The 288,358-nt window shown below is 37.4% G+C and overlaps 1 protein-coding gene and 1 pseudogene across 4 annotated transcripts; both read left to right on the top strand.

The window, feature by feature from the left end:
• The first annotated feature begins 79,035 nt into the window (after positions 1-79,035).
• Positions 79,036-227,307, top strand: MPPED2 (metallophosphoesterase domain containing 2). Of its 4 annotated transcripts, none has more exons than XM_034417200.3 (7): positions 79,036-79,531; positions 86,130-86,373; positions 132,127-132,308; positions 157,580-157,805; positions 211,527-211,642; positions 221,464-221,577; positions 225,689-227,307. In XM_034417200.3, exons 2-7 carry the CDS (start codon positions 86,246-86,248, stop codon positions 225,805-225,807), a joined length of 885 nt encoding a protein of 294 aa, XP_034273091.1. In that variant the 5' UTR covers positions 79,036-79,531; positions 86,130-86,245; the 3' UTR covers positions 225,808-227,307. The 4 variants fall into 4 exon arrangements, with proteins under 4 accessions (XP_034273091.1, XP_034273092.1, XP_034273093.1 ...); XM_034417201.2 differs by lacking the exon at positions 79,036-79,531 and adding an exon at positions 79,899-81,375; XM_034417202.3 differs by lacking the exon at positions 79,036-79,531 and adding an exon at positions 80,995-81,273.
• Positions 120,394-121,767, top strand: LOC148116483 (lamina-associated polypeptide 2-like; annotated as a pseudogene).
• Positions 227,308-288,358: the final 61,051 nt, after the last annotated feature.

Raw genomic sequence — 288,358 nt, 5'->3', positions numbered from 1 at the left:
CCACCACTTCATTCCATTTGCTACAATGGAGAATGAAGTAGACTTATATACTACTGTGGTGGTTAGAACTTATGTTCTAAGTTTCAATGCTGTAGCTCTAAATGCACTAAGTATGCATCAAAATATATTATAATGTACTACCTGTTTTCATTTGTATTTGTGTTCAAGGTTCATAAAAATTGCTATCTGTTTTGACATAACTATAATTTTTGGGATGATTGGAGTTTGAGCAGAATTTAATTTTGCCTGATGCAAGGAACTCTGTGTTGATCCATTTGTTTTCCTGACAGTCCACAGTATACTCAGGAATCTTCTCCAAAACTAAAGTTCAAAAGCATCAATACTATTTCTAGTCTGCTTTTTCCAAGTCCAAATTTTGTTTCTGTACAATCTCACAGCAAAAATCAATGCTTGCACTATACTGATCTTTGTAGACATAGACACATCAAAATACAGACAGCTCTTATTTAGCAGTTAGGACCAGCAACTTGGTTGTTAAGCAAAGCAGTTGCTAAATAAAACCACGACTGTTTTTTATGATCTTACTTTTCTTTGCTTTAGAGACATGCAAAGTTTATGAATGTGAGTATTGGTCAGAAAGTTTCTTTTTTGGTCACTGGATTGTTCTCCAGATTTGGCATAGCTTAGTTAGAACCTTTACTATTATTACTTCTTCTAGTGCCATATTCAGTGGGTATTCCATTAGTTGCTGTAGTCTTCTGACTTGGTAATGACCAGAGTGCTGATCTGACTTCATCTTCCAGTTCTACAGATACTTGTAAGTAAGGAATATATTTTAAGATATCTTGGAAGCTGACATCTCTATTGTACAATATTTCTGTATATATTTTCCACCTTTGTTTTATCTCCTTTGAATTGGCTACTATTATAGTAACCTTACTATTATAGGTATCCTTTAGCTTACTAATTCAAGGTTACCCACATGGTTATTGTTTATTATGTCTCAAGTTACAGAAGACAAGCCAATACTAATATTTTCTAAAGAGTAGGAAAATAGTAGAATAGAATGTGAGAAATGGAAGGATAAACCCTGAGAACAGGCCATCTATAGGGAAGGAACTAGAGCCATGTAAATGAATTTCAGTATTCAAATTCTTGAAATGCTTGATTTGTGCCTTTCACAGTACACTTAACTATATGAAAGAACTAGTATTACATTAGAACTGAAATTGCATATTGTAGCAAAAATGACAAACGGATACTCTGTCATCCGTATTATAATTCAGGAAGAACAACAGTCATTAATGCATTAAAAATCAATTCCATTAAGAAGCAATGTCTCTAAATGGATAGAACGGAGTTTAAAATTTATCTGTTTATGACTTTCCTGTTTCTGTGTTTTGATGAAGACATCTAAATTTTTATTATCACAGAGCTTCACTTTTGAACAATACGTGTGCTAGACCTTTGATTTGTTTGATTTGATAAGCATATTGTACTACATTTTTGTTGTTGTTGTTATTATTATTGTAAGTTATATCATTTTTGTTTTAACCATTGCCTAGTTGGGGATTAAAGGGCAAGTTTGATGTAGCGGTTAAAGATACCAAGCTAGAAATGAGAGAATTCCACTTTAAGCATGAAGAAAATTAGAGAGACTATTCCAGGCAGTCACCAGGAATCAATACTGATTCAAATGTCCCCCCAAAAGAGAGTATGAGATTAGAAATATATATCATAATATCCAGGATAAGCTATTCTGAATCTCTCCTCTGGGCATATTTGAGGTATTATGTACATAATAACAATTGTGCTGGTGGCAGCTGACTCCTCTGTGTTTTTCAAGGCTGATGGCATTCATATTTATTATAGGTTAACGTGAGCCAAAAGAAAGAGTTACTGTTCCAATCCCTACTTTACATGTCACTCAAAGTTGGTTTTAGATTTTACTTGGACTATTTTAGACAGTGTTAGCAATCATGTCAAGATAGGTACCACTGGCAAACAATTCCTCTTAGATTGTAATAAAGCTTATGTACTTCCAGATAATATAATCTAGCAAAATATTCAGTAGCTCTTCAGGAGTTTCTAATTCCTATTGTGGAAGGAAATCTAAGCAGAGATCTTAGGCAGAGGATATTATGGAAGAAAACTTGATGACTGCTTAGATCTTCCTGTTCAATATATGAATCTCTTCTTCTCCATGATTAGCAGTATAAAAGTAGAGTAGATACGTATAAATGTGTGTGGGTGGGTGGGTGTGAGTGCATGGGTGTGTATGTGACATAGAGAGAAAGAAAGGCATAGAGAGAATATATGCACATTGAGTTATGTGCAGAGCTATTTACTGAAAGAAGATAAGCTAACTAGGATAATATCTGAGAGTACTTCCACATGAGTGGAAGTGGAAGTCTGCACTAGTTTAGAATCAACTCCGGATCTGTCTGATCTCATGACAAACAGAAGCATCGGTTCCTAACCAGAATGATGTCAACAGCGGTAGGTTTCACATTATGTTAGTATCGGTTCATGCGTATGCGCACCTGCACACATATGCCCAACCTTCCACGCATGTGCTTTGATTGCACATGCGCCTTCCACAAATGCCTCAAAAACGTGCCTAAATACGATGGCATAGAGCTGGGGCGGGTGGATGGGGGTGATTTCTGCTACCAGTTTGAGCGAGCTGGTCAGAACTGGCTGAATACCACCTCTGGATGTCAACATGGAGATATGAGTGCTGTGATGTCAAGATGTGATGCAAGTAATACGGTTTCAAATTGGCACTGCAACTTTGCATAATGGGTGGAGTTTTGCATTGTGATAGCAGAATTGATTACCTCCTCTTTCTTGTCTCTCTCCTTTATAGGAAGCCACTGGGTCTAGGAGCTGAATCAGAAACCACAGCAAAGTGTATAGAGCTTGTGTTTGATCATTTCTCACACTGGCAAAAACTCTTGCTTCATTCTATCTCTGGTTCTCTTAGCTACTGTAGAGTTGTTCTTAAGGTTGTTACAACTGAAAATGATCATGTTTTCATTTCAAGCTGCTCTTGAAGAACTGGAGAATAGAAATGATGACAGTAATAGTGTGCCCTAAGTTAAGCAAAGATCATATTATTGAATAGCCTTGCTCCAACTTGCCTGGTTAACAGTTTAGCAATCTTTTACTTGAATGGTGAATTGGGAATAGAAGGCTATTTTTACAAAGTTATACCTTCATCCAAATGAGCAGTGAAAATGTACTTATCAAGTATCATTGATTCATTTAGTTCAATGGCAAAGTTTGTTCCAGCATACATAACAGGAATTTCTTATTAAGATATACTAATGATTAAAGGCCAACTTTAAGAAAATAATTGACTTATAAATGCATATATCTGTTGGGTATTCCTAATGCTGAAAAATTAAACAAACAATGATGCCGGTAAACTCTACATAACATTTTGTCTCTAAAGGAACATTTTTAATAGGTTTCCCTTTAATTTACATTGTATATTTGTATATACATTGTATATTTCCCCGGCGTTTCAGATTAGACAAAATAGTTTCAGGCCATGAAAATACTATCATGAATTAAATACTTTGAAGAACTAATATTTAAGACCTCATACAAAAAAAGATAGAAGAATACATATTTTTAATCTTAAAATAAACATTTATTCAAAGTTTCCAAAGGGGTAATTATGTAAGGCTATTTCAGCATAAGAAAAAGAGAGTCAGAAGGTACCTTAAAGACTAAATAATGTATTATTTACTCAGATATAGTGCTAAGATTATAAACTGTGATGGTTTAGATCTGTTGCAAGAAGCTGGAAAAGGAGAAACAAATCCCTAGGCATTCCAGAGTTGACAGAATAAGTAAAATAAATAAAGTTTTTCACTGAACAGTCCTATTATGGCTATAATCCAGAGGTGGCCTGCATCCACAATCCCATAGCCCTTCAGATGTTGAATTAGAATTCCCAGTAGCCCAACAAGGATAATCAGAGGTCAAAGATTCTGGGATAAGCAACAGCTGGAGAGTCACAGCTTCCTCATACTTGCTATAATTCTATGCACATATATTGGATAAATGTCTGAGTAAATATGCAGGGGATTGAATGTACAAAATTCATTTTGTAGAGATATAAAAAGTTAAACAGCAGAAATGCATGATTAATTAATAGGCCTATTTATTTCTGGGAGGTTTTTTTTTTTTTGTTCTACAAAAGCAGTAGCAGCAGCAGCAGCAGCCCAGACAGTTCCTTAAAGCTTCTCTTGCTCTTCTATGCCCTTTATTTGATCATCTGCCAAGGCCTTTAAACTGTGCCAAAATCAAACAGCAAAGTATCTCTATAAGCTGGCCCTTGGGAGCAGTGGAATTCAGCTTCTGAACTGCAATGCAGGATGTAAAAGGTATAGTTATACTGGACTTCCTGGATACTACATTGAAGGTATTTTGTTTTTAATATTATCCCAAGGGCATCTGAATTTGGGAACGGCTTAGACAAAGAAGATCAGAATGCATTATTTGATTTTAATCAAAGACTTGCTCACAATTATCATAATTATTTCCACAGTCCTAAGTTATATGGAAACCAAAATATTCTTCAGCCTAACCAAGACTTGCCACAAATATTTTTAGTGAGAAACTTTCTGCATCAGATTAAAAATAACTAAAATAAAAGCATATCCCTTATATACAATGGCCATAAAATGTATTCACCATATTGTCTCATGTTTCTCTTCACTTTGTTCTCCGGTATTCCATTACTAATATATATATACATGCAGAGAGAGATGGGGGAGCGGAATAGAATTATGAAGTTGAAAGGAAATCACTTGGCTCTGCTACATGCAGGAATCCAAATTCAGACCTCTCTGACAACGTGGGTGTCTAGGCTGAGCTAGACACTGGCCTGTCACATCTCTGGGGAATTGGTTTCATTGTCAAGCTGTGTGACAACTGTCAGAAAGCCTTGTCCTCTCTGGGGCTCACCAGATGTGTTAAATCAACATTTAGAACCTTCAGCCAACACAGCCATGGTCTAGAATATCCAGAGACCCCTACTTCACAGGGGATTCAATACAGCTTGAATTTTAAACAGTTGTGCACAAAAGTATGGCGGCTGCAATCCCAAAGACCTCAGTGGGTTTTGTTTTTGAATAGGCAAGCACAGGATTGTATTTATCAACTTCATGCAGTCTTTACCAGTCTTCACGTGGTCTTGTGGAGAGGGAATATATATATATACATATAGTATATATATATATATATATATATATATGATCATATATATATATATGATCGGGTTTGATAAATCAACACTTAGAGTTTGAAAATTAATGAGTAGTTATGATCACCCTCTCCTCTCCCCTTCTCTCCCCCAGGCTTGGCCCCATAGATCCTCTCCTATCCCCTTCTCTACCTCAGGCTGACTCCATAGATCCTCTCATATCCCCTTCTCCCTCAGGCTGACTCCATAGATCCTCTCATATCCCCTTCTCTCCCTCAGGCTTGCCCCATAGATCCTCTCATATCCCCTTCTCTCCCTCAGGCTTAACAAGGAGACAATGAGATTTACAGAAAATGAATTTACTTACAGAATAACAGAGTTGGAAAGGACCTTGGAGGTCTTCTAGTCCAACCCCCTGCACATGCAAAAGCCCCTATACCAGGGGTGTCAAACTCACAGCCCATAGGCCAGATATGTCACATGCTAGCCACCCCAACCCCCATTTTAGCAAAGAGGGAAAAGTCGTGATACGTCACGTGACGTCAACATGATGCCACAAATTTGACACACCTGCCCTATACCATTTCTGGCAGTTGGTTTTCCAGTCTCTTCTTAAAAGCCTCCAGTGATGGAGAACCCACAACTTCTGAGGCCAAACTGTTCCACTGGTTGATTGGAGGGAGTTTAAAGGAGGCCAAGAATATTAGCTTGGATTCTCCAATCACATAATGCAGCCGTGCCCATCACTTTATTTCTTTGAAATCTTATTTATTTATTTATAAAATTTATAACTTAGGTTTAAATTTAAACCTTAGGTTTTAAAGCATCAGGCAAAACAGTTGGAATGTAAATGAGAGTAAATGGACATGTAGATTTGAAATCAGGTCAGTGTTGCAAACTCCTACCACACAAGACTTTTTGTTAGAAACTTTTTATGCAGTTCTAACAGCAACACAGGAATTATTTGTGAGTAAACATCCTGATCAAACAGAGAGATCTGTTGGAAAGAGGGGAAAAAAAATAACCTGATGCCCTGGCCAGCAATCTGCAGCTGCTCCTCCTAAATTGATGTGTGGAAGGAAGATACAGCTGCACTTACACATCACAAATTCCAGTCACAAGGGAAAATTGCAGTACCCTGTGTGAAAACTGCCGCAGCAGAGCTGCAGTAGTTTCCCCTCTTCGGGTTAATAGGGAAAGAAGTCTATGCAGATGTTAAGAAGAGGGGTATAGAATCAATGCCATCACTTATGATTTTTCCACGTTTAAACTGAATCACATCCTCCTCTCTTTAAAGTAACCAGAAGATGTTCCAAAGATGAGAGGCCAGACTGTGCGCCGAACATTGTTAGACTTGGATGAAATGGGGGGGGGAAAGAAGCATAATCCTCCTATTCACCTAGAGACATGAAGGAAAGATTCAGAGAGGGAAATCTTGAATTTAAAAAGCATATTGAAGGAAAACCATGGCTTTTGTAGCATTCTAAAATATTGGCTAAGGAAGTCAATAAAGAAGTTAAGGTTGGAGGGGAGGGGACTCGTAAAATCCTTGTAATTCAACCAGAGGTCCTCCCTGGGAACAGATTTATTGTAGAGAACTACAGCTCTGGCAGATGCATCATATAGCACAACACACTGTTTTATCATAAAGAGAGTCGCTAGAATGGAAGAACCAAGAAAAAGCGATGAAAAGATTTGCTACAAGAAGTGTCCATGTTTGGATAGAGCTTGGAATGCTATTTTTTTAATACCCCCCCTCCAGATGTTACTAGTGATCTCTGGATAACTTAGTATCTTTTTCAGAGCTCATATCAAAAAGGAAGGAAAAGCAGAATTTTAATGAAGACCAAAACTGGGAAAAGAATTTTACCAACTGTTGGTGCACCATATTCCTGGAATGCCAGGAGAGGATGCCAGGAGAGGTTGGAAGCCTCAGAAACTACAAAGATGCAAGAAAAAATGTTAGTGAATTGTCCAGAGCTTCTGGGAGTAGGATGGTATATACAAATAATAAATAAATATTTAAATAAATGACAATTAAAAAAACCTGTTAAAATACAGGAAAAGCAGCCTTAGCCAGCTGTGACGGTGCAGTGGTTAGATTGCAGTATTGCAGGCTAACTATGCCCACATTCTGGAGTTCAATCCTGACCAGCTCAAGGTTGACTTCCATCCTTCCGAAGTCAGTAAAATAAGGACCCAGATTGTTGGATGCAATATGCTGACTCTGTAAACTGCTTAGAGAGGGCTGTAAAGTACTATGAAACAGTATGTAAGTCTAAGTGCTATTGCTATTGCTATTAGGAATGTGCAATAGAATGCTGCTTTGAGGGCACTTCGACTGGGCTGCTGGGAAAATAAAATGTGTCCACAGTTAGTAAAATCGGGATGGCAGCCACAGCTTTGCAACTGAATGCACTCACATATAGGAATGGGGCTTCAATTGAATGTTCATTGCTCAGTGGTGAAATGTAAAATTTGTTACTACCAGTTCTGTGGGCGTGGCTTGGTGGTGGGGTAATGTGACTGGGTGGGCATGGCCAACTTTTTTTTTAACTTTTAAAACCATTTTTTCTACAACCTCTTTGGCCGAAGTGGTTGTAAAAAATGCTTTTAAATGCCTCTGTTGATCCTAACTGAGTTGCCTGATCATCAGAGGTTTTTTTCCTTTTAAATGTCTCTGACGATCCCAGCTGAGTTGCCTGATCGTCAGAGGTTTTTTTTTTCTTTTAAAAACATTTTTTCTACAACCTCTTCAGCAGAAGAGGTTGTAAAAAAAATGCTTTTAAAAATTAAAAAAAAAAGCCTCTGATGATTGTACGGTTCAGATTGGCATGTTGGGGAGGGGGCAGGAATTTTTGCTACCGGTTCTCCGAACCACCCACCACCATCGCTACCGGATCAGGCGATCTGGTCCAAACTGGGAGCATTTCACCCCTGCCATTGCTGCTATCTTGATTTTTGACTGTCTTGCAGTGAAATGACTGTGTATACAAAGACCCAATCTGAGAAATCCCTCAATGCTGAGTCTTCCAGAACTGTTTCAGTTTCAGTGCTCTGAGGAGAGTCAAGCATTCATGTCAAAATCTTTGCAAGATGACCCTTTAAATGCTTTGCATGGTGCCATAATTTCCTAGCAGGAGAAAAATAGTTGCCTTGATCTTGGATGTGACACCCTTTCCCCCCCTTCTTTTCTTTTGACAGAAATGAATCTTGAAATATGTGTATGAATTAGTTTTCCCCCATGCCCTCCAGCTGATGATAGAATAGAGACAAAGCAAAAACTTAGTTTCAAGAATGTCCTACTTGGACATGAATGGCAGAGTCTGCTATTGATTTCTGACAATCCTACAAGGGACTTTTGTTATGGAAGATGCTCCAGGAGTTACAACAGAGTTTTCCTGGGGTTTTCCTGTGTGTGTGTGTGTGTGTGTGTGTGTGTGTGTATGTATATTTGTATGTGTGTGTTTAAATGATATTAAAACTATCGCTTACCCAAATCAATCTATTGATCACTTGTATTTGTATTGTTTTGTGTCATAAGTCAGAAAACACAAATTTGCAGTTTACAAACTTGAATCTACAGAACAGTACTTATTTAAGATCATGAACACAGTGCAAAAATCTTTTTAAATTGTTCAGATTAAAATACAATGCTCTGACTGGTCCATATTCTCGGTCTCAGGACACCCAAAGCTATTCTTCTTTTTCTATGAAGTGCTGAGCTTTGCAGTGTGAACAATCTTTATTCAAGGAGTACTCACAACTCCAAGAACAAAATAATAGAAGAGCAAATTTCTAATCGAGCTTCTGCTCCCTCTATAAATGTTGTGATATTTTGGTGTACAGCCTCAAATCTTGTCTGCGACAGATCAATACTGAACTTGTTTGCATTTAGTATGTTAGCTTTATAACTGGGTTAGGTACTTGGATTTATACAGAGGTTAGTATTGTCTGGAAATGCTTGGAAAGAAACTACAACCCTTCTACCTATTTGTATTTCACTAGAAAAAGCTAAGGAAAATTCTATTTTTCAGGGTTTTTTGTTAATGTAAAGGGTGTCTTTTAGAATTATAGTTTAAATTATAAAATGATTTTATTTATTTATTTATTTATTTATTTATTTATTTATTTATTTATTTATTTATTTATTTATTTGTATGCTGTCCATCTCACTGTTGGAATGACTCTGGGCAGCTATATATTTTAGTCCCCACAATAGTCCCAAGGTCACATAAGTATGAACAATTAATTTGCAAATAGAAAGTTGTATTTTGTTGGGAACCCAAATCAGAATTGCTGGAAGTCTTTAGATATTTCAGAGAGGAGATGGTAAAGTTTTAATCCCACAATAAAGTAAATAAAGTAAACAAGAATATATTCTCTCTGTGTCTGTATTCAAATATGGGAACAGATTTATAGATTAAGGTTACAAATTCCAGCAGTGGAACCCCATGGATTTTAATGTGTTTCCACCATAACAAACATGTTCAGCTCACAGCCTCTGTCTACCTATTAAATGGACAGTTGAATGCTGCTTAATGAACAAACGAATTCTAATTGCTCAAACTGAAAAATGAACTCTAGTATTAATATATCAGGGTAGGGGAAAATCCTCTAATATGTTTAGTAATTAAGAGTTTGTAGTGCATTCAAGTAACAGTACTTAAACTTGGGACCATTGAGATGCTGGTTTTACAGTAGTATGTAGATAATTTAAAATTGCTTATGGGTCATTCTAATTGATAGCTAGAGGCTTGGGTTTATTATCTGAATATAAATGCAGAAAATATGTTATTCCATTATTTAACAAGACTTGGCAATCCAACATCAACAGTAATCTGAAAATTACACAGTTGTTTTTATGTCTGCAATTTACATCTTTCTTTGGGTAGGATTTCAACACAAAATTTCGTCTACATAACTAAAAAAGATTGTTTCCTCCTGAAGATGAGATGCTTTATATGTAGAATGTGTAATGGAATGTGGGAATGGCCTTGGGGAATGACGGTAAGAGAAGCTGCAAAGGAAACAGTCAAGAGAGGCAGGAGCTCCAGTGGATTAACAGTCAGAGAAAGAAATTTAGGAGGGACCCACCCTAATGGATCAAGCAGTTAAAAGTAGTGGCAAGAAGTTTTTATCTTCAAATTTACAAATTTCTGTTTAATGGAGCTTTACAATAAAGTAGAATTATCCCATCTAGATAAGTTTCCTATCTGGTTTACCTAGTAGAGCTGGAATCAATCTCTTCAGCCTGAAACATCTTTTGGAATTAAATTCAAAGGATTGCACAGTTGTACTAATCACATCATATGATAGTCATTTCAAAGTGGCAGCTTTGTTCGAATCTCACCAGGTTCAAGGTTGACTCAGCCTTCCATCCTTTCTAAGGTAGGTAAATTGAGGACCCAGTTTGTGGGGGCAATAAGCTGACTTTGTATAAATATACAAAAGTATGAAGGCTATTGCTTAACGCATTGTAAGCTGCCCTGAGTCCCCGGAGAAGGGCGGCATATAAATCAAAAATTTTTTTAAAAATGATAAGAATGAAACCAATAGCAAGAAAGCAACATTGGTAGAAAGCCAGAGAGATGGCCTGGAAACTGTTGTAGAATTCAGAAATTGATGCAGAAATGAAAAGGACAGAAGGATCGCTGAGGTCCTGATAGTATTAAGAAGAGGCTCAGGCTGACTTCTCCTTGACTCATTCAGATATAAGATGGTGGGTAGGAAAAGCACAATCAGACCACAATAAAGTATAGTCCTGTCTTCATATGGAGACATTTTCCTGATCTGGTCTACCAGATTGTAGGACTGACAAAATTGAACTATTCTGTCCTCCTGAAACACAAATCATGGTTTTTGAAAATATATTTGATGAATAGGAATTAACTGTTATCCTGTTAACCTAACTAATCTCCATGTGATTGACTGAAGAAGAATCCTATTTGAAATATAGTACTTAAAATAGGAAGAACGTCTTGCTAACTGAAAAAATACACTCCTAATTTCCAAAGTTTGTTTTTGTAATATTCATGATTTCAGAGTTGGTTGGAGGAGAAAAAAAAGATGCTTTGCTAGTTATTCAAGAGCTTTTCTGAAACAAACCAACAATTTATCTAGGTCAGCACTTTGTCTTCCTCATTTAACATTGAATTTCTTCTTGGAATCGCAGAAACATATAACTCTTATACTGCTTCTCCACTATTGCCCCTTAGCAGCAGAAATGACCTAACTTGAGCCTTCTAAATCTGGAAATGTCATGTATAATAGCTGTCAATGTACTTGTACTTTCCATAAAATTTAACCAATCTCTTTTAAAAGTCATTTAGGCTATTGCTGTCTCCTAGCCAGCCATAATGAATGGCATGCATTAATCGTGGTTTCAGTACAGTCATGTGGCTTTAATCAAGCAAAGCTTTTTTGCATAATGAGCTGATATGGACCTTATGATTAACTAGAGCCTGAACTAGAGAAGCAAGATTTGACAGGTTCTGACCTGGCAGTCCAGGAACCAGCAGGCTGTCAGATATCTGCAGATGAGGCTTAGAAAGAGCAAGAACCCCTGGAGAATGAGCCTGCAGATCTGGAGTCACCAGTTACCTGTTACAGGAGTACAGAAACAGGCTGAGTCAGCTCTTTTGGAAACTGAGCAGGAGAAGATCCTCAATCCTAACAGACACAAAAAGATCAAATGAGTTGAACTGAGATGTTTGGTGGGGCTTGTCAAAAAAAGAAACAAACCCAGAGGCAAGACTTAGGAAAATGGACATGCCTCAATCAAAACAATAAAAGAGGGTTTGGGTGTCAGGACTTGTGTTGGTAAAAAATTTCCAATCTAGGACTTGACTTCTTGATTATGTGGAGGCTCTGGATGATTTCTGGACTGCTACAGGGCTATACCCATCTATGATGCTTGTAGCTTGGAACTGTCTGCATGGAACTCTGGCTTCTGCAGTAAGCTTGTTTGTTCTTTCCTCAGCTTTCATTCCTGCACTGTAGTGAGATTTATAGCTATCATAAACATGTCTTATCTAAATCTGACCTTCTGGGCCTGCAATTGCTGGTACAGGGGCCATCCTAGCTAGTTGTTTCTGCAATCAGTTATGCTCCTTGAAATTTCTTCTGGAAGTTTGGGGAAGGCTGCAGAACAAAATGGAGTATGACACTATAAGATGAGAAGGAAGGGAAAGCTGGCTTGATTGTTCCACTCTGGATCATCAAAAACGCTCTGCTTCAACCCTGCAAATAATTGCAAATTATAAATTATAAGAAACACATAGTTGTGTGTGATTCTTAGTTGTCCATACCATTGCATAAGATGGGATAAAAAGGCTTGCTTCTGGAGATTAATAACTAATATACATTCTACACAAGCACAGCTCCACAACACAAACTTTTTAGCAGTTCCAAGAAGGATCCACACTGATTTGCACTACTCAGGTGACCCTGAGGACACAGACAAACCCCCAAGTGGAGGTTGAATGCAAATGATCAGCTGTCTGTAAGGAATATAAGGTCCTTCCATTCCCCACCATTCAGTCAGAACTGAAGAAGCTTCTGGGATGAGAAGTGAAACATCTTCAAAGAAAAACAAGGAAGTCCAGTTGCCTCTCGGAAAAAAGTACCTTTGGGACAACTATGACCTGGATGATTGAAAATCTCCATAGATAATAAACATTCTTCTATAAAAACACTGCATTTATTTATGCATATGCTTAAAACCAGTTTTTATTTAACAGTAACAGAATTGGAAGGGAACTTGGAGATCATCTAGTCCATCCCCTGCTCACGCAGGAGACCTGTACTAGGGATTCAAACCACCGAACTGCCAACCTTTCTGATCGACAAGCTCAGTGTCTTAGCCACTGAGCCACCTAGTCGACTAAAGCCATGTTTTTAATACATAGAAGGAAGTTTTAGGCCGAGTCAATGAATTACTGAAAAATGTTTTCTTTCTGTCTGAGCATCTTTCCTCATCACTGAGTTAAAGTGCTTAATACTTGGGTCAGCAAAAAACTGTAGTGGTATGAAATGTGCTTTCCCCATTGCCAATCCTTTTAGCATTTCATTTGTCCGTTTGACTGATTCATGTATATAATAAGTCAATTGACACACGCGTATCACATGTGATTTTCTTGGGTTTGTTATCCTGCCTCACCTTTCAACATGATAACAGTCGCCATATTAAACAGCCACTAATCACAATGTTTCATTGTTTCATGGTTGGTCTGATTGCAAAACTATATCATTTCTGGGTCTTTTTTTATGCACCTCTTTTTACAACATTCCCTTGTAATCTGAGCTGAAGAGGGTTTTTGTTTTTGTTTTTTTAAATTTTATTTATTTATTTTTGTCAAGCATATATAAGATTGCAGATAAAGTATAAACATGATTGTGAATAATGAAATGTATAAACATTATAAACATGATTACGAAAACATAAGATGGTTATGAATAAAATGGGACATTAGGACAGGGACAGTAGCCATGTTGGTGTGCTTATGCATGCTCCTTACAGACCTCTTAGGAATGGGGTGAGGTCAACAGTAGACAGTCTAAGGTTAAAGTTTTGGGGGTTTGTGGAAGAGACCACAGAGTCAGGTAGTGCATTCCAGGCCTTGACCACTCTGTTGCTGAACTTGTATTTTCTGCAATCGAGTTTGGAGTGGTTTACCTTAAATTTGTATCTATTGTGTGCTTGTGTATTGTTGTGGTTGAAGCTGAAGTAGTCATTGATGGGTAGGACATTGTAGCAGATAATTTTATGTACTACACTTAGGTCAGACTGAAAGCGGCGTAGTTCTAAGTTGTCTAAACCCAAAATTTGAAGTCTGGTGGCATAAGGTATTTTATTGCAGGTAGAGGAATGGAGGACTCTTCTCGTGAAATATCTCTGGACTCTCTCAATTGTATTAATGTCCGATATGCAGTGCGGGTTCCAGACAGATGAACTGTATTCGAGAATTGGTCTAGCAAATGTTTTGTATGCTCTAGTTAGTAATACAATATTACCAGAGAAGAAGCTATGCAAGATTAGGTTAACAACTCTTAATGTCTTTTTGGCAATATCGTTACAGTAGGCTTTGGCACTTAGATCATTAGAGATGAGTACTCCAAGGTCTTTGATATAGTGAGGGTCATCTACAAGGTTGTGTCCATCCAGCTTGTATCCCCCCCCCCATATGACTAGAATCAAAAGGAACCAAATCATCAATAGCACCCTTCTTTAGAATTTCTCTTCTCTCCATTGTTTTTTTCTTATTTGGCCAACAACAATTGTCTTCCAGATTCCATTGTGTTCTGTTCAGGAGGCAATAGTGGAAGATGATAGTGATCCAATAATTTCACTCTTGCACTAGTAAATCATTTGCACTTCTTCATCCTTAACAATTAAAGCAAATATTTTAAATAGTCTGACCCCACTCACTACTGTTCACTGAACCAGCTCTTAACATGATGAGTGGCAAAGTGTAGCAGGACTTACAGATTTTAAGGATGTGTTTGAATATAGAGGGGAAATATACTACTTTAACACTGATGCAGCCAAAGGTGATCAAAACTGACCATACACAAGTGTTGGACATGAGAACAGCAATGACGTGGACATGAGAGAAAAATATGATATCGGGATCAGATGCAATGGGAAAGGCTTTGGGATTAAGTTTAATTTTTAAAAAATTAGTACAATGATTTCAGTAAATTCAATGGCATTTATGTCTGCATCTATATGCATAGGATTGCAATATTAATATATCAAAAAAAATCTAGCTGAGATATTCTTTTTTTTTTTTTACAAAGGTCTGTTTAATGTGCCATAAACAGAAAAACAGAAATACACGACATCTATCCTTATTCAGTTCTTCTGACTTAAAAAGAGAGAAGACAATATAGAAGATTTCATTATGGAAGATGAAAATGAATTATGGCTACACTAGAGAGTAAGTCGAGGATGCTTAATTTAATATAAGCTTCAAAAATTCCTTATGCTTCTTGGACCAAAGTCCTGAATTTAGATGGGACAACTGAATGGTGCTGAGGCAAGAATTTCTATTTGTAGCTGAGAAACCATAGTTAAATTTGTGTTTAGGACTAACTAAATTGCGGGGCATTTGTCGTTTTATTGTTTTTTTAATAACAATTTTGAGTTTAGCTCAAGCAAGCCATAGATAAAAATATGAACCAGTGTAGTGCTATAGTGAAGAAGGACTATGTTGTCAAACCCTGGCTCAAATCTGACCTAGGATATTGATTCTGAGCCTTTCCTTCCTTCCTTCCTTCCTTCCTTCCTTCCTTCCTTCCTTCCTTCCTTCCTTCCTTCCTTCCTTCCTTCCTTTTCTTTCTTTTTCTTTCTTTTTCTTTCTTTCTCTCTCTTCTCTCTGTCTCTTCTCTTTCTTCTTTCTTTCTTTCTTTCTTTCCTTCCTTCCTCCCTCCCTCCCTCTCTTTCCAAAACTGCTTTTCAAGACTGTTATTTGCAGGAGAAAAGATAGAAAAGGAAGTGCTGTGATCCTCTGCCTTGAGGATCCTAGGGAAAAGTGGAAAATAATCTACTAAATAAATAACATGATTATGATCTTTTCCACAAACATTTAAGGTCTAAAGCTTTATGGCATATCACAATTGGAAGAGATTTAGGAAGCTGTTCAGCAGAGGACAAGCAAAATGTTTTCTCATGTATTTTCAGAAGAATTGCATTGGATTTTAGGAGGAAATAAAACCAAATTTTCCAGGTTCTAAAACAGAGCAGAGAACTGGATATGGGCCCTCACTTTAATATGTATTAATTTAGTGCAGGGGTGAAATCTACGCATGCACTTACCTTCCCTACCAGTTCGGAAGTGCATGCGCTGCTCGTACGTGTCACATGCATGCTTGGACCCTCTGTGCATGCGCAAACCCCTCTGCAGGTCACTTCCTAGTTAAAATCAGGAACTAATGATGACCAGGTGGGTGGGCGGAGCCTTGCGCCACCATCGCTACTGGTCCTCTGAACCACCCGCCGCCATCACTACCTGTTCGACCGAACTGGTAGCATTTCACCTCTGTTTAGCGCTGTAGTAAAAGAGCAGCATTTTTAAAGGTTCAAATAAAAATACAAAATGGGATTTTGAAAGTTAAAAAACAGAAAAATTGGTTGGAAAGAAGATGCACTGAAGTTGCTTTGAAGCCAGGGCAGTTTGCTAATGTGAAATTGAGCTCATTCTCAAAAATGCAAATCTCACCATCTATAAAGAGAATATTTCAGAGAGAAGGAAGTTGAAAGAAACAGTTTCTGTCTGTGACCCTCTCTCACAAGCTCTGTGGGCATTGTTACCTCTCTCTCAATCGGGGTCTGCTTAGAGAAGGCACTATCTGCAGAAAGATAACATTACTAAGGAATAGCAGGATGTCAGCAAGTGAACGTCAGAAAACCTGACACTGTGCTGAAAAATGCCTGCGGTAGCCCTGACAGATCATAAGCAGCAGTTTTTGAGGGAAGAGATAAAAAGAACATATAGTGCAGCTTCTGCATAGCAATGTAACAAGCTGAGTTAGTGTCCAGAGCAATGCAGTGAATACTAGGAATGTATGACAATGCTATAACCCGTCTGGATCTGGTGGCAAAGAGTATGCATTCCCCAAGACAGACAAAGTACCAGAGGTTTTATAATAGAATTAACATGAGAAGGCAAGGCTGTAACTACTTGAAGGATGAGATATTCTATCTCTCTTCCAAATTTTAAAAGTCCTTTAAAACAGTGGCCCCCAACCTTTCCAGCTCTGTGGACCAACCATAAGTCGTAGCAGAAGCAGCGGTGGTAGCAATGAACGGGGAGAGGCAGAGGTGGTATTCAGCAGGTTCTGACCAGTTCTGGAGAACCGGTAACAGAAATTTTGAGTAGTTTGGAGAACCGGTAAATACCACCTCTGACTGGCCCCGCCCCCATCTATTCTCTGCCTCCCAAGTCCCAGCTGATTGGGAGGGAATGGGGATTTTACAGTATCCTTCCCCTGGAGTGGGGTGGGAATGGAGATTTTACATATCCTTCCCCTGCCATGCCCACCAAGCCACGCCCACCAAGCCATGCCCACAGAATCGGTAGTAAAAAAAAATTGAATCCCACCACTGGGGAGAGAAGATGGTGTCACGCATATACCTGCTACTTGTGCAAATGGAGTTTTGCATGCTCACGTGCTCACCCGCTGCTTGTGTGACCTATTCCCAATGGGCGAACCGGTAATTGGGGTTGGGGACCCCTGCTTTAAAAAAAATATAAAAGGTGCCATGGATCCTCCCCTGGACTCCTCTTCAGATGCGAGTTTGTAAGATGAGGATGAGTTGACAGAGGAAAGAGTGGAGCCAAGCGATGGCCTAGATCGGGGCTTGGAAAGTGCTAGCTTTACAGAGTAGCTTCAGCTGGTTGATTGGACAAGCAATAGGCTGAGGCTGAATGAGGCAAACCAAACTGCATCAAGTTGGCCAAGAGGCTCCAGGTAAGGACTGAGAGCAGCTGCCGCTCATTAGCAATGAAGAGGAGGTGGAGTCCCCACCTCTTCTCGATCCAAGGACATGTAGAGCAGAGAGGAGACAGGTACAACATCGGTCAGCTAGACAACCTCACCTCTCCTGAAGAGCCGCACTGGCAGCACCTACTTAATTCTTCCCTGAGGACTTGAGCATTGGTGGAGCAATGTGCCTAGTTCAGTGCCTTGTGCGCTCATACCATGTATCCTGACCTATTCGACTCATGGACTGCTTTCCTGGACTTTGTGTATGCCCATTGGACTTGGTTACCCAGTGATTGCTGCAAAACTCCAGATAATCAGTAGAGGGCAGCAAAGTGATACTGAACATCTTTATCTACTATCATCTAATGGTTCTATAGATTTTTTTTTCAAGCTTAATTCCCTGATTAGATGTCTTGGCTCTTGCCTTCCTTGAACTGAGACTTTAGAAATGATTTCCCCCAGGGACATAGGTATTATAATTGAAAGAAATACGAGGACAGAGATTAGTAGTAGGATGGCTCTTTGTTTTTGTTCTTTTACATAAGCCATAACCCTTTCAAATGTATTACATTCTCCAGGGCAGAAGGATATCCTGGCAGAAAATATTAGATTAATTCCTGTCAGTCCATTAAGTGGCAAGTAAAAAATGTTTTAAATAATCCACTTCTAATTCGATGTTGTCTAAGCCTAAATCTATCCTTGCAGACATTCAGGAACATGGTGTTTTCCTGCCACCTCGATATTTTAAAAGTTCATCTGCATTGCAGATGTATTTTCCCCCTTTTTCTTTTTGCATGCCAAAAACAAAGAATCAGTTTCTGCCTGGCTGAATGAGGAGATCAAGAAAACAGAGGGAGAGGAATGGAAGGAGGAAGTTGACATGAACTTCAACCAAGAGTATCCATTGAGTACCTATATGCTGTACATCCACACATTCAAGCAACAAACCCTCTAAACCATTATGTACTTTTGTATTTGCTTCACATATTTATGAACAAACACAGTACTATGTACGCATACATTCTTGTATGATTTGCTTTAATGAACAAATGACTTCAAGTATAACTTAGATAATTTGGTATCTTAGGAATAGGATTCACTCTTCAATATTGAGTCACCATGTCCAAGTAGGCGGCAATACAAATTTTAAGAAATAAATAAATAACAAATAAATAAATACCATGTTTCCCTGAAAATAAGACCCTGTCTTATATTTTTTGAACCCTGAAATAAGCGCTTGGCCTTATTTTCAGGGAGGTCTCATTATCTTGGCACATGTGGAGCAAGACGGGGCTCCTCTTGCCTTCTTACCTGATTTCCAGCTCTGTCTCCTTAACCCTAACCAGAGGAAATGGTGGAGACTGGCTGCGCATACATTTAAATGTTTTCAGGGAGGGCTTATTTTCAGGGGGGCTTATTTTAGTGCATGTGCTCAAAAGCCCGATTGGGTTTATTATCAGGGGATGTCTTATTTTTCAGGGAAACAGGGTAAATAAATAAACAAACAAATATTACTGTATCTAGACAGTGGGAAAATTGCTGCCAGTGATCTGGAGAATGAAGTAAAATATTAGTCTTCAGCACTCCTTCTGTCGCATATCAGGGAAGTCCAGCAACAGGATGTTCATCTTAAGGAAAAGTTCATCCACAACTCAACAACTAGGTATTAGCAATTTACAACACTGTGTCAGCAGTCTTGGAACATACATGCTTGGGATCAAGAGTTGTATTGCTAGCTACCACTGCAAGGTCTGTACTACACATCTTGGCATTGGTTGCTCAAAACTAGTGCAAACCCATTCCTAGCACAGAAAGGAGTGTTCTGCACTGCTGGATGAGCCATAGACAACATTGCTCGTCTTCCTATCATATGCCAAGCACATAGCCCCACAATTTAACATTGACACATCTGGAGAATCTATGCCAGAAATGAAATTTTGGCAGTAGCTGCTGATCCTATGTGAAGAATGTCTGCTAGACTACCCAATTCAATCTTGCTTTCTGTAGCCTAGTTTTTCTACATGTGTGTATCCTGGGGCCACTTCTATGATTGACATTTACTTCTACAGGACAGATTGTAAGTGTAGGCAATCATCCTCTTTATGCTTGAGTATCAGAGGTTGGTAACCATAAATGTATTTCAGCCAGTATACACTCCTCTCCTGGCATTCACTCAGGAACATTTCTAATAAAAGAATCACTTTAGAATGTCTCCCTCTGCACTAAGTTCATCACAAAGAGTGAAACTGCCTCTGGTATGACTCATAGTTCCAGGGCAATCTGATGTTTAAGCACCTGCTTGAACAACAAGTAGTTAATTTTTATCCCGAAGGAACATCCTAGGGAATGAGATTTCAGGGTAGGTAGAATTTGACCTGGTGTTGATTAGCAGGTGTCTTAGCCTTCACTCTCCAATGAAAATACCAGCAATCTTATGGTATTTGTCAATAAATGCACTGATTTGCACCTTAGTTTCAGTTGGGATTATTTTGGTGCTGTCCCCCTCTGGATAGATGCAATTTATGAGCAATGTAATTAATGCCAACCAACTGCACTTGACAAGCTGCCCTTTGTATGTTGGAGCCCCACTTCATGACTGTGAAGCCAATAGCTGATATTTAGCTGGTTATCCATGCTAAATCTATGAGCCACGGTGGCGCAGTGGTTAGAGTGCAGTACTGCAGGCTACTTCTGCTGCCTGCCAGCTGCCTGCAATTTGGCAGTTCAAATCTCATCAGCTCAAGGTTGACTCAGGCTTCCATCCTTCCGAGGTGGGTAAAATGAGGACCCAGATTGTTGGGGGCAATAGGCTGACTCTGTAAACCGCTTAGAGAGGGCTGTAAAACGCTGTAAAGCAGTATATAAATCTAAGTGCTATTGCTGTTGCTTTTGCTATCCAGCCAGCATTCAACCATGTGGCTCATGGCCAGAATCCCCTCATATGCTAAGTCCAAAAAAATTCCAATTTTTTTTACTACTGGTTCTGTGGGTGTGGCTTGGTGGGCATGGTGTGGCTTGGTGGGCATGGCTTGGTGGGCATGGCAGGGAAAGGATACTGCAAAATCCCCATTCCCTCCCCTCTCCTGGGGGAAGGATATTGCAATCTCCATTTCCACCCCACTCTGGGGCCAGCCAGAGGTGGCATTTGCTGGTTCTCCAAACTACTCAAAATTTCCGCTACTGGTTCTCCAGAACCCGTCAGAACCTGTTGGATTTCACCCTTGTGCTAAGTGAGTCACATCTAACATTTCAGGATGAAGCAGCTGTCATTAGTGCTTGGGTCTTGCATTGTGGATCGTTCTGGAGGTTACAGCAACAGATACCAACACACTCCCCCATCATTTGCATTGATACAATGTGAGAAAGAAGCAGAAAATGCATACTACATCTTGACTTGACCACATCTCTGAAATGAAATGGGCAAATGTGCTGAAGCCTTTTCCTTGAAGTAGGCCCTGATGCATCCTACCTTCTCCGTTGACACAAGAGAATATCATTTCCTTGCTAAAGCCAGGCTTTTCAAACTATCCACAAAACCTCAGGGGTTTCTATGAGAAACTAAGGGCAAAAAAGGACAATTTTGTATCCCTAGAGCTTTGCCTCATGATCAGCAGTTCCAAGATTTTAACTAACTGGTTACATGTCAAATATTTTGAAAACGTCTGGTCAAAGGAAAAATAGATAAGAAACTAGAATCTGGCATAGCGTACTATGCTGAATGGTGCTGATCGTCACCAAAGCATGCATCATATTGGATGCTTAACCCCTCTCTGCTTCATGCCACCCAAGAACTGATTTGAGCCATTTGCAGGCTTCTTATTCTGTTTGACAGCAGGTATCTTGCTGTTATCATGAGCTACCTAGTGTTGCTGGGGCTGAGAAGAACTCCTGGCTGATGTCTATATAGTTAATTTAGGATTTGCTATATTAGATTACCTAATGTTGTGACTGAATTATGCCTTGGGTGGTCACAGAGTACAACAGTTTTATTTTGGTAATAGTGGGGAATTTTATGGCATATATGAGTCAAAATGCTAAGACGTGCCATGGATTCAGATTCAGGAGGAAACCATTTATAATCTGAAAATAACAATATGAGTCGACCCTATGTCATTAAATACAGCCTTTGCCCAGCAAAGCACATTGCACTCTCTTTTTTAAAAGCCATTTTATTTCCAATATGTTTTCCCCTCCTTATCCTTGAGTGAATTTATCCCATTCCACTTTACTTGCTTCATCTATTTGTAAAAGCTAAAACAAGCTATGTTATTATCTCTCATACATCTCTCTCCCACTTCTTGCTTCAGCAGGCTTCATCAAATTTATCTTGATGGCTAAAGGGAAAAATGCTTAAAAATTTTCAGGAGAAAAAGCTACTGTAGACATATAGAATTTGAGGTGGAGGGGTGCTTAGGAGAAAACCTGGTGTGAAAAGAATGATAGTACACGAAACTTAAAATTCTACAGACAGATACCTCTAGATGCGTAAGGACTGTGTATAAGCACATGTGCAAGATTGAAGTTTGCTGCTAATATAAAGAATACTTTGGGTAAATTACAGGGGACTAGAAGGATCTATTTCCCCAAAATGACATCTTCTTTTGCACTTTATGGATGCCTATCTCACCTGACTTCTATTTAAAAATAGCTGGTCTTCAGTGCGCCACTCGTCGGCCTCTGGATGTCAGATTCCCACCACTCAGCACCAGTTCAGGGGTTTCTCCCGGGGGGGGGGGGAGAGAGAGAGAGGGAGAGACAGAGAGAGACACAGAGAGAAAAATTGCTACAAAACTGAGTTTCCTGAAGTGGACCACTAGATTCCTAAACAACTTAAAAAACAATCTAGTAAAAAGAACAGTCAAACACTCAAAAGTTTGAGGACCCCTAGTCTAGTCCTATGCCACAGAGGGTTTTGTTCAGAATTGAAGGAAATTCACTTGTTGCTATAAAACTTGTTGATCCAAATATTCCTAATAGCTGATGATTAGGAACAAGCAATATCCAAAATGATAAGAAAGGAGGTACGCAAACCCAGTGTCCTTTTAAAGATGCTGAGCAAAAGATTGTTCCCTTGTCTTCCAGAGCTCTAAACTCATCAGAGACCAATGTATCAGGGTCTCCTGCCTAGCAGAGTTGTTCCTGGTTAAGAACAACTGTCTAGAGCAACCCCCAGGGCACAGTCCTCTACTGGGCCATGGCCCATTTGTAACCAGGCCGCATGAGTACCTGGCCAGCACACACATGTGTGCACACAGCTCAACTTGCATGAGGGGACACCGATTCCCTCCCCACTCCGGGCCACCAAGCCATAAAGATTGGGGTCTGCTGTTCTAGAGCAGTTGTGGGTAATTTTAAATCCTCATCAGTCTGGTCTACTTGCTGCATTTTCATTCAACTGGTTGTTGGTTCTACTTTTAGTGAAACAGTCTTCAATTCACCATTTTTCTATTTCTGTTTTGTTATTATTGCCAAATGGGAGAATAGGAGTCATGAAGCAGAAGTTGCAATGGGACTTGTGGCAAAACAATCAGAACAAAACAATCAGAACTAGATATTACCTTCAAACACAGCTTGAATGTTTACCAACATATCTGCAAGAGATCTCTTAAAAATGATACCTGTCTGCCAGAAAATCATTCTTTATTTTCCTTTCTTTGAAAATGTCATGAAGCTTTGACTCCAGATAAGAGAACTGTAATGAAATGAAGCATTGTTTAGCTGTCAAAAGAAATTTGATAGGTGAAAGCTATAAAGGAGGGGAGGGGAATTGGGTTGCTGAAATATATAAGATGGGGGAAATCTGTTTTGTTTTAAAACCATAATTACATTTTTGTTTATTAAGTTTATTAAATTCACTGTTTTGCTTATTTCCTTCATTCATGTATAAAACATAAAAGAGATCTCTGGCTTTTGATTATAACTAGTTTCAACATTTTCATTTTAAATTTTATTCTATTTTATGGACTAAACTATTAACAGAATGGTATGCAGCGAATAAAGAAACGCTTTGATCCCCCCTCCCCCACAATATATAACTAATGTTGGAATTCTTTTACCCAGTGATTTTTACTTATATCAAAAGAGGAATATTGGATTACAAGGCTGAAACCCCTTAGTTCTACTCAGAAAAAAAGAGAATGCAATAAATCTCTCTCTCTCTCTCTCTCACACACACACACACACGATAGATAGATAGATAGATAGATAGATAGATAGATAGATAGATAGATAGATAGATGATAGATGATAGATGATATAGATATAGATATAGATATAGATATAGATATAGATATAGATATAGATATAGATATAGATATAGATATATAACACCACTTTTTGGGGGAGTTTCGGGATCATCATATTCCACTGCTGGAATAGCCTAGGAATAGCCCAGACTTTAACCCAATTGAAAATCTATGGAGTCGACTAAAGAAAGTTGTTAGTCAGAAGCGACCCAGCAATAAAACCCAGTTAATAGAAGCAATCATTCAATCTTGGTTTCACATTATAACATCTGCAGAACTAAAAGTATTGGTTCACTCCATGGGAAGACGTTGTAAGGTCGTTGTAAGGTCGTATTCATGCTAAAGGTTACCCAACTAAGTATTAATTCATGTGATAATTTTTGTATATCTCATTTTTTCTACGTGTTTCACTTTTCTTCTTTGAACTGTAACTGCTATTCTAATAGCAAATCCTTCATAAAAGTTACTGCATTACATCCTTGATTAAATTATCTTTCCATTGATATATAATGTTATGGTACTACTCCAAAAAAAAGTGGTGTTATTAGTTAGTTTTAGAAAATACACTTTTCCCAAAAGGTTTCCACAATTTTGGCTGTGTGTGTGTGTGTGTGTGTGTGTTGAAGTTTTTAGATGGAATTTTATTTACACATGCACTCAGTTTGGCTCTAAAATGAGTGCTTCACACCACTAGCATCTATAACATTGAGTTTTAGAAGATCTCAAATCTCCCTTCATTTACAGCACATGATCAACTAAAGGACATGTTATCCTCTCCTTTGCTGACAGTAAAAAAAAGTTTCCTCTCTTATTGAAATAATGTAGGAAGGGAGCTGTGTTAGTTTATAATAGCCAAAAAAATCAGAATTCTGGTAGTACCTTTTCAGACTAAGAAATTTTATTAAATGATATAAGCTTTCATGAGCTGCAGCTGACTTCATCAGATGTATGGAGTAGCTGGAGTAATGGGGTTAATTTGGGATGAGGTTGGGTAGAAAGCGGTTACTGCCCCAATTCTGTTATTAACACAGTTTAGCAAAGTCTAGAGATCACACAACTAAATTTAACAATTTGTTCCTTCCTTTTCATAACCACAAACCCAAAGATTCCAAAAATATTTATTCATATTAAATGGCCATACCTAGATGTTACAATAGTAAAAAGCTTTTTTCAATAGTGGTTTGCTATTGCCTACTTCAGGGGTGTCAAACTCACATTGTCATGGCAGCATCACGTGATGTATTGGGACTTTTCCCCCCTTCGCTAAAATGGGTTTGGGCGTGGCCAGCAGGTGACACATCCGTTCCACAGGCTGGGAGTTAGACTGCCCTGGCATACTTCCTAGGTCTGAGAAAGTGTGAATGACCCAAGGTCACCCAAATAGCTTTGTGGTTAAGACAGGACTAAAACTCACAGTCTAGTTATAGTCTAGGTATAGTGCCTGATACCTTAACTACTACACAGATTTGGCATTCTAATGAATAGTTTAGATAGCTTTAAAACAAATAAGTGTATTAATATAATACAAGGCTCTCACTTTTATCTGTGCAACATGTAAAAAGTTTTCTTAAATTGTATGTGTCATGACAGCTAACTCTATGAAAGCAAAAGTTGGATGTTGAAGAAGGATAGAAAGAAACTTTTCAACTTTAGTGTTGGAGAAGACTCCTGAGAATACTGTGGAAAGAGAAGAAAACAAATAGATCATCAAAAAAATCAACCCGGACTTCTCATTTTAAGCACATATGGTCCAACTTAGGACACATTCTGCAAAGACATGGCTCTCTGGAGAAGACTTTAATGCTGGGAAAAATGGAAGGAAAGAGAAGAGGATGACCAGTAGAAAGGTGACTTCTATTGTTGAGTGTATCATTGGAAGACCAGGTCAGCCATGGATTGTTACGGAGAATATCTATGTAGTTTCTAAGTGTCAACAATGACTTGATGGCACATAATCAAAATCATGACAGTTAACCAAATTGATTTTAATGAACGTATAGCATGTAACTTTCTGATGGATTAATGCCCACCACTGAGAAAATATGTTTAAAATCAGTAATGTATAAAGGTTTGGGACATAGTAAAGGTGACAGCTTTAAAGATGCCACAAATATTTGTTTTGTGCTTTTATTGAAATAGATGAACATGGCTATCCCGTTGGAAATATTTATTATAATCAGTGCCAATGTCAAATGTAAAACAATGAACTTTGATGGAACAATTTCATTATTACCAGCAAAAACGAATAGACACACTGCTTTATCAAAAAGGATAAAACAAGTATATCTCATTCTTGTTTTTAATCCCACCTATGATGGAACAATCTGAAGCATGTTTATTCCATAAACCTTACTATGTTGGATGCAGTACTGCAAATTCAGGTTTGAAGTTGATCTTGATCTTCTACTTGTTAGTTCAAAAAAAAAAAGAGAGAGAGAGAACAGAATAAAAATACAATTCTGTCCTTTGGGTTGCATTAACGGTCTGCATACATTTGATTTCAGTGGGGCTTTTTTTCTCTGGAAAGCCGCAGCCTACAAAATTATTGGTTGGTCTTCCTTTGAGACTTCACAAGATCCAAAACAGAAACAACAGCAAGGAAAGCTCAGGGCCATTCTGACTTCAGGAAGGGCGATTGCTGGGGCTAATATTTTGAGAAAGGCACTGTCTTCTGTAATTTAGACAAATGTATATTCTGGTAAGAAAACCCTGTCAGGAACGTAATTAGAATGTGAAGAAAAAAGGGGAAAATGCATTCAGGGATAGCCAGAATAAGAAGGAAGGAGAATGAGGGGGTGAAAGGCTGCGTAGAAAGGTTATAATAAAACCTGCATTGTTTGCAAAAAGCCTGCTGTTTCCTTTATGTCTAACTGATCGGTGCCAGAAGCCCTCTTGAATTTCTACAAGAATAGAGCTTCAGATCATCTGCATTCAATGCCAGAGTCACGGCCCTGGAACCGATAATAGACTCTGACAGGATTTAATTACCTTCTCCAGGACCTTTTCTCTGTTTGATTGGAGACCACCCCTGCCTCCGATCAATTCAGACAGTAATAACACACTGAAGCACAGCAGCCAATCATGAGTCAAGTCTGAACAGTGACCTTGCTGAGTAGAAGCTGATTGGCGGTGTCAGCCTTGTCAACTATGTCAGTGAACCATCAGAAAAGAAAAGTGGGGAGGGGGAGGAGGTAAAGAAAGACGGAGAGTCCAAGATAAGGGAACAGCATTCATGCTAATAGACTCTGTCAGCATGCATAGCTCGAGGTTGCATTTCAAGTGTGGCAACGCAGGAGAAAAACACAATATGGCAAAACTAATGACAACTTGGAATGATTAGGATGCACACATATCTGCTCTGGGAACATAATCAGAGAATTAATGTATCTGGGAATCTGGGTAAAATATGAGGAAATATATGTTCTTTTCTTATAATTTTTTTTTTTTGTGAAACCTCCAATTTTCAGGAATATGGGAATTAAAAAAATATCATATATAATAATTAATGTCCATTATGCTTCTAATTTAAAATTTGAATGTGCCAGGATTACCTTACACATAGGCATTTTGATATACAGTCTATTGTTTCTGAGAGCTTTAAAAAATGCTGTGTTGCTTTCTTTCAATAACACTATACTGAGGAAATAAAGAGGAATGCTCATTGTTTAGTTTTGTTGTAATGTTGAAAGTCGGGAACTCTTACTAAAGCATCCAAACACCAGCAAAAAATATCATTGAAGATGTAATTATGTGACAGCTTTGACAAAGATTTCTATCTTTTATTTCATTTTATTATATATTAAACATTTTGCTTAACCCATATTTCAATGGGATGCTCTCACTGAGTATTGTGGCTGCATACCTCCATGTGTTAATGTGTTAATCATGGCATGACATTGCTTTGACCACATGATCTAACTATACATACTAAACTATCTGTTTAGTTGATCACTTAATTTTTTTCTCCTATCAAGGGGTGGGAATGGGGGAGGGGTATCTTGGTACGGTAGAAACAATTTCTTTGAGATGGATTTTGTATTTCCAGACATGGAAGACTAACAGTTATTGGTTTGCTTTTTTCCCCACAAGCTTTGATCAAATTCTTGGTCAACCTTATTGTGATTTTGTATCTGACAGGTCCCAATTTACATGTCTCAAGACTTCTCTCACACTCTGAAATTGGTGCAGACATAATACCTTCTCCCTTTTTCTCCCTTATCCGTTCAACTACATTTTTATCCATAGACTCATAAAATGTCCTTCAGAATTCTGAAGCTTGTATATTATTATATAAAATGTTAGTTGGCAGAACCAAAGTAGGTTAGGCCAACTAACAGATTATGGATCATTTAGGTACTCTTCTCTCTATCAGCCAATAATTTTTTTCTGTTCTTGACCCTGGTAGTATTATGAAAAAAATATACAAACGCCTTTTCATGTTTAATATATGTCTGGTGCTGGAAGTAGACCCTGTCAACTTTGTCCTAATAGATTGAACACATTATTAAGAAAGTAGGGATCATACTGATATTTAGAGAAATGTCCAGATGAACATTCAACATTATCTTCATAGCTCCACTTAATAGCTAGGTTTGCACATAAATCCTGAATTAGGGATTACATGGACTGGATCTATTCAGCACATCAAGCCAAAGCCAAACCAACTTAGTGCAATGTGTGAATCCAACCATTATGACAAAAGATGATATGTGTGTGAACAGGATTACTGTGTCATTTAAACTGTGGTCAATATGATAGTTTTTTTAGACAAAAGAAACAACAACCACAGCAAACCTTACTTCCTGCAAAATGCACAACAAAATGAAGGAAAACAGATTTTCATTACTTTACCAAGTCTGAGTAAAAATGAACTTCCTAAATGTAAGGACTGATTTATAGCCTTTTATAATGTATTCCATATTGCCAAAGAAACAAATGTAATTCTGAAGTGCATTGCTACTATCCTGTTAAACATAAAGGCTGGATTATTAATATTTTTCTTTTTGTGCCTCGGTATACAACTTTATACTACAGTAAATCTTAGTGTGGTTTGCTTGGTTTGGCTTGGTTGACTTAATATACATGAAGCCAGCTATTGTGAATTGTTAACTACAGTTTATGGTTTAGTTTGAGTCAATTCCTAAAAAAGGTGGGGGGAAAGGAAATAAAAGTTGCTTCTTAAGAATGCATTTGCATAATCTGTTCCTTTTTTTTTATGAGGCAGGGTTTTTATCAACAAGAACACATGTCGGCATGCATTCACATCTTACAAATGGCTCAATTATTTATTCTGTTGGAAGGCCAAGCTGTGTACAGAAGCACTGAATTCTGAATATTGCATTATCATCAGCTTGTGATCTCAACATGAGATGAACTATGTGCAAAACTGGATAATAAATACACAGTGATGCACTTAGAATTCATGCCTCCCTCCTCCCCCTTCCTGAATCATCTTTTTTTTTTTTGGCCATTACTGTATATTAAGTGAAAAATGCAAGTATAATACTATTTTGAAACTGTAGTTGTGCTCCTTAGATATATGTATTTACACTTTCACTGTGGAATGAGAAGCTGGATAGAAAAGCAGTGTATGAACCTTCAATTGAAATATAGTCATATTCTTTCTCTTCCCTCCTACTTGCACTTTTCACACATTTGGGAAGATTGGAGAGTGATACAATACTAGACAGCAGCTGCATCTTTTTATTTTTGTAGATGCGTGGTACTAACGGTACAACCAGGAATAGGAAGTCTGGAATGACAACGTGAAGACAGTAAAATTTACTGTGGCACATTGGTAAATTACTTGTATTGTTGAGTAATATACTAAGGTTGCTAGAATTAACTCTCAGTCCGCTAAGATATTGCTTGGCTATTTAATTCATTTACTTAAAACATGTTGAGTTTTAGAGATATGCCTCACAAAATGATGTGCCATCAAGAGGGAAGGCTAAGAATAATTACCATGAGAAGCTGTTCATGGATGCTAATTACAGAAGACAGAAGGCACAAGGCAATTGGAAGAGAATTTCATAGTTTAAGAAATACCACTGAGAAAAATCTATTAATTTTTGTTTTACTGGCTTGGCATATTAGATTGTTTCTATTTGTGAAAAATGGTCTATATCAGTGGTCCCCAACCTTTCTAGTTCTGCAGAACGGTGGTGGTGGTGGCGGCAGGGGAAGGGGAGAGGGGATGGTTTCACATGCACACGCCCCACTTGCACAAATGCAGCTTCATGTGCTCACCTGCTGCTTGTGTGGTTGGGTTCCCAATGGGTTGAGGCCTAGTACTGGGCTGCGGACCAAGAGTTGGGGGCCCCTGATATACATAATGCAGACTAACCCCTATGCAATTAAAGGACATCGACATTTATAATCAAGATGCTGGCCTGCATTAAACATTAAACATCAATACCAAAGCCTGAAAACATCAAGCAATATTTAAATACAGATAATAATTGATGAAAGATGAAATGAATTCCAAAATGCTGGAGTCAGAAGAAACTTCAGTTTGAAAACTTAAGGACTAACAGATCAGGAATATAAACTGCAGCGCTGTAATATGGATCTCTAAATAGTCTCCTTTAGATGATGAAAGCAGGTTTGGTGAGTAGAGAAATATTGCTGTAATTTCTTGAATACTGAATCAGCAAACTAAACCCTTATTTGATATGTATGTATTGAAGTCAGGATCTATAGCTGGTTCTCAAATGCCAGCAACTTGTCTAAAATGTACCTTACAAAGCAATACAATTATTAAAATATGACATTGCTGGTCAAAGAGTTCATCAAGACATGCAAAAGAGCTAAAGGAGAATGGGAAGGAAAAGGAGTAGTTAGGAGCAGTGTTTAATGTCATGCACAAGAAAGGCATTTGTGAGAAATTCCAAAATCATTAAAAATGTTTCTAAAGGGAAAGAGGGGAAACTGATAAAATGCAATGCTAAATCATGATGTACCATTGATTTGGTACCCAAAGATGGATTTGGCATAATCTGGTTGACATTGCTTCATATGTAGAAATATCATGATACAAGTATAGCAACCAGACTTGGGACTGACAACTTGGTTGTTAAATGAAGCAATCAGTAAGTGAAACCACAACTGTGTTTATAATATTACTGCAGCTTTCCTTTGTTTTACAGATCTGTGAAGGTCATAAATGTGAGGACTGGTCACAAAGTTACTTTTTGATCACAACAGTTGTTGAAGGTAAAACTGCCCTCTTCATAGTACGCAACAGACCAGACAGTAAAGAGATACGTTGCTGGTTAAACATACTCACAGACTCTGAACGGTGAAAAAAAAATATTCTTTACTCTTAGTGAAAAAACAAACTTGGTTTCTCAAAACAATGATAACATGTCTTCGAATAATCACTCTCCAACACAAAACATAGTTTGCTTACAGTTCTCTTCAATCAAACACAGTTCCTCTTCAGGAGATCAACCATCAAATAGCAGGAGCAGAATCTCCCGGGCTTCCTGTCTACTTTTATGGCTGCCTGTCTACTTTTATGGCAGCCAATCATTCTTCTTATAACATTTAAAGTCACAAACATAGTTTTTCTATATATATTACCTACCCAACCGTAGGATAAATATCCAATAATTCAGAATTATTGCCGTAAGAGGTAGTAGTGGTTAGTATTTCAATCGTGAATATTCAAAGAAGAAAAAGGAGAAAGAATCATTTCCCCCAGATGGACCAAATACATTGTTATTCCAACTTCCAATGCATTTCTATCTACAGTTACTAACAAGACAGATTACAGGGGTTTGAGTGACTTGACAGCCCAATAGAGCACAATGTTATTAGCTATAGCTTGTTGTCCAAATAATTGTAATTCTCACAATTCTTAAAAATGCACAAGACTGGTGCTCATTTTTTTCTGGCTACTCAAAAAAACAACAAGCATATGTACAGATGCCATTGCAGGAATGAGAGGAGAAATACACTGTATATTTGTGTGTGTCCATCCATCTATGCATCCATCCATCCATCCATCCATCCCTCCTTCCATCCATCCATCCTAATGTAGTTCACATAATCCTTAATGTACACACAGTTTTTTTGTTTTTCACTAGGCACCCCACTCACTGTAACTTTGTGGCTGCTTACTAAATTATTTTTTTAAAGGGGAGAGACACATTGCACATTACAAAGCTTTGTTTTTATTTCCAATAATGTCACTGGACACCACAGAGACTGCATGAACATTGAAAATAAAAAACAGTAAGAGGTTGCAGCCCATGAATGAAAAAGTCAGACCAGCTGGAGTTATCCTGGAGGACTAAAGGTGGTGTTGGTAGAGGCAGTGGTGGAGGCGGATGGTAAATTGATGGTTTGTGACTGATCACACCCTCCATATAATCACATTGATGTGATTCACAGTGTCTGCCTATGCTTTTCCATCACTATCAGGATGTTAGGAAAATGCCCTTCACCTCCATGCCTCACTCACCTAACTGAAATTGTGTTGTAATAAAAATAATGTTAGTGAACAGCAGCTGTAGAACTCAAGGACTCTTAGGGCAGAATAGAATTACTTATTGTTATGGTATGGAAGACCCTTTTTGTCCCTTATATTGCAAGCCAAAATTATATTAAGTGGAGTAGATTTTATGTCGCTTTTCAAACCGTGGCTCAAATTCAGTACGGCTTTAAACTTTAGTAGACCTAACAAGTAAACAAGATTTATGGTTTTAATGGTCATTTCAGCTGAGTTCTGGCAAAAAGAGCTAACGTCTGGGCAATAAGAAAAGCTGAAAACTAGCATGAAGTGGATCTGAGTGAAATAGCGTATTTCAAAATGGGAATGTGCTTATCTGTTTAATTTGCACGGTTGGTAAATAAAAGCTAGTGAGCATCATAAAGCTGTTAGTGCACTTAGACCAAGGAATTAGATCTTTGGAGTTTGCGGCACATCAGGAATCTTGGCACTATGTCGTAAGTGCTCTCACAAAATGGTTGCCATAGAAAGCTCGCCCAGTTTCAATGTGATATGAGAGTGTGGTCAATCACAAATCATCCATTCACCATCTAACTCCTCTCCCTCTTTAGTTCTTTCAAAATAATCCCATTCACCCTGACTGCAAGCACTTATTTTTATTTTCAGAGAAAGGATCCATCATATTCATGAAAATAAAAATGCTTTGCAGCATGCCAGAACTAACCGCTCTCCCTACTTTTTTTTTTCTTTTTAAAGAGAGATCTAGCAAGCAGACAAATATTTAGCTTGAATAAAGTGCCTGGTTAAAAAAAAAATAAACAAGGAAGTGTCTCAGTACATTGATAAGTATGGGACATATTTATTCTATTTTGGTACAAGATTTTAGACTAATCTAAATTCTGAAATACATTAGGAGATTTCAATCTCTCTTTACTGAGATAACCTTCTCTCCCTAACAAGTTATTTGGGAAAATTATTAAGGCTGCAAAGCAATTAATGGACAAATTTGTTCAATGCAAAAGCCCTAATTTTACAGAGTCCTGGACATAATAAAGAAGAGTTCTAGCTGGATCTATTGTATCTATTTAATTGGTTCTAATCATGCTTTACTAGGGCATCCATAGAGATTGTCATGGGCTTCAAAATGGCAGGCATAAGTGGATGACCAAAGTCTTGCCCATTTTTAACACATTATATATGTGTACAACATGCAGTACATGTGTAAAAAGAAGCAGGGTTTCTCTTACTTGGTCAGGTCCACCATTTTGATGGCAGTGGCCATTACTGGAGATGCTCCTGGTCTGCACAGCTCCAGATAGCTCTTTTGTTTACAACACCAGCCTGTTGTGCTTGTGTAATTTCCCTGAGAAATCTGTCATCCAGCCCGCTCAGCATTCTACCACAGTGATAGACAAGAATAAGTGCAACAACCTGCCTCAATGGGTTCTTGATGTGAGGAAAAATAGGAGAAGGAAGTATTATGTACTGTATGACACCTTGAACTTGAATAAAAGGTAGAGTTGAAATCAATGAAGCAAACAGAACAATTTTCCCTCAGCAAAGTTTCAGCTTTCTATTGTGTGGCTGACAATAGGTCCTAGTTAAAGACTTCAAGGTTTGGGTCTTAGGCTCATAAAGATTCTGGAGATATATATCTGCAAGCTATTTCTTATCAATAAAGAGACTTGCCTCTTCAACTGTTCATCAAGGAGTTAGAAAGAAATTACAAAACCTCTGCCCTTAAGTTTAAGGAGATAAAACAGTACTAGTGAGAAATAATTCTGATAGCCTTTGTAATAATTCCTGAAATTCTTGTAACTCTATCCCTTACAATTCAATAAATCTTGTTAAGAGAAGCTTGTATGATTTGCACCTGAGAAAAAGATTACTTTCAGTTTGAATTGACTGTCCAAAAGCTTGCTAGAGACAAGAAAGAGGAGAAAGCAGTATCCAGTTCACCTTCATGTGACTACAACGCATAGTTAAGATTCCTATTGTAAGCATTTTTGTCCCATGATCCTTGTTACTGAGGAAGATGGAATATCTAAAATTCATGGCTACTCTCCATAGTGTACTGATAGTAAAGTAAATTTGGGTCTGATTAATTATTAGGGATTAAACTGGTTTTCATCCTACATAGCAGAAATGATTTATTTTCTTGTAGCAACAATCCTTCATGCACATTCAAATGTTAATGTAATCACAGAGGACTAATATAAAATAGGTTGCTTATAAAATTTTAGGAGATGCATTTGTTTGTATACATTCTAGGGAGTGGATTGTTTTGAACTACTGAATGCCCTGAATTTTTATTTGAATCCCCTTTTAAGAAAAAAAAAAAAGCTTTAAAATGTTACTAAATTGAGAAAATTGCAGCCAGTGATTATTCAACTGGCAAAATAAAAATTCCAAGTTGCATATACAGCTAATTGTGGCCTGCCCATAGAATGACAGGCCTATAATTTTTGGTTTTGTCTGCATTCAAAGCCAGTCACCTTGACTCTGAGCAGTCCATTATCTGTTGGCCACCAACCATATGATGACATTCAAAGAGTGACAGATATTTCCATTATGGATTGATAAAATGTCCCACACTTAGCTAAAGCTTTCTTTTGAAATAGAACAACCTGTTGCTAGATAATATCAGCTCCATATATGGTAAAATGTTGCAGATATACTTTTGCTACCAGAAGTATAAGGTATTTGGGTTGAAGTTGTTTTCATTGTAGCTGTTGTTGTTGGATATGTACCTGTGTGTGAAGAAGAGGATTTCCATGCAATTGTTGATAAACAGATAGATTAATGGTTGCAGTGAGTTGTTGGTTTTAATACATAGTAAATTTCACAGGAGACATTAAACAAGAACCCAAGCTCTACAGACTTCAATAATTAATGTTTGGAGAAATGATTGCATCAGTCTAGCATTAAGGAATTCTGACTTAAAATATTAATAATAAAAAACATATTTTGGCCTATTTATATTCAAAGCTTTCTCAAAACACATCAGATGTCACTTATTAGCAACTAGCTGTAAACAAAGAATTTTGTAATTCTGTCAGACATGTATAATATTTTCACCACACTTTGTCCAGCTAGACTATATCCAATAAACCCAGATTTATCTACCTCCAATTATTAGCAATTTAGTGCTAGAATTAGGAAAAATTGTTTAAGTCTATTGTCTTGAATTGCCATGTTCCAAATTATAGTGGTTAGTATGAAGATGACAATGAATTCCTGTCTTGTGGGTGTGAAAACTCTTATTTCTATACCCTCCCCCCTTTTGTCTCCTACTGTCTTTGGATCTTCAGGGCTGCCACACTTAGTGCTGTGGGAAACTCCATTGCATGGAGTTGTGGAGATATCTAGCCATAATAACATTCTTTTCTCCGGGAGCCAAGGACATTCTGCCTGCATCTGGAGTGGTGTGACTGGGAGGCATCTCCAGTTGGGATGGTGCATTGATTGGACCATGTGATGGACATGTGGGTGCAGGGGAAGGGACTTGAACTTTCTTTTGGGTGGGGAAAATCAGGAAGCAAGTAAATAAGATGTTAAATGTTCTATTGTTGGGAACTATGTCAATAATTTCCTTATTTTAATAAAAACAGCAATGGAGAACAATTTTCACAAGGATCTCAGACTACAGGTAGTCCTCAACTTACAACCACAATTGAGCCCAACACTTTATGTTGTTAAATAAAAAATTTCTTAAATGAATTGTGCCCCATTTTATGACTTTTCTTGGCACATTTGTAAGTGAATCACTGCAGTTGGTAAATTAGTAACACGGTTGTTAAGTGAAACTGGCTTCCCCATTGAGTTTGCTTGTCAGATGTTTGCAAAAGGTGATCATGACTGCAACTGTCATAAAAGTGAGTCAGTTGTCAAGCATCCAACTGTAAATCAAGTAACCATGGAGATGCTACAAGGGTCATAAATGTGAAAAACGGTCATAAGTCACTTTTTTCAGTGATGTTGTAACTTTGAACAGTCACTAAATGAACTGTACAGGGGAGGTTTAATATATATATACACACCCTGTCCTGTGCTTTCTGGAAATTTTCTGTTTCTATGCCACATCCAATCTCCAGGTTGCTATAAGATTTAGGTTAAAATAAGCCTATCAGAAACACCATTTAATAATATTAAGTAGTTTAAGATCTGAATATGATTTCTTCTGCACATTTCTTGTTTTTTTTTTTTTTTAAATGAAATCTCCTCAATCACCTTGAAACTAATGAGGTAGATACTGTATATAAACAACTTAAAAAATAAAACAAATTAGCAGGTAAAGTTATTCTACTTCTTCCCACCGTTATCGGACTATGAAGTTGCCTGTTGGAAAAGTTCCACATAGTGAAATTCTGCCAATGCAAGGAATGTTCTAATGGTGGATCACTTCTTTAAAATATACCTTCTTCTTTTTTGTCATTAGAGCACAATATTAACTCCGTAAGAAAACACATTCTCTTTCTGTATCATAAATATTATCATTGAAAGAAGAGTTCAGGATTTATAAACTGATTCCAAATGGTGTTCTTAGTAGGCTGATTGTTGCTTATCTGTTTATTTTTCATTCTTCTAATAATGAGCAAAGTAAGGAAGGAAAGGTTGAACTTCATATCACTGCCAATGTCTTATCTATGTTACCAATAACTATATTGGTCTGTCTGATCTATATAAAAGATCTGGATATAAAAAAAGAAAAGTATATTTTTTAGCTTCATGTCAAATATTTTAAACAAATCTTAAACACGAATCAAAATGGAGGAGGACAAAGCTGCAAACCGAACACTTCTGGGAATCTCATCTCCTCCCTACAGGATTCAATAGTGCTAACATACCTCTTACTCTGCAGGGTAGCTTGTACTGAGGGAATTGTGTTCTCCATTCAATTTTCTTCAAATAATGAACAAGTGCTATCAGGTTTATAGGTACTATCTAGTGCACACTTTTGGGGTGTAAATTATTTATTCCACTAATTAAACGGCAAGCAGTCATGGACAGTGAGCTTACGGAGGCAATTCCACACATATTGGATGCAGGTTAATTATTTAAGAATTGCAATATCACCAGTAATACCAAATAAATACTAATCTCATCAGTAAAAGCAGTTGGACGCTTGAGAGTTTTCGAAAGTTCAACCATTATAATGAGGTGGTTTGATAAGATACCTTAAAAGATCTCAACACTCTCCTTGCAAGTAGGGAGGATTTAATTTTTTTTTCTTTAAAAGAAATAACTATTTTCTAGAAACAATCTTTGCTCATCTTTTTGAGCTTCTACTACTTCCCTGTTGTGACTTCATTTACCTCACACCCCCATGCTTTTGGGTATTATTTTTTTTAACCTTCTGAGCCTGAATTATGTTTTGTTTATGTTTTGTTCAGTGCTTAAGGCTGGAGAGAGACATGCATTTTAAGTGAACTGCCAGTGGCCAGAAAATATAACTCACAACCCTAAAAATAAACAAAATTCCTTGAAAGACAGCAAATCCGTGCTCAAAATTAATTCTGCCATGCATTACAATGTATGCTTGACTTTACTATAATACTCTGCAGACACTAAAGGGCTTTTATTCTTTGTAAACATAGAGTCCTTGGAGATGGGCATGACTGAAATGTAACAAGTAAATGTTAAATGATAGCACAAATAAATCATAGGCTTTATATGACATGACCTAGTAAACTTTATAGTAGGTCACTGTTGGGAACATATAAGCTGCATTGCATTGATTAAGAAATGTATATATTATATTCCCAGCATATGTGTTATGTATTTGTAACACTCCAGATTTCATAATTATTTTTATTAATTTGGTTTTCTATTTTTCCCCCCATTTTTGATAAATATTTCAATCTTCCATTTTGGGGAGAGAAAAAAGGATCTAAATTTAACACAAAAAGGTCCTTAAAATGTTGCATAAAATTAAATGCCTTTTAATGAAATACTTAATTCTTTGTAAACTACTCTAAACTCTAGGAGATATTATGTATGAATTGTAGGGGTCAGGTAGTCCTTGACTTACGACCACAGTTGGGCTCAAAATGTCCACTGCTAAGCAAGACAGATGCTACATGAGTTTTGCCCCATTTTATAACCTTCCTTGCCACAGCCGTTAACTGAATCACTGCAGTTGTTAATTCAGTAGCATAGTTGTTAAGTGAATCTTGCTTCCCCACTGACTTTGCTTGTCAAAACATCCAAAAGATCCAGGTTCACTGCAACTGTCATAAATACATGCCAGTTGCCAAGCATCCAAATTTTGATCATGTGACCATGGGAATACTGCAGCAGTCGTAAGTGTGAGAAATGGTAATAAGTTACCTTTTTCAGTGCCATTGTAACTTTGAATGGTCACTAAACAAACAGTTGTAAGTCAATGACTACCTTGAGTCCTTGACTTACAACTGTTAAGTAAGTCAACTCCCAACATGGCTATTTGACCTAAAGTGAAATAGCCTTTATCTTTAGGACAATAGCAAGAATAATTTGAACAATATCTATTATGCAGGACTTAAATATCTTCAATAACTTACAGATGAATACATAGTGTAGCTGATGTATAGTCACTAAATAAAATGGTTGTAAGTCGAGGACTACCTCCAATTTAAATCACTGTATTCATGGTAAATGTATTGAAGCAATTCATAATATTACACTCAATCTATTTTAATTTTTTTTTTCTTCATGGTCAGAAATTTCAAACCTTTCCAGATGAGAAACAGCTACGCTGCTTAAAGTTCTTTTGCACACAAGAAGACAACTGAGGTCTATAAAGTCATGTATAGCATGGAGAAAGTGCTCAGGGAGTAGTTTCTCTCTCTCTTCTCAAGTCTTAGGACAATAGATGATCAGTGAAATTATTTGAAAGGAGAACTGATAACAGAAGTACCTTTTTGCTATGGTTACCAGGTACCAAGAAACTACCATGTCCAACATAGCCTTAAAGTCAATTTTTTGTCTGACTTTTTGAGTATCTTGACTAGCTCTTCCTCAACAGCTTTTTACCATGATGTAGAGCTTCCCTAATATGTGCTCACCAGAAGTGAACAAACTTTGGCCTCTCAGTTTAATTAGTTGATGAGCGCCCTCCCTTCCACTTCCAGCTATCTGAAATTGACAAGATCTTAATCAGTTACACACTGAAGGTTTTAAGCTCCTAACAGGCTCTAAGAACGTTCCTGTAATTGAAAAAAAAACAACAACCTGTGTCTCTAATGCTGGAAGAAGTAATTTCATATGCATGTAAACCTAAATACCTTTTATCTGCAGTTTTTTACTATAATTTTTGCCAATGATGCCAAGAAAATTTAACAGCATGTCCTCCCCCACCCCCAATTTGTCCTTCTTTCCAACTTTCCTTTCCCTGTTCAGATATGAGATAACACTATTTTTTACATTATATGTAACAAACCTGTGGTATTCACCGCCAGAAAATGTAGTGATGGTTGTTAATCTGGATGCCTTTTAAAGGGACTGAATACCTTCATGAAAGGCAGGTCTATTAAGGGCTATTATATTTGAAGACTAAATGTTACCTCCAGATTGGGAACAGCATGCTTCCAAATACTAACTGCAGGTTACCAGCAGGAGAGAGTTATGACTTTACTTCCTGCTCGCAAGCACCTCAGAGATATCTGGTTAGACACTGTGAGAAACAAAATGCTGGTTAAGATAGATCTTGGTATGACTATCCTTCCACTCTTGTGACTTCAACTTGTTAGCCTTTGATCACTGAAATCTTCATAATTGCCATTTTCTTAGGGAATTTATCTTTTTATTGTGTTAATATCCTGCTGCAATCAATTTGACCTCAAATAACTTTTAGAATTCTTTCAAGAGGAACCTGTCATTTAAAGCACAAGCTGCAAATTATGCTACAAATATATGACCACCCAGTCCCAAATTTTGCAGATGAATCCCATTGCTGTGTTGTTTGTCGGTTTCCTGTCCATGGGACTATGCTTGCAGCCTCTTCTTACTTTGTGGGACAATACATAGTTTGATGGACAACACTGATTTGGAAAAACACAGTGAAACAGAAGATTTAGATGTCTTTTCCTTTATGCTCCCATAACTTAATTCCAATACTCATAATAATTAGCAATGAACCAAAGACTTCAGGCATTTTTTTCAGTAGTTGTAATAGTGTAATAGTGATAGAAGAATAGGGGGAGGAAGAAGACACATTCCCTAACAGATGTAAGAAATCTGGGAAATTGCTGTTGGAAAATTGGTTATGCCACTAATGGTAGAAGATAGATTCCCTTTTGGATCTTTGTATCTATTACCATCAACAGAAGAATTGCTAGTAGCAGCTTTCTATTCACTTATACAAAGTAGAAATCTCTCTGCAGCAGTGTTCTCCATGAGCAAAAGCTGGGATCTGACAAAGAGTATGACTTTTGCACGTCAACCTGTGTAAGGGAATATCTCTTCTTCTTGGCTATATTTTAAAAAGTATTCCTTTGTAATATTGCAACCATATATTGCAACAAAATGTTAAGGAGAATCTGTGCTTTTAGTAATAACTATTTTCGAAGGTAATCTGCTTTTTTAATCTTGTTTTGCATAATGAACCATTATATTTAGGAGCAACCATATGAAATTTTGAACTTCAGCTTTACACATAGCTTGATTCATGAGAGCTACAGTCCTTAAAAACGACGTTTTTTGTTTGGAAGTAAACGTAATTGAACTCAGGGAGACTTACAGTATTTCTGAATAGACATATTAAGATAGTAGTACTAATACTTGGTCTAACCTACAGTAGTGGAACTTGCTATTTATTGCCTTTGTCCATTTGAACTGTATGAATCACGTACACCAAATACCCATAACATTATCCTATTTTGGAAAAAGCAGGACTACACACAGAAAAGGAATGAATGAGCACAAGAAATGAAACACATAATATAAAAAGAAATATAATGGAATCTGGTTTATACCATTTGCTCTACCACTCTTTCTTCTGTCTCTACAAGCCATCATTGCTTCCATTATGTCCAAACACCAATTCAAAATATGCTTCATATTCTACCCAGTAAATAACTTTTCAACCTGAAAAATTCAAATTAAAGAATGTTGTTTTTCTTTTGTATTTCTTATTTTTAGAAGATTTAATGATTGGTTTCCTCTGGAATGCTGGTAAAAACCTATAGAGTTTATGTCTTTTTAATCCAATATTCTTCATCCACTTATCTTCCAAAAGTGCTGGATTTCAGTTTTCAACACCAACACAGCAAAGTGTAGTTGACTGAGGAGGATACAAACTGTAGTCTAGTTAATTAGGAATGTCTGGGGCAATTGATAGGAGTGTCTTTTTTAAAAAAAAATACTTTTCATATTGGTCAGCAACCAATTTTTGAGATGGGACAAGGATATTTTTTGAGAAAAGAAAAGAAACACAATGCTACAGGCTTATCTACAAAGAATCAATGGTTTCCATGACTACCAAGGTTGAACAAAATAATGTAAGCTTATTTTAAGGAAAAATAAAATATAACTGACATTTGATTGAATGTGACTGCCAACCAAGAAAGTAATTTTATGTTTCTATATGTGAGTCTTTAGCACTCTTATCTTAAGTAGGTTTGCATACAAACAAGTGAACTCATTGTAGTCTTCCCTTTTATAACATCTATGTCTATGTGTTTATCTATTGTGATCTATAGGATTTGTTTTCCAGCAAATGTACAAAAGGATTGTAGTCTGAGGTATGTGCATATATAAATAATACAGTAGAATTACTACATCCATACTAACAACACAATAAATAGATTAAAGATAGAAATAGCAATATTAACTAAATTACTTTAAATATTTTAAGACAATTTTTCTAAACCACATTTAGCCTATGCATAGCATGGTGGAGGCCAACCTCCAGAAAGTAGTTAACTATAGTTAAATGTAAGTTTGGTTATTGTGAATACTCTCCATGTATTTAATTATTTTAAAGACATTAAAATACTGAATACTTTTATGAATTTACATCCATGTTCATTTTTTTTTTATCAATGGTGTAACTTCATCATCATACTAGCACTTTCCCATAGATCAGAGGTCTTCAAACCTGGCAGCTTTAAGACTTGTGGGCTTAGCTGGCTGGAGAATTCTGGTAGTTGAAGTCCACAAGTCTTAAAGCTGCTAAGTTTGAAGACCTCTGTCTTAGATATATGGCCTGTTTTTCAGATCAACAAATACCATTTTATGCAATGAAAAGCAGCAAGCTGGTCAAACAAAATGATTTTTATATATCAGTGTTAATTCTGCCCTGCTATCTTTGCTTTGGTCTTCCATGCAGGCATTTGCCACCAGTGTTAAAGTTGTAAATAGTACAAGTGATGGAATGGGGTGTTGCTCATAGAATATGATCATACTACTGTACACCCCCCCCCCAAAAAAAATTCTCTGTTATTGGTGCTGTCGGACTTATCATTGCTGACATCAAGGAGAGAAATGCTTAATAGTCAATGAAGCATGCACATCTCCATGGTATGTAAAGTGTTCAGCACTTTTGGTGGTAGGCCAGCATTAACCACCATACAGTACTATTTGTTGGACGATCATTTTACACTTAATTTAAGGTGAATTGGTATGCTCCTATTGCAGCATATTCTACTGGTTTCTTTCCACCTCAGTCTTGTTGCATTGAGGCGTGTACATACTATCACATTAATCCCATCATCAGTTTGCAGACGGCATCCTAAATAATGGAAGGAGTTTGTTCAACCAAACTTCTACAGCAGGGGTGTCAAGCTTGATTTCATAACCCATCAGGGTTGTGTTTGACCTCAGGGGGCTAGGGTGAGCATGGCCAGGGTGAGCATGGCCAGCTTGACTTTACTGTTGTGGGGGCACCTGTGGAGGGCTGAGTGTTGTGTCAGCGAAAATGGAGCTTAGGAGGGACATGTGTGGCCCTCCTAAGCTCCATTTTCACTGGCAGAGGCACCGTGTGCCGGTCCTTCATTGTTCTCAGGCAGTCCCGCGGACCAGATCCAAGCACCCTATGGGCCATATCCGGCCCACGGGCCTTGAGTTTGACACCCCTGTTCTACAGAGATAAACACTACATTTTCCCCTCATTATTGTGTTCATTAATATGAAAATGCATGCATACTTACAGGCACATGAACCAGATATGCCTGAGAAGCATATCTAAGTGCCCCTCAGATGCTGCACTGCTGTTCTTACACCTGATAACTGAAAGGATTAAAAAAGAAAGAAAAGAAATCCTTTTAGCCAATCTTGACTTCTGTCGACCTCATGGACAAGTCCCTGTAATTTTCTTGGCAGCGTTTTCAGAAGTACTTTGCCTTCTGACTTTGCCTTTTTCTTAAGGCTGAGAGACAGAGACTGGTCCAGACGAATTTAGCTGACTTTCTGCCTAAGGGTAGACTGGAATTCAGGTTTCAATGCTCCTAGTCCAGCACCTTAATCACTAAGCCAAAATGAATCTCAATAGAAAGGTGTACATTCTATTTTTTGTCAGTGTTGGTCGGGGTTGTCTTAGAGATTCTTCAGTTGGACTGTTTGCTGTTGGATTCTTTGGCAGTTTCTTGATTGGGATATTGTTTACTTGATTGTTGGCCTGATGTTAATCTTGGAGGTAATTTATGCAGATCTGGGTGCTGATTGCTGGTGGAGAGGTGCTTGGATAGTTTTGTTCCTTTTTGGCCTTGGTGGTAGTCTATACTCTATAGATGTTAATGTCTATGCATCTATTAATGGCTGATTTGTCAGAGTGCCAGGTTTCTAGAAATTCCCAGGCATTTTTGGATTTGGCTTGGTCTAGGATGGTCACCGCAGATGGGGACTACAGCCAAGAAATTAAAAGACACTTGCTCCTAGGGAGGAAAGCTATGGCAAAGTTAGAGAGCATACTAAAAAGCAGAGACATCACTCTGCCAACAAAAATGAGTATAGTCAAGGCTATGGTTTTCCCAGTTGCAATGTATGGCTGTGAAAGTTGGACCATAAGAAAGGCTGAGCACCAAAGAATTGAAGCCTTTGAATATGGTGCTGGAGAAGACTCCTGAGAGTCCCTTGGACTGCAAGGCAATCAAACCGGTCAGTCCTAGAGGAGATCAACCCTGACTGCTCTTTAGAAAGCCAGATCCTGAAGATCAAACTCAAATACTTTGGCCACCTAATGAGAAGGAAGGACTCACTGGAGAAGAATCTAATGCTGGGGACAATTGAGGGCAAAAGAAGAATGGGGTGGCAGAGAATGAGATGGCTGGATGGAGTCACTGAAGCAGTCGGTGTGAGCCTAAATGGACTCCGGGCAATGGTAGAGGACAGGAAGGCCTGGAAGGACATTGTCCATGGAATCGCAATGGGTCAGACACAACTTTGCAACTAACAACAACAGGATGGTCACATTTTGCCAGTTGAAACTATGGTTAAATCTGTCTATATGCTGTTGGACAGCATTACTTGGTCTGTTGTGTGGATGTTTGGGTGGTTTAGGGGTGGGGAATTGTGGTGGGTGGGAGTGTGTTTGGGGAGTGTTATGTGTGTTAGATCTGGTCTTTGGGTGTTAAGTGAATTTCGTTGTATGGGTATACTGTGTGTAAATGTACAATGACAATAAAGTTATTATTATTATTACTATATGTTGTGAAATTAAATACTCCAATCAAGAAACTGCCAAAGAAGCTAACAGCAAACAGACCAACCAAAGAATCTCTAAGATCATCCCCACCAACACTGACACGCAAGCCACTAGAATATAAACTGACAGCCAACTGCAATCTTTACTAGTAGTGTTAACTAGTTTGGGTAATGAAACATCTGCAAGAAAACAAGCAAGCTCAGGGAGCACCAAGTACCTCCATGTCAACCCTAAACTACAAATATTCTCCTTTAATATTGAAACTGGTAAAATATTACAATTGATAAGAGCTGCACTGTGAAAAAGCACAATGCTTTGAGCATCTCTTTTGGAAATGCTAATGTTATATAAGTGAGGCTCTTCCTCAAAAAAGGTTTAACCTTCCTTAGCAAGAATAATATTGGAATAACTTTTCATGGGTGCAGCTTCTTGTATCATATGTGCTTTTTCTTTGAAAAAAAAAAATCAGATGAACTTCGCAAATTTTGCTTGTGGTTATGCCATACAACTGATACTAATTGGAGAACTTCTGCCAATTTATACTGGTTGTCTCCAATTCTGCTTTTTGTGCCTTTTTTCCTGTAAAACAAAATCCTACTGAACACAAGTGAAAATCTGATGTAAATGCTGTGAGGATTTGAATTCTTTAGCAATAGTTAGGGATTTAATTCTCCCCTTTGACATCTAGCTCATTTTCAATGTTTTCCATCATTTCTAGTATGACATTACTGAAAGCCTCCTGATTAAAGCCAGTTCTCTTATGCATACTTTACCTCTGTGACCCATGAGTAGCTTGAAATCATTTGAACGCTGTCTAAATTGGATCCCCCCTGGTTGTAAGTGTGACTGCATGTCACTTCAGTGTCAGTTGGATAAAAACCTTGCTGCAGAGGATAAAAGTTCATAGCTCGGTATTAATCTACTGGGCAAACTGTGTCTATTGCTTTCAAGATCCCCCCCCCCCCTAGATTCTTTCTGATGGCCTCTGACAGATATAACATAATGTAATTTTTTTAAATATTCAATAAAATTCAGACACCTAACATGAATATAGTTGGAGTGTTAGCACTTGTCCCATTATTGTGTTAAATAAATACTTCATGATAGAACCATAATGAATATGGAGATAGGGATTATTAAAAATGAAGGCTTTCCTAATTAATAAAATGTGTTTGTGTGTAGATGATATGATCTGTTCTATGTATAAACATAGAAACACAGACACAGACACAGACACACACACACACACACACACACACACACACACACACACAATGGAACAATGAGACGGGAGAATAAAGCTGTCAAAAGATTACAATAATCATTTTTATTGACCGTTGAGCTCTTCGGTTTGCTAGCAGTTATAATTTGTTGTGAGCGAAGCCAATTGTACAATTTCTCACTGCTTGGCTCTGTTGTTTGTTTGGACTGACTTGCACCTACAGTATTTGAACGGTTTTGGTAGCATGTGCTAAACTGTGTTTCAGTTTGAATTGAACAGCAAGTTCAAGTACATAATCAGTTCAATTTATGGTTGTATAACTAACAAATGAAGGTCATGAGGCAATATGTGAATGTTGCTTGTGTTAATTTCCTTTGATATGAAACTGAATATCTGCCCTTCATCATTTCAATTTCCCATAATTCCCAGTATTCAGATACTTAGGAGAAATTTGACAGTATTTAGACCACAGGTATCAAACTTGCGGCATCATGTTGCTATCATGTGACATAACACGATGTTTTTTCCCTTGGTGGAGCTATGGTGGGCATGGCCTGCATGTGAAGCATCTGGCCTGCAGGCCGCCAGTTTGACACCCCTGACTTAGACCAATTCACCAATATTTTTATAATGTTGTTGCTCTTCATTACCACCGCCAGATAATCCATTAAGGTCTCCCAATTGATGAAAGAGTTTATAAGAGAAAAATTTGCCTAGACTACTCAGTTTTGAAGCTTGCCACAAGCTTGCCAGGATGTAGGCTGGAGCCCTTTCCATATGTGAGGCATTACCATGGAAATTGGTTTCTAAATCTCAACTGTCTCTCAGTAGATATATGGCAAAGAATCAGGAATAATATCCACTGTGTTTAGAAGGGACAAACAGCACATATTTCATGTAGGAAAAATAGATGATAAAAAGGCTCTCTGTTTTTTCGCAATCACTGCTATTGTATATGTTCTTTTTGGTCCATTTTTCCATCTGCATATTATACACAGATTTGAACCACAATTCCTTGCCGGTATACATTTGTTACATTTTTTAAAGAAATAAATCTTTTTTACAGCCTAATTCTTTGCAAGAAATGATAAGAATATCTTTCCAATCATCTTTGGTTGGCAAATGGCTCATTCTCTAGTTAATTTCACAAAGCAATTTTATCTGAAAAAGTATCCTGAATTGTTTCTATTGATATTCACAGTGCTTTTTAGAAAACTTCTTGATGTGGTTCACTGTTTATATAGAGAGTGGACACCTCTTTCTTTACCAAGTGGATAATGCCATAATTTTAAAATACTTTATGCCCTGCTGAATGCAATTTTCCCCAAAAGATGCAATTTTCCCACAAAATATTAAAAATAAGTCAATTCCTCAGGAAAAAATATAGACAGAAGCAGTGGTGAAATCCAAATTTTTTACTACTGGTTCTGTGGGTGTCGCTTGGTGGACGTGGCAGGGGAAGGATACTGCAAAATCTCCATTCCCACCCGACTCCAGGGGAAGGATACTGCAAAATCTCCATTCCCGCCCCACTCCAGGGGAAGGATACTGCAAAATCTCCATTCCCACCCCACTCCAGGGGAAGAATACTGCAAAATTTCCATTCCCACCCCACTCTGGGGCCAGTCAGAAGTGATATTTGCCGGTTCTCCGAACTGCTCAAAATTTCCGCTACCGGTTTTCCAGAACCTGTCAGAACCTGCTGGATTTCATCCCTGGACAGAAGGATGTAAACCCAATGGCAATCTCACCCCTTGCTTACTTGCCAAAGATAATTTAGGACCTTTGGCAAAGAACTATGTTAGTTTCAATAATAAGCCTTTTTTTCATCCACATTTTAATAATGTGGTTGCTCCCGGTTCGGTCCGGTTCTCCCGAGCCAGTAGCGGTGGCAATATGATGTCACCGAACAGGTTCTTCCCCCCACCCCACCCCACACCTCGTGTTATTCTTACCTTTTATTTGGCCCCACCCCCAATCTATTGCTACTTTCTGAATCCCAGCTGATGGCTAGAGGGAAAAAACCTGATTAAACCCTTGCCGTGGGGCTTCAAAGGGCCGCCCTACAGCTGATCAGTGTTAAAAGAAAACAAATGAGTAGACCGGTGCCTGCAAAAATAAATGCTTGCAAAAATACATGAGTAGATCAGTGCCTGCAAAAATAAATGGGTAGATCGGTACAGCTCTGCAAGCAGTTAAAAGCCTGGTAGACCAGTACCTCTGCTAAATCCTAAATAATTGTACATGACCATCAAGCCATGCCCACAAAATAAATCACGCCCACAGAACCGGTAGTAAAAAAAATTAGAACCCACCCCTGGTATACATATTTTGTGCTGTCATTGTATGTATGCGATGTGCGTATATTAATTTCAAGAAAAAAGGCTTTGCCTTTTAAGCATCACATCTTCCTCAAAAATGTGTTGGTATTGAAAGATAATAATCTTGATGCCTGGAAACATTTGCATATGGTAGAGATCTTCAAACTTGGCAGCTTTAAGACTTGTGGACTTCAACTTCCAGAATTCTCCAGCCAGCATAGCTGGCTGGAGAATTCTGAAAGTTGAAGTCCACAAGTCTTAAAGCTGCCAAGTTTGGGGACCTCTGTCATATGCGATAAGCAAAGTTTAAGAAACAACTCTTTCTTTTTCATTGCTATATAGTTGGGTATCTTATTTTTTATTTAAATGCCTACCAATTAAACTTTAAATAAATAAAAATCCTCATGACAAAAATTGTTATAGTACCTCTTCAATTTACTTAAATCATTGCAGAACAAAAGAAAAACAATAGAAATCCCATAAAGACACCTATTTAGTCATATCAGTGTTTCTCTTAACAAAGCTTCTCTAAAGGTGGTATTTATTGTGATAATTTCCTAAGCTGCAAGTTAGTGAAGTCACATCCTTCCCCTGCCTAATGGTGTGCACTTTCTAAGATATTTAAAGGATAGTTCCTAAGGAGAAAAAAGTACTGTATGTGCTTACAAAATCTTTCATCAATATCTTCCCAAATTTATTACAAAAATAAAATAATTACAGATGCAATGATATATGTATCTGTACTCATCTTCTCACACTTTATTCGATATATTAATATCTCATCTAAATCATAGGTGAACTGTTGTCCTATGATTTGTAATATTGTACAATATTTGTAATATTGGTTAGAAACATGTGTTCCCAAGTCACGAGTCATTTCACTTGGAAAATGTTCCTAAATCTTAAATCAAGGAATCCAAACATTTGTCTTGGTCTCAATTTATAATGACAAGTGAATGCACATATTAGTTTGTACAAGACTTTGTTAGGAATTAGCAGAGAAGTGATGGAACTATCATTTAACATTTTGTTATGATTAATCCACAGTAATTAGGTTTTCCATCCAAGAATCACAGACTGCAAAAATCTGGACAACCACTTGATGACACACAATGATGATGGCAGGCTCTCTCTGCTACCATATAGGTAGCAGGATCACCGACATTTGATACAGTAGTTCCAATTTAATACATATGAAACAGTGGTGGATTGCCCCCGGTTCAGACTGGTTCTATAGAACCGGTAGTAAAACTGGAGTGAAGCTCCACCCACTCACCCCGACGTCATCAAAATGCTTCTGCGCATGCACAGAAGAGCGTGCGTGCGCATGAGCAAAGCGCGCGTGCGCACATGCGGCCCCGTTGCGAACCGGTAGTAAAGGTAAGTAGAATCCACCCCTGATATGAAGTTTTCCAAGGCTCCATGAGTTAACACTTCATAAAAGACTGGGTATTGTGAAAAGCATGGAGTTATGATTTCTTCTCTTTTTCCTGCACATATTAATTTATTTGATTTATATTTTGCTTTTTGTGCAGGAGCTCAAGGACATTGTATTCACTCCTCCTATTTGTCTCCACAGCAGCAGTTCTATGACATCTCAGGTTCAAAACTAACTGTAAATTTGAAATAGTCTTAATTTTTAGAAACTGCTTCTAGATTTGAAGTCATATGGAATATGTAGAATAGACAGTAGCAGAGTTATGGAATTGGAATAAGGGATTAAAAGGATGTGTAGGAAAACCAATTAAACCATCTTGGAGAAGTGGCAACTCAGGTAGCAACTTAAAAACTCAGATATGGAGAACCCACAAGGGAGGCTGTTTTACTGTCACAAAATTCCCCATTCTATTAAAATGAAATTGAGGGAGCTAAAACATATATTGTTTACATCTGGTGCTAGTTTCTATGGCAGTGGGAAATAGTTCCTGACTATCTTTCCTACATCACATTTTAATATATCTGAATACTAATATCATCTTTTTTTCTCCAGACTGAACGCCCCAAAATATTCCAGTCAGTGGTGGGTTTCAAAATTTTTTACTACTGGTTCTGTGGGCATGGCTTGCTTGGTGGGTGTGGCTGGGTGGTCATGTGACTGAGTGGGCATGGCCAACTTGATGTCACTCACAGCCATGGCCACTCAGTCACATGACCACCCACCTAGCCATGCCCACAGAAAAAGGTAGGATTATTTTTTTTAATTTCTACCTATCTATTTATTTTCTGCCCAGTCCTGTCCTAATCAATCAAAGGCCTCCTCCTGCATGCCGCCCTCCCTCCCTTCCCCAGTCACATGTGTTGCCTCGTTTTCCCTCCTTCAGAGTCCTGGCCATAGCCCCGCATCCTCCCCCACCACTGCCTCTTTTTTCAGGCTGCTTATCTTCCTTCTGTGGCCGCTGGTCCGGAGTATGGAAGGCAAGCAGGCCTCCGGTAGTTTTCGGTGGCCTCCAGCTAACTGCCACTGCCGGGAAGTGGCTGGCAAAGAGGCGGCAGCTGGCCACAGACCACTTGAAACTACCAGAGGTTGCCAAAAAAGCCGCTGCTGTCGCCATCCTGTTCTTCACACTGGCCGTGCATGCGCATCCCATTGCCTGCTGTGTTGCGCTTGGACTGACAATGCAGCAGGCAATGGGATGTGACGACAGTGGCTTTTTCGGCAACCTCCAATAGCTTTTGGCAGCCAGTGGCTTTTTCTTTTTTGATGCAACTGCAAGAAGCCTCCCAGCTGCTGCCTCTTTGCCAGCCACTTCCCGGCAGTCGTGCGGCGGGGCAGAGCGAGTGGCAACTGGGCTACCGATTCGGGGGCGTGGCCAGACAACGGTGACTACCGGTTCGGTGACCCAGACCAAATTACCACTACCGGTTCACCCGAACCAGTGCGAACCAGTAGAAACCCACCACTGATTCCAGTCTATTTTAGTGATGGAACCTTGCAGTCTCTGTACTGTCTTTGTTTCCTTTCTCTGAACCTTTTCTAATCTGCCACTTTCAAGAAATCTGGCTCCCAGAATCACAATCACTACTCCAGGTGTAATTTCACCAAAGCACATTAGAGAAGCATAAGGACTGTATGCAACCTTGATACAATGCTTTTGTCAGAACTATGTTAGCTCTTGTCGCAGTGGCATTACACTGCTGATTTATGTTCAGTGTATTGTAAATGACTATACCTGTCCTTTTCTGATGCACTGCTTCCAAACTATGAATGCCATATGTTGTATACACATAACCTATATTTTTCTTCTCTAAATGAAATACATTATTTATTTGCTTTGAAGCATGTCTTGTTCTTGGTCTCATCCTCCAATCTATCCATATTAGACTGCAATCTAATTCTATTATTCTCAGTGTTGGCCAGCCTTCCCATTTTTTTGATAAAAACCCATCAATCCATTATGTATGTAATTACTAAAAAAGTAGATTAATATTGGAGCCAGTGAAGATCTTTGCTGGACACAAATAATATCTACTATGCACGTTGATGCAGAGACAGTAACTCTCTGAGTGGGGTCAGACAGCTACCTGTGGACCCATCCTACTCTAGTTCTATATAAACCACATTTTAACAGCTTCTCAATGAAAATGTCATGTGGAGATATGTCAAAAGCTTTACTAAAACTGAAGTAGATTACATCCACTGCATTTCCCTTGTCCACTAAAATACTTATCTTGTCAAAAGAGAAGAAAAGATTTGTTTCACCTGACCTATTTTTGGCAAAGCCTTATTGACGCTTAGCAATCATAGTATAGTCTTAGAGATGCTTATGAATTGCCTGCTTTGTTATCTGGTCTACCATCTTTCCAGATATTGACATTAGGCTCACTGGCTAATAATTATTGGGTTCCTCTTTTTTTCCCCATGGAAAGGGGGCCATCTTGGCTATTCTTCAGTCCTTCACCAACTACCTGTTCAGAAATCCGAGCATGAGAATTCCCACAGAAGAAATTGATCCAATAAAATATATACAGAAAGAAGTAGCTTGAGAGTGTTAACAGATCTGTACGTCCCTTTAACAACTCCTGGATGCTACAGCAGCTGCTTTTTTATTAAGCAAAATTGCCTGCTTAAACTGTTTACTATGTATATAGGAAACCCGAGCACCACACAATGGGATGAGCTCAGTGGTAGGATTCAATTGGTTCGCACCACTTCAGCCGAACCAGTTGTTAAATTGCTGGCTCACCCCATCCCGCCCCTCACTCCTTATCTCACCTTGACTAATGCATACAGTTACACCTGTGGCATAGCTGCTGCCGCTCTCTGTTTCTCTCGCTTGCCTCGATCGCAACCCCCACAGCCCAGATGATCTCTGCCTGATGATCTCTTCCTCCCTTAGCTGCCTCCCACACAGCACAGCCCGCTTGCCTGCCTTTGCCATGGCCTACTTCATCTCAGGATGGGGAAGGGAAGTGGCCAGGCTGATGCCTTTCATTTGGGCGCGTGGAGACAGAGCTCCTCTTGCCGCCTCTTCTTCCCCTCCATCACCAGGCATGGCAGGGCTTCCTGCCCCTCCCTTTTGCTGTAATTTGGGAGTGTGGCAGTTGGGGAAAGGTGAGGCAGGGGAGGAAGGGTATTCCAGACTCTTGGGCCTACTGACTTTTTCCTGGCAGCTCTTGCTCTGCTTTTTGGTGTCAGTGGTCAAAGATGGGGTTTTTGTGGGCAGAAGAGTTAGCCGGCACCGGCCAGATGCCCTTGCTTTCCCCAAGTATTTTTTTGCCTACCTGATTTCCAGCTCCATCGTGTTTCTCCATTGTGTTTATCGCCATCGTGTGCAGGGAAACAAAACTTTGTGGAACTAAAAATAAAGTGCAATCAATCAATTTCAACTTCTCGTGAAAGAAAAAAATCTTGCAAAGTTGGAATCAATTGAATTTTTTTTAGTCCCACAAACGTTTGTTTTCCTGCACACGATAGCAAAAAATGCTAGGCAAAGCAATGCTTGGGGGAAGCAAGGGCATCTAGCTGGTGGTGGGTAGGGCAAGTGGTGGAATTGTGGTGGGGAAAAAAACAAAGCTGCCCATTATAGCCAGGACCACCTGCACTAAACAAGCAGCAGCCACAGTGGCTATGTTGCGCCATGCCTCTTCCTGTCGGGAAGCACGCCCAGCCATGCGTGGCCTTTCCTCAAATGGTCGGTCTGTGTGCAAATGGGGTGCTTGGAGAGAGAGAGAGCAAGAGAGCTCTCCAACCTGTGTGTGTGTGTGTGTGTGTATGTGTGTGTGTGTGTGAGGGAGCGATCCATGCATCAGCCGAGGCACCCAACCTTCTAGCAGTGGCGGGGGCAGCTTCTGAGCAGCATGATACCCCTCCCCAGTCAACCAGTTCCACCTGACCTACTCCCTGAGTCTCACCATTCTCCTCGCCCCCCCTCCACTCAAGCAACAGCAGGCTCTGCGGGACAACAGGGCCCTCCTTTTTCCCATGGTGCAGTGTACGCTTGCTACCTCTGCATTTCTGCTTGCAAGTGGCGATCTTCTCTGCTTCTCTTGGGATGTTTGTGAGGGCACCATGCACCACTTGTCGGGGCTGAGCAGGGAAGCTGCTGTCATGCCACTTCCCCTCACTTTCCCGAGCGCAGAGCCAAGGACGTGCGGTTCCTCGCCTGGCTGGCCAGCAGCAAAGAGCCGTGTGACTGAAAGTGCTCAACACCCCGCGCAGCATCGCCAGCAGCCGGTGGGGATGGAGTGGCCAGCTCAGCATTCATTCATTCAAATGGTTTTTTTAAAGAGAGAAAAGCTTTGTTCCTCTTAGTTAGAGCTACCAGATCTAGAGCCGCAAAAATTCTTGTGATCACAAGATACCTGCAAAAAATTAAGGTTTTCTGTATTTCTTTCCTGCTGTCAGGATTTTGGCAGCCCAGGACTCATAGCAATTCTCTTGGTCACCTTCTGAAAAATGCGAGCAGTTAGGTGAGAATTTCTGTGCTCAAGATGTATAATGGGAAAAAAGATTGAATGTGAAAGAAAATCTAATAAAAATAACATTTTAGGTAAGTTAATAAAACAGTATGGTTGGAGGGGAGGAAAATATATGGTCAGTATTGACATCTCAAACATAATCCAGATAGGGTATAATCAGTGGTGGGATTCAATTTTTTTAACAACCGGTTCTGTGGGCGTGGCTTAGTTGGGGGTATGGCTTGGTGGTCATGTGACCGGGTGAGCGTGGCTAGCTGGTCATGTGACTGGGTGGGTGTGGCTAGCTGGTCATGTGACCGGTGGGCGTGGCTAGCTGCATAGGGACTACAGAGGGCTAAAAAAAGTCATTTCTTACTGGTCCTCGCACTTTTGACCGGTCCTCGCACTTATGACCATCCTCACATTTATGCCCGTTGCGGCATTCTTAACAACCGTGTCACTCATATCACAACTGCTTCTCCTCATTATGGTGACAAGATAGGGCAAAAATGTAAAATGTGAGGACAGTCGTAAGTTCGAGGACTGGTCAAAAGTGCGAGGACCAGTCAAAAATAACTTTTTCAGCCCTCTGAGTAGTCCATATGCACAAAAGGACTACCCAGAGGGCTGAAAAAAGTGATTTCTGACAGGTCCTCGCACTTTTGACCGGTCTTCGCACTTATGACTGGTCATCATTTATGCCCATTGTAGCATTCTTAACAACCATGTCACTCATTTCACAACTGCTTCTCTTCACCATGGTGACAAGATAGGGCAAAAACGTAAAATGTGAGGACAGTCGTAAGTTCGAGGACTGGTCAAATGTGCGAGGACCAGTCAGAAATATTTTTTTCAGCCCTCTGAGTAGTCCATATGCATAAAAGGATACAGTAATAGAGAGGGATGAAGGAAGGGAAGGGAAATTAGAGTAGGAGTGACGGTTAAGAGAGGGAGGAAGAGAGGAGGAGAAGGAGAAAGGAAGAGGAAGTAGGGAGGAGAAGAAGAGGGGGAGGAAGAGAAAGTAAGAAGGAAAGAAAAGAGAGAGGTGGTAGGTTTGAGGAGAAAGATTGCTGTACAATAAAAAAGATGAAAGGGAAGAAAGCCAACCCCAAACAAATATAAAGATATTAAGATAAAGAATGAATTGTTAAACTTTAAAGAATAAAAGAGAACAAATATGAATAAATAACAATAATCAGAAACACACATACAAACATACAATGTATTTTCTTTGAACAGAGTATTTGGCCGGTTCACAAATTTAAACAGTGTTTAGTCATTTTAATTAAACTTACAATTTCTATATTTCCTTTTTGCCATATTTATTCCTCATCTATTTTTGTAAAAAACCAATATTACCCTTCATCTTCATCTCTAATCTTAATCAAATTCAATTTTTCCCTTCTATTCTATATTATACCCCTTCCCATTGTCATTTATTTTTATATCCATCCTCACATTGGTTAATTATGTAATATTACAGTTGTTTAATATAAATTCAACATTTTAATATAAATCAATTAGTTATATAACTACCTTTTTTGTATATTAATCAATATGAACATGAATATTCCAATTATTTCCATGCAATCCAATTTCTTACAAATCAATTAATTATATTTACCAATAATAATAAACCAAATAATTTTCCCCATATATTCCTCCAAACCACAACTTAACCATTTCTGCTTTCAACACAATTACAATTAACAGTATCTCGATTATTACAATTCCCTAGTTAAAAAGAGCTTTTTTTTCTTTTGTGTTTTAAAATCTTGAACTCTCCTCTTTTCCCCTAAATTTCCCATTGTTTGCACCTACCTTTTTTGGTGAGGAAAAAGAAAAGAAATCTGCCTGCCTAATTTTCCAACATGCAAAGCCAACAGCCTGCTTTACTTTCTGTTTCATTTTTCAGTATAGCTAGGGGAAAAAAAACCAGCACTCTTTGCAAGCAAGCAGCAGAGCCGTGAGCAAAACAGCTGAGAGCAAATCAGCTGAGACTCGGGAGCTGATCTAAGCAAGGGCTAATTAGCCTTTGCTGAAGCTCCGTGGGCCAATAAAATTACAAAAAAACACCAAACCCTTTGTTAAATTGCTGGCTTGCCCGCCCCTCGCCCACCACTATTTATTGGCAATAAATAGTGGTGCGGAGGGGCGGGGCAAGGGGCGGGGTGAGTCAGCAATTTAACAAAGGGTTCGGCTGAACCCCCTAGAACCGGCAGAATCCCACCACTGGGTATAATGTTGGTTGCATTCTAGTTTGCATTTATCCTTAACTTTTTTTTCCAGTAACAAAAGAGTGCAACTTAAAAGCTAGGAAAACTTTTAAATTCAGCAGTAACAAAAGATCAACAAAAGTATGGAGTGGAACAAACTATAGTAACTAAGGAAAAAGTTCTACAAAGTGATACTTTTAAAAAAAAGTTAACATTCATGCTTCTATGAATAACTCTTGAACTTTTTAATATGTAATGTACAAAGAATTTAAAACCATAGCTAGAAGAAATAGAATTAATTTATGTATTGGGAGTTTAGTTGTCATGATTCCCAGATTCACATAATACCTTATTTTTAAAGTGAATTTAGTGCTCCTGTGTCATTTGAAATTCTTTATGCAGCTATTTTTCTGCAAGTTATTTCTCTAATCACTTGCTCATTTCATGCTGTACTTTCTGATTTGGGCTTTTTAATCTGAACATCAGTGAATTAGTAGGTTGGATGGTTGTTCTGAGAGTTTCAAACTCTCATCTACTTTGAATCTTCGTGATTTTTTAAACTTTAAATTGCTTTCTCCTTGAGTACCACTGTATGGTTTCCTAAGGCCAGATTCACTGTGTCATCTTCTATGCATTAAACATGAATTATCAGGCCATGTGACATGGTGCTCCTATTGTCTGTCTACACCACCAACTTACTTTTTTCTTAACCCTGGGTATCTGCAAAATGATATACGTGTTAGAGAAACAATTGAAAGTCAAGGATTTGATGATGTAATAAGTAATGTGAATATTGCCTGGCAATTTGCAGATAGGTAGTTACTAACCAATTAGTAGCACTATGAGGCTACTTCTTTTGAAATAAATTGTTTTTACAGTAACAATTCTGCTCACTTGGACAGAAAGCTAGGGTCATGATATGATTTAGAATAGAAATTCGAATAATAAATAAATAATAAATAAATAAATTTGAGCTAGTTGTAAACAAGAGTCTTGTATTATCCAACTAACAAAATTTTTATACTGTATAATTTGTAGACCATAGTCCATTTTACCAGATCTATAACAATTTTTGAAAGTGTTACAACATATTTCTGTTTAGTGTAATAGATTAATGTGAATATTTCCTAGAAATTTGTAGAAAGTAAGCTGTAAGTAAAAATATAGCTGTATACAGAACTATTAAACAACTTGTGCCTCATTAGAACTCCACTGTGGGTTTATATGCTGCCCAATAATCCCATGTAAATCTGTCAATTTTTTTTAAGATGCAAAGAGGGTAATCCCTATCCAATGCGTGATTGAGGAGCCCTGGTGGCATAGTGGTTAGAATGCAGTATTGCAGGCTAACTATGCCCACAGCCTGGGGTTTGAGCCTGACAGGGCTCACGATTGACTCAGCCTTCCATCCTTCCGAGGTAGGTAAAATGAGGACCCAGATTGTTGGGGGCAATATGCTGACTCTGTAAACCAACCTGAGGCTGCTGTAAAGCACTATGGGGGTGGTGTATAAGCCTAAGTGCTATCGCTATTCTACAGGTGTGGTAAGTTTTAGCAAACAAAATGATGCACGGATGGGCAAATAAAACAGATAAATGAGGGAGGGTATGTTGTATTAAGTGCTAAACATTACTTGCTGCCTACATATAGGCCTGCAATTGCTTGTTTGAATTATTTTTGTTTTTTGTTTTTCTTGGCAATTATATAAAACAAGGGAGTTAATTTAAAACCTCAGTGCACATTCTTTTCGTCCAACAGTTTTCCAATAAAAAATATTTGGGACTTTACCCAGTTACATTGAACTTCCTGACATATCCTAGCCTATCTGCTTAGGGAAATTTTAGCTCTTCCAGTAATTTCTCCCTTTGGGTTGCTCTACAAAAGAAAAAAAAAGCTAGGTGCTTTGTCTCTTTCTGTATAAACCCAGCAATTCAGAAAATTATCTTACACCTTCTTAATGACCTACAATTGAGTAATAAAAACACAGACTAGTTTTTACCAATTAAGTCACTATATGAAAAGGATTACATGCTTTGGAGAAAACAAAAGATGGATTTTGTCTACTTAGCCTTTCAGTAATGGGTCAACCTGTCAGATGCTTTTCAATTTTATTTATTTTTAAAGTGTATTCATAGCAATGATGGTTATGAAATAATGAAGTGGCTTAGATACTGCTTGGGAAATGTAAAATAAAAATGCAAACTTTGATTAAACAAAACTTCATGTTACAATTTTATTTATAGAAAAAGCTAAATTTTTCAATGGCTTATCAACTGTATTTTCTTTGATCCAAACAAGTGTTCCCTTGATGTTGAACTACAATCCTCAAGATTCATAACTAATACTGTATGTCCAACAGACATGGTGCTTAGTGCTTATTTAGGAAGTGGCAACAAATTATTAACAAAACACCATAAAACCAAACATTATTTGATCTAGCACTTCAGAATACTCTAATTGCTTTTCAATATCAAAGCAATTGCTTAGGGAGAAAGAATCTTAAATCATTATTGATGTAAATTCTGGAAATTCTAATCCCAGCACATCTGGGGATGTTGCCTCTCGCATTAGGCATGATGCTGACATTAAAACAGCAGGCCCTATTTCTGCTACTCTGTAAACCAGTTGCAGACACTTTTTAGGGAGTCTTAAAATACTGCGTTAAAATATTAACATAATCAAGGAAGGGCAAAGAATGAATGCCTTAAAAAAGTATATTTAGTAAAGAATGTGGAATTGTAACTGACTCCACTTGATAACAAAATAAAGCAGTGTCCAAGAAGATGGTTCATTGCAGTCTTTATATAGCTTTATAAAGCTCTCTCTTTTTTACTATTTTCTTGTTATTTGCTAACCTCCAGGAAAAAAATCTATCTCTTAATTACAGAAGTTCATTGTTTGTGCAATGTTTTCCCTCTATTTTTTGTTTACTTTGATGTTTTCCTTTTGCCTAAGGGTAAAATGTATTTGTCATGATTTCAGTAAATACCTACCCTGTTTCCCCCAAAATAAGACATCCCCTGATAACAAGCCCAATCAGGCTTTTGGCAATAAGGCCAAGCGCTTATTTCAGGGTTCAAAAATATATAAGACGGGGTCTTATTTTTAGGGAAACATGATATAAAGTGTACGCATTAGGCAAGAAGCTGTGTGTTTTGCCTGCAATGCTAGGGACAAATATGGAATTTTTCTTAAATTACTGGTGTTAAATCAGTAGTTTAGTGAACATGTTATGTTACCCAGAAGTTTTGGTTGCCTGTTGTACTTTCCTTGCAGAAGACTGAGGATGTAAATGTCTATGGAGATTCTCAGTCATTCAGGACACAGTTGTCCCAAAAGTGCTTTTTCAAGAGGCAACTGGACTTTCTCGTTTTTCTTTGAAGATGTTTTGCTTCTCATCCAAGATGAAAATTAAGGATATAAATAAAGCCACTGCATACAAATTGACATCTTTAAGATGTGGATGTTATAGATTTTCCTAATTTTTACATTTTTTTTTTAATTTGATTTATATGCCGCCCTTCTCCGGAGACTCAGGGCAGCTTACAATGCGTTAAGCAATAGCCTTCGTTCTTTTGTATATTTTATACAAAGTCAGCTTATTGCCCCCACAAACTGGGTCCTCATTTCACCTACCTTAGAAAGGATGGAAGGCTGAGTCAACCTTGAGCCTTGGAGAGATTCGAACCAGCAGAAATTGCAGGCAGCTGTGTTAATAACAGGGTGCACTAAACCACTGTACTATCAAGGCTCTTAGCAATCTTTGTCAGCGTTCCGAGTAACACACCCATTGAAACCAGAACTCTGAAGCAGATAAATTCCTCAAAGAATATGTTTATTGGATAAATCTTATCGGCACAGCCGGTGAAAACCACCTCTAAAAGTTCACACGGTTTTCACCAGGGGTGAAATGCTCCCAGTTTGGATTGGCTCAGGTGAGTAGGTAGCGGAGATTGAAGCTAGTTCACTGAAATGGGAGCAATGGCTGGCTGACCATGTCCCCGAACCGATCCACGGCCCGTAGTCCTGCCATGCTTGCCTGCCTTCCATGCTGCCTTCCTGGTGTTCCGGTGGCCAGCTTGCAAAGGCAGGCAAGCAGAAGTCCACGTGGAAGGCAGGTAAGCATGGCAGGGCTGCCGGGAAGGAGCTAGCAGCTTACTGCCCCCCCACCCCAACTCAAGCAGCGGCTTCCCTGCTCAGCCCCAACAAGCTATGCATCCATAGCAATGGGGTTGTTTTGTTCACCGTGGTGGTGCTTCGGGAGGGCAGTGAACATTGCACTGCGCCTTCTTCTGCAGCCAAATGCGCCCAGCCATCTGTGCCCTTTCCTCAAATGGGCTGTGCATGGGGCGCTTGGAGAGCGAGCAAGCAAGAGAGCTCTCCAACCTCTGTTTGTGTGTGTGTGTGTGAGAGAGAGAGAGAGAGAGAGAGAGAAAGAGAGAGTGAGAGGGGGGGAGGGAGCATTCTGAAGCCCGGCACCCAAACTTCTGGCAGTGGTGGGGCAGTTTCTGAGCAGCCACTACCAGTGACCTACTCCCTGAGTCTCACCATTCTCCTGCCCCCACTTCCCAGCTCAAGCAGCGGCAGGCTCTGCGGGACAACAGGACCTCTCATTTTTCCCACAGCACGGCATATGCTTGGTACCTCTGCTTGTCTGCTTGCAAGCAATGATCTTCTCTGCTTCTCTTGGGATGCTGGTGCGGGCACCATGGATGCATAGCTTGTTGGGGCTGAGCAGGGAAACCGGTGCTTGAGCTGGGGTAGGGGGCCAGGAGAATGTCGAGACTCAAGGAGTAGGTCAGGTGGAGCTGGCTGCTCAGAAGCTGCCCTGCCACTGCCAGAAGTTTGGGTGCCTCGGCTTCAGAGCGCTCCCTCCTCCCCTCTCTCTCTCTCTCTCACACACACACACACAAACAAACAGAGGTTGGAGAGCTCTCTTGATCGCTTTGTCTCCAAGCGCCCCATGCACAGCAGAGTGATGTGAATGATGTCAAACTGGCCACGCCCACCCAGTCACATGACCACTAAGCCACGCCACACCAAGCCATGCCCACAGAATCGGTAGCAAAAAAATTTAGATTTCACCCTGGTTTTCACCTAATTAAAAGAGTAAAAATCCCCCCTCCCAGGTGTGACTGGTCACATTGTCCAATAGATATAGTTGGCAGGCTCCTCTCCTCCTTCAACAGCCACCTGTTACAATGATCTTGATTTCCATAGGAAAACTTTTTGTTTTGACTGTTAGCCCTGCTATCTACCTCCCCCCTCCCTTCCCTCTCTCAGGTTTCATGGCTACTATGAGGCAGCAGAAGATGGCTTCAGCCAGGTTTGCTTCAGAGTTGACAATCTTATTTCACAATCTTTGCTTAATAATCCTTATATTTTTGTTTCATTATTTTTTAAAAAAATTGTATGATGATATAGATTCACTCATTTTCCATAGTTCATTGCTTCAGGTTTCATCAAATTCTCCCAAAGGATAAATTAGTCACTTTCATCAATAATTTCCATTTGCATCAAAGACATAAAGCAACTAGATAATAAATGCAAGAAAGCAGTTTTTAAGTAAGATGGAGCTGATAGAGGCAACACATTTAAAGCCCCACAACTCTTGTTTGTAGCTCAGGACTTTCAAGATAGGGCAGCTGCTACAAAAAATTAATTTTCTTGTCAGATCAGGATAAAGGGGGACACTATCCAGAACATAAAGAGAAACCATTAGCTGTGTTTGTCCAAAGGTAAGATGGCAGATAGGCAGATAAAACCTTGCAGCTTAGTGTTAAGTGCAACTTTGGGGACTAATAAATAAAATTGTCTTTTAAGTGTAGAATATTAACACGAATAGGCTGGTCGTGTTATATATTTCTTCACAGGCTATGCGTGCTTTGCTTTATCTCTTCAGTACAGAAGCATTAATCAAGTGATGGTTCTTTAAAACTGGCAAAAAGCCAAATTAACTTGCTATAGGCAGGATCTGACATTTCTGAATCATTTGTTTAGATTTCTTAAAATTTTGTTTGGCGTTCGTATGTACCATTTCCTGCAGTAGACTGCACATCTAAACAATTTTTTAAAATGACAAGCAGATATTCTATATCTCTCCCTCCCACATGCCCTTTTTTATCAGCAATCAAGTGTATTCAGATACATTTGCCTAGAAAAAGAATGTACAGCAAAACTAGAGCTGGTGTTAAATGAGTTGAAGGAAGGAAGGAAGGAAGGAAGGAAGGAAGGAAGGAAGGAAGGAAGGAAGGAAGGAAGGAAGGAAGGGCTGTATCAATTGGAATGAAATCAGAATTAATATTAAATGTATTTCATTGATTTCAAGGGACCTAAGAGCAAACATTGAACTTCTGAAAATGTTTTTTAATTAGAAGCAGAAAGAAAGAAAGAGAAAGAGAAAGAAAGAAAAAGAGAGAGAGAAAGGAAAAAGAAAGAAAGAAAGAAAGAAAGAAAGAAAGAAAGAAAGAAAGAAAGAAAGAAAGAAAGAGACTATCAATTGGAATGAAATGAGAATTAATATTAAATGTATTTCATTGATTTCAGGGGACCTAACAGCAAACATTGAATTTCTGAAAATGTTTTTTTTTTTAACCAGAAGCATAGATTGGGAAAAAATTCTTACATTTTTATCATGAGAGTTGAGATTTCTACATGTCAGTTTATTTCCTGTTCCCCAAATTATGACTCACTGACCATTCTCTACCTTTCATTGAGATTTATTTTTATTACTAAAATAGAGAATAAGTACAAATAATAACAGACAGAAAGTTATGTAGAAGAATTCCAATATGATAACGGGTTTTCTAATATTTGTCCAAAAAAAAAATATTTCTTATGCTGAGGAAAAATAAAACATTCAGCTGAACATTTAAGTCTGTCTACTATCATCAGACACCAATTTAGCAAAAAGATGCAATTTTATTTTTATAATTTTCTTTTTATATCTATTTCTATTTAAAAGTTCTATTTATCTTGAACTTTATTTGAAAATTAAAATTTATTTATTTATTTAAAATTTAAAGATTGTGATAGCTTATTAACAACATTCCAAATTTAGAAAATATTCTCAATGGCTGCTAAAAAACTTATTTATTTTCATGATGAAGCACTAAATAAATGTCCACAATGTTGTTATTGCATGTTGTCTAATATTACCTCAATTTGGCAGGCTGCTCTACCATTATGTGAGTGAATTGTTACAAGAGAAGCGCAGCAGCAGTTGTTAACAGTGATTAGGATCATTAATGTTTATTTTCATAAATAAAAGAAAATTCATTTTCTAGTGTGCAAAAGCATACAAGTTTTTTTTTATATAATTAATGTAGATTATGACGCAGTAATGGGTTTCAAATCCCGGTGCTACCAGTTTGCTATCGGTAGCAAGCAACTGCATGCACTCACTTTGCGAGCGCGTGCCGTTTCTGCGTAGAGCATTTTTTATGGATGGGTGGAGCCTCCCACCGCTACTGGCTCGCCTGAACTGGGGCAAACCAGGAGCAACCACCACTGTTATGAGGTCAATTAAATATGGGGATACCAAGTTCATATGTGAATTAGATCAGAATCAAGTTTTTATAAAGAACAGAATGGGCCAATAAAAGGAGTGCTGGGTCTGTCTAAAATTCATGCTGTGCCTCCTTTTGATTTTAAATGATATGCTCGAAGGTGTATCTGTAGTAAGGGAAGGGGAAAACACTTGTTTCAGTTAGGAGCACAAAGAGCCAAATTTTGAGAATTTTGAAAAGGAGCCACAATAATCTGCAGTCAGCATCAGCTATTTACTGGAGGTGCATGCAGTATCAGAAGCAAAGTAAAATAAGGCATCATATAAAAAGAGGACATAGATAGACCTACAGTATACAACTGCAAGACTGGACAGTATAAATGTAACACTGTATATTCTAGGGCTGTAACCTCTTGTCACACAAATGCTATGAAGCAGTCTTAACTATATTTGTCATGAATTTTATCTTGATGAATTAATGAAAATATATTTTAAATTGTTGTTATCAGGTATAAAAGAAGAGAAAGATGACCATCTCTTTATTATTAATTGTTATCAAGTACAAATTAACAGAATGGTGACCATCTCTTAAGGCACAGGTGTCAAACTTGTGGCATCCCATTGCCGTCACGTGACATCACATATTGCGATGTTTTTCCCCTTTGTGGAGCTGGGGTGGGTGTGGCCTGCACGTGACGAAACCAGCCCACAGGCCACCAGACAGTTTTTACCTGTCTTAAGGTAAAGGTAAAGGTAAAGACTTTTTTAATCAAGCTTGATTCCTAGTGACTATATGGGTTACATGCTTCATATAATTTTGTGACCAACATTGCAGAGCAGAATTGGTTTGCATTGTCCTTTTGGGGAAGAATTTTTTTTTTTTAATTCCAATCTAGTTTACATTCCTGGGACTTCCTGGTGGGTCTCTCACCCAAGAGTTAACACTGAGCACCCAGAGCAGTGTTTCTCAACCTTGGAAGCTTGAAGATGGGTGGACTTCAACTCCCAGAATCCTCCAGCCAGCGCTGGCTGGAGGATTCTGGGAGTTGAAGTCCACCCTTCTTCAAGCTTCCAAGGTTGAGAAACACTGACCCAGAGGAAGCCCTGCTTAACTCTTCTCAAGATCAGTGAAATTCAGCAATACACTGTGATCTGCTGCAATACCCTTTCTCCCTGTGATTAAAACAAGAAAAGGCAGAGCAGTTTATGTTTAAAGTATCACTTTATAACATGGTGCATATTCAAATACTTGCATAAAAATTTTGCCATTTTTGTTGTAGTTTCTGTTTATGAATACCAGTAGTAGCTTCATAAGACATGGCGATACATGTTTCTCTTATAAAGATTTTCTTTCTAAATAGAAAAAGGGGTTATAATAACACTTTTTACAAAGGAAGAGCTTAGTTTATTTTATATTTACATTATTCACAGTTGCAAAGCTTTCACACTGGAAACCAAAGAAACAGAACAATGTAATAAAACAGAACAGGAGGATGGTCATCATAGTGGAACAGAAATAGGAAGCCTTCACAAAGATAGCCCACAATATGCCCTCACCCACAGCCTGAGGAAAAAGTCTTCATGATTCACTTAAAGGTTGGATCTAATAAAAATCTTACGCTGTTCCTGAGGAGTAGTGTTATCAATCCTTATCTGGATTACATTGTTTAAAGGCTGGGACCACAGCATGTAGATTCTGTCCAATCTTATAGACAGGCAGAAACCATAATGTTATATATTATGTTGCAGGATAAGAGAGACCATGTTAGCAAAGGAATGCAAAAACCATTCACAGATACTAAAGGAGAAACTCTGACAGGATCACAAGATTCTGTTATATCCAACAATTGAGTTCTAGTACTTGCTCATTTATTTCTTCACTTGGTCTACCTTAAATGGCTGATATAATGGGAGAGAAATGTTCTCTCAGATAATTATGACCTATGATCCATAGGTCACTTATTGCTTTCTCTCCTCACTCCTACTTCTTTTTCTTACCCTCCATGTTTTCTTCTTCAATCAATCTCTTTTTCAAAGATTTAGCTTGTCCAAAAATGGCAAGTGTGATTCATTTAAAGGGAAACAGGGGAGGAGTATGGGCATTGCAGTTGCTACACATCTACATGCCTTCCTAACTGAATGAGGATATTGCCAGAATTGTTCTGACTTATGGAATATGTATTGTACTAAGCTGTTGAGCTGTACCAGCTGACATTTAAAATTTGGCCAGAGATTTAAACAAAGTAATACAACAGTATGTCTTAGATTCTGTTAAAAAAACTCTCTACTTTCTTCCACTAGGATAAAAATGATCTATACATGGTTATAAAAAGCTGACTTTAGCAATTTGCTTGGATTGTATAAAATATACCGGTATATTCCCAAATATCTAAAAGTACATGGAATTAAATATATACATATGCATATTACATGGATATAACTAATTAGTTAGAATTACCTTTAGTCTCTGAGGTAAGATTTATGTAATTAAAATGAATATAACCTCTAGACTGATGTACATTCTAAGATGGATTTCTATGTCCATTCCTATTAGATATTTTACAAAGGTAGTTAAAATATTGAGAAAGTTTTAATGGCAGCACAAGATCCCACAATTCTCTCTAGTTAAACTGAGATTAATTTATGCGGATGCTCTATTTAATCTCCCAGATTTTAACTTTATCATTGAACTTTTACTTTAATATCCAAAGTCATGTGGAATGAATCTTTTCTTGATTATTATCCCTTCTGAGCTCATTAAGACAGCCAGTATCTGATTCCTTTGAAATCTTGATAAGTTCTTGGGTCAACTTACAGGAAGCAAAATATGACTTTCCTAGCTTTGAAAGCTGTTAAGTATTTCTGCATTAATAATAAAGTGGTAAGCGCTAATTCAGATTTACATCAGAAGTTGACATTATATAAGATGGAATTAACATCTTGAATGAATTGATCAACAAGAAGTATTTAAAGGATTTTAATAGGCTATGTTTTGAGTATAACATACACATTTGCCTAGCAGTATGGGCCATTAAAGAATGTATTGTTAGAATAACTTGGCCTGGCTGCTTTATTAGCTGTAGAGGAACCTAAAACAGTTAGATGTTTAAGAGATGCTGAATTTGAATTAATACAATTCTTTTTTTAGTTTAACACTGACAACAAGTCAGAGTTATGAATTGTGTAATAAGGAGTGGGAACTTTGTGAGGTATGTGAAAATACCCAAAATCACTCAGCTGGCTGCTGCCTTAACCACTAGCCCCAAATTAACATAGTTAACATAGTTTAACATTTATTTATCAAATTTCTATGCTTCTGTAGTGGCAGTGCCGAAGAGTATTGTTATTTCAAAGAATTTAGCAACATATTTTGATTTCTCCTTCATATTAAGAAAAGTCTAGAACCTTAGAGCTCATTCTGAACTGTTTTGTTTAACTCCTGTTTACTGAATAAAGGGAAAGGGGTAATCTTCACATAACTGCAAACTGGTGAAAGTCTCAGACTTTCAGTTTGCATTCCAGAGACATGTCCCACTCAGTCAAGATGGAATCTTGCAGCTCATGACTATGGCAGGGCCATGGTGTCAGGGTGCCATGTTTTGATAAAAACCTTAGAATTCTCATTCATTCATCCATTCATCCATTCATTTGTTCATTCACTCATTTTCTATTGCCACCCATCTCAATGAACGGTTTTGGGCAGCTTACAATTCTAGTTTGTTGGGAGCTTCTGCACAGAACCTGCTACTGGGAGCTATGAAAACTGGGTATCCTTGGAGTATCTCTGCTCTCGTTATGAAGGAACTACTGACGGCTTATAAAAAAATTTGGGTATCGTCTTGCTTGATATGCATGCTTTTGATGTTAGGCCTTTAAAGCTGTTTGCTTGAATGAATAATAAAGCTTAAATTTTCTTTATTCACTGGTGGGCTCATTGTCTCTGGATCCAAAAGAGTCAATTGCATGGGCACCTGATCACTGCCCTGACACTAGACAAAACAATTGCCCTAAGTAGACAGTTTACAATAGAAACATATAGTAGTATAAAAGCAGAGTTAAAAAGCAGAGATAAAAAACAGAATTGAACAAGATTCAAATGAAGATGTTAAAAAGTTAAGAGATGGAGGGAGTACCATCAAGACACGAACCACCCCCAAGGTAGCATATCAAGTTAAGACCCCCCCCACCATTCCAATTAGCAGACCAAAGTCTTCACACTCTTCCTGAAAGACAGAAGAATGAGAGTAAGAGGTTCCAAAGGACAGAATCATCAGCAGATTGATCCTTCCAGTTGAAATTCTTTAACCGACAGGATCTACAAAATACCCTCCCTGCCTGACTGAGTGGGATGGGTTGATGTAATTGGGACACTATGGTTCCTCAGGCAACTTGATCCAATGCCATAGTTATTAAAGATATGAAACATGATGGTGTATTTCCAAAAAATGGGATTTCATATTGTCAGGCTCCAAAGAAAGAGACGAAGTTCTTTCAAGCAGTTTCTTTATTAATGCTCTCCTATAGACAGAAATCTTGCCAAAATAAAGCAGACTCTTTGCAAAATCAAGCATATATTCTGAGAACTCCCAGGAAGGAGCCATCTTGACTCTTTTTCCCACACAAACTTTGCTGTTTTTTGCTCCCCTGGGATGCGGTCCTCCCTCCTGAGAATCCAGAGAACATTCTACCACAGACATTTTATGAAGAACATTGTCTCTATTGAGTATAGAAATTAGGTAAGACAATCATTTTGTGCAAGTGGAAAAAAGATGGTCCTCCACATATCAAAGATGGATTTATGACAGGGTGGATAAAAATCAATGATTTTTTAAAAAAAATCAAAAAAATCAATTTTTTTGATTTAAATCAGATTTTTTTTATTTAAATCGAATTTATTTTAATAAAAAACTTTTGGGGTAAAAATCTATCGTAAGATAGTTTTCTATTTAAGATACATAAATAATTTAGTTTATTCAGCATGAAATGGAGCTTAGTTATGTAGCATGAGGCTGTATATTCTGCAACACTGGGACTATTGGTGAGTCAACAGTGGGTCAAAGGAGTAGCAGAGATGACAGTTGCTCTTTAAAAATTATGATTTAAATCGAGTTGATTTAAATCAAGCCTTTTTACTAGTGATTTAAATCATGATTTAAATTGTGATTTAAATCAACTCGATTTAAATCAAATCCACCCTGATTTATGATGTATTTTTTGGTTTATTTTTGAGATCTCCTTACTTTACAGATATAACAAGATGTTTCTAGATTTCATTATATGCTAAAGCGTTAGGCAAGTTGTATATTAATATTAATAATAATAATATTTTTCTTCTTTTTAGATTTTAGTTCATTTATAACACTTCTATATACTTGTTGATTGTAATCACTGTTGCAGTTTTCTTTATTTTTGTTTGTTAAATTCAGTAATAAAAAACAGGAACATCTGACTATGAGAAGCATAGTACTAGATTTTTATGGATCCCTGTTAGCTTGATTTTCCTTGTTACCTCTTAAATTGTACCTATTGCCATTAAAATAAACTACCATAGATTATGTTGCTTATAATCATGGAAGTCACCCTAGATGACTACTTGTAAAGAAGCTTTATTTTATCTCAGGTTTTAGATTAGTAACTTAGTAAATGCTAAAGATAACAAGTGTGCATTCTATATTGTATTAAAATATTTGTTTTAGCACAGGTATCAATTCAGAAAGTCAATGCCTGAAATCAACTATATGCCAAGAACCACCTCTATGAAAGATGAATGAGTTCTGAATATTTTTTTTTGAATATAATTTTTTATTTATCTCCATGTCTTATTTATCTGCATGTTTAACCGTATAATTGCTAAACAACATCTACACCCAATATGTAGAAGTATCACAGATGATATGGTATCAGCATATATGTATGCAGATAGCCATGGCATGGGAAAGATATATGCAAAAATCAAATATTATACTTGAAGATTTTTCAGCCTTACTGGAAAATTGTCCAGATTAAATGAAAATTTTTAATTAGTTTGATAGCAGTGTTTTTACATTTTGCTCAAATAAATCCATTTCAAAGTGCAGCTAGAACAAGTAGAAATGGTTTCTTAATTAAATGTGTTTAAGTTAATCATCTGAAAAACCCAGATGCTATGCTTTTTGTCTGGCTCTTCGATTACATAGGCCAAAATGAAATGTTTCAGTCAGCTATTTAAATAATTTAACTTAATAGGAAGAAAGCTGAAGATGATCAATTTTTTTGTGAAATAGGCTTGATCTGGTAAGCAAAAAAAGCCTTAAGACAGCATCTGGTGAGAGTTCTATTTTCATACTTTTAACAGAGCCTTCTTACTGCCCCATCAATGTTATGATTAAATCCCTTTATTCTTTTTCTTTCTCTCTTTCCTTAAGAATTCAGTCTATTAAGTCTGGGCATTCCTGGTTCTCTATCATTAATCCACATTGTTACAGTATGAAAATGGGAATGTGAACATGAAAAGAAAAAATATTCCTTATCTTGTGCATCTTTAAAACTAACAGATTTATTATGGCATATTTTTTTGTGCATTAAAGCCAAACTTTATCAGATGCATTTGATGAAACAGTTGATATTTCAGAACAGACACAATAGATAATATTTTAGAATATAAAACTGAAAGAAAAACAAAATTTCAATTCCAGCTTTTCAGTCATCCTTTTATTCACCATTTCTGACCTTGATTATTTTCTTAATTGAAAACACTTCTAAAGATAAGAGCTGCACTCTAGGTCTTAAGAGTATTTTCCCGTTTAGCTTTTGCACATCCAGTTTATTTATACAGCTGAATACGGTTTTGAATATTGTCTAGTCTGACATATATTTTATCTGTGTCAAATATAGGAGGAAAAAGAATGAAATCAGGATATATTGTCTATAAGTCTGGTTTCCTGGGTACAGATGCTTATAAGAAAAATGTTAGTTAGATTGCCTGTTTTCCGATATATTTCTGAGTCTCACATATATTTTGAGGCATAATTGTTAAGGGATTATCAATATTCACATTAAGAATCCTGGCACATCACCAATGGCTCACATCTACTCCAATTTTTTTAGAAAGAAATTCATCCATTAAACACATCCATGAGCAACAAACTGTTCAGATGATTTTTGGGGGGATAGGAGAATTGCATAAAAATGTTTTAATGGATCCTGGTCAAAGGTCAGATTGCAGAAACATTTATTCAGGTACAAAAAAAAGTGGCTAAAATCCTCATCACTGTACTGGAATAAAACTTAGATTAAAAATTTTCTTGACTAAACTACCGTATAAGGACAAGTTCGTGTTGTTTTCTTGGAAATAATGCAAGACAGCTTACCCTAGCCTTCTTTCATGACTGTTAATTGTACAGCCTAGTTTGTACCATTGGAGTTATCTGCAAGTTTTTCATCCCACTACTAACCAGCTCTAATCCTGTTTAACTTTTTTGAGATCAGCCATGGTCTGCTATGTGCTGCCATCTGCTGTGGCTTGGACTGGTATACCACTTATAATCTTAATATTATAAGTATCTTATAGTATCTTAATATGAAAAAAGTGAAAGAAAGAAAGAAAATGTGTATTGGCATGAAGGGAAAGTGGTATTAGAGAAAAAGTAGATTTGAGCAGTAGAACTCTCAAAATGGGGGATAAATAAAGAGGGAACTGACAGATTTTTTAATGGGAGGAAGAACCTCCAAGAAAAATAGTGCAGAAGAATTTTCCAAGAATCCTTAGGGACCATTCATAAAATATAGCTGGGACGTCATAAAATAGCAAGGTGAAGAAAAAATGATAGAGATGGAGGCTTCTCCTTCAAGCAACCAAAGTTGCCAAAAATAATTTAAACAAAATGATCTGGATCTGAATATGCCAGAGAAAATTTTTCCCTGAATTTTCATTAAAAAGTCCAACTCTTGTTAGATTTACATCCTCAGCATGTAATTGTTCATGTCAGAGTACTCTCTTTCAAAGATTCCATTGAGCAGTTAAGGGAGGTGAGTTTGCAGAGATACTAGGGAAAAAATTCAGGGGTTGTTTTGGCAACGATCTCTCAGGGAAAATATCTCTGGGATGGTACTGGGAGAGAGAAGACAGATCTTTTCCTTAAATAATGTTTGCATTTAACATGCTGAAAAATAGCAGTAAAGCAGCTGATACACATGCATACTTAATAGTATTTGACACCTAGCAACAGTAAACAATATATACATATAGTGTGCATATATGTGTACACACACGTACATACATAGCTCAGATAGATAGATAGATAGATAATTAGACAGACAAACAGATACACATGCACATAAGAGACAATTCTAAATATCAAAGTAGGAATAAGCAATGTCCAAAATCAGAGAATAGAGCACACCTGATATCATATTTCCTATGATCAGTGAGGCCAGGCATATCTTCTTCCACTAATCATAGCTTCAAGACATAAATTGATGCTACTGCTGATGGGAGTATAATCACTGAGTCCATATGACTTCCCAGAATGGAAGTTAAGCAAGCATTGGGTCAATCTTAGTACTTAGCTGGCACAGGACAACACATGAAACGTACTTAAGGACAGAAAGATTGAAAAGTATTGTTTGGATTCATGAATTATACCCTTCCCATCAGGAGTGACCTAAGCAGTGGTGAAAACACAGTACTTTTTCATTACATTTTAAGACACTTTATATCCCCAGATTTGCTAGCAGATTGTGACTTTGAATAAGATTTTCACTTATATCTTGTATTAACCCATAAGAAAATTTTCTAGAAGTTTAACCAATCAAATTTTGCATCAAAATGACAATATCAGTGAAATCAAAATTCTTAAAGCTTAATTCAGATCTTCACTTCTGAGCTGCCATTATAAACATGGAAGTCTATCTGAACATGGGCACACAGATAAAAATACAGGTGGATATATTGATTAACTGATTATGTGTCATCACCTCAGTCATAACAACTCTTAGTAATTACAGTACCTAGATTTTCTCCAGGAAGATCCATTTCCAAATTTCTGGTCTTCTAACATGAAGACCAATCTAATTCAGTCCATCTACCTCACTGCTGGTCTTCCTCTTCTTTTCTTTCCATTGAGTCCAAGTATTTTTGCTTTGAGTGAGAACCCTGGCTTGATATGATTAAATGTTAAGTGATAACAGAATTTTGTGACATTTTATGTATCATATTTTCCTTTTATTAAATGTTTTTTATACTGGTCAGTGGTAAATGGAAACAAAATTGTCAGAAAACATGGTGGCTAAAAACCATCAAAGTTGACACCAGTCAGTGTATAAAACAACTGAAAGAAACCAAACAATATCAGAAAGTATGAAAAGAGCTGGTCCATAAAATCACCGAGGATCAGACATGATTGAAAAGCTAGCATTAGCATATTACATGCTTTGTGCAGTCTTTTTTTTTTTTAACTTTAAAAAGCAGGTAAACGTAAACAAGCAAATGAATAAAATACTAGATGTTTATAATACAACACTTCAAGTCAGTTTAGTATTCATTTGTATAAATAATTCACCATAGTAATAAAATAATGCATACAAGAATCACGGTATCTCAGAGCAATTAATTTCATAATTGTATACCGTATTTTCAGAACTATAAGACGCACCTAAATTTAGAAGAGGGAAAACAACCCAAAAAAAGTTTTTGGCCTCAGCATGCCCCATTTTCGGCCCTTTTTTGGCCCCAAAAAGGGGTGTGCGGAGGCCAAATAACAGCTGGTGGGTGGGCAGGGCTTCGCCAATATTTGGTCTATAAGACACAAACATTTTCACCCCCTTTTGGGAGACAAAATATGTCTTATAGTCAGGTAATTCTTTTCAGTACAGAATTTTGGCTTCTTAACTACTGTATACACCGCCGCAACCGATCTTATTTCTTTAGCCTTTTGCATTCTAACTTTATCTGAGTATCTATTATATGGGATAGATTTGTGTATCTTATCTGGACATCCTCAAGGAAATTTGGGGTTATTTCTAAACTGACCAGCATGTACCTGAGTTCCAACTCACCCTCTTATAAACAACACTCCAAAGAAACTGTTCCTGATCTGTTTTTCCAACATCCATTTTTTGTTTATCCACGATGGCCCTGCAGCAGCAATGCTGCCCCATCCAAAACATCATTTATTATGGAGGAGAATGATAGGAGTTCTAACTGCAAGCTGATGATTGGATCACAATTGGTCATTCCAACCTACAATCGTTGTGACCAACTAGTATGTAATACATAGTATGTTGGCTTGCTAATGAACTCATGAGGAAGGTGGCTTCCAGGAACAGTCTGGCCAGTGTGGATGCTTCTGGGGAGATTGAACAAGGTCATGACAGATCCAATTCTAATTTATATCACTAATATAAAATATTATTGGGAAGTATTAAGTTTAAGTTAACTTTATTGTCATTGTACCTCATACAACGAAATTAAATGCCATCTTCAGTGTACATCATAAATAAGAAAACTATATAAAAAATAAAATAAAAACACTCATCCTTCACAATCTACACAATTGAATGCAAAACCCCTAATACTGCATTAATATTGCACTACACAATAGAATTCAACATAGTTACTGCTCTGGGTATAGAAGCTGTTTTTCAGCCTATTTGTCCTTGTTTTTATTATCTGTACTGTCTGCCAGATGGCAATAGTTCAAAAAAAGGGTGCCCAGGATGAGATGGATCTTTAAGAACGTTTTGAACTTTCTTAAGGCAGCGGGAGCTATAAAACTCTTCCAAGGAGGAGAAAGGGCAACCAATGATCCTCTGGGCAATGATGTTAACCCTCAGGAGTGCTGCCTATCTGCCACTGTGCAATTAGCAAACCATACACAGGTGCAGTAAGTTAAGATACTCTCTATAGTGCAGCGGTAGCAGGTCACCAGAAATTTTTCATTCAGTTGTTGTTTCCTGAGAAGTCTCATTATGGGACATGCTAGTATTAGCAAATAGCTGCTAGACCAATCTCACTCTTAAAAGTCTCTCAGAACCAGTGGTGAAATCAATTTTTTTTTACTACCAGTTCTGTGGGCGTGGCTTGGTGGGTGTGGCAGGGGACAGATACTGCAAAATCTCCATTCCCACACCACTCCATGGGAAGGATACTGCAAAATATCCATTCCCACCCCACTCCATGGGAAGGATACTGCAAAATCTCCATTCCCACCCCACTCCAGGGGAAGGATATTGCAAAATCTCCATTCCCACCCCACTCTGGGGCCAGCCAGAGGTGGTATTTGCCAGTTTTCCGAACTACTCAAAATTTCTCCTACTGGTTCTCCAGAACCTTTCAGAACCTGCTGGTATTTCACCCCTGCTGAGAACCCTCATATATGACATATATTTATTTTAAAGAACTTTTATGGTGGATTCATACTAAATTCTATGCCTGCTTATTTTAAAGTATTTATAATTTGTCATATGTATAACTTACTCCTGAACTCAAGGAATCTAACTTGGCTATCTTTCTGCTTTTTATTCCCGCAATGCCCTGATAGGTAAATTGGGCTAACAGTGACTAATCCAAAGTTACTCACTGAATTACCAGGTCTTAGAAGGGATTGGAATTTAAATCTCTACAATTTTAGTGTAACAAGATTGACTGAATTCAGTTGAGATTCCTGAGTGGACTCACATGGCATTTGGCTACTACAAGAAGTTCTTGTTTAGTGACTGCCTCATTTAACAACCATTGCAAAAGGAATTTTATGACCAATCCTTGCATTTATGACCTTTGTAGGACTTTAAAACAAAGGAAAGCTGGAATAAAATCATGAGCGCGGTGATAGTTTCACTTACCAACTACTTCATCGGTACTTCATAGTACAACACTTCACAGATCACACTTGAGTATTTTATAGTTTTGGTCGCCAAGATACAAAACAATGTTGAGACTTTAGAAAGTGTGCAGAGAAGAACAAAATTGATTAGGGGACGGATGGCTAAAACATATAAAGATTGATTGCACAAATTGGGTACGTCTAGTTTAATGAAACAGATCTAACAGATTAACAGAGTTAGAAGGGACCTTGTAGGTCATCTAGTCCAACCCCGCCACCCAAGCAGGAGATCCTACACTATTTCTGACAATTGGCAGTCCAAACTTTTCTTGAAAGTCTCCAGTGATAAAGACTAGGGATGACATGATAGCAGTTTCCCAATATCTAAGGGGCTGCCACAAAGAAGAGGGGCTCAATCTATTCTCCAAAGCACCTGAAGGCAGGATAAGAAGCGATGGTTGGAAACTAATCAAGGAAAGAAGCAGCCTAGAACTAAAGAGAAATTTCCTGACAGTTAGAACAATTAACAACTTGTCTCCAGAAACTGTGGATGATTGACACTGGAGGTTTTTTTAAAAGAGATCAGACAACCTTTTGTCTGAAATGGTATAGGGTTTCCTCCTTGAACAGGTGATTGGATTAGAAGATTTCCAATGCCCCATCTAATTCTGTTATTCTATTATCATTTAACAACCAAGTTGCCAGTCCGAATTGCACTAAACAAGGACTATTTCTATAGATTTGTGAGTATAGTTGGGTTCAGAGACAGCCCTCAATCTTATTTTGTCATGTTAAGTTTTTTGAAGGAAATTGTAAATATAAAGTAACAATAAACAAGAAATAACACACATTAAGTGATTTTAGATACTTATGTCACAATTTTCATGGTTTTAATTTGAAACCCAAAAGGCTAAAATAATAACTAACATTACAGTATATTGAATGTATCATTATTATTACTTTTCAGTTTTTTGTTAAAGCAAACTTGCTTTAGGATTATTTTATTATATTTTATTCTATCCTGATTTTAAGTGCTGTTTAATTCCATTATGGTTGTATTTTTATAAGGATGGCAGTATTTTGGCCTAACCATTGTCTTTCTAACATAGCCTATTATAATGAAGAGTCACTCTGTGAGTGAGATGGTGGTTTCTAAGTCTGATATATAAATAAAATATAAATAAATAAAATGAAGTAAATATCTATATAATTTTTAACGTTGCAGTGCTTGACAATTCTAATTCATATCTATCATTAGTTCCATGCGTGGTTTCCAGTACAGATAAGAATAATCCATTTAACTTCAGGTATTGGTTATGAGGAAGAAATTTACCATAACCTACAATAATTAATTTAAGAATTAATCATTAAAGTTGCTACCCCCATTTTCTAGACAATCCTATTAAAAACCCAGTAAAAGCTTCCTTCTAGAGCTATATGGAATTGCACTCTAAATGAATTTTCTGAAGAATTCACATTTTATTTAACACTGTGCTGTATGTTCCAAAAATGCAGTAATTTTTTAAAAAATGTTTGAAAATGTTTTTTAAAGCTCACTGCTACCTGTGGTGTTCATATTTATTCGGTTGGTTCTAATGTTGCCTCTGGGGAAAAAGGCTTTGCAAGATTTTTTTTTTCACTGCAACATTCTGAAAAATCTGGTTCCAAAGCAGTCTGTGGCTGCATAAAGCATACAAAATTAGACTGGTTTGGACGTAAGGCAATTGTAAAGGAAGGGACTATATAGTCCCTTCCATTGGACAGATGACAGATGAATATTTCAAACTGAACTTAATAAAGTTAGAAAGAAACCAATGAAAACTACATTTAACCTTGATATAACTTTTCATACATGAATCTTATTTTTTTTAAAAAAAGAACTGTTCTATTTTATCCTGAGATATTGTATTGAAATAGTTTTTTAAAGTCTAATCAAACACAAAAATACCTCCCACAAAGCTTTATTGACATTATTATTAGTTATATCTGCCCGTCCACAATTAATTTAAATGTTATTTCTTTGTATTTCCCTCAGATAGTTTTGCCTGGAGTTTTTTAACCATTAAGGACATTTGTTTCTCATTCTTCCTAATTCTTTTTTAAAGGAAGTTTTAACTTCAGGTATTGCTTATGAGGAGGACATTTATTATAATCTCAATAATTAATTTAAGAATTAAGAATTAAAATTACTATGCAACATTTTCTAAAAAATCCTATTAAACCCAACAAGGCTTGCTTCCTAAGTTACAAAGTTTATGTAAAGTAACAGACTTAAAAGCAGATTTTTTTTAAAAAAAGACTGGCTAAATTTAGACTTGAGATCTTCTGTCTTGTTACTGGGACTAAATATCTCTAGGCCTAGGTAACCTGTGAGTAAATATGTACAATAGAACTATATGGAAATTGGATACAGTAGTTTAAAGGTCTGTTGTGAGTTATCTTTTTAGTAATGGAGATGATCAAGAAAAGGTCTTATTTTAAAAAGTTGCTTCCCAATACATTTCACAAAAGGTTGAGATTATGGATGACACAAAGTCATCCATTTTCATTCCCTTCTGTTCCATGTTTTCTTTTCTAGTCTGTGTTTTCTGGAAATGCTGTAACTATCACACAGCAATTTGAGGTAACCCTGCAATACATCAACACAAGAGACAAATACATTTGTTTCTATACAAACATGTTTTCAGGTCTCTTTATATAAATATGTTTTCGGCTTAGAACGTGGCAGTATCGATTTTCCTTGCTGTAACCCTTCCTGCTAATATTACTTAAAAAACAAAACAAACGCACCTTGTTCTATTTCTTAAAGGGAGGGGAAGGTGTAGGGAACCCCCACCACGGTCTGATTAATTAAGATGACGACATAATGAGTGAGAAACATCGAGGCATTCTGGTGATTTGCACGCCTTGGGTCTCCTCTCCTATTTAATCTTTAATCTTTCAGGGAGGGCAAAAGATTCGCCGCCGTTAGGCGAGGGATGCTGCTCTGCTTTTTTTTTGACTGTGAGTGTGGCCGGGGCGGGGGGGGGCAGTGAAGTAAGATTCAACAGCAGCAGGGAGGAGCTGCCTCTGTGTTTGTGTGTGTGTGTGTGTAGTGTGCGCGCGTTGGCCGCCCTGTTTCCTGGTGCTCTGCTCCCTGACCCCAGTGGCAGTCCTTACTCATTGCACTGTTCTCTTCCTTCTTCGCTTTTCCCCCCCCCTCTCTCTCCCTCTCTGTCTCTCTCTCTCTCTCTCCCTCTCTCTTTCCTTCTCGTTCCCCAATTCAGAGGTCGGACTGCTCTTTATTTTCTCCCCCCCCTTTTCTTTTCTTTTCCTTCCTTCCCTCCCTCCCTCCTTCTCTGCCTCTCTTTCGTCCCCCCCCCCACTCCCGGGATCCTTGCGGGTCGAAGGTTCTGCCCTGCCTTACACCAGCCGCCCACCTATGCCAAGGTCTCCCTGGCTCTTTCGCTCTCTGTAACCAGCGGCTTCTCGGCAGCGTCGCCCCCCTCCCCTCCATGGATCGGCTCCTTCCCCAGCACTGAAGGCATCCTTAGGAATACACCTCCACCTCCAGGAAAATAAAAAGAGCCAGAGAAGGTAAATCACCCGCCCCGTTCAGAGAGGAAGGGGAGAGGACTCCAATGGAAGAAGGGAGAGGAGAATTACCAATAACAAAACACAAAGCGCTGGGTTAGAGGTGCCTTGTCATGTACAAGGAGATCAGAGAGGGCAACCACCGCGAAACAATAATCAGACTCAAAACGGGCTGCTTATTTGCATTCGCTCCGGGTAGAACGGAGGGTTTATAAAAAAAAAAAAAGGTTTGGAGAAGGAAAGCTAATTTGCTGATCTGCGCGAGGGTCGGTTTCTTTTGCCTCCCTTCTTCTTCTTCCTCCTCCTTCCCACCCTGGCTTGCAATGCCCCCATCTCTCCTCCTCCTCCTTGCCCCCCTCCCGGATTCGGCGTTCATTTCTTGCCTTTGCGGAGCGGAGGTGTTGAGGGGGGGGTGGCTGGGGAGGCGGCGGCGGCGGTTTGGGAATAGATTTGGCAGAGGAGATTAATTTTGCTCGCTGTTTACTAGCAAGTCTCGGGTGATCTGGGTTACAATGTTAGAGCACGACCGGGGGAGGGTAGGCCAAAGGGAGCATTGTGCTGTGCGAGGCTGCCGGAGAAAGCGAGGCGAAAACGGTAGATCGGGGGAGTGAAATGCAAAGTATAGTTAACCTGAAAAAACTGAACCGTGTGACTGGCGGGAGAGAAGGACGGCGCCGGGAGGGGCGGGGGGGGGGGAACGACAAATCGTTTGTTCTTGCCGTATTTCCCCGCTTTCCAAGAGGCTTTTCTTTTTCACCTCTTTCTCCCCACCTCCCCAATTTCCATAGGGGAGAAAAAAAAAAAAAACCCCGGGGGAAAACTTGGCAAAAAATAAAATAAAAAAAGTACTGAGTGCTTTTTTTTTTTTTTTAACTATAGCTGGAGTTTTCCACGTTTCTTTCACATTCAAGGCAGCTACATACTCTTTCTCTCCCCCCCCCCACCCCCAATTCGCTGCTTTTCCAAAACATGCTTTTTGAAATCAATGGTCCCCTGAGGCCTAAGCGCCCTTGGAAACCTTTGCATTTTATTGGGATGTATTCGCCTCCCTGTTTGCATGCTGTTCATCGCGATTATGATATTTTTGTTTTCCTCCCTTGCTCTAGGATTATGTCATTCCCCCCTCTGCATCCCTCAACCCTGACCTCCTGAAAAGTGTCGTAGCGTCGTGAGAAATAGGGAGTTCGGGCGATCGGCTTGTATTGGCGAGGAGCGGGGTGTACATTTTTTGGGGGGGGTCATTGCAGAGATCTGAGTGGGGGGGGGAATATGAAAACTTTAAGCGCGCGCGCGCGCCCAAAGCCATAACTTAAGGCAGTAGCCCGCAAAAGGGGTCTCGAGAAAGGGGAAGACATTCCCCCCCCCCAAAAAAAAAGTCAACAGAGGGGTTGAAAAACGTGCATCTTTCTGCGGAGAATGCTTGTTATGGGTTAGCAGAGACTTGATCAGGGTTATCGTGCCAGTTTGAAAGGAAGGGGAGAATCAGGTTGGGATGAATGACGTTGGGAAAGAAGGGGGGGGGAGAGCGATAGAAAAGGCAGGATGGTGCGCAGTCAAAGCTATTGGCCGCTGATTGTGATCAATCATTCCGAGCCCTGGCAAGAGGGAATGGGAGAGGGAGAGAGGAACCAGCCCCAAACACCCTGCGAGGATTCAGAGGAGTGCAGCCACCTATCCGGGAAAGAAGGGGGGAGAAAGTCCACCCAGCGCTGCTTAGATGGGCATGGAGTGACGGCCACCAAGAGGTAGTGCTTGCAACCTGGGACGTCTTCCTTGCTCATAGTCCCTTTCAGCTAAAGGGTCTGGAGGAAAATGCATCTTTGCAACAGAGGGAGAGGCTTGACGCTGTAAGGGTTTCTTCTCTAAAGGGTCCCCGGGTGCTGCGGGGTGCAAGAGGGAGTACAGGCGGGTTGGTTTTTGATGAAGGGAAACCTGACTTGATTTCTTTTACAGGCCGGATGTGCGGGATAATATTTTTCTGCTTAACTGTTGCTTTGATGGAACTCATGATCCTTCCTCCCCCAGTGACAGTTTACCTAGCATTAGGAATACAGTAGCATGCTGATTCTGATCTGCTGGTATTGCACAAGATTGCAGTGAGAGCAGAAGAGATGGGAAGTCGAAAAGATATCGGGCAAGAGAGATAGTGGCTGGCCACTTCTTTATCTTATTAAGAAAACTTCATAGATGTGTCTCTGTGAGTCCGCCAGAGTCAAAGTTGGACTGGAGTCTTTTTGCTTTTTCACATACACACTGATTTAATCCACACTTCTTACACTGACAAAGAAATAGCTTCCACTGAGAATGAGACTTGTTTCTGAGTAAACATGCATTGATATGCATATTGCCTGTTTGCTGTTTTATTTTGTATCAGTATTGGAGATAATGCAAGCTTATAAAAGTGGTCTAATATGGGTATTCTTTCCCTTTATCTCAAATATTTCAGGAGTTCTCTGGTTAATAAACTAACATTCCTAGTTGATGAATTTAATGATGGATTTCTCTTTTTACTCCTCATATTATGGTTTTTTTTTCCCCTTCAGCAAATAATGGGTTTGGGTATTATTTTTAATTTTCTATCTTGCCACTGATTAAAAATGCAATCCTTCTCAGTTGTGCTTTGTGTTTGTGAGACAAAATTGCAGTGTAAATGTTATCAGTGTTCTGCTTATATAGACTTCAAATTGAACCAGTGAATTTATTTGAACTGGTGGTGTTTTCCCATCATGTCAACTTTATTCTTGTAGGATGTCTATCATCATTTTTGGGTTCTTTCCTGAATTCTATAATCATGTATGAGATAATATGGTAATTCAGGGTTTTTGGCAGTTTTTGGTTATATTAGCTCCTGCATTAAAATGAATGCCAAGGTCAAATCTATTCCAAAGTATTATATCTCCTTAAGGAAATGATTGTTCTAAGGAGAAGAAAAGAATTATATTGTTAACACAAATCCTTATGGGAGACTAATACCAGCATGTATGTAAAAGTTTTGAAGTAGTTGACTTTGCCTTATATTTTCTTCAAAGAGTTATTCATTAAAGATCACAGTCATTCTCTTTAATATGAGAGCTGTTTTGCACTAGAAAGACATTAAAAGAAAATTAATAAAATCGGTCTCTTTGGATACAAAACAATATTTCTGTGTTTGATATTTACTGATGGACATTTAAAAAGCTGTATTTTTCTTTTGTTCAATAGAATGCCAATATAAATGAAATATTTCACTTCTTAAGAATTCAAAAGTGAAGTTCAAGATTTTCTGCACGTGAATCAGTATACTTAAGCTTTAACATTTCCCCTCTCATAGAAAATAAATAGAATTGAATTAAGATCTTAAATTATCTTTAGTGAGCTTTTTGTAATATGTAACATTAATTCTGGCAGTTAATGAAAATACAGTGGCATCTATTTTTTTAAAGGGCAGAAAAAGTATGAGTTTGTATTTCATTAATGTTTGTCTTTTATCCAACAGAATCTGCTTTGTGTGAGGAAAAAAAAATTGCTATGCCATTTCAACGTTACTGCCTAATGTACGCCAAGACTAAAATTCTCACAATACAAAGTGTGTTTTTTCCCTCTGAGCTCTCAGGGCTAACATTCTTTTTTAATGACAGTCATTTCTCTAACGGGAAGATGTTTTCATTTGTATTTACTTTTCAGTGCAGTGCAATTATGCAGCTCCACACTGCACACTGCCTTCATAGTTAGTATCTCAAAAGAGAATTACAGTCTTCACTACAGAACTGCAATTGGAAGCAGGTGTTGTATTTTACTGTTATGCAAAATAACAGTAAAATATAATTGTGGTGGAAATTAAGGAAACAGCTGCAAAGTTGGTATGGAGGTTCCTTCATTATAATTTGTAGACAGTTATCTTGCATGAATAACTGGGCAAATATTTTATGTACTGAATCTTATATACACATGCATATATATATATATATATATATATATATATACATATATATACATATATATACATATACATACATACATATATACATACACACACACACACACCTGTATATGCAGTCAAAGCTGGAAACAACAATCCAATTTAATGAAATTTTATTTCATTTGGGTCCATACCTTATTGATGGAATTAGGGTTTTATTTCGTCATAATGGCTTCTTATAATTTGAGACAAACAATCTTGATTATAGAAAGGGAGTTGTGAGATTTCTTAACCTGGTTACCATAGGAAATCTTATGTAGGCCTGAGGTCGTATAACAATAAAAGGGAGATGCCCATCTGTCATTTGGAAATTTGTTTCTTGAATTTTGTGCTGAAGTAGATTTTAAACTTCATTGTATGCTCTTACACATTTAATTTTCAACAGTATTTGGATTCAAAGATAGCATCATTGTAGGAAAAGAGCCTCATAGTATACAGCATGAGACTTTCTGGCTATTCCTAACTCTGCTCAGTTATAGAAAGGTATATTTCAAGTTTGTAATAGTATAGAACTCCAAACGTTATGTATTTGGAGTTACTGAAAATGGTCAGATACTTTTTTTGAAATATTTTTATCCCATCTTAGAAGTTTTAGGGTGGATTATACTCCTTCCTACAACATTTTTAAAGGTAGTTTTTGATAATAAGGTAATAATTTTTTTTCTCCACTTGCTAGATTTGGAATCAGAAATATTATATCTGTGCTTGATGTTAGGCTTTTAGAGTAACTTGGTGCAAAATTAGAGTAACTTAGTAACCAAAATTGGAAACAAGGTATATACTCTGATAGAAATGGGCAGAAAAAAAAATTATCTGAAGAAAATGGATTGACAGATAAATATGTATGTATTTAAGAGTAGAAGTAGGTATGCAAAAATGCATTATTACAAAGTATTTGAATGCCCAAATTATTTTAGGGAGGATTATTTTTAATGAGAATGGTTTGGCAAAAATTGGGATAAAAGATACTGTTTGCATCATGTTATTCAAATTGACCTGAGCGAATATATACAGGATAAAGAAGTTACATAGGTAAAGTAAGCAGATAGAAATGTATGACATACTTTAATCAATTTAAGATAAAATGGCTCATAGTAATAAATTACAGTTTTAAACTAGAGTGTACAGTTGTATGTTTTAGCTTGCAATGGAAATGTGTTAGAGGAAGAGGACTTTAGGTGATAACAAATTTATCCCATGGCTTTTAAGTATTTTTCATTTTGCATGTAATAATTAAAAAGTAGGCAGCTCTAGTAGGATGATAAAATAGTAGAGAGAAGTTCTTTTATCTTATACTCCCTGGATCATTTCAATTGTCATAATTCATCAACCATAGCCAAGTTAAGTTCAAAGCACCTGGAAGGCAACAGATGGATGAAAGCTGCCCTTAGAACGTATGCATTGCCTTGACAGATGTATGGATCATGCCAAGGTCCATCTGCTCGTGCAATCTGTTTCTAAAAATGGTCTAGGTACTTCTATAAACTTGTAAGTGCCCATCCTTGCTTGTTTTCCTTCAGTCTGGTATTGAAGAGCATATTACTTCTGAATATAGATACTGTGTTTAATTTAAATCACATGTATTGAACGCTCTTTTACAACCATTTAGTCACCACATCTTAGTGTTTACTTACTACATAATTCTTACCTCTTGGACTCCTTTCCAGTGCTTTTTGTGGATGATCTGGAAAGTATGCGCTTTTAATCTTTTTTTTCAAATTATAATTTTCTAAATCTTTGCTACATTTATCATCAGATTGATTTTGCAAATCAGAAAATTATATTATTATCTTTTCCTTGAAAAAAGTGCTATATCTTGGTTTTTATTTGCCCACTTTTTAATGGCCCCATTTCCAGCTCTATGGCAACTTATGAAATGGAGCCCCTGAATCTGATAAATAGCTGTAATTGTATTTGTGAAATATGGCACATGATTCTGACAATACATTATTAAAACATCAGTGAGAAATGTAAGGGAAATTCAAAATGAAGAGTATAATTATGTTTTGTTTGTTTTACAATACTATAATGTAAGATAACTTGCCCATAATAGTGTGTTTTGACATTTGTTAAAATAAAACTATATGAAAAGTATAGAAAGAAAGAGGAAAAAGAGGAATAGCTGACAACTGTTGAATGACAAGATACTTGTATGCTGGAAGTTTTTTTTTTTAAAAAAATAAAGTTGTGTGACTTTTATGAGATTTGGTAGATTTAAATATACAAAGAACATGGTTTTTACATTCAATATAAAAACACATTAACAACATTTTATTAGGACTAATAGGATATGCAAGCAAATATTTCAGCTTGGCATATGAACCAGGAAACCAGCTTTTTTCTAAGGTACTCTATAACATTTCCTTTCCTTCCTAGTTTTCCATTATATTCTGGTCAGTCTGCAGAACATGATTGCAACAAGCAAGTTTAATCTTCCTTTCCAAAGATTGTATTTTTGAATACCTAATGAAATCTTTTTTTCTTGGTGGACAGTTTTGATATATCCATGTTTGGAGATTGAGTTTGCTAAGAGTATGTATGCTAATGTGATATAAGAAAGATGCATCAAAGAAAATGTTAGGCTGAGCTTAATGTTTTTAGATGGAATTTCAAAATGATAAATGTCTCCATATTGTTGTCCAGAATTCTGCAGAGTTCATGAGGACATCTTTGGCTTCCGACATTGGCTGAAACACAATGCTCATTCCTGTATTTTGCTCTGGAAAGTTGTAACTCGCTCATGTCTATAAAGAGGAAGCATGGCACATGGAATTCCTTCACAAGGCAAAGTTTCCATTTCTGTGGATGAATACAGCTCAAATCCAACCCAGGCATTCACACACTACAATATTAACCAAAGCCGATTCCAGCCTCCACACGTACACATGTAAGTACAGTTGAGCCATTCATGTCAATCGTTGTGTAACCATCCTCACTTCTATCAAGAGATTGTAAAAAACCATGTCTATCCTGCATTAATTATTTATCTGCTGTATGCTTATAATGGATATTTCTAACACATATTTTTCATTTATTTTTCAGGATAATTCAGTATGGTTAACTAGGCTAATCTAAACAATCCTAACACAATGACTTAATAATCATATAAGCATTAAAAAACAGAAATAAGTGGACTTTAAAAAACACTTGGCAATTTTGTAGCTTTTACCAGGAACATGCCTCCAGGCATCTTTGCAGAGATAAAGACTAAAACGGTTTTTTTTTTAAAAAAAAAATAAAATTAAAAGAGATGATTGAAATATTAGCTATTCTATTGTGTGAACTGCAACGAAATTGTTTCCAACCCCAAGAATTGGATGTGAAATAATTGCAATTATTGCTGCCCTCTGCTATAAATAAGTCGATAAAAAATGTCCAAATTGGGTTGCATAGTATATTACATTCAAAGAGCTCCAGATGTCAGAGACTTGGTAAAACTCGAGCACAATTTTGTATGTGAGCTGCAGGCCTTGTAACCGACTTGTAGCTTTATTGATTTCACTGGAACTTGCCAGAGGGACATATTTTGCGAAAATGTGAACACCCTTCCCCCGCTCTTTGCACTCAGCTGCGAAATAGGCCTAATTGGGACTAATTGTCTCCTGATCACTGAATCCTTTGTCCTCCTTGTTGTAAGGAGAACGTGTGCCGCATGCTGCATTCTTCTGTCAAGAAAGACAAAGGATTCCAAGAGGGCTGAACTATTAATCCCAAGAAATACAAATACTGTATTAAAATAATGTTTATGTCCCAGACCTAAACCAACAAAGATAGAGCAAAAGGTCTTTTCCTTAGCTTGCTTCAGTTTTGGTATTGTGGCTTCTGAGATCTTACAGCAGAAGGACTGAACACAGACCAAATGCTGTCTCCTCTATATCTTTGAGTGTGAGTGTGTATGTATTGTTTGTCCATGCTCCATAAACACACACCAATTTAAAAACTAAGTAAAGTCTTAAATTCCAGATTTCCTTCCCATTGTTTAGTGAATTGTGATCTTTATCAGGCATTTTTTTTTTAAACTAAGCTTCTTTTTCCCCCCTCTGGTCTAATGGATAGGTTAAATTATAAAACAAAGAGGCACCTCTTGACCTTACAGCGACCCAAAGCGAATGGGGTATTTCATTCATTGTGTGGATAATAGCTTTTGCATAGTGAGAATGCTGAAGCATGTTGCTACTTTGAACTCTACTTGGGAGGAGGTATAAAATACCTGATAAGATGTTCTCTATTGAACAATCTTCTGTTGCACTGAGGGTGGTATGCAAGCCTTTGAGATATGCAGAGCTCCTCAGTAAAGGGAAAGCTAGCCTATTTTCATCCATAGAAAAAGAAAGAAAGGGTCATTGCCAATGCAAATATTTTAATCCCTTTAAAACACAGTTGCCTTTTCATGGACTAGTTTAAAAAAAGGCTTTGGGCATGATGTAAAAAGCAGGTGGTCAGTTTGTACCTTCAAAGTATTTCTTCTACCAGTGGGGTAAACTCTGAATTTTAGAAGCATTTTTGAAATAGGTGTAGTGGGTGTTTGAGGGAATGCAATTCAAGAGAATATCCAGCCTCTGCCTTCACTTTTGTCTTTTCACATGATTTAATAGGTTGCAATGAGAAAAGATTCCAGGTGTTATTTTAACAAATTACTTTTATCTGATTGTTGAATTGAACTGTAGCTGCATTTGTTGTACAGAACCTGATAGTTCAATATGCAGTTCATTTGTATTGTGGAGATTTTACATGAGCTTTTGAGTTTTCTTTGAAGCTATGGGAAACACAGAGCGTTGAAATCCAGTTTTATTTTTAAAAATAGGGGGTTATTATTCTGTGGAAGTGGAATCAGATTGACTTTTCGCTACAATTAGTTGCAAACTAAAAATAAAAATCACATTTGTTTCTGGAAATTAATGGCTACATTGATGTCTCTGTAAGTGCAACATTTTACAGGGATAGATTTTTGTTTATTTATTAATCAGGTTAATTAAAGAAATCTGCTGAAACTTAGAAAAGGCGTGCAGCTTGTTTCAGATTTGTTCAGTGAACTGCATAAAGTTGCTTAAAAATAATAATAATTGAAGAAGACAAAATGTAAGGCAATTTCTAGCAGAATTAAAAGATATAATTTTTATGATTGTTAGAGAAAGCTCTATATATTTTCTGTTTCTTTGTACGTGCTTATTGTTTTACTTAAGGGACTTTATATTTCTGTATGTTTTCTATTTCTTTGTACATGCTGCTTTATGCTTAAGGGACTTTTTTTTGCTTAAGGGACCTTAATTCGGAGATGTTCATACAGAATTGTTGTGCTGTGCTTTTTTACATCCAAGGATAGAGCTGCAGGGACATGGAACTTTGATTTCATTTTTGTTGCAGGATTTCTTTCAATGGTATTCTATTGCCATGTTTACAGAGGTACACAACTGAAACTCCAAAAGATGGAAAGCAGGCATAGATTAACAAATTAACCCCACAAATTGTTGATGGTAAATAAAGAAAGCTGGCCAGCCTATTTTTTTCTACTTAAAATAATATCTTCCTAAAGCTGTACAGGTAGTCCTTGATTTACTACCACAGTTGAACCCAAAATTTCTGTTGTTAAGTGAGAAATTTGTTAAGTGAGTTTTGCCCCATTTTACGCCCTTTCTTGCCACAGTTGCTAAGTGAATCAGCGCAGTTGTTAAATTGGTTACACGATCGTTAAGTGAATCTGGCTTCCCCATTGACTTTGCTCATCAGAAGGTCGCCAAAGGTGATCACATGACCCTGGGACACTGCAACCGTCATAAATGTCAGTCAGTTGTCAAGCATCTGAATGTAAATCACATGACCATGGGGATGCTGCAATGCTCATAAGTGTGAAAAACAGTCATAAATCACCTTTTCCAGTGCCGTTGTGACTTTGAATGATTACTAATTGAACTGTTGTAAGTTGAGGACTATCTGTATTAGGTTATAAAATAAAAATCTGATGAAATACTACTGGTTCGCAAAGGTTCGGGCAAATCGGTAGTGATAAAAGCTACTGGTTTGGGCAAGCAGGTATTAAAAAAAAGTTACCAGTTCGTCTGAACTGGTATTTCCGACGATCAGCTGTGCCACACAATTTATATTATATTATATTATAGGAAATCCTGCTTTCTAGCGAATCTAAATTGCGCGGCATAGATGTTCCTCCCCCTCGCTGTTCTACTTACCTTGTTAAGCCTCCTTTTTCTGCACAAAGTGCGCATTTTGTGTGTATTGTGCATGCACGCGCAGCGTGCATTTGGTGTACACTGCGCATGTGTGTGCAGTGTGCTTTTGGCATACACTGTGCACATGCAGCGCATTTGGCGCACACCACACATGCACGGGCAGCAAACTAGTGGCAATACGCGGAGGATGTCACCACTGATAAAAATCCTGCATTTGATTAAAAACATAATGTAAATTTTGCCCCTGTAGTGTTGCAAAGTATTCAAAGATGCTTCCTTAATCACAGTTAAGATACTAGTGGATTCAGAAGTTGAAAAAAGTTGTTGGTTCCTGTATATCTCAGCTATTTCCCTGTTCTTCCCTGTCTATTTCTGAGTTAATTCCATGAATTATGTACAGATAGTCCTCAACCTAGGACTACAATGGCACCCAAAATTTCTATGGCTAAGCTAGACAATTGAGTTTTGCCCAGCTTTACAATCTTTCTTGCCACAATTGTTAAGTGAATCACCGCTGTTGTTAAGTTACTAACATGGTTGTTGTGAATCTGACTTTCCCTTTGACTTTGCTTGTCAAAGGGCTGTAAAAGGGGATCACATGACCATAGGACACTGCAACCAACATAAATACATTCTAGTTGCCAGGTGTCCAAATTTTGATCATGTGATTGTGGAGATGCTGCAACCAGTCATAAATGTGAAAAACTCTTCATTAAGTCACTTTTTTAGTGCCATTATAACTTGGAACAGTCAGCAAACAAATAGTTGTAAATCGAGGACTACTTGCATGAATTTTATATTACATTAGACTTTTTCTGGTTGTTAGTTCCATATTTATTCATTTATTTACAAAATTAATACCCTACATCTCCAGTGTTAAAATATATAAAATCAAAACATCAGAGAATTACTTGTTTCTGCAGAAAAATACTTGCTTGGTATGGGCTAGGTTTCTGTAGTTTTGATTAAGTATTTATTTATTAATCAAATTTATTATATAGACACATTGTATAGTCTCGAGGAGGCTGATTAAAAGTTGGGACCGATGAAACATACTGTACCCTATCAACTTTATTAAGACTCCTTTGTTTGCTGAGACTGTAAACACTAATGGTTTGCCAATTAATCAAAACTATGTACTGCTGGATGACAGTATACATCTTTAAATTGTATTTGTCTTTCTAGATCAATCATTTTAGTTCAGTCTAACCTGTCTCATAGGCTTGCGGTGGAGAGGAAGATTAAAGTAAAAGGCAATAAGCATCCATTTAGTTTATTCAAACAGAAAGCATTTTCATGTGCAGGTGAATTTAGGTAAATTTTAGGAAAATATATAATAAAAAGAGTACATAATAACACATACAATATACGGTAGCTTCTGTAATGCTTTTTCCAGTTTCTTACCTGTAGTTAGCAATAGAAGAACTGGTATATATTTTTTGCAACAAATGAATCTTGGGTATATGTATGTGTCTTTCTGTTCCTTTTTATGTGTGTTTGTGTATAAGTGGGAAAGGCAGTGTGAGCTTCTTATACCTTATTCTGAATGATATACCCTGGTTGGAGAGAAGATGGAAAGAAATAGTCAGCAACATTCTAGTTATTATCAATATATCTTTCCCAGGAATACAAAGGTGTTATGTTTCCTGGAATATTTTTCTAGTCTGATCTGGCTCATTTTCAAAGTTGGCCTTTCTTTTGTTAACTTCCCCCACCTCAATAAATTTGGACCCTTTAATCTTTAGTTTTGAGTCAGTTAACTATGTTGAATGACAGTCAAGAGTTTCCAGCACCTTTCCCTTCCTTTCTTTTTCAGTATTTCATTAGCTTGGAAAAATAAGAATGATAGATAAGACAGTGCACTTTGATTAGAAATTCTTGTATCTCATGTAAAAAAAATCCTTTCCATAAGATAAAGAATGCAGATAATGCAGTTGAACTTTAATTAAGGGTATTTCTTTCTGTAAATATGCTTGTTCTGTACTGGCAATTCTAGAATAATTTGACTGTGTCTGATGAGACATGCAGTTTAAAAGGGCACTTACCTATTTTTTCTGTAAAGACATTTCCCGTTGCCTTTCTTTTATAATGAATAATTTTGTAAAGATAATAATACAAAATACTGAGAAATCAACTACTGTTGATGTCTTCTTGTTATACATATATACTACGCTGGATTTGGCATTGATAAATAGAGCAGTGAAAATAACTGTGTAAATTACCAAAAGTACATGTGATATTGATTCTTATATGATTAAATGGTAAAAATAATCATAGCAACCTATCGTTCATTGGTCATATTGTACTTATAATTGCCAAGCCTGAGAAACCTCCTGTAATAATTTTATTAATCTCTAGTGACTTTGAGATTATGATTGGCAAAGACGATGAAGCAAAAGTCATTCTGAAATTAGAAGTTCAATTTGATTTATTAGAAGTAAATTGCTACTACCACACTTTTTTACTATTTTACAGTACAGTATAAAGAATAAATAGTCATTCATATAAGAAAAATGAACTTCTGCAATTCCTTAAAAATGTTTAATGAAAAATATTGTTCTACTTAGTGAACTAGAAAAATTGTTTCATTTAATGAGTTTCAATTTGTATACTAGTTATCAATGGGTATTTTGGTATCTACTCTTTACAATATAATCTGTTAAGAAAGATCTCTGTTTTATGTTCAGTGAGAACCCAGTATATATAATATTATTGTCTATATGAAGAATATTACACTTCATGTCAATTGACGTAAAAGTAATTTGTTTCTTCTTGCACATTTGCATTTTTTGAGATTGCAGTAATTAGTCAAGAGGAATGGACTGATTTGTTGTGCATCATACTACACTTTTCTTTATTTTTGCCTGCTTATCATATTGTGTACAGTATTTAAATAAGATTTGCCCAGAAGGGAAAAAATATCACATTGCTGCCCAAAATCTGTGTAAAAATAATTTGTATAGGTTTTGATTAAGCTTTTTAATTTTTGTTAGCTATTTTTTATACTATGTTTTAATCTCCATTCGTGTCTACATCAAAGAAGGCAAGTAATGCAGAGAAGTAGGTCAGGATTGTCATCTTTTCTTGAGCAGCAGCTGCTCATCACAACAGTTCAGGACTTATATGTTCTTATTTGGAAATAATCTATATTACTTTCCTGAACTGGAGTACCCTGGTTTTCATTTACCTAAGCCAGGAGTCTGCAACCTTAAATGCTCAAAGAGCCATTTGGACCCGTTTTGCACAGAAAAGAAAACACTGGGAGCCACAAAACCTGGGTGGGCGTGGCCAACTCGATGTCACTCACTTCCACTAGTCACATGATCCCCCCCCCAGCCATACCTACCCAACCAGTCATTAGGGCAAAGAACCAGTTGTTAAAAACACCAGGAACCACAAAATCCTTTTGACATATATCTCTCTCCCCTCCCTCCCTCTCCCCCCATCTCTCTCTTATCTCTCTCTGTCTCTCTCTCCCCCTCTCTCTGTATCTCTCTGTCTCTGCCCTGGCTGCTTCTCCATCCCCCACCATTGCCCTTATTTTCTCAGGCCAGATGAGGAGTGACAGGGGGGAGGGGGAGGGCAGGGCCAGCCAGTGGTGGGATCACCTGACAGCCACAGCAGAGGTCCCAAAGAACTGCATGCGGCTCCAGAGCCGCAGGTTGCTGACCCCTGACCTAAGCGCTTCTAGAAGATTTGTGGTTCATCTTTTGAATCTTAAGATTTTGATTCATTTTGAGGTAATCATAATTCTAAGTATTACTGCCCCCAGAGTGATTCCTTTGTCCTCATTTATGGTCCAAGTAACAGAAAAAAACAAGATTATACATTTTAATTCTGTTAATTCTGTTGTTAAGTGAATCACTGCAATTGTTAAGTTAGTAATGTGGCTGTTAAGTGAATCTTGCTTTCTAATTGACTTAGCTTGTCAGAAAGTCACAAACGATGGTCACATGACCCTGGGACACTGCAACCATCATAGATATGAACCAGTTGCTAAGCATCCATATTTTGATCATATGACCATGGAGATGCTGCAATGGCCATAAGTGTGAAAAGTAGTCATGTCATTTTTTTCAGTGCCGTTGTAACTTTGAATGGTCACCGAACAAGTTCTAAGTTCAGGTCTACCTATATAAAAATGCTGGTATATTACCATTTGTGGATGAAGACAAAGTTGTATATGTCAACAGTGATGTATGCTGCAGTAACAGGTATAACATTGCAATACAGCCCATCTTGGTGACATTTTTTGGTGTATAACACAATACTGGCCATATTGATGTTTCCAGGAGGCTTGCTGGTGGATATTATTCCCCCCCCCACCCAAAAAAAGTTTAATTATCATGAGCCTCAGTAGCGCAATGGTTAGAGTGCAGTACTGCAGGTTACTTCTGCTGACTGCTGGCTGCCTGCAGTTTGGCAGTTCGAATCTCACCAGGCTCAAGGTTGATTCGGCCTTCCATCCTTCCGAGGTGGGTAAAATGAGGACCCACATTGTTGGGGGCAATATACTGACTCTGTAAACTGGTTAGAGAGGGTTATAAAGCACTGCGAAGCGGTATATAAGTCTAAGTGCTATTGCTATGCTATTGCTATCAAAAACAGCTGTGAAATTACAAATGCTTAAAATAGGTGTGGATAGACCATATTTTCTTAATCTGTGGCCCTTAAGTAGGAGATCAACTTGATTGGGGTTTTCTGAGCAAATGATTGATTTATTGTGATATTTGATCAGTGTTGATTTTTAAAAATCACATAGATAGACTTTTTCCAGTGTTATTTATTTCCAATAGTGTGCCTATCTTTAACTGTAATCAAGTTCATCCTTGCAATTGGTCACCACCTTCTCATTTCATCGACATCTTTCAACATTGTAGATATCTCAGGAGACCAGGGACTTTGTGTAATGTACCCAAAAAATGATAACTGAGCTTGATCATTTATGATGCGAATGAGAGCTCTGGGTTGATTTGTTCTATGATTTGTTTGTTAATGTTTTTTCCCCCTTGTATATCCACGGTATTCTCAGGAGCCTAACATCAAAAGCATCAATATTCTTTCTACCCTGCTCTTTCTAAGTATAGTTTCCATTTGCATAGAACATCACAGGCAAGACTATATTGCCTGCATGATTATGGTCCTTTTATAAATAGTCACAATATATGACTATTTTTATAAGGCCTTCATTGCTACACTACGGAGTGCTAGTCTGTAATGCATTTATTGACTACCGATTCCTTTATTTTTATTTTTAAAGTTTTTTTTATTTTGAATACATTAAAACAAGACACAAACACACAACATTTATATACGTATCACTTTTTCCTACAGCTGCTTCGAAGTGATCCTTTCTTGCTATTTACATCTATTTACACATATTTTAATTTTGTCTTGTTCAACAATTGTTTTCCATCTTTCTTTATTTCCTCTACATTGTACCATGATCTTCAACATTTTCCCCTCTCTCTCCTTTATTCCTCTTTCTCATTTTTCCTATTCTCCATAGTCTATGTGCAAAATTGGAAGAAGGAAAATCCACCATCAGAAGAAGATTTAATTAGAAAAATTTTAGAATGCGCAGAGATGGACAAATTAACAAAAGAACTCAAGGAGAAAGAGGATACAGAATATTACAAAGTGTGGTGTAGATGGTATGAATGGTTGGAGAATAGGAAAAAACGATTCCTTTATTGTTAATAGACAACCTTAAAAGGGAGAAAATATCCAGTGCTTCAGTATATCTTTTACTGAATTTTAATGCTAATGAATCTTCTGTTGCTACTTTGGTCTTCTTCATATTTAATTTCAATTCCATTTTTTCATTATGTTTCTTGATTTTCATTAGTAGACGTTGCATGTTGTTTGCATTTCAATATCATCATTAGTACAGTGTCAGTTATCCATGTTTGTTACTCCAGTGTGAAAGCCATACTCATCTTCCTGCCTGAGCTCTTTCAATATATATTTTGCATATAAAAGGAATATATAAAGCCGTGATGGCGAACATATGGCACGCGTGCCACAGGTGGCATGCAGAGCCATATTAGTGGGCACGCCAGCTCAGCTCTGGGGCGCATGCGCGTGCCGGTCATCTGATTTTTGGGCCTTCTGGACCCACCAGAAGTAGGGAAACAGGCTGTTTCCTGCCTCTGGAGGACCTGGGGGGGAGGGAGGCCCGTTTTTCTTTCTTACCTGTCTCCAGATCGTCTCTATTTATCTGGGAAGGGCAAAAACAGCTTTTCCCACTCCCTTGGAGGCCCTACGGAGGCTGAAATGGCCCATTTCCCGACTCCCGGTGGGACAGGAAGTGACGTTTTTTGCCTCCAGAGACTCCTAGAGAGGCTCCTAGAGACTCCTAGAGAGGTTCTGGAGGCTGGGGACAGCAAAAAATGTCACTTCCTGTCCCACCGGGAGTTGGGAAATGGGCCGTTTCAGGCCTTTGGAGGGCCTCTGAGAGAGTGGGAAAGGCTGTTTTCGCCCTTCCCAGATAAATAGAAAGGATCTGGAACCAGGTAAGAAAGAAAAACGGGCCTACCAGGCCATCATGTGCCAGGAGCGGGGTGGTGTTGCGCGCGCATGCGCGTGGGCACGTGCGCGTCCGACCCTCCCCCGCTCCCCCTCTCCTGGCACGTGATGGCAAAAAGGTTAGCCATCACTGATATAAAGAAAGAACTTAGTGCCTTATCTCAGTCCTATACAGCAAGGGCCCCCAAACTGTGGGCCATGGCCCAATACTGGGCCATGTGAGCGGCATAACAAATGAAGATGTGCACCTGCCCCTCACACAAAATCATTCCCTCTTCCTCTCCCCCCCCCCCCCCGTGCTGCACCACCAACCTGGAAAGCTGCTATATTGATCTAGGCTAGCTTGTTTTCCTGTATTCAATCCAGTCTGTGGCTTCTTCTCCTGCATAGAAATTTTTCATGAGAACAATGAGATATTTCTAAGGATACTGTATACAGTAGCTTGACATGTTTAAGTCAATGAAACATCTTTCTATAATCAGTAAAACCCATTGCAGCAGGGGTTAAATGCTACCGGTTCAGGGTGGTTCTCCCGAACTGGTACTGAAAATGCTACTGGTTCGCCCGAACTGGTAGTAAAAAAATGCTTTAAAAAGTAAAAAAAAAAAGTTCTGAGGATCGTGCAGCACAGCTGGTCGGCTGAACTTTTTTTAAAACTATTTTTTAGCATTTTTTGACTACCTGTTTGGGCAATAGGTAGTAAAAAATGCTTACAAAAATTAAAAAAAATGTTCCAACAATCAGCTGTGCCGCGCGATCTTCGGAACCTTTTTTTTACTTTTTAAAGCATTTTTTTACTATCTATTGGGGGTCCATTTTTGCTCCCAGGAGGCTTTCCTGAGGCCTGCTAGGCCAAAAACGGGGAATGGGGGGTGCTGTGAAAGAAAGAATGAGGGAGGGATGGGAGAAAGAAAAGGAGGGGAGGGAAGGGAGAAATAAAGAAAGGGAGGGAGGGAGGGAGGGAGGGAGGGAGGGAGAAAGGAGAGGAAGGAAGGACCACAAACCTGGCACTAGATGCAGCTTCAGAGGATACCTTGAAAGAGCATAGCAATCCAGGGCTGGGAGGAACCTGGAGGTCATCTAGTCCAACCCCCTGCTCCAGCAGGAGATTGTTAAAGTGAGTTTATGTCTTTTGACCCCCCCAGTCACATGACTACATAGCCACACCCACCCAGTCATATGACCCCACCAAGCCATGCCCACCCAGCCACTGCCACAGAACCACAAAATCTTAATGACTATTCATTTAATGATCTGTCCTCAAAGTTATGACTGTTGCACCACCCCAAAATATTGTGATCACAATTTAGGCACTTGGCAATCAGCTTGTATTTACAGTGATTGCAGTGTTTAGTGATCACATGATCACAATTTGTGATCTTCCCAGCTGGCTTCCAATAAGCAAAATCAATTGGGGAAGCCAGATTCGCTTAATGACCATATGATTCACGTAACAACTGTGATTATTCACTTAATGACCACAGTACAAATGGCAATAAAATTGGGTCCATTCAAGTGGTGATTCACTTAATGACTGGATTCCTTAGTGACCAAAATCCCAATCCCAACGTGGTCATAAGTTAATGACTATTTGTATAACCCACATAAATTTAACCTCTTTAGGCTCCTCAATTAATTTTTAAGAATGTAAAGGTATCCTGAGACCAAAATACTTGAAAACCACTTTTGTAAGGTATTTTGGATGTTGACATCCCAGTTGTACAGAATTTCAGTACAGGTAGTCCTTGACTTACAACCACAATTGAAATTTCGGTTGCTAAGCAAGACAGTAAACCATTTTACAATCTTTTAAATAGCTGTTAAGTGAATAACTGCAATTGTTCAGTTAGAAACACAGTTGTTAAGTGAATCTGGCTTCCCTATTAATTTTGCTTGTCAGAAGATCATAAAAGTGATCCCATGATCCTGGTACACTGCAACCATCATAAATATATGCCAGTTGCCAAATGTCCAAATTTTGATCACATGGCCATGCTGCAACAATTGTAAGTGTGAAAAAGGGTCACTTTTTTCAGTGCTGTTGTAAGTCCAAATGGTCACTAAATGAATAGTTATAAGTTGAGGGCAGGGGTGAAATGTAAAATTTGTTACTACCGGTTCTGTGGGCATGGCTTGGTGGGGGAGGGGGTAATGTGACTGGGTGGGCGTGGCCAACTTTTTTTTGTTTTAAACTTTTCAAAACATTTTTTCTACAACCTCTTCGGCTGAAGAGGTGGTAAAAAAAATGCTTTGAAAAGCCTCTCTGCCGATCAGGCAACTCAGCTGGGATTGTCAGAGAGGCTTTTCAAAGCATTTTTTTTACCACCTCTTTGGCCGAAGAGGTTGCAGAAAAAAATGCTTTGAAAACCCTCGGACGATCCAGCTGAGTCGCGCGATCATCAGAGGCTTTTTTTTTTTTTTACTTTTAAAAGCATTTTTTCGGCAGAAGAGGTTGTAGAAAAAATGCTTTTTTAAAAGTTAAAAAAAAAAGCCTCTGATGATCATGCGGCTCAGCTGGGCATGGGGCGGGGTGCAGAGATTTTTGCTACCGGTTCTCTCAACCACCCACCGCCATCGCTACCAGATCAGGCGATCTGGTCCGAACCGGGAGCATTTCACCCCTGGTTGAGGGCTACCTTGTATACACCTTCCATCTTTCTTTGATCTTATTTGAATCAGTTACTATCAGTTACTACTGGTGTACTCTGGCCTACCAATTTGAGGTTGGAATTCCTCTTCTGAGTTAAGAGTGTTAGGAAGATTTGGTTTCCGTGTCTCTTCCAATTGCCTTTATGACTGTTTTTATAATACTGCTTTTAAACAATGTTCCTTCTTCAGATCATTGTCCTTCATGGTGTTAGCCTCTCTTGGCAATTTCCACTGCTTATCCATTTAGTTTACTTTCTTCTGTTTCTTGGTCTTTGGGCAATTATTCTTTTCACATTTATCCTTAACAAGGTCTTTGATTTCATTCCACAGTTCTTCTGGTTCCCTATTAAAAAGGTTCAGTACCACAAAAAGCAATTCCTGATATTTTTCCCTTTTCCCATTTTTCTTAAAAATGGCAGCTGTATGGCTCAAGATCATATTGTAGAAATGGCTTGGCTTTTTTCCTCAGTTTCAGCTTAATTGGGAATCCGCACATGAGTTATTCATTTTCTGTCTCACCATCAGCTCCTGGCTTTATAACATTTTTGCTTTATAATTAAATTCCCTTCCACCTCTTTGTATAAATAACATTTTTGATTTCTGTATACTCCATATAGGTGTTGCTGGGTTTTTGGAACAAAGCAATATAGACAATACTTATACAGATGACCATTAGTTCAGCAACCAAGTTATGATGGTGCTGAACAAGGAGGACTTACGATCGGTCCTCAAAGCTGCAGCTATTGCAGTCTTTCTATGGTCATGATTTGTGTGATGTGATCATGATTTGGCAACTGGCTTGCAATTAAAATGTTAACAGTGTCCATGTGGTCTCCATTTGTAATTTTTCCTGCCAACAACTGACGAGCAAAGTCATTAGGGAAGCAGGCAGGACGTTGCAAGTCACTTCTGCTGCTTTTTCACCTATCCACAGTGCCTTCCTGCAGCACCCACCCACTCATACTCCATTGCACCTGCCCATGGCACCTACACACACACACACCTGTACTTGTTAGCAGGGTGGATTTGATTTAAATCAAGTCGATTTAAATCACGATTTAAATCACGATTTAAATCACTAATAAAAAGGCTTGATTTAAATCAACTCAATTTAAATCATAATTTTTAAAGAGCAACTGTCATCTCTATCCCGCAGTAGCTCCTCTTCTGAACTGCAGTTGACTCACCAGTATTGCAGAATATACAGCCTCATGTTGTAGTATCAATTTTGCAGAATGTTCAGCCTCATACAACCTGCTGTTGACTCCCAATATTGCAGAATATACAGCCTCATGCTACATAACTAAGCTCCATTTCATGCTGAATAAACTAAATTATTAATGTATGTTAAATAGAAAACTACCTTTGGGTAGAGTTTTACTCCAAAAGCATTTTATTAAAATAAATTTGATAAAAATAAAAAAAATCTGATTTAGATAAAAAAAATACGATTTAAATAAAAAAACCTGATTTTTATTTAATTTTTTTTAAAAAAATCATCAATTTTTATAAACCCTTGTCCATAGTACTACCTGCCTATACTCTGTTGCAACTTTGGCCCCGGGCTCCATAGCACCCACTTGCAGTTATTGATACTAAAGTGATCATCTACTCCATCATTCCATATCACTGGTGTGTGATACAATGCCTATTTTCTTTAGTTGGACAGCTGAGATGACTTTGATGCCTATACACTCCCAGCCGGTTTGCTGATTCCTCCCAGGAACATTGCTTTCCCTGTCACAATGAGGCAGGTTCACATGACTTGAGAGAATTTTTATATACACTGAGAGCATATGCACCAAGACAAATTCCTTGTGTGTCCAATCACACTTGGCCAATAAAAAATTCTATTCTATTCTGTTCTGTTCCGTTCTGTTCTGTGTAGTAGCCGTGTAGATTTGTTCCTTTTCTTCTGATGTTTTCTCAGTGGCTGTTCCTTTTTTGGTTAGAATCTAAAAATTCTGAAATGTTGCTCAACTTTTAAAAAATAATCTACTCAGTTTATATTGATGTCCTTTGTCAGTTGCTTTTATCGTAATGTTAGAATTCTTTCAAGAATGTATGAGCACAGCTGAATTTATTTTCAACGGAATACGGAATTAATGAATCTGTACCATTTGAAAGATATTATTATTTAATTAAGGGAAATACTATTAGTGTTTGATAAAATAAAGATGCCTAATAAATTTGGTAGCCTGCAATATACAAGTTTTTATTTTAACAGACAGCTAATAAATAATATAAAGCAAAAGTTCATAGTTTTTAATGGTTGTTTGGATTTGTTTTTAGATTATTTTATTCTGCTTTTATTTATTTTTTTAATAAATAACTCAAGGGGATGAACATATCTAATAATCCTTCTCCTATTTTACCTACAACAACTTTGTAGGTTGTCCTTTGTAGGGACAACGATTAAACCAAACTTACCCAACTGACTTTCACACCTGGGGTAGGATTAGAATTCACAGTCTTCTGGTTTTTAGTTGGGTGCCTTAACAAGGTAAATAAATATATATTGCTTAAAATTATATGTGGTAGCACACGGGTTAGAATGCAGTAACTCTACCCACAGCTAGAAGTTCAATCCTGACTGGCTCAAGGTTGACTCAGCCTTCTATCTTTCCAAGGTTGGTAAAAGGAGGACCCAAAGCACTGTGGAACGGAATATAAGTTTAAGTGTTATTGCTATTGTTATTGTTATGATGAAGTGTATCTAATCATTGATTTGTCAGGACATGGTAACTTCCTTTGACTTCAAAGAGAAACACCAGGTGTGAATTACTTATACTGTTCCATTACTTCATTCTAATACGACTATATTAACTAGAGATTTAACATAATGCAAAATTCAGAATAAATGCCTTATGTAATATCATGTATATTATTAACTATGATTATCAGTGTTATGTAGTGTGCCAATGTGGTACATATTTCTGAACAGATGGTGCAGTCAAGAAAACTGATTTTGAAGGTTACCGTTTGTTTGCCAACATGATATTCACAGTTTCTTCAGAACTCCCAGAAACCTAAGGCTGGCTGGTAAAGCATCCTGCCCATGCAAGTATCATCGTCATCATCATCATCATCATCATCATCATCATCATCATCATCATCATCAATCTTTTATGTATCGGAAAGCCATATACTGCATTTCAGCTGCTCCTTAAGGAAGAAGATAAAAATGGAAGGGTAGCATTGCAGGAACTTAGTTTGTAGCCAGTGAAAATAAAGTTGTTAATTTGTACCAGTGATAGCAAACCTTTCAGGATTGATGTGTCAAAAATTTGGAAAATAACTAACTTGACTCTGCTGTTGTATTGCACGCGTGCACACACACACTCAAACAAAAGAGAAACAATTCTCTATCTCCGCCCTTCCTCTGTCCCCTATACTATAGCACTTGGCAGCAGTGCCAATGCTGGGCCTGAAGCAAAGGCTTAAACTTCAGCTTCAGCTCTAGCTCCATTCCTGCCACTCAGAAAGACTGCCTTGTTCTGTTCCCTAAGGCATATGAACCTTGGGCAACGATGTGATTGCCCCACAGTGTGGTACTTCCCAGGATCTGTGATGCACCACTTAGAGCAGATCTGGGCATTCTGTGGCTCTTGCGCCACTTCTGACCTTTTGGCTGTCCTTGTCCCACCTGGGTGAGCTTAATTGGAAAATGAAATATAAATAAGTGTGCTACAGGAAGCAGAAGAAGCCGAATTGGGTCCTGCTTTGCGCAGTTGCTGTGTATTCCTTCAGTTGGCTGGCGGCTGCAGGAGGATGAGAAAAAGTGCTTTTCTGCATTAGTGCAGCACTCGTCCCTTGCCTGGAACAGCCTGAGGAATTGAGTTGATGGATTTTGAGGACATCAAGGTTACATTGGTTCAGCCCTCCACAACAGTTTCTCATGTGCCCCTTTGGGAAAATCAATTGCCCATTGCTGACTTACAGTATTCCTTTTCTTTCTTTCTTTCTTTCTTTCTTTCTTTCTTTCTTTCTTTCTTTCTTTCTTTCTTTCTTTCTTTCTTTCTTTCTTCATATTTCTTCATATTTATTTATTTATTTATTTATTTATTTATTTATTTATTTTATTAAATTTGTATACCGCCCTTCTCCTGCTGGACTCAGGGCGGTGCACAGTCAAAATGAGCCTGGTGGCGCAGCAAACTAATAGCCTGTTATTATCATTCAGCTGCCTGCAATTACTGCTAGTTTGAATCTCCCCAGGCTCAAGGTTGACTCAGCCTTCCATCCTTTCAAAGGTAGGTAAATTGAGGACCCAGTTTGTGGGGGCAATAAGCTGACTTTGTATAAATATACAAAAGTATGAAGGCTATTGCTTAACGCATTATAAGCCGCCCTGAGTCTCCGGAGAAGGGCGACATATAAATTTATTTATTTTATTTATTTATTAGATTTTTATACCGCCCCCTCTCCCGAAGGACTCGGGGCGGTGAACAGCCAAAGTTAAAAACATACAATATAAACAATTAAAATACATTTAAAACAGAATTAAATCTAAAATGGCTCCCCAATTTAAAATGCCTTACCCATACCCCTATAAAAAGACGAATTTAAAATTTAAAAATTTAAAATTTCCACATTTAAAAAGGGGGAAGATTTAGGCCAGGCCAGCTTGATAAAATAGAAAGGTCTTAAGCGCGCGGCGGAAGGTGCGCAGATCCGGGATCCTACGTATCTCCGGGGGGAGCTCGTTCCAAATCGTAGGTGCCCCCACAGAGAAGGCTCTCCCCCTAGGGGCCGACAGCCGACATTGTTTGGCCGACGGCACCCGGAGGAGCCCCTCTCTATGGGAGCGTACTGGCCGGTGGGAGGCTATTGGTGGTAGCAGGCGGTCCCGTAAATAACCAGGTCCTAAGCCATGGAGCGCTTTGAAGGTGATAACCAGAACCTTGAAGCGCACTCGGAAGACCACCGGGAGCCAGTGCAGCTCGCGCAGGAGAGGTGTCACATGGGAACTCCATGTCGCTCCCATCACCACCCGCGCGGCCGCACTCTGCGCCAGTTGGAGCCTCCGAGTGCACCTCAAGGGGAGCCCCATGTAGAGAGCGTTGCAGTAATCCAGACGAGAAGTAACGAGGGCATGAGTGACTGTGTGTAGGGAGTCCCGATCTAGATAGGGACGCAACTGGCGGATCAGGCGAACCTGATGAAAAATCCTCCCGGACACGGCCGTCACATGCTCTTCTAACGACAGCCGTGAATCCAGGAGGACACCCAAGTTGCGAGCCCTATCCGTGGGGGCCAATGATTCGCCCCCAATAGTCAGCGATGGCATTAGCTGACTATATCGGGACGTCGGAAACCACAGCCACTCGGTCTTGGATGGGTTGAGCCTGAGCCTGTTCCTCCCCATCCAGATCCGTACGGCCTCCAGGCACTGGGACATCACTTCAAGGGCATCGTTGGGGTGGTCCGGGGTGGAGATGTACAGCTGGGTGTCATCCGCGTACTGATGGTGCTTCACCCCAAAACCACGGATGATCTCGCCCAGCGGCTTTACATAAATGTTGAACAAAAGGGGCGAGAGGATCGATCCCTGCGGCACCCCACATATGAGGGGCCTCAGGGTCGACCTCTGCCCCCCTGTCAACACAGACTGCGACCGGTCGGAGAGAAAGGAGGAGAACCACCTTAGTACGGTGCCTCCCACCCCCAACTCTTCCAACCGGTGCAGCATGATACCATGGTCGATGGTATCAAAAGCCGCTGAGAGATCTAACAGGACCAGGACAGAGGAGCAGCCCCTGTCCCGAGCCCTCCAGAGATCATCAACCAACGCGACCAATGCCGTTTCCGTGCTGTATCCAGGCCTGAAACCCGACTGGAACGGATCCAGATATGATGCTTCATCCAGGTACTGGGGAAGCTGTCCCGCAACCACACTCTCAACAACCTTCGCCACAAAACGAAGGTTGGAGACTGGACGATAATTAGCCAATATTGCCGGGTTCAGGGAAGGCTTCTTGAGGAGGGGCCTCACCACCGCCTCCTTAAGGGCGGCGGGGAAGACACCCTCACCCAATGAAGCATTTATAATCCCCTGGAGCCAGCCTCGCGTCACCTCCCGGGAAGCCAGCACTAACCAGGAGGGACACGGGTCCAACAAACATGTGGTCGCGTTCAATCTACCCAGAATCCTGTCCACGTCATCTGGGGTCACAGGATCAAACTCATCCCAGATAACAGTCTCAAGACCTGCCTCCGTCACTCTCGCTGGAACTACCCAGTCAGAGTCCAGACCTTCCCGAATCTGAGTGATTTTGTCATACAGATACTGAACAAAGTCCTCGGCTCTTCCCTCCAAGGGGTCCTCCCGCGCTTCCTGGTGGAGCAGGGAGTGGGTCACCCTAAACAGGGCGGCCGGGCGATTATCTGATGACGCAATAAGAGCAGCAAAATGCATACATTTTGCTGCTTTTATCGCCACTAGGTAAGTCCTAATATGGGATCTAACCAGTGTCCGGTCCGATTCAGAAAGACTAGCTCTCCAACTACTCTCTAGGCGTCTTTTCCGGCGCTTCATCTCCCTCAGCTCCTCGGTAAACCAATCAAATTTTTTTTAAAAAAACAAAAAACAAAAAACATCCCAATACAAAATTTAAAATTTGTTAAAAGAATTACACAACTTTGGTCCAAAATTTAAAACATCCCAACTAAAACCCATAAACAATTAAAAATCTTAACATCTCAAAAGGGGGGTGGGGGTTACACCAGCCCTGCTTGGTGGAAAAGAAAAGTTTTTAGGGCACAGCGAAAAGCCCGGAGATCTGGTATCATGCATATCTCCGGGAGCAAATCGTTCCAGAGGGCAGGTGCTGCCACAGAGAAGGGCCTCCCCCTGGGGGTCTCCAGCCGACACTGCCTGGCTGACGGCACCCTGAGGAGTCCCTTTCTGTGGGAGCATACCGGCCGGTGGGAGGCTATCGGCAGAAGGCAGTCCCACAAATACCCAGGCCCTATGCCATGGAGCACTTTAAAGGTGGTAACCAACACCTTGAAGTGCACCCGGAAGAGCACTGGAAGCCAATGCAGCTCACGCAGGAGAGGTGTCACATGGGAGCGCCCCCTCGCTCCCATAATCCCCCGCATGGCCGCATTCTGCACCAGTTGGAGCCTCTGGGTGCTCCTCAAGGGGAGCCCCATGTAAAGAGCATTGCAGTAGTCCAGGCAGGAAGTGACAAGTGCCTGAGTGACTGTGCGTAAGGAGTCCTGATCCAGAAAGGGACGCAACTGGTGAATCAGGAGAACCTGATGAAACGCCCCCCTGGCCACGGCCATCACATGTTCTTCTAAAGACAACCGTGCATCCAGGAGGACGCCCAAGTTGCGAGCCCTCTCCGTGGGGGCCAATAACTCACCCCCAATAGCCAGGCGGAAGCCACAGCCACTCGGTCTTGGAAGGGTTGAGTCGAAGCCTGTTACTCCCCATCCAGATCCGCATGGCCTCCAGGCACCGGGACATTACTTCAAGGGCATCATTGGGATGGCCTGGGGTGGAGATGTACAGCTGAGTATCGTCAGCGTACTGATGGAACTCCACCCCAAAACCATGAATGATCTTGCCCAGCGGCTTCACATAAATGTTGAACAGAAGGGGCTCTTGTAGGTTGCTCTGGATTGTACATGACCTTTGTTCATTAAGTGGCTTCACAATGCTTTTCCATGTCCTCTGCAGCATCTGAAAACCATGCAAAAGCACATAGAGATCCTCAGTCAACCAGGTCATGGTTATTCCAAAGGTGCTTTTTGCAGGAGGCAACTGGACTTTCTTGTTTTTTTCGTTTGAAGACGTTTCACTTCTCATCCAAGAAGCTTCTTCAGTTCTGACATTCCCCACTACGCTGTCAGAGCTGAAGAAGCTTCTTGGATCAGATGTGAAATGTCTTCAAAAGAAAAAACAAGAAAGTCCAGTTGCCTCCTGAAAAAAAAGCACCTTTGGGACATGCAAAAGCACGTATGTTCTCATGCAACTTTGGGAAGCTCTGAAACTTGCACATGGATACCCTATTCTCATGTAGGCTCCATAAATTGCACAAGAACAGGGCATGCTTTCAGGAATAGTTAGGTGCTGGTGAACACTGGCATGTCACCCAAAATATCACTGTGTCATCTTTGACGTGTCAAAGGTGATGGTTTGCTATCTTTGACACGTGGTTTGCCATCACTGACCTATGCTGTTCCTCGCTTGGAGGAAAATATCTAGCAAGAAGGAAACCTGGAATTAAAACATGAGCCTGTTTCAATATCCATAAAGGAATGACTACACTTTGAAATGCTGATCATCAGACTTATCAATTTAAGTTTGACTTAAGTTATACCATAGACATATTTCTGATTTTCCACAGAGTGGATGAAATTGGTTCTTATATCTGTAAGAGGTTGTTTACAGTCAGTAATCAAGAACATAGAAATGTGTCACAGATCCATATCGTTCATTTTATAATTCATCATTATAGATAACATCAATAGCAAAGACTTCTTTCATCTTGAGTTCAGTAATATTGTCTTGAGGATGGGGATTGGAGGATGGGGATTGGGGGATGGGGATTCCAAATATTGATTATATAAGTTTTAGCAGTTTTAAACAGAGTATTTTGGTAGACAATATGAAAAATGGATACAAGAGTCATTTTATTTTGCTGTTCTCTTTCAAGCGTTACAGCATTCACATTTGCCAATGCCAAGCATTAGCACAGTTTCAAAATTATATTTCCCTGTGAGACATTGAGAGAAGGTAGTGCTTGAAAAAGCTCCATCTTTTAAGCCTGGATAGATTGTCCTGAAATGGTTGAAATGGAAAGATGTTTCGCTTGATTCTGTAGCTTTCAAGACTGCTGATCATTAGGAATGTGCAGAACTCACCATTCTGGAGATGGAACATTACAAGTACAGCAGAGCTATCCATTTGGTTTCCACAATATGTCTGGATCTGATTGTTCTGGATATTTTTGGTCGATTTTGTCAGTAAATTTTTCAATTTACATTGCAATACTTAAAATCACCTCAGGTTGTAAACAATAAAATAACATTGAATACAATCTGTAACAGTGGTTTATGTTGTTACATTATCTCAATTTTCTCTCTTCCATGGATTAACTTTAGTTGCTCTGTTCTAGTGATTATTTAAGTTGTCATCTTTTTTACTTCAGTCAATTCTAGAATAGGCCTGCACAACATGTGGCTCATCTAGCAGCTTTGGGCAGTCTGTCAGTATTTTTTTTAAAGTGATGAATTTGATAAATCTCTTCCCCCTCTGTCTCATATTCAATAATTGGGGACACTATCACTGATCACTTATTGAATCAGATGCCATATATGTTAGATTTTTTTTGCCCCAGTCTGATGTACTGTTTAATAGGGTTTACTTTCCAATTCAGTGCCCCTTGCCCTGGTTTAGAGGGCCTTTTTGGATTCTTTGTTCTTGATATAGCTATCCTAAATAATTTACTATAATCAACTACTAAATTCCAAATGGTTTGATAACAAGACAAAAAACAGATTAAATGTGAGAAATTAGAACTATTTTCTCTTCTGATGAATGAGGGAGAATATTCATTTGTTAGAGAATTTCAACAGTTACAGTCTTGACATAATAATAGCAATGCAGAATTTTATAGAATGGGATACTGTGCAGAAAGAAGAAAGGCAAACTTCTGAAATTTTGAAATATCGCTTATTTATAACTGAGGCTCTAGAACACCTACAAAAAATTTTTTTTTTGAACCTCTCTTCCTGTTGAGCAAAGTACAGCTAGCATTGTTATCTTAATATTATTCATAGTGACACAAAAATTACGCTAAACAGAATAATAATAATATGAATGCTGAAGTCACTCATTAATTTGTTTAAATAATCATCTTAATTTAGCAGAATCCAGGCTATCATGGGAGAAGTAAATGAAGAAGGCTGCAATTTCAAATTATGTTCAAGGAGTAGACAGTGACCTTTTAACTGATAGAAGGAACTATAACTTGGAAGGTGTTATTTTTCTAGGGAAATATTAATATCTCATTTCAATCAGTCTTGAGGACAATACATTTTCACCTCTTTTTAATATATTTTTCTTTGCCTGTGGTGTTTCTTTATTCTGAAAAATAGATGTTTTGAATGATATGTTTAAAAAAGCATACATAATTGTCTCAGAGCAAAACATTGTGGTTCTGTCATTAAACGCATAAATTGGATAAGTTGGTGCCCCCCCTTCCCCAAGCATCTTTTATGGGTCACAGTTTGACGAAGACAAAGGGAATGTGGGTTGGAGTGTATTGGTAGGGCACATTATATTGAGTTCCTTTAAGAGAAGATCTTGCTGCTTTCTGTTTGTATGCCACAAAAAAAAAATGAATCAAATGGCCAAGATCATCAGGGTCAGCACATCATTCTGAAGCATTAACCGCTGAATCAAGTTTGTAAGGAAGTAATAGCATTATTACTGTACATCATTTTCAGTCTATGGTATGGAGACTACAAGGCTAAGCTAGCTAATCTTCTGCTTTGCGGCTGAATGCAGTCATTGTGGTCTACCAGATACTTGACAACTCTCTATCTTATTTTTGTAGACCTAGACAGACAGCAAAACCAGGAGGCTTTAATAACCTCTTTGTGTTCTGCTAGTGGACCAGAAGTTCAGGCTTGGCATAAATATAATTCATCATAATGCAATATTTGTATGACTAGCCCAGGTTTGCCACAAGCTTTTGGAACTAAATAAATCTATTGAAGGCCATATATTTGTAAATAGAATTGTGTGCTTATTTATTTTGGCCCTGAGGCATAGCTACATGTAGTTTTACAAACACTACCAGTAATCAGTAAATTCAGATGTATTGTTAGGATTCACTGAAAAAAATTCTTGAAATAAGCACTTCGAGACATTTAACGAGAGCTCACACTGCCATCACAAGCTTTTTGGATTGTCTGAAGATTGCTGTATATATTTATATGAAGTATCTAAACTACTTTGTCTCCTAGCAATGCTGTCGTTATAATGAAGCAGCATGAGTCAGATACAGCATTAGAAGTTTTTAGACACACTGTGAAAATTAAAAGATAATAATCCTCAGGAGTATTATTTTTTGCACTGTGACCTTTGCCAGGCTGCTTTGCATTGCTGCATCTTAACACAGCCACAGTGTTAATGGGGGGAAAAACACGGTCTTTGTTTATCTCTGAATTTGATATTTCAGCTTGGCAACAAAACAAAGACCTTTAACTCACAGTGTTGTCACTATTTGTTTTTAATTATCTGCTATTATAAATTCTGTGTCTTGGAAAGAAAAAGACTATTTGGGCACATGTTCATAAATAAATACAATTTTTTTATTGATGCAAAAAAAAGGCATTTGTCTTAAGGAAGTAGACATTCAAGTATATTTAGTCTGGAATTGGTTACATCTCATTAATGGGAAGAGAGGAGAATCCTTAATAATATAGGAATGATCAAGTTTGAAAAAATGGATCCCGGTTTTTATATAAAATTTGCTTTAAAATGAAATATTTGTGCGCTGGTTTTTAATGAGTATATATGCACCTAAAGTTTTGCTTTGAAATAATTTCTAAAAAAATAAAACTGAAGATGATTTTCAATTTTAAATGTAATTGCCTTAGCTCTCTGTATTTTATAAGATATTTATCTTGCTGAGGATAAAATTAAAGTGTGTCTGATCTGGAAGCCTTTGAAGTCAGTAAAATGTTCCCGTTCAGTATGGATTGTAGACAGAATATCTTTCGTAAAAATGTAAATAATTACATTTCCTTCATTTCTTGAAGGATGATTTCCACCCGGTGTCACATTAGGCAGAAATGCAGCTGTTTTATTTGGTGGTGTGTGGAAGGGAATGGAAGCAGCTTCCCCTCCTATCTAATAAAACACTAAAAGAATGCAGTGAAATAGCAGGTGGACTAAGCAGGAAACAATATGAACATAAAATAAAAGATGAACAATTGATTGTTTAAAAAGATACAATCTAGCCAAATTTTGGCAGTTGTAATTTAAAATTATTTTATTGCTTGTAAATGAATTTAAAAACAAACACGTTATACATTGAGCTAGTAATGTGGCATAATATTAGAGTTTTGATATTTAAACCTGTACTGATAGTAATTCTAATTTAAACAAAAGTGATTTTTTGCTTGATAGCCTATCCAAAAGTCTGGTACTATTTCATAAAGGAAAAAGAATCTCAGGATATTGAGCAGTCTCATATGTTACTGATTCAAGATATAGTGACAGGACATGAGCTGAAGTTGTATGAGGCAAACGCTTCCTGAAACTAAGCAGTTCAATTTTGGTCATGTCATCAATCTGAGGCCACTTGACAATTTCATGAACATGGGAAGATATCAAGAGTTTAGGGAAAGGTTTATTTTAGTGCTCATAAAGGGAATTAATTTCCTTCCCAAAGATGTCAGAACAGAATAAATTCCAAAATTGAAAATGGTGGCAAAGAAGACCATGTTGGCGCTGCATATTTTCTTCATCAGTAAGTTATATAGATCTTCCGTAAGGCTTTTACTGCTTAGATAGACATCTTTGCATGATGTCTGAACAAAAACTTTATTAATATTAAAATTAAGAAAAAAAAATATTAGACAAAGCTGCCTCAATAGATGTTTATATATCAGACATCTCTGCAGGAGGAAAAGTATACCTCTAACATGTTTTGGGACCCATGTGGCACAGCTCTGGACCATGGAGAGTGTTTACAAAGAAGTTCCTGCCTCTTCCACTGAGATTTACACATCACTGCAGTATTGGGCAATGAAATATTCTAGCTGTTGAGTAACCTTTAGATTTAGTGAAACACTTGAGCTTTCTACTCCTCCTAATTTGAGGTTGTGAAATTACTAAATTGCAGGACCATCAAGGTGTTACCACTCAGACTAAGAGTTCGGGGAGGTTAAATGTAAAGCTGCAAAGTTCTTTGTTTCTACATTCCCAGGTATTTTACTAGTTTGCAAAAAATGGCAGATGTAATTAAAATACTTGGTAGAGCATTTCCCCTAGTGTGAAACTTTTCCCTTTGTAATGGGGAGGTTGCATGAGCCCACGTGTGCAATTTAAATGAGCCTGTGTTCCACTTTATAAATATGCACTGGAAGCAAGAGGGAAAAAAAACCCCTGCACACTCTCTCAGGATGATGTTAAGGCCAAGCTGAATCTCATTAGGGCTGACTTCAAAGTTCAGTTCCGCGTGTCCATAAAAACAAGTGTAAATTATCTTATGTGAGCCTGCTGTTAGCAGTTGCACTGTTACATTATGCATGATTCCAGACTACACATAGTATAAGCATACTGCACTATGTTCCATTAGTGTTTTTCATTTTTATGCTAAGCCTTGCAGCTTAGCATTTTATTGGTGTTATTTTGGTATAAGACATTATTCCAGATATTATTTATTTACTTTTTGCACTTGCTCTTAATATTGAAACCAGGCACATATAGGACCAGTAAGATTCCTTAGTGGGTTACATTATTAAAAAGTAATAACTCAAAACAGGGCACTCTGCTTTATTGACAGTTTGACCTACTTTCGTATTCCATTTTAAAGATTGCTACTTTGCAATGGCTGTGTTCAGGCTGGATCTAGTAATGCTTCCCTTGACACCACATTGAATTTCATTCTGTATATTTATGAAATTAATAAAATAGCGGCTAGAAACTTACTAATGCACATTTTAACTAGTGTACAGACTACTGTCCTTCAGTAACCATGGAAATGCTTGAAAGCAGAATGTCTGAAATTAACATAATAGCATAGAGTGGTTTTTAATGTGAAACTTTTAAATTGTGTTTAAAGTTTATGGACACATACACACACAGCTCTTTTGTTTTAGGCTTACCATCATTTTATTTAGCATTTCTTGCCTCAAAGACATTTTTTCATTGTATTTTTGAAACCTAAAGGCAACAATATTTACAATAATATAAAGTGATTGAAAACAAAATATAGTTTAATTGTTTTATTCATATGTCATTATTTTTGGCTTATTTCCCTTTTATCTTAAAGCACCAGTTGTTATGCAGCAAATTTATATTGGAAGTGACCGCTTTATGGCATTTATCTCAGAATAACTTTAAAAACTCTAGTCAACACATGCATTTTTATACATTATTTTTCTTATTTCTGATTAACAAATGCATGTCTGCATCAATTTTTTAGTTACAGATAATTAATAAAGTTATTCTGCTTAGTTTCCTCCCTGTTTTCCCCTCATTGCCATTTCAAACATTTCCTCTCTGTGTGGTTTCCCAAAGGCTTCGTTTAACTGAGGAATGTTTTCTAGTAAAAACTGAACAACACAGGAAGAATGAACCATATTTGAAGTTTCCCACCAGACCTACTTATAGTGTTAGAAGCAAAACCGGAATACCTGGCTGCTATTTTGATAGCCAGGGACCACCTGAGATTGCGATTGTATAGCCATCTTTTGGTTTTATTCTTAACAAGCTCACATATCCTATTGTTTTACAAATGTCATTATTGCCGTACATTACATTAAAAAAAAAAAACAACCCAGAAGAATAGGATGTTGAAAAAACTCCTATATTTTATATCTTTTTTCTAAACGTATGTACCTTGGAAACTTTAGTTGTTTATTTATTTATTAACGTTGACACTTTTAACATTGTTCCATAAATACCTAACGTGTTAGGCCTTTGTTATGCTCCTAATCAAATGTTTTAAATACTCAAGATTTCTCTGGAGGAGAAAAATAATGTGCATCTGATTAGTCTGTGTTTGGTAGAAACTTGCAGTTGTGAATGGTCTGGATCATGTCTCCAAACCAGTTTGGTCTAGTGGTTAAAGTACCAAGCTAGAAGCCAGGAGACGGTGAGTTCTAGTCCTGTTTTAGGCTTGAAAGCCATCTGGATGACTTTGGGCCAGTCACTCTGTCTCAGCCCAACTTACTACACAGAGTTGTTGGGTTGTTGCTATGGGAAAAATAGAAGGAGGAAGGATTTTGTATATGTTCACCACCTTGAGTTATTTATAAAAATAACTGACTCGTATTTATGACCGTTGCAACTCAAGTCAATGGGGAAGTCAGATTCACTTAATCATGTTACTAATTTAATAGCTGCAATTATTCACTTAACAATTATAGCAAGAAAGATTATAAAATGGGATAAAATTCATTTAACAACTGTTTCCCTTAACAACAGAAATTTTGGGCTCAATCGTGGTCAAAAGTTGAAGACCACCTGCATCCAAATCTGCAAACAACAGGATATTAATTTGAAATATTGAGCAGTCAGTATAATAATATGTAATAAATCCAAATGTGACATTGTGATGATATCATATCCTTAATGAATGGAAATAAGGGGTCCCAGTCTGCTTCTGCGATATATAGGACTCCTGAGATATAGCATAAAGGGCATAAAGATTACAGGAGCATGCTATAAAAAATTGGCAACCTTTATTAGAGATAGAAAAATGGAGTGGATATCTTATATGAACAGAAATTGTTCATTTATATTTTTGTCTTAACACCAAAAACAACAATTCCTAAAATAGCTCAAAAGAGAATATAAGTAAAGTTCTCAAATGAAATTTTTTAAGTTGTGATAATGAATAACAGCAGAATAAATTGATTTAATTAAGCTTTCCATTTTTGGAAAATACAACTTTTTAAAAATATATATGCAAATCTTGTTCTTGATATTTGCTGCTCAACATACATTTTGAAATGTGTGTGCTACTTAACATATAGCAACTCCATTCATGCCAAATGCCTCTCCCTGATTAGGGGGGAAACTAATTTTGGAATAGTTTTCTTTGATCCTTGAGAGAAGCTGTAGCACAGGAAGGAGATGGACCATCCTTTCTTTGCAGTTGATCTAGCATCTCACTAGGTTTTGGCTTCATACAATCAAGAACTTCCTTCTTTTGAATAGATGTTCAGTTTAACAAGACTTCTATATATTTATGTCAAATAAAAATGCAGATATACTTACCATATTTTTCGGAGTATAAGACACACCTTTCCCCCCCCTAAAAGAGGCTGAAAATTTGGTTGCGTCTGGTGCGTCTTATCCAATGTAGGTTTTTCGAAGCTTTTTTTCAGCCCTAACGACGCGCTAGCGAGTGAAGCATCTTCCGAATTTTGCCTGCTCCCTCCGACTCTCAACTGTGCTTTAGAAGCTTTTTTCAGCCCTAACGAGGCGCTAGCGAGTGAAGCATCTTCCGAGTTTTGCCTGCTCCCTCCGACTCTCAGCTGTGCTTTAGAAGCTTTTTTTCAGCTCTAAGGAGATGCTAGTGAGTGAAGTGATCTCCGTGCTTTGCCTGCTTTTCTCATTGCTGTTCCTTCAGCTGTGCTTTAGAAGCTGTTTTTTATCCCAAAGCAGGGGATAAAAATCATGCGCACACTCAAAACCAGCAAACTAATGTGCTGAAGGACTAAGGACTAAGGACGTTAGCCAGATGAATACCTGGTAGGCAGATTTTTTCCCCCTATTTTCCTCCCGAAAAACTAAGCTGCAACTTATACTCCTGTGTGTCTTATACTTCGAAAAATATGGTAATTATGTCTTAGGTTAGATGCCCACTAAAATTATAAAATCTTCCTCAATGGCACATAGTCCCTTGTAAACATTTTCAGACTCCCATGGTTATACTGATCAGATTTATTTGCTTATTTATTTATTTATTTATTTAGTCTATATTTAAGGTAGGCATTTATTTATTTACTTATTTATTGTATAAGTGCAGTTAGTCCATGACTTACAACCGCAATTGAGGCCAGAATTTATGTTGCTAAGTGAGAAATTTGTTAAGTGAGTTTTGCGGCATTTTAGGACTTTTCTTGCCACATTTGTTAAGTGAATCACTGCAGTTGTTAAATCAGTAGCAGTAGCACAGTTGTTAAATGAATCTGGCTTCCCCATTTTCAGAAGAGAGCAAAAAGGGATCATATGACCTTAGGACACTACAACCGTCATAAATATGAACCAGATGTTAAGCATCTGAATGTAAATCGGAGATACGTAGGATCCCGGATCTGTGCACCTTCCGCCGCGCGCTTAAGACCTTTCTATTTTATCAAGCTGGCCTGGCCTAAATCTTCCCCCTTTTTAAATGTGGAAATTTTAAATTTTTAAATTTTAAATTCGTCTTTTTATAGGGGTATGGGTAAGGCATTTTAAATTGGGGAGCCATTTTAGATTTAATTCTGTTTTAAACGTATTTTTAATTGTTTATATTGTATGTTTTTAACTTTGGCTGTTCACCGCCCCGAGTCCTTCGGGAGAGGGGGCGGTATAAAAATCTAATAAAATAAAATAAATAAATAAATGTGTACATGGGGATGCTACCACAATCATAGGTGTGAAAAATGGTCATAAGTCACTTTTTTCAGTGCTGTTGTAACTTTGTATGGTCACTAAATCGAGGGCTACCTGTATCAGAAATGTTATTCCAGTAGTACAAGGCATTGATGTAAAAAATACATTTTTGGGACAAACACACCTTGCAGGACTTAAATGCAGTTCAAGGAAATTCAAACTTTCCTTCAGAAATTATGTCGACTGGAAAAGTTAAATATCAAAAACTGACAACCACTGGCACACATCCAATTATTTGATAAGGGAAAAACAAGTAAACATGTTAATATCCCAAGATCAATACGCATTTTCTTGGTTAGACTAATAGTATAGCTATTTTGGTTGCCAGTTTGAATTGTATTAGGTTTATTCATAATTGTACTGTTTTATGAAACAACACATTACTAAAAGTGAAATTGCTTCCCAAAACATTAAACTGTCTGTTATGTTAAAATATGAAGCATTCTGTAATATATTGATAAATACGAAATAGCTTTCGTTTTTCATTCTATAATTTAAACATGTTATTTGCTTGTACACAGATTTGCTCCTTTTTAGTTACTACTTGTAATACATTACTGTAGTATTGTTTATATCACTATACTAAGTCTGGACTAGCAAGATATATACAACAGATAATATGTAGCAGTGAACCTGTATTGATGCTGTAGGACTGCTAACACAGCATGAAATAACATCTGGCCAATGGACATTAAAAGTCAGATTCTCCACTGCAGCAATTGATAGAAACATTTCTATTCCAAGTTTGGCAGGTCACGTGACATTCATATCACATTGTTTCTGGGGGAAAATCCAGGCAGTTGTAAAGTGATTCTGCTGAATGGAGACTATAGAGCTAACACTAAGCAACTGTTAAGTTCATTCATGGTGTATGAAGCTTTACAAATTATTCTACATCATCACTTTTACCATATTTCCAGCATTCTTAACTGAGAACTTTTTGCCTTCCAGGATCACATCAAACATTGACAAGCGATTTCCACCCCCACCCCTCATGATGAGGCCTTTATCACTGATGGAGTTCAGGCAACATCAAACTTTGACAAGCAATTTTTGTAGGGAGTATCAGCAAATTCTGCATAGCTATACTGCTTTGTATACAAATTGATTTTTTATGGTTAAAAAAGTTTATTGGTTTGTTGGCTATATATGTTTTTATTTTATACTACCCCAAAAATAGAGTTAATGTTAAATTGAAATTATGCTAATTTTTGGATATGCGGCTGAGAAATGAGTTTATAGCGGTCCCATATTCCAGCAACATTAAATTTTTGGCTAAACATTTGGCTTATATAAGCATAGTAAACCTCTCTGCTCTTCAGTGTTTTCAGCTCAATATGTTACATGGTCAAACTCATAAGATAGGGAATAACAAGATAAAAAGTCTGAAACCCTTGCTATTCTAACGTCATAGTTTATTTATCAAAGGTCAAGGGGAAAGTAATGTACTGGATCATGTTTATATATATTCTGTCACCAGGCTCTGCATGAGTAATTGTCAGGCATACTGCTGGTGGTGGGATTCTCTAGTTAGTTGTTGTAAAGAAGGCTTTATGTGTATTTCTGGCTGTAGTTAAGTGCTGGCACATATTTTAGCAACCAAAGTCTACCTGAAATTCACATGTGCAGGTTTTGAACTTAAACATTATATTGTATATACAGACAAACTAAATAAATGACATATCTTGGAAAATCTGCCACAGACGGGATGCAAGATCAAAAGAGTTTGGCACAAATATTCTTTGGCCAAACTACCCTGTGAATAAAGTTCCTCTTGTTTTCTATTCCCTTACCTCCCAGAAAGACTCTGCAGGATTCCTCAAGATTACAAAGCAAATTTGTGTAACCAATGTGTAGAAGGTACAAGACTTGAACATTTCCATTCTGCTGGCGGATGGTGGTCTTTAAGTGAATAGACTACTGCATACAAATCAAGTGTCTGCCTAAGTATTTCTTAATCTTGGCCATTTTAAGATGCACAGACTAGTCCCAGAATTTCCCAGCCAGCATGGTGACTGGAGAATTCTGGTAGTTGAAGTCCACACATCTTAAAATATCCAAGGTTAAAAAACACTGTTCTGGATATTTAGCTTTGTATTAAAGTGGTAACCATCAGAAATATAAAATTTGAGTATTTATATTATCCACACATACTATAGTCAAGCTTCAAGGCTTAGTGTACTCATAGCTTTGCTTGTACAGTATTTGTTGAATATTTCTATCTAATAGAAATTCAAATAAACTTCTGAAGTTGGCTGATTATCCATTGCCTATATATCTCTTTGTCTTGTAAATGCTGCTGTTGAAACAATTTAGATCTCTCAAACTATATTTTAATTCTTATTCGCTGATCAAGCAATGTCCAAAAGTCTAGTCTGTGGTCCTTTGGAAAAGTTCCAAAGATCTTTAGATTTCCAGAGAATTCCAGTTAGGTGATGGTTATTAAAATCTTATATTTGCAGGATATCAAGTGATTGGAGAAAGAGTTAGCAAATAGTCAGTGGCCTACTGACTTGAAAAGAGGATTAAGAAATTTAGGACTACAAAGCTACATCAGATAATTTGTTGTCAAATACTATAGAAATCTATATAAATAGGTATGTCAATCTAAGTACAAGATTCCTGTACTGATCTGCATTTTCTAATTTATGTTTCTAGAAAAGCAACATAAATACATTGACATATATAGCAAAATGTATGTAATGTAGAGCCCTTGTAAAGACAAGGCATTTGAATGTATATACTTTTTTCAGTGAGGTGCCAGTAGACTCCAGGCATCGCATGACTCTTTTCTTATAGCTCTTTAGACTGAGTTCAAACTGAAGACAAGCCCTCTTCTCATGGTCCCCAGTTTTGATTCAGTCTAAAGCTCGACTAGATGTAGGAGAGAGAGCCCTGAGAGAAAATTAGAATTAGGACAGATTTTACAGAGTTATTCTGGATAGGAAAAGGCTCCATGAAGATTTACAGTGTGAAGAGCCCTAGGCTTGAGCCTCCTATCACCTAAGGAACTGGGATTGCAGGAAAGTGGAGGTCAGGAAAAGACGCCACGAACTGCAGGCACCATTTCAGGCGATAACGTGAAGGGCCATTGGTTGGAGCCCGCTACCCGGAATCAAGAGGAAAACCTTGAAAGAGCTGCTGGCTGGACTGCGAGGATCACAGTGTTGCTGGAGAGTGATGTTTGACTTCGGCATGTAAAGAAGGTTCCTCTTTGCAGCTGATGCCATTTTTGGGTGTTGGAGGCTGTGGCAGTGGTTATTCTTTTGCTGTGAAATCGGAAGAAGACTGGGAGGCACCATTTTACTGTTGGAGTAGCGTGAAGAGCCGTGGGCTTGAGCCTGCTACTCAAAAATGGCAGTAATAACAAGCAACGGAGCTTTGCAGGAGCGCAGGGCACAATTGGCTCTTTGGTTCAGTGCTTCCTGGCTGGTAGCACACAGGAGAAGGGCTCTCTTGGCTGCCTACCGAGAAGGGAGTGCAGTCCCAGAGAAATTGCTGGCCCAGACTATGTGGAAAGTTTCTTAGGCTGCCTGCCCAGTTGGGAGGTAGACCAGGACCTCCAATGTCTAGCAATATCTGTAGAATTCCTGAGACTCTTAGGATGCTTGCCCGGTTGGGAGGTAGACTGGGACCGCCAACATTTAGCAGTCTCTGTAGACCTGCTGAGAGCAACTGTCGACTGGAGTGGTGAGATTACTGAGCCTGCTGTGGCCATTGCTATTTGGGGGCTTTTTCTGGCGGAAAACCTTCAGACCTTTTATTAGAAAAAAGAAGAAGAAAAGGAAGATACTGCTGTGGGGAGACAAGCTAGTAGACCAGGTCTTATGTTAGTGTCTGCAGCTTTTCTAAGTGAGCGCAGAGAGATGACCGAAAGAGCTCCAATATGTATCCTCTAGATCTAAGAGTGGGATTAAAGGAGCTGCAGCCAAGATAAAGGCTGTTGCTAACAAGAAGCCATCTAAGGCCCAGGAGAAGGCGGAACAAAGACTTAAGAGGGCCTTAGAGAAACAGGTGGCAAAAGGGGCAAAAACAGAGAACACAGCTAAGCCCCCTAGTGGACATTATTGCAGGTCCTTCTTACAGCCTGATATCAGAACCAGACAATGTCAGCGCAACAGGGGCTCTAATGTCAAGGAAGAGCTGGGTTCAGTGCTGATGGCAGATCTGGATCCATCAACAAATGGCTTGTGGCCTCCACAGTCCCTGTCACCTTTACCACAAGAGAGGGCGGTTGCAAGTCATAGGAGGCATCCGCCTGAGGCCACTTCCATTCCCACAGCAGCAGGATACAGGAATGCCGCTTATAGTCCAACAATGGATTTCTGAGGCAGTTAAGCAAGGCTTTGAGGCTGGCAGGTAGCATTTTCAACAGGCAGCATCAGTGGAGCCCGAGCTACAGGTGCACGGTAGATCTTTTCAGGACCCAAAGGACAAAACTGATTACCAGGGTTCCTGTTCTCCAAACTCTTCCTCAAGGAGTGATAATTCTATCTCCGAGGAAGAGGGCCTGATTGATCAGGAGTTATCAGAAGATGAAGGAATGGCACCTGAACAACCTACCTTCAAGGGCAAGTGTTCCAGTCACATTTTTTTAAGACACTACTTTTTAAGACAAAGCGTTCGACCCAGCTGGGTATGGACTCATCAAAGCCTGAGTCCTCTCAAGAGATGGCAGATTCCACTGAACTCCTTTTTTCAGAGCCTATGACCATTCCAGTGCCACAACTATTTATGGACATAATTCAACGTCAGTGGGCTTCTCCTGGGGTTTATCCCACATCTTTTGACAAGAAATTTTTACAATGGCACCCCGGACATCACTGAGCTTCTACAGACCCCTGAGGTTGATGAGCTGGTGATGGCACTAGTGTCTCCCTTAGCAACTCTCACAGATGCTGAGGACATCTTAAAACCAGACGAGAAAAAGGTGGAACTTACACTTCGCAAGGCCAACCAGGCAGCTGCCTGGGCAGTCAAGGCTGCCCCGGCCACTTCCTTTTTTGCCCAAGCGTCATTGCTTTGGTTAAAGCAAATGCAAGAGAGAGTACCACCCAGTGACCTCCGGATTCAACAGGATTTCAATAAAGTAGTAGCTACTGGATGCCACGCTGAATTTGGCAAAATTCGGAGCATGGGCCATTGCTTCTTCCGTCATGGAAAGGCGTCTCCTTTGGCTAAAAAACGGGCAGGTGGACACTAAGAGGAAGTGGAAGTTGGCTTCAGCACCTTTTAAAGGGGCCAAATTATTTGGAGCATCCCTAGACCCAATTTTGGTGGAATCTAGGGACAAGAGGAGAGTTTTGCCATCAATCTCCAGGAGGTTTGATCGCCGGCCCTCCGTTCCATTCCATAAACCTTATATTCAGCCATATACAGGGTTAGGCTTTCAGCGACAACAGGGGAGTTATGCACCCAGTATAACCAACCAGGATGGGTTTGTGGATAAGAACAAGTTGCAAACCCAAAACAAGTGGCCCTTTCGAGGGGGGAGGGGTTAACTGCCCCTTTTGTCTGTCACGATGGCCATGACTCCCATTGGTGGCCGACTAGGGCTATTTTCACACCAATGGGAAGAAATAACTACGTACGCTTGGGTCAGGGAGACCATAAGATCAGATCTCTCTAGAATTTCTAGAAGTGTGGAATATACTCTCTTCTAAGTTACCATTGAAATTTTGGCAATAGCAATAGCATTTAGACTTATATATCACTTCACAGTGCTTTACAGCCCCCTCTAAGCGGTTTAGAGAGTCAGTATATTGCTCCCAACAATCTGGGTCCTCATTTTACCAACATTGGAAGGATGGAAGGCTGTGTCAACCTTGAGCCGGTCAGGATCGAATAGGGTTGCAGAGTTGGCCTATAATATTACATTCTAACTACTGCGCTTCCATGGCTCTTTTAGATAAGACATTAAGATGCTTGAAGAAGCTCGACTTTTAAACAATTGTTATGACTTTATTTAATTGTTCCAAGATAAAATCAATTATTTTATGTTGGGAGGTCTGAGATATCCTCAGGAAGTGAGAAAAGAATAACACTTCTTTTCTTTTTGTTTTATTGGTAGAGGGAAATCTAGTTAACAAGAATTCATATGGGTGCTCATATATACACACGGGGAAGACTGTGGCTCTTTAGATATTTCTGAAATGTATCTCAAGTCGGCTAAACCTAACTTGGCCAAAAGAAATTGTTGGACGTTTTAGTTTAGTTTAGCAACATCTAGAAGACCACGTTTCCAACTTCTGAGATTTGGCCTGCACTCATGAATGGATACATCCCACAATGCTTTTGACAATTATCCACTTGAAGGAACTGGACATTAAAGCCTTGTTAATAGATTTCCTCTGTAAGTTTATTTATTTTATTTTATTTTATTTTATTTATTTATTTATTTTATTTTATTTATTTGATTTATATACCACCCTACTCCCGAAGGACTCAGGGCGGTGAACAGCCAAACAATAAAATACATAAATACAAAATTTAAAAAACAGAATAAAACCAAATTAAACAAAGTTTCTGTCCTGCCTGGTAGAATCTACTCTTCTCAAGAATCTGAGGGCCATTAAGTGTTAAATTTTGCTGCTCGTTGATCAAATAAACATTACTATAAGTATATGTTAGATGGCTACCTAGCAGAAACCTTACTAAGACTAAGGAAAATAGAGGGTTTAAAAAGATTACTTAGGAGTTGAAGGTAATATATACAAGACATAAATTAAAAGACAATGGTGATATATTTACTGAAGTTGCTGGAAGCAGCTCGCTGCATTCAGTGAAATTACGCCCATACATACATAGAATTTCACTATATAAGTTCTTGACTAATTACCATCTTTTTTGAGTTTGAATATGAGATAAAATGTCATTGGTTGTCATTGGTTTCTTTCTCTTTCAGCAGAAAGGGTATGCCATGATGTTTCCATAGTTAGAAATTGCATTTAAACATTTCCAGCCTTGTCTGAAAATGTAATTAGTGAGATTGTATTTGCACGGTTTTACAAATAAAACACATAAAATTATGTTGTCTGCATCATAATATGTTCTATCATATAGCTTTTGTCTCTTTCAGACTTTGAATTTCTTATGTTGTTAGTTTTCTTCCACCCTCTAGAGGAAGAGAATGCATGCTTGGTTTATTAGGGGAAAAAGTGATGTTTCTACCTCATGGCAGCATCTTACTTGCAAACCAACAAAATGAGATTTGCAGAAGATAAATTCAGAGAACACTGAAGTTTTCATATATTCAAAATCTCATTGGGGTTGTTTCATATGATTTTCTCATTAGAGATAGCTTCTGCTCCATAGATAGTGAAGCTTTAACTTTGATTTGTGAATGCATACAGTAAATCATTTCACTACTGTTGATTCCCAAACTGGCTTGAAGTATAATTGCAAACTTTATTGAAGTGAAAATGTGTGTGTGTGTTTGTGTGTTAGAATATGGCAGGTTAAATTTTTTAAATTGACTTTTTGAAAATATCCTGAAGGCATATTTTTATCTTGACTATAATTCATTTTTGTAATTCACTGAAAAATAAATGATTTAGCAGAGAAAAAAAACCCATAACTGGTGATAAATGGATGAATGCCCAGGTATTTCCACTGAGATTTCCTTTAATGCATTAATTTTTGAACATGGAAATATAGAAAAAAAATTACAGGTTTATAGACAATCCAGAATGGCTGCTCATAAAACTGCAATTTAATTATTAATATAAAAATCCTTTTTCTTCATGCAGTGTATTTTTGTCACAATCAGATGGCTTATACTTTATAATGTTTTATTCAAATTCTGTTGAGAAATTGTAAAAGTATAATAATGTTTGTGGGAAGGTTCTACATTTTTATTTTACGCCAAAGAGATACAGTTCTTGAGGTCATAGTACTGAAAGAGATTGTTAATAAACTAATTGCTGATTAAAGTCATAGGACAACCTCAAATAAAGAAAATGGTTTTAATCTGATAAAATTAAAGAGGTAAATTTAGTATCATAAGATACTTATTTCCAAAGTTTAATTGAAGGTTTTATTATCTACTTTCTTGATATGTTTATCAATTAACTTGGATTTTTCCCTCTTGGGTAAATAATCCATTGCTTAGAAAATATAAACTACAAAATTTTACATACTAATAACAGGTTATTAAGCAGATGGTGCAACAGGTGTTGCATGTTACATACAAGTATAATGAAAATACTATTCTAATCAAATAGAAACTCTTTGGAAATAACTAGTTAAAATACCCAGTTCTTATGACCAATACCAGTTGCCACTTTTGAAGATAAGAATACATGTAAGCTAATTTTTTGAATAATCTGTGTCTCTTCCTTTCTAAAAGATTCTTTCAAAATTACCGTACTTTCGGAGTATAAGACACACTTTTTCCCCCTAAAAGAGGGTGGAAATGTTAGTGTGTCTTATACCCCGAATATAGCCATTTTTGGCCTCCTGAAGCCCCACCCCATGCGCCCCATTTTTGCAAAAAATGGGTCCTGTGCACCCCATTGTGAACAGGGGTGCACAGAGGGTTTGGGAGGCCTGCAGAGTGTTCCTGGCGGCCGAGGAGGGCAAAAACTTTTTTTTCTTCCTTACCTCTTCGAAATCTTGGTGCATCTTATACACCAGTGTATCTTACAGTCTGAAAAATACGGTATGTTGTTTTAACTAGCATCTTAATTTGATTTCACAAAGCATTTGAGTTCAGACTTTTTTTGTGTAGCTATATCATATGTCAATAAGTCATCAAGTATTCTTGGCAATTACTGTATTAGTCTTAGCTAAAATGATGGTGTATTGTTGAAAAGTTGTATTTTGTAATTATATGAAACTCGTTCAAATGTTGTATCATTATTATAATTATACACTTATCTTAACAGAAATATCTGTTTTAAACCCTTTTTGCTACAAGTCTTGTCTTGTTTTAAAGCTCAAGGTAAAGAACTTTTAGTGAACTTTTTATTCATTAAAATGATAGCTCTTATTGCCAACTTTCAGTTTTTCTAACATTCAAAAATTAAGGTATGTGTAGAGAATAATTCTATATTCCCAGCAAAGTGGGAATAAGATGATGGGGGGGGGAGTGTCCTTTTTTAATTTAGATGGTAGGTTGTGGATTATAAAGAGGATCTGCTGTATGAGGTATGACGCTAGAAAGGAAATAAACATAGAATCATAAACTGCCATTTTCTCTTCTGCTCTTGGCCTGAAAATGGACAAAAAGCTATACAGTCTTTTAAATGTACAATACAGTACAGTTCTTGTCATTGTAGCAAGCAGTAGTGAGAAAAAATGTTAAACAATAAAACTGCTTCTAGCCCTGGTTATGTTAAACCACTATGGCTTATTTGCAGAGTAACTTATTTTTTTGAATATATTTCTGGTGTTGATTGAATTGTTACTCTTTTAAGTTTACAAATATACAAGTAGCATCATGCAGCATCATATATCTGGCTACCCTCGGGCCACATGTAACACTTCCTCCAAAGTTTTGGATTGTGTCCTTGGACTGCTGACTCATAACTTAATACTATCTTAATTTGGTGCCTTTTGATATATTATATGAGATTAAAGGCCCCACAATTCTCAGTCAACAGGGACATTGGCTACACTGGCTGGCACAGTAAGGTTTAAAAGGATGTTTTCCTTCCTCTACAAATATACAGTGTGAAGCAGTGTTAAAAGCATCATGAAGGCTTTCTTTCCAGGGGTAATGAACAGATTTTAAAAATGCTTGCTTTAATAATTTAGATTGTTACTATTTTTATGTAGCTTAGATGAGATAGTTATTCTATAACTTGATTTACTGATTTATATTACTTGAGGATTTTTCCATTCCTCGTGTCTTAAGAACAGAGATAGTGGTTCTCCAATATGAAAACTTCCAGCCAAGAAAAAAACTGAGATTGGCAGTGGAGAAAGTTATGCTGAATTTTATTTCTTTGATGGGATAACTTAATACGCAGGAAACTCTGTATATGGGTCTCATTCACAATTATAAATTAGTCTGCTATTTCCATTTAAAAACAGCCCAGTGAAGGATTCAGTTCTGAGCGTCTCAACTATGCATATCAGCTTTAAATTTGATGGCCACCTTATCATTTTGAGCTTTGCAATTGTCTGATTTTAATGAATGTTCCAAGAAAATTAATAGCCTGGTTTGGAATTACTTCTAATAAAGAACATCCCAATATCATGAGGAGTGATACAGAGGCAGGCATTTAGCTGTCTGTAGTTGTTTTTTTTATAATTCTCTCTAACACACAATATATAGTAGCTTGTGAAAATCTCTGAGGCTTCCTTTCACAGATCAAATGACTTTTATTACGTAAGTCATTTTGATATATAGAAAGTATAGACTAAGTTTTAATTCATTAATCTTATTACTTAATAAATATTTGATTTTTTAAAAATTATCTACAATAATTCCTCTGCAGTAGATATATCTATATGTATTCACTAACATTTGCAGTCAGGATCTAAAGATATCGTAACCTCACAATTAGTAATCCTAGAAATGAAAAGTAAAAGAAGGAAAAAGGCCTGGGGAATTATAGTATAAATCAAACAACTCCTCCAAAAAACTGACATATTGCTTGAAAAGTTGAACTTCTTTATGGAAAACAACTAATATCAGTAAGTGTATATCAAGTGCAGGTTTCTTTCTTGTGTGAAATTTTTTTAGTCAGTGCCTGAATATCCACATTTTTTACCTGTTCATAGATCTGAACTGTAACCTCATATAGTTGACGAAAACATGTGCAATAGAAGCAAGAAATCGACCCTGTTAATTTCAGCCTAAACTGACAATAACAGGGCAGGTCCAGATATGTTCCTACTCCTGAATTTATATCTAAGAGCAAGGTGATTCTCACCAACACATTAAATCTTTTCTCAGGTATCTAGTATACACAAAGCAATGTTTTTGATTTTGTATTGTTAATTTTAACAACATTTTATTTGGTGCCTTCATGTCAATTTTTGACTGGGCCAAGGTGTTAAAGTGCTCCTCTCCCAACCCAATTGCTTTGCCAGGGCAAGAGAGTCAAGCTTGTAATTCTAAAAGTCACAAAAATGACTAACAAGGTTATGCCATTTTGAAGGAAACAAACACGATTTTTGAGCAAATGTTGCACTCGCTGACACTCCAGTAAATCAAATGTCTGTTTAAAGAGTTATAGGCAGAAACAGTGTGTTCGCTCCAGTTTTCCTTTTCCCTTTCATAGCCAGATCACTGCACATCTCAAGTAGTTACTGCCAATTTTATCAAGTATCTTTAACTTACAATAAAAAAAGATTATTGGCTTAGAAGCCTCAGTTTATTTCTCCAAAACTTCTTAATTACAGTATATGGAACTAAGAAGCATCAATAGTATTTGGATGGAACAAAGTAATGGATACTTCAAGTTAAAACATACTAAGGTAAATCTCATTTCTCTTATAAGGTAATTTAAAATTGTATTTCTATCTTCAAGGATATTAGTTCTGTTGTTATTGAAAGTTTTCATAAATAATTCTCCAACTTCATCCAAGTTATTAATTTAATATTAAAGAACAGTAACAGTCCCAGGTCAGAAACCTTGGTACTTCATTTCATTTCTCAAATGTCATAGATAATCACTGATAAAGTCTCTGATGGTTTTAGAATATTGCATCCATTTTCATTATCCCATCAAACCCACATTTAATAAACTCGCTAATGACAGCAATCTAAATCATTTCTTGTATATTTCATTTTGTATTCAGATCTTTGCTAGAGTTTGGGGGTAACATTGACTTTAGTACATCTTCCTTTAGGATCTGCCTGTACTCCTACGCTTCTTTCTCAACACTTTCTTTCATTTTTATCTTTACATTTTTGTATCCACTAATTGATAGAAATTGACAGTAATTAACTTGCATTACTTTTCCATGGTGTGAGTGATCAGGCTTCCCTCAAGGTTTCTGCTGAGATTTCCAAAATCCATGGTAAAACAAAGCTGGCATATGTTGTTCCCTGATTTCTATCAACAGTTCCCAATCCAAGAAAATCTGCCAAAATAATTAACTTTAGTAGTAGCATACATCGAATGGGAATGGCAGTTGGAGAAAGGAATCAATTTCTCAAGGAAATGGTGAGCTCTCCTTCATTAGAAATGGAGACTGGACAATTATAGGTTAGGCATGCTTTAATATGTATTCCTGTACAGACAGTTAATTATATTTAATGGGTTCATTAAATTTATGAATTATTGTAAAAGTAAGGATCACATGTATGTGTTTTAGTTTCATAAAATCACAAAGGGGACCATTTGGGCTACCCAAATAAGGACAAGAATCCATCTTGATAAGCCATTGATGCAATGAAGTTGATATCTGTTTTCTCCATTTATTTATTTATTTATTTTGCATAAGAACTGCTTGCCACTTGATGTGTGCCTCTCTGTGTGTGCATGCATCTCCATGTGCAGAGTCCCTACACACAGTCCCATTTTGAGCACTCTTTCTCTTTAGCATTTATGATCAAGAACACTACTCATTATTTTCTGAGTTTATTGAATACACATCTTACAATTTAAAAATTCAGTTGCACTTAGCCATTGTTAAAAATGATGAATTATAGCATCATTTTTCACCAATTTTAGTATGATTTTCAGTAAGCCTTGATTAGTATCAAGTCAGGGACAGATGATCCTTCTCAGTCCTTTTTCTGGAAGAGAAAGTTGTCAGTAAGACATTTCAGGAATCATCTGGAAAGGGGCCTGGCATCTGCTAGTTTTCCAACAGGTGTTAGAGTAATTAAGATCCCCTATTTGGTTGTACTGTTGGCATATGTGATAATTTAACTATATTAAAGATTTTAATATTTAATGAATATCAGCATGATTAGTATAATTGGGTGAACCTGTTGATGTGTAAAATTTTAACATAAGCATTTTATTAAGAAAATTTCATGAAGAACTTTCCATAAAGATATATTTATTGTCTTTCATTGTAAAAAATAATCTTGGGATGATTGTTACTTTTCTTTTGAAGGTAAAAAGTTCTGACATACTTAAACTGAATCACCAAGAAAACATATGGGCTATTTCTGAAAATAGGAAACTTGCCTATAAGAGTTTTCTTTTTGTGATAGATAATGGTTATAAATAGCATTTATAAGATATAAAAATGTGTGTGTGTGTGTGTGTGTGTAACTTATATTTTATATAAATATTTATAGTTACAACAAAAATTTAAAAATAATCTTATCTGCCAATACAATATTCATTTTTGTTTTCATGTTTGTGTCTCCTACCAACCACAGCTTTCAGTCCCATTTGTGTTGCAGGGGAAAAAAAATCTCTGCCATACTGGAGTTACAATTCCATGGCCCCTTCAACAGCATATTTTCCATTTTTCTTTCAAATTAACAAATAAATCTACAGTAAACTTGAACACAATCTTGAAGAATATGTTTGTTACTGTTCCCAGGGCTCAAGAAACAAAACCACCAACTTTCATGCTTTGAAGATAAAAATACAGCTGTGGAGAAGGGATGCAGTTAATGAGCTAATATCACGAGACATGACAAAAAAGTAGTAGATAATACACTTTCCTCATGTGTATTTGCCTTGCCACAATAGAAATTAATTGCAAGGTTCTTGAGTTAATAATCACATCCTGTAAATTGTATATCTGCGGGCAAGTATCTGAAGAGTTTATGTGTACATGCATGTTTGGGTGTGTGTGTGACTGCATGTACACAGACACACATTTTGCTTCTTCATAAATATTTGAGAAATACTGCATTTTGGCAGCCCTGTCTCATTTAAATAATTGTTGATGCCTTCCAGTTGCAAATGGCAGTTCAACCTTTTGTGAAGTATAAACAGATATATAATTTCAAATTTTCACCAACATAACCTTTGCCTTTTGGCATCCCATGATGACAAAGGTTGAATAATTACCTGACCTAAAGCATACCTGAGTTTTAGACCTTTGCAAAGAAGGAATAATAAAAAATGTAACAGCTTTTTCTACTGTACTCAGTACTAAATATGTTTTGAAAAGGACTGAACATCAGAATAACACTAGGAGAGGGATATATGTTTTAGATAAAGGGATAGTACTGGGTACATGATAAAGTATAAGTCTGATGAATATTCATGCTTAATGCAAATAGGTCTTAATAATATTCTTTCAGACAAACACAGAAGCTCATTCTTCGAACAAAGCACTCCTTGGAGCAAAGTGAAATGATACTAAGATTTTGACCATAGGCTAACACACTGATACTGATATTGTTTTATAAAATCAAACAAAGCATTATTCTGGAAGTTTCCATTATTCTGGAAACTACATTGTAAGAAAGAAAGTCACTAGATAAACTTATTAAATCTATATATGTCAGTTATACATGTACAATTGTACTTAGATACAATTATATCTAAGTTGCCAATTTAGCCTCTGACACTGTTACTAATTTAAGAACATAGTAAGAAGGAAAAGAAGCCTATTAATTGCATATTCTCACTAAGATTTTCTAAATGTTGATAGAAGTTATATTATTCTGCATATTCATTATTTTGTGGGGTTCTTTGCAAGAATAAACAATGTTTGTAATAAGCATAATAAGCTGGTATCTGAATGGAAAAAGCTAAAAAACAAAATAGAAAAGTAAGAATGGAATTTCTTAATTTCTTTTTAAACCATTTTGCAATAATTGGTCCACATAACTGAAAATAGGGAAATTATTTATTTCTTTTTCTTTAAAAATGATGGTCTTCCTGGATGGACAAGTTGTGCGAATATGTTTGTGCTCTTGTTATCCACATAGATGAATTATTATTTTAATAATTTATGTCTCTAAGACCTAGAAATGGCACTTCCAAAATTGATATTGCCAATTATATTTGGAATATGAATGTAACGCTTCAAATACCTTCATACCTAGTTGACCTTTTTTTTTTTAACTTTAAAGGTTCTTTATAAACATTAAATTCACTATGAGGTAAATTTTGCAAAGTGATTGATAATGTATTTAATAATCAGAACTCACAAAGATTCTCAAATTTTCAGTCTGGGTGTTTGAGAAAGAGCCAAATACGTTGATCATCCTAATGTACACATATAAACATTGACATGTACACATAAATGCACCTAAATTGTGCAGCTGTTTAGATTCAAAGGAGAAATGGGTTTGGTTTTTTTTTTTTTTTTTTTTTTGAGTGTTCAGGATGCTTACCTAACACCAGTTGGCAACTTCTTTAAGTTACTGTTCTTTTGCTCAGATTGTGCAGCTGCCCTGCCCTATCTCAGGAAAGACATTAATAATTAAGTGACAGATGCTACATTTATGTCCTCTACGCTTCAAAACTGTTCAAAGCCGAAACACTGCATGGTGTTTGTGTGTGTGTGTGTGTCAGAGAGAGAGAGGAAGAGAGAGAGAGAGAGAGAATGAATATGAATACCATTAGAATAATACACACAAATAGATGATTCCATCCAACAGGAGTTTTTTCCTTGCTCAGCTGTGAAGGTATGTCACATGTGAGGTACATAGCCAGCGTGATGCACCATATAGGAATGAAAAGAACATACATGTTTATTTTATTTATGTGATTTTGATGCTGCCTGACTTCAAACAATTCTTCCTTTATTGCCATCTGTAATTCTTCATACTTTGATTCAAATTTATCTTGTGATAGAAGCTTAGTAACTTCTATTTGACAAAATAATTGTTTAAAAGCATATGTGGTATTTTCGGATCTTTATTTTTCTAATATTCAGTATAAAAACAAAACAAAAATATCAATTTGTGTACTACAAGGATCTCTTTAAGACTGAAAAATTCCCATCATACAGGAAGTATCGAGATAGTGAATATACCTAATTTGTTTAATGTCTATAGCTAGTGTAATTTTAATGGGATCTGTTATGTTTGTTTTAGGGTCGACCCTATTCCATACGACACCCCGAAACCAGCAGGCCACACGCGGTTTGTCTGCATCTCAGATACACACTCCAGAACAGATGGAGTCCAGATGCCTTATGGGGACATCTTGCTTCATACAGGCGATTTTACCGAGTTGGGACTACCCTCTGAGGTCAAGAAGTTTAATGATTGGTTAGGTAAGAAATCACTGCATTTTGATGACCCAAATTAACCTTTGCTTTCCAAGTGTCACTTACAACCTCCTAATTGTGTTAGAGCTTTGAAAAGCATTCACCTTACAACCTTGTCATCTTGTTATATACCCGGTGCAACCAAAATATGATTCTGTTAATTAACGTGGATTTATATGCCTGATCTTGTATTTTCACCAACATAACCTTTGCCTTTTGGCATCCCATGATGACAAAGGCTGAATAATTACCTGACCTAAAGCATACCTGAGTTTTAGACCTTTGCAAAGAAGGAATAATAAAAAATGTAACAGCTTTTTCTACTGTACTCAGTACTAAATATGTTTTGAAAAGGACTGAACATCAGAATAACACTAGGAGAGGGATATATGTTTTAGATAAAGGGATACAGGCATAATAATATCTTAATAACTGAAGGCTCTTCTTTATATAGTCTTAAAAAGAGCAAGGTATATGTTCCAGGGCTGAATTTTATTAAGCATTTCCTAATAGCCTATTAGTTAGTGGGCCATTAATAAATTCATATAAGGGTTCAACAAGTAACAGAAGAGACAGAAAAACAGGCATATGTATCACTGGCCTGCCTAAAATTTGAAGGCTGTGGTATAGAGTTAGAAAACTTGGGGAAGTTATCTAGAAACGGAAGAACTGAATAGCACAAAGATTAAAATGGAAATATGGCTCTAGGAAAAATAATTGGTCTTCTAAATGGTCTTCTTGTGTAAATAAAATTGTATAATTATATAAAACTTCTTTTAGAGCATATCTGTGACATTTTTAAAATAGACCTCCTGTACCTATGATATGTGATGATAAAAACAAAAATAAATGTATATTGTGTTGCTACAATGCAGTCCTGCCTTTTTGTACCCCAACATCAGTGGAAAGGATTCAGATGTGAGATTTGTGGTCATGATGTCACAATGCACATTTCATCACTCATCCTCCCTGAGAGGTGTCAATGCTCCTCTACAATTTTGTATAGGGACCATGCTTCTAAAGATCTGTAATGACATTTTTCAGATTATCTTGGAAAGCCCTTAGTGAAATAAATTATTATTCATCAAAGAATTGTTACAGCTTTTTTGTACAGAAAAAAGAAATCTATTTGGATGAATGGTTTGAACTTTTCAGAATCCATTCCAATTTATGTGTTTAAAGCAATTTGATCCTGAATTGTCTCTGCGGTTCATTGCAATAAGACATTGTTACTGTTCACAGCTGCAGACTGAAAAAAGTAATTAATCTTCCCATCATCTCCAAGACTCTTCAAAGCAGGAGTAAGCTTCTGTGCTGCTGCTTCTCAGATTCATGGGCTATATTTAGTCTGATTCATATCAAACCATATCTCTGGCAAATAACCATGTTTACTAAAGTATTTATAACTCACGTTTTGATCTAAAAAGTTTACAGTGTGGCTTTGTAAATCATTTAAAATCTACCACAAAATAAATTAGGTAAATAGTAGCCTACAAGAAGTTAGCAGAGAAAGGGTCCATTTTTCAAAAAGCATCAAACAAAACAAGCAGAATTATGAATGAATAGAACTATTAATGAAAAGAAGGACTAGGGGTAACACAATAGCAGTGTTCCAATATCTAAGGAACTGTCACAAAGAGGAGGGGGTAAAGCTATTCTCTGAAGCACCTGAAGGCAAAACGAGAAGTAATTCATGGAAACTAATCAAGGAGAAAACCATCCTTGAACTAAGGAGGAATTTCCTCACAATTAGAAGAATTAATCAGTGGAATGGCTTGCCTTCAGCAGTTGTGGGTACTCCATCACTGGAGGTTTTAAAGAAGAGATTGGACAACTCTTTTTCTGAAATGATACAGGGTCTCATGTCTGAGCAGGGGTCTGGATTAAAAGACCTCCAAGGTCCTTCCAACTCTTATTCTGTTAACTACAGCTGATGAATGAACTGTAGAAGATTGAGCAAGGACAGCTTCAAGAAGTTGATTCCTTCAAACAATATGCGTATTTGGAGGTCCCAACAATCTGTCTGAACAAGAATTATTTTAGTTCATGGCTAAAAACAGCAAGAAAGGCAAATCTCTTCCCAAATCACTGAAATCCAACAAAGCTGAAGTTTGAAGATCAGAGTCAGCTTTCATATGAATTTTGGAAACTAACTGGAAGCCAGTTTGTCCTAGGTTGACGTCATAGAGTCTCTAGTTACCAGGGTGGATTTGATTTAAATCGAGTTGATTTAAATCACAATTTAAATCATGATTTAAATCACTAGCAAAAAGGCTTGATTTAAATCAATTCAATTTAAATCATAATTTTTAAAGAGCAACTGTCATCTCTGCTACTCCTTTGACCCACTGTTGACTCACCGATAGTCCCAGTGTTGCAGAATATACAGCTCATGCTACATAACTAACCTCATTTCATGCTGAATAAACTAAATTATTTATGTATTTTAAATAGAAAACTATATTACGATAGATTTTTACCCCAAAAGTTTTTTTTAAAAAATAAATTCGATAAAAATCAAAAAAATCCGATTTAAATCAAAAAAATCCGATTTTTTAAAAAAATCATTGATTTTTATCCACCCTGCTAGTTACTATGGTCAGAATTATGACCTTTGGATTCTGGTTTAGTAATCTAATCCAGCTCTCCAACCCATCTTTTCCAGCCTGGTGCTATCTGGGTGAATTGAACTCCAATTCTTATAGTTTTCTTTTGCAGATGAGCTCATCTTTACAAAGTTGGTTGGCAGGGCTGCTTCTTAAGATAAGACCTGCAATGAAAGATGCAATTTATAGCTAGCTATCCTTGTTGATAAAGAATTTTTACTCACCTTCCAAGGCAATCACAAATCCATTCAAGGTAGTTCATCCCATTTGAAGTTGCTCTACATTTTTAGCTGAAATTTGCTTTTGCTGCTTTTGCTGCAATTTTCAATATTGATTCTAATTTTGTCCTCTGGAACAAGCCGAAACCAATTTACTCAACAGTCCCAAAGGTGCTTTTTCAAGAGGCAATTGGATTTTCTGGTTTTCTTTGAAGACGTTTCACTTCTCATCCAAGAAGCTTCTTCAGCTCTGACTAATCACCCTTCCCCACCATCCAGTCATCTTGAAAAATCATCATCACCATCACCATCTTGAAAAAGCACCTTTGGGACGACCATGACCTGGATGACTGAGAATCTCCATAGAAATTTAATCGGTAGTTTTCATTACAGGTCCCCCCCCCATTGTTTTAAGACTTCTGACATTTTCTCCTTTATTTTCTCTTTTCTCCATAGTCTTATGTTCTGACAGCAAGAGGTAGAATTTTGAATTAATAGGTGTGCATCTGAAATGCCTGTTTAAGAGGACTGAGTTGATTGAATTGTTTAAGACTTCATCTTCACCGTAGCACATCCTGGTCAACTTTTATTTTTCCCACTTCTTTATCTAACCTTATTTTTCTGCATTTTGCCTTGTGCATTTTCTTTTGTGCAGTAACTATCAGCTAACGTGTGTGTGTGTGTGTGTGTGTGTGTGTGTGTGTGTGTGTTTGCTCCTTGACTGATAAATTTTTATTATTGGTTTTTCATGAAAGTCATCTGGGCTTGTACACTGCCTGACCTTTGTGGTCACTTAGTGATTACACACGCCTGCTGGGGTAATTTATTCACTTTGTTTTGGTGTGAACATATCCCAGGGGTCTTGTAACTGCTGTAATCACTTGACCCCAGTGACTGTTAAATGCTTTAAACACAGTTATTTTAAATTTATAATTGTTTTCATTAAAAATCCCTTATAGTAACTTAACCGACCTTGCAATAAACCCACCACTATAGACTGAGTCAAGAACAAAAATTTTGCGAAGGCTAGTGTACAATGCACATGTATCCTCATTGCACTCAGTTGTGTATAGAAGCAGCAAGACTCTTAACTGCAGTATTGCATTTAGGTATAATTGTTGCAGATATTAGCTATTTGGAACTGGCTGATACTACTTGCAGTTTGAAATAATCTGAAATGTAAAGATTGTTAACATAAATTACAAGAGACTTTGAAAGGTTAAAATGTTATTTAATTTCAAAGACCAGATGCTGAGGTCCTTTATTAACTCCCAAATACCATAAAAGTATTTTTTGTACAATTAGCTTCCCATAGTTATCTGTACCAGGGTTATCTCTAACCTGTAGTTACCTATAATTAACATGTAATCAAATAATAAAATAAAATCATTGTTATTGGGCAGATGTCTCAGTGTAAAATGGATCATTTCTGCAACAAATGTTTATATCACAACTTGATTCAGTTTTTTTCCCCCTGAATTGCATATTTGCTTACTTATTTATTAAATTTACAGTATGCCCATCTCACTATCCAAAGCTACTCTGTTCACTTTTTCTTTGCTACCACATTATTTGAGGACTGGCCAAAGAAGTACTTAATCTACAAGTAATATCTTCTAAAACCTCACAGCTCCTCTCTTAGATTGTATCCAATTCGGTTGATTTTTCACAAGTACTCCTGCTGAAAATAAATATTGCCGTTGCTTGAGCTAGTCCTGAATTTTTTAGATTATTACTTTCACTGCATGGGGTATTACTTGAAGTCATTTAGATTCAAACCCAAGTACTTTTGCAGAACAACTATTTTGTGTAACCTAACAAAGAGAATGAATATATAAAATGAAAGTACCGTACAGGTGTTCCTCTTAGGGTAGTGCAGTAGAGGTAAACACTTCCTCAAGCCAAACGTGATTACAGATGTTGGCATAAAAACGCCCCTGTAGTTTTCTCAGCAATACAGAAGTAAGTTCTACATGCCTACTTAGAATTGCTCAAATAACAGGAAGTTTATGCAGTTACATTTTCAATTGGAGCAATACCGAATCAAGAATCAAGTTGGTTTTCATTTTTAATTTTAGCCTTAAATTTGAAATTTAGCTATATTAAGAATTATCTTTTATTATCTTTGCCATAATCTGGGCATACTGTAATTGTATTATAAAGATTTATATGAATTCTAGTAGATATGTGTAAACCTTTTATAAAGACTTGTAAAACTTGAGTAAATTAAGTATAATGCTGTTGAGCTTTTTGGGTGTCTGTGTATGACAGATTTTATTTATTTATTAAATTAACTATTACTACCCTTTTGACTAAACTGTTCACCTTCCATGTTTGTTTTAGAGAAATATGTTGATGTAAACAAAGGACAAACCAACTGTCAAAATATATTTTAATTGGGCACCCAATAAATCAGGCTTGGTTGAATCTTTTTACTAATCTAAAGTCTGTTTTTCCCTCTTCAAGATAGCATGTTTATTTGGATTTGAAAATTAGATTCTATAACTACAGTATACTTAATAGGATTTATTACTTGACTAAAGGAAGGAAATGACATGTATACAGATTTCATATTAAAACAAAAACTAGTATATATATTATAAATTAGTACTGTTGTCTTTAATACATAATTAAGTTTGTTTTTTTTATTTTAATATTTTGAGTTGCATTTATTTTTTTATATATGAAATGCAGTAATTTGTTCTAATAGAGGCATGTACACTTTCTTTAGGATCAGAGGTCTAACCATACATAACAAATATGGAGAGCATTGTAGAACCACATAGTTCATTTATGGAAAATGATAAAAAATCAGTTGTCTGAAGTTGTGTGGGGTTGCCCAGAAATGAATTAAGAGAATGTTAAAAAAGAAACTACACTTCATAATAGCATACCTACCTACTTTGTGCTGGATTTTTTTAAAAAAAGTCCCTATTCACAAAAAAAAAAAAAAAAGTATTGTTACACTATTTTTGGTGGAATTAAAGAAAATATCTTACAATGAAATAAAAGCCCCTTTTAAAAACAGAAATAGTTTGATTTATTTTTCCATTTTGGAGTTTACCATCTGGCACTTAATTTTGCATCATATTGTTTCATTTATTATTTCTGGAATAAAGATTTATTATAAAGATTCATTTTCTACTACTTGTTACACATTTTGCATGTTTTCAAAAGCTGTGATTGAACAAAAATGCTGATTAGGTTTAAAGGCCTTCATTGGTCTGGCAGCATCATTAGGTGGTCTTAGCTTTAGGACTAGATCGGGGTGTCAAACTCAAGGCCTGGGGCTGGATCCGGCCCATGGAGTGCTTAGGTCTGGCCCGTGGGGCTGCCTTTGAAACAGTGAACCGCAGTACCTCTGCCAGTGAAAACGGAGTTCAGGAGGCTGCGTTTGGTCCTCCCGAGTTCCGTTTTTGCTGGCAGAGGGATTCAGGAGGCTGTTGCAGCCGAAAACGGAGCTCAGGAGCCTGTTTTTGCTGGCAAAGTGCTCGGGCTGCCACAGGCAAACCCGACACAAGTGACATTGAGTTGGCCACGCCCACCCTGGCCATGCCCACCCCAGCCCCTTGTGGTCAAACACAACCCTGATGCGGCCCTCAATGAAATCGAGTTTTTCACCCTGGACTAGATGGAGGCTTTGAAGACCTTGCTGTCAAAATTAAAATATTTAGTAGACTTTCACAACAGTAAGAATGAAATAATAAAAAAAAAAGATCAATTTTATTATTTCATAACTCTTGAAGAATCTATATTTGTCGTTCTGCTCAGGAAACTTCATTAAGTCTAAATTTTAAATTCCATTAAGAGACTGCATGTATGTAATTCTGCACATTCAAACATTTGTATATGTTCAATTTTGGTAATATTTGTTGACTATAAATGCTCATTCAAAGCTGTAAATGCAGTGCTGTAACTTGGAATCAATAACTTTCTAATAGCATCTTAACTATTTTCATCCACAAGAAGTCCCATCAAGAACAATAAACCTGCAGATTTGGAAATCTCAGGTTCTTTTTTCTGCCTTTAGTTGTTCCCCCTTCCCAGACTCATCTAGCAAGCAGAAGGGTTGAATTATAAAGATGTTCTTCCTTTTTCTTCCAACCTTTCTCCAGTGATGTAGCTGTCTTCGTGCTTCTTGATTTATAGTGAAAAATAAATAAACTGAGTAGAAAATTGAGGATGGAAGAGAGAGCCTTTTGAGTGAATTTGTTGCAATGTGAGTCATAGGTATTTGGGAGTGCTGTGTTGCCAACCCCAGTATCATGACTTTAAAAAGACAATTCTAAATAGGCTTATTGTGTGAATAGTTATGGGAAAAAAGCAAAGATAACTATGTCTTCTCAGAAATTATTCAGTTTTTTACCCATTAATGATAAATAAATGCTACTGTATGAAGAACTAGGTTCTTCACCCAGCCGCTGGGTGACATCATCCGTGGATTTGGGGTGCGGTGCCATTGTACGCTGATGACACTCAGCTGTACATCTCCATCCCAAACCACCTCAACGATGCCCTTGAAGTGATGTCCCAGTGTCTGGAGGCCGTGCGGGTCTGGATGGGGAGGAACAGACTTCGACTCAACCCTTCCAAGACTGAGTGGCTGTGGATGCCGGCATCCCGATATAGCCAGCTGGTGCCATCACTGGCTATTGGGGGCGAATCATTGACCCCACAGAGGGGGCTCGCAACTTGGGCGTCCTCCTGGACAAACGACTGTCTTTAGAAGAGCACATGACGGCTGTGGCCAGGGGGGCTTTTTATCAGGTTCGCCTGATACGCCAGTTGCGCCCCTTTCTGAGTCGGGATTCCTTGTGCACAGTCACTCATGCTCTCGTCACTTCTCGCCTGGACTACTGCAACGCTCTCTACATGGGGCTCCCCTTGAGGAGCACCCGGAGGCTCCAACTGGTCCGGAATGTGGCCACGCGGGTGATTACGGGAGCGACATGGTGCTCCCATATAACACCTCTCCTGCGCGAGCTGCACTGGCTCCCGGTGGTCTTCCGGGTGCACTTCAAGGTGTTGGTTCTCACCTTTAAAGCGCTCCATGGCTTAGGTATTTACGAGACCGCCTTCTGCTACTGATAACCTCCCACCGGCCAATACGCTCTCACAGAGAGGGCCTCCTCAGGGTGCCGTCAGTCAAGCAATGTCGGCTGGCGGCCCCCAGGGAGAGAGCCTTCTCTGTGGGAGCACCCGCCCTCTGGAACGAGCTACCTCCCGAAATACGGCTGATCCCGGATCTCCGCACTTTCCGTAAGGCCCTGAAGACGTTTTTATTTCAGCAAGCCGGCCTGGCCTGAATAGGTTTTATGGGTTAGTTTTTTAATTGTATAGCTTGGGGTTTTAAATTGGGAGGCTGATTAATTTAATTTATTTTTAGTTATCTTAACTTTTATATTGTATGTTATTTTAATTTTCGGCTGTTCACCGCCCTGAGTCCCTTCGGGGAGAAGGGCGGGATATAAATTCAATAAATATAAATATATAATATAACTAATAGCTAAAACCTCATATTCCTTCATTACACTACATCTAGGGAAACACTCTGGATATCTTTGCTGGATGCATGCCTACCTGTTATATTCTTTAGTTAGAATAAAATATGGAATAGTTTTTCATTTGTTCGATACAATATCATTTTCCAGGCACGATACAGGAATCAGAGAGTTGGGCTGACAGAGAAAGCAGTGCAGATTTTGACATAATGTGTAATGTTCAAACTTAATCTAAAAAAAAATATTAGTAGACTATGGACTTCAATTTAGAATTGGCCAGCAATGCCCCAGCTGCAACAGCTTTTTTATTTTATGATGTGTACACCTGTAAGCTCCATCTAGATGACAGACAGCATTTAGAGCTCTCTTTTTGTTCCTGTTCTTTCTTTGGTTTAGCAGTAATAGTGAATGGAAGTATTACATTAAGGAAATGCTTTACTCAGTTGAATATTTCTTGGGCTGGTCTTGTGTGCTGGAAAATGAACTTTTTATAATCAAACAATCACTGAGCAAAGGTCTGGTTGAAACCATTTGCTGCAAATACGGCTTGAGCTTCAAAACTCTCATGTTATCATTTATTCACAGAACCAGGCAAAATACAGTGTCACCAAAAATCAACATGCCGCAACTTATATTAATGCAAAGGTGGCAGACCTTCACCATAATGTAATTATCCAGACTAGATGGGTTAATAAAGGTTCCTAGAATTACTTCTTTATTTTCCTTATTGCAAAAAAAACGAGCAGCTTTCTAAAGCCATACTTCCTACGGACGATTAGCATCTTGTTTGACTTGCTAATTAATCCTTTGGTGCTGTTGGGCTGGCAGCCAGCTTTAAAGTTCTGAGATTCTTTTGCTTTTAATGCTGAATATGGCTGACTTTTCCCTTAGGGTCAGGGAAAGGAAAGTGATACCAATATATCTTTTGTTTTCTACTGGATTTCTTGAAAATCATTACAATTTGTGGAAATAATTTATTTTGAGCACATCTTAAAAACCAGCGCTGCACAGTGGTGAGTTCTGTGGGAAACTTACAAAAATGTTCCCTTTTCATTTCAGCACATATGTTTAGTGTTATATTATAATGAATAATGGGAAATAAAAGTATTTGCATAGTAGGACAATATTGCATGGAAAAATGTTGCCTTCCAGAAGGAATATTAAAATATGCAAACCCAAAGAATATACAGCCTGTAGGCGTCACACTTTTACAGCCTCTCATTAGTTTTTATTATGCTTATTATAACTTTCAAAAAATTGTAAAAAACAAAACAAACCAGAACGAAACAAAACTAAAAATTGAAGGTCCCCCAAAGCAGAAGATCCAGTTGGTCTTGCTTAGGTTGAGCTGAAGCTTGTTCCACAGCTTCCAGATACTGGGACCTTTCACATATCATTGAGGTGGCCTGGGATAGAGAGGTAAAGCTGAAGATCAGGCTCTAGAGCCAAGTTATTGTCATCCCATAATTCCCAACACAGTTTGAAAATGACTTGTTCTTGTCTTCAGTGTTGCCAACTATGAAGTACAATAAACAGTTTGAGATTACCAGTCAGTGAGCCAAAGAGTACCCATTCCATCTGACCAGTGAAAGAAAACAGAAGACAACATTCAGTGTCCTGTCCCTCAAGTGTTAAAAGAAACAAAAATCTTGTTTATCCCATCATAGGGGAAAAAAAAGGAAATAACAGAAATTGCAATAGCCACCACCCAAATCTATGTTATGTAATGAGAAAGAAGGAAGAAAAAAAAAACAACCAATCTGAGGAACCTTACTACCCTATTATATTGCATATTAAGAGATTTATTAAATAATATACACGCACATATGCATACACACATAGTATATTGTAAGTAATACACATCTACAATTCTGCAACCGAATGATTTTTCCAATATTTTCAGTTCTGTTCTGCCAATGGAAAGTGCAGAGCGGGTCCAGCAAGTCCAGTCTGTATCTCTGCTTCCTTCTCTAGGGGCATGCATAGAAGTTGGAAGAAGATGTGCTGCACCTTGCTCAGTGCAGAGGTCTAAATTATTTCCATCAGATAGCTATCTAGTTTCCCCTTGAACATGGAGCATAAAGGGTAGCCCACCTCCTTTCCGGTTTCATTGTTGAACTCCTTTTTCTTGTTGGCAGGTTTGTTTCTCTGTAACTTAATAATTCCAAATCTTGAACTCTGGAATGGTACAGCATGAAGAATAGGGAGGTTAATGTACAAAAAGTGCTAAACATATACCAAGGCCACATTAATCCTAAATCAAGTTTGTACTAAATAAATAGGTTCTATATGCTGAAGAAAGCTATTTCATATAAAAATGTTAGCATATGATGCTGCCTTAAAAAAAATAAAATAAAATGTATATATAACCCAGTCTTGGAGTATAATATAGCAGGTTAAAATTTTTATTGTAAGAAATGGGTGGAAAAAACTTAATTTAGCACAAAAAGTACTAGTATAAAATGTGCACACAAAGGCACATTAATCCTAAATCAAGATTCAAGGATCCAACATTAAACCAAAGAAACCTTGAAGTTAGTGTATAGTTAATGCAGTTTCAAAAAAAAATAATAATCAAATTTTAACCCGACAAGTTCTGTATACGAAAAATCTATTCTTTCTCTTGGGAATCATGCTAAATATTATTCTTCTTTTAGACTTTCCCCCTGGACTGTCTGATTCTACTGCAACGAAAATAAGATTTTACCTCATCTATAAATTACGTTCTGAATAATTTTCAATATGTACTTTTGGTAAAATAATATGTTTGACATAAAATACTCTTTCCTTCCTTTTCTAGCTTTCTTTGGAAGGAAAATAGTACATTAAAGAATGTCTAGTAACAGGAATGCAAGTTAGAAAGAGAAATAAATAGTCATTGTATCTAGGTGTGCTTCAATAATTTTCAGAACTTGTCTGAGTGACTAGAGAAGATATTGGTGTTCTATAGAGCTATTAATAAATACGTGTTTCCGTACAACCAGCTGTTAAAACAGTAATGACAGCCCTTAGCGTGAACATGGCAAATTTTCCTGGTGGAGAATGTAAATAAGATACAAATAGAACGTTTTCAATGACTGAAGTCAGAATTATATTAACTTTCACAATTAAATTTCAGTTCTTATGGTACTTGAGATTTGCAAATACATCTTTACGATTTGTTATTTTAATGAAACACTGGAACCTGAGGTTTCAATCAGGAGTTATACAGTTGATTGTTTATTGGTAAGACTGCTTATTCACGATTTTAATTTCAAAAATACATTGACCATATTGCTTGGATATTCATTCTTAATAACTTGTGATGTGCAAAATAATGCATTGTAAATAGTTTAAAAGCAGTTAAATATGCAAAAAGTTATCAGACCTAGTCATGGAAATAAATACTGCAAAAAGTTTAAATGACTTTCTCTTTTGTATGTCAGCCTATTTAATATCATAGGAACAAATCCAATTAAAAGTATATTTGAACATAGATTTCATTTCTTTTATAAGAAAAGTAGTCTGTACCAAAATATTTACATAGGAAAAATATGTTGTGGAAGTCAGCATTAGAATATGGATTCACATCATTTTGTCTATCTAAACATCTGAGCACCTACATGCTGTTCAATAGATCAGCTTTATATAGATTCACTTTCTTTCAAAAACAGCATATAACTCAACTCAAACGGGCCATTTCTGGCCTCTGGAAGGCTTCTGGGCCATTTTCGCCCTCCCCAGACTCCTAGAGACACTCTGGAGACTGGGGACAGCAAAAACGAGGCCTTCCGGGGGCAGGAAACAGCCTGTTTCCCTACTTCTGGTGGGTCCAGAAGGCCCCAAAATCAGCTGGCTGGTGCGCGCCGGAGCTGAGTTTGTGTGCCCACTGATACGGCTTGCATGCCGCCTGTGGCACGTGTGCCATAGGTTCACCATCACGGCCCTGTAGGAAGTTAGCACCCACCCCTCTCCTGGAAGAATGAAATATTTTAGGAAATATGAAAGAGGCAGAATATTATATTTCCCTGGGATAAGCATGTTTGGAAGCAGCTCACATCTTCCTGCCCCCACCCTTTGTCAATGGGCCATTAAGGCTTGGGCCAGTCTATTCTACATAACAAAGATCCTTCAGGCAGAGCCATAGTAGGAATTGCCAAAGATAGAATTAGCCCTCTACACAATAGCAGCAGAAACTCACCACATGTGACCTGGGAAGCACATGTGACCATCAGCCAGCAAGACCCCCACCCCCTGGGAGTCTGACAACCCATCAGAGTACTCTTTCTGGGCCCCAGGAAGTTCAAAGCCAGAGAGAGCATAAAACCTGAAAAACTCGCTGTATCCCCCCCTTTTCTCCCCCCAATGTCTCCAGTGTCTTTTTCCCCACTTGGACCAGAACCTAGAAGGATGTTTCTTCCAACAGCCCTATTTCCTCTCTATCTTGTGTCATGCAGTAGCACAGGAGATGTCACTGGGAAGACTACAAACACTATATGGCCCCAAAATCTTTGCTCCTCTTGTTTTCTTACTAAAGTGTTATGGTCCATTGGATGGAAGGGTGGAGGTCTCTTCTCCCAGAATCCCTTGGTTTTCCTAACCTTACTCTGTGAATGTGGGGATTTGCATGTTGCACATTCGCTAGACTGAAGAGCTGATACCATGATGAATTATATAGCCATTGAGACTACTAGTCCAGTCGTCCATAACCATCTTAAATTAATTTGTCTGATCCCCTTTTTAAAGTCTCTGAATTTGAGGCTATTGTCACTTCTTGAGGAAGCAGAAGTTAACTATATGTTGTATGGTATATTGGTTTGAATAACGGCAGGAAAAATATAAATTCACTAAGTTCACATGAAGTAATGTGGTCATTCTCTCACTTACATAAGAGCCTGTAGTACAGTGGACTAAAACACTGTTATTAACATCTGCTGTTTGCAATTACTGCAAGTTCGAATCTCACCAGGCTCAAGGTTGGCTCAGCCTTCCATCCTTTCTAAGGTAGGTAAAATGAGGACCCAGTTTGTGGGGGCAATAAACTGACTTTGTATAAATATACAAAAGTATGAAGGCTATTGCTTAACGCATTGTAAGCCGCCCTGAGTCTCCGGAGAAGGGCAGCATATAAATTAAAGAAAAAAAAATGCAGTGCAAATATTAGGTATTGTAAAGCTCTCCTTAAAATTGTTTTATCAAATATTTCATATTAATTTCATTAATTCCCAAGTCCATATTAGGTGAAATTCTCAATGTTCTATCTCTGCACAGCCAAAAACCTCCTTTGTAGAATCCTCATCCATTCATAAGCGTTTTGAATGTGCACGGAGACACCTTTTATATTCATATATTCTGTTCACAGTATGTTTGATTCATTAACCAGAACCAGAAAATATTGATGTATTTCAAGTTACACATATTAGACTTCCAGAGCAGATCCACTTTAAAATAGTGTGGCATGTGACACTACCTGACTCTGTGGTTTTATCCCCAAACCCCCATAACTTTAACCTTAGACCAGTGGTTCTCAACCTGTGGGTCGCAGCCCCTTTGGGGGTCGAACGACCCTTTCACAGGGGTCGCCTAAGACCATCGCAAAACACATATTTTCAATGGTTTTAGGAATAATTTTATGGTTGGGGGGTCACCACAACATGAGGAACTGTATTAAAGGGTCACGGCATTAGGAAGGTTGAGAATCACTGCCTTAGACTGTCTACTGTTGACCTCACCCCATTCCTAAGAGGCCTGTAAGGGGCGTGCATAAGTGCACCAACGTGCCTACCGTCCCTGTTCTACTGTCCCCTTTTATTCATATCTATTTCCTGTATCCATAATCATGTTTATACATCTGTTATCTTATACATGCTTGGCAAATAAATAAATAAAAATAAATAAAATAAATGTGCAATAGTATGCACTTATATGCTCTATCTATCTATCTATCTATCTATCTATCTATCTATCTATCTATCTATCTATCTATCTATCTATCTATCTCTGTCTATCATGTTGTTTAAATTCCCATTTAAAATATATCAATATTTTGAATATAAATGTAAGAAATCTTTTATGGGAAAATGTTGTAGATTAAAGAAAAAGAAAAGATTTTGAAGGCCAGACATTAGAGACAATCAAACAGAATTAAAAATTATAATTAAAGGAGAAGAAACTCACTAATACAGAATGGAGAAGAGTATTTTAACTTCGGAAGAATTCAAAAAAATTTGGGGACAATACAGTCAGAAATTTCTTTTAAGTCTCTGCTACCATAAATGTAGGTTTAAAAGAGGAGATAAAAGAGGATACAACTGAAAACCAGGCTGTTTTGGATGTGGAGGTTTGAAGTTCCCAAGTGATATAGAAAAAGATGTTACATTGGATTTGCAAGTGAAACTGGCTGAATTCTTAATAACCAAAATGGATACACAAGTAATAAATCAAAAGAGTGACTTGGACATGTTTTAGTCTCATGAAGGAGTTCCTGAGAAAAGACAAAGATGAAATGAAATCAGCTTCTGAGACACTGCACTATTTAAAGGAAATAAGCATTAAGATTTTTAAAAGCACCTAACGTGCTTTTAATGTCAGATTATTTGATCAAGTTTAAAATATACATATGATGTTCTTTCTAGTAGCTCTTATTGACTTTTTCTTGACTGGCACTGAAATGATGAGGCTTTAAAGATTTGTTTATAGATATGGGAAGAAGAAATTTTATCTTGCATTTTCAGAGAAATCAGTAAGCTATGATGTTAAAGAATAACCAAGTTGGCTTATTTGATTCAGGTTAAAATATAGATGTTATTTCTGGTGTGCGTTAAACTTGTGAAGGAGTTTCTAAGAGAAGACAAAGAGAAAATGGTAAATTAATTTGTAAGACACTATTTGAAGTGAATAAAGAACAGTATTAATATGTTGTTTCTGGCAGCATTGAATGGATTTTTCTTGATTGGTTCCAATGATAAAGCTTTAAAGATTTGGTTATAGATAAGAGCTAAGATATGGGAAGAAGATATTTTTTTTTTGTTGTGTTGAGTTACTGTGTTAAAAGTAAAAGAAAGGAGTATAGAACTGATTAGTTGTTATTTGTAGCTCTTAATGGACTCGTTGATTAGGACTGAATGACAAAGCTTTATAATGCGAGGCTTTATAATTTACTTGTAGATAAGAGAAATTATCAGAAAAGGAGACTTTTGGTTGAAATGTTAGAAAAGATAAATTACTGAAATTGTATTTGTTTTAATGAAGGGGGAGGTCATTTGTTTGTATTTTTTCTTTTTCTTTTTTCTTACTTTATTTATTTATTATTATTTGAACTTGTATGCCGCCTTATCTCTGAAAGGACTCAGGGCGGCTCACAACAATAAAAACAAGCAAAATCAATATTAAAAATACCCAATAAGATTATAAAAAGACCATTAAAATCCCCTTTAAAACCCCTTCAGTCCAAACCAGCCAGGTGAAATAACCATGTTTTAAGGTCACGGCGGAAAGAGTGAAGGTTAGGGGCCACCCGTAGCTCCAGGGGGAGCTGATTCCACAGGTTAGGTGCGCCCACAGAGAAGGCCCGCCTAGGGGTCGCCAGCTGACATTGTCTGGCCGACGGCACCCCAAGGAGGCCCTCCCTGTGGGAACGCACCAGGAAATGGGGAGTTGTCGCTGGCCACAGATGGTCCACCAAATACCCCGGCCCTAAGCCATGTAGGGCTTTATAGGTAATTACCAGCACCTTGAATCTCACCCGGAGGGCAACCGGTAGCCAATTAACTTTAGTTAGTTTCATATTTTTAGACTTTATTGTTTTTTTAAAAAAAGGACAGCACCTAATGTGCTGTCTAAAAAAATGAAAGTTTACATCCTGGTCCTCCTCTATTTATGTGCTGTGATATTCACTCTTTATTTAGACTTCTGTGGAAGACAATTTGGCACATGTATGTGCTTCCCCTTATGAAATAAACAGAAAACATTTGTGAACAAGGAAGATTTGGGACGTGCAGTATCTCCTCTCCCACATCTCCCCTGGTTTCAATTAGTGGGAAGAATAGTTTATTGCTGATGTATTCCTATTTTGAGAAGAATCGTTTCTCCAAAGTAGCTATTTCAACAGAAGATGACAAAACTTTTCCATTGACGCAAATTGTAGCATATTTAATAAGACTTTTAATTTCAGACACCAGTACTACTAACAATACTAATAATACAATACCACCAGGGTAACATTGCAATACAGTATATCAATTGTCATTTGCAAGTAGTGCATTTCCATCGTATAGAACAGTTGCTGTGCAAAAGATAGTGCTTTTTAGGCAAATTTCCTTGGTTCTAGTTTTTATATATAATCAGTGGTGGGATTCAGTCAGTTCGCACCACTTCGGGAGAACCGGTTGTTAACTTTCTGAGCAGTTTGCAAACTGGTTGTTGGAAGAAATAATTAGGGCAGAGAACCGGTTGTTAAATTACTTGAATCCCACCACTGTATATAATTGTTTTTATATTTATCTTTTTATTCTTTGTAGGATGCCCAGAGTCACCTTATTGAGGAGATGGACAACATATAAATTAAAAATATAAAATATAATATAATATGTGATACAATATAATACATACTATATAATAATATATATATATATATATACAATACATTATTATAACAATATATAATAATGTTATGTTCACTGTTATTTCATGGCATTATTATATTTTGGCAGTCTTGGTAGCAGAGAGAATTGTATTGACATGGTTTGTTGTGATGGAAGGACCTGATACCCTGTTTTCCCCAAAATAAGACATCCCCTGATAATAAGCCCAATCAGGCTTTTAAGCGCATGGCAATAAGGCCAAGTGCTTATTTCAGGGTTCAAAAAATAAAATAAAAAATAAGACAGGGTCTTATTTTCGGGGAAACACAGTAGATGTTTTCACCAGAATTGTGGAAGACCAATCCAGAATTGGATGTTATTGTACGTTGGAGGAGAAAAGTGAAAATGTCGAAAACCGAAGGCAGAAATTATATTTGATAATATGGAAAGGCTGGAGAAGTTGGACAGAAGTTATTGGATAGCAGTGGCTTTGACAGTTCCAAAGAAGCAAGAAGTCAGATGTGGCTTACATTGGCCAAACAGTTTATTTAACTCTCACGGACCCAAATGAGAGAAGGGGAGATTAGTGTTAGATCTGTGCTTAGACAATATTATGCAGTAGGAGTTATATGGGATTGGTTCAACCTGAAGTCTTGCAACAGAAGCTTGCATGTGGCATGGCATATGATTGGGGGAGGGGCTGCAGCCTTAATTTCTGAATCCATTTGAAAGGACTAGTTTGTAAAGCCTTGTATGGCTTTCCCTCAGAGTCCCTTAGGAACCATCGGCTCTGCTGTTCAATGTTTGTATCTAGTGGTGGTCTTCAGGAGGTCTTCAAGAGAAATGGACTAAGAACAGGAATCTTTCTGTGTGTGATGGCCTAAAGACTGTGAATGACCTTGCTCCCAGAAGTTCACCTGACTCTTTCCTTATTGGCTTTTTGAAATGGTTTTAAGATGATACCATTTGACTAATACTTTGGATGATGATTTGATTTGGACTGGGTTTTTTTTATTTCTTTGCAATGCTTTTTTTTTTTTTTTTTTGCTATTATGTAGGGCTTGTTTGTTGTTTCTGTCTCACAGTGTAACCAATGATGTTTGTAAATCAGGACACCATGTTGTTCCTCTGTTGCTATACAGTGCTATGTCATGTTCATTGATTATGGGATTTATTTTGGGATTATTTTATGATGCTTGTAAATTAAAATTCCAGAGGTTTTGGAACTAATTAGTATAGACACAATATATATCAAAGAAATATGTTCATCTATAATTTTTTTAAAATTTGCTATATATTCATCAACCAAATTGGTCTACCTTCGGTAATGGCACGGCTTGGATTATTGACTTGTACATTGTGGTCTCAACTGGCACTTTTTCTGGGCTTACAACAAATACATTTGAGCTTCATGGTCAATTATGCTTTCTCTGTGCCAGTGCTTATTATTGAACAAACATCTATTAGACTGAATCCATAACTGCTTAGGAAGTGATTCAAAACATTTTATTTAACCATGTTTTTTAAGGTTACTCCTTGTGTTTTCCATATTTCATATTTTACGGTATCTTTATAAGCTCTTCAGAATTGTTAACGGCTGGCATATGAAATCAGTAGGAGACTATTTGATTGTCCCATCTCAAAATCTTAAAGTTACCATTCTTCAGCAAAAATACTTCAAAGGAGAATCAGCAGAAATGTGCTGAACCAGAAGTTATCATCTGTATTTGTAAGCTCAGTTCTTTAATTTAGTCAAATAAGCTTAAATAAACATTTAAGAAACACTTAAATGAAGCATTTCTTCATCTGAGGATCATCATCTGCATCTGAGGAAGCATTTACACTTTGCTTAAAAATTATGCTACAATCAATCTGCTGGGCCTTCTTATGATGTAAGTGGGGCATAAATTGTGTACTACAATTCTGAAATTGCCGATTACAAAGGAAACTAACAGCTCTTGCTTCTAATAGCTAAGCATTTTTTTGCCGCAACCATACTGCATAGGGAAGAGCGGCCAAAAATTCATCTATGACCCAAACAGTGTGTTATCTTTTATGGTAAACTAGGTCAGGAAACAGCCAAGAAATTAACTATCTCATTGTAAGGGCATAATAAGAATCTTGAAAGCCTGACAGGGTTACTCTGCCCCTAATGATTCTCTGATATGAGAAAATCAAGGATGATAAACGAGTTTCACACCCCTTCCTCGTTTACAGGCCTGGACTGCTGTTTACCTAACCACTCATGTAATCTTTCAAGACTATCTCTCTATTCCTCTACGCTGACATATATTCTCATATTTTCCTTCAAAATATTGACCTATTTAAAATTGTTCCATTTCCTTTAATTAGGTACCTTTATTTGCATAAATAAATGCAATGAATACCATGATCAGAAATTAATTGATACCTGCAACATTTGCAAAAGTGGGAAATTATTAGTGGCCTGTCTAGTCCCACCCAACAGTGGTACAACTGGACTCTTGTAGTCAGTTGAAGTTAATTTCTTTTCCTTTCCTGTGGAAACATCCACTTAAACATCCACTTACCTGTTAGGGTCCCCCCACCCCCGGAATTCTCTTTCCACTGCAGGAAAGGCTGGGACATTGCATTGGGAGACTAATACAGTCAATTGTTACACTAGTGAAAAAAATAATTGTGAATGAAATTCAAAATTTGATCTCATTGGTGAACCTCAAGCACTGTTTAAAAGCTGGACTTATCAATTTATCTGTCATGATTTACCTTAAAATACTAAACATCTTTAAAATAGGCATACCATACCTTCTGAATGTCTGGATCATTAGTTTCAGTCTAAAGTACTGTGAATCTTCTAGCATTGGACTGAGTGTAAGATTGTCTTCCTATAATAAAAATGAATTCTAAATTACTTCTATTGGGGAAGGAAAGTTTACCTTTTTGAAGTAAGTTGATAAATTGAATAGAGCTTTATTCATTTAATTTTTTAAAAAAGTATGACAGCCAACACAATAGAAAATCCTTGCTACATTATTAAAGGGTCATTGAGGATTGAAAGTTGCAGTCTTATGCATGTAAACATATATATAATCTTCATTAGATATACTCAAGTATGGAATTAAACATAAATCGATGCATAGATTAAAGACAAATATTCAACACAATTGAAATTGATGGAATCTTTTTATCGACTATAATTGTTTACAAAACCCATAATAAAAAAAGAAAGAAATCATATCAGAATTTTTGGAATAAAATAATCTATCACTTTTGCAATATGCTTCTTATTGTTTAACTAAATGAAGGGTATTAATCACAAACAGTTACATTAGAATAATGTTATGGTTGAGACATAAATTATGGAGAACTAATTCCATTGCTAATTGCTATTGGAGCTTTAAATTAGCCCCGATGGGGCAGTGGATTTCATATCTCCTGTTCCAGGTGGTGATACCAACTTATGCTTATCTCAAATGAATCTGCCGTTGGGCAGGTATGTATGCTATTGTAAGCCAATAGTTTGAGAATGACATAGTCTGGCATTGAGGACTCTGATGGAGATCAGCATATGCCTATACCCAAGCAGGCCTTTTAGAAGGAGTAGGCAGGGGTTCCCTGCTTTCGTGGGTTTATGGCTCAACCTTGGCATTATTGTAACGTAGTTTTTTGTGTTTAATGTTTCTTAGACTTGGTTTTCCATTGCCAGCATGGAAGGAACCCTAATGCATGAGTTTCAGAGGAGAAAGTAGCAGTTCTGAACCTGCTGTGTGGCTCGATCAGCAAGCGTGAGTATTAACGCTAGAGCTGTCAGGCCTTGTGAAAATTAATGAAGCCTGACGGTTACCCAGTGAAAGGTCAGAGGCAGAGCTTGCACTTACGTAACATTTGTATTTTGTTGTGTCTAACAACAGTGTGAACAAAGGAGAGCTTTTATGCGTGAGCCTTAGATTTATCACAGGACTTCATAGGTCTTGGCCTTCTCTTTTCCTTGTGTTGTAGCTTGATGTTTTCCTTGCATAAAACCAAAGTATTTAGTTGTTTGCTTTTTATGACCACCTTGATTGATTTTTCCCATGCTTTTCAACTGTCCTTCCAGTCTCTGTCCAACTCAGTTACCACTTTTGAAACAGACAGCAGTTAAAGTAGTGATGATGATGAAAGTTTTGTTAATGAATTTTGAGAATGCCTGATGTTAGGCCCTGTGTGTGTGTGAGAGAGAGAGAGAGAGAGGGAGGGAGGGGAGGGGGAGGGATGGATGGAGGGGGGAGAGGGAGAGAGGTAGATAAGGGCCATGATACTGTTGCATTACATTTTTCAGTTTGAGATTATATGTATATTTGAATTACATTTGGCTGATTTGGAGAATACATTGATCATTTCATTGAGCAGTAGTGCTTCAAAAGTGGCTCTTGCTTTGCCTTAGTCTCCTTGGTTATGTTTACCAAGAAGTCTGTTAAAGTCAAGCATGTTGAAAAAAAAGAAGCAGCTTGAACAAACCATAGGAGTTGGATTAAAGAGAATAAATGTTGCATTCCGAACAATCATTCTGACTTCTAAATATTGACTATGTTGGGGATAGCACTGGAGAGATCAGTTAAATTACAGAAAAGTAAGATCACTGAAATGAAGGGGAAAGATGTTTAGTTCTTAATCCTTAGGCATGACAAAACATCTGTTTGCAAAAAATTATCTTCTCATTGCTTTTTTGCTTGATGTCTGGTCTTAACCAAGTTACTTCACCTTTTTCCTTTTTTCTCATCTCCAATTAATCAATCTTGCAAGCTTTTGGGAAACCTTCAGCCCAATATTCTCTATTATGCATTTATCTATATTTGCATAGAAGTTCATTTTTCTACACAAATAGAAGCAGTCTGGAATTTATTTGTGCAAAATCAGACAACATTGTGATTGAAATGCTTTGGTGAACAGTATTCCATGATTAAGCATATCATCCAACCAGAGTTTAGATTTAGTTCAGGTTGAACAGTGGGTCCTCACTATTTTTTATAAAATTCTTAATAGAACTTTGTATAAGATACTGTGAAATTAAAAACATAAGCCAGTCCTTGGCAAAATATAGTCTAGAAAGTAATTCTTTCTTCATCATGGAAAACAACCATGTTATTTGCAGTTATTCCTTAGGATACTTGGTTTACAATTTGATTTTGTACACTAATTTTGTACACTGTGCTCTAATTATAATTTCACTTTTAGCCCATTTCTGACTTATACAGTTGCAGCTGACTGGGATCATTCTTGATTTGTGGTACATAAAATTAAAGTGTTATGTGTCAAATACATTCTAATATACAAGCAACAACCAAGTATTTTAAGACATTTCATACCCTATTTGTAATCAAATAATATTTCTGTTAAAATGTAAGTATATTTGATTAACACAATTAAAATAAAAAAAGCAGGGGAAAACTATAATAATAAACAGTATATTGAATAGTGTCAGTGATATGTAAACTATATGTCAGATGAAAATAAAAACTCTAGAATCCAAATTTGGATTGTGGCTCAATTCCATGTATAGAATTGTAGTCCTCGAATGGTTTCCAAACAAGATTGAATTGTATGTTATATTTTCTTTTCAAATATGAAGTTATTCTAAGCATTGAAATGCTTTACTAAGCATTTTTCCATAGAGGGGACCAAAGATCTCTTCTAAAAAAAAAAATCCTTGCAGCTGTTAAGATATACTATACAACTTAGTATATATTGAATAAATATATATTTGAGTGAAGTTTAATCAAAATATCTCAGGATAAAATGGAATTACCACTTTCAAGTTTTCTTCCATTTTGTAGGTGAATCATAGTGTTGTTCAGCTTTACAGCATTGGCATCACATATGGAAGAAGGGTCCAATCCATTCAATGCATTTTTAACATTTTGTAGAGATGGAGTAACAGAATTTAGCAATCATGAATGGAATAGTGTATCAGCAGTAAAACATAACAAGATTTTCAAATTGCAAAATTCTGAAGTATCAAGTTGATTTCACTAACACTGCTGTTATCCAAGGTAGTGTGGGTTCAGAAACCTGACCTGTATAGTTTTTAGTTTATGATGAATAGAATTTTAAGAAAATGAATGCAGTGTTCTTTATAATGTTATAAATGGCCATATGATATCGCAGTCATATGTATAGGCTACCTTTTCAAGATAATTCATCTGTCAGCCCTGGAGGCCATCTTTTCTTTTAGATCTTCAGGGCTGCCACACTTAGTGCTGTGGGAAAGTGGGAGGGCGGTTGTATGGAGTTGGTAGAGTTATTTAGCCATAACAACATTCTTTTCTCTGAGAGTCAAGGACGTTCAGCCTGCATCTGGAGTGGTATGCCTGGGAGGCATCTCCAGCTGAGACAGTGGATTGATTGGACCATGTGATAGACATGTGGGTGCAGGGGAAGGGACTTCGACTTTCTTTTGGGTGGGGAAAACCAGGTAGCTTTCAGATTTTCCCAGATGTGCCAATATGACATGTCTAATAAAATAGATTTCTGAGGAATCGAATGCCTCGGAGTCTTACTTGGTTGGGGGGTGTTACTTGGAACCCTGACATTATCATTTTCATACCTTTACAGTGATAGCCTGAACGTAAGTGGCTATCTTGACATATGTATATACATTGTTACGCATGGAAGTTTCTTTTCTAAGTGATATTGATTTTTAAAAAACCCTCCCAAAATTATTATTGGAAAGGTGTCCTAAGGGCTGACAAAAATGCATACCTATGCAGTCCTGCTGTATTTTTAGCTCAGTAATGTTGAACAGGATTATGGGCTATTTGAAATGTGATCAAGAATGAGTCAGTGGATCCTTCTCTTAGTTCATTTGGATAATTAACCAAATTTAATGTATTACAAAGTGGTCCATTTTATTTCCTTTTTTAATATTAAAATTAATATTAAAAGAAAGCAGTAGCAGTGATTGTTGGCAGACCTTGCAAGCAAGGCAAAAAAGAGGAGGGGATTCATGAAATTTGTAAAACTTTCCCCTTTCCTCTGAAAAATTTTGATAATATAAAAATTGTGATAGCAATTATGAAGAAGATTGGAGAGAGTAATTAAGAAAAAAAAATAGTTCAGATAGTATAAGCCAAGATTTAACAGGTTAACATAAGAGTTAACATTACCATATTAATTAACCTGGCATAATGTATTGTTTTGCCATAATGGTTGTGTGCCATCAGGTTGGTATGTAATAGTAATAGAATAGTGCTTATTTTCCTAATAAATTTCAGTTGAACTTTTTCAATCTGATGTCCTTGAGATGTAGATTGCAAACTTTGGTCAGTTAGGGAATTGGAAAACCCAATACATCTGGAGACACCAGATTGGAAAGGTGAGTCTGAACCAGTGGTGAAATGTAAAATTTGTTACTACCGGTTCTGTGGGCATGGCTTGGTGGTGGTGGTGGTAATATGACTAAGTGGGTGTGGCCAACTTTTTTTTTTACTTTTAAAACCATTTTTTCTTTTTCTAAAGGGGTTGTAAAAAAAATGCTTTTAAAGCCTCTGACGATTCCAGCTGACTTGCCTGATCGGCAGAGGCTTTTTTTCCTTTTAAAAACATTTTTTCTATAAGCTCTTCGGCCAAAGAGGTTGTAGAAAAAATGCTTTTAAAAGCCTCTGATGATCCCAGCTGAGCCGCGCGATCATCAGAGGCTTTTTTTTTTATTTTTAAAAGCATTTTTTCGGCCATAGTGGTTGTAGAAAAAATGCTTTTAAAAATTAAAAAAAAAGCTCTGATGATTGCACGGCTCAGCTGGGCAATGGGGTGGGACAGGGATTTTTGTTACCGGTTCTCCGAACCACTCGCCTTCATCGCTACTGGATCGACGATCTGGTCTAAACTGGGAGCATTTCACCCCTGATCTGAACCATTAATGAATACAGCAAGGACTGAGTTCCAGTCTGTTGCCTTTCTATGGAATACTGGCAGCATTGTTTCAAAGATTGTAGAACATAGAACATCAAACTTGGTGGAGTAGAGCAAAGAATATTAACTACAGCCATAACAAAAACTACATTTGACTTTTTAAAATTTAAATTTAGAGTTTAATGTAATCAATTGTATATAATTAATGTCATTACACCCTACATATGTATTAATGTTCCTGTTCTGCTAGACAAGTGAGTTTCAGAGGGACTCTTAGAAAGATGCTTGTGATTCTGGAGTTGAGGTTGCATACTTCTGGATAAAAGGATGACCAGCTGTATGAACTATTCCATAAATTCTTCTTCAGTTCATCAATCCTCTAAATAATGTTAACAATATGCCTTTCTTTCTTGAGATTTTCCTTGAACAAAATCTGTCCAGTGTGAGTTTAAAAGTGAGATCTACGTTTGGTTTGGGACAGCAGTTTCATAAACAAATAATTGCTCTATTTCTGTATTGTTTCAGGAAACTTGCCATATGATTACAAAATAGTGATTGCTGGGAATCATGAACTAACATTTGATAAGGAATTCATGGCAGACCTTGTAAAACAGGATTACTACCGCTTTCCTTCTGTATCCAAATTGAAACCAGAGGACTTTGACAATGTTCAGTCACTTTTGACAAACAGTATTTACTTGCAAGATTCTGAGGTAACCGTCAAAGGATTCCGAATATATGGCGCCCCTTGGTAAGTCTAAAATTTACCTTTATGTCCATACATATGTAATTAGTTCCACAATCTGTGAAATTCTTATCTTAACATAGTATGTAATTTCTTCTGAATAAGGGAAGTAATAGATACTCCATAACTCAAACTCTTGTATGTTTGTTAGAAAACTAAGGCTATGAGCAAAGTCTGGAATAATCCGTTATTTTACATAATAAATTTGAAATTCAAAACTCCTGGTTTTATTTAATAGCTGTACTCCAGAAGTGTAACAGATTTTGTGTGTGTTTTTTTAAATGACCCATAACTTTCTTATGTCAGAGAGCAGAGATTGAGGAAATGGATAAAACTGCAAAAATAATGTCCAATTAAGTTTGATGCTGTTCCCTTTACTTCAGTGTGTCAGCTTTCATATGAAAATTAAACTGAGCTCATCTGATTAGTATGATCTGTTCATTCCAAGGGAGAAAAAAAGTATTCTTTGAAAGACACTTAATGATGGTTATTGTAAGTTTGCTTGTTCTCACAGCTCTTTTGTTAGTAATCTGCTAATTAGATACTGCACATAGTTAAGATCTCATATGTCCCCACCTATGTCTCTACTAATCATGGCAGGGTTCCTCTTCATTTAACTCCTTATGCACTTAATAGAAAATGCTTAAGTTGAATGTTTACTACAAGGAATTATGACAGTCTGCTATTTATTTCAAGTTATTTAAAAGCTGTAATTATGTTTTCGTTTTTATGTTTGTTTTATATTGAGTAATTGAAGAAAAAAAAATCTACTTTTTTATACTTTCCAGTCTATTTGAAAAACAGAAGATGCTGTATGTATGCATATACATGAATATTCACATACCTGCATGTATGCATAGCCAGAGACCAGGGTGAGAGAAAGAGAGTAGAATATTATCCTCACATAATACTTGGTTTAATTGTCTTGCACCAAAATCTTTCTGCATGATTTGGAACTTAAATTATCTTCCGGATGTCTTGCAAATAACCTAAATGTGACGGGCAAAAGAAGAATGGGACAGCAGAGAATGAGCTGGCTGGATGGAGTCACTGAGGCAGTCGGCGTAAACCTAAATGGACTCCGGGGGATGGTAGAGGATAGGAAGGTCTGGAGAAATGTTGTCAATGGAGTTATGATGGGTCGGACATGACTTCGCGACTAAGTACAACAAAATGGGACCTTTAAAACATATTTTCCCATTCATGTCCATACTACCGTATTTTTCGGAGTATAAGACGCACCGGAGTATAAGACACACCTTAGTTTTTTGGGAGGAAAATAAGAAAAAAGCTGATTGACAGGTGGTTCGACCCCCAATCAGCTGTTCCCAGAGGTGAATTTTAGCAACAGGTTCCTTGGTTGTGAACTCTATGCCTTGCTTTTTTTTGCTTTTTTCCTGCCTCTGAAAACCTCCGAAACAGAGCTTCAGAAAAAAAGCCTCTGAAGCTCTGTTTGGGAGCTTCTTTTCTGAAACTTCTTTTCTGATGCTTTTTTCAGCCTCTGAAACCTCTGTTTGAGAAGCTGGGCAGGGCTACATTTGGAGTATAAGACGCACCCAGCTTTTCACCCTCTTTTTTGGGGGAAAAAGGTGCGTCTTATACTCAGAAAAATATGGTGGTTAAAAAGATGTCAATCTTTAATCACAAAAAAGAATGCAAGAGAAGAATTTACCTTACCTCAGATTTCAGCAATCTGATCTCTTCCAGTTGGTTTGGACTTCAACTCCCATCAACTGCATAGCCAATTTTAAAGGATGATGGGAGTTAATGTTTCCAAAGTTTTAGAAGTTATTTCACTCTCATTTCTCCTTTAAGACCTATTCCGAGAATAGGCTGAGGGTTCAACAAAGGGAAGATTCACTCCTGTCTTATGTATTACATTTACTGTTAAAAATTGAATTGAATTGTAACTTTGTGAAAAAAAATGAAATCAGAACTTTACGAAATGTTCCCTCCCTCTTTTGTCTACTTTTCCTTTTAGTCAACAAAAGCAATTCAAACTTCATTTAAATGAGTGAGTTGTATGTTGGAGAATTACATCATATAAAAATAATAAACCTAAGTGTTGAAAATTATACTGATAATATCCTTTGTATATACAATGTGTGTATATACAAAATGAAGGTACAGTTATCTAGATTATATATTTATTGTCATTTCAGAGAATCCACGGAAGTTCTGTATTGGTAGCATTCACTTTGTCATAGGCTTGTACACTTTTTATGGATATTAGTAATAGATCTGTCTGTAGCCAAGTCCTGTATCAGAACTAAGAGCTTTTGTCACCTTTCCTTTACTTGCTCATCAACAGGGTAGGGTCATGTAAAAAGCAGTGGGAAGTGAAATTGGTGCCTCCAACTCTGTTATTCTGTTAAATGCATAGCTTCTAATTAGAGGTAGTTCTCAACTTACAACAGTTCATTAAAGACCGTTCAAATTTATGGCACTGATCATTTTTCACAGTTACAACCATTGCAGCATCTCCCTGGTCACATGATCAAAATTCAGATGCTTGACAACTGGTTCATATTTATGACCGTTGCAGTGTCCTGGGGTCATGTGATCAGATTTTGCAACCTTCTGACAAGCAAAGTCAATGGGGAAGCCAGATTCACTTAACAACTATGTTACTAACTTAACAAATGTAGTGATTCACTTAACAACTGTGGCAAGAAAAGTCATAAAATGAGGGAAACACACTTAAATGTTTCACTTAGCAACATAATTTTTGGGCTCAGTTATGGTCGTAACTCAAGGACTAACTATACTTACAACTCACCATTATAATCTATTGTATAGTAACTTCTGTACATTTAGCTGCAGCTAGAAGAGCTGGTAGTGAAAGCATTAGATGAGGCTGTCAACAAGTGGTAGACCACAAGTAAATTGGAAGTAAATTCCAATTAAATTTGTAACTTTGTTTAAAGTGAGTCAAGAACTTTTGTTATTTCTACTCTAACATGGACACTCTTCTTCTTTGTGCCTATATTTCTCCCTTCTCAGGTTTTATTTAGTATTAGTATTAGTATTAGTATTAGTATTAGTATTAGTATTAGTATTAGTATTAGTATTAGTATTAGTATAGTATAGTATAGTATAGTATAGTATAGTATAGTATAGTATAGTATAGTAATTAAGAAATGCATTCTTCATCTTGTAGTTTTAGATTTGTTGAGTTATAACTTCCAAGTTGGATTCAGGTTGAAGAGATCGAGTTGCAAACTTGTCATGCAGCTCATGTTGAGCCAATTACAGTATTTATCTTTAAGCCCAGACTCCTTCACCAGGAAGAAATAAATACTCTGCATTTAATTCCTAAGACAAGAAATGTAAGCATATTCATTAAACTCCTTTATGCACCATTACATTGCAAAAAAGATTCAGCATAAAATCCAATATGAATAAAAAATGTATATAAAGAAAGTGAGCAGAACAGATTCTCACACAATAAAATTCCACAGATAGATATGGAATCCTGTATCAAATTAATTTGTAATAATAAATATAATTAAAAATGCCAACAGGAGGAGTTTAGGAATATTTATATTCCATTGAGTAGAATAATTTTCCTGTGAAAAGCACAGACATCTGCTATAATCTGTAATGGTAGATAAAAAAAAATGTGAAAATATTCCTCTTGAGTCAAATCTTAGTCTTCGAGCCTTGCAGCCTTGTAAGTCCCATGTTTTCCTGAAAATAAGATCCAACCAGAAAATAAGCCTATCCTGATTTTTCATGCTGCTTGCAATATAAGCCCCAAAAATAAGCCCCAGCGAAGATGGTCATCAGCCAGGAGGTGATGAGCACACGGGGGAGTGTATGGCAGCAGCCACAGCCCATTCAGCTCAGGTGTGTCCCAGAGCTGCAACCATCACCCAGCCCCCTAAGCAGGGGAATCCATGGAGTGGAACCATCCCTCCAATTGGAAGCTTCAAAATTAAGTAGATGGACTAGGAATGGAATCTGCCATATCGCAATATTATATACTTTTTCTCTTTGGTTTCTCTTTTTTTCCCCCATTGTGGCTCTTTTTCTGAGAGCTATATTGAATTTTGACTGTAGGTTCCCTCCCTGAATTTCTCGATGGATGGCATTAGTTTCATCAGGAATGATGTTGGTGTCGCTGAAAAAACCTCTTTTTGTTCCACCATAAAAATAAAGAAAAATAGAGACTTCTGTGATTCTACGCATGGTGTTTTACAATATGTACTATTTGGTATGATTTGTACTATTCAGTACAAATACATCTGAGATTTTAAAAAAAATTAAATGCTTATCATCCATCCTAATTGGAATAATGATTTTAATTCAGTTGAACACTTTTCACTATATTTAAAGATAATGAGATATCTACATATCGGGCACAGTATACAGTTAGATGAATGGGAAAGGGCATGGGAAAACAATTACAGTATGACAATATCAGTAGCATATAAGGAGAATCACTATAAAATGTGGTACAGATGGTATCTAGCTCCTTCAAGGCTAGCGAAAATGTACCCGAATGTAAAATCTGTTTGCTGGAAATGTAAACAAGCTCAGGGTACTTTCTTCCATGGAAATCAAGAAATATTGGAGGAAAATAAAAACATGGATAGTAGAAATAATAGAGCAAGAAATTGAATTAGAACCAGAAATCTTTTTATGAGGCATGATTAAAGGGAACATTAGAAAAGACATAAAATATCTAACACTACATATAATTACAGCGGCTAGATTGGCACTAGCACAATTGTGGAAAACAGATCGTTTGCCAACGGACCAGGAGGTAATTCAAAAAATTTATACATGTGCAGAAATGGACAAATTAACCTTAGAATTAAAAGACAAGGAAGACTCAAAATATTTTAAAGTATGGAATAGATGGTACAAGTGGATAAATCAAAAGGAAAAAAAGTAAAGACAAAATTTAGGAAAAATTAAAAGTAATAAATAGGCACCGTCATGTAGATAGAGTAGGTAATAAGTCACTGTTTATATATGTGTGTATATATAAGTACATATATTCAGTTTGTTTGTGGTGATTTGTATTGTATATCTAATTTTATGATTGAAAATAATTTGTATATTTTTATCTTTTTAAACTCAATAAAGTTTGTTTTTAAAATGAAAAAAAAATAAAAAAAGGAGATATCTATATATCATTTTAGTTAATAAAAAACACTGTAAGCTAAGTGACTAAAATGAAATGGTTCCATTTCACAGATAGGTCTGCTTTGTAGCTGAGGATTTTTTTAAAAAATGTAATTCATTTATGTTTACTGTCATATAATCATTTTTTTTAAAAAAAATTGACTCACTAGAGGTTTCTTTATCAGTATATAAAAAGACTTTGGCATTGCAAATCTTGAACTAATGAATTAGTTCGCAATGGATTTGAATTTGATATCCCTGAGGAGGAACAATATAATTAATAGATTGTTTCAGGAAATGGATAGAAAACCTCAAGAAAATTCCTGGACACAACTGAGTTAAGACTGAACTTTCTTCAGGATGGGGTAGAGTTTTCCATTAAATTCCTGGATTGGCTAGTTCACAGGAATTTTTGTGTATTCATTGGCTGCTTGTATGGTTGGTAATCAAACTGCTATCATCAATCCCCAAGTATAACTAATGTGTGTAATAGGAAGCATGTCACTCTCTTAACTTAATGGAAGAAATAAATAATATAAGTCTTGAGATTCAGTTTGATATAATGGTTATGGCACCAGGTTAGAATAACAGAATGGGAAAGGACCTTGGAAGACTTCTAATCTAATCCCCTGCTCAAAACGGGAACACTATACCATTTCAGACAAATGCTTGTCCAATCTCTTCTTAAAAACCTCTGTTGGAGCATCCACAACTTCTGGAGGCAACTGTTCCACTGATTAATTGTTCTGTGAGTTCTAATTCTATGTTAGGCACAAAGCCAGGTAGCTGACCTTGGCAAGAAGGCAGTGGCAAACTTGTTCTGAAAAAGTATTGGCAAAAAAGCTGAATGGACGTGTCCAGGCAATTCCCAGGAATCAACACTGACTCAAAGGTGCATACAAACAATTAACAACTTATTAAAGCTATAATAAAGAAATGTCAATCTATATTCATGATTGGTAATTTTTCTTCGTACATCTAATGACTTTTTGAAGACCAAGATGATAAGTGCACTATAATAGAATTTGTTCCTAAACAAAAACAAAAACTTTGAATATAAAAGACCATTCGTGCTTATTTGCAGTTGGAACAATGGTGCATAGCTATCGTATTTAAGGTATATATGCAATTTGCAATTTATTTGATATGGTGATATGCCATGCATTTTTACCACACAACTGTGGGACTGTAAGTGTGAGTTTCAGTTGTAAGTCACTTTTTTTAGTGCTGCCATTCACTACATGAATAGCTGTAAACTCATAACTACTTGTACAGAATATCTCTTTGGCTTTATCAGTGCCTAACATGGGCTAGAGTTTACTTCTCAACAGGAATAAAATCATTATTTAGCAACCATCAAATCAGTTTTGTCAAGTTTACTTAGCGGAGGTCTTGAGAATTCTTGCATCTACCAGTAGATATTTAATCTATTGGCCATTAGGATAAAATTTTCCTTAATTTGAACTCCTGTTAGATTTATGAAGACGTTCATGTTGTTGTTTTCTTGGCAACAACATAAACCTCCTGTCCACATAGCAACCTGGTGAAGCCCTTTTTTTGAGACCACCCAAGATTAGCAAAGTCCTGCCACATACTGTAGACATTGATAATTAAAAACTCAGTCAGTAGTACCTCTGACATGTTGTTGTTGTTGTTGTTATGCTGAAGTTTAAAAAAAGAGCAACAGATCATAGAGATCTGGTACAAATCACAATGAGGAAAACAGTGGTGGGGATGTCGCAACACAAACCCTTTTGTACTTGTGTCTCCAAATTGGATGTTTTGCACCCTTGTGCAAGAGCTGCCAATTTCCCAGCCTTCAGTCAATGATTCAACTGATCTAATTTACAGGTAGTCCTTGACTTACAATTACAGTCGAACCCAACATTTCCATTGCTAAGCAAGACAGTTGTTAGCAATAACACTTAGACTTCTATACCGCTTCATAGTGCTTTTACAGCCCTCTCTAAGTGGTTTACAGAGTCAGCATATTGCCCCCAACAATCTGGATCCTCATTTTACTGACCTCGAAAGGATGGAAGGTTGAGTCAATCTTGAGCCTGGTGAGATTCGATTTGCCAAACTGCTGGCAGCCGGTGATCAGCAGAAATAACCTGCAGTACTGCATTCTAACCACTGTGCCACCGCGGCTCTATGAGTGTTGTCCCATTTTACAATAGTTCTTGCCACCATTGTTAAATGAATCACTGCAGTTAAGTTAGTAACAGAGTTGTTAATTGAATCTGGCTTCCCCATTGACTTTGCTTGTTAGAAGTTTGCAAAAGGTAATTATATTACCGTGTGACACTGCAACCATCATAAATACATGCCAATTGCCAAGCAACTGAATTTTGAACATGTGATCATGAGATGCTGCAATGATGTACGTGTGATAAGTGGTGTTAAAAGTGGTCGTACACTGGCATTTTTTTCAGTGCCAGTGTAACTTTCAATAGTCACTAAATGAATGGTTATAAGTCAAGGACTACCTGTATTTGGAATGTTGAAATCCTTTGATGGTTTGCAAGCTGCAAGGTCTTTCTCTTTCTCCCTTACTTTATGGCTTTATGGCTAAAATATCCAGTTTTGCTTTGTTGTTTGTCACAATTTTTCACATTATTTCTCAGAGTAGGAGCTAGACTAAAAGGCTGCAATTTTTTTTTCTTACTTCGTTTGCAATTATTTTTTTAGTACAAGTAGCCATAAAGTTGTTACTGCTTTATGCTGCTATCTGGCTTTCTCTTTACACTGTCAGAAAAACATCAAGATTTTTTTTTCCAATTATAAATTGTGTAATGCATCATGGATTTTGCTGACAGTCTTCATGTTCTCGAAATAGAGAGCAAATTAACAGCAGATATTGAGTTGTTGGATTAGAAAAACCAATTGGCAACTCGCACCGTAAGGCTTCAGTTATGCTTGATAGGGAGAATGGCTCCCCTGTCTTTTATTTTCATAGTCTTACTTGGCAATTAACTAAGGCTTTTTAAAATGAAGTAGAAATTACCAAGTTCAGCAATAATGTTTTTCATATCTGCTAATCTGAAGGGGCACATAATGAAGTTTCTATACCACTTTGTCAGAAATTGGCATTCTTTAATAGAAAGCAACAGTTCAGGGGGAAAAAAAGCATTGGGAAAGAATGAGGCCTTGTGTCTCTGCGTTAAACAAATATACACACGCTCATAACATAGTTATGTTTAAAGGCCCCGGGTCTTATTTCATTTTTCTTGGCTTTTGTCCTTCAACCCTCTCATTATAAAATTGAAGATTGTTATTCCCTCAGGTCTAAAATTACCAGCGTTTGTTGACATTTTTTTGCCTCTATGGGAATGTCACTGACTCCTTTTAAATCTTGCTGAGATCAGTTGACTTCTAACTTAACAGTCCTTCTATTTGAAAATGAAATGAAAACAGAAATTGTAAACAGAAAGATGTCTATTTAAAATATCATTCATCTTGGTCCAGATTTTTATATATCCTCTAGCACACACATCAACTTTTTTAACATATGCTTTGCTTTGAGTAGAGGGATTCAAAGAAACATAGATGGGGCTTGCATCCCTCATGGAGTTAACAGACATGCATATTAAATCTCTGAAACAAAGTGCTAATAGAGCAGTTTCTACCATAGGCTTAATTAGGAAATAGTTAGCAGTGAGGTACTGCCTCAGAATTCCTGTATTTATCCCAAAATAAGATAATATTGCTTTAAATTGGGTCCACCACTGTCAAAGGTGGAGATTAGAGATGAAAAACATTTCTTTTACTATATGTTATCATCAATAATCCAATACATGATATTGTGGCTGTTTTGAGCTAGCTATAGTACTTTTACAGCTTTACTATGTGTTGTTTTTGGATTCATCCACACACATCCACACCCTCAGCCACACACACAGGGTTTTTGTCTTTGTCTTTTTGCCTTCCTACAAGCTCTGCTTTCTTTTCTTCATTTATCAAAACAATATTTCTTCTGCATTGATTCCTTCAAACTATGTCTGGAAGCAAAGGCAATCAAATTAACTAATATTTTACTTTTGCATGAGATTAATGCTAATGCTTACAAAGAAGGAAATAAACTCTCATGATTTAATTTGTAGTCTCCAGTTGATTCTCAGTGATTTAATTTTGCAGGGGTTTGTCTTTCTCCTTGCTGTTTTTGGAGATTATATTGGAGATTGAAAACTCCTATTATGCTGTCTTCTAAGTGCTGAATGGGTCTCAGTACTATCATCTTAAGTGCTTGTCCATTCTAATTTTAAATAACTCAAGCAATGTGGCTATGTAATTTCCTCTTGGAGACTGTTGCTCTGTGTAATCAATGTTACTGACAGGAATTTTCCATGATATACAGCCTACAATTCTTAGCTTTTAATTGGAGCCAGCTCTGGCCAAGATATGGGCTTGAAATGCTGTTCTGATGCTGTCTCTTCAAGAAAGCAAAGTCCGCCCTGCAGCAATATTACATGCTAGTGTTCCCCAAAATGATTTGCAAATACTTACTTTGTTTAATATTTAATGAAAATATTTCTAATTGGCCTGCAGAGCCTTCCAAGTGATGTGTAACACTTAAAAAAAAAGTACTACCATAGTACAATCAAATCTCAATTAAAAATAAGAAAAGGAGGGACATATTTTTAACACAATTTCCTGATGCCCAGCATATCATTTTATTTTATTTTATTACTGTTTATTACTGTTTGCAATAATTCATTTTCATGGTGTTCTCTCAAATACCTTGGTTTTGAAATTTAAGTTCTTTAAAGTATTTGATGCAGTCATTAAAAACGAGGAAAGAATATGACCTGAAAATAAAATAATAATTGCAACATAGATCAACACTACATAACACTAGGGAAACCAAATGCATATTTTTCGTAATCTTTTTTGAAAGCAGGGAATGGAGGCTTATCACAATGGCAGTGTCAGAGTTGTCAACAGTTTGGGAATGTCACGGGCAAAACCCCTTGCCCAACAGCCTCCAGAAGTAGGCAATCTCTATATACTGTATCTAGAGCTATAGGTTTGTGGAATAGGACTTCCCTACATCTCTCCTTCACAGCTTCTTTTCAAAGCTATGACTTTCTCAGAAAGGATCTAAGGATTTCAATAAATAAATACAGAAATAGCTTTCCTGAATGGATTCTTACATCATTTTAGACTGAATCCATTATCTTCGTGTTTTAAGGAAACAAAAGTTACTACCATTTGGAAGAAGGAGCATGAATTCTGTTGCATTCCAATATAATTCAACAACTTCCCATGCTCACAAGAAAAGAGGTTTATAGCCAGGAATCCTAAATTGTGATAAGTATTATACCCTGTAAATGTTACTTACTTTAAAAAAGTTGATATGAATTTTGATAGAGATATGTTGAACATGTCTGATGTTGAATGGAACAGGGAACTATTCACACACAGCACCTTATACAGTAGATATACTGTAGTGTTATTTAGGTTGATCTGTTAATCTCATTTGTCAGCTACTGCCATTAAATTATAGCAAGAGTTTTATCAGAGACATGCATTTGTACAAGACCTCAGTGCATCTTTGGATGGTCAACTGTTTTGTATTTTATTTCACTAGGCAAGCATGTCTTATTGATAATCTTTACATAATCAGTTAGCTTTTAGGCTGAATTTTTTTTTCATCAATACATGGAAACCAAAATGTTAAAAAGTCTAAGTATAAAAATGTTATGTCTCTATGTTATTTTTGCTATAGTTACACACACAAACACGTTTGCGATCACAGATGAAGCTTCTGTATCCTACTCTTTCTTGTTTGAAAAAGAAAAAAAAACAATTACATTTTTTGTTGAAATATAAATGACTAGGCATGCTCAAATTCTATTTTCTGAATTAAATCATGAATATTTGCATCAAACTATAACTTAAGATCTCATAAGCAATCTCTTTTGCTTGATGATTTTGCATAGTTGTAAGCTGCCCTGAGTCACTTGAAAGTGAGATGTATGACATATGATGATGTTATCCATTTAGTCATGTCTGATACTTGGCAAATAAATTAAATAAATAATAATGGTTTACTAAAAGCATTCTTTTATCCATGCACACTAGCAAATATATGTGTGTGTGTGTGTATGTATGTATGTATGTGTGTGTATATACACACACAAATATTATATATAATAATAATAATTTTATTTATACATACATACATATATATATATATATATATATATATATATATATATATATATATATATATATATATATATATATATATATACAAAATGTAATCTATTCATCTTTAATTAAATAATGTAATCTAAACCTTTCACTAGAAGAAATGATCCAGTATGACATTTCATCGGGATGAAATACTTTTTTTCTTCTGATTCCTTGATCCTCTTGAATTTTCTGTATTTCATTGATGGTAGAAGCACTCTGGAATAATGAGGGATTTGGTATTAGAAACTGAAGGCTGAAAAGGCTTTGATAAAAATGGATTCCCACAATGTCTAGCAGGAGAAATGAATTTTTGTCTAAATATTTCTTGTTAATTAGAATACATTTCCAGGTCCAAATGTTTGGTCTTGAAGGAGTATTGCTTGGTTAGAAGTGTGGTTGAAACACTTTTATTATTTTTTGCTTAAGAGCTTTGCTAACACAAGACAATTTCTGTAGCAATCCTGTTCCAAAATATTAATTTGGCCAAGTTTACCATCTTCATATATCTAAGCAGGTAATGTCAGCTGTTGGTTTGGTTCCTGTGGAAAACATTGGTGTCCCCAATAACAGTTGCAATGCATTGCTAAACTGAACTTCAATTAGGCTTATACAGGTTACAACCTTTCATTTAGTGAGGATTCTGTGAAAAAATTGACATATGACCATTTTTCACACTTAACAACTGTTGCTGTTTCCCTATGGTCATGTGATCAAAATTTGGATGCTTGGCAGCTCACTTAACAACCGTCTTGCTTTGCAATGGAAATGTGGGTCTCAATTGTGGTAATAAGTCGAGGACTACCTGTGGTTCCACCATGGGTGGAGCAGGGGCACTCATTCATTCTTGCACATTTACAGTTCCCTTATGCAGCCGTATAAATGGCAAGCTTGTCGAATTTGTTTCCCTGGCTTAATGAAAGAAGTAAACCAGCATCCCCTTACAGGGCTTTGTACTGAAATGTTTCATTGAGAACAGAACGTGACAGTCTAGCCAGTGAAAACCTACCCTCGTCTCCTGTTTCTAGCAAAGCCTTGCTGAGATGTATGGCCTGCTATTGTATGTTTATTCAGGCATCAATCACAATCAAGTCTCTTGCCAGTTCATCTGTAAGGGCATTGTAATCCTATTTTTATCAGTTCCTTCCTGTTCACCAGACAGTTAAAGTAGCATGAGCAGGAGTCAGAAATATCTTAATGGATTTGGTTCCCAGAGATATCAGTGGCCTGAGGAAGAGTTTTGTTGAAATTTCTTCCTGACCTGATAGTACAGAAAAGTAAAGAGCAAGGTGTAGAAAGAGGGCATGCAGGGCAAGACAGAACATTGGACAGCAGATCCATCCTAGGGATGGAATGACTGGGCTTTAAAGAAAATAGGACTACTTAAGAGTAACATCTAATTTTCACAGTTTATTGCTTTAACATATATTTGTTTGTTGCACTTCTCTACCATTTATTTATAGTCACTCTAAATAATAATTTTATTTATTGGTTTGACTTTATATAAAACAGATTTAGGTTCTTACTATATGGAGGAGCTTGGGTTTAAACTATAACTGCCTACGTATGGTAATCAGTTCTCCACTTGCTGCACCCTTTTTTTTTTTTTGTATAACATAGAAAACTGTTGGGCCATAAACCAGATGAACCAACTGTCCACTGGCCTCTTTATTTTCAGTGCAAGGAATATTCCATGTTCTCTAATCAAATTAGAATAAGAGAACAATAGAAAATAAAAAAAATAAAATGCATAGCACAAGAAAGAAAAGTCTGTTATTCCTCTGAAAAAAATATTATTATCTGATTATTCCTAATATCCTTTTCTATGATACTGAAATTTCTCTCATGTTTTGTAATATGTAGTTGAGCATTGCTATTTTTCACTTCTTTGAACAATTAGAGGAATCTAAACTAAGCCTATTCATTTCAGATTAGATTGCATTGAATTATTAAGGGATAATCCCTGCTTCTTAGATTTGCTTTTTCTTACTGAATTTTGAAAACATTATTCCGAGTATGTTTTGAAAGCATATACAGTTGGGACATCTAAAAGTGAATGTGTGCACTTTTAAAATTAAAAATACTTTGGTCATAGAGTGAGATACTCAGATCCAAAGCAAGAATTTGCTGTACTTGTTAGAGGTAAAGAAGCAATCTCTCTTCTTGGGCTTGCAAAATAGTTGTACAAGCCCAAAATGGTGTGAGACAACAAGGCAGTGACAGGTTGGTGATATGTGATCATACCTTATTATTGTCTTCTTATGCAATGGCTTCTTTAAGGAATCTCCAGCAGGTAGAGTGAGCACACTCATGTCAAAGCCAAAGTATGTTTTCTGCTTTGGAGTCAAATAGTTCACAAGTCTTGGTTTTCTTACTAAACCTCATAACAGTACTTTTTCGGTTTATTTGATTTCACTGACATTATAAGAACAATTAATTCACTTAAATATAATTATTTTCTGTTGACTGTCATTGAGAATACCTGTTTATTTTCACAGAATTTTTAAAATTGATTTTAGTATTGTGTGAAATTGTATTAATTCTTCACAAAGTAGTCTATATTAGAATGAAAATATATATTTATATCGAAAGTAAGCTTGAACTAAAGGGCAAAAGGAATTTTAACTTTTTAATTAGAGACTTTCTTTAATTTCCTTTAATTTCAGTGAAGGTGAGTTTCACTGATGGCTACAATTCAAAGATTAGAGATCTAGAGACCCAGTAGAGATCAATGGTCTTCGCTTTCTCTCCCTCCCTTCCTGCCCTCTGTGTGTGTGTGTGTGTCTATGGGGGAGGGGAGGAAAGTAGTAGATGAATGAGGGAAAGAGAGAGAAACAGAATAGACTATTTCCAAAAAATATCACAAACAGGTTTTGAAACCATGACTCTTTCTGAATAGTTTGTAGTATGTATCACAAATGGGTTGAGTTGGCTGCTATGGGAGAAAGAATACTTCTAAAAAGCCTTCCTTCCTTCCCATTTAAACAAAACTTGCTGTATTAAATTACAAAACAAAATTGCATTTTACACATGAAAAATATGACTGTTATCTTTACAATATATCAATAAAGTCAGCACAACTTTATTTATTTATTTGTTTGTTTGTTTGTTTGTTTGTTCAATTTATATGCCGCCCTTCTCCAGAGACTCAGGGCAGCTTACAATGCGTTAAGCAATAGCCTTCATACTTTTGTATATACCTGCTTAGTAGGGCTTTCGGCCCCCATAAGCGGTGTTCTTTTTTTATATATATACAAAGTCAGCTTATTGCCCCCACAAACTGGGTCCTCATTTTACCTACCTCGAAAGATGGAAGGCTGAGTCAACCTTGAGCCTGGTGAGATTTGAACTTGCAGTAATTGCAGGCAGCTGGTGTTACTTAACAGCACTTTTAGTCTGCTGCACCACCAAGACTGTTTCACAGATGAGCTCTGTAAAGCACAACACTGCATCCATGATAAGGATCATCTCTCATTGAATCCAGATTTATATCTTGAAGTTGATTCCTTATGCATTATATACGCATGTCTTTGTCACAGATTGTGATAGTACTTGGTTCTCGATTCTCAAGGCCACTTGGGATATGTCATGGAAGTCTCCAACTGGTATCTGGAAGCTGTAAGGGTCTGGATGTGGAGAAAAGATGTAAGCTTAGCGAGACAGAGTAGCTGTTGGTTCAGAATGTACTTAAGTCTGGGACAATACCAGATTTAGCTCTCAGTGGGATTGTTCTCTGCCAAAGAGAGTCAGTGTTCAATCTTGAGAAATGCCTGAGCAATTGGAAGATGTAGCTAGAAAGGCTTTCATCCAGCTGCACTTTATGTGCCAGTTGAGACTCTTCAATGCAAGAAATGCTTGCAACTGTGACTCATGACCTTGTAACATTGTGGCTGTATTTGGGACCACATTTGAAGAGATTACAGCTGGTATAAGATGCAATTGGTCATTTGCTAATTGGGACCAGCTGGTTTAGACATATAACACAAGTATTAGATTTAGACATAAAATACTAGTATTGCAAAAGCTGAATTGGCTGCCAACTTCTTTCTAGGTGGAATTCAAAATTAAATTATCATCTTTAAAATCATAGTTTTCTGCTTTCAGGAAGCTATTAAAAACCCGGCTCTTCCTGTATGACATGAGTTAAATATTGATATCTAACTGATGACTAAATAGCATGAGATGGAATTTGCATTATTGCTACTATTTTTATTGCTACTTTATATGTCTACTTTTATATTGTTAATTAGGTTTTTCTCTAGATTGAGCAATTTTCTATAGATAAATCAAATAACTTAGATACAAAATGCTAGAATCTGCATAAAAAATCCTGAAATAAGATTTGTCTCACTACCACACAGACATTATGGATTAGTGCAGGATGCATAAATGATTATTTGTACCATAATTGTTAAAGAATATATATATCATTATGAGAAACTTCCTTTTGGTTGTAGCATATCTTGTTGCTAAAAATATGAGCTGCAGAGAGCAAGTTTAGTAATTTATGGCAACGCTTGATTCCCTGATTTTCATTCTCAGGACTGCATTCCTCAATAAACATGTCAGTTCTTCAAAACAGTAACCTTGAAGGTAGCTGGAGAATCTTGGTTTCAAGTAGTATATCTAATTTGACTATTCTGTGTTTCCCACTGGAAAACCACTATAGTAAGATATTCTGAACAAGCGAGTCAGACTTGCATAGCTCTATGGAATTATATTTCAAGGTTTGCTGTCCCCTGGTTTAGGATCCCAGTAAGCAGTGAAATTGCAGCAACTTTGTTGAGCTCAGTTAGACAGATTTAAAGTTAACACTGCCTGTGGCATAATAATAAAGACTCACCTGAAGAAAGACAAGTGGGAGGGAATGTATTGAAATTAAAGGCTTTTCATTCTTTCAAGTTATCTTCATATTATTGCTATAACAGAGCACAAGAGAATTTCCTGTTCTCTTGGAAAAACTGCCTTCTTTGAATATTTTACCAAACTGCAGTAAAAAGACTACATTCAAATAAAACTCAGATTAACATTCAAAACAATGCTGGTTTGTGCTAAAATATTATATTATAACAAAAGTTTAAAAATCGTACATTCCATAGTTAAATTGCAGGCAGTTTTGTAGGGTTCATTTGTTTATTTATATCTGGGACTGGAACTCAGTCTCTGGCTTTCCAGCCTGAAGCCTTAACCACTAGACCAAACTGGCTTTCTAATACAGTTATAATATTGCCAGTTTCTTAGCCATAGATTTTGGAATGGCAGAGAACTGTGAGATCATGCACTGACTCCAACAGAAGCTTCTTATAATATAAATGGTATTTCTTCAATTAACAATTGTTAATATCTATCCATATATTAAGGGACGCGGTGGCTCAGTGGCTAAGACACTGAGCTTGTCGATCGAAAGGTCGGCAGTTCAGTGGTTCGAATCCCTAGCGACGTGTAACAGGATGAGCTCCTGTTACTTGTCCCAGCTTCTGCCGACCTAGCAATTCGAAAGCACATAAAAAATGCGAGTAGAAAAATAGGGATCACCTTTGGTGGGAAGGTAACAGCGTTCCATGTGCCTTTGGCGTTGAGTCATGCTGGCCACATGACCACAGAGACTTCTTCAGACAGCGCTGGCTCTTCGGCTTTGAAATGGAGATGAACACCACCCCCTAGAGTCGGGAACGACTAGCACATATGTGTGAGGGGAATCTTTACCTTCATTTTTACCTTTATCCATATATTACCCCTATCCATAGTTAAGGTAGGATGGCAATGATTAGTAGGGGAAATAGGATAGGAAACATTGAGGAGGGGAACATATTCCTATTCCTGATCCATTGATTCTGTGGGGGATGTATAATATTTTTGATGTCAACAAAATTGTATCATCTGTAACTGTAAGCATATTGCAGAATCGGGTTTATTTTGTTGGGAATCTATTCTATGTATTAAATACATTTGAATATACATTCCTTTGAAAGTAATGAGCGTATATAGCCAAATTGTCAGCCTTATCAGGTAGACCAGACAGGAAACATGGCCAGATAAGCTAATTCTACTTTATTATAAAGCTATAATACATTAACAGAATCTTGCAAGTCTGAAACTACAGATCTCTTGCCAGCTACTTTACAGCCCAAGAAACTAGGGGTTGTGGGGCTACATCATCTCTTATCTGACCATTCCCTAGACAGCATCTCTTCAGCCTGTTGCCAAGATCTTTCCCACATACCATCACACCAATGTCTATATTTTCTGTATTATCTATATTCTCATTTCATCTGGCCACCAACCCATATGCAACTTCCTTCTGCATATAGTTTTAACTGACTCATGCATATTCTTTTAGAAAAGAGAAAAAACTCTGTATGATGGGAGAAGGTAGTCTTATCTAATTATCCTTTGTTTCAAATAGAATATCAGGATCAGGTTTTAAGTCAAACCTGAAATAGAATAGAATATCAGGTTTGACTTAAATAGATCCGTGTAGTTAATCAGTTCCTAGAAAAATTTTGTCTTAAATATTGTCAGTGGTGATTTCTATCTATTTGGCACCAGATAAATAGCATTTTTATTAACTGAGTGGAAGGAATCTATTTCTATGAGAGAAGGATCATAAAACTCAAAAAACTATTATAGCAACTACTCTGACCTAAAGCAAATCTCAGAGTTATTATAAAAACCTGACAATAATTTTCATGATTTACAACCTAGATTTATGCAGAAACGTTTTTTTCTCCTTGGAAACAATATTCATATATTTCAGACATTGGAGTAATCCCGTGCGCCTTTTTGAAAGACTTTCTCTTGATGATATTTACCTCTTTAGTTTTTATAAATTTGGTAAAATATCTTGTGAAAGTAAATAGTATAACTGCATCGCTATGTTACATATACCTATGTAACATATACCTACTTGCTTTTTTGCCATATTTCCAACACCTGAAAATAATAGTTGTTTGCAGTTTTGGTATCTCCAATGGGAGTTTCCATTGTAGCTCTAGATTTTTTAAAAATAATTTTAACAGGTAAGACAAAAAAATAAATATAGAAAATGAATGTACATCAATATAAATTGTAAGAGATTAGGTTAGCCTTACATGATTCTAAGAGCCATTGCTAATGGCAATGTGTTATGTTAAAAAGTCCAACTGATAAACTTTGAATGAAACCAATTAATTTATGCAAAGAAACAAGAATTCCTTTGAACTAAAAAGCATATGCTTTCTTTCATCAGTACCTATGTGTTCTAAATGTTTTAGAGTGCTTATAACTGAAGTAACTATTCCATCTGTTCGGATTAGTTGAAGAAAAGTTAACATATCTTACTTAAACATGCCCTAAATTGCACTGTAGCCTCCTAAAAACACAAAATCTTTTGATTCAGGTCTACATGAGAGCATTTCACCATCACACATTGTAGATGGCAGAATGAAATAAAATGGAAATATTACACAAGGTCTCCCTTTAGGCTTTATTTTAACCTCAGGGTGTGCTATGGGCTGCACTGATGACCAAGACCTTAACTTAAATGTGTGAAGTTGGAAAAAAAGCAACATAAAACATTGTATGAGAAGCCTGTTGGAACAACTTTTTAAAAATAAGGACTAGAAGCAATATAATGCTTCCTTTATAAATGCCCCGCATATTTTAATTGAAAACATTTTTTTAAATATTAGATTCTTTTCTTTTAGTTATAGCACTTTTGGTGAGAAGGGGAAACAGCTCATTTTGTATAATAATTGTAATTGATTCTATTGTTTTACGAAGTTTCACATTAGACAATGAAAGTTTTGCATTTTTTTTTTTTAGTAACCAATCTTTGCTACTACTGAAACATAAGATATAAACAGGACTTCCAGTATACAACATTAGTTGTAGGGTTGTCTCTTCTAGATTAAAATAAGATGTGCCTCTCACAGAGAGAATGTGCAATTAGGGGCAGCATGTTCTCAGTTGGGAGATGATAGGCTTCCATCTCCTGCTTACAAACACTCCAGAGGGATCTGGCTAGTTTTTGTGAGAAATAAAATGCTAGACTGAAGTTGGTCTCAGCCAATAGGATTATTACAATTTATGTGTCAGTAGCTAAGGCAGATCAGTAAGACTACAATAGTCACACCAGTTATTTCTCCAAAATTGGGTTTTCTTATTTATATTACACAAGTATCATGGTTTAATGTGGGAAAGTTATTAGGTTGCTGTTGTGAGAAAGAGATGAATAGATGTGTGTGTTGTATGTGCCTCTATGCATTTGGAGAAAGTCTCATTTGAGAAGATATGTTATTCTATAAGTTTACTATTGTTTGTGGAAAAGTATGTGCATTTCTGTGGAACAAATGTTGCTATATTTCAGTGTAATTTTACAACTAATCAGCGTTCAATTTTGCTGTGTAGATTTACATTTGCTTATAATGATGAAGAAATATGTTTGGAATGATAGTGCATTTGAATGATTTCTTTGGAATGATAGTGTATATGAATTGGGCAGCTATAACAAAATTGATGAAATAAAAATATAAATATTAGTCACAGAAATAGACTTAGATGAAATAATGTATGATTCTAGTTATATGAAGCTACTGCATTCAGTAGTGAGAATTAGAAGAATTCGAATGATTATGATTTCCAAAATGAATTTAAAAAATGCTGTTGAAATGGCCTCTATATTTTTAAAAATAATACATGTAGGAAATAGCTAAAAAAAATGTTAGTACATTTCTGTAGTATTTCAGATAAGAAGGAACATGGAATCTTCTCCATAGTTCCCATCATTTACACCTTTTTAGTATAGTATATGCTTTTGATAGTTTTTTCCTGCTTTTTTGATAACAATTTTGACATTGTAAATTGCAAACTTGTAAATTAAAAACACTATTGTGAAGATGTGTATTATTCGAATGTATTTTGACACCTATGATTTCTTATGTGATAAAGTTTAAAAAGTGAAATGCTTTTGTTTTCATCTTCATGTATTAGATTTATAGTAAAGTTCATGAAAGTTTGGACACCAGAATCAGGCTTATTACCAACTTTAAAATAACTTGGGCAATAATGCTATAATTCTCTACAAACAATTATCATGAAATCTGATCAAAATGTAATATGAGAGACTTAATGTTTTTAATAAATAGACTCATAAGCTGTAGTGTCTAACCACCCCATAATAAAATTTAACAATTATATAAAGTGAAGGATATAATATACTGTAATTATACAGATTTTTGAGGATATTACTCTGGACATCTTTTAAATGGGTGGGAAGACTTGCAATGGTCTTGCAAGGTGAAAATCTGTATGCAGTGTTGATCCTGATAGACTTCACAATTATTTTCTTTTTAGCACACTTTTTATTTTTCCTTCAAACTATGTTTAGTCAATAAACTAGAGAATTAACAATAAGAATTCCTGATCCTTTGCAAATGATAAATGTTAAATGCTTTCCCATTTTTGCCACATTTCAGTTCTGAGAAAGGTTGTTTTCTTTGCTTTTACTCGTCTATCACAGTGGCAATATGCAGTGACATTTCTAACAGCTAGCATGGAAACAAGATAAAAAGCATTCAGGACAACTGGGAAATTTCGTTTAGACAGAATGTCAGACCTTCGTCTCCAGTGTAAATACTGTAGTTTTACCATGTCCAGTTTTATAATACCATTTTATGTAAAATTATATCGGAGTCTGGCTATGAGCAGGAAAAACTATGAAGCTTGTTGAATAAACTTACATTTATCCTATAATTTAGGCATTCTTTCCATAACACTGCCATTTTATAATGTGTAATAAATTTTAAAAGTTGCCTAAAAAAGTAAAAAGCTCAAGAGCGCGAAAGAATGTTTAAAATGTGTGCCAACACAATAACTTTTGAGAGTTGGCTACGTCTTCAGACAAATGTGTTTTGGCTTATTATGTTCTTATGGATCAAGTTCATGTTAAATAATTGCTACTTAGATTTGCATAGTAACCTAATACCAATATTTCAGGACAAAGGGGGAACCAGGACGGCTCCTGAATGAGCTAGCTGCACATATTCCTAAGCCATTCCATTCATTTCTCTGACATATTAAAAAAAAATGGGGGGGGGGGAGAGAAATGGGACAACTTTCATCCCATTGCCAACTCTTTTATCTTTAAAGCATTCGGTTTCAGGAAATCTTTCTGCCTGGGCTAAAGCTTTCAGAGAGTTCTCAGCATTATTCAGAAACTTCAACAATTTTGAGTGGATGTTTCTTTTTCTCACAGAAAAAGAAAATACCTTAGCAAAAATGTTTGTATTCCGAGTTATTCTACTTCCTGTTATTGAGAACTTTGCATTGTTCAAAAAGAAGCTGTGTTTATATACATTATGGTTAGGGATATGGCCAGGCCTATTGTTAAAAGATATTATGCAGCCATTTATCACAGTGCGTCAGCCAGTCCATTGTAAAAGTGTCTTAGTAGTTAAATGAGGCTTAGATTTAATGGGATTATAAGAAAGAAAGAAATTCTTTTACCATACTGTAAATAAGAGTTCCTACACTAATGTTTTGAGGTTAAAGTTCTTAAAGGAATAATATTCCTGAACAAGTAAGGAGATAAGGGTAAAACATATTTTTGGCAACAGTTGTGAAGAAAGCACTAATTGTTTACATTAAGATTTCATAAACATCATACAGAAAGATTGCAAAATTTTGTGAATACGGAACACAGTCTGAGGTACGCTTGGTCAAGCCAGACAGCCAATGTAGCAGGCTTATGCCATATATTCTGCAGTTTTGGAATTGTAGATAAGCTTGATACAGAAGGATTTAAATAACTGAAGGCCAAGCCTGCAAAAGAGGTTGTTACCTTACTTCTATGGAATTGTAATAGCGGGAGGAAATTTATTTATCCTATTTATATGCCCATTCGTCCATCTGAATTGCTTAATAGCATCTGAATCTCTATAAATGTAGTTCAAGGGCCAGGGGACACTGGCAAGTAGGCAGAAAAGATCTAAAGTTATGTCATTAACCGCCCTGAGTCCTTCGGGAGTAGGGCGGTATATAAATCAAATAAAGATAAAGTTAAAGAAGAAAGAAAGATTAAGTGTGTTCTCCTCTCCCCCCAAAAGAAACTCGTTTCCTTTCAAGAATAAAAATACTCTGGGGGAAAAAATGATTGAGAAATGTATTTTAATAAGTTAGGAAATAATCAAATAACTATTCCTGTCCCTTTTAATCAACAGGGAACAACAATCAATAGCACTGAACTTGTGGGGCAAGGACAAGGACCACAACACAATTCTTAGGAGGAATAGTATACTATTCATGCTCAATCATAATCTGCAGTCTTGATGCAATATTTAGTCAACCATTCCTTATTTTCAGAAAATTGGAAAGGGCAAGGAAACAAACTACAGTGTAGATAGAATAATAACAACAAAATATCACAAAAAGCAACAACATATTAATTCAAATTAAAAAGGATTCAAGCATTGTAATAATTTTAAGAATGCTTCTGGTTACAGAAGAATCATTTGGGACTCAAGTCCCTTCAGATGCAGAATTTTATTTCAAAATGTAAATAAAATTTTTTACAAGAGCAGTGAATATTAAGGATGGACAACAATACTGGATTCTGTCTGTAAGTATCTGGGTCCTTTTACAGACAATATATGCAAATATGTACAAATTAAGACATTTTGAAATGTTACCGGTAGAAGGAGAATAATATTTGACAAGGAACATTTATTAGAAAATAAATATTTTATAGAGTGTGACACATTTTTCCAGTAAATTAATAAAAAATAGTTTATACTTAGTTCATACATTGAAACAATATATAAAAACTCCAAAAATATTCTAAAAATTTAATTTTCCTTAATAATTCATGTTAGCCAGCACCTATAAGATCTTCAATATATGTTGATCAGAATCTTTACCAACCAGACATTTTACTTTCTTCTTCCATTGCTCTATCATCAATATAAAATGTAACGTATTTGGCATATTATTTCAAGTTGTATCAATAAAAATATTTTTTTGCAAAAACCCTATACAGTATACATCAGTTCTCTTCTGAATTCTTTTAAGAGGATCTTCTAGATAGAATTGGCTTTCAAGTTTACATTAACTGTACGGATACTTGATTCTGATTATCAATGCCGTCCATTTCAGAACCCTGCACCTGCATTTTTTGAATTATTTTGAGATGGATACAGCTGGATTGTATTGAGGATATATGCATATGTTCATTTTTTATCTCCTCTTCTAAAGGGTGTTTGATAATTTTGCATTTCTGGGGATGAAAAAAAAAAAGTAATTTTCTAGCCACTGAACCCTAAACCATTTCTCAGCTAACAAAGTGATAAGGACTTCTCCAAGATACCACAGTGAATCTAGACTAGAGAAGGATAATGGCGCTCTCCAACATTGTACTGTTCTTCCATGGCACTTGAAAGAGGCCATTCTTAAGAGGCCTCACAAACTCAAGGAAAGCCTGTCCTTCTCCTGAATCAACAGCAAAGGCTGATGCATTATACTTCAGAGAAATCAGAAGCAATCTTCATGCTATTTCCATAATTCCTCTGAAATTAAATCCAATTTAAGGAAGATGCTAATGCATCTGCTTCAGGCTACTTATAAATACAGTATGATTGCAATTTCTGTTCAACACTACCTTACTGTACCCATTTTCAACTATTTACCTTGCAAAGAGTGATACTACATAAATAATTATTTATGCCTTAGACAAAAGATCTCCAGATTTGAGCTTTACTAGAAGTTTTGTATCAATTGATTCAACTGCAGATAAAAATATGGAAGTATCTTATGAAAAATAATTCTACAAATTGGACAAAAATGTTAGATGTGGTAGTGTTGAATCATTAAGATGTATAAAGGCAATTTATCATTGTTTTTAATATTGGGCATTATAAGGTTAATGCAGTCCTTCAATAAGTAACTATATAATTTGATTAGCACATTGAAATGATTAAGCAGAAGACGCAGTAATGGTGGCATATAGAAAACAGAGGTATTTATAAAATAATGACAGTACATAAGTATATGAGTTTCTTTACATTAGAATGCATTCATATTATTTCCTATTTATGATGCCTAAAGTTGAACAGTAAAACTACATATATAATCAATATTTTTCATGGAAGCATAATATAATTATTATTTAAATAAATATTTTCTTTACTACTTGAATACAGCATATACAGTATATTGATTATAGATTTCTCCTATTTAAATGGTTTGGATTTCATTGATAGTTGCATTTCAAGGGAGAAAAAAATATGGTTGTGTGATTAACTTATTTGGAAAACATCTCTGTTTTCTCAAAATATTTGATGTCTTGATCTCTAATAAGGTCTTAGTTAGCTTTAGAAATAACTTAAGATTTTATAAATGGGGTATGGGCCAGTCTCATCATTAGAACCCATTTCAATTTTTAAAATTAACACATACACTACTTTTATCCTATAACAGTCTGCCAATAACAGCCTATGGTTTCAACTTAAAAATCTTAAAATATCATTTTTGAAGATTTAGTTGCCATTTTATTTAAATTTACACTTTACTTAAGTGTCCTTTAAGCCACCTTTCAGATGTCAGAACTGATTGTTCTCTTAAGATGCTTCATATTCATAAGTAAAATCACATAAAAGATCACACAAAAGTGGGATCACAAAAACGATCATGTTGAAGCAGAAAATCATGTGACAAGTCAGCTAACTAAAGGAAGATACTTTAATTGGAATTCTGAAGCTTTTTGTATCTGTTTACCATATAATCTGGATTTTTTTACAGCCCAGTCACAGTAGTCATAGCTGAAAACAGTACAATAAAAACATTAAGATAGCAGCAATGATAAAATAAACAGCACAACAAATCATCCAGAGCCTGACTGTAATAAAAAGCTTGCCTAAAGATTAACAAGATAAGGGCCAAACATACTGTATGCCTCCAAGGGGAGTATTCTACAAGTTTTTCAGTGGGTTAACACAAACTTTTTCTATCTATAAAAACACTTTTTGATATTATCTATCTGTATTCAAGTATTGGAATGGGTGCCTTTCAGGAGTGAAATGCTCCTGGTTCGGACCAGATCCCCCGATCCGGTAGCGATGGTGGCGGGTGGTTCGGAGAACCGGTAGCAAAAATCCCTGCCCCCCCCCATGCCCAGCTGAGCCACAGGATCATCAGAGGCTTTTTTTTAAACCTTTACAAGCATTTTTTCTACAACAACTTCCGCCGAAAAAATGCTTTTAAAAGTAAAAAAAAAGCCTCTGATGATCGCGTGGCTCAGCTGGGATCTCAGCGGCTTTTCAAAGCATTTTTTTCTGCAACCTCTTCCAGGGAAGAGGTGGTTTAAAAAATGCTTTGAAAAGTCTCTGACGATCAGGCAGCACAGAAGAGGTTGCAGAAAAAAATGCTTTAAAAGTCTCTCTGACGAGTTCTCCCAGCTGAGTTGCCTGATCGTCAGAGAGACTTTTCAAAGCATTTTTTAAAATGATCAGGCAACTCAGCTGGGATCATCAGAGAGACTTTTAAAGCATTTTTTTCTGCAACCTCTTCAGCAGAAGAGGCGGTTAAAAAAATGCTTTGAAAAGGCTCTGACGATCCCAGCTGTGTTCCTGATTCCTGAAAAGAGACTTTTTAAAGCATTTTTTTGCATTTGCAGAAAAAGTCCTTTGAAAAGTTAAAATAAAAAAAAAGTTGGCCACGCCCACCAGTCACATCCCCCCCCCCCAAGCCATGCCCACAGAACCGGTAGTAACAAATTTTACATTTCACCCCTGGTGCCTTTAGCCATGAAAGTTTGCATTGATGGTCACCCGTAAGAGCTTTGCTTTACTTCTGAAGGAAGACAAATATAAAAACAGCAGTTAACACATTAGGCTTCTCATCTGGGAACCTTTGCAATTCTTCTTGCTTTTTCTTTTGTTTCTTAGCCCTTCACAAGTTTTTTGTGGTGTTTTTGTAACAAAACTCAGCTCATTCTTTGCTTTTGCTTTTCTGACAGAATCCCTACAATTTCTTATGGTTATTTTATTTCCTTCTCCTTTCCATTGTAGAAACATATGAAATTATAAGTGCCTTCTATTGGCTTTGCTGTTGTAGTTTTCTTGGTAATCTTGATGTCCCCCTCTACTCTCCTGCATCAAGGTGTGTTGCAGTTTAGATTTTTTTCCCCATTGTTCCCTTTTACCTTCTCTTTCCAAAAATGTAATATAGCATGGGTTCTCTTCAAATAGGATAACAAATATCATATGTGCGTTGAAGATCACACTGCTGTCACTAAGCAGCACAGTTATGAGGTCTCAGCATTGTAACTGCATTGCTTAGCGATAGAAATTCAGGTCCCAGTTACCATTGCTATGCATAGTCTACTTGCAGTACTTGAAGACTACTATGCATAGTCTACTTGCAGTACTTGTAGACAACTTGCAGTACTTGTAGACTACTTGCATTTGTCATTAAACAAATTACAAGTTATTAAGGGAGGATTTCCAGTGACTTCAATTTTCAACTTCCTACCAGGTTTCCCATTAATTTCATTCTCACATTTCATTAATGTGAGAAGTCGGTGGCAAAGTCACAAATTGCGACTGCATGACTGTGGGGCACTGCAATGGTTGGAAATCCATGCTGGTTGCTGAGCACAATCACATGACTGTGAGGGCATTGCAGCAGCTAGAACTTCAAGGACCGGTCATAACTACCACTCGTTCAGCACCATTCCAACATTAAATGGCCATTGAATGTGTTGGAATCTCTTCCAAACATCCCTTCCAGACACACAAAGAAAACTTCTTTTTGCTGTTCCTGTTTATTTTGCTCAGTAAAAACTCTAATAACTATAATAAGAAACATTTATATATATTTTTAATGAATTCTTATAACTTTTCACTAATAACTTTTTGAGTAAAAATAAGTTTTCATTCTAAAGTAAATCATGCTGGGAGTGATTAATGGAAAAATGAGCACCCATTGGCTGGACACTATAAAGGATTACATCAGGATGGCTATGGTGGATCTGAAGAAGGCAGTGCAAGAGAGAGGAGCATGGAGAGTGCTGATCCATAGAGTGGCCGAGGGACAGACAAAACTGAATAGCTGACGATGATGAGTAATATTTTGAAGTCAATTTGGATCTTACAGGTTGCAATCTGATAATACCCCACCCCACCCCACCCCATTCTAACAAGCAGCTACTGACTTAAATTGTTCTTGTGTTCTTCCAATAACAAAGAGGAAAGATTTTGCTTCTTGGCCTTGTTCTTATAACCATGATTGAGAGGAAAAGAAGCTCGTGGTACCACCTCCTGCACTTCATGAACGATAGTAGTACCACCATGACTGGTTTCCAACAAGGGGAATCCAGTAAGTTTTGGAAATGCATACAGATATAAGGAAAACTCTAAGCCTGTTTTGCATCCACCACAGAAGCAGTGAGCTACTAGAGGAGGAAAGTCTACTGATGTGTATGTCTTCTGAAGAAAATTATTGTTCTTTTCTGTTTTGCTATCTGCCAGGGGAAGAGTAAAAATGTTTACAAGCAAGGATTTTTGAAGGATTTATTTAGAAGACAGGGCTTAATGATAGCAAATGAATTCAACTGTCATGCTAAACCAAAAAAGCAAACAAACCATACTATGGCTTAGTTCACAAATTTGTTTAGAATGAGCTATCAGTGTGATGTATTCTGGCTCAAGATTTTAATGCACATAATTTTTTTTTTTAATCTTACAGAGAATTTGAAAAACTTCCCCATTGATCTCCCCACCATTTTGTCTTAAAATCACAAAATAGCACTTTTGAATTAATGAGAAACATCTTGTACTACTTACTGCTGACCAGATTCTGCTGCTTTTTTCTCTTCTTTTTTTTTAGCCTAGCTTTTTTTTTTCCAATTCAAATCCCCCCCCCCTTCTTCTCTGGTAGTTTTCATTATAAAGAATGCAAAAGCTTTTACATTTAAGCTAAGGCTTTTAGCAGGGTGCTCTTTTCTTTTGTTTGTTTGTAGAGAACCATTAATCGATGATGCTATCTAAATAAAAGAAGAGAGGACACTATAAATAATAGTAGCTAAAATATAAGGAACGTCACTTAGTTTAGCCTGTAGAAAAGGCAGGGGCCACTTGTTTTTCCAACAGTTATTACAGTACTGCTGCCTGCAATAAATGATGGGCTAAATTGAACTCACTAGTATATAGCTAAATAAAATGAATTCTAAAGCTCTACAAAACAATAATCTCACCTTAAAAGCCATACTCATTGAAGTATGTCAAGTACTATGACCTAAAGAATCGCAGGGATAATGCACAGATTCTAATTCAAATATCTCACCCTTGAAATGTCCTGGTGATTAGTCCCAGATCAGTGCTGTTTCTTCTGGAAATCAAAGAGGTTGGAACCTGTTGCCACAACTGAGACAGCTTTCATATTTCTCACTCCTTTGTCTATACTGACTAGGCTTGCAATGTTGGAAAAAATGGCATGCAACCTTGCTTCTTTAGCCCATGGGTGACCCATGTATTTCCAACAAGCTGGTATTTGTATAGCACAGTTCTATCTAAGAAAAGATCTAGGATAAACAAAACAAAGTATTACTGCAAGGTACTGTAACTAGAAGGAAAAGCATTTGAGGTTATGTATGTTATGGGGGGGGAGAGAGGGGGGGAATGTAACAAGCTATCTGACTGCAAATTTGGACCTTGAGTGCTGTTTATCAGCTATCAATATTATACAACTCTTTCTTCTTGTCAGTCTAATTTCTGGTGCTGCTGGCTCTTGACACGCAGCACTTTATCAAACATACAGTACGCTGCTTGGCGTCTATTACTACTGATCTCAGCATGGCTAATAAACAGCAACACCAGAGCTGTATTTTCTGGTTCCTGTCAAAACTGCTGCTTTCCAGGGTAAAATAAAAGTCCTATTAACATGCTCCTCCTCATTGGCTCTGACAGCTTGATTAATTAGCCCTTCTCTTTAGATGCCCTCTGCACTAACATGACAAGGAGGTGAATATAAAATGAATAGTATGTCCATATAATAGGCTACTGTAAGTTTCAGAATATGATCAGATCAGAACGTCTAAAGTTGAAGACCTGAAATATGAAATATGAAGTCCTTAGTTGTAGACCAAAAGTTCACAACATTTGATTCAAGAACTGAAAAGCAACTGTTGGCTGCCACTTTGGTATGAAATGGTTTTCTTTGCACTCATGCCTTCAAAAAAACAAATGCAATTCCTTTTCATATTATCAAGTAACATTTGCATTAAAATGTAGAGGCAGCATATAATTCACAAGCCAATGTGAAATAAAACAATACTAGAAATGTTATATTGCAATATCTCTATAGTTAAATGTGATTCTACATTTTGTTATGTAGTTTATCCATAGACATGAAAAATAGTTTCAATCTTGTTACACAAAGCTTAACACCTTGCCTTCAGTCCATGTGAACATTTGGAGAGAAAAGCGTATTGTGTTTTTTAAAAAAATACCTTTTCTCTGGTATTTTTGAGATTTTAAGAGTTTATTTCAGAGACAATAATGTGCAGTTTCCTAAATTCAAGAGGGAGCTTGCTTGTGTATTTATTTATATTCATTTTTGTGGGGAAACAAATTTTTGTTTTATTTTACTTTATTTATTAAGAGTTCTTTCCCACTTTTTTTACTTTATAAGTAATTCAAGGTAGTGAACATACATAATACTCCTTCCTCCTCCCATTTTGGAATTTTTGAAATTAATAATGTTTATTAGTCTTTTTTATAAATTAAATTCATAAGTATGGTGTTCTCTGCGATGCTGCAATTGGGTAATCTTACACATTAACTTTTAACATTTTTTGGAAGATGGTCAGTGGTAACTGTCAGAAAATAAACAAGCCACACAAAGCCAATAAATAAAGGCTTCTATAAGGCAATCAGTTCTCTATTAAATGAAAGTTGCATCTTATAGAGTTGGGTTCCAAAGCTGTGTGAATACTATGAATACTTCTATAGAAGAATGCCCAATTGCATTTAGGTGTCCTTCTTAAAATGCAAAGGGATCAAATGTATGTATGCATTTGTTGTTCTTACTTGCAAATTACCTGTCTAAAGCACATTTATGTAATATTTGGTATATTTAAATGTATTCACTGCTGAAGACCAACTGTACTTGAGAGTAAGAATTAGCAACTCTGTGAAAGTCCATCCCATTTTTCAATTTAGGCAAAGATTTTTGAAGTGATAACTTCCCAGACTTTTTTAAAAGTAAAATAATAAATTGGATCCTGGAGTAAACAGGTTACATTTTTCAAACTTTACCAATGTATTTGATGACATCATTTTTATAGTTTTTTCAGCCTTTAGAAAGAGTAAAGAGAGCCGGGTTGTATAGTACCGTGTTTCCCCCAAAATAAGACCCTGTCTTATATTTTTTTGAACCCTGAAATAAACGCTTGACCTTATTGCCAAGCTCTCAAAAGCCCGATTGGGCTTATTATCAGGGGATGTCTTATTTTGGGGGAAACAGGGTAGTTAAGGCATCAGGCTAGAATCCAGAGACTGTGACTCCAACCTTAGGCATGAAGGCAGTTGAGGAATCCTCCTTTCTCAAGCCTAGGAATCAATGGAAAATCATTTCCAGTTTCCAAGAAAATTGCCAGGATTTATCCAGGCTGTCACCAGGAGTCAACACTGACTCATAGAGACACACAAAAAAGAGAGAGTAAAAGCTCTTTCTGGAATAGCTGAATACAACCAATGTTCTATAGCTACATAGTCAGTTCAAGAACAACTGACTGCACTAGGGTTTTAGAAACAATCAGAAGGAGGAGGAAAGCCTTTAGTTACCTCAGAAAAATTGAAACAGTAGGGGAAAAAAACTTTTGGAACTAATGTGGAGGCTTCTGAAGAATGGAATGTTTGCTGGAAGTGTTCCGGCTAGCATCGGTCTTCTGGTTTGTTAAAGACAAACTATTTAAAATTACTCCTACTAGAATTCGGTAGAATTTGCTTTAAATCCTACTTTGGGTATCTACCTCTTTACCTTATCTATGCATAGGACCTTGCTATATGCCTGAACACATTTACATTTGAGTGAAGTTTACAATTATATCCTAGGCCTGTTTCCTCAGAATTCTCACAATTTGATCCATGACTATCCCTGTTTATCTTCTTCCTGAGTAGGCAGACAGGTTCCAAAGAACTGGCATCTCCATTATCTAGATAACTCTCTGTTTATATCTAAACAAGAGCACCAGGTTGCTTGCTTCTGACTTTGCTAATCAAATAAGAATGAATGGTGAGTAGAAGCAGGACATCTAGACAGCTCGGAGGAAAGAAAATATTAAAAGGGTACAGGCAGGGATTTTTCTGCTTTCATACTTCCAAGGTTTCTGTTGCATCCATAAGCATCAGCAGTAGCTGTATCACTTTCCTATTGTTATCAGGAAATTAAAAAGTTACTGGCAAATTTAGTACCAGTGACCTTTGTTCGGTCTTGCTACTCCCACCCTCCCTCATTGCTTTCATGTCCATGGCCAAGAGTTCATTTTTGCCATTGTCGTGTGTCTGTTTCCAATAATAATCAAGAAACAGCAGACTGAAAAAAAGGGCTAGACTGAAAAGAAAGGAGGGAAAATCTATTGCATGGGAAACTGAATTGCGGTATTATAATTGTTGTTCAAAAGAATGAACTGTGGAAATAAATAAATAAGAGGGCATTCCAGACAATGCCATTGTCTTAAAATGTAAATAGTATGTTGGAACTAAGTTATTCTTTCCAGATGTCCCTGACATACACATTAAAAGCAGTTTTATCTCTCTACTTGGTTTCTCGTTACGATTAAATAGCTAATGGTAATTAAATCTAGCAGGCTCCCATTTTTAACATTTTATATATATTTGGAAGTCTTTAATGTGCCACTCTTCAGTACAATTAGTTTAAAATGTAAAAATGTTCCATATCTTAAAAATAAGCTTACAAAATTTTACAAAGCATTTAAACTTTAAAGATCTTTGTGTTCTATTGGAAGACTTTGCCCTTTGGAATTTTTATTTTATTTTATTTTATTTATTTTAATTTGATTTCTATGCCGCCCTTCTCCGGAGACTCATGGCGGCTTACAATGCGTTAAGCAATAGCCTTCATACTTTTGTATATTTATACAAAGTCAGCTTATTGCCCCCACAAACTGGGTCCTCAATTTACCCACCTTAGAAAGGATGGAAGGCTGAATCGACCTTGAGCCTGGTGAGAATTGAACTCGCAGTAATTGCAGGCAGCTGGATGTTAAATGCTGCCTTAGGAGGCATTAACCTCCTACGCCACTCAGCCTCCATACATTTTTTTAATGTATTCTGCTTGCTTTTTTAAAAAAAATCTACTTTCTTTTATTGTGCTTTTATGATACGAACATAAAAGCATACGATAGTGTCTAGCACTAGAAAGATTTCTGACCTCAGTATGTATGTATGTGTGTGTGTGTGTGTGTGTGTGTGTGTGTGTGTGTGTGTGTGTGTGTGTGTATATATATATATATATATATATATATTGCTAAGCAGTGGTAATCAAATACAGACATGTGATGCTTTGATTTTATTACACAGTCAATTAAGTACTATAATAAAGATACTGTAAAAAAGCAATATATAAAATATATGAAATTGTATTGCTCTCTTTCACTTAATAGTTTCTTCTGAAGTTGCTATTGCCCAGAATCTGGAATCTATACATGACATATTGTATGTCATTACATTGTAAATGCTTGTTTAAAATTGTCCAACCAAAACACAGTTTAACCGTAACATCCAGATCTGTTAGGGTGACATACTGATTGATTGGCTTGATGTAGTGTTACATTAACAATCTTTTTAAATCATTAGGGATACTTGAAATTGTGGAAGGGGTTGATACACTATAACTGACATGAATAGTTACTAGCAAAACTAGCACATATTTTATTAGAAATTAAGGATCTTAAGACCCCTCCCCCTCTCTGTGAACTCTAGTAATATACTGTATTTTTCGGACTATAAGACGTTCCAAAGTATAAGATACACCTAGCTTTTGGGGAGGAAAACAAAGGGGGAAAAAAATCTGCCTCTGCCTCCCAGCAATTTACTGCCTCCTTACAGCAAATAGCTTGATCTGCTTCAGCACAGCTTGGTTTAGCACAAGCAGCTTATTGGTGGTTGGATCAGCCTTCCGGAATACCACCTATCAGCTGTTCCAGGCTGCGGAGATCACCACCGCCCATCGCTGCTGCTGCCCATTGCCACCTCCATGGGCCCCATTTCGGCATCTGCATGTCCTGTTTTTGGCCTGTTCCAGGTGGGGATAGGCGGCAGCGATCCCTGCTATCTGGAACAGGCCAAAAACGAGACATGCAGAGGCCAAAAATGGAGCACATGGAGGCCGAAAATGGGATACGTGGAGGCGGCAATGAGCGGCAGCAGCGAGAGGCGGTGGCGATCCCTGCAGCCTGGAACAGCTAATAGGCAGTATTCCGGGAGGCCAAGCCAACCGCCAATCAGCTGCTTGTGCTAAATCAAGCTGTGCTGAAGCTGACCAGGCTGTTTACTGTTCGCTGCAAGGAGGTAAATTGCTGGGAGACAGAGGCCGAAGGGTGGGGGCTGGTGGGTGGGTGGGGCTTCGGCAACATTTGCTGTATAAGATACACAGACATTTCCACCCACATTTGGGGGGGGACTGTCTTATACACCAAAAAATACAGTACAGATAGTTGTTGACTTACGACCATAATTGTGCCCAAAATTCCATTGCGTAAGCAAGACAGTTTTTGAGTTGTGCCCCATTTTATGACCTTTCTGCTACAGTATTTAAGAAAATCACTGCAGCTAAGTGAATCATCAGCAAATTTGGCTTCCCCCATTGACTTTGTTTGTCAGAAGCCAGCCGGGGAAGTTACAAACACTGATGGTGACCCAGTCATATGGACAGTCACTAAACAAATGGTTGTAAATTGAGGACTACCTGGAAGTACAGTTAATCTTTTCATTTAACTTTAGTCTTAACAGCTGTCTTATATTCATTTTTATTAGATATGTAATTCTCAAACTATTTTAGAAACGATTAGGGTGAAGCAGTGAAACGAGAGAATAAAGAGGTGATATACCTCTTTTTATATAAACCAGCCCTTGTGCAAACTGACATTTTTGTTTAACAATATTCACTTTTTAGATAGTTCTTTTTAGAAACTTTCCTCTTAAGTCAGTGAGCTTGCATGTAATAGCATCAGAACTCTCTCCTCTAAAGTCCACCCTTGGTTGTTTTTTTTAAAGCTAATATATTATGGTTCAACATCTACTGCTAATTAGAGTTTGCCTGGCTGCTGATGGACTGACTTCATTCTTTGGTTTGCGCTCCACAGTTCATTCCTAATTAGCTTAGAAGTACCATGTAAGTTGAAAATCCTGGTTTGCGTGTGTATGTGTATGTACAGTCAATATGGTGAGGTACATGCAGGGCTGCTTGTTTGTGATTTTGGGTGTAACCTAAATATATTCAAGATCATCAAGAAATATAGTTTAAAAGAAAAAGAAGAAAAAAGTTTGATTCTGATTAACTGAAGTACATATAGTTTTAAACCAAACCATTATTTCCTCTATCTCCCACTTTAGCTTGTGAAAATGGAAGTGAAGAGACTGTGCTGTTTCAGATAGTGAGTTATAGTGAATTAGTTACCTTAAGAATTAAGAGCTGTCTCCTTAAGAGATTGCTTTATGGGAGATGTAGAGAGAGATTGCATTATGGGAAATGTAGTCCATGACATGTGACCACATCTGTGTGTCTGATTGGCCACTGAGGCTCGCTGCTTGGGTGCAGAACAAAGACCCATTTTGAACTACCACAGAAGAGAGAAGCATACTTTCTGAACGGGGACAGAACTACTGTCATTTTGTACTAGGAAATGGGATAGATTATGAAATACTTGGATGAACCTCACCTTGACTCCCATGATTGTAAGTCTATGTGTTTGAGGATACCCGAAATAAATATAATCTGCATGAAAACCTGTTTGCTAGAGTTTATCTGCCTGTTCCCAGTGGAGCCAGGTGCCTGGGGAACAGAACAGAGACAATTAAACTGAAGTATATCATAGCCTATTATTATAGGACACAAATACTGTATATATTTTTGGTTATTTGTCAACAACATTTATACTGAAGTGAATTTTTAGAATACAAAGATTTTTACACACACACACAATAATTTTAGAGCTAACAGCGTGAGAGAAATGCTATTTGTTTAATCAACAGACATGATTAAAGCAAAATATTTTCATCGCTACCTTACAATAAATGTACAAGTTTAAATGTAAAACGTTAATGGTCCATAAACCAACTATGTAATAGTTATAATGATTTTAGGACATTTTTGTAAAAGGAAAAAACGAACTCTTTTTTTCTCTTTTACAATAAGTTAAAAATGTTGCTGGTAATTTTATTACAAGATTGCTAGAATGGGGTTGCACAGAGTCCAAAATAATTACAACTGAATGGTTTTTATTGTAAATAAACCAAGAAGGAAGTGGTATTTCTAAGGTTTTATTGTGCTTATTATTAGAATAGAAGCAACTATGATGTGTTATTATCTAACTCATCTACTACAGCTATTGACTACCTGTGGATTACGGCCACCTCTGCCCCACCCTCAGGCTTTCTTGTGCTGTTAAATGTGGCATTTGGATCTCTCTCTTTTTTTTGCAATAGTTTTAAAGCACCAAGGAAGAACAAATGAAAAAGGGAATTGTAGAATAAAGAAAAGCTGATAAGGATACATTTTCCTTGTTATCCAAATATATATGTTTATGAGTATACTTCTTACTCTGATAGTGGAGACATAATTTGTTGCTTAACAGCCTTTAGCTTTGTTTAGTATTTCTCACTGTTAAGTATTTTAATGAAGCAGTCTTAACACTCAGTGTGGAAGAAAAAGGTATTCTGCTTTTTTCAAAAAGTAGAAGAATTGAAGCGATTTGGTTGGTTGGTTGATTCAAAGGGTATTGTGGATTGTGATGTAGTTAAACTTTTAAATTATACTTTTACCTATGTCTGTAGCACTTCTTGGGTTCAGGTGCATCCTAAAATGTCGATTTGGAATATAATGTGACAGTATCTATCTCATAAACATTCCAGGTAGTGTTGGTAGACTGAAGAAGTCCACAGGATACAAGGCATTTTTAAAAAGTCAAATAGTCCTATCTTTCTCCCCCAAAATTGTCCTGAAGTTTTTAAATCTAGTTCTTCAATCCCCAATCTTCCATTGTCAAATTATACAAAAATCAGGAGGAGGGAAAGGATGGAAAATATTAACACCAGACTCTCCATTCATTATGTACAAGAGAGCTCTTGAAGCAGACAAGATGAAATAATTTGCACATTATTCCAACTGGAAAACGCATGCAGAATATGAGCTGCATGAAAGAAAAAAATATTCTGTCCTCAACATGAAAAACCTGCACTCAGAGTATTTTCTTGGAATAGAATATTCCAGCATGTGTCCCAAAAGACAGAAACTCAAAGCATCTTGAATGTTGTCTTCTGACACCATAGGAATTCCACTGTAAGAAAGAAGATAAATTCAAAATAAACCTTTTTTTCTCTTATATTTCTTCTTGAATTACATGAATAATGTAGTTGTACATATTGAGTGTTACTTACTACAGAATTTATAGAAAAAGATTGTCAAAAGTGTTTGATTTTTTAAAATACATTTCAACTTCTCGTAGCAAACAGTGAAAGAAAAAGTTAAGTTTGGGCTAGTTTGTTCTTTGGCAGCCTGCCTACATAAATACCCACAGAGCTGAGTCCATCAGAGAAACAAGTAAAAACAGCAGTGAATTCATTTCTGCAAAGCCCATGAACAACATAATGACAAATTTCCTTCTTTGCCTGCAGAGTTTAACAAATTAAAAAAGCCAAATGTTTGCATTTGTATTGACAAGCACGACAGCATAGCGGTATCTCTAGTCTAGTGTATTTGCATCATGCTTTTCCATTCAGCAAATAGTCTGAAAAAATAAAACACAATATATAGTCAGCAAAGTTGCATTACCACCCATGAACTCTTGTCTCCTCGTAGCAAAGAATTCGACTGGCACTGAATTTATTTTCAAGGGAGGCAACATTATTCTTTTAATAACCAGACTGCTTCTCATTCTCATATCATATATGCATTTAAGTGCCCTCTTACACTCTAACCCTGCTTCAACATGCTACAGTCAATGGCTGCAGGGATAGAAAAGCTGCCTATTGTCAGATTGATTAATGAGTGTCAAAATGTCCATGGTTTGTAGGAATTTCAAAGAACCTCAGAATTGTAGAACACCCCAAATCAAAACTTTTTTTTTTTTTTTTTTACTTCAGAACATGTTGCAAAACCACAGGGTGTTCTCTTCCATGTATCTGCTGTCGGCCCAATTGCTTTGAGTTACCAACATTTTTTTTTTCTGGTTTTGTTTTTCATGTTTGTTTTGGGTTTTCGTTTGATGGAAAGATCTCTGTGAGGCTGCCAAACCCAGGAAACACTTAGATTTATGGGAAGATCTTTCTTGCAAGTAAAATAATGCAACAGACTCGTGAAAACCCACCATAAATCTCTCCCACACTTTATACCTACTATAATTAAAGCAAAATTACTGTGAGTTTTTTCATGCTTCTTCGTAACTCAAAAGTTTCTTATGTAATGTCCTTTTTCCGCTGCATTGCTCTCTTCTCTGTGTCCCCTATAAGACATTCCATCACACAGTTCTCCAAAACTGAAAAAAATTAGGTATATATTATGCCAACTGTAGATTTAAAAAAAAAAAAAAGAGACTATGCCAAATTATATTGTGTATGTATTTGTGCACATGAACATACAATGTAAAAAACAATGTGGAACTTAATATGTCTACGCAAATCCTTCCAAAGATTTTAATGCCCAGCCAGCTGTCTCTGTGTATACAACCTTTTTCCAACAGCAGTTCCTGAAGCAGCTATACAAAAACCTGGGAACAAGATTGGGCTGCATTTAGTAATTAGAAGTAGTTTATTTTGTATACTCTTCTGGATATTGCACAGTTTGTCTTGGAAAGGTTTTGCACACTCCTAGTGCTTAATATCTGGCAGCACCAAAAATGAAATAATGCAGCAACTTTGTGTTCCCTCTTAATTTTAAGTGATCTAAAATGTGCCCTAGAGTCAGGCTTGAAATTATTTCTATAATTTTGCAGTCTTCAAATACATCCCACAGCTCATTAACTAGATTGCAGTATAATTAGGGGCTAGGAAACCTCAGAAGAGCTGAAGAGTTTGTTCTTACCAAATAAGCAGTGAGAAGTTGATCATTATGCAGAACTTATTTTAAATTCAGGTTTAACTTGGGAAAAAAAGATTTCATTTTCCATCCCATCTCTTAATGAATATTTGTTGGCAAGAGTGGACAACTTAGACAACTTCAGCCAAAAGCCTAGTTTTTATAAATATAAAAAGTTTATTTATAAAAATAAACAAATAAAATAAACCATCCGGAATCACCTTGTAGGAGAAATAGGTGGCATAAAATTTAATACTGTACATAATAAAATAAATAAACAAATAGAATTTGAAAGCTTGCCGTAACACTTGCTCATTGTAGAATGCTGAATTCTAGATTCTCTTCTTTTCACCTCTATGAATAATGTCAGGATTCCAAGTAACACCCCCAACAAAATAATTGAAATAGTAATAAGGTACCAGTATATTAAGGATTATACTGAAATAAGTTTGCTCTTGAAAAGATTTCGGAGATGTATATTCCATGACATCTTGAAATAGACTCATATGGTGAAGGCAGGTTTGGTGAAATCTGTGTCCAGGGCTGTATTTCTTGGCTTTGCTGTCAATTTTATAATACTCCTCCTCTCTCCCTTCCTCTCCCCCCCCCCTCACACACACACAAAAGCAGAATATTTTTCTTGAATAAGAATAGGTTGAGAAGAGGGGGAATAAAAACAGGAAGTGTGGGAATAGTTTTTATCCCAGAATAATCAATTAGCTTCAAGTGATGAAACAATATTTCATAGATAGAATTTTAAAAAATAACTTCTTAAAATTTAGAATGACTTTTGGTATTATATTAAACATACCTTACTTTAATTATACCTTTAATCTTTAAATTTATACCTTAATGGCAAAATACTTCCCAGCAGTAAATTGTATACAGTACATAAGAGGAGCCAAACGGGTACTGTAAGCACAATTTTGTAGAAATGAAAAATGAAATAGAACATTGTTCATTTCTGTTCCATGTACAGTGCTTTTTTCTGACCTTGCCTTTGCTAATACAAATTTTTAACAATGTAAAATTCTTCTGCACCAATGAAAACAAAAACTAATAAAATAATGGCAACACATGACCCTGATGAGAAGATACGAAAAGAATGAGCTTGTATGATGGTCTGTAAATAAAACTGTAAAAACATTGGAAACACATATTTCACAAAGTACATTAGCTTGAGCAAAATGCCCCTAAAATTCCACTAGCAACTCCATTGGATCTGTTTTGGCATGGAGTAGTTAAACCATTCTCTAGCTGTATTTGTTTGTGTGTACATACAAGTAATCTTCAACCTACAATTGTAATGGAGCATGTCCATTATGGTTCTGAATCATGACAATCATAAAGTGGATCATCAGGTGACCAGGTCCCATTTTACAACCTTTTCTGTGGTTGTAAAATCACTGTCATTAAGAATATTGTTCGCCATGGGATATTTTTACCAAAAATCAAAAGTAAAAATGCTGGTTTTCAGCAAAAACAGAAAACACTGTCACAAGACTGTGGGACATTGTAGATAGCTGTAAATGCAGGCTGGGTTGCCAGGTACCTGAAATGCAGCAGTGTGACTGCAAGGCGGAGAGCGGTGTCAGAACTTTAGAACTGGGCCATACCATGGGGGGGGGGGTAATGTTGTAACGTTGATCAGTTGTAAGTCGAGGACTACCTGTACATAGCTGCTTTACTGGCAATCTCTGCAAAAGTGTTGCCTTTTGAATAAACTGAGAAACAAATACAGTGATACTTCAGTACTTGTTGGTCCGGGAGGGACAACGAGTACTAAAATTGAGTACCAAACAAACTATGTGACTTATAACATGACCCCCTTTTTTTGGCTGGGAAGGACTTCCTGTCTGCTCTCTGCCACCATTCCCCTTTTCTTATGTCAGTGACCTTCCCAGCATGGCAGACTTCCTGTCTGCCCTCCGTGACCACCGTGCTCTGCTTCCATTTATTTATTTATGTATTTATTTATTGATTGATTTACTTATTATTAAAATTTATATGCCGCCCTTCTCCCGAAAGACTCGGGGTGGCTCACACAAATAAAACAACAACAATAGCACCTAAAACCAATATGAAAATTAAAATCCCCAAAATTAAAACCTCATAGTTGATCAGGGAGTTTGCTGGAACAGCCATGTCTTCAGGCCAGCGTGGAAAGTGCGGAGATTGGGAGCCGCCCAGAGCTCAGTGGGTAACCCATTCCAGAGGGTCAGTGTGGCCACAGAGAATGCCCTCATCCTAGGGGTTGCCAGCCGACATTGTCTGGCCGACGGCACCCGGAGGAGGGCAGCTTTATGTGAACGCACTGGGTGGTGGGAGGCCGGTAGGAGGTGGTCCTGCAAGTATCCCGGGCCCATGCCATGTAGGGCTTTATAGGTCAATACCAGCACTTTGAAGTGGATCCAGAAGGCCACCAGCAGCCAGTGCAGGTCGCGCAGGAGAGGTGTTGCACAGGAGTAACAGGAAGCTCCCGTAACAACCCACGCAGCCGCATTCTGGACCAGCTGGAGCCTCCGGGTGCACCACAAGGGCAGCAACCTTCTCAATATGGCAGACTTCCTGGCCATTCTCTGAGGCCATCCCCCTCTTCCTATCCCAGGATGTTGAGTACCAAACAAACAGCGAGTACCGGGACAGCATTTTTGTGTCAAAATGCATCAAGTACCAGATTTGATGAGTATTGAATTACTCGAGTACCAACGAATCACTGTAACTGGAAAGTTCTTAGAAATAACTGTGTTCACCTTTCCAAAGGTTGTGGCTCTTTTTGCATTCTAAGGAGGCATATTTTACTTATTCCAACATGCTTCATTCACCAAGTCCTTTCTAGTATAGAAAGTACTATTAACAACCCAGTAGAAAACATCATTCTTTATATGGTTTGCAGGAATTCAGTGGACAGAAATTCATTTTATAGACTAAAGACCAATTTGCCTCCTAACTCCTGTTATGTTGTAGAAGTATGAAACACACTCCTAAAAGATACAGAATACTGTGCTATGGGGAGATCTAGAGTCTTTGAGAGCCTCCTCCAGGAAGTGAGTTTTAGGGAATTGGAATTATGGACATTCAAGGAAAAATTATGCAAACTCTGCCCCTTTTTACTTGCATCACAACTTGTGCAGATCTTGTTTTGTTTTTTTTAAAATTTGGTTTATATGCCGCCCTTCTCCGGAGACTCAGGGCGACTTACAGTGCGTTAAGCAATAGCCTTCATACTTTTGTATATTTATACAAAGTTCAGCTTATTGCCCCCACAAACTGGGTCCTCAATTTACCTACCTTAGAAAGGATGGAAGGCTGAGTCAACCTTGAGCCTGGCAAGATTCGATCTTACTTTAATTGCAGACAGCTGGTGTTAAATTACAGTGCTTCTGTCTGTTGAGATATCCAGGCTCCTTAGTGTTGTTCTATGACATTCCATGTTTTATCATTTTGAAATGCTTCATCACTTTGGCTTGTTGCCGCTGCCGTAACTGGAAAACTATCTTGGATTTTGTGCCTGTAGAAAGGGATGGAAAATAGAAAGTCTTCAAAACCACTAGCAGAGTGGAAGGCATCCAATTGCCTTTTTTTTTTGTTCCAGAATTCATTGTGGATGGATGACCAAAATTGATACATGGTGATCGTTCACTTTATTTGTATTTTTTTTTTCATTTTTCATTTTTCAGCAATTATGAAAATTAAAAACTTAAGAAAATGTTAGCTCCTGTTATAAGAAATTAACAATGGTTGAATCCATACAAGCTTAAGGGTCTATCCAGATATATATTGGAAAGGTCGGTCTCATATATCGGAATACATTTGGAGTTGCTTTTTTTATTTGCTCATTTACTATGAGTAATCAATTGTATTTGAAGCCGTGGATGCTCATTTGCTCATTTATTGAATTTTAGCTAACCTAAAAGTCAACAATAACATTGGCTTTTGTGCTTTTCTCTTTGGGGATAAGCCACAATATGAAAAACATAGAAGTGTATTTGTGTTTCCACACTGTATGGACATTGCTTCATATATTGCCTTTAATTCAAGCCTTTCGTAGTTCGGTGTCTTTGTTTACCTGACTTTTCATTCATCTAAGACATCTGTAATAGTAGGCTATAGTCCTTGAAACTGAACATTGCAGTTACAGTTACTTTGAAGAAAAAAAAAAGTATTTGATTTGCATGTTCATAGATTTGGACACAAAGTCTTGATTAAGCCTATGCCTTTGTAGCCATGTAACAATCGAGCATTCACAAGAGCACGAGGCTTTGTTGCTAAATCTTAAACATTATTCAAGGCACTCTGAAAAATGTGCTGAAAGGATTTTTTTAAAAAAATAAAAAATTAAAGGCTGCTATTTAATGCACGGGTTCAGCTTCTACAATAGTTTTCTGTCTTACCCATGTGCTCTTTTCATTCTCTTCGTTAAATAGAGAAAGGGCACAGATGCATGCAAATATTTGTGTGCTCTGTGCTTCATGGAAAGGCTCTTCTTTATTTTACAAAAAGATCATGTGTTCCCTATTCAGCAGTTCGTTCAGTTCAGGACATTCTCTGTTATTACATCCCAAATGTAAAACTGAAATAGATATTCTCAGGCCATAGTTACAGGGCAGTGCTGTAATTGAACAATCCTGAAAATGCATATTTAATGCTCTGTCCTGTAATTTTTGTTCTGCAAATGGAGTGATCTCCCTCCCTAGTAATCATTGTGCATTGTGCATTTAACTTTGAGTGGCGACCACTTTTTTTAAAAAAACTGGTTTATTACTGTTATTACATGAATGTTTCTTTTCGAGATGGATTTGAGGCACATGGAGGCTATGGCAAGAATATAATTTGAAAATGTTATTCCCAAATTATTTGTTCAAGCTATTAAGAGAAAAACAAATGCTTTTCTTCAGAGGTCTGCAATATGTAATATTTGTATATGTCATAAGTGTATATGTATTTTAGTGGGAGATAAATTACAAAAAACAAGGCATTTATACACATATACAGTATAGTGATAAATGTAAATACAGTTTCAAACAGAAAATGACAATTGAGTGCATGAAAATTCTTATGTCTGATAGATGATTAATGATGATTTTACTATATTTAAGTAACCTTTGTAGTATTTATTTGACTTTCAACTTCCGGGTATGCTGGCTTTTAAAGAATAAACACTGTTCCAGATAATGTATTGAATATGAGTTTTTCAATTCTTGCTCGATGACAGGCTTAAAGACCTTCAGAAAAAATTTCCCATTTTTCTTGATGTTATGATCTGTAGAGTCTAATTTGGGAAATATGAAGGAACTCCTGAAACAAAATATTTCTTTATTTGTTGTTGTTGTATTGTTTTGTACAATTGAATCAACAGAGATACCTGAATAAATCCAGTAATTACAAACGTAGAATTTCCCTATGAAATAGAATCATACATTACTTATCTAATTAAATGCCACACATAGACACATATGCACATGCACCCACAGGGTACTGACATACTGTTGGACCTGTATAAAGCTATACTTACCGTATTTTTTGGAGTATAAGACACACTTCCTCCCCACTAAAAGTAGGTGAAAATTTCAGGGTGTCTTATACAGCGAATGTTGCAGCGGGGGGAGGGGGGTTGGTGTGGTGCTGATCAGCTGTTCTAGAATGGGCGGTGGTGGCAAACAGGCTGCGGCGGTGGCAAATGGGCTGTGGCGAACGGGCCAGATGAATACTGGATGGATGCTGGGAGACAGGGGCAGATTTTTTGTTCTTGTTTTCCTCCCGAAAATGTTATTTCAGTCTCCCTATTTAGATCAACAAATATAGTGACAATTTGTGGCAGTAGTATTTCCAATTACTGTTCATTATATGTATTCCTTTGCCCTTTTGTTAAAAAATGGTAAACATATATAGTGGTGCCTTGATATTCAATTCCTTTAAAATTTATTGAATTTGATACTCAACACATTTTAACATGAACATTTTTTCCTGGTACTCATCCTTTGTTTGGTACTCAACTCACAAGCTAGAACTTTTTGGCATCAGTTGTCTTGTGACTCACTACATTATTTTTAATGGGAAAAATTGTTTGGTACTCATTATTTTTGGTACTCCTGGAGGCAATTAACGATGAACACCAAGGTACCATTGTAATAAAAACATTTCTAATCATTGGTCATGACAATACCTATTGTTTTTGTTGCATTTGGTTTAGCAAAATGGTTATGTGTCTTGATTGTATGCTTGGAAATGTACACATGCATTTGAGTTCACACAAGCTATTGTCTCTTTGCTTGGCCAGTATTAACTATCTCGTTGTCTATTCCCAATGAAATATTTCAGCACTTTGATTTGCTGATACTAATTCATTGAAGATTCATTTTGTTTCTTCTGATCCTCTCTAGTATAATTCTTTTTAAACTTGTGATTAATCCCCCTTGTCTTTGGCAACTTTTTATATCTTGGAAGGAAGTACATACCAGTTACTGATTTTAAAATCAATTTTAAAATCAATAGTTTTAATAGTCAACATGAAATATATAATTTGTTAGATACAGATAATCTTCAGTTAACAATAGTAATTGGGACAAAAATTTCCATTACTAAGCAATGTGGATGTCACATGACTATGCTGGTTAACAACAGCAATTCCTACAGTCCCCAGTTATTGTCATGAGGTGAAGACAGTGTGGGTTGTTAAGTGAAGATCTCATGTGACTACTACTTCCTGCTGCCTTGTCCATTGGTTTTAATTATGAAAATCCAGTAAGAAATATCACAAATCACAAATTTATGATCACAGGGACACATTGCTGAATGGTTGTTAAATGAGGTCTACCTGTAAACATACTGATAATAAGAATCATTGTTGGCTATTAACCATCACACCCAATTATTTAGTATTCCAGGTTCCAAAATAACAAATTTATCCATCCAGTTTTCCAATCATCCAGTATTTCTAGATACTGGATGAATGTTGGTTTTTAAATTAGCAATTTTGGAGAGTAGATGGTATGCAATGACTTTCAAATCCTCCAAGAGCAACCTAGAAGTGAAGTTTTATTCTTTCTGCTTCCTGAAATAGTAATAATAACATCTTTTTATCTACTTATTCTGTTATTTGAAGTGTCTATGGCAACCCTTGTCTGTTTTTGCCAGCAACTCCATTTCAATTGTCTAATGCAGTCCTGCAGTCTATATTACCTTCCAAATCCAATTTGCTAAGATCTACATCCTTCCATTCTTTTTTTGTCCTTAGGTTACTTAAAATTATCTGAATGCTTGTTTCCCCTATGTCTTCTTGCTTCCTTGTATGTGTAGAGTAACTTGTTAAACTGAGTGAATGCTAATTTTTATCTGAGCTAATTCTTCCTTGTTGCTTATGGATGTGATTCTGCTTGTTAAGCTAATTTTATTCCCTATTATTTGTGAATTTTGACTGCAAGTTTGAACTAATTTACCCTGAATTAGTGAATCAGAAATAATTACTTTCTTAAGTGACAAAACCAACGGTGCATGAATCTGCTGTGTATGAGCTTCATTCCAGTTAAAAGATCCTTTAAACAAACGGCTAGCTCTACGTGTGTAAACATGTGAGTTTTCATACACATGGAATGATGTTGGGCACTATCACAAGGCCCATAGAGTCAGTCTTTTGGTGGTTCTTGCTCTTTTAATTAGCCATTTAATCAAATGAAACATTCAGAAAAAACAAGCATTGTCAACAGAAGATAGGATGATTGTACTGTACATATACAATTCACCCAAGTTCTGTTTTCAGTGTCCTGGATTCTCATCCCTGGAAGCTAAGATGAATTTAACTTTTATCCACGAAGGGCTGGGGAACATTTGAGAAATCAATGGGTTGAGAGAATGAAGAGTTTCACCAAGTGAATAAAACTAGAAAATATTGCAAAATAGACAGAAGATGGAAGAATTTATGATTAACCACGAGTCATCCAAATGGTGGTCCCTTGTCTAGAATTAGTATTGAGTGCTGCTTGTTGCTGCCAGGATAGCGTTTTTGTTATAAGCAGGTTGGATTAATCATTAGGTTAAGAATGCTGTAGAACAGGTTATGACCGAAAGTGATCAATAAACTGAGTTTTGTAGTTTTTGTTGTTTTAGTTCTCCACAATTTTAAGTTATGCTAGCTTCTTCTCATCACTTGATATGAGATTGTTGTCAACCCTGGAGGCCATTTTTCTCTTTGGATCTTCAGGGCTGCCACCTTTAGTGCACAGGCCTGCTGTGGGAAAATGGGAGGGGGGTTGCATGGAGTGGCTAGAGATATATAGTCACAATAACATTCCTTTCTCTGAGAGTCAACGACATTCAGCCTGCATCTGGAGAGACATGACTGGGAAACATCTCCAGTTAGGATGGTGGATTGGACCATGTGATAGACATGTGGGTGCAGGGGAAGGGGCTTTGACTTTCCTTTGGATAGGGAAAATCCGGGGGCTTTCAGATTCGGGGTTTCCCAGATGTGCCAATATGACATCTCTAATAAAATGGAACTTTGAGGGAATACCTGCCTCTGAGTCTTACTCGGTTGCGGGTGTTACTTGGAACCGTGACATTTGTATGGAGTGGACAACAGTGCAGGAGACGATGGAGGGTGGGTGAGATTGGGGCTAACTGGTGATACTGTGACATCATTGGAAGGAGAATAATTTTTTATCCCACATTTCAATACCCTTAAAACCAAAATAAATGGCACAAAACCACACCCAAATGTATGATTGCAAAATGGGTCTCTAGGATATTTTGCAGGTCATCTGGAGATTTATTTTCCCTACATAGACAACAGAATGTATGACTTTGTAACTGGGAGTGGAGCCATAACTTAAATGGCAACAGAAGTTTTGTTTTCCTTAAAATTCTGTGGATTTTTTAAATGGAAAACAATACATGCCACAGATTCAGCAGACATTCTGCAGTTTGACCCCAGCAAATATATGTTTTGGGGAAAAACATATATTTATTTCCAGTTTGGTTCATTTAAATTCTCACCCAAGCCAGTTGCAACTTTGAATATATAGGTTTATAATCCTGAAATTGCCAAGAATGTAAGTTTACCATCAAAAATTAAAGCTGGAAAAAATGTGAATACTTCACAGACAAACAATATGGCACTTTTCAGGATCACTCTCTTTCTCAGGCTGTTATTCTGCTATCTCTCTGTAGCCGTTTCCTATCCTTCAGCCTTTTCTTTCCTTCCCACTCCTTTTGGGTCCTTGATCAGTTGCTATCACTCTTGTCCAGCCTCTTGCAAGCCACCACATTTCTTAGGAGGGTAGCAGAAAATGTAATAGTACATAAAATGTTTCAGATATTGTCAGTAGCATTAGCATTCATCATGCAGAAAGGTTCAGGTACGTTGGAAGTAACTATGGCTGGATCATAGATTTGGGGAAGCCTTGTATAGACACATTAGTCATAAATTCAATGAAGTATTTGTTAAAAAATTATTTAGGAAACTTGAATGTCAACCTGAACACTTTTTTCTACCGCCCCCAGTTGACTTAAAAGATAAATGTAAAGTATGAGTACAGGGCCCTCGACTTCTAAATCCTTCATGGCATTCAATGGTGAATAAAGCATTTATAGCTTATGAAATATGAAATACTGAATCGCTTTCTAATTTGCCAATTTCATGGCTTTCTGAAGCACAACCGGAATTGGAATAATATCATACTCTGACCTTAAAACCAAAGATTATGGAATGTGGATCTTACTTTTAGTACATTTCTCACGTATTGTAGCATCAAAGGTTATTCTAGTTGTTTAGAAACACCTCCCCCAGAAGTAATGAATCAACAATTGCAATTGTGGTATGTATAATAGAGAAGGAAATAGACCTATACAAAACTAGCCGGTAGAAAAAAATTATAGCAACTAAGTCAGAGGCCTTTGAGCACAAAAGAATTACACATATCCTGCAGGGCAGAGGGGAAATTGCCTCTGTATATTCATAGGCAGGCAGATTTATCATGGGAACGCCAAATCCCTCCATCTAGTTACACTTCTGCGATACAAGTCAGGGAATTTTATCACATACACTTTTTGCCATTGTGTTTGCATGAAACTAAAGTAAAGTCTATTTTCTATGAGCAATTACCATAGTGCATCTCATTAAGAGAGAAATACAAATGTTTATGTTTGAAGATGTAAACCTTGGTTAGCTATCCTGAGCTAGGAGGAGTTTCCGTGCCCTTGCCTAGAGGTAAAGCTAGAAGCTTGACTGAAATCCATACACTTGGAAAAAAAGAAAAAGGAAGCCTCAGAGCTTGTATTGTGCCCGTCTTTCCTTGTTCAGCCTCATCTGAACATTATTATATGGCTAAAGTAATATCAGGAGTATTAAGTTGGATGATCTCCACTTTTCTTTCCTGCTTTCAGCATGGTAGCCTGCCAACCAAAACTGGACTAATAGCAATTAATGATTAAGCAACAGTTAGGCCACAATTGCAGGGGCATCTGAGGCTTTGTGAGATCAAAATAGCAGGCAGCTGGATTATCAAAGCTCCGCCCCTTTTTAATATCTGCTGCATGTGTGTGTGAAAAGAGGTGGGACTACTTCACCTATTTGCCATTTTGATGTTGTTGACTTCCTGCAAAATTGATTCAGAAATTGGAATACGGTGCAAGAATAGCTGCAAAGTAAAGTTCTTACTGGTTTTTCATCCCCGTGATGTTTTTTTTTTTTTAAATAAAGAATGAGGAGTCTGATCCAGAAGTCCTGGCAATCCAGCCATTGCAGATTTTGAGAGAGTCAGTGACACTTAAGCAGCAAGTATCCATGTTGTTTGTGTTGTGTTAAAGCTTTCTTACTCATTGTTAGCACCATGTTACATTACTCTTAGGTGTTTAAACACAGTGATGGCAAATCGGTCGGGCTTGCAATGTCAAAAATGCATAACATGACTCTGCTAGCATGTCACCCAGCCCCCCGCCAAATAAAGGAGTAACAATTTTTAACATATTAAATTATTTTTAAAAATATACAATTATTTTTAAAATATACACAAGCTCAGGCATGTGTTAATAAAGACACATCAGATAATTATTAATATCAAATTTGAGTAAAATAAACCTATTTTTGGAGAATCTGGAAGCTGCACAAGAACATGACCCTCTTTGCACAACTTCTGATGGGTCCAGAGGCCACACAAGATCACACCCCATTTTGGTGCAGCCTCTGTAGCTGTCGTATTAGAATGGGGTGTGCTTTCAAGAATAGGAGTTGTCGGGTGTTGGTAAATACTGATGTGTCACCCAAAATGTTATGTAGGGCATATCATTTTTGACACACATGTCATAGATCACTGTGTTAGTGCATCATGTCTTCAAAACCTTGTTTTGTTTGTAAATAAGAATTTTTATTATTGGTTGTCATACACTTGGATACTCGGCTCTTATTATAAATGGGACAAAGAATCTTGTGTCGACTAGTTTCCTCAGTTACATTCTTATTGTAAATTATATGAATTTTCCTCACGAACAAGAAATTCCAGTTTTCCAAAATCCTTTATTTAGAGTTTCTTACTGGCATTTTGCAGAGACCAAGAGAGTGTCTCCCTGCTCTTTTAACACAAAACATTTTCTCCCATTTTTGCATAGATCATAACACATGCTTAGCAATATTAAATCAAGAATCTATTTTCAAGTGTAAAAAACTATGATGCAAGTAATTCCAGTGAAACTTCATGAGCAATTAACAATAATTCTTTATGAATTTAAAATTGTTTGGGAGCAAACAGCTGTTAATGTATTTGTACAATACGGTATAATAATTGTATACCAGCGTGAAGAATAGGATGACCTGTTCTTTTGTTCTCACTGAAATCTAAATCTGTTCCAGAATCTCAGTTTTACTGCCTTTGTTCTGGGAGAAAAATACCATGCTGACTTTCTAACAAGCTTCTTTTTCTTTGCAATACATGAGAACAGTATAAAACGAATGTCTTTAATTAGTAACAATACATAATCATTAAGAGCAACCCCAAATGGCCTTATTTTAATCTCTGGGTGCTTTGGCTTGTTTTCATATACAGTATTTTGTAATTGTTCATGAGACTTTTGCAGAAGATGCTTTATTATGTATACTCAGCAGGGATGCACAAACAGAAAATAGGCTTTTTTTTAAAAAAAAAATCTAAAACAAATTATCATTCATTTGGATGATTTTCCAAACCATTTCAGATTAGGCTGCAGTTCGACAGAAATTAAATTTAAAGAGTTGTTTAGTTGAATCCTGGAGTAATTTTGCAGAACAATATCAAAACTAATGCATGTTACCCATTCTGCATCCTCTTCTCATGGACTGTTTGCACCATGGGCTGTTTGTCCACAGAGGTGTACTTCCCAGTTCATTCAGTCTCCCCCTCCAGCTGTCTACTATTTCCAATATCCTAGCATTGTGTATACCACTGGCCCACCTGGTCTATGATCAGTTAATCACGGACTACAGCTGGAGGGTTATGTGGAGGTCTTCTAGTCCCAACTCCCTGCTCAAACAGAAGAACCTATACAATTTCAGACAAGTGACTGTCTTCTTAAAAACCTCCAGTGATGAAGCATCCACAACATCTGAAGGCAAGCTGTTCCACTGGTTAATTGTCCTCATTGTTAGAAATGACGAATCTCCAATTCCAGGTTGCTTCTCTATTTGATTAGTTTCCTTCCATTGTTTCTTGTCTTGCCTTCTGGTTCTTTGGAAAATAAGTTACCCCCTCTTTTTTGTGGCAGCCCCTCAAATACTGGAATATTGCCATCATGTCACCCTTAGCCCTTCTCTTCTCTAGACTAACTATAGTCTAGAGACTATACGTTCTTCATATTTTTTAGTCTCCAGTCCTTTAATCAGGTTAGTTGCTCTTCTCTGCATTTTTCCCCCAAAGTCTTAACATCTTTTTTGTAATGTGACAACCAAAACTGGATACAATATTCCAGGTGTGATCTTACTAAGGATTTATAAAGTGATACTAATACTTCACGTGATTTTGATTCTATATCTCTGTTTATACAATCAAAAATGTTATTACCTTTTTTGGCTACTGCTGCACATTGTTGGCTCATATTTAATTGACTGTCCACTAGGACTCCAAAGTCCCTCTCACAGTTACTGTTTTTGAGCCAGGTTTTACCTAACCTGTACTTATACCTGTGTTTTTTTCTGCCTAAGCGTAAAACAGTGCTTTTCTCCACATTAAATTTCATTTTGTTAAATAGGACCCATTTTTCAAGTCTGTCAAAATCTTTTTGTATCCAGAGCTTGTCTTCTGGGGTGTTGGCTATTCCTTCTAGTTTAATGTCATCTGCAAATTTGATGAGCTCCCCTTCTATTCCCTTATCTAAGTCATTTATGAAGATATTGAAGAGTACTGGGCCTAAGATGGAACCTTGTGTTACTCCATTGCTTACTTCCCTGAATGTAGATGTAGTACCATTAAGGAATACTCATTGATTACGGTTGTCAGCCAATTACAAATCCATCTGGTGGTGATCTTCCTAGCCCTCTCTACAGATAATTATTTTCTGTATTTAACATTGTCTTCAGCTGTGGCTTGACATCAAATCATGCTTAAAATGTTTTGCCCATAATATTTAGCACATCTTACCATATTAAGAGGTTTTGCAGTGTTGTTATCAGATCAGAGCTAGAGATAAGAAACTATTCATGAGCTGGACAGTAAAGCAAATATTTAATAGCTGCTAGAAAAAGCAAAGTCTTCTTCCAGTTGAGCTCAACTCCTGATGATTTAATAGATATGTCCATGTAAGGTTTTTGACAATTATAAGATTCACAGTTGCCTTTTTCCAAAACATGATTCAGGATGCCTTTACACAATGCTGAAACTGAATAAATTAGCTTTAATACTGCAGCTTTTTACTAAAACCCTAGCAATGTTTGTGGTAAAAATAAAATGTCTTGATTAGAGGCAACAAATACTATTGTTCTTGTTTTGTATTTATGTTGATACAAACGGATTTGACAAATGAAAAGATGAGCTACCAATCTGCAGTTTGAACTTTTAAAATTATTAAAGTGAATTGAGCAGTCCAACTACTTAATTTTGTGCCAATGCAGTTGAAGAAATTTTCAACTATAGTGTCAAATCTATATGTAAATTACAGGTCCTGTGTCAGTGTAAAAATAAAGAAATGCAAGGAAGTGGAAAATGGAGCTTCTGATACACTCTTGCAAATATACTTACAAAATATATTAATCTGCAAACGAGTTCAGTTATCTGAATTTCGGTGCTGTATTTCCATTTTGACTGCTTGGCAAGCTGTTTTAAGGAATTCTTTCTATTAAGTGCATTCATGGAAGAGATCATCTCTCTCTTCTTTACCATCCAGACTGAATTGTCTCCCATAATCATAGAGATGACATCTTTCTTTTGCAATTAGCATGGACTAAAGTAGGGTGGTAAAAGGTCACTGTGACTTACCTGATTTTTTTCCAGCCCATTCATCTGCTTCCCTAAACCGACTGACAGAATTATTAAATATAATAGTGCCATAGCAGATTAATTTGTTGTATTTGGGAAGTTAGATGTAAAGCAGGTTGATGTTATCAAGAGTTTAAATTATTTGATCCATTGCCCTGGGATAAGAAATTGCAGTTAAAGAGACTTCCTGTTTTTGTCACCCAGAAACATTTATAGCAAGAGATTATCCCAGGGCAATGGAGATTCTGCATTTATTTATCAAAGATCCATTGCCTACCATTACAATACCAAATCAAAACTCAAATGCCAAATATAAATTTAAGATAGACTTTCAATTACTCTAAGAATAACTTACGTATCAGTGCCTTATGGAAAAATTTTAATTATAATTTGTGTTGTTAGAATGACTGTAATATGCTATAGGTTTTTAAAGAAACACCTATGTGATAAAAAGAATGTTTTAACATCCATCTTTTCTTTACTTCGAGATTGGCAGTCATGCGGGATTAACATGATTATGGTTTAGAACTACTTCATTATCAGAGATTTTCCTCTACTCTTTATTTTTAATTCTGAATGAGGGCTAGCTAGAGAAAATGTGCCTTGTTGTATAGTTGTAAAACAAAAATAAGCCCTTCTTCCATAGTGGCACAAATTTATTTTCTTTCCTTCATAGGACACCATGGTTTAATGGATGGGGTTTTAATCTACCCAGAGGTCAATCTTTGTTGGACAAGTGGAACCTTATTCCTGAAGGCATAGATATACTAATGACCCATGGGCCTCCTCTTGGTGAGTATCACAATTAAACTAAGATCACTCTCAGTGTGTATGCTTTAGCCCAGACGTTAAGGGCATTCAGATAGATTGATTGATGCAAGGGCAAATGGGAGAGAACAGATGACTTTTCAATTCTATTGTATGCAGTGGTATCGTCAACTGGATTCTCTAAGTAAAACCTGATTCAAGCATCAATTCCTTTTGCTGATTTGCAGTGATGCTATGGAAGGAAATTAAATCTCCGTTTTAAATAGCAATAGCATTTAGACTTATATACTGCTTCATAGTGCTTTACTTCCCTCTCTAAGCGGTTTACAGAGTCAGCATATTGCCCCCAACAATCTGGGTTCTCATTTTACCAATCTCAGAAGGATGGAAGGCTGAGTCAACCTTGAGCCAGTCAGGATTGAACTCCTGGCAGTGGGTGGAGTTACCCTGCAATACTGCATTCTAATCACTGTGCCACCACGGCTCTTGCAGTGATATAGAAAATAACTTTTCCGAAAAAACTCACTTTTTAATGAGATTTTGAATTCTTGCCCCAAATAGGATCTGTGAAGAGATGATAGTGATAATAGGGAGCACATTAAAATCCATGTAGTCCAGGCATGCCATAGATTGCACTGCTGAGCCCTTCCTTTGGCACTGTTTATACATTACAGCAGTATGGAAATTGCTTTGCTCTGGCATCCTCCTTTAAAAGCCAGCATCAAAAGGCTGAGGTCAGTTATAGAAAAATTTCTAGGGCAATTGTCCAATTGGAAGGAGAAGAACTATTCTGTCTGGTTGGAAGAAGCCATGCTATCTTACTTCTAAGACCATTTAGGACTTCAAAATGAGAGAAAAGTAACTTCTAGGCAAAAGCTGCAATGTAGGAATGGCAGGTCTATCATCAGCTGGACATTCCTTCTCTTCTTCCCCACTCTGTCCATTAACTGTGCTACTTTTCTTCCTCTTCAAAGCCATCACCAAACCCACCGACAGGCAGTCACTGCCCATCCTCCCAATTTAGGTTGTTTGCTTTCCTCTGCCTGCAAGTGTTCACTCCACTGTCGAAAAGGGTGAATCTAAACATTGCTCCAATTATTGCACAATTGCTCTCATCCCTCACATCAGCAAGATTCTGCTTAAAGGGAATTACCAGATATCCAAGCCAGCTTCTGAAGGGATCGTGGCACCCATAACCAAATTGTAGATCTGCACTAGATCATGGGGGGGAAAAGTTGTAGAAATCAAAAGATCATTTACATATGCTTCACTGATGATAAGAAAGCCTTCAATTCTGTTGATCATGAGAAGCTATGGATAACTCTACAAGACCTTGGGGTACGAGTGCATCTAGTCAAGTTGGTGCAATCACTGTACACAAATCAGGAAGCCACTGTGCGCACATTGTATGGTGACACTGATTGGTTTAAGATAGAGAAAGGAGTGTGACAAGATTGCATTTTCTCCCCCTCATTCAATCTGCAAGCTGAAATGATCATAAGGAAGCTATATCTGATAATCAAAAATCAGGATAAATACACTGATGATACAACTCTCGTCTCAAAAACCCAAAAAGACCTGGAATATCTGATCAAGAAAAAAGTTAGAATGTTGGTCTCGTTTTAAAAAAGACCAAGCTCATGACTACTGCAAGGAATGGAAACATCAAAAGGGAAATTGACAGTGAAGAGATTGAATGAATGGAAAAATTTCCTAGGATTGCAGATAGCTCAAAGCAGTGAATACAGCCCAGAAATAAAATATTGGGTTGCACTGGGTCACACAGCAATGATGAACATGAAGCAAGTATGAAAAAAAACAAGGACATCAGCCTGGCAACCAAATGTAGGTTAGTCTGCTCTTTGTGTCCCATACACTGTCCCATAGACAGTCCTATGACTATGAAAGTTGGACCTTAAAAAAGCAAGGTAGGGAGAAAATCAACTTGTTTGAGCTGTGGTGCTGGAGATGGCTCCTGTGTATCCCTTGGGCAGCTTAGGTGCTTAACAAGCAAGTACTGGATCCCATAACACCAGACATGTCACTAGAAGACAAAATCATGAAACTGCCTCACTTATTTTGACCATGTCATGCAGGGGAATTCACTGGAGAAAGCAATTATATTTGGAAGAGTTAGCAGCAAAAGGAAATCAGGCTGACAAAGAACACGATGGCTGGACACCATCAAAGCTGACACCAGCCAGAGCATAGAAAAGCTCAAAGAAGCAGTGCAAGATCAGAAGATGTGGAGAGACCTGGCCCATAGAATCGCCAAGAGTCAGACATGATTGAATGGATAACATCATCATTGCCTGCAAGTCATCAGGGTACTTCTACCCCATTGTGGATATAATTACTACAGAGTTTTTAAAAAGGGAAATTTCAGCTAGTCCCTCTTTTTCAAACCAACCTATCTCACAGAGTAGTTGTATGGAAAAATGTGAGGAGGGAATGCTATATTCAGGATCTTGAGCTCCAGAAGAAAACCCAGCATTAAATTTAACAAACAAGCAAATTAGACTAGTTATGCCAGGGCTGTCAATCTCCCAGCCCATGGGCCAGATTCATCATGCGCTGGCCATGCCCAGTTTAGCAAAGGGAGAAAAAGTCCCAATACGTCATGTGATGCTGCTGTGTCAATGTGAGTTTGACACCTCCGAGTTATGCAGTTCTTGGCAAACTGGATCGTAATTTGTGTTTGTAAGCATTATGCCAAAATTTGTAAAAATGTACACATGGGTTAGATTGTTTAGGTAAGACATAACCATAGAAGCGAACTGAAACTGTGTTATAATGTAGAATTAAATAAATTTGACCCAGGTAAAAACACCTCTGAAGTTGATTAAATAATATGAAGGAGGAATGTGCAGCCACCTATTTGATTTAGCTCTTCCTTCTCTTAGATCTTTCTTATCCCTTTAATCTTTATAAATGCAGAATATTAGACCTCAAACCTTTGCTATAATGGATGTCAGATTTATTGATTTTTTTTCATTACCTATAGACCTTAATGGCTTTCTTTTTAATAATAGTCAATTACTATTTTCCTTAGAGGCCTTTTAATATTCTCCTGTATTACAGTTTTACTTATACAGTTTCAAAACTAAGAAAGTATTGGTAGAGCTTGTCCGTCTGGAAATGATAGTTTTTGTCTTTTTAATAAATATTTTCCATACAATAAAAGTGTACAAAATTAAAAGAATAAAAAAAATAATAGAGAAAAAATGAAATAACAAAAAAGAATTATGATTTCTGCTTTTCCTTCTATCAAGTAATTGACATCTTAGAAGAGAATATCTGTAGCTCACGGTGGAAGTGAAGAGTTCTTGGTGCTCTGAGTTTGATGGTTTCCTTGAAGATGTTTTTTTAATCCAACTAGGTATTATCATCAGTGTGAGTAAGCGTGGGATTTATTCTCTAGTTATGTACCCTAGCCTTCCCTAGCAGTGTTGATAGGGGTGGGTTTTCTTCTTGGTAGTTCCTTAATTGGGATGTGGTTTTCTGCTTGATTGTTTGCCTGGTATCCTGCTTATATAGGTGGTGGTTGAATATATGTTCTGGTCCTTTTGTTTCCTTCTTAACGTTTTTATTGTCTCTGTTGAATGGTACATAAATATGCTTTATTTCTTTGTCTGTTGAAGGCTAATATCTCCCAATGCCAAACTTCCAGAAATTCCCTAGTGGTTTTGGGTTTAGGTTGGTCTAAGATGTTTTTGGTTGAGTTTGTCCATATATTGTAAGATTAAGGAGTTTTCATTGTGTGTTCTTATTGCTAGTAAGTATTCATAGATGCATTCTGTTAGTCTTCTACTACCTTTCTTACATGGTAACTATTCCAGTCTACAATATACAGACCCTTGTTTATTTTTCTTGGGCTACTGAGTCTTTTTGCTTACCTAAAATGTTTTGGAGGACTTTAGTTGGTTTGCCTACTATGGTAATGCCATGTAATTGTAGTAGTCTGTTGATTGTTACTGAGATGTTTTTGATGCATCATAGTTATCCTTTTCATAGCTTGTGTTGGTTGTGCTGTAGTAAGGTCAAGCACTTTCTGATAAAGTTGTGTTTAGATCCATTTTGTTGAAAGTTGTTGTATAGGCAGTCTGTTTCCTTTTTCTGATGTTCTGGTTGCTGCAGCTTAACAATTTTGTGTACTCATCTGAATAATGTTCTTACACAATATAGCACCTGTTGGAGAATGGGCTATTAATGTGTACTGTTTTTCAATAGACTTGTGTTTTGTGTTGCTATAATTTCTTCTGCTGATAAGGATAGCTAGGAAAGGTAGTGTGAATTTTTTTCCTTTTCTTGTGAATTTTATTTATTTGAAGATGCTGATAGTTTCATGTGTCTTCTTTAGTTGTTTCTTTATTATGATGATTAAGGCGTTTATCTACTGTACATACTGGACCTGGTTCAGTGTTTTTGGTTATGTGAGTGGGAGTGCTGTAGTTTCCAGATGCCTCAATACACTCTCTGTTATGAGTCCTGAGAGTGGAACTCATGAATGTCAATATATTTGTCACCAAGCTGAAAGTAGCTAGTGGGGCAAAGATTAATGAGGTCCATGATTCTGGATATTTTGATCTTAGTGTATTTGGCTAGGTCAGGTGTGTTGCATAATACTGCAGCCATGGATTTTTTCATTAGTTCTGAATCTGAATGCTCTGACATTGAATGAATCATAATTTCATTTTTGATTTTTAAATCTTTGATTTTTCTGGAAACATTGTAGTGGGGAGTTAATAAAATATTCACTCCCTTCTGTGAGATATCCAAGCTTTTTTGTAAGTTTCTTAATTATGTTGTATGTTAAAATCCATGGCTTTATGGATGATACAATTGGATCAATAGTACAATTGGAGTAATGTTGGGCTTGTGTATTTTGGGATTATCATAGAAGCATGGCAGGATAGGTTCACTGATTTGCATCTTCCCCCATTCTTCTTTAGTTATTTGACCTTTCATGGTTAGATTATTAAGGGTTATCTTGATTGTATCGTGCAGTTTCTGTATTGGGATAGTACTTATTCGGATGTAGGTTTCTTTATCTTCTGGTAATTCTTTGGCTTTTTGTATGGATTGTGTTCTGCCCATGATAACCTGTATATTGTATTCTGTCCGTTCATCCTTTTCTGCTGGGAGCTTGGTTTGGTCCTTCTTTTGGTTTTTGGGAGCTGCTCTGTCTTCTGCTTTGAGTTGGTTCTACTTTGCTGTTCTTCTGGTGTGTGATATGATTGTCTGCCTTATGTTTTGGGTCTCTGAGGCAAGTCCTGAGGTTTTAAATACTGCTTCTAAAGCTGCAAAAAATTCATAGAGCCCAAAACAGCCTGTTTCACATTCAGAACAGAACATATGAAATTCTGTACTTTGAACATTTCAGTGTGAAATGTTTGTACAGCCTTTATGCACATAATTGATCAGAATATGTATCAGATGAGAAACAGTAAAGAAGACAGTTAAATCAAGAATTTGCAGTTTTAATTGCTGTATTTAATAAGCTATCAATTGCAAGTCATCCAAAGTTCTACCAATTGATCCTTTTATATCTAATAATACAGTATCTTTCTTTGGTTTTCCTTGTTAAAGACAGAAATTTCCTAACCAGTGATTTACTTTTATGTTGTTGTAACATGAAGAGTCCTTTCCTGTAGCATAAGAGTAATTCTACAGCAACTGACTGGCACACTCTCTTCCTGGTGTGGGGAGAGAGTGAGGTGTATAAAACAGATCTATGCTCTGTGCGGGCCCAGCTGTAACTATTAAAACTGCAACCTATATTTTTTATAAATCCAGGTGGCTGTGTCTCTTTCATTCCCATCTTTCTCAACCAACTTTTCCATATGACAATGAATATTGGTGGTGCAATAAAATTTTGCATTGAAAAATCTGTATAACATCTGCAGATTGAAAAATATATATATAAAAGTGTGCACATACATCGATGTAACATGGAGAAAATAATGAAGAAGAATTAATGTAAGTAAGATACCAGGTGTTGTGACCCCGACTCCCGAGCCTGTCCTAATAGAGGAAGAGGACTCAGAAGGTGATGGGGAGGAACTGACAAGGCCTCCCTCTCCAGGACCCTCCTTTCTGGTAATGCCTCAGGTTCCATCCGAAGGCCAGGAGGAACAGCCTGGAATGTGCCAGGAGGAAGGCATATCGGAGCACCAATTGATAGGAAGTGAGGATGATGAATCCTGGCTTGATCCCAGGCAGGGTCAGAGGGAGAAGTGTGCGCAGCAACTGAAGAGACATGGGAGGGCCAGAGATTGAGCTGAGTCATGGAGCCACGCTCCACCAGGAATAAAAGTGGGTGGGATTGCTCTTCAGGCTTTGTGACGGACAAAGTTAAACCCTGAAAGTCACATCGTGATGTCTGAAATTCAGTTTGGATATATTTTGGACTGAACATTGACTAAACTCTTGTCTCATGGATAATTTGTTCTCCTGGAACAAACTGAAGATAAGTCCTCTTCTGCTTTATGGGAGTGAAAACAGTCTTGGCAGGCATTCGGCAGTTTGCTGCCAAAACCTTGGTCTGCCAAGAATTCTAATCTGTTTACCTAATAAAATATTGGCAGGCGTGCTTGGTATTACGTTTGCCTGTGTGAGGAAGGGGGACAGACACCAGGCTTTTTCAGCATAATTCTCTTTGGAGAAGTCTAAAAGACAGTTAAGTGCATCCACTCTATGGTATACAATAACCTCTTCATACAAGGTATCTACAGAATGGTATTAGCATTATCAGCTACAATGCTGTAAAAAAATAAGATACACAAATTGATGACAGAGCTCTGTGCAACTGGGTAATCCTCAATGGAACTGCATCTACATGGAGGGAAGTATCCAGTGGAGTACCCCAAGGCTCTGTTTTAGGCCCAGTACTCTTCAACATCTTCATCAATGGCTTGGATGGGGGGATACATGGGGAACTCATCGAATTTGCAGATGACACCAAGCTGGCAGGAATAGCCAACACTCCAGAAGATAGGCTCAAGATACAGAAGGATCTTGACATACTTGAACATTGGACACTATCCAGTGGTGGGATTCAGCCAGTTCGTACCACTTCGGGAGAACCGGTTGTTAACTTTCTGAGCAGTTTGGCAAAGTGGTTGTTGGAAGAAATAATTAGGGCAGAGAACCGGTTGTTACTGTAAATTACTTGAATCCTACCACTGGCACTATCTAACAAATGAAATTCAACAGTGAAAAAAGTAATGTTCTACATTTAGGCAAGAAAAACAAAATGCACAGGTACAGTATATGTGGTATCTTGCTCAATAGTAGTAACTGTGAGAGGGATCTTGGAATCCTAGTGGACAACCATTTAGATATGAGCCAGCAGTGTGCAGCAGCTGCCAAAAAAGCCAACACAGTTCTGGGCTGCATAAACACAGGGATAGAATCAAGATCACGTGAAGTGTTAATACCACTTTATAATGCCTTGGTAAGCCCACACTTGGAATACTGGATTCAGTTTTGCTCGCCACAATGTAAAAAAGATGTGGAGACTCTGGAAAGAGTGCAGAGAAGAGCAACAAAGATGATTAGAGGACTGAAAGCTAAAACATGTGAAGGACGGTTGCAGGAACTGGGTATGTCTAGTTTAATGAAAAGAAGGACTAGGGGAGACATGATAGCAGTGTTCCAATATCTCAGGGGTTGCCACAAAGAAGAGGGAGTCAAACTACTCTCCAAAGCACCTGAGGGTAGATCAAGAATGAGTGGAAACTAATCAAGGAGAGAAGCAACTTAGAACTAAGGAGAAATTTCCTGACAGTTAGAACAATTAATCAGTGGAACAACTTGCCTGCAGAAGTTGTGAATGCTCCAAAACTGGAAATTTTTAAGAAGATGTTGGATAATCATTTGTCTGAAGTGGTGTAGGGTTTCCTGCCTGGGCAGGGGGTTGGACTAGAAGACCTCCAAGGTTCCTTCCAACTCTGTTATTCTATTCTATTCTATTCTATTCTATTCTATTCTATTCTATTCTATTCTATTCTATTCTATTCTATTCTATTCTACTCTACTCTACTCTACTCTACTCTACTCTACTCTACTCTACTCTACTCTACTCTACTCTATTCTATTCAAACATACCACAAAATTATAATGGCTATTGTGTTACGCAATCCTACCATGCCTGATATATATAGTACATCTACTTGTTTACCACATTTTGTACCATACCCTTATTAAAGTCCCTTGAGTAGAGTATAAAAAGATAATTAAACTGTACAATATTAAAATACAAGCAGAATATTAAAAACAAATTTAAAATTGCAAAGCAACAATAATGGCAGCAGCGTAAAAGCATTAAAGCATATACTCTACAGCTCGTATCACTATTGAACATAAGAGTCTCAGCAGATATCCATTACATCTCATTTGGTAGGAGCACTCAGAAAAGGGCCTGTGAAAATTGTCAATCTGCATTGGTATATGTGGGAGAAGGCAATATTTTACATACTTTTAACCACAGTATAATTTAGGGAATTAAATATTAATGCCCACATTTTGAAATTGATGGTATAATAATAGAGGAAATGACCTTAGGAAACAACAGAGAGAGATGCAGATGGAACAACGAGCATGAAAAGTTGTCTCATCCTACAGAAGGTGGGATGACATGGGAAAGGAACTCTTAGAAGGGACTCTGTCTAGTTTTATGGAAAGTAAAAGGAAAGGATGAGAGAAATACTTTCTTTCAAGTCCTGCAAGATTTTGATAATGTAACCATACAATAAAGATAGAGATAGCATTCTTGATTTTCTTGACTGGACTATCTCACAGGGTAATATTAATCTTGCAATCATGGAACCTGTGAGCATTCTAGAACAAGCTAACTCCAAAAATGTTAGGCATTTCTCGAAAGAATGTTAGGGAATTCTTGAAAGCTTGACATTCAGAGAAATCAGCCATCAATAGTCACATAGCAATACAACATATTTACAAACCATTTAAGAAACAATACAAAAGTTAAGAAGGAAAGACCAGGCCTTTCCAGCAGCCAATCTCAAGATTAGCATCAGTCAAACAATCAAGGAGAAAACATTAGCCTAAACTGGGAAGTACCAAGGAAAAATCCACTAAAACTGGCAGAGCAAGCAAAAAGATATGTAAACGGAGTAAACTTCACACCCACTTGCATTGATTATGTTACCTAGTTGGGTAATGAAACATCTTTCAAGCTAACAATCAACCTCAGAAAGCACAGAGGACTCTGCTATCAAGACATCTTCTTCTTTCCCTTTGCTCTTTGATCCCATTTAATCCCCAAGTCCATAAATCATCATTTCAGTCTTTTCCTCTTTCAACAAAAAGGCCAGATAAGGCTTTCAGTCTTTTTTAAAAAAATATTTTATTATTATTTCCCTGACCAAAATTCTAAAGGCCTATCAGATTTCAAGAGATAGGGCCAGTTCACATGATTTCACGCATACATGGATTTTGTACTGAATTGCTTTGTATGTTAGATATTTGTAATCGCCATTAAAGAAAAAGCAAAGGATAATTGAGAACGTGGGCCACTATCAAGAGTACATATTTAACAGCCTTGTGTTATGCAGATGAATCTGTGCAATTAGCTTAATCAAATTGTGTAGCAAAATATAGTATTTGGGAAGGCAGAGGTAGAATTCAAAAAAAATAATGCCCATAACTTAAAAAAAAAATTATGCCAATGAAAAGTTTCTTAAAAGCCACTATATATTATAATGGTGGTCGAATTATAGATAATGTAGTAAACCCTCTTTGAGTTATTGCTTCCTGAAAGTCTGTATTAAACTTAATCTACATATTGAAAAGTAAGACAATCAATTTTATCATTCTTTTAGGGTTCCGAGACTGGGTTCCAAAGGAGCTGCAGAGGGTTGGCTGTGTGGAATTGCTAAACACTGTACAAAGGCGAGTAAGACCCAAACTCCACGTCTTTGGAGGTATCCATGAAGGTAAGCAATCCATGAAATAAGATGCCTTGTGACGAGAAAATATTCGAGTCATTCTTTTTAGTATTTTATGTAAGAAAAAGATTTCAAATAGAACGAAGTTATTTTTAAAAAAATTGATAATGTATGTGATAAAAAATTTGATATTTAAACCAATATTATAGCTGAAGATGAAGCAATAGGAGGTAAGGAGAACGGTGCGTCACAGGAAGTGGCCTGGTGCCATTTGAGTCAATAATAGGAAAGCACAGATTTGATTGTACCAAGTTATTTGCCATCCTGATAAATGCTACATGTAGTAGAAAAATACAGCTAGTCCTCCACTTACAACAGTTCACTTAGTGACCATTCAAAGTTACAACGGTACTCAAAATAGTGACTTATGATTGTTTTTCAAACTTACACCCGTTGCAGTATCCCTTTGGTCACATGATCAAAATTTAGATATTTGGCAAATGGTTCATATTTATGACCATTGCTGTGTCCCAAAGTCATGTGATCACCTTTTGTAACTTTCTGACAAGCAGTGGGGAAGCCAGATTCACTTAACAACCGAGTTACCAATTTATCAATTGCAGTGATCCACTTAACAACTGAGGCAAGAAAGGTCATAAAATGGGGCAAAACTCACTTAACAAATTTACCTAACAACAGAAATCTTAGGCTCAATTGTGGTCGTAAGTCAAGGACTATCTGCACAATGCCCACTCTATGGCTTTTGCCCATGTTATTCTGGGCATGGAAGCTTCCCTAAGAATCTTGTATAAGTTGCAAATATGAGTAACATCTTTAAATCATTTAGAGCCTTTCGGATAAAAGAGACCATTTACATTTGCAGCAAGTGGTTTCATTCTGCATATGTTTTTTATAGAAAGTTCAAGAAGTGGACAACATAACCCAAATAGCAGAGCAGATGAAGAAATAACAAGTGAAGCGGGCGTGTGGATGTGTGTGGAGTTATAATCTGGTTTAAATTTCAGATGTTTTTAAATAGCGTGTGTATTTTTTAGATAAGCTTTTCAAAATATCCTGCTTTAATGTTAAATTAAAAGCAGAGGCATTTCTAGCACACAAATCTGGTTATGGGCTAATGAGAAATTCCTTCAAATAAACTAAGCAGGAGTTTTAAATATTTAATGAACTTTAGTTGCGTTTATATCCCAGCGAGAAAAATACCGCAAATGCTGCCTTAGAGAGCAGAGAAAGAACAATGTTGTGACCCCAGAGCTAAAAATTATATATTTAAATGCTTTATATTGCGTACCTCCCTTTTTGTGGAAATTTCTTACGGTCTTTAATTAAGCTCTCTGTGAGTACGCAGCTCTGGAGAACTTTATAAAACACGAGATGTCCAGTTGATTGGTACTGTTGCTTCCCCCCTCCCCCAGTTTGCATTATTGTAAAGCAACTATATTTTTATACCAGTGTTATATAAAGCCTTTCAGGTAGGTTTTCGTAATGAGAAATGCTGACTAGCCCTTAACCACAGCAGCATCCATGTAAAAAATAAGATAAACTGTATAATTTTGTATAAATACCGATGCTTAGGTATTAATGTTAAGTAAATGACAGAAGAAACAAATATTTTATTAGAGCATAGAAACTGCCTGCAGCTTTTGTAGTTCTCTTCCACGTTGAAAGTAATCAAACTTCCACTAATAATAGAATTAGCTGATGGAGAGATCATTATGGAAGGCTATTGTGAGGCTCAGTATTATACAATTTAAGTTTATGACTAGGCTGGTAACGCACACGTTAACTATAAAAGAGATTTAATGAGTATTCAAGAGCATTGAGATGATAACAGTTTCTACTTATTTGAGTAGATCTCTTCCAACATAATGAAATCTCGTTAAAATACTATTATTACTAAATTATTATTATTATTGTTGTTGTTGTTGTTATAACTTAAACATCAAATGCCCTATTATACCTTAGGTATATGGCTATACCTAGCCATAGAGAAATATGGAAAGTAGAATCATGTCCGTAGCTGTCAACATACATGGATAAGTGTGATTCCCTAACTTAATTGTACAGCACAATGTGTGGAAAAGAGTAAAGGAAGGGTTGGGACTGGCTTGGTTGGCTAGTTTTCTATTTTTAAGACCACACATGTATATTCCCATATATTCAGTATGTCTCTTTGGATCAGAATCAAAATTACGTTTCCTTTAATTCAGTTCATAGTTAACCTGTAAATGTTCGTGCAACCCTTGCATTATTTAGGATAAGCAGTTGCATACTGTTGAGGAGTTCAGCTTTTCATTATTTATTAAAAAGCAAAATCATAGGTCACATAGAGGATCTATTTTAAAAAGAACTCAAAAGGATTTTTCTTTTTGAGAGAGAGATTGCTTGTACAACAATTGTGAAATAATTGCTCTCAGAAGTATAGGTTTAACTCGCAGTACCTTAATTATTAATTGCAAAGATTTGCACTGAATGTAGAGAACGAGTAATGTAAAAGAGTATTTCCTACAGTTTCACTGATTCTTCTAACATTTAAATTTTAACTTAAAGGTAAATCGTATAAGATTATTTTCACATGAAAGGACAGAACAAGAATTTGGTGCTACTAAATTCAGTAATCTGACTTTTTATGAGTAAAATTGCAAATACCTTTCTCTTTTGCCTGTTTATTTATTTATTTAAGTTTGTATGACCTCTCACTCACCATGTATTTCTGGACAATTAACAGAAGGTTATACATTTAAAAACAGAACAGAAAACATGAAAGTATGTTGCACAGAGTCCTGGGACAGCATATTGAAAAGAGATCTCCCTTTTTATAGATCCAATATGCTGACAGTATCACCAGCACTGGAGGAGAAACAAGGACATGCTCTCTTGTGTGCTTTTTTGTCACACAAACACACACACATATAATGTCTAAGTTACTATAGAGTCTTCTAATGCTGAGGATGGCATTGTGGGAGCTTTTACGTTTTTTTCTATCTTCTGAAGATGAAGAGAATGGTTTGATCATGGAAAATTGAATCAGAGCTTTTAAGCTTCTTTTGTGAGCCTGAAGAAATATCCAACCCTGAAGAGAGTGAAAAGGAGCATGCAGGGAAGAGTTTCAACACCATCCAGCATTGTCCGGTCCTGTTGACAAATTTCAGAATAAGTAGACAGTTATACCAGCCCACACGCTAGTGCCCTTTACTCCTTGTAATCAGCAACAAAGCAAAAGACGACATCACAGCACCATGTTCTACATTGCAAGGATCTTAGGAAAGTAGTCCTCTGTGTTGATTCTCCCTTTTTTGCCATTTTCCCACCAATTTATTTATAGCATTTTATGCGCATATATTTGGCACCTGCAATGGGACAGGTTGTTGAGCAAAGGGGAACATATTTATGATCTGTGTATTTAAATAAGAGTTCACCAACCTTTCCTACTTTATTTGTGAAATGGGGCTGTGAGCGTTTGCGTGAGTGGGGCTGCGAGTGCCGGCACCCGTCTCTCACATGAGTGGGGATATGCACACACACTCCCACCACTCACGCAGCCCAGTTGTGAATAGGTCATGGACCGGCAGTGGACCATGGTCCACAGCTTGGGGACCCCTGCTTTAAATAGTACTAACCCCCCGTCCCCCCCAAAAAATACTGATGAAGTACACAGACAAGATTCTAATGGTCTTGTGGACAATCTGAATGAAGTTTGAATTTTTAAAAAAATGTTTGGGAGACAATGGGAAGTTTTTGCCGAGTTCTCTGAAGTGACTTCATGATATATCAGGTAGCTAAATTGTCAATGTAATGAAAGAGGTGTCAGCACCAATTAAATTAAACATTGTTTTACATCTAACTTTACATGTGATGAACTTAAAAACAAGTTTAGAAATAATTCCTAACAAAGGACAAAGACAGCTTTGTCTTCTTAACTTTTTAAAGTTCATACTAAAGCAAAATTTTACTGCTTAAAAACCCAGGGAAAGAGTTATGTGGGTGATTTTAGATTACTGAAAATACATTAAAAGGTTTAACTGAATGCAGTTTCCAAAGCGTGCTTAGAACATTTTCCCCTCCTTTTGTCACTGAAGGGGTATTATACTAGGTCAATGTTTGTTCACATAACAGTAAATGTAACACATTTTCTCTACAGGTTATGGCATTATGACAGATGGTTACACAACATACATTAATGCCTCAACGTGTACAGTCAGCTTTCAGCCAACCAACCCACCAATTATATTTGACCTGCCAACGCCACAAGGATCATGAAAGACCGCTACTCCACTGGGGAAGGTCTATAAACTGCCATTTTTCTAATTACAAAATGTTCATTCTCTTAACATGTTTCTTTACAAATAATGTAGGGCTTTTTTGTAAATTGTTGTTACAGAGAAAAAAAAGATAGGGGTTGTGCTTTTTCTTTTCTCTCTCTCTCTCTCGCTCTCTTTTGGAAATGCAGTATCCATTTGAAAATTGATAAAACATTGTGAATTTGTAAAATGAAGTTTTATGTTCTCTTAATTAACTTGCCATTGTAAATTGTTAGTGTTCTCAAAAGGACAGCCAAGCTTTCTTTTAATGAGTGAGACACCTTATTTTAATATTATTAAATAAGATTATAAAAGGCATTGTTTAAAAAAAAAACAGATCCAAATTTGCACAACTTTTATTGTTTTATTGGGGGGGGGATTTCCAATGATAAAATGCCATTCTTTCCTCATTTTTATTAGCATGTATATGTTCCATGAATCAGAGGTTGGAATATGTCCCTGTGCAAATGCACATCACAATTCAATATTCAATGAAGTGTGTTGAAAACTTCTGGAATTGATGGTTCTAGATATACTTACATCTGTGCTAGGCTGTGGTCACGGAGTTATTAAACTGGATGTGGATTCTCCATTCATTTCAGTGAATCATCTCCCTTTCTTGAAAAAAATTCTTGATCTGGAAGAATCTTTACCCATCAGAGCTCTTGTGTCCACAGCTGACTGCTGGATCAGGGATCAGTTTTTTGATTGATACATATGCGTTCTATGAAATTCTGCTTATTAATGGTATTGCAGTAGTGAGGGGAAAATAGCTTTCTAGGTTTAGTTTGTCTGCCTGCTTTAATGATCCGTTAGATAGCAACATCCTGTATATGATTATCTAAATTGTCCCAATTTGGGTGAGTTTCTTAAATTATTTTAGTTTTAAAAAATATGGGAATGAAAACTGCAATGAGCAGGTGTTCCATGCAGTAAAAACATGTAAATGTGGACTCCTTTTAAATATGGATTTTTATATATATTTTTTGTGCATTATAACAAAGCAAGGCATTTAATATTGCCAGCATAGCATCTCCAAAATTATGCTGTATAGCACATCTAAATTATGAAGGATGTGATACATTTTTTCCAATCGCTCAAGACCTTCAAGAGCTTGAGTTTAAAATCTTTGTGCAGTTTTGGGCATGTATAGAATCAAATAAATACAATCAAGCCTAACTAAAATAAGGCTTTGTTGTCCTTTATATTTAAAATATTATTGAATTGTCTTTCCATTTCTTTTTTTCTTATTTTGCACTGTGTGTAAATGCAATCTTGCTAGCACAAAATATTGTTGCAGATAGTTACTTCTGTTCTATCACTGTAAATGCTATTGAGCTTTCTTCTGTTTTATGTTATCTTCATGGAATTTAGGAAAGCAGGTGTTTCTTTAAATTTATTGCGATATTATATATCTAGCGGCCTTTATATGCAAATAAAATTGCAAGATTTTTAAATATTTAACTGTTTGAGCATGTTTTTATGGGTTGGAAAAATTAAATACTTGTTCTAATGGATGCACTCAGCACAACACTACAAAATAATGCTATACCCAGCTCAGTACTCCTCAGGGCAGTTGGATGCAGAATTCAGTGAATCATATGCATTGTTGAAAAGGAAAAAAAACCTACTCCTCCTCCTCCTTCTTTCCTCCCCCTTCTCCTTTCTCTCCCATATTATAATAGATAATGGAGACCAAGCAGCCCATTGGGTGGACTAAATGGGTCATTAGATTGGGCATGTATCAGAGAACTATTGTTAGCTTTCCAGTTCCTTGATCTAGAACCTTTTGTCTCAAGTTTACAGCAATCAAATCCACAAACTAGTGAATCACAAATGCCAGTTGAATCTCAGATTGTAGTAAAGAAAATGAAGAGAAAAAAAAAACCTTTTCCCAACAGTTATCCATACTCAGGTTTTTGGTGTATCAGCTTGTCATTTATAAAATCTGAGTAAGTTTTATGAGTAAATAATCTATCTCAAACCATGTGGTAATTTATTAGATGACTCTCTGCTGAAAATGACTTAAATAGAATGAGTTTGAATGGGTAATCAGTTACTCACTTGCTGCCTTTGATTTTAATAAGTTACCCTTCTCATCCAACATGTCTACAGTGACCACATGAAAAATATTTTGTATAGTCACAAGTACTTCTAAATTCTATCACTTAGTACATTTTATTGAGATCCTTTTAAAAGCTTAATTTTGGTTGGAACATATTTTCAGTTTGGTTTCTGATCTTGTTACTTACTGGAAGTTTCATGAATTGTTTTAAAAGGACTGCTATTACACAAGCCACTTTCAGCATAAACAATTGTGTAGTTTGTTAACTAAGTAGAACTAGAGTAAAATCAACATTATGTACATTTTCAGTGGAAAAAAGTCACATACACAATCTATTCATGGAAATCAAGGGTCATAAAAATAATATTGCAATATACTGCAATAGATCCAGGATTATGACCCCATGCTACAATGTAAATAGCCTCTGAGGAAAAGTGAGCTTATCATGTAAATAGTTATACTGCTTTTCATAAAGTAAGTGTGATTATGATAGGAAACGTAAGGTTATGCCTCCCATTTCCACTTGATATAAGCTAGAATTTAGAATAAACAAATAGACTTCCGTTTGGGATCCCCTTAAATACACCATGTTTTGTAAATGTGCTCACATCTTATATCCCCGGTTATATATTTCTATTTATGGCATTTTACCTTGGCCTTCAAGGCACTTACTATTATTCTGTATGAATACATCAGACAGATTTCCACCAACATTCTCACATGGAAGATGGCCTTCTTAATAGCTTCCATCACTGCCACAAGAGTTAGGGGCTAGGATTCTTCTCAATAAGAGGAGGCCTATGTGAGTTCCACCAAAACAGGTTGGTCCTTGACTGAATTCCTGTTTGACATCCAAGATTCATTCTAGTTTTCACAGAGAAGTGATCATATTGCCAAATTTCTGCTAAAAGTTATAATATTAGAAATCAGAGCATAAACTAGAGATGCATAGAACTTAAGTCTACATCTCAAGCACAGGCAGCTGATGACCTGTTGATCTCCTATAGGGCAGGAAATTCAGGGAGATTGGTTTCAGCTGAAACCAATACATGTGAGCAGAGGATGAATTTCCTCCAGTCAGTAAATAGTCCAAGTTCTGCTTTCTGACTAGAGAAGATATATTAATCCTTTCCTCCAACAAGTGCATTTGCTGTCCAGGGCTAACAGCATTGATTGGTGCCCATAAATCCAATAACGGATCCACTTTTTACATGTCCCATAATAATAATTTGGTTATCCCGGGGATAGACAACCTGCTTTCTTCTAAATCATTAGATCAACTCCTTTTGGCCAAAGTAAGCATGGCATGAGTAAGGTGTTGTGGAGACTATACTCCAAAACATCTGGCGGATACAAGGGTGCCCATTGTTAGCCTACTCTATCTGCCTTTTAAAAATAGGTGAAGTTACACCATTAGGGCAGTGATTCGGTGGGCGTGGCTTGGTGGGTGTGGTGTGGCTTGGTGGGCATGGCAGGGGAAGAATACTGCAAAATCCCCATTCCCTCCCCACTCCTGGGGGAAGGATATTGCAAAATCTCAATTTCTACCCCCGGGGCTAGCCAGAGATGGTACTTGCCGGTTCTCCGAACTACTCAAAATTTCCACTACCGGTTCTCCAGAACCTGTCAGAACCTGCTGGATTTCACCCTACATTAGGGTTATCTTCTTGCTGTTTAACATTCAATTCTCATGGCTGGATCTACAGCATTCTTATTGTTTTTATCTTTGGAATGTTATATACACAGACCATTTTAAATAACCAGTGCTGCCAAAAGGGATTTGGCTGAGGCATCCAGAAACAGAATGGATTATCTGTTTTGTTTGTTCTTTAACCTGTAGATGTTCCCATATGACTATACAAGAACCTCTGGTAGAAGAAGCTACTAGTGTTCAGTCTTTTCAAGTGATTGATTAACCACACAGTAGTCGATTAACCTTTTCACTTTGAGAGAGCAGCTTTCATCTAATCATCTTGAAAAGGTTGAAAGCAGTCAAGGCCTTTATCAAATGAGGGCTGCAGAATAGGATGTTCCACCAAGGTGATTGGTTCCTGAGTTCTCCTGTCTAGTGAATTCAAGAGACCTAGAGGTCAAGCATTTATTAGAGTAAGAGACTTTCAAATCAATCTGATCTACTTCAGGGGTATTCTACCAGGATCATACCAAAACAGTGTTTTTAAGGCAGAGTGATAAAATAATGAACAGTTGCTTGTAAGTAATTGTATTACATTTAAGATTGCCAAGAAAAATATTCTATTGCATTTCATATTTTGCAAGTATTCATTGAAAAAAAATAAAAGCTACATCATGCACCCTGCATGGAAGTGTTTTGTTTTGTTTGTTTTGGGGTGCCTTTCAGTCAATTTCTGACACCAGGTGACTTGCCTGATGTCAGAAACCTGCAGTTTCCATGGCAATATTTTGGAAGTGCCATTGCCTGCTTTCTAGAGTTGAGAGTGTGTGACTGGCCCAAAGTCACCCTGATTTATGTCTCTCTGGGTCTAGAACTCATGGTCTCCCAATTTCTAGCCTGATACTTTAACCCACTACACCAAACATGATATAGGGAGACAAAATAAAATCTAAATCTTCAGTAACAAACATAATTGAATTTACGTGCCTGCAGATTACTCCAGCATTCTCTCAGATACTGTAATTTGAATCAGATTTTATACAAGTTATATTTTTTTGCCTAGCCAACTCTTTATTTTTTGTTGTATGTTTAACCTTTTTGCCTGATTAATAGTTCTTGGAAACTCAGAAAGTTGCATGCTGTTTTGGGAACCTTCAGTTCGCCTAATAGAGATACTGATTTAAACATGGATTTTGGATTCTTTTAGTCCAAGTTGCTTTCCAAACCTTCATTCCATTTTCAGCATTCCCTTCATGCAGTAGGGAATAAAATAAAACAAACATTCATGTAACCAGCACAGTTCCTAACTCTTCCCACTTTCATTCCTATGCCCCAAATCTGTTTTAACAAATATGTATCTATTATGATTAAAGATATTCTTGTAGTAATAGTTCTGGAATTTAAGAAGTTGCCTTTCATAAAACATCAATATGTTCCAACAATTATCACTAACTTATGTAATTTAGCCTATCATTATTTAATTTTAACTGTGACAAAGTTCCAAAAACTCTAGGAAATTAAGGCTGGAGTAGCCAAGATAAATTCCAGTTTGCTTTGCGGTTCAAGTCCTAACTTGTATTCAGGCTCCTCATTCTCAACAAGTCTTCTATATACAATCCCTACTCCTTTTTTCTGCTCACCTATGATTCAATTTAAAATTCATTATATTCAGAGATGGGCGTCACATACTGTAACGACCGGTTCGCCCGGAACTGAAAATGCAAAAACACGCTTGTTTCACTCTCTCTCACACCTTCTGCACATGTGCACAGCATCAAAAAACTGGCGATTATATAGGACGTGATAGCACCAGGGCAGATGGGCAGGTCCAGCAGCTGGTCGGAACTACCATTTGCCCGAACCGGACCGGACCGGAAGCAGCCCACTACTGATTAAATTTAATTTCAATCACTTTGCAGCTATAACCATTATCAAAGACCAATCCTTGGATTGGCCACTTTTTCATCAGTAGTTGTAAACATTAGAAGTCATACCAAGGTTTCTTCATAAAGTGCCACCTGAATTCTTTAAAGTTTTGATATGCTATTAAGTGCATAAGTTACTATGGGTGATGATCACATGCATTTCATCATTTTCCTGTCTTTCCTCCCACACTGCCTTGTGACATTGATGCCCAGAAAAAATTAAATGATCTGGTTCTTGTTAAAATGCTAAAAACACTTATCCAATATCACTTGACAGCAACAATTTCTTGGCATGCCTCAAGTTACAATCCCATAGATTAGGGTAAGCCTGTGAAGTCTATTGTTTATCTACATATGAAATTTGATCTGTGGCAGCTATAGTTCATACTAAATGGATTTTCTTGTGCAAGAAGTTCTATATGGAAATAAAATAGATATTAAGATTACTTCTTTCTAAATTGTATATATATATAGCACTAGATTCCCAGCTTGTCTCCTTGTATCACAAATATCCACATAAAAAAGAACATTTCAAAGTACATAAGGCTAAAATTATGCAGCTCAGTAGTTTAGTGAAAGCGTTCACACAGTTCTAACAAGCTTCTCTCATGAAAGAAAATGAACTCTACAAAAATTAGATGGTGTTATTTAATTTTAATTTAATTTAATTTAATTTCGAATTTATATACCGCCCTTCTCCCTGAGGACTCAGGGCGGTGTACAGCCAAGATAAAAAACATAGAATACAAATATTAAAACATGATTATGTTATGATTCCAACGTTGATCTTAATAGCTGAAACATTTACCACAGCTCAATTTTTAAATAGGATTTTTCCCCCTTAGGTAAAGATTGATTAAAGAGCAGCATATAATCACCCATACATTCATACACTTCCTTTCAAGGGAAGCAACACTATGCAAGATACAGAAAAGGAATAAGATATAGCAAACAAAAGAAACTGAAGGCATGAGAAAAATAGCTAAATCTATTTTATACCAATGCCATTCACCTTATCATCCTTGCAAACCATCATTATTTTTATCATATTCTTTCACTATAGTTGGTTATATAATGAATACTATGCAAATTTTATTTAACTTTTGAATTCCATAGCCAGAAGGGTAAATTGATTAAGTTTTGGAACTCTATACACCTGGAAGTTAGGAAACACCAATTTAAGACTGTCAATTGGTTCCCTTAAGATTTTTAAATGTGCTGCATAGTCATTGCAGGTAATCCTTGACTTATGACAATTGGGACTAAAATTTTCATCATACGTTGTTGCAATCATAAATTGAGTTAAACCCGACAACTTTTACAGCAGTTGTCAGGCAAATCGCCATGGTCTTGAAGCAAATTCAATTTCCCCAATGAGTGTTTGGTTGCAAATTGCAATCATGTAACTGCAGGATGCTACCACATGTTGTAAATGCAAGCTGGTTGATAAGTACCCAAATTGTGATCACATGACCATGATGGTGTTCAGTGGTCTTAAGTGTAAGTACTTAAGAGATTGTAAGTCACTTTTGCTTTGAGGTTGTTGAAACTTTCAAAGGTCACTAAATGAATCATCATAAATCAAGGACTATATTGTGCCTAGTTATCAAATAGAAGCATATTACAGAGAATTGCTTAAATATCTTGCAGCATTTGATTTTGTTAGAAGGAACTCATTATTCAGATAGACAAATGTTGATGCCATTGCTCAGCATTCACCTTCAAGGATTCCTTTGGCTGCACTTTATTAAGTTCTTCTGGACCAATGGGGTAACTCAGTTTTCTATGACTTTTTTAAACTGTTCCACTGGCATCAGTCCTCTTAACAATTGGCAAATGAAATAGGCCTTTTGGCCCTTGAGCAATTTTCAACTGATAAAACGCTTGTAACACTTTTTCCACAGAAAAAAAGGGATCAAATTAAAGTACTTCTCAATAAGTATAGACTAGTTCCTGTTTTCAGAATATATAGTTTCAATATATACAGTTTAGCGAAGGGAGAAAAAGTTGCGATTCAACAAGTGATGCTGCTGTGATGACGCAAGTTTGACACCCCTGCCTTAATGGTTACAGTCCTATGATATCTATATCAGTATGTATTCAATATGAATTTTGGGGAATATATATATGACCAAACCATCAATAAACCCCATTGTGTTGTGAATGTGGGTTGGTATGTTCCATAAATGTTTTTCTGTTATTTGATCAGGAGACCTTCAATAAAATTTTTAGAACATCTCAGTTATTGAATAGGAGCATTAATGCATAATGGGGAATAAAATCTTTGTACTAGTATAAAATTTATATTCACCTCAATAGAGATAAACTAGATTTAGAACAAAAAAATTTATTGGTGCCTTACAGTCTACGCATGAATCATGGAAACTGTAGCCATAGAGAAGAAATGTAGATGCTATTCTAGATCCATGGTTGGCTATTGTAAGCAAACTGTTCATTTCTATAACCACACACTTTCATTTGTACTTAGTTGTTACAGAAAGAAGAGATGAGTTATGTCTCCACTTGGCACTAAGGATTTCAGAAATCATAAGCTGAATGGTAGAAACTCACAGGAGCTCTACCTATTTGTTGTAACTTTTCATACCATGTCCAAAACCTGGTTTTGAGATTCTCCAATACATTTTTTTCTCTTATTAAGTGACTGATTTGTAGGAGTGATGTAAATGAACCCACACATGTCTATTATAACATTTTTTCCATGCTTGAATACATTATTACAACGGCACAGTGTTATTTTTGAATGAAACAATCACCTGAGACATTTAATAGTAGACATTAGAGAATGAGGCTTATTGTTATGATGGCTATGTACAAGCAACATAGCATACCCAGACTGTTTTAGTAAGGTGAGCTTTAACTTACTATGATAAATAGCCAGAGCATAACTAGATGGAGCTTTTATTTTATTTTAAGACTACAGCATAGTCTAGAGAGTAAAAAGAGCGGCTGGGGGAAGAGAGATTTTGAAAAACCAGGATTTTTTCTGTCTCTATTTTTTCATTACTCAAATGCATTTTAGTTTTGCTATATTAACATTCAAACAGTACAGCCTGGGTTATGGACTCTTGAAACATAAAAAGTATAAATAGCTTTCACATTTTTAAGATGTCTTATTTGTTCATCAATATTTCCTTGGGATGCACATGCTTTTATGCTGAAAGCTTCATCCTACTTTTAATTTTTTTTAGACTCACTACGAAGGGCTTTTAGGTACTATGTAATAAATTTCTTGCTTAAACTATGTCATGATGGACTTAGTCCCCGAAGTAAAGACATGCTTGAATGATGAGGGCAAGTAAGCACCGTGCCTTTACCGATGATTTAAGATTGGTAGCTTTTATAGGGAATGAGAAAGAAAGCTGGCCTGGTGTCAGCTGCCATTACAAACTCTCTAGGATGTGTTTTCCAAACTCCAGTGGTACCTGAGAGATTGCTTCATAACGAGATTGCTATGAAAACAGACTTTTCTTAGGAAATGAGTTATGTATCCCAACAGCCCTAAGAGTATGTGGGTAACCAAAGCTGAGGCTTTGATTCAGCAATATGCTTTTACTGGTAGAATATTTACAGTATATAAATGCAAGTTACACTAAAACAAGCTGCTTGTGTCACAGCATTATCTTGCAAATTTCCACCCTAATTCTTCACAAAAGTTTATCATGTTTATTATTGCTGGAGGTATATTTACCAAAGATGGAAGTCCACGCCAATGACTAAAGGCGATTCATTTATTTTATATCACTTGGGGGAAATGGTATGTTTAATCTCTTGGAAACAAGCTCTGGAAACAACTTTTCTTCATTAATTTGTCCTTCTGGAGTTTACTCTTCCATAGACTAAGAGATTTTAATGTTAGGATTGACTGATCTTTCTGTTTTCTACTTTCAGTCTGTTTCTAGTATATTTTACAACTATTTGTCATTTGATTTCATGCATTTGCATAGATGTTTTTCTATTCATGAACAAAGAGCAGCTTTTCAGTACATAATATATAACCTTGACATCTTAGTGATCCAGCACTAAACAGGAATATACTTAGTGAGAAGCAAAATAATAAGTAAAATAATCCAACAAATATGAATTATTTTATGCCAAATTTCTATGAGAATGATAGTTATTGACATTTTTGGAGAAATTACAATCTATCAGCAAAATTCCACCACCATCTTAATATGTTTCCTTATGAAATATTGTCTTTTTATTTTTTTCTCCTCGGTAACATGAACTGCTTTATGTAGAGAGAAAAGAAAATTTACTATTACTAATTATATGCCACATGATTTCTAGAAGCATAGTGTGGTTATTGTATGTATATACTGTATACTATTACAAACACAAACCAAATTAAATCAATTATAAACCATCACTACAATGAGTCACTGTTCAAAAGTGGCATGATCTTACTTATCCCCAATACTTTTCTGAAGAGTTTTACAAAGAGGGTGCTCCAGATTTCTAAGGACAAGATATTCCAAAGGATGGAGACATCCTAGAAGGTTCAAACCAGATATTCCTGAATATAGTATTCCCTTGGATCATTGGGTGGGCAGATTATCCTCTCAAAAGTTAATTGGCAATAATATGGCTTTCCATAGTGGATTACATGGGCAAATTTTGGTGAGCCCATAATTATCTTCCAGATGGTCTTCAAGAACAAGTCTGTGTAAAATTCATTGCAAAAAATCCAACTGCAAAGTAACATGGCCATGAGTGATTATCAGTAAAGGCTCCTGATTCAACATGGCAACAGTAATATGGAAGAGAACTGTGCAAAGACCCTCCTGAATGCAACCACTTACCCTTCTGTGATTCGAACCTGGGCTTGCTTGCATATTAGGCAGATGTATTAACCTCTAAGCCACAGGTTCTCCTCGCTTTGTCAGCTTGTACCAGGGGATATTAAATGGGTTTTCTATCGAAGCAACCTGGTCTATCCAAATATGGGAAGGAGCATACTGCTTCCTTTTCGTCTTTCAGCCCCAATCCAGGAGCCCTCGATAGAATATATAGTTCTATATAGTTTCATGTTGATGTTAAACAATACTGGGGAGAGGTTCACACCTTGCACTAACACATAACAGAATAACCAAAGGCTTGATCCTTTTTACATCCCATGAACTGGAATCGGAAAGGAGGAAGTCACTGAAGAACATTGCATCCCACTTGCAGCTAGTACCCAGAGGATACCATAATAAATCCCACTCAAATTTATCAAGAATAAACTATGCACTTTTATTCCCATATCCATATCTGAATCCTAACTGAAAAGGGGCAAGATTACCCATTTCATCTGAGGTTCCTTCTAACTTCGACTCAGCCAGTCTTTTAACAAATGTCTGTTTTTTTAAAAAAGGATTGTTAGAAAATTGTTGAAATAGCCTGGACAAGAGATGGTGAGGATGGGTATGCATTTTCTACCCTCTGTATTCAGCATCTCATTACCTCCTCAGCCACATTCACTAACCATGTATGGCAAGGATCTAATCCATAGTTCACATAGATTACATGCTGGGGATCATAGGGTACGAAAACCCCACTACTGATTGCTTGTGATCTAATGAAATTTGCAAAAATCTGCTACCCTCTAGAGCTTATTCTTGTGAAGTGGATGATAGATGATATGGATATGTAATGATGTATGAGAATCTGTTGGTAGATCATTGGCAGCTTACCAGAAGTTTTTAACATTCATTTAACCATAATAATTTACAGAAATAAAATACATGAGTGGCTTTTTATACTAATTCCTTTTTTTCCTAGCCTGCAACGTATTTTGGAAGGAATCTCTCTTCTACTGAAGCTCAAATGTCTAGGTTAATGTTTCCATGGAAGGAAACCATTATTTATTTAGCAAATGTGGTTCTACAGAATAAAAAAAGGGAGGAAGGGAATGGGCGACATATCACTTTAGGAAGTCTACCTTGATATTGTAAATGGCAGGAGATTCATGCAGAGAAAAGTCTGCTTTTCTGCCTCTCTATATCTATCCAGCCATCCATTCATTACCCATCTATATCTATTGAGCCAACTTGCCAGTCAGTAATCCACCAAATTATTTATAAGCTGCTTTTTTATTGATTCTATATCCAAAACCAATACAAACATCCAACATCATCAATCCCAAATATTTTATTTTTAAATTTTATTTGTTTTTATCCTGGCTTTATTATTTTTATAAATAATTGAAGGTGGCAAACATGCTTACTACTCGTTCCTCTGCCTCTTTTTCCCCACAACAACTCATCTTATAGAGTTCGGCTGAGAGAAAATGACTGGCCCAAAAATCACTCAGTTGCTTTTATGCCTAAAGTGGGAATAGACTCAGTCTCCTGGTCTCTAGCTTGGTACCTTAACAACTAGACCAAACTGGCTCTCTGCCTTTATTACCACAAATATTGTTATTCTCATATGACAGTCTCCACTTGGAAGGTCATATGGAAGGGCATCTTTTCACTGTTTTCCAGATGATGTTGCTAAATGGCCATGGAATACAAGTTTCATAAATCAACTACAGATGATCTAGAGTGCAGCAGCACAGGCAGTAATGGGAATGCTTCAATATACTCATATAGCATTAGCCACATTGATTTTCAATTGATTTCTGAGTGTGATTCAAGATGCTGGTAATTATCGCCAAAGCCCTTCATGGCATAGGACCTGATTAACTGAGGGACCGTCTGTCATCCTAGAAGATCAAGCAGTATGGATGTACTCTATGTCTCTTCAATCAAATAATTCCATTTATTGGGACACAACATTTGCCTCAGAATAACAAGTGTTGGGAGGGACCTTGGAGGTCTTCTACTCCAACCCCCTGCTTAGGCAGGAAACCCTATACCATTTCAGACAAATGGTTATCCAATCTCTTCTTAAAAACTTCCAGTGTTGGAGTTTTATTGGGACTCCTGTCTTCCAAGATAGCAATAACAATAACAATAGCATTTAGACTTATATACCACTTCACAGTGCTTTACAGCCCTCTCTAGGCAGGTTATAGAGTCAGCATATTTCTCCCAACAATCTAGGTCCTCATTTTACTGACCTTGGAAGGATGGAAGACTGAGTCAACCTTGAGTCATATGGTTCCAAACCTGATGATGTTCAGAAAGATATTAAAACTGGGCTGTTTCCATAGGCCTGAAGATAAGAGTGGCGATGAGCCCCTGTAGAATTTTATCCATCATTAAATGCCTTTTTTCTTCTGGATGCACACAATCTTTGTTTTCTTATTTTTAATGTTGTAACCTGCCCAGAGTCTTGTGTTTAGTGGTAACCACTAAATTATTTATTTATTTAATTTAATTAATTATATTTATATACCACCCTTCTCCCGAGGGACTCAGGGCGGTGAGTTGAAGACATAAACAATGATGAATGATGATAATAAGAGTGGTCATGGATTCAAATTGCTGCTTTTGCAGGAGCCACGAGCTAGGAGAAGTCCCAAATTGCACTCCTGCTCCTTTAGGGGGAAGTAAGCTAAAGATACCAGTGGGCCCCTGCACAATGGTACCTCATTGTGTTGGGATTCAATCTGACTACGTTTCATACCATCCAGGTTTAAGAAGATTGCATCTCCTGCATGGCTTGGGGTAGATGTATAGAGCTGTGGTGTATCAGTATATTAACGATTCCTGGAAAGTAAAAAAAAGGAATGCTTTTAGACTTGCAAGACTCTATTGCCATAACCTTACAATAAAGATAGTTTATTCATAGCTTGTGTTTCTTGTCTAGGCTGCCTCAAAGGGCTGACATAATACTTTCCCAAAAATTAGGGAGGTCTTTACTGAGACCCCAAAGGTACTTTTTCAAGAGGCAGCTGGACTTTCTGGTTTGTTTGTTTTTTTTCTTTGAAGACGTTTCACTTCTCATCCAAGAAGCTTCTTTAGCTCTGACAAAATGAGGAATATCTCACTTTTCTGAGATGTTTCCCATGCCCTTTTTCCTTCTGTGGGCATTTTCCAGGATGGTTGTTTAGTCTGAGATTCTTCTTTCTGTTTCCTAAAGCTACTTCCACATACCATTACAACTTTCTCCTCAATTCATATAAATTGGAGTCTATTTCTCTATCACAGCAAATTCCTAAATTAGGAAAGCAGAGTGAGCAAAGTGAGATTGGAATTTAGCCCTGCCAGCCCTCTTCTTGGTCCCCAATATAGGAAAATCTTAAAAAGAAGACATACAGTTGATTATGATTCCATCTCTCATAGTGCTCAATGGGACAACATTTAAGAAATATTTCAGTTAGGGTTTTTATCAGGGCATTTATTAATCCCATGTTTGGCTCTGGGACTAATGACCCTGGTTTAATTAGAGGAGATGAATCGTGGCTCCTCCTTGTTTGCAATATTCTGAAAAAGAAACACGAAGAAAAGTTTCTAATAAAACTCATTTATTTGTTATAAAGAAAATAAAACACGTCACTAACTAAGAAAAGTAATTGCTACATTTTTGAAATAAATCGGGCCAGCTGCCTTTCAGCAACCGGCACTTCGTGGCAAGAGAACAAAGGAAAGAGTGTGAAGCAAGTGAAGGAATGCAGACATGCGTAGTAGACTACTGATAAGGAACTTGGCAAACTACAGTAAGTCTATTAGTCCAAAAATAATGAAGCTCAGCTGGGAAATAAAAAAACGCAGTGACAGTTTTTTCCTATGAGGTAGAAAAGCAATATGTGAAGTCTTTTAATAAATAATGAAGCAACTCATATTCCCTATTGTTATCCTAGTGTATTCTTGGTAGTATGGTAGTTGTTTTTGATAGTATTTAGTTCTAATGTAAAAGATTAAGTAAACGTAAGAAGAAAGCCAAATTTTCTGGTCATACACCAATGAATATTCTTTTCACTGGGGCAAGGCTTACTGTTCTTTCTTACGTCAACATATGGCTCACATCTGGCCTTGTGGAAAGATTGTGTTGCATTTTCCAGCTCATAGAGGTGACTGTTTCAGGAAAATTTCTCAAGGCAGCTAGAAGCATCCTAACAGTGCCAATAATTTTGTAATCCACATTCGTCACAAGAACCTCATTCAATTAATTTGGCAACCTTACACATGTGGATATAGGCAGCAAACAAAGGGACCTGCCCTCAATTCAATCCCCTTTTGGCACAGAAAAGTTTGAACTCAGAATTACTCCTTTATGGTTAAACAATGCCACAACTCTTTGTAAAGAAAGAAGAATAATTAATACTGATTATATCCTAGAGATATTTCCAATAAAAATGCTAAAGAATTTGATAGACTTTACTGTCTATATTTAGAATTCCTTGCCTTTAGCAGTTTCCTTTTAGAGCCAAAGGAAACGCTCTTCTATAAAAGCACATTATGTCTGACAGTCCTGCCAGGCAAGCATTATACCATTCACTCCCAGTTTCTAAATAGCATTTACTGACAGGAAAAAAAGAGTAAGTTTCCCCTCTGCTGCTTGAGAAATAACCACTTTGTTATGTGTTTAGTTTTTAGTAATATGAGAGCTTAAATTGATTTTTAACAAGTTAAATGTATGATTTTTAAAATTCATGAATTGAACAGATCTGGTTTAAAATACATACACAGAAAATGCAGGGAGTCTCTGTGTTGAGTATGGCAGGTTCAGATGGCTGCAGCGGGTTCTAAATAGTCCAGAAGCTTCCATTTGTGCAAAATGAAGAACCTAACAGCTATATAGCATCAAAACCAAAATACAAGTAGCCCTCGACTTATAATTTAATGACCATTCAAATTTATAGAGGCACCGAAAAAAGTGACTTATGACACATATGACCATCGCAGCAACCCTGGTTGGTCACGTGATTAAAATTTAAATGCTTGTCAACTGGTTCATGTTAACGATGGATGCGGTGTCCCCCGGAGTAATGTGATCACCTTTTGTGACCTTCTGACAGGCAAAGTCATGGGGAAGCCAGATTCACTTAACAACCTTGTTACTAACTTAACACTTCTGGTATTCACTTAATAACGGTGACAAGAAAAAGTCACAAAATGAGGCAAAACTCACTTAACAACTGCCTTAGTTAGTGTAGGAAGTTAGCACCCACCCCTTTCCTAGAAGAATGAAATATTTTAGGAAATATTAAAAAGGCAGAATATTATATTTCCCTGGTTGAAAAATGGAGAAACATGTTTTAAAGACAAAGCAGCTCCCACCTTCCTGCCCCCCCCCCTTTGTTAATGGACCATCATCTGCAACACAATAGGACCCATCTAGCAACAGAAACTCACCACATGGCACCTGGGAAGATTACATCAGCCAGCAAGGCTAGCTAAGACCCCCACCCCCTGGGAGTCTGACAACCAATCAGGATACTCTTTCGGGGCCCCAGGAAGTTCAAAGCCAGAGAGGGCATAAAACCCAGGGGCTCGCTGCATCTCAGCCCTTTTTTCTGTTCAGGAACTCAAACCATGTGATCCTGTCCACCATTAAACCGTCTTTCCAAGCAGTCTCCATGTTTCCAGTGTCTTTTTCCCCACTTGGAGCTGAACCCAGAAGGATATTTCTTCTAACATTAGCAAGAGAAATTCTGGGCTCAACTGCAGTTGGAAGTCAAGGACTAACTGTACACTAATTTTCATACTCAAACTCTTCTTTCCAATACTACCTGGCTCAGGTAAAGCAATTGGCTTTGTTTATAACCCTAAGGCTATAAAGTTATGGCTGCTGAAAGGGCAGTAACTGGAAATCTTGCAGGTAGAAAGTCAATGGAGAAATGGTGCACCCTCCACCAATGCAGAATGAGATTGCCATGTGTAGCTGATGACTGATTGGATCTAGGGAGTTCTCTATAAATATCCCAGCATTCCTCCAATGCTAGGACACCTACATAACTTGTTGGTAATTCTGTCAGTGGGCTGCTAAAAGTAAATTCTAACAAGCTTCATCAGTCTTTAGTAGGCTTTGAATGTTGGGTGTTGTAGTCCTAAGAAATCTTGAAGCAAATTGTCCCCAGAGTTTTAGGTGATCTAGATAGGGAAATAATAAAGATCAAAACCAACAGAATAAAACAATATAACTTCATGGGATTCCTTCATCTATTGCTTCCTAGTCGATCTTGGTTGAAAGGAGAGCTGGAAAAGGAGAAAAGCTCCAATTTATGGTAACGCAGAGGAGAACTTCCTGCTAAAATGTGTCCTTAGTGGGTAGCCACATAATTGAGAACAGCATTTCTGGAGGCAGGGACAGTCAACTCACAGTGGTAGTTTGGCTCTTTGCCAGATCACAAACTCGTACAAGAGACATTTAAAATGGTTTCAGGGTTGGGGGGGAAATGGCCATTCCCACTATATTATTAATCTCAAAACAACAAAGAGGAAACGTGTTTGGATCTTGGGGGGGGTTAAACTGCATTTTGAGCTTTGCTATTGTGGTGGGGGGAATTTGTTGCTGTTATTGTCTATCCTATGCTAAAGCAATTATTGTCTGTGAAGGTCACAGAGAGTTCAGTAATACTGAAAACTTACAGGACTGGCTGTTAATGGCATGAACTGCTGAGCAGCCAGAAAAAGTTGGCCTTAAAGGGACACACACCAGCATGAATTTTCCACCAGAAAAGATTCCAGCTCTGGGTTTGAGTTTAATTCCAAAGAGCCATTAACAGTAACTTGTCTTGCTGCTAAGAAACATTTTGGATGGTTCCTTGACTGCTACATATTCTCAGCTGACCTCTTGTTCTCTTTCCAACAACTCCCCGCACCCCTCTTAGCTTAAATTACACTCATCCTCCCACTGAAGTAGTCTAGCTTTATTGGTATATATTCATCTTAAATATGGTAATGTTAAATGCTGCTGCTCGGGTAGTTGCATGTGCAGGAATACAATGCGTTTGGTTCAGTGCGAAACAAGATCCACTACAGGTAATCTTTGACTTAGGACCGCAAATTGAGCCTGAAATTTCTGTTAAGTGAGACATTTGTTAAGTGAGTTTCTTTCCCCCCCCATTTTATAATCTTTCTTGCCACAGTTGTTAAGTGAATTACTACAGTTGTTAAATTAGTAATACAGTTCTTAAGTGAATCTGGCATCCCCATTGACTTTGCTTGTCAAAAGGTCACAAAATGTGTTCATATGACCCTGGGACACTGCAAGCATCATAAATATGAGTCAGTTGCCAAGCGTCTGAATTTTGATCCCATGACCATGGGGATGCTGCAATGGTGATATGTGTGAAAAATGGTCACGAGTCGCTTTTTTCAGTTGCCATTGTAACTTCGAATGGTCACTAAATGAACTGTTGTAAGACAAGGATTCCATGTATATTTAACTTAAATATGGTAATATTAAATGCTGCTGCTTAGGTAGTTGCATGTCCAGGAATACACTGCATTTGGTTCAGTACAAAACAAGATCGACTACAAATGTCTGTTTTTTCCATTTTCATAGAATCATAGAGCTGGAAGGATCCTTGGAGGTCATCAAATCCAAGGCCCTGCACACTGCAGGATTCATTATACCATCCCCAATTGATGACTGTATCCAGCCTGTTTGAACTCCATTTCTCTCTCTCTCTCTCTCTCTCTCTCTCTCTCTCTCTCTCTCTCTCTCTCTCTCTCTCTCTCTCTCTCTCTCTCTTGCTCTCGCTCTCGCTCTCTGATTTTCTATTTTTGCCTCCTCCCATTTTTCTTTATTTTTCTACACCACTGTCAATTCCTTTCTTCTCCTTTTTCCTTCTTAACAGTAACAAAACCATAGTTCAGCCTTCCCTAAGGAGATTTCCCTAGATCTCTTATGAATTTAACTCTTCAACCCTGGTTCAGAACTTGGGGATTTCAGTCCAGCTTGTCTGAAACCTACAAATTAGAGGAGGGGGAGACTGGTTTAGGACCGCATAAATAATACCCTTTCGACATACCACATGGAAGGTTGTAGACTGCAGTCCAATATTGAAAAGTTAGGGAATTATCACCATCACAACCTCTGTAGAGTACTACCTCTACTACTGTTTAATGAATGTATACATTGTCTCTTACTGCTAAAGCACTTTCAGATACGCTATAATAAATATAGTGATAGCACTTGGTCTTATATACCGCTTTACAGTGCTTTACAGCCCACTCTAAGCAGTTTACAGAGTCATCATATTGCCCCCAACAATTTGGGTACTCATTTTATCCACCTCGGAAGGATAGAAGGCTGAGTCAACCTTGAGCATGGTGAGATTTGAACTGCCAAAATGCAGGCAGCCGGCAGGCAGCAGAAGTAGCCTGCAGTACTGTACTCTAACCACTGTGCCACTGTGGCTCATAATATAACAGTAAATCACATTATCAAGTAACATTTAATGCAATATCAAATGACTTGTGTGTGTGTGTGTGTGTGTCCACCTACTAGCTACGCAAATCCTTGCAGGTTTTGTTTTGGGTTCTTCTGGCAAGGGTTTTTAAAAGTTTTTTATTTTGATTTGCCATTGTGTTCTTCCAGAGAGAATGGCTGACCCACGTTCAGTTGGCTATGAATCTAATATAGAATTCACAGTCTCCCAGCTTCTAGCCTAGTGTATTAACTACTACACCAAGCTGGTTCTCATCAAATAACAATATTAAAATGATAATTAGCAATATATATATACATTAGAAAGATGGAGTGTAAGGAAAAATAACATTCTTCCAAAATTCTCATTATAGAAAGAGGAGTGAAATGATCAACAAGTACTTAAAGGATAGTAGAATAGGCACCTCCTGAATTTAAAAGGGGCAGTGTACATTCCATTGCACCAAAACTACCAAGGACAGGCATTCAGCAGTCCTTGGGGCCTATAACAAGGTCTCCCCCAAATGATCTCAGTGACCATCCATGTCCAGAATGGCAAAATTGGATAACTATCCCAATTTGTTTAGGGCCTTCTATGTCTATGGATAAGTAGCTATTTAACAGCCTGTAGAGATGCTTCAATAGGGAAGTGATGGAAATGCAATCTTCCTGTCCCCTTTCTGCATTAGCTGTAGCTTTGCATCACATGGAAGTTTTGCACATATAAACATCTGCCTCCATCCTCCAAACATTATCACTTGTATACCAGCCAAAGCTATTTGCAGGTATTTCTAGTCTGGCTGAGTCTGTAATAAAGATTAACTCATTAAAAGGTTTCTTTTCTTTCTGAGAGGATTTTCCTGTTCTAAATCTCATTTAGGTAAATTCCCAACTGGGATCACTGTAATGACCGTCAACTCAGAGTCCACCCAGACTTCTATGATCAATGGTATTTAAACCACTAAGATACCCAACAGGATTAACATAGAGCCATATTTCCTCTCTTTCTTGCAAGAGATAATCTATTAGGGCAACTAGGCCTGATTTTCCTTAAAACCTTTTCTGAACATAGACTGAAAGGGATCAAGAGAATGGGTGTCAGGGCTCCAAGTAACACCCCCAACAGAAATAAAACTCCAAGGCAGGCATCTTCCTCAAAGTTCCATTTTATTAGAGATGTCATATTGGTACGTCTGGGAAAACCTGAATCTGAAAGGCCCCCGGGTTTTCCCCACCCAAAGGAAAATCTAAGTTTGTTTTGTTTGTTTGTTTGTTTGTTTGTTTGATTGATTTGTATACCGCCCTACTCCAGAAGGACTCAGGGTGGTGAACAGCCACAAGATAAAACACATAAATACAAAATTTAAAAACAGAATAAAATCGAATTAAAACAATTTGGCCGAAGACAGATTTAAAACACCCCAATAAATTAAAACCAATTAAAATTTGTGTTTTAAAAGGGAAAAAGGGAAAAATTAGGCCAGGCCAGCCTGATGGAATAAAAAGGTTTTAAGAGCGCGGCGGAAGACGCATAGATCCGGGATCCTCCGTATCTCGGGGGAGAGCTCGTTCCAGATAGTAGGTGCCCCCACAGAGAAGGCTCTCCCCCTAGGGGCCGCCAGTCAACATTGTTTGGCTAATGGCACCCGGAGAGCCCCTCGCTATGAAAGCGTACCGGCCGGTGGGAGGCTACTGGTGGCAGCAGGCAGTCTTGTAGATAACCAGGTCCTAAGCCATGGAGCGCTCTAAAGGTGGTAACCAAGACCTTGAAGCGCACCCGGAAGACCACTGGGAGCCAGTGCAGCTCATGCAGGAGAGGTGTTACATGGGAACGCCATGTCGCTCCCATAACCACCCATGCGGCCACACTCTGCGCCAGTTAGAGCCTCCGGGTGCTCCTCAAGGGGAGCCCCATGTAGAGAGCGTTGCAGTAGTCCATGCGGGAAGTGACGAGGGCATGAGTGACTGTACGTAATGAATCCGATCCAGAAAGGGACGCAACTGGCGAATCAGGCGAATCTGATGAAAAATCCTCCCAGTCACGGCCGTCAGATGGTCTTCTAAAGACAGCCGTGAATCCAGGAGGATGCCCAAGTTGCGAGCCCTCTCCATGGGGGCCAACGATTCGCCCCCAAAAGTCAGTGATGGCACCAACTGACTATATTGGGACGCCGGAAACCACAGCCACTCGGTCTTGGATGGGTTGAGCCTGAGCCTGTTTCTCCCCATCCAGATCCGCACGGCCTCCAGGCACCAGGACATCACTTCAAGGGCATCATTGGGGTGGTCCAGGGTGGAGATGTACAGCTGAGCACGGTCAGCGTACTGATGGTACTTCACCCCGAAACTATGGATGATCTCGCCCAGCGGCTTTACATAAATGTTGAACAGAAGGGGCGAGAGGACCGACCCTTGTGGCACCCCACATATGAGGTGCCTCGGGGTCGACCTCTGCCCCCCTGCCAACACAGACTGCAACCGGTCGGAGAGAAAGGAGGAGAACCACTGCAATACAGTGCCCCCGACCCCTAACTCTTTCAACCGGTGCAGCATGATACCATGGTCGATGGTATCAAAAGCCGCTGAGAGATCTAATAGGACCAGGACCGAGGAGCAACCTCTGTCCTGAGCCCTCCAGAGATCATCAACCAACGGGACCAATGCCGTTTCAGTGCTGTACCCAGGCCTGAAGCCCGACTGGAACGGATCCAGATACGTCATTTCATCCAGGTGCTGGGGGAGCTGCTGGGGGTGCTGGGGGAGCAACCACACTCTCAACAACCTTCGCCACAAAGCGAAGGTTGGAGACCAGACGATAATTAGACAACACTGCCGGGTACAGGGAAGGCTTCTTGGGGAGAGCCCTCACCACCGCCTCTTTCAAGGCAGCGGGGAAGTCACCCTCACCCAATGAAGCATTTATAATCCCCTGGAGCCAACCTCGCGTCACCTCCCCAGAAGCCAGCACTAACCAGGAGGGACACAGGTCCAACAAACATGTGGTCGCATGCAGTGTACCCAGAATCCTGTCTATGTCGTCAGGAATCACAGGATCAAACTCATCCCAGATAACATTCTCAAGACCTGCCTCCGTCATCCCCCCTGAAACTACCCAGTCGGAATCCAGACCTTCCCAAATCTGAGTGATTTTGTCATGCAGGTACTGTACAAAGTCCTCGGCTCTACCCTCCACCCTTCCCCTGCACCCACATGTCCATCACAAGGTCCAATCAGGTCACCGTCCCAATGTGAGTTGTTTCCCAGTCATGCCTCTCCAGGTGCAGGCTAAACGTCCTTGACTCCCAGAGAAAAGAATGTTGTTATGGCTACACATCTCACCCTGTCTCCATCCAACCCTCCTCCCATTTCCCACAGCATGCCCATCTATCAAGTGTGGCAGCCCTGAAGATCTAAAGTTAAAGATGGCCTCCAGGGCTGACAATGGGATCTTCCAAGAACATGTTGAATTATCAGCTACTACACTCTTAAACACTTCCCCCCTCCATCCAAAAGAAAATGTTTTTCAGGAGTGTATGAAGCCCTGATTCCTTCAAAGCAGGCAGTAACATTCCCTTACACAAAGATGCATCCATTACTTTCAGGTTCAGTCCCTTTGGAACAGGGGTGAAATCCAGCAGGTTCTGACAGGTGCTGGAGAACCGGTAGCGGAAATTTTGAGTAGTTCAGAGAACCGGCAAATGCCACCTCTGGCTGGCCCCAGAGTGGGAAGGGAATGGAGATTTTGCAGTATCCTTCTCCTGGGGTGGGGTGGGAATGGAGATTTTGCCATATCCTTCCCCTGCCATGCCCACCAAGGCACACCACGCCCACCAAGTTACACCACAGAACTGGTAGTAAAAAAATTTGGATTTCACCACTGCTTTGGCACTATCTTGAATGAGCCAATATGGGTGGGAATCAGGGAGCATGTGGTAGTCCAAATTGCTATAGGCATCTTGGCTGTGTCTTAAGGCCTCACAGACTGAAAGTAATCCCACACAATTGGAGAGCATACCTTATATACCAGGTCAGTTTATTTGTTCATCAAGCCCAGTAATATCTACTCAGACTAGCAATGGGCTCTCCATGATCTCAGCAGGGAGATGCTATTTTTTCCCCCTCATCCACTACCAAAGCCTCATTTTAATTGAGACCTTTTGCATGCTAAGCATGTGCTCTGTAATTGAGCTATGAACCTTTCCTATTTGGAGCAGATTTATTTCATTTGTAAATGGATTTTTTAAAAATATGTTCAACGAACTTGGCTAAAATAGTCTCTGTTGTCCATAAAAGAACATTATATATAGAATTAGCATTATTTCCTTATCCATAAAGCTCTAAATAGTATGTGGCCTGGAAACTTGATGGTTTGATTTCTCTCTTATAAGGCTCCAAAGATATTGCATTCAAATGTTGTTGTCAGCATTCCAGAAAACTCCAACTCCATTTAAAAACTCAGAGACAAGCTTTTTCTCAAAGTTCCATTTATTAGAGCAGGTATACTGGCACATCTGGGAAAACCCGAATCTGAGAGTTCCAGATTTTTCCTCAGGAAATCAAAACCCACAAATCCATCACATGGTCCAATCACCATTCGTTCCTTCTCGAGACATCACTCCAACCACTCCTTCTCCAGATTCAGGACGGTCATGACCTTGACCAAAAAGAAGAATGCTATTTTATCTAACTACATTCCCTCTACTAAATCCCCCCTCCTACTTTCCCACACACAAGAAGGTGGCAGCGTGGAAGCTTCCAGTGCTAATATGGCTATGTTGTTTTCAAATTTCTCCAGTTTAGGTAGAAGACACTGGGGAGATGACCTTTTCCATTGTGAAAAGCCTATGAAAGGTTGGTGTATTGCCAACTATTATATCATTCTCACATCAAAACTTCACTTTACCTGCAGCCCAGCAGTTCTGTTGTGCCTGCATGGATTCTTAGAAGCAGCTATATGAGCTTTCCAAAGACACTGCTGCTTTAATATTTTTAAGGAGGGGAGCTTTGCTCCTATTAATATACTTCACAAAACAGACTTTACTGATAGATGTCCTGGAAGGTTTCTCACCTAGCCATTGACCATAGCTAGTTAAGTTTTAAAGGTTGCTTTGTTTCACTATAGCTTTTTTTATCAGGTCATAGTCCACGTGTCCAAGACAAGAGCAAAATCAAAGGTAAATTCTAACATCTCATTATAATACCTCATTTATTATTCTTGAATACATTCAGTAAAGGTTTCCCTGGAACTGATAAAGGAAACCACAGTTGATTAAATCAGCAAGAAAGAAGATCCATTGGCAAGTAGCAATAAAAATGTATTCTGTCTGGTAGCAACCAAATGTCACTAAAAATATCTGGATATGCACGTGGAAGCTATATTGTACACTGTACTACCAATGATGTCATCTTACCTTAATTTTTTAAAGACAATATGACAATTTTTACTCCAGTTTTATATATGATGCCAGTTTTTCTATATTGATATTTTGCATATTATGACTAATGGCTAAAACACATTATTTTTGAACTTAATGCAATTTTTAAAATATCTTTAATGTCACCCAAATAATTGCATGCGGTACCTATTGCTACAATAAATTCAATATGCATATTTCCCCATTATTGCAGCTATTCCTATGACATAAATCCCTCAGGCTAATTCTCCAAGAAATCACCAAATGTTCTCCCTTTCTGTTTATCTGCTCTTAAGATATATTTTTAAATGAACAGGTTATTTCAATTTGTATAAAGGATGTCCAACTCCAGACAATTCTGGGTGCTTAACATCTTAACCTTTGCAGTGGTTTTATGCTATTGGTTTATTACTTTGTTTGTTTATTTAATCTCGTGTATTTTTATATTACTGTATTTCCTAAGTGTCTCTACTGCTCTTTCTCAAGATTGTGGAGCACAAGAAAAGTTCTGCTATCTAGCTAAATAATAATGGAGTGGAAACTATGTCCTAACCATTTAATCCCCTTGTTGCTTCATGTTCTTTCATCATGGAAAGGGGAGAAAGCTACTAATGAACAGCAGGTGGAATGGCCAGGCATTCTGCCTTCTTGACCTCCAGAAGGAAAGGAAAATCCCAGGGGCAGAAGTTTTTGCTACTGGGCAACAACCTGCTCTTTGAATTCAGATTTTGTATTAAAACAGAAGCTGAGTCAGTAGTTTCCCCAAATCCAAAGCATCATGAAGGAATAGGGGGCTGGACCATCTCCAGAACTCTGTGGAAAAAAAGCAACCAGACTGCCCTCCAGGGATTCTCCAGTTGTCATTCACCAAGTAGAATTGAGTACCTTCCTATTCCAGAGATTCAGGTAACAAGCAGATGCAAATATGGTTTCTGAATCCTTCAGGTGAGTGCAATACCATTAGTACAATCCCTTTCTACTGTTTCCATGCCTCAAAATAGCTGTTTATATGGCCCCCTCCTCTGTTTCCCTCTTTTTTCCGCTAAAGAAAGTTGACAAAGGTGGCAAGAGAGTGTGCTGATTTTATTTCAGACATAGTCCTGTGTGAGGCCTGATTAAAAATGGGAAGAAGGCAGTAGTTATATGGAGAGAAAGAGAGAAAGAGTTCTGGTAAGAAGGGAAGGGTAAAAATTATTTCCTGAGCTGTTATGAAAATGGCAAAAACATGTGATCAATTGTCTTCCCATATAGTGTGTGTTTCTGGCTCTCCTGAGCAGTCAGTCTGCAGTTTTTATTTCTCTCACTAGCACAGAAACCAATGCTCAATTTTGGGTGAAAGTCTTCCTGGGAAAACCTGTAGCAAACTCTCGTATTACTGTTTTGTTATTCCTGAGTGTGCTATACTTGCAAAAAAGTTTCTGTGAAGAATGCTGGCTTGAATATTAGGTGTTACCATTTCCCCTCTAAAATAAGACATCCCCTGATAATAAGCCCAATCAGGAGCGTATGCGCTAAAGTATCCCCCCTCAAAAAATAAGCCCTCTCCGAAAATATTTAAACGCATGCACAGCCGGTCCCCGCCATTTCCTCTGGTTAGGGTTAGGGAGACAGAGCTGGAAATCAGGTAAGATGGCAAGAGGAGCCCCATCTTGCTCCAAAGTAATGACATTACTTTGCGCCTCAAAGAAATGATATCCCCGAAAATAAGGCCAAACACTTATTTCGGGATTCAAAAAAAATATAAGACAGGGTCTTATTTTTGGGGAAACACGGTAGGAAGGAGGATCTTTGACTTTCAGCTCTATTAAAATATATTAAAAGCTTTGGGCGCCTTGATATTTGAATGTGAAACCACAGTTTTGACATTTCAATCCCATTGCAACATCACATTAAGGAGTCTCATTAATGAAGCAAATGAAAAAAAATGCAATATAACCATCAAGAAAGACCAATTGCCACATATTCTTTCAGCTCATATGAAATGCAAAAATTAGGCAACATGGAAGTGGTTATGAAGGAATTCTAGTGCGAGTCTGTTTTTCAGAGGCTGTCAACCATTTGCACACTTTTTCTTCAGTGTTTGAGAATGACAGCTGGAGTGATGCAGTAACATCACTGTGAAGGGCTAATCTGAAATGTCTGGCTCTTTTTTTTAACTGAAGATTTCAATGGCAACAGTAAAAGCAAATACAAACTAAACTCAGAGAAAGAAAAAAAGGAAAAGAAAGATAAAAAGCTAAAATTTGTTCTACATATATTGCTTTTCAATAGCATCTTTTGAACATAGAAGCAGACATCATTATTGACAGCATTGGAGCTATTATTTTCGGATTTCATTCTTCAAAAGTCTCTCAGTATTTTCATTGTTAGAATGTTTTGCAACATTTTATAGGTTTGTAAGTCTTTTCTCTACCTAAAATCTTTAGTCTCTTCTAGTGTCGTTTTTGAAATAATGAAATTGCTTACCTTCATTTTGTCTTGTAAAAAGCAAAACAAAATATATTTCTCATGAGAAGCTGATGATTGTTTCTAATTAATTCCAAAATCTAATTGTAAACGTTTCAACATTCCAATTTTACCTTATCATTTTTAAGAATTTTTTTTGGTTTTTTGCTGTTTGTTTCAGATTCTTTAAATTCTTAAACTTATGATTACAATTTTCTTTCATCTAGGATTGAAAGCAGATTCATCTGGCATTTTCAAATTTATCAGTCCAAAGATATGCAATAGGTTAGAAATAGTCTGATAAGGATATTTTTGAGTTACACCCGAAGTTGTGGCTTATAAAGCAGAGTACTGTTAGAGTTTTACGCACGGAAACGTTTTGAGAGTAATTGTGAATAACATACAGAAAAACTGGGTTTTATAGTATTTTACTTTTAGGGAAAAGCAAAATCATAGAACTTTAACAATCCAAGTCTTAGCCATATAAAGTGCAATATAAGATCAATCCAGGGATATAAAATCTTCTTACCGGTTTGTAAAAAAATACAAGGAACAATCAGGAACAATATAAAAACAGTTCAATAAATATCAGAAAGCAGTAAATAAATAATCATGATCAAACAATTGACCATAGAGAGATCAAAAAGAGTTACAGCGTAGCAGCAGGTAAAAATGGTGTAGTGTCCACACTAACCGTAATTTAGCTCTCCTTAAATACATTGGCTACAGACCTCAGCCAATCAGGATGCAGAATAACTCAGCACAGTTCTTAAAGCTACATAATACATTCACATAATACAAACATACAATGTTGGCTTATATATTTCCTGGCCAACCAATTAGGCAATAACCATTTCCTAACATAGTCAATGAGCAATTTTGTAAAATAATTAGGAAGTGAGGTTTGCAAATTTAGTGTCTTTTAAAAGTTTCTACTGTGGTTGCAAGCAAGATGATTGATCCAACCATCTCCTAGTGCAGTTTTCTTGTGAGGAGCAGCCATCGAAAGGACACCTGGGTGATCTCCCATTCTCTTCCTATTAGGAGAGGTTTCAACAAACTGCTTTACTCACTGGTTCCTTGGTCTTTGCTGAGGTCATCAGCTTCACTTTTGACAAGCTATCTTCAATTTGCCATACCTTCCCCAAAAGCCCGGACTTCTGCAATGCTCTCTACATGGGGCTCCCCTTGAGGAGCACCCGGAGGCTCCAGTTGGTCCAGAATGTGGCCGCGCGGGTGGTTATGGGAGCGGTGTGGCGCTCCCATGTGACCCCCCTCCTGCGTGAGCTGCACTGGCTCCTGGTGGTCTTCCGGGTGCGCTTCAAGGTTTTGGTTATCACCTTTAGAGCGCTCCATGGCATCGGACCAGGGTACTTACGAGACCGCCTTCTGCTACCAATAGCCTCTCACTGACCAGTATGCTCCCATAGAGAGAGGCTTCTCAGGGTGCCGTCGGTCAAACAGTGTTGACTGGCAGCCCCCAGGGGGAGAGCCTTCTCTGTGGGGGCACCTACCATCTGGAACGAGCTCCCCCCGGAGATACGGAGGATCCTGGATCTGCGCACGTTTCGGCACACTCTCAAACCATTTTTATTTCAGCAGGTTGGGCTGGCCTAACTCTCCCTTTTAAATTTTTAAATCGTTTAATTTGTTTTATAAATTGGGTGTTTTAAATTTTCGGCCAAAATATTTAATAATTTTAATGGACTTTTAATGTTTGTATTATCTGTATTTTATCTTGGCTGTTCACTGCCCTGAGTCCTCCGGGAGTAGGGCGGTATAGAAATTTGATAAATAAATAAATAAATAAATAAATAAATAAATAAATAAATAAATAAATAAATAAATAAATAAATAAATAAATAAATAAAGTCTAGAAGCAGACACCATTGCTGGCACTGTTAGTGCTGTTACTACTAATTTCTGACCCCATACTTAAACAATCTCCTGGAATATTTCAAATGTTAAAGCTTTTGGATACTCTTTTAAATCCCCCTACTAACTGAAAACTAGAGGCAAGATTACATTTTTTTCCTTTTCTGCATGAAAATTTAAGAACCCTCTACTGTCTAATTTGTGAAATTATAATGTCTCAAATCTCTTGTTATGATTTAAGATAGACAAAACAATTTGGTTCTTACAAAAAACTGTTTATTTTATATTATTATTTCCAAATTTTATAATAAAAATCTCAACATTCCAAATTTGCCTGAACCCTTATTTATATCTTTATTGAATCAAAATCTTATTTACCTTTTTGAAGTTTATTTTCAATTCTTTTAAGTTCTTAAAAGAATTATTATTACTTAATAATTAAGGAAAAAATATGGTTACTTTTTCTTTTGTTCAAGAATGAAGGTAAACTCATCAGAGTTTGCTTTTTAAACATGCCATTCTGGAGAAAGGAAAGAAAGAAAGAAAGAAAGAAAGAAAGAAAGAAAGAAAGAAAGAAAGAAAGAAAGAAAGAAAGAAAGAAAGAAAGAAAGAAAGAAAGAAAGAAAGAAAGAATACACCATACATACATACATACATACATACATACATACATACATACATACTCAAGCAAGTAAGCAATTTTCCAAAAGTGATTAGGAAGTAAATTAGCAAACACAGTATGCTTTCAAAAGTTCTGCTGTAATTGTGAGCATGATGGTTGATCCCATCATCTGCTGGCACTCAAACTTGCGGAAGACCTCTGTTCTGTGGTCTCCTTGCTAGGAATGGTCATCCAGAGGAAGTGTGGGTAATCTCCCACTTTTCCTTATCTGGAGATTCCTAAGAACTGATGTAGTTGCCGATTCTTCAGTCTTTGTCACAATCATCATCTCCCCTCTTTTGGAGACATGCTTGGCTCACCATGGCTCCCTGTGGAGTCCAAATGTTTACGGCTTTTTGGATGGCTGGTTTCAAGGATACACTTTGGAAGGAGGATTAAACATATGCATTAACCCTAGCAGATACATCATGCACTTTGGGAGGTACAAGTCATATTAAGTTCTTGTAGATCATGACATTATTATGGAAATTGCATACTATACTTGATTTGTACAATGACATGGGTTGCTCCCATTCCAAATGTTAAACAATTTTGGGGTTTTCACTTTAAAAAGAAAAAAAAATAATATCACTGGATTTTGGGGATGCAACCCTGGAGCTTCATGAGCCTCAAAAAGGAGGTCGAAGAACTTTAACAGCCGATGGATAAATTTGGGCCCCTAATTAATTGTAACAGAATTCTTAATTGAATACAGTGGAGAAAAAAGACAGCCATGCTAATCGCTGGGATTTCAAGGAAGGCATGGCTAGAATTATCATTTACTTTCACACATTATAAAATTGTTATCTTTTAAGTTGTAATTCTAAGTTATTCAGTGCTGAGATCTATTGACCGTTGGAACACAAATAGAGGATTTTCCTATTCTTAGTATTAGAATATTAAAGCAAATAAGCTTTCAAAATATATTGCCAAGCGTTTAGAGGAAAAAGTGATGGCGAGGAAACGGTTTACATTCTCTTCTTGCTTTCATCCACATCCATGTATTTCTGACATGGCTCAGTACAGAACCTAGGCAAGATTTTTACACATGGCGTGGGATTTTCTCTGCCTCTTTTTCAGACAGGGACTACAGCTTGTGGTGAAAAGTAACTACACAGTCCTAAATGTATTTACTTAGAAGTGGTTCCAGTGCATTCGGTGGGCTTCATTATTGTAGTAAGCTTGAGATTATGTATACCACCTGTAACTACACAAGGAGTCTGTGGTAGTGATGTGTGGAGCATAGAAGTTTTAAACAAAACATATAATTATACCTTCCATTTATGAATTTCAAACCATCAGTGTTTGTAGTTTTGTTATTTAATTATTTAAACTGCAGTGTGTCAATGGAATGGGATACAATCAATAAAAACAATGAAAAATCCAACAATTTATAAGATACCAGACTAGTATCATTAAGGTAAAAGGTTTGGGCAGCTGAATCCTCATTCAGTACTATCCAGGATTTCAGAATGGAGGCTATTTCATAATTTGAGTCTTGCATGCAAGGAAGCTTTTGTTCAGTTCCTAGATCAGGGGTGTCAAGCTGGTGGCCCACGTGCCAGATGCATCACACGCAGGCCTTGCCCACCCCAGCTCTGCAAAGGGAAAAACATCGCAAAACATCACAATGTGTTGTGGCCCATCAGCGGCCTTTGCAGCTAGTAGCTGATTCTAACAGCGAGGAGGCTGGTAGAGCCTCTTTCGATATACGGATGCGCAGAACTGCCAGAAGGCAGGAGTGGCTCCTCGAGAATAAGGCTTGGGGCTAATTGGCCACTCCCTTAGCCTATTTAAGGACGAATGACGACTGAGGCAATTTACAGGGAACAATTTAGTTCACTCTCCTTTGCATCTGGATCTTAATTCTTTTATCAGTGTCCTGCAAATTGCTTCTGGGCTTTCTGCCAATCCTAGTAAGATTACGATTATTTATTCTTTGGATTCTTGTAGGCTGTTAAGAAAGTTAATTAACAGCCTTTGTTTGAAAAAGACTGATTTAATTTAGTAAAGTAAGGTTTGTACAGACTTTGTGTGTGCTGCGTTCTTTGGGTCCGTAGCTGGAGCAGAACACAACGGCAACGTGACACCACGAGTTTGATACCCCTTTCCTAGATAGAAGGTTATGGTTAATGTTAAATTCAAATGTGTTTGCAGTAAGACTTTGTTCATCCACAATTAAATTACTTCATCCACAATTAAAGTGTTCAGAACTGGAGTGTAATAACAAGCCCTCATTAAGCAAATAAGATGTTATCATATTGGAAAACAGCTTTTCTGGTTTTGGGGTCCTGCAGCAGCTGTGACACCAGGGCTGATATATGTGTTGACCTTTAAAGACACCTGACACCTGAGTATCTACTCGTGAAATAATTGGGTGTGCATGCTTATGTATTAAGATGGATGGTACAGACAAACTGGGTATCCTGTTGTTCTACTGGTTGGTATTGCAAATGGGATATGTAGCAGGACACATGTTAGACTATGTGCTTGTTTCAGAACAGATACAGCATACTGCATTTTATTTATTGGCCCCTTTGCTACATCTGATCACTTCCTGATCAAATAAGATTGGCTGCCTCCTAGAACTCCACAAGGCAAGCAGACTGATTAAGAAGTCTGTACCAGTGACCTCATGGTTCTGATGGCATTTAAGGGTTTTCTCAATTCTATTGAGTGATTGGCTAGCCTCTGGCAACTCAAGCACTTGGCATGATTTCTCCCAATGGCATCCCTCTGTTTGCTGATCTCGGATTCCTTGCTGCATGGAGGATCTGTGGGAAGTAACCAAAGAGGCACTTATGGCAGCAATAGAGAAAAACAGAAAGTAAATCTGATCATATCCTAATATGAGCTGAAATTCGAACCTACATCCTCATGATGGTATAAGGGATAAAACACCATTGCTTCTTTATTGCATCAATCAGCTGGTTTAGGGTAGCCAATTGCCTTTTCAGGAAAGAGAACTGCTAGATTTCCTGCCTGGCCACTGTGACCTCTTAATGATTGGCATTGCCTCTGAAGGAACAGGTTCATGACTCAAAGGTCCTACTCAATTCCCAGCCATTATTAAGCAGCTATTAACCAGTTTCAGCCTTATCAGGAATGTGAAGACCTCAGGCCCTCATCATTACTTGCCTGAATTACTTTTGTGCCTGGGGCACAAAAATGAGGTATTTTAAAGAGCATTTGAGTTGTGATTACTGCTATGTATTTCTTTATTGGGTTTTAATTTTTAAAATTTATTTTTGAAGGGTTTGTTAATGTATTTTATTTGTGTGTCATTCAAGTTTTTATTTTTATTTTTTGAATATTATATATACTATGGATGTTTTAAAATATTGGATGAATTTGTAAGCTGCTGAAAATTATTTGTGACAGGTAAGAAATCAAAAAAATAAATAAAATGCATGTTGCACCAAATTATGTCACTCAAAGCAGATACTTTTTAGAAGATTTTAAATCCCTACATCTGGGATTAAAATGTATGTATTTCAATACCTTTCATCATCTCCTTAAGATATAAAAAAGAATGTAATAAATTCTTCATAGTTACAGAACAGTTAAAAAAAGCAAATAAACCGTATCATCATTTTAAGTTTGCTAAAAGTTTTTAGAAGCCTAAAAAAACTTAAACATAAAGCCTATTTATGAACCATTCCTAAAGAATAACCAAAATTCAATGAAAAGGATTAACAAACCCCTGAAAATATCCTCCCCAATCATACATCCATTAACCAGCATCCCAATAAGCAGAAACTGGTACCTAATCACCACCATAAAATAGATGCCTATCAAAGAAGAAACAACCCAAATCAATTTTTAGTCAGGTTCATAACTCCTGTAAAAAAAACTGCTTGGCTTGGTTTTTCCTGTTTTTATAAGCAGCACATATCAAATTTTGGTCTCAGCCCAGCTCAGAGTGTTGAAGTTCTGCCTACCCATTTCTTTTTTTTTTTTCTGCCCTGTCCTGCACAACACACATTACTGTAACCTATGATCAGGTTGTAGCTGTTTAGAAAAGTGTTTCTGTTCTATCATCGTTGCAGCTTCCAAAGAGAATTAGATTCAGGAGAATGACATCTTGACTGCCAAGCAGTTCTTATATTTAACCCTCAGGCATGAGTTCATCAGAGATATTTCTATGACATACCTAGAGTAGCTATATTTCTTCTTTCTTTGTTTAGACACATCCATCTCCTAAACTAAAATACTATAGTAATGCAAGAATGACCAGAAGGCATATCACTTCTATATGTATAATAACATATGAGTGTGGCACAGTGATTCATTCAAAATTTAAAGAAGCAATAAATAACAACCAATTGTGGAAACAAATTGCTCTGGGGGAAGAGAGATCCTAATTAAATCACAAGACCCAAAATGCTAAAGTTAGGGTTAGGGTTAGGGTTAGGGTTAGGGTTAGGGTTAGATCCAGCAATGAAATCCAATTTTTTTTATTACCAGTTCTATGGGCATGGCTTGGTGGGCGTGGTGCGGCTTGGTGGGCGTGGCAGGGGAAGGATACTGCAAAATCTCCAATCCCACTCCACTCCAGGCGGAGGATACTGCAAAATCACCATTTCCTCCCCACTCCTGGGGGAAGGATATTGCAAAATCTCCATTCCCACCCAGCCAGCCAGAGGTGGTATTTGCTGGTTCTCCAAACTACTCAAAATTTCCGCCACCACTTCTCTGAACTGCTCAAAATTTTTCCTACCAGTTCTCCAGAGCCTGTCAGAACCTCTGGATTTCACTCCTGGTTAGATCCCTTGGTTGGACATAGTGGACTTTCCTCTCTGCCATAAATACAGGTTTTTTTCTTCTGTTTTTCAACTCAAAACGGTCCGTCAATTATTTTTTTTTGAAAACATGATCAAAGTGGGGCTCTGTGAGTTGCGAGAAGAAGAATTCAGGACCTTCCCTTCCTTTAAGGAAAACTGCAAATGCGAAGGGATTTAAAAAATAATGTTTAATAATACTTAATTTGTGCATAAAATAATCTGGAATAATGTCCTATTAATGCAGACAACATGGAACAGATTTTTTTGATGTAGCTGTGCGTCTTCTGGTCTTTCTAGCATACATCATTTATTGTGGGCAGGTTTTAAAACTGAAGACAAACTCATTCAACTCATAAAATATTCTGCAAATTCTGATCACTAATGGGGTGGCTCACTAGAATGGATACAAGAAGATTTAGGCGTAGTTTGTACATTTTGGAGAAAAACAATAAAAGAATTACAAACATTTTCCCCAATAATGATAGTACTATTGTAGGCCTTTATCAATAATCTTCATATGGCAGTGCATTGGAGACAGATGATTGTGGTCTTTAGTTAGGTAGGCCTGGGAGCAAATAATTTGCAACTAATAGTATTGGTGGTGCATCATATTGATTTTGAAGGATACACATATGATATCAACATTGTGATAAATTAAGTACTTTGCTTCCTCCTCAGTTCCCTTCCCCATTCCCTTTACTCTCTGAATTTTGATGTCAAGTATTCTATATCTTTAATAAGAGAAGGCCTATGTGGAGTTGTTAAGAGCTGACACTGACTTCATGGCTCACACTCAGTACTTCAAAAAAGTATTGTATATTTTCCAGTTCTTAACCAGAGAAAATATCACATTCATCCATCTCAAAATGGTGTGTTTAAGAAAACACCACATTGGCTGCAAAAATCCAACTGGCCATAAGGTGGAAATAATGAAGTAGAATTTCTGACTTTGTCATCTGTCACTCTGTCATCTGTGACTCTGTCATTAAGCCATCATCTGAGTTTTTGCAGTCCACATACAATATCCCTAAAATTGAAGACAGATGACATACGGATTGAGGAGAAAGCAAGTATCATAATGTCTCCTTTACTTGTTTTTATACCTGCAAAACCATACTGAAAGTACAATAAACAGCAAATGTCAAGTGATCGATAACTCCTTACATTTAGGGCATCAATCAAAAAAAAAAAAAAACCAAAGCAAAAAACAAAGCAAAACTGTAGAATGGAAGTCCTGTTCAGCTACAGAACTTTCGGGATGGTGTGCTAAAATCACTGCATAAATCTGCAAGGGCTAAAATTCATAGATGTTTTTCATCACTTTCTAACAGCAAGTTCAAGAGATGACAGAGATACAGAAAGCCACAGCAAGAACAATTAGAACATTCCACCTAAGCTAAACATGTTGCTTTTCAGAAGAGTCTGTCCACACTTTCAACAAGAATCATGATTACATTATGTAATTAGATTCAGGGGTGTCAAACTCACGTTGTCACGGCGGCATCACGTAACGTAGCAGGACTTTCCCTCCCTTCGCTAAATCACGTGACGTAGCAGGACTTTTTCCCCCTTTGCTAAACCGGGCGTGGGCATGGTCAGCACGTGACACATCTGGCCTGCGGGCCAGGAGTTTGACAGTCCTGAATTAGATGCTACAACTCAGAACTATGGCCTTTCAAAGATTCCTAAATTATATTTGCCAGGTAGCATGGAAAACTTTTTTAGGGATTTAATAAAGTTGGCGTCAGCTACATCTGAACAGACAAGGGTTCCCCATGCTTACCAGTTTTAATCAGATCAGACTGAAATATGCATCTCATTCAATGTTATTTTATTTTTTAAGTTAGATGGTATTAATAATTGCAGATGAAACTATTTGGAAAGAGCCCAAAATAAACTAGGCACATGACAGCATGTCTGCATTTTTCACATCAAGGACTTTATAAGAAGAGATCAGATTCAAATCTGTCATCCAACTGAAATGTGTGCCTGTAAAGAATTACTTTCCTTTATTGCTTGCAAGGACACTGTCAAGATAAATAAAGATCAGGAACTTCAACTCTGAAAAATCAAAGGTCATTCTACTGAAGGAGCTCTATCAAGATTTAAGATGGTTCTTAATCTGATAAATCAGCTCCCTAGAAAAGCAGAAATATATAGACAAAAATGCACACACAATCAGTCTATCAAATAACAATGGTAGTTATTTCAATTCAGTCGAACCCAGAGATTGAAATCATCTTGCGGAAAAGCCTCTCTCTTACCAGAATTAAGGAAAAAAGGCTGCTGCTAAGACTAGTTTAAATTGAAACCAGTTAATCAGGAGCTCTGAAATGAGTAGGAACAGATGATGAATCTCCAGAGGCAAACCAGACCCAAATTAGTCAAACTTTAAAGAGTCTTTCTTTTTATGTTCCAGTTATGATAGCCACCAGCTCCTGTTTCAGGCTTCCTCGTGTTTCTTATTCTTATCTGGACAGTTTGGGGTGATGTCAGATGCCCAGTCTGCAATCTCTGATATAATTTATTTCATTCTCAGTGAGCTAGACTCTCATGGCATTTGTCTCCTTTTTGGTTTCATTTTTATCTTACAAGTCAATCATGCATGCCAAAATACTTCAAGGACTCTTTCTTAATTTGTATGGTTTCTTCTTTTCTTTTTTCTTTTAAAAAATCAAACGTGTTAAACCGGGGGTGAAATCTAAAAATTTTCGCTACCGGTTCTGTGGGCGTGGCTTAATTGGTGGGTGTGGCTTGGTGGTCAAGTGATCAGGTGGGGGTGGCTTGGTGGTCAGGTGACCGGGTGGGCATGGCCAATAATAATAATAAATAAAAATAATAAACAAAGTACACAAAACAATAAGAGGAAAACCCAACTTTCACACTTTATACACACACATCACAACACAACTGACTCACACACAATGTAGAAGCAGCTGCCCTTCACCCAAAATGGCCCCTGCAACAAGCAGGAACCACACACAGCCACAAAAAACTCAAAAACCAAGTTTCACACTTTTTCCACACAAAATGCCACATACAGCTTTGTGAGATTTTGTATGTTTGTGTAGTTAAAGTGAAACACTACAGAAACACACCAAATCTCAGAAAGCTGCACAAATATTTTATTTTATTATTTTATTTTATTTTATTTTATTTTATTTTATTTTATTTATTATTTTATTTTATTTTATTTTATTTTATTATTTTATTTTATTTTATTTTATTTTATTTTATTTTATTTTATTTTATTTATATTTTTAGATAAAAGCAGCATTTCACCCGGTGTTAATTTTGTAAACTATCCATTTACATTTTTTAAAAAAATTGTGTCCTTTCCTCTATGCCCATCCTATTACTAGTATTACTATGTTGTACTTATATATTGATTTGTAGTTTTTTGGGATTACATGTGGGTGGATTTGTACCAGAATGAAGCTTTCAAATAAGATTCAGCAAGGGACTCAAAACAAAAAACTGACTCTGTGTGAACTGAAGTAATTCCACTCAAATGGAAAGGTACCAGGAGTGTCTAAGCCTTGTTAGAAGTTACAAAAATTTATGGGGACTGTAACATTTTGGAGCCATTACACAGAATGATTGATTTCTTCTGGAGACACTAGTCTGTTAGATTTTGATTTGGACGGCATATGCTCAGTCCAGGGAAGTCCCTGGATATGAGAAGCAGAAAGTTGAAAATAAGTTGCAAACCTGCATTTGTTTCTACATGTCCTGAATCTCCAGAGAAATAAGAACAAGTAGCACTCCAAGAGTTATAAAACAAAATACACCAATTGTGGTGTCCCGCTCATTCACACACATGTAACTGTGGTTTAGTGAGTTTATCAATATTCCCCAGCAATTCTCTTCACCAAAACCCAGAACTGTCACAATTAAATCCAGTTACAAGCAGACAATGCTAGTCCACAGAGGACCAATGGCCAAAGAGCCCACAAGGCACTTGAAAGTTTCTCAATCAAAATAAATCCACCAGGCAAACTTAAATCCACAATACAAGAGCATTCACCAGGCAAGAAAAGTCCAGAGTTTCCAAAGCTCAATCCAAGGCAAGGTGTCAATCCAAAACTTGGCAGGAATCACAGGAAGCTGTGCTAGCTTCCAATAGAGCCCATCAAGAAGCACGAGGCTTTCTCCTTGTGAGTAATTTGGCTGACTTTCTCTGCTCCTGCCTTTTCTCTGCCCTACATGTTTTTGGATCAGGTGCAGAAAGCAGTTCCTCTTCCTCATCACTGACCAGCTGCAGCTGCATGCTTTCCCTACCTGGAGCCTCAGAACTGTTTCCCTGTAGCTGTGCTTTAGCCATCTCCCTCACAGACGCCTGCCTGGAGCCATCAATCAATGCAGCTCTTTACATGCCAGAAACTGGTTCATCCTCCCCCAGCTCACATATAGAGAGGTATCTGGGGAAGCATCCGGCGGAGTCATCAGAGGTGGTATTCAGCAGGTTCTGACCAATTCTGGGGAACCGGTAGCAGAAATTTTGAGTAGTTCGAAGAACCGGTAAATACCACCTCTGACTGGCCCCGCCCCCATCTATTCTCTGCTTCCCAAGTCCCAGTTGATTGGGAGGAAATGGGGATTTTGCAGTAACCTTCCCCTGGATGGGGAGGGAATGAAGATTTTATAGTATCCTTCCCCTGCCCACCAAGCCACGCCCACCAAGCCATATCATGCCCACCAAACCACACCCACAGAACCAGTAGTAAAAAAATTTGAATCCCACCACTGACCAATGTATGATGATATTGGATGCAAAACCTTGGATAGCTCATCTGCTTGAATTCAGGATAGTAAATTTTGTACTGGATCATCTTTAAAGTTCCCAAACCAACTTTAGGAATGAATTCAGGTCACTTTTAAAATCCCAGGATTAGGGTATTTGAGAATGCTTGAAACACCATTTTTCCCTTTTTGTTCAATTGTTTCCAATTTTTGGAGACTACCTGGACAAGTCCCTGCATTTTTTTTTTTTTTTTGCACAAGGCTTTTCAAAATTGCCATTTGGGAATGTCTACTTCATAGAGTTGAGAGAAAGTGACTTGCCCAAGATCACTCAGCTGGCTTTGTGCCCAAGGCAGGACTAGAATTCACAGTCTCCCATTTTCCAGTCTGATGCCTTAATCATTAAATCAAGTTGGCTCTCAAAACACATTTACAATGTTTTTATCTTAAAAAATATATATGAACATTGGCCTTTAAGCTAAGGAAAAATGAATTCTGATCCTTTGTCAGAGAGCAAACTCAAAAACAGATCTTGTATGTGTTGGAGTAAACTTTGTATTAGCATTTAGCTAAGGAGAAACAAGTTTTAAACACCTCATTGTGAAAGTACGAGATCTCCTTTGACATACTGAAGTCAAGGAAAGAAATAGAGTCCTGTCAATTATTGTGGTGATGTGAAAGCAGGAAATCATTTCATTTACCTATCTCTTCTTAGTAATCAAGTGGTCAATTTAAATAGATGTAAGTAGGCACCAACATCTGTTGATTTTCATATATGGTAAGTATAAACTTAATGAGTATGTTTTGCTTATTCAAATGAAAGCCGATGACCAATTGTCGACTACAATATTAACAGAAAGAATCATTAACTTTAAAATGGGAGTGTTATTTTCAATTCACCAAGAAGCAGGAAACACTTTTTGTCTATTAATCTTCTTTTCTGGAGGGAGGAAGCCTTAAATTCAGTCATCTTCCTTTTTGGTTAAGTATAGTTCCATTAGTATTAGTAGTGAAGTGATAACAGAGTTTCTTTTGGCAAAGAGCAAAAATGTTTTGCTGGTTTTATAATTACTAAAAAAAAAAAAAGTCCACACAAGCAGCAACACAAAATATATTCAAATGAGCACCCTCTTTTTAAAAAGTGGTATCTAAAGTGAACTCTCCAATATTTGAAATACAGTGTATAGTACTCTAAAGAAATACATTATTTTTCCTGATTTTAACCCAAGCCACATACAGATGCTCATATATTAGCTACATTAATCAAACTTTATACATTGAGAACCGTTTGTAAACTTTTCCTAGTGTTGCACAAAGATAGTTTTAACTTTTTTATACTGACTGGGTTTTCCTAGTGTGGTGTGAGTCCAGAGAGCAGATGTTTCCCAAACCGAAATAATCCTGCACTTCAGTTCTTTGTTGTTACTGCCAAAGCTATCATCTGTGGGAAGATCAGGGGGACTCTGGCTGTTTGTATTATTTCCACCCAGCTTTGCTTCTAATTATTATTTCCACCCAGCTTTGCTTCTAATTCCAGCTGCTTAATTCTAACATACCTAGTTTTCTCTCATTGTATAGGAGAACACCATGCAAAAGCAGGAATGCACCAAAGCAGGCCATGCCTGCCAGCCTTGAGTATCAAATCTTTCTTGAGGCTCCCTTAGGGACTATTAAATTACTGTCGGTTTCCAGCTGGGACCACAACAGCTTCCATAGTGCCTAATCAAGCAGTGTGTATTATTCTCACACTTTGAGAACACAACGCTTCTTCTGCCAAGTCTAAAAAAAGAGCAACTGTAATATGTGTGTATTGGGGTAGGATAGATAGTTATTTATGTTGAAGTTACTCCAGTACAAGTCTGTCTGAAAGGCTTTCATGATAGGATTATTGGCCAAAAAGCAGAAGAAAGACCAAGTGTCAACATACCTTACCCATCATTTTTCCAAGAGAAATGATTGTATAGTAGATATAGGAATTCAGTTTAGGAGGACAAAAGGCAGGTTACATTGAGTTTTTGCTCTAACCCAATTCTTATTGGGTTTCAGTATTCTGACAGCAGAAAAGTAAAAATAACTCTGGGGGGGAAAACTACCAAGGAGTATAGACACATTACAGTTTATTATCACAACAATGTCCACTATTCATGTATATGTTAATGTGGGAAGACATAGTCCACTGGAAAGCAAATTATGGAATCCAATCTACAGTATTTTCTCTCCCTTTACACAATGCAGCTGTACCCATAGTATCCTCTTCCTGATCCTAGGACTTCACTATTTTATGACCTTGCACAAATAACCAGGGTGATATGTTTCCTTCAGATGAAACTATAGTATGGACAATGATCAAAGAACTTATGGGGCTGCAAGTGCATGAAAATAATTATTTTATGATAGAAATACTGCAGGGTGTATGACATATATAAGCAAGAAAGCTGGACAGTGTATGAATGCGGTCACCTATCAGTGACAAATCTCATTTTAATTTCCCTCTTCATCATTTAATTCCCATGTCTTGGAAGTTTTGCTGGCACAGATAAATTTGGATAGAAAGAGGAAACCTAGTAAGATTTAGATCAATGCATTTCTCCACAGAGCAAAAAAACCCAAAAAAAAAAAAAACACCCCCAAAAAACCCCTCAGAGTCCTAGTCTCAATCTTATGGTTATCACTCATTGCGAATGCCCCTTTCTTGCTATTTTTTCATACACAAAAAACAGGAATTCCTAGTTGTACAGTCAGTGCTAAAGGGAAACAAAGTGCAGTTATGGGTCAATAGGATAGCAATTATTCAATATACAAGGGTCTAAAGTTCAATCTATCCTGGCTATCAGAAGAGGGAGAAAAAGTAACCACTTGTGTTAAATATGGGATTATTACTGATTTTATGACATGAACATAGACCCCTTACATCCAGCGCTTCTTTTTTAATGTAACGTAATGTAACATAACATGACAGTACCATTTGATGTGAATAATTTATGGGGTGCAATCAAGGAAGGTATACCATAGATATAAATAGTCTCTCTCTCACATACACACACACAGGCACACACATAGATATGTAATAGTAGCAGATGTATAATTAACACAAGGCCGAAACTTCACAATAGTCATGATCCATGGCTACCTTCACCATGGTTTATACAATCCAATTTTCAGGCTTTCTGAGCTGTATGCTAACCACAAAGTTTAAGTCTGTGCAAGTCAAGTCAATATGTTTGCTTAGGATTGACCAATTCATGGTACAGTGAGTTATGGCAAATACAACCAAAACTAACTAGTTAGGAATTTATGTAGTACGTCAATATATTTGGAAAGAGCCTAGTATGGGAAGGCAGACTTGGACAAACGATAGAAATAACTTGCCTGTATAAAGGATGATGGCTATGCTGCAATTTCACCATGTTTAACTCACCTCTATCTAGAAGGAAAGCACTATTAATTAAGCTGTTAACGAAGTGTGTCCCCAAATTTAGATCACTGCAAATATGTAGTGCTACCATGGGATTTAGAGATTGGAATGAAATAATTAATACAGCTTCTGTCTGAACGTTTTTGAACAGTGAGAGTACAATTCCTTCATAAATGCAGAAATTTTGAGAAGCAGAAGGCAGAGACACTTGTTATACAGACTTCTTCAATCTTAAGAGAGATTTCTTGCATTTTGGTGCATCATTTTGCCCTTTTTTGCCCCAAAATTAATTGAAGAGCAATAGAATTTTTCTGGTGGGTCAGGATTTCCTCACCCCTACCCCTATGTTAACAGGAATAAATGAGCTATTATAATAGCAAAAGAGATTATTGCAAAGTCCAATTCATCATTTGTTGATAATAATTTTATTTATAAGCAGTCCTTGATTTACAACCATTCATTTAGCAACTGTTCGAAGTTAACAATGGTGTTGAAAAAAAAGTGACGTACAACAGATCTTCACACTTAGGACTGTTGCAACACCTCCAGAGTCACGTGATCAAAATTCAGGTGCTTGACAACAGCATGTATTTATGATGATTGTGGCATCCTCAAATCATGTGATCACCATTTGCAATCTTCTTAGCTGGCTATCCTATCCTATCCTATCCTATCCTATCCTATCCTATCCTATCCTATCCTATCCTATCCTATCCTATCCTATCCTATCCTATCCTATCCTATCCCCCTTCTCTCCTCAGGCTTGCCTCATAGAAGCCTCCCCTATCTTATTCCCTCCTTGCTGCTGTGAAAGTAAAACTGAAACTCCTCTCCTCTGCTTGTGTTTTGCATTTGGAACAGATTTCTTTTCAGGTGGGGAGGGGGAGTAGAACTCCTTAGCATCAGAGCGTGCTAATCATAATATAGGAAATACTAATGTTCTGATAGTCATTTTGAAAAATCCTTTCTTAGTGAGCACCTAGAAGCCAAGAGGAACATATATAGGCTTTACAGTTCTGGAGATTTTGTGATGATGTGTGAGTGGTACCTTGCTTTTATATATATAGATATCTCCTCAATGCTGTATGGACATTTTACATATGTGCATATTTAACTTTGCTGTACTTCCCATTATCTACTTCATTTTTCTGTTCTTCTGTTTAGCTGCAAACTGAATTACAATATTCCAAGACTTGCCTGTTTAAACACATTTAATCTACAGTTAAGTGTTTTAGATTCCCATATATATTAGCAAGATTATTTGGGCAAATATTTTCATGCAATTGATTTCTCATCCATCTGTAGTTTGCAGTTATCAGACTTTCTCTAGTAACTTCCAGGTTCTCCTTTAAGAAGCTTTTTTTTTTTCTTTAAGTCTTCAAAAGGTTAGCTAAAACCCTCTTTTTCAGGGATGAGACTGCAGTCAATTTAGTTGTTAATGCTGATTTTATAGCTGAGTTTTATGTGTTTGCAGTTGAGTTAACTGTCTTTGTTGTCTTGGGTATTTGATTGTTTTTGCATCTGGGTGTTTTGTGAATTGCTTGTCTACTATCCAAGAGCAGAAGATAAAATATAAATGGAATAATATTAATCAGTGCAAAAATGGGATCTCTTCCTTGTTCAATCCCTGCTGAACAAGAATGTAAAATAGTCTACTTTTTCCACCAATATTTTAAAAAGTAGAACTATTGTAATTATTCTTCACTTCAATACAACAGTTCTCTTTCCTCCATTTTGAAGTAGAACTTCCATTATTCTCGTCATTTTTACTGTATCTAACTTAATGATTTGAACTGACCACCTCCTCACCTTGAGAATGTTTTTCCTCACAGTCACAAGAATCTGTTATCATTCTTCCCCTCAGTCATTCCTTTCTCATAAATTACTAAGCAATTTCGGTGCAATTAGTTCTTCCCATCATTTTGTATTTCATATGGGAACAAAAACTATCCAAGGAGATACACACATGCACACACACAGGAGAGGGAGACACAGAAGGGAGAAAGAGAGAGAGGGGAAACACCAATCTCTCTCCCTCTTGCTCCTCTCCTCTCCCTCTCTCCCTCTCTCCCTCTCTCTCGACACAAGGTTCAATGATTCAATAACAATAATATTTTACCTTGAAAAATAGAGTGAAATGTAATGAAAATATATTTTCAATTAAGCACTATCTCCAATTTCCACTTCCAAATGTCTATACTCTAGCTATCCTTCTCTTTGTAATGAGAAGCAAGAGGATTTGTGAGTTTGGGGCATCCATATTTCACAATGCAGCAGTGACCCAGATTGGATCCAGCATCATTTTTCTCTTTCTATGTTAGGAGAAAAACAAGAGAAAAATTAATAGGCTAATTGTTTTCCTAAAGCAAATGGGAAAACAACTTGGCTGATACTTAAGTTTTCTTCATTTCATTGGGAATTCAATCTATTTTCATGAAATTGTTTATTATCCAGTTTTAACAATCTGTAGAGAATAATTATTTATTCACCTAATAGAATATACATGTTACGATCCCATTGACAGCTCTGGTATTTTAACTGTTGGATTTTAACTGTTGGATTTGGACAAGGACAATTGTTATTCTATAGTTCAACAGCTGTTTTTGATATTGGAAATTTATCAGCCTTCTTCATGAGAGCTAGTGGTAGTGAATGGAGAGTGGCTGAAATGAGAACATTTCAAGTTTTTGCACATATAAGTCCTTGCCCTTCTCTCATCCTGATTCTTAGTATCTGTTGATAAACTAAACTGTACATAAAACACATACATTTGCTCTATCAGTCAGCTGGAAGTATTCCAGATTCCTATTAAGTTTACTGTCTTCTTCTGAAAAACTGCTTGAAAACTCATTTATGATAATAAAAGTTAGTACCTTACATTATATAATACCTTGCAAGGGACGCTGTGGCTCAGTGGTTAAGATGCTGAGCTTGTCAATCGAAAGGTCAGCAGTTCAGCAGTTCAAATCCTACTGCCGTATAACGGGGTGAGCTCCCGTTACTTGTCCCAGCTTCTGCCAACCTAGCAGTTTGAAAGCACGTAAAAAATGCAAGTAGAAAAATAGGGATCACTTTTGGTGGAAGGTAACAGAGTTCTGTGTGCCTTTGGCATTTAGTCATGCCGGCCACATGATCATGGAGAGGTCTTCAGACAGTGCTGGCTCTTTGGCTTTGAAAAGGAGATGATCACTGCCCTCTAGAGTCGGGAATGACTAGTACATATGTGTGAGGGGAACCTTCACCGTGTCACCTGCATCTTGCATTACTGCCTCCCTTATGGGCTTTCAAATACCGGTGTTTTAACTTTACCAGGAGATTTAGAAGCTTAGTGAGAAAGCAAAACAATATTTTAGAATTTTAAAAAAGTCCTCATTCTAAGAAAACAATTGTGATTGAAAAAGCTTGTCAGCAATATCTCGGCAACTTACTGTGCATCAGGTATGTTCAATTCAAATTCAATGCATCTTAACAAACATTAAAAATCATATGCATTTCGGGGACAATAGCATAAATTGAGACAACTTGCAATTTATTTATAAACAATGTTTTATGATAAAACCTTTGATCTCCTGATCTTAGCAATTGAAATTCAATATTCCCACTCAAAATGTCAAATTTATTCATTGCACTTGACTACTTGTTTAACAGGTTTAGAGACATTATCTTAAACATATGTTTAAGTTCCATACATGACAGAAAAGCATTAGTTGTGGCTTTTCCAGGTAAGGTCTGTTCAAATGATCTGTGAAATATGGGAAACCACAGTTTAACCTGGAATGCAGTCTGTGGTAAGCAAATTAAGTGAAGTTTTATTCATTGAGTTGGCATGCTACTGGTCTACTCGCTCTGGGAAGATTTATAGTAACAGAGCCATAATGATCTAGCCCTGTGGCATGGATACATACTGTGATTGTACCTTTTCACCATAGGCAAACTGCATTATTTCCCATGTTTGGGACACCAGGCAGCCATTTATTCAATCTGTGTTTCACTGTTAGTTCAAAGAGATCTATTGTTGAACTTTCCGTTGTATTTATACATGCATTTATTAGTTTAAAACGGCCACAGAAAGCTCTTATTTTAATTCTAGAAGGAAGGTGGATAAGGGGGTGGTCTTAAATCCTTTTGCCTTCATTCTCTTTTCCAAGGAAATTCCACTGGGGGAACAATATAGTAATCACTAATTTCTCTATTGCATCTCTGTTTTTTCCTCCCTTGGATCAAAGGCTATAGCAGTCCCTGGATGCATTTGATTTGCACTGGGAAACTGGTACAGGGAACAGATTTTAAATTCTGTACTACAATTACTGCAGTCATGATTGAAGTCATCCTTCCTCCCCATAAAGGGTCAGGGAATTTCATTATGGGTTTCTAAAGATCTACATTTTGTATTCTTGAGCCGAGGTTTAAGAAATATTTTGTTCTTTTGATGCAAGCCAAGTCTTCATATGCATCTCTTAGCGCCCTTCCTCCTAATATCAATCAGTGTAAAGAGTATCATTCAGAAGCAATGAGCTCTTTTCAGTAGCTTTACTCTGAAATCTGACATCGTACTGATCTGTAAAAGTAGGTGCCCAGCTCCAGTCTTTTAGAGATCCAATACTTTCTAATAGCATCAGTATGCATACTAGACACATGTCCTTCTATTTATCTCCTGGCTCTCTATGGCCACAGAACACAACTGAGATAAACAAACAATGGCCCCACAGCCCTATCACCAGAAAGATTAAATACAGTATAGTCCCTACAGTTTTCCACAACTTGCTATTAAATTATCAGGACAAGATAATTAAATACATGCCTATACTGCTCTTCATGTGTGGAATGTCTCAGGGCTCAACACTCTTCCTTCTTCTGTCCATCTTCTATATGAAAACACTGGATAAGGTCATGCAGTGGTTTGGGGAATGGTATCATCAACATGCTGATGGAAGCCAGCTCTACATTTCAAATCCCAAGATGCACAGGTGAAACCATCCATGTATTGATTCAGTGTCAGTTGAATCATGATTGGATTATTCTAATCCCGTGATGGTGAACCTATGGCACGCGTGCCACAGGTGGCACACATAACCATATCAGTGGACACATGAGCTCAGCTTCCGATGGAACTGTAAGTTGTCAAACAGGCCATTTTTGACCTCCAGAAGGCCTCCGGAGGAGTGGGGAAGGCTGTTTTTGCCCTCCTTAGACACCTAGAGAGGTCCTGAAGCCAGGTGAGAAAGAAAAACTGGCCTTCTGGGCCATTGCATGCCAGGAACGGGGTGAGCGGGTGGTGGGTGGGTCACATAGAATTATGGGTATGGGCACGTGCACGCATGACCCCCCCGCCCCCCCTTCCTGGCACGCAATGGCAAAAAGGTTAGCCATCACTGTTCTAATGCATTCTACATGTTGGTTCCTTTGAAGACCAGCCAGAAACTGCGGCTGGTTCAAAATGCATCAGCATGAGCAGTAACTGGCACGTTTTGCTATGCCCATTTATCACCACTGCTATGCAAGTTGCATTGCCTGCAAATCAAATTCTGCAATTTGTGCAATTCAAAGTGCTGGTTATTACCTATTAAGTCCTGTATGACATTGGCCTGTATGACATGTGAGGGACTGCTGGTCTTCTATCATTTCTTCCTGCTTGGTTCATTCTGACAGAGTGGGTGTGCTCCAGGTCCTCTGTTGGCTTCTTGTGGGACCATGGGAGTGTGCTTTCTCAGTTGTGGCACTCCGACTTCTGGAACAGAGAGGAAGATTGCCTTCCATCCTGTGGTTGGTAAAATGAGGAGCCGGATTGTTGGGAGTAATATGCTGACTGTAAACCACTCAGAGAGGACTGTAAAGCATTAAAAGTGGTATATAAGTCTAAGGGGTTGGGGTTAATGTATTATTGTTTGTCCAAGGCCCTTGGTTTGTTTTGTTAGATTTGTGTTGTGTTGTTAGTAAGACATCAGAACATTTCAGGTACAAGATAATTTAGCTTAGAACCATTTTGCCAACCTTGATTATTTAACTGCTGCTTTGTTTTTAAAGGCATCAGCAGAGCTTCCTTCCTCTTCTTCCTCCTCTTCCTCTTCTCGACTCCACCTGAAATCCAAGTAAAGAACTGTCAAGAGATTATTTAGAGATCTATGAGAAGGCCGCAGAATATTTTATGGCAGACTTGAAATAGCTATCTGGATTTTAAGAGAGAGAGGCCAAGAGAGAGAACATAATTTCAAAATCCTTAGCTTGTTTTTAATTTATGGTTCTTGAGGAAAAAAAAAAAGTGGACAGCCCAATCATTTATATGCCAGGGTAAAAGCAATACATCTATATAAAAGTACAGTGATATATTTCTGTTGCTAGTTTAATGTGCTGCTCTGTGCCCCATGTGTTCTGATTCATTGAAGAGCAGCAATCATGTAGACAGGAGCTGTTCTTCAGTTCCCATCAGCGACAACTAAAGGCCAATTCAAGGTTGTGGATGGGTCATGAATCTAACGTAGTCACTGATAGAACAATTTCCCTTCCACATCACACGGACAGTGGGGCACACCTGGCATATCCAGCTGCAGGAACTTCTGTTTTCTTGATCTTTACTTCATCTTTGTCTTTTCCATCCATTTCCCTACTGTTAATGCAAAGTGGCCATGGGAAAACAAGGCAGGTATAATCTGATCTTCTCCTGTTAGGGATGTGAAACATTTTAAACCTTTTCTTCTACCTTTAACAAACTTTTATACTGGCTAACATTAGGTTTTATCTCAATGCCGAGCACCTTGTTCAATCATGAAAGCACAGAAGCAGGATGGACCATTTCTGGTCAGGGGACCACTAATTTTTTTGATTAGACTCTGTATAATTATTTTTATGTCTTGCCAGTTCTGGTTTGATATGAAAGTAATAAAAATAAACATAACACAAAATGAATAGAATGAATACACACAGAAATAATATTAATACAGTAGACAAGATGGAACTTTTATAGATGAGCTGGAGAGACCCCAATCTTAATGGGCTGGTGACCACATCTAAATTTTTGAGAACATGTTAGGCGCACTCTCAAAAGATGGATGCCATAAGAGTGTATTGGGAATACAGGAAAGGACAGAATGACACCTCTTTATTTATTGCATGTATGTCCTTTCCTCCAGGATCTCAAGGTGGCAAACACTGCAGTCCTTTATCCTATTATTTTTACCAGAAAAACAACCCCGTGGATTAGGTTGAGCAGGGAAAGAACAATGCCCCAAAGTCATTCATTACATTTCCATGGGCGAGATGACACTACATCCTGGTCCTGGTTTCCCCAGGACTGATCCAGTACCACAACAATATTCAACCTTGCCTGCCTCTCTGCTAAGATGGAATCTGCAACTTGAAATCAATAGACAATAGACAAGGGAGTGACTCTTTGTCTTTGAAAGTAATTATAGCCTATTGAATCACCAGAAGATGAACAGATGAATGTATTCAGCCTTTAGCTTCCCACACTTCAGCTGCTCTTTGCTCTTTGCCTTTCTATAGGCAGGCTGATGCTCACTCAAACCCAGTTTGAAACTGACCATTCCCAAAATTTCTTTTCTAAGAACTTTCTGTGGTTTATGTGAGCCTTTGAGATGCTATTAGGGTCTGTACTTGAGGCTAGTGCTTTGTTTTTAGGCACATTAGCTTTCATTTTTAATTAAAATAAGGGTGTTTTTTTTTTTAAATGGTCAGACAGAGCTAGAAATGGGCACCAAGTGAAGTGCCTCCAGCATATTGGCATTCACAAATACATCCTGGGAAGCTTGAGATTAATTACTGTATTTCTAATTTTTATAGATTGGGTGCCAATCCTTAAGGCTGTAATACATATCTTTTTATAGCAAAACTGCCCCTCACCGAGTTGTCTAATGACTAATAACCTGCTGCATTATGTATATCACAGATAAATCATAGCGTGCCTTTTTCAGATAACAACTTCTCTGCCTATTGAGAGACATTATCAGAAAAATGTCCTATATAAATTAGCTTTCACAATCCACACTGGATTATCTGCAATTCCAGATTATACAAATTGCCAGTATTTCCTAGGAGAATCATCTCAGACTTGGTATCCTTAGGAAATAATCCTGCATCAGTGGTGGGTTGCCCCTGGTTTGGACCGGTTCTATAGAACCGGTAGTAAAACTGGTGGGAGGCTCCGTCCACCAACCCCAACATCATCAGGAAGCTTCTGTGCAGCCCCATTGTGAACCGGTAGTAAAGGTAAGTAGAATCCACCCCTGTCCTACATTATATGGAGGTGCCATTTATATTGGGAATAGCTGACTTACACAGGCTGGTACTATTCTGAAAGGAACACCTTACTCAATGGGAATGTCTGAAACCTTCTTTTAATCTGTTTGCTTTTCTGTTTCCATCCAGTTGTTTTGTTGCCACCTCTCTCTCTCTTTTTTTTTTGTTTCCTGTTGATTTTATTGTCTTGTTTTCATGTTTTAAATTATTTTTAAACTACTCAGGGCCTCTGAGAGTTGGGTGCCAATAAATCCTCATCATCACCATCACTATCACTATCATCATCATCATCATCATCATCATAATCATCATCATCTCATAGCCTTGTATATCTCCATGGTTAATTGGATAAAAGGAACAGCACTATAGCAGTGTGACTTGCTGAGGAATTCTGAGTTGAAGTCTACACATTTTCAAGTGGCCAAGATTGGGAAATACTGCATATAGAAATATATTATTTCTATGTGATGTGAAGATATATAATATGTAACCTACAGACATCCCCATCAATAGGGAGCAGGCAAGTTACTTTAAAGATAATTAGGATGAAACTAGTTTAGTTTAGTTTAGTTTAGTTTAGTTTAGTTTAGTTTAGTTTAGTTTAGTTTAGTTTAGTTTAGTTTAGTTTAGTTTAGTTTAGTTTAGTTGTATACCGCCCTACTCCCGAAGGACTCAGGACGGTGAACAGCCAAACAATAAAATACATAGATACAAAAAATTTAAAAAACCAGATAAAATCGAATTAAACCATTTTGGCCCAGACAAATTAAAACACCCCAATAATTTAAAAACAGATTAAAATTTACATATTAAAAAGTGGGAAAAGATTAGGCCAAGCCCGCCTGGTGGAATAAAAAGGTCTTCACAGCGCGGCGGAAAGCGCGCAGATCCGGGATCCTCCGTATCTCCGGGGGGCGCTCATTCCAGACAGTAGGTGCCCCCACAGAGAAGGCTCCCCCTAGACTATGGGGTCCTGCATCTGTCAGACTTGTTGCAACATTTTATTGTGATATGATAACCGAACAAGGTTGTAGAAATATGGAGGGGTTTATTCCACGTTTTCTTGCTGAAGCTCCCCTCTTTACAGTATCCTGACACACATGTAGAATGTCACATTTTCTTCCTACCTCAGCTCTGAGAACCGAGATTAAGGAGAAACCTTCCTGAGGACAGCTGAGACTTTCTCAGTGCAATTTCTCCAATCTTCTCTGTTGTTACCATAGTTTCTGATGCCTTTGGTCAGCAGTGCTGTGGGAAAGAGGATGAGGAAGCTTAAAAGAACAGAAAACCAACCAGGTGCTAATTGGGAATGGCTAGGAAAACAAATAATAACCTGGATGTTGGGAACTCAAGGAATGGTGCAAGACTCTCCTAATATAATGTTTTGAAATGTTCTGGTAATTCATGTATCTTGTTTCAGAAACCTTAGTCTTGTCACCTGTATCTCCCAGTGAGAGGCTAAAAGGGCAGTTAAGCTAAGAAATTAGCTTAAGGTCAGTGGGTTTATGACAACCACAAACTTGGAGCTTTAAATGTTAAAAGCATGAAGTATGATCACTGGCATGCTTGGCCTAACACTACCTTAAAATTATGCTGTCGTTTCTGTTTGTAATAGCTCCTCTAGAATATCAAGGCTTGTCTTTGTCTCTCTGAAGGGATAAGAAGCTCACTCACTCTGCTCATTCTTTTGCAGAGATAAAAGCTTGGTCAAGGAAAAGTTGCTATTTGAAGATCACATGGAGCTTCTGCTGCTACGGCTGGACCTTTGTTACAGGTGTGTCCTCAGGTGTGGTTACAAAAATCAAGACAGCAGCTGTGAAAAGGTGATCAAAGCTCTGCATGTTCTTTTATTTGTTCTACAAAAATTCCACGAACCTGCGTTTGTGCGATAAGGTGCAGTAGTAAGATTGTGGGCTGGCCCAGCGATCAGTCTCTGTGAACTATTTTTCTCTTCACAAACTCCCAGACATTTATATTCTCCAGGCAATGTGCATTTTCTCCAAGTTATTCTACCTTCTGAGGCTACAGCTAAATTTAAAATATAGTTCTGACCAGTGGTGAAATCTAAAATTGGTTACTACCAGTTCTGTGGGTGTGGCTTGGTGGGGGGGGGGGGTAATGTGACTGGGTGGGCATGGCCAATTTTTTTTTGCCTGCCGATCAGGCAACTCAGCTTGGATCATCAGAGGCATTTAAAAGAAAAAAAAATTTTTTTAAAAAGCCTTTGATGATCCCAGCTGAGCTGCGCGATCATCAGAGACTTTTTTTTTTTTACTTTTAAAAGCATTTATTCCACCAGAGGTTGTAGAAAAAAATGCTTTTAAAAGTAAAAAAAAAGCCTCTGATGATTGTGAGGCTCAGCTGGGCATGGGGGGGGGCAGGGATTTTTGCTACCGGTTCTCCGAACCACCTGCCTCCATCGCTACTGGATTGGGTGATCCAGTCCGAACTGGGAGCATTTCACCCCTGGTTCTGACTCTATATACTTGTACAATTCTGAATATTTAGAAAACATTCCATAGGATTCTTAAGATCAGGAAATATGAACATTTCTATAGATTTTTATATTGAAAGTGAAAGGAAACCTAAATGGAAATTTAAGGGAAAAATTTAAGGGACAAAAAAGGCCAGTCTAAATACATCTTTGCACTCTCAAGTATATACAAAGTAAATTCAAATTTCTAATGTATTGCTAAATCTTCTAGTATTCTCTGCATACATTCAGAGGAAATTAGATACCGTATTTTCCGGCGTATAAGACGACTGGGCGTATAAGACGACCCCCAAATTTTCCTGTTAAAATATAGGGTTTGGGCTATACTCGCCGTATAAGACTACCCCTCTTCCAACGCACACCAAATAAAAATTAAAAAAACATCAACTGGCTCACCCACAATGTAAAAGCAGCTGTGCTAGACCCAAAATGGCCCCTGAAACAAGCAGGAACCTCACACAGCCACAAAAAGCCACAAAAAACAACTTTCACACTTTACACACACACAACACAACACAACACAACTGGCTCATCCACAATGTAAAAGCAGCTGTGCTAGACCCAAAATGGCCCCTGCAACAAGCAGGAACCTCACACAGCCACAAAAAGCCCCAAAACCCAACTTTCACACTTTACACACACAAAATTCCACATACAGCTTTGTGAGATTTTGTGTGTTTGTGTAGTTAGAGTGAAACACTACAGAAACACACTAAATCTCAGAAAGCTGCACAAATATTATTTTATTTTATTTTATTTTTATTTTTATATGAAAGCTAAATTTAAAACTTCCTAAACTTTAAATGGCTAGGTCTAAAAAAGAACAACTAAAAAAAAACCCAATTAACTATTTTTTTTTTAAAGGTCCCAAAGGGGAAAAAAACTTACCCAATAGAACAGGGGTCTCCAACCTTGGCAACTTTAAGACTTGTAGACTTCAACTCCCAGAATTCCTCAGCCAGCTTTGTTTTGCTGGCTGAGGAATTCTGGGAGTTGAAGTCCACAACTCCCTGCCTGCTTGATTGCAGGCAGGGAGTTGCTTGCTGATGGAATGGATTCAGGCAAGCGAAGCAAGGCAAGCAGCTAAGGCAGTGCTTCTCAACCTTCCTAATGCCGCGACCCTTTAATACAGTTCCTCATGTTGTGGTGATCCCCAACAATAAAGTTATTCCTAAAACCATCAAAAATATGTGTTTTCCGATGGTCTTAGGCCAGGGGTCCCCAACCTTTTGGACCTCAGGGACCACCAACTTCATAATTTTAAATTTTGCGGACCACTAATACGAATCCAGTGCGCCGCTTGCTGAAGCACCTGGACTCCCAGTACGGGATGGGGTCCTTCAGGCACTCTCCCTCCTGTCTGTCTCTCTCTCTCTGTCTCCCACTCTTTCTCTCTCATTCTCTCTTTCTCTCTCTCTCATTTTCGCTCTCTCTCTCTCCCTCTCTTTCTTTCTCTCCCACTCTTTCTCATTCTCTCTTTCTCTCTCCCCCTCTCTCATTCTCTTTCTCTCTCCCCCTCTCTCATTCTTTCTTTCCCCCACTCTTTCTCTCTCTCCCCCCTCATTCTCTTTCTCCCCCCTCTTTCTCATTTTCTCTCTCTCTCTCTCATTCTCTCTCTGATTCTTTGATTCTCTTTCATTCTCTGTCTCTTTCTCTGTCTCTCATTCTCTCTTTCTCTCTCTCTCTCTGATTCTCTCTGTCTCTGTCTCTTTCTCTCATTCTCTTTCATTCTGTCTTTCTCTCTCTTTCTCTCTCTGTCTCACTCTGATTCTCTCTCTCTCATTCTCTCTCTGATTCTTTGATTCTCTTTGATTCTGTCTCTTTCTCTGTCTCTCATTCTCTCTCTCTCACTCTCTCTCTCTGATTCTCTCTGTCTCTTTCTCTCATTCTCTTTCATTCTGTCTTTCTCTCTCTTTCTCTCTCTGTCTCACTCTGATTCTCTCTCTCTCATTCTTTCTTTCATTCTTTGTCTCTTTCTCTCTCTGTCTCATTCTGATTCTCTCTCTTTCTCTCTCATTCTCTCTCTCTCTCATCTCATGGGCCAGCCAGTGTCTTGGGGCTGAGAGGAAGTCAAGCATCTCCCTGAGAGACTGAGGGCCGAAAGAAGTGTGGGAGCGAAGCACTACTTGAACTTGTGCGGCATGAGCATTCGCCTTGGTATATTTGCGCCAGCCGATGGCCAAGGCAGCCCTCATCTCTCTGCTGAAAGTGCAGCATCAGGATTCTGCCTTGCTATATTTGCGGCGCAAGGCAGCCTTTGTTTCCTGCTGCTTGGGACTCAGAGCGGTAAATAGCGTCTGATCCGGAGAGCAGCTGGATTTTGCTCTCTAATCCGGATGCCAGATCGGCCCCCTGCAAACTCTCGTCTCTCAAGGAGCGCTCCTTGAAGCGGGGCTGGAAACTTTTGGTTGGACTCGGAGCGGTAAATGGTGACTGGTCCGGGGAGCAGCTGGATTTTGCAGTCCCAAGCATTAGGAGATGAGGGCTGCCACTCTTACAGCGCTCTTACAGCGGAGAGAAAAAGCCGGATGCCGCTCTCCATTGCAGACATCAGATCGCCCCCCTGCAAGCTTTCCTCTCTCAAGCAGTCCAACCAAAGTTTCCAGCCCCGCTTCAGGGAGCGCTCCTCGAGAGACGAGAGTTTGCAGGGGGCTGATTTGGCATCTGGATTAGAGAGCAAAATCCAGCTGCTCTCCGGACCAGTCACCATTTACCACTCCGAGTCCCAAGCATTAGGAGATGAGGGCTGCCACTCTTACAGCGCTCTTACAGCGGAGAGAAAAAGCCGGGTGCCGCTCTCCATTGCAGACATCAGATCGCCCCCCTGCAAGCTTTCCTCTCTCAAGCAGTCCAACCAAAGTTTCCAGCCCCGCTTCAGGGAGCGCTCCTCGAGAGACGAGAGTTTGCAGGGGGCCGATTTGGCATCCGGATTAGAGAGCAAAATCCAGCTGCTCTCCGGATCAGACGCCATTTACCACTCTGAGTCCCAGGCAACAGAAGAGAAGGGCTGCCTTGCGCCACTCCTGACACAAATATACCAAGGCGGAATGCTGTTGCCGTACAAATGAAAGTAGTGCTTCACTCCCACAGCTTCCAGCCATCGCAAACGCCGCTTCTTCCTGCTTCTGCTGCCCCCTCCCCCACCGCCACAACAGCACCATTCATTCCGGATGGCGAGGGCTGCGCTCGTTTTTCTGTATTGCACCACCTGCAAAACCCCTGTGAAAGGGTTGTTTGACCCCCAACCACTGAGCTAAGGTAAGCAAGCCGGAGGGGGAAAAGTTTTTCCCTTCTCCATGGCTCTGGCGGTCCCAGCTGAATTGCCTGATTAGCAGGCAAAGCTGGGATCGTCAGAGCTTAGATCGCCAGAGCCATTTAAGGCTCGTCAGAGTCTTTCGGGCTGGTCTGCCTGGTTACAGGAGAACAACACCCGGCGTATAAGATGACCCCCGACTTTTGAGAAGATTTTCATGTGTTAAAAAGTCGTCTTATACGCCGGAAAATACGGTAATTTGCCAGTTAACACAACCCAGGAAGAAAAACCCTAAAGATTTTATTTGTCTGGAGGAGGAATGTATGATTAAGGAGAGGTTCTAGTGTGCTAGCTAAATTCACAACTATTCCCAATTTAGCTTATTTTGGGATTGGGCAAGTCAGGGCAGGAATTTCAGAGCACATTGCTGCACTTTCTAGCTGGGTATCTATGACTTCAAATAAAAGAAATATTTGTACAGTGATAAATGACTTTCTAGCCTCAGTTATTACAGAAGCTTTCTGAAGCATGGCGAATAAACTCTTTTTCTAGTGCTATATTATAGGGGCTGCCTAATACAATCAACTTCAGTAATCATGATCAAACTCTGGATATGATTTGTGGCCATTAGTATGACACAATTCAGAGAACTCTGTGTATCCAAGTGATCAGAGGGAAGAGGTTAGTACTCTAACAGGTGCATATCAGCCACCTGCAAATACCAAAGAAGGGCAAGTCTATCTATGTTAGAATAAACGCTAGAATTCAAACACTTTTTTGGATAAAACTTTTTTAAATAAACCTTTATTTTATCAAACTAAGATGTTTGCCACTTTATTTCTCCAGATTTTTTAAAATGTCATTTTCCAGCCTATAGCCAGGGAGTACCTAATTGTTTCTCAACAGAGTTGGAAGGGATCTTGGAGGTCTTCTAGTCCAACCCCATGCTCAAGCAGTAAACCCTACACCATTTTAGACAAATGGTTGTTCAATCACTTCTTTAAAAAACACCAATGTTGGAGCACCCAAAACTTCTGTAGGCAAGTTGTTCCATTGATTAATTGTTCTGTTTCTCCTTAGTTCTAAGACCAATCTTAGAACTAAGGAGCTTTCTTGGGACTAGCCAAAACTGGCTAGATGCTTCCCACAAAAGAAGGAGAAAAAAGTGACTGTGGAAAGTGATAGCCCTTAGAAAATTTTATTATTAGCAAAACTCTGCAAAACAGACTTGGCTCTTTATTAATCTTTTCCCCTGCTCCTTTTGTTTTAATTAATAAATTCAGATATTGAGAAAACAGCACATATCAGAAAGTTACTGCCATGAGAAAGCCATAGATTTATCCTAGTGTTGGATAATAATTCTTGTGGTCAATTCCTGCGCATAAAATGTTCACAAATCCTAATGTCTCGATTGATTCCAAATACTAGAGATTGAGCCATGAAAGATATCTATCGGTGATACACAGCTATTGATCTAAAGTTACTTTAACAATCTTGGATATTTCAGCCCTAGTATGGCAATACAGTAGGCCAAGTCCTAACCATGTGAATAAATGTTCCAGTTCCTAAATTATGAATATGCATGATTGCAACCAACCCTTAAAGAATGATCTGTGAGAGTTCACTATACGTAACTCTTTTTGTTTATTTTCTTCATTTGAAGTCAGGGGTGAAATGCTCCCGATTCAGACCGGATTGCCTGATTCGGTAGCAATGGTGGTGGGTGGTTCGGAGAACCAGTAGCAAAAATCCCTGCCCCCCCATGCCCAGCTGAGCCGCACAATCATCAGAGGCTTTTTAAAAAATTTTAAAATCATTTTTTCTACAACCTCTTCTGCCGAAAAAATGCTTTTAAAAGTTAAAAAAAAAGCCTCTGATGATTGTGCAGCTCAGCTGGGATCGTCAGAGGCTTTTAAAAGCATTTTTTCTGCAACCTCTTGGGCCGAAGAGGTTGTAGAAAAAATGGTTTTAAAAGAAAAAAAAAATTGGCCGCGCCCACCCAGTCACATTGCCCCACCACCACCAAGCCACGCCCACAGAACCGGTAGTAACAAATTTTACATTTCACCACTGTTTTAAATTCAAGTACATTTGTAATTTTTAAAGTGATCTTCTACTGATTTACAATAACAGGGCATTCTATATCATTATTTTAAAGGTTAAATACAGCATATCCATTTCACCATTTTTAAAAGAATTCATTTAAAAATGGATTATTTGCTAAAAACTACAATTCATTATTCTAAATCATCTAAAAAATATGAAACCGGCATGCCAAAGTAGCAATAGCATATAGACAAAATGTCCAGATAATAAATGCTGGTTTTAGCTTTGTTTAAACTGCCAATATACATTCTGTGGTGATTTTGAAACCCAGTTTTAATATCTAAAAAAAACTTCTAAATACTGTTAGTAGATCAGAACTGATAGTATTTTAAAAGTTCCTGATTGCTCACACCAAGAAAACCCCTGAACTGATAATCTGAAATTATTTCAAGCTTTTTTGTAAGTTATCAGTCTTAGAACTCACAGAATAAGCTTTACTATTTATTAGATAAACCCTGTACATCCTTCTAACTTTTTTATTCTCCAGGTAAAATAATGCTGCACTTATCTATAACTCCTGTAATGTTATACCTGCCATGGCAGGTATAACAAGGCCAGGCATCAACCAGCTATGCTTCCAGGCATTAATCAGCTATTCTTCCAAGGATTCAGACAACATGGCTATATATTTATTAATCTTTATTGAGGTATGATAGCCATCTCAATTAATCGGTGTAAGAGGGCAGAAAGCTGACTTAGAATTGACATCCTACTTCTAATCCAACACAATATTTTCCCACATTTGTCCTTCTAATAAATCTTTACCTTTTCTTTTCTTATGTTTACTCACTAGTAGCCATTGTGTGTTTATATTCCTGCTCTGAGAATTACTTTTCCTTAATGAAATCCTAGTAATATTAATTCTGCTGGGTTCAGAAATTGCAAGTAAGTAGCTTAAAAGTTACTGCACAGAGGATACTTGTATTTGTTTTCTACTATTTTGTTGAAATATCAACCACTTCACAAGAATATTTAAAGATAGAATTACATCCACACCCACTCTTCTCATTTCATGTTGTTTTAGTTGAATGTAAGATAACAGAATAAGTACAGGATGGTTACATGTCTCCATGTCCTCTTACTTTGCTGCTACTATGTCCATTCTTATATTATCAGACTACGGACAGATAATTCATGGCATGCTTAGAATGATGCACAATGAGTAAAGCATATAACTATAGTTTTTCTTTGTCTTCAAGGCATTTTGTGGGAAGTAAAAAATCAAGTTGTAGCTGTGATTAGGGAACTGAATCTCCACTTTTAAAAAATATGTGGCATGCATGCAATGCTTTTAAAAAGGAGTGAGTTTTTGTACACATGGTCATGCTGCCATATTGATTGTTTGACCCTGTCCCCCATGGTCATTCCTGATTGCCTTACAGCAATCTGGTCCAATCTTGACTTCAGCAAATATTCTGGACTGCAACTCCCATGTTTCCATGCCACCAAATATGTGCAGAAGATAGAGCTGGTGTTTTTGACAGGAGAAGTGAGGAATTAGTTTTGATAGAGAGAGAGAGAGGCTACATTATACAAACATTCAGGCAAAACAAAGATGAAACATAAAAAATGATGCAGTGATATTGCTGACCAGGTTGAACTGGGTGAAAGAAAAAAGAGCTAAAATAGAAGAATCATATATTCATACAATGGTGAATCTAACTAGCAGGAACTTGAAGGTGATACAGAAACTGAAAATACAGAAAGTTAAATTCGGAAAAGTGCATAGCACAAGTTGAGAGGTTAATTTCCTTTCTAGCGTGTTGGTGAAAAAAGGAAGTGGAAAATAGTGCAGTTGGTTTTAAAGCTGCATTTCTTTGACTTTTTAGTCCAGAATAATTTCTGAAGGACACTTAGCTGTCTCTGAATTGTATTATTTAGTTGCACTCTTCTAAGTATTTTCCCATACATGAAAATAATTACACAAGATTTTTATTTGAATTACCGGTAAGTGAGGTTATTCAGGGGTAAATGATAGCCACCTTGTTCCTGTAGGTAATTTATACAAGCCTGACAAGTCTGATGAATGAACACAAATGTTTGTACTAACCTAATTATAAATGCTCAGGTTTTCAATGGGAATATTATATAAATGTGTGAATAAATAGCTGGGCACTGAAGCACTCAAAGCATTACTCAGAAACATATTGGAGAACAGTCATTTGGCAGATATTTAGATTTTTAGAGGACAGTGCTCCTTTCTGGTTTATAGAAAGCAGAATAAATTTAAATTGCTGCTGCTTATTGATTTATGCTCTTTATATTGGACATGCCATTTTATTAAAGAAAGCAGATATTCAATAGTGTTAACTGGTAATGAGAATTGACTTTTCACTAATTGCACAGAGGCTGGCATTAATACACTTTAATAGAACCTGAGGCTTGTCTACTTCTGATCAATTCTGAAGGGTGGTTTTCCCTCCCCCCTCCCCCTTTGTTCTTTTTCTGTTGGCAACATGCTGTGGTCAAAGGATTTCAGCAACAAGATTGTGGGAGATATTTTTCAATCCTTAAAACACGCACATGCATCCATTTAATAGGACAAGGGCCATTACTTGATGGAATAAGCTAGTTAATGCCGAAGCTTCATTTTATGGCTTGACTGTTGAAAGATCATTATTCCCAGATGGTACGCTGTGCTGGCCTCCATCTTTTCGCATGAGAAAGCATTGGCCTCATGCCTTTACACATTCCTAGAGTGCATATTAATGGAATCTGTCTATGTAGGAAAGTGTCCTCTGGCCCTGGTTTGACCAGTCACTTCTGTGTACTGAGCTGAGTCTCCCTTATCGGCCATACAACTTCATGGGCAATTGTGAGCAACGAAAATTTCTTTTAGACATGAAATTCTCGAGTAAAGACTTACAGTAAATGCTGCTTCCTTGTATGTTTTCAATTGCTTTTTAATTATTGTAAATTTCACTTGCTTTGCTTTTTCTCCTTCAGTCTATTTACTTAATAGTCTGTTTTCGCCTTTCTTTCAGATGGAGATCTGAAAACGGGGAAATTTATTGTAGATTTCATTCAGAACTGCTATATCTTGGCTCACTGGATTTGTGACTAATTTTTGTTTAGTTATATTCTTTTACTTCTTTCCCTTTCCTCTTCAGGCCCAGAAAGACTTTAGGGCTGGTTCATGACATCATTGTTATGAACATGAGTTAAATTTTGCAGAGAAACTTCATCATGGTAAGCTCATCTTACAAATAGTCATACCTTAAAGTTGAATATATCTACAGAACCTTCAAAAAAGTAATGTATGTACACACATCAAACATTCCTATACTGCATATGCATACCTGCATATAATATTAGAAGGCAGTGTTTATGCAATATTTTGGTGCATGAGTCAAAGCCAAGGAGACCTGTTGCTGAATTTCTTACTTTAGCATGGGTTATGTATTTGGGTAGCAGGCTAGTCTCAAGGTGCTAATTTTAGGACATTGCAAATCAGAGGTGGGATGGAGATTATTTTAAGCAATAGTATTGCCTTAAATCATATTCTTTTTTTAAAAACTTGGCAAAGTCTACGGTAGCTTGATTAGCTGACTGTGCATTGCTGTGGTGAAAAGGCATTGTGTAGTCAATGTTGTATCTTTTAGGAGTCCCTGGTTTCAGCTGGTCCTTTCCATGCTGCCCTGGCATGAAGGTTGATCCTGCAGGATAATTTACAGACTTAGATACGTTGGGAGTGAGTGGGTGTCGGTGTCCATCATCAGAGCTGCAGTCTTACTTGGAGCTCTCTTGTTTGTAGGCTTGAGGCTTGGCTTGTAGTGGTGCTGAGTACCACACTCCAAGAAAAGCAGCGATGCTCACCTAGACAGAAAAGACAACCTTCAAGAAGCAAGCCAGAGATGCTTTGTGGAATAGAAGACCTCCAAGGTCCCTTCGATTCTGTTATTCTGTTAACATAATATTTAGTCATGTAATAAATACGGAATGAATGGAATCCAATTTTGTAAACCTCTATAAAGTGTAGTCTAATATGGATGGAAATACAGACAATAGGCTGGATCTTAGTGATAACTTCAGAATCATGTGCACATGTGTATGTATGTGCATGTGCATATGCATCCTTCTGGGCGTATTTGTAACATTTGATTGGGCCTCAGCTCCATGGCCTATTGATATTATTTTGCTGGTGCCTGATTTCATCAAATGAAAAGATCAAGCCGAGC

Source organism: Pantherophis guttatus, chromosome 1, assembly GCF_059756535.1.
Source record: "Pantherophis guttatus breed Tessera chromosome 1, ASM5975653v1, whole genome shotgun sequence".
Classification (NCBI taxonomy): domain Eukaryota; kingdom Metazoa; phylum Chordata; class Lepidosauria; order Squamata; family Colubridae; genus Pantherophis; species Pantherophis guttatus.
Note: the sequence above shows the minus strand (reverse complement) of the source record. Positions and strands in the feature narration are given on the sequence as shown.

Excerpts from the sequence above, each read along its gene's own strand:
- MPPED2 (XM_034417200.3), top strand. The coding sequence starts at position 86,246 with ATGGCACATGGAATTCCTTCACAAGGCAAAGTTTCCATTTCTGTGGAT. Across the intron at positions 132,309-157,579 it reads GAAGTTTAATGATTGGTTAG|GAAACTTGCCATATGATTAC; the intron begins GTAAGAAATCAC and ends GTATTGTTTCAG. Across the intron at positions 221,578-225,688 it reads CTTTGGAGGTATCCATGAAG|GTTATGGCATTATGACAGAT; the intron begins GTAAGCAATCCA and ends TTTTCTCTACAG.